Raw genomic sequence first — 288,358 nt, 5'->3', positions numbered from 1 at the left:
CAGGGCCTGTCCTCCCACCCATCCCCTAGGGCCTCCCACGCCTGAGCCTCCCCACACCAGCCCTGGGAGAAAGGAGTGGTGGACCCTGTGCTGACGCAAAGCGTGTCCCTCCACAGGTGTGCGGCAGCCCAGACATCCCCCTGCATCTTCTAAAGTCGGTGGCAACGTACAAGGGGGTGGAGCCTTCCGCACCCCTGATCCAGTGGTTCTGGGAGGTGATGGAGTCCTTCTCCAACACTGAGCGCTCCCTCTTCCTTCGCTTCGTGTGGGGCCGCACGAGGCTGCCCAGGACCATCGCTGACTTCCGGGGCAGAGACTTCGTCGTCCAGGTGCGGCTCCGACACACCCCGCGGCGTCAGCCGAGGGTCGTGTTCCTCGCACGCAGCCCTGCCCCAGCTGGGAAGGCGAGCAGGTCTCTCCTGTTACGTGGTTTTCCTTCCCTCTGGAAACAAAAATGAAAAACACGTAACTTCTTTGGTTTGACAGCTCAAAATTCAATGACTACAGGTCTTGGGTACCACTGCCTACTTCTAAAAAGTTTTATCTGGCCACCACCAGAATACACTGCTGTTATGTCAGCGTATCCTAGGTTGTTGAGCACACACATCACTTAAAGCGTTTATTTGATTCTCTGGTTGAATTAGGTGAATCACTGAGTAATGCTGCTTACTGAGAAAAATCAGCGCTCATCAGATTGAGTTTTGCTTTGAGTTCTGACTCTGCAGTCCGTGGTCAGAGATAGGCTCTGTCTACCTGTCAGGCCCTGGGGGTGAAATGACCTGATTCCCCACTGCCTACTCTCAGTTGACTTTGCCAGTCGCAGTGCTGAGGGGTGGAGTTTACCGCAGAGAGAGGGATTGGAAGTCCACTCTCCCGCATGTTTGGGGGGATTCGGGGACGACTCCTTGCCCAGTGCACCCTGTCCTGGGTCTCTGGCCAGGGTTACAGAAGTAGTCCCCTCTCAGGGAGATCTTTGAGAGCATATGCAGTTTTCCTCTCAGAAGGTAGGTAATTTGTGGGGTTTTTCCACAGTTCTTGCTGGCTTCCTAGCATCTTAATCTGTTGTGGTTGAAAGTGGGCTGATAGATTCAGGGAGAGCTTCCCCACATGGGTGATGGCTAAGCCCGTGCCTTTGCACCGGACCCTGTGTCAGTGGGTCTGGGGTCCCACCTTGTTGACCGGGGGTGGGTGGAGCCATCTGACTCTCCTCACAGCATTGGTCTGTAAAAGGCAATTGTCACAGTAACCAGTTGCTATTTTTTTATTGAAAGTCCTGGGAAATAGTTAGTTGCTCCTTTTTATTTATGAAATTGGCTAGATTTTGTGTTTTCTGATATTTTGTTATTTTTAGCCAACAAAATATGATGCTGTATGTGAATGAGAGTCAAGAGTCTAATGAACACAATAAAATAGATTGCGGTTTTACCTGTCCTTGTACATAGTCTGTGATGATTTAACATTTTTCATTAACAGGTATTGGATAAATACAACCCTCCTGACCACTTCCTTCCTGAATCCTACACCTGCTTCTTCTTGTTGAAGTTGCCCCGGTATTCCTGTAAGCAGGTGCTAGAGGAGAAACTGAAATATGCCATCCACTTTTGCAAGTCCATAGACACAGATGATTATGCTCGCATAGCCCTCACAGGAGAGCCGGCTGCGGATGACAGCAGTGACGACTCAGAGAACGAGGATGTGGATTCATTTGCTTCAGACTCTACACAGGATTACTTAACAGGACACTGAGGTGGAGAAATGGCATCCATCACAAGACGCCACGAGACTGAGCGAGGAGGCAGAGTGCTGCAGTTCAGACTGCAGGGCGTGACGTGTGCCATGAGAAGGGTTAGCCCCCTAACGTGTGGGAGAATGATCAGAAAGTCAGCCTCGCACGTGGAGACTTAAAAGGGGCTTCTTACCCACAATGCTGCATTACATGTAGGACTTCTGCGTTTACTAAAGTGTGTAAATGTTTAATATAAATAATGAATTGCAGCGTCCCAAAAATGAATAAAAAGCCTTTTCCCCTGTGGGTGCAATAGATTGGTTTTTTCCCTTCCTTTTAAGTGTTGTGCATTGCCTTGATTGTACATTGGAAATACTGTGTAACAATTAAATCGTATCATAAATATTTCAATTAATTTTACTCGGAATTTGTTTATTAAAAGTTTTTTGAACATTAAATGATCAGTATTACTTGAATGCATCCAGAGGTTATTTAAACCAAAATCAAAACAAAAAGGCCATCAGCCCCCCTCTCCTCCCCAGGTGCACATTCTAGCGTATGCGGTGTGTAACTTGAATTGAGGCCTTTCTGTGAGCAGTATCATAACTTCTATCATGGAAAGTACTATATATAATGTTTGTGTCATGTATATGCCTAAATTTTAATACCCTATAAATAAAACGTCTGCCACAAAATTGTTAAGCTGATCTTTCTTACGTGGTTAGACTAGCACTGGTGGGTGTGCTGCCACCCCAAAATAGATTAGTGTTTGATGCAGCATTAGTTAAAGCCATTCCAGTCTAGTTAGACTCTTTTGGTTACAAAACCAAACTCACTGCAGTGACAAAGGGAGTGGTCCTCAGGAGACTGGAAGGGCTCCAGGGGAGCAGCTAGGGTCGGGAGCCTTCAGCGTCCCTCCCCTGTCCTCCATGCCATCTGCCTCTGCAGCCTTGGTTCCTTCCTGTCCCATGGGCCTGGGGGCAGGGGAGTGTCTCTGGTCCAGTCGGCCATGGAGTAGGATTTGAGCTGCTTGTTCCGGGATCACGTGTGTGGTAGGCTCTGCAAAGTGAAGGACTGAGACCATAGGAGGGAGATTGGCCGGCAGGCCTAGTACAGTGGAACTTGGGGTAAACGGTATCAGGTGGAGGCAAGCAGTAGGTATTTCATGTGGGAGACTTTCTTTCCTCGGGGATTCAATGTGTCACATTAAAAGATCCAAAGAGAATTTTTTTCTGGGAAATTATTCATGACCAAATTGGTGAACGTTCAGATTAGCCCTTTTTTCAGCTTGTCTCAAAATTTCCATAAGCTGTGAGGTGTTTTTTTAATCACCATCCCTTTTGTTTTTAGTCAGCTTTGGCTGCATAACAAACTACCCCCAAAGTCGGTGGCACACAAGAAGAATTTATTTCTCTCTTTATGCATCTGGGTTGGCCAGTTTTGACTGCGTGGCTCAGGACTGGGGGTTGGGTAGGGCTCTGCTTCACATGCCCTTCTGACGACCCAGGGCAGGAGAGCAAGCGAGAACAGGTGCAGCCTGCGGTCAGGCCTGTATTGTCCCCTCCACTCTCAGGCTCAACAGGCTGGCAAAGGTACCGCCTCTACAAACAGTGTTCTCAAAGTCCTGTTCTAGGAACCTGGAGGTTCCTGAGGCCCTTTCAAGGTGTCCATGAAGTCCTCCCTTTTCCAAAGTACATATCTGCATAAGGCCAAATTTTCTTCATATCCTTCAATCAAAACATATGGTTGTCCCTTGATATCTGCAGGAGATTGGTTCCAGGACCCCCAAGCCTACCAAACTCTGTGAATGCCCAAGTCCCTTATGTAAAATAGTGTAGCATTTGCATATAACCTATAGACATCCTCCCATAAATACTTTTATAAATTTATTTATTTTTGGCTGCGTTGGGTCTTCGTTGCTGCGCGTGGGCTTTCTCTAGTTGTGGCGAGCAGGGGCTACTCTTCGTTGTGGTGCGCGGGCTGCTCATCGTGGTGGCTTCTATTGTTGCAGAGCACGGGCGGGCTCTAGGCACGTGGGCTTCAGTAGTTGTGGCTCATGGGCTCTAGAGCGCAGGCTTAGTAGTTGTGGCGCACGGGCTTAGTTGCTCCGCAGCATGTGGGAATCTTCCCGGACCGGGGCTCGAACCCGTGTCCCCTGCATTGGCAGGCGGATTCTTAACCACTGCGCCACCAGTGAAGCCCCCTCCTATATACTTTAAATCATCCCTAGATTTATTATAATACCTAATGCAATGTAAATGCTTTGTAAATATTTGTCAGCAAATTCAACTTTTGCTTTTGGGAACTTCCTAGAATTTATTTTCCTGAATATTTTTGATCCGAGGTTTAGCTGAATCCGCAAATGTGGAACAATAGTGGAGGGCCGGCTATGGCAGTTTGCGGACTGCAGAGGCAGAAATGAGAATCCAGCTCTCTTAAGCCAGAGTAAAGAGACTGATAAAAATGTAAATACCATTCTCACTAAATTTTTTTGTTTTGAAAAATAATTTCTCAAAATAGTATCCATGTTAATAAGTAATTGGCTTGTTTTTATTTTAAGATGAATAAATATTCTAAAATTTTTCAGTTTTATGTACTAACATCTTTGCTCTGTTAGTTTCTCCCCTCTACCCCCTGCCATCTAAGGGTCCTTGTGGGACTATTAAAAAAATTTTTTTTTTCAGTTTTAATTTCCAGTGTGGTAACTACTGATAGATAAAATCCAGGTAAAAATCATTGAGGATCCTAAAGAGCCTTTAAGGGTGAAAAAGTGTCCTGAGATCAAAACTGCTGCTTCTCAGGGGAGAAGCTGCAAGGTCCTGGCAGAGGGTGGTCCCAGGAGGAGCAGATGCTGGGACAGCTGCTCGCACACAAGCTTCACCTCCACGATCGTGGCCCTGTCCATGAGCATTTGCATAAGACACACTCACTGTGAGCTCCTTTTCTTTTTTGTTTAACTTCAGGAATCCTGGAGGATTCTGTTTCCTCTTTCCTCTGCTGTGGCACTGCCATGACCCCAGGCCCAGCTTTTGCGTCCGTGTTGCTAGTGCGCACCCAGTGGAAGCCACCAGCACCTGATCCCCTGCTCTCACTCTGCTTTAGTTGGCTCGGATGGCAAGAGGCCCTTGGAGGGATGATGATTTCTCGAAGCAGTGACACCCAGTCCCAGTGTGGGACACTGGAAACCTGTAGTTGACATGCAGGTCCTAGAGGAGGGCATGCCGGGCACTGTATGTCCTAGTCCTGGGACCAGGCCCCTGCTCTCTAATGGCTGGAGTGGTGCTGGTGGTGTGCCGCAGGGACATCTCCACCTGAGTGAGGGCTGTGAGGGGCAGGCCCTCCCCAAGTGCAGGGAGCTGGGCCAGGTGGGCCACGCCCCAGCCACTTTTCAGGCGTTTTTTTTGTTTGTTATTTTTTGGTTTTTTATACACAAGTGAGACTTTCCTCTGAGGAATTCTGAACAATGAATTTTCCTCTAGCTCATTACATTAAAAAAAAAAAAAAGACTATTAAAGCAGTTTTAGACTTACCGCAAAATGGAGCAGAAGGTACAGAGAATTCACATATGCCCCCTGCCCCCAAGCACGCACAGCATCCCACATTATCAACCTCCCCACCAGAGCAGTACATTTGTTACGATTGATGAGCCTGCATCGGCTCATCACTGTCACCCAAAATCCATAGTTCACATTAGGGCTCACTCCTGGAGGTATTACATTCTGTGGACTTGGACAAATATATAATGAAGTGTTTTCATCATTTTAATATCACACAGAATAGTTTCACTGCCCCAAATATCCTCTGTGCTCTGTTTATTCATTCCTCCCTCACCCCAACCTCTTTTATTTTTTATTATCTTCAGTTTTGCCTTTTCCAGAACCTCATATAGTTGGAATCATGCAGTTTGGAGTCTTTTCAGATTGGCTTCTTTCACTTACCAATGCATTTAAGGTTCCTCCATGTGTTTTCATGGCTTGAGACCTCATTTCTTTTTAGTGCTGAATAATATTCCATTGTCTAGACACCACAGTTTATCCATTCACCTGTTAAAGGACATCTTGGTTGCTTCCAAGTTTTGGCCATTATGATTAGAGCTTCCATAAACATCCATGTGCCAGTTTTTGTGTGAATGTGTTGTGAACTCCTTTTGGATAAATGCCAGGGAGCACAATTGCTGAATGGTATTTAGTTTTGTAAGAAATTGCCAAATTATCTTCCAAACTGGCTGCCCCATTTTGCATTCCCACCAGCAATGAATGAGAGTTCTTCCAGCTCCACAGGTCATTACGCTTTTAAATGCCTTTAAAAAATTTTTTAAATTTTATATTGGAGCATAGTTGATTAACAATGTTCTTTTAGTTTCAGGTATACAGCAAAGTGATTCAGTTATACATATACATGTATCTATTCTTTTTCAAATTCTTTTCCCATTTAGGTTATTACAGAGTACTGAGCAAAGTTCCCTGTGCTATACAGTAGGTCCTTGTTGATTATGTATTTTAAATATAGCAGTGTGTATGTGTCAATCCCAAACTCCCAATCTATCCCTCTGCCCCACCCCTCCCCCTGGTAACCATAGGTTTGTTCTCTGTGAGTCTGTTTCTGTTTTCTAAATAAGTTCGTTTGTATCATTTTCTTTAGATTCCACATATAAGTGATATCATATGATATTTGCCTTTCTCTGTCTGACTTATTTCACTCAGTATGATGATGTCCAGGTCCATCCATGTTGCTGCAAATGGCATTATTTCATTCTTTTTAATGGCTGAGTAATATTTCATTGTATATATATATATACCACATCTTCTTTATCTGTTCATCTGTCGATGGACATTTAGGTTGCTTCCATGTCTTTGCTGTTGTAAACAGCACGGCAATGAACATTGGGGTGCATTTTTCTTTTCAAACCATGTTTTTCTGCGGATATATGCCCAGTAATGGGATTGCTGGGTTGTATGGTAGTTCTATTTTTAGTTTCTTAAGGAACCTCCATACTGTTCTCCATAGTGGCTGTATCAATTTACATTCCCACCAACAGTGCAACAGGGTTCCCTTTTCTCCACATCCTTTCCAGCATTTATTGTTTGTAGACTTTTTGATGATGGCCATTCTGACTGGTGTGAGGTGATACCTCATTGTAGTTTTAATTTGCATTTCTTGAATAATTAGCCATGTTGAGCATCTTTACATGTGCCTGTTGTCCATCTGTATGTCTTCTTTGGAGAAATGTCTATTTAAGTCTTCTGCCCATTTTTTTTTCCAACATCTTTATTGGAGTATAATTGCTTAACAATGGTGTGTTAGTTTCTGCTTCATAACAAAGTGAATCAGCTATACATATACATATATCCCCTTATCTCTTCCCTCTTGCATCTCCCTCCCTCCCACCCTCCGTATCCCACCCCTCTAAGTGGTCACAAAGCACCAAGCTGATCTCCCTGTGCTATGCTGATACTTCCCACTAGCTATCTGTTTTACATTTGGTAGTGTATATATGTCCATGCCACTTTCTCACTTTGTCCCAGCTTACCCTTCTCTCTCCCCATGTCCTCAAGTCCATTCTCCAGTAGGTCTGCATCTTTATTCCCATCTTGCCCCTAGGTTCTTCATGACCATTTTTTTCTTTTAGATTACATATATGTGTGTTAGCATATGGTATTTGTCTTTCTCTTTCTGACTTACTTCACTCTGTATGACAGACTCTAGGTCCATCCACTTCACTACAAATAACTCAATTTCATTTCTTTTTATGGCTGAGTACTATTCCATTGTATATATGTGCCACATCTTCTTTATCCATTCATCTGTAGATGGACACTTAGGTTGCTTCCATGTCCTGGCTATTGTAAATAGAGCTGCAATGAACATTTTGGTACATGACTCTTTTTGAATTATGGTTTTCTCAGGGTATATGCCCAGTAGTGGGATTGCTGTGTCATATGGTAGTTCTATTCTTAGTTTTTTAAGGAACCTCCATACTGTTCTCCATAGTGGCTGTATCAATTTACATTCCCACTAACAGTGCAAGAGTGTTCCCTTTTCTCCACACCCTCTCCAGCATTTATTGTTTCTAGATTTTCTGTTGATGCCCATTCTAACTGGTGTGAGGTGATACCTCATGTTAATTTTGATTTGCATTTCTCTAATAATTAGTGATGTTGAGCAGCTTTTCGTGTGCTTCTTGGCCATCTGTATGTCTTCTTTGGAGAAATGTCTATTTAGGTCTTCTGCCCATTTTTGGATTGGGTTGTTTGTTTTTTTAATATTGAGCTGCATGAGCTGTTTATATATTTTGGAGATTGATCCTTTGTCCATTGATTCGTTTGCAAATATTTTCTCCCATTCTGAAGGTTGTCTTTTCGTCTTGTTTATGGTTTCCTTTGCTGCACAAAAGCTTTTAAGTTTCATTAGGTCCCATTTGTTTATTTTTGTTTCTATTTCCATTACTCTAGGATGTGGATGAAAAATGCTCTTGCTGTGATTTATGTCAAAGAGTGTTTTTCCTATGTTTTCCTCTAAGAGTTTTATAGTGTCTGGTCTTACATTTAGGTCTCTAATCCATTTTGAGTTTATTTTTGTGTATGGTGTTAGAGAGTGTTCTAATTTCATTCATTTACATGTAGCTGTCCAGTTTTCCCAGCACCATTTATTGAAGAGTCTTTTCTCCATTGTATAGTCTTGCCTCATTGTCATAGTTTAATTGACCATAGGTGTGTGTGTTTATTTCTGGGCTTTCTATCTTTTTCCATTGATGTATATTTCTGGTTTTGTGCCAGTACTGTACTGTTTTGATGACTGTACCTTTCTTGTATAGTCTGAAGTCAGAGAACGTGATTCCTCCAGCTCTGTTTTTCTTTCTCAAGATTACTTTGGCTATTTGGGGTCTTTTGAGTCTCCATACAAATTAAAAAAATTTTTGTTCCAGTTTTGGGAAAAATGCCATTGGTAATTTGATAGGGATTGAATTGAATCTGTAGATTGTTTTGGGTAGTATAGTCATTTTCACAATGTTGATTCTTCCAATCCAGGAATCTTGTATACCTTTCCATCTGTTTGTGTCATCTTCGATTTTTTTTCATCAGTGTCTTATAGTTTTTGGAGTACTGATCTTTTGTCTCCTTAGGTAGGTATATTCCTAGGTATTTTATTCTTTTTGATGCTGTGCTAAATGGGATTGTTTCTTTAATTTCTGTTTATGATCTTTCATTGTTAGTGTATAGAAATGCAACAGATTTCTGTGTATTTATTTTGTATCCTGCAACTTTACCAAATTCATTGATGGGCTCTAGTAGTTTTCTGGTAGCATCTTTACGATTCTCTATGTACAGTATCATGTCATCTGCAAGCAGTGACTGTTTCACTTCTTCTTTTCCACTTTGGATTCCCATTATTTCTTTTTATTCTCTGATTGTCTTGGATAAGACGTCCAAAACTATGTTGAATAAAACTGGCGAGAGTGGACATGTTCCTGACCTTAGAGGAAATGCTTTCAGATTTTCACCATTGAGTATGATGTTAGCTGTAAGTTTGTCATATATAGTCTTTATTATGTTGAGGTATTTTCCCTCTCTGCCCACTTGCTTGAGATTTTTTATCATAAGTGGGTGTTGAGTTTTGTCAAAAGCTTTTTGTGTAGCTATTGAGATGATCATATGGTTTTTATTCTTCAGTTTGTTAATGTGGTGTATCATGCTGATTGATTTGCAGATATTGAAAAATCCTTGCATCCTGGGATAATCTCACTTGATGATGGTGTATAATCCCTTTAACATATTGTTGCATTCAGTTTGGTAGTATTTTGTTGAGGATTTTTGTGTCTATGTTCATCAGTGATATTGGCCTGTAATCTTCTTTCTTTGTGGTATCTTTGGTTTTGGTATCAGCATGATGGTGGCCTAATAGAATGAATTTGGGAGTGTTCCTTCCTCTGCAATTTTTTGGAATAGTTTTCGAAGGGTAGGTGTTAACTATTCTCTGAATGTTTGGTAGAATTCACCTGTGAAGCCAGCCGGTCCTGGACTTTTGTTTGTTGCAAGTTTTAAAATCACAGATTCAATTTCAGTACTTGTGATTGGTCTGTTCATATTTTCTATTTCATCCTAGTTCAGCCTTGGGAGATTGTATCTTTCTACGAATTTGTCCACTTCTTCTAGGTTGTCTATTTTATTGGCATATAGTTGCTTGTAGTAGTCTCTTATGATGCTCTGTATCTCTGTGGTGTCTGTTGTAACTTCTCCTGTTTCATTTCTAATTTTATTGGTTTGAACCCTCTCCCTCTTTATCTTGATGAGGGTTCTAAAGGTTTATCAATTTTATTTATCTTTTCAAAGATCCAGATTTTAGTTTCATTTAGTTTCATTGATCATTTCTGTTGTTTTATTCATCTCTATTTCATTTATTTCTGTTCTGATTTTATGATTTCTTTCCTTCTACTAACTTTGGGTTTTGTTTATTCTTCTTTCTCCAGTTGCTTCAGGTGTCAGTTTAGGTTGTTTATTTGAGATTTTTCTTGTTTCCTGAGGTAAGCGTGTATTACTATAAGCTTCCTGCTTAGAACTGCCTTTTTTGTTTGTTTGTTTGTTTTTTTACATTTTTTGGAGTATAATTGCTTTGCAATGGTGTGTTACATTCTGCTTTATAACAAAGTGAATCAGTTATACATATACATATGTTCCCATATCTCTTCCCTCGTGCGTCTCCCTCCCTCCCACCCTCCCTATCCCACCACTCCAGGCGGTCACAAAGCACAGAGCTAATCTCCCTGTGCTATGCAGCTGCTTCCCACTACCTATCTACTTCACGTTTGGTAGTGTATATATGTCCATGCCTCTCTCTCGCTTTGTCAGAGCTTACCCTTCCCTCTCCCCATATCCTCAAGTCCATTCTCCAAGTCCAGAGTAGGTCTGTGTCTTTATTCCTGCCTTACCCCTAGGTTCTTCATGACATATTTTTTCCCTTAAATTCCATATATATGTGTTAGCATATTGTATTTGCCTTTCTCTTTCTGACTTACTTCACTCTATATGACAGACTCTGTGATTTATGTCATAGAGTGTTCTGCCTATGTTTTCCTCTAAGAGTTTGATAGTGTCTGGCCTTACATTTAGGTCTTTAATCCATTTTGAGCTTATTTTTGTGTATGGTGTTAGGGAGTGATCTAATCTCATACTTTTACATGTACCTGTCCAGTTTTCTCCACACCACTTATTGAAGAGGCTGTCCTTTCTCCACTGTACATCTCCTCCTTTATCAAAGATAAGGTGACCATATGTGCGTGGGTTTATCTCTGGGTTTTCTATCCTGTTCCATTGATCTATCTTTCTGTTTTTGTGCCAGTACCATACTGTCTTGATTACTGTAGCTTTGTAGTATAGTCTGAAGTCAGGGAACCTGATTCCTCCAGCTCCATTTTTCGTTCTCAAGATTGCTTTGGCTATTCGGGGTCTTTTGTGTTTCCATACAAATTGTGAAATTTTTTGTTTTAGTTCTGTGAAAAATGCCAGTGGTAGTTTGATAGGGATTGCATTGAATCTGTAGATTGCTTTGGGTAGTAGAGTCATTTTCACAATGTTGGTTCTTCCAATCCAAGAACATGGTATATCTCTCCATCTATTTGTATCATCTTTAATTTCTTTCATCAGTGTCTTATAATTTTCTGCATACAGGTCTTTTGTCTCCTTACGTAGGTTTATTCCCAGATATTTTATTCTTTTTGTTGCAATGGTAAATGGGAGTGTTTTCTTGATTTCAATTTCAGATTTTTCATCATTAGTGTATAGGAATGCCAGAGATTTCTGTGCATTAATTTTGTGTTCTGCTACTTTAGCAAATTCATTGACTAGCTCTAGTAGTTTTCTCGTAGCATTTTTAGGATTCTCTATGTATAGTATCATGTCATCTGCAAACAATGACAGCTTTACTTCTTCTTTTCTGATTTGGATTCCTTTTATTTCCTTTTCTTCTCTGACTGATGTGCCTAAAACTTCCAAAACTATGTTGAATAAGAGTGGTGAGAGTGGGCAACCTTGTCTTTTTCCTGATCTTAGTGGAAATGCTTTCAGTTTTTCACCATTGAGGACGATGTTGGCTGTGGGTTTGTAATATATGGCCTTTATTATGTTGAGGAAAGTTCCCTCTATGCCTACATTCTCCCAGGTTTTTATAATAAATGGGTGTTAAATTTTGTCAAAAGCATTTTCTGCATCTATTGAGATAATCATATGGTTTTTCTCCTTCAATTTGTTTATATGGTTTATCACATTGATTGTTTTGCATATATTGAAGAATCCTTGCATTCCTGGAATAAACCCCACTTGATCATGGTGTATGATCCTTTTAATGTGCTGTTGGATTCTGTTTGCTAGTATTTTGTTGAGGATTTTTGCATCTATGTTCATCAGTGATATTGGCCTGTAGTTGTCTTTCTTTGTGACATCCTTGTCTGGTTTTGATATCAAGGTGATGGTGGCCTCATAGAATGAGTTTGGGAGTGTTCCTCCCTCTGCTATATTTTGGAAGAGTTTGAGAAGAATAGGTGTTAGCTCTTCTCTAAATGTTTGATAGAATTCGCCTGTGAATCCATCTGGTCCTGGGCTTTTGTTTGTTGGAAGATTTTTTTTTTTTTTTCGGTACGCGGGCCTCTCACTGTTGTGGCCTCTCCCACTGCGGAGCACACGCGCCGGACGCTCAGGCTCAGCGGCCATGGCTCACAGGCCAAGCCGCTCTGCGGCATGTGGGATCTTCCCGGACCAGGGCACGAACCCGTGTCCCCTGCATCGGCAGGCTAACTCTCAACCACTGCGCCACCAGGGAAGCCCCTGTTGGAAGATTTTTAATCACAGTTTCCATTTCAGTGCTTGTGATTGGTCTGTTCATATTTTCTATTTCTTCCTGATTCAGTCTTGGCAGGTTGTGCATTTCTAAGAATTTGTCCATTTCTTCCAGGTTGTCCATTTTATTGTCATAGAGTTGCTTGTAGTAATCTCTCATGATCTTTTGTATTTCTTCAGTGTCCGTTGTTACTTCTTCTTTTTCATTTTTAATTTTATTGATTTGAGTCTTCTCTCTTATTTTCTTTTTTTTTTAACATCTTTATTGGGGTATAATTGCTTTACAGTGGTGTATTAGTTTCTGCTTTATAACAAAATGAATCAGTTATACATATACATATGTTCCTATATCTCTTCCCTCTTGCATCTCCCTCCCTCCCACCCTCCCTATCCCACCCCTCCAGGCAGTCACAAAGCACCGAGCCAATATCCCTGTGCCATGCAGCTGCTTCCCACTAGCTATCTACCTTACGTTTGTTAGTGTGTATATGTCCATGACTCTCTCTCGCCCTGTCACAGCTCACCCTTCCCCCTCCCCATATCCTCAAGTCCATTCTCCAGTAGGTCTGTGTCTTTATTCCTGTCTTACCCCTAGGTTCTTCATGACATTTTTTTTTCTTCTTAAATTCCATATATATGTGTTAGCATACGGTATTTGTCTTTTTCTTTCTGACTTACTTCACTCTGTATAACAGACTCTAGATCTATCCACCTCATTACAAATAGATCAATTTCATTTCTTTTTATGGCTGAGTAATATTCCATTGTATATATTTGCAACATCTTCTTTATCCATTCATCCGATGATGGACACTTAGGTTGTTTCCATCTCCGGGCTGTTGTAAGTAGAGCTGAAATGAACATATTGGTACATGACTCTTTTTGAATTATGGTTTTCTCAGGGTTTATGCCCAGTAGTGGGATTGGTGGATCATATGGTAGTTCTATTTGTAGTTTTTAAAACAACTTCCATACTGTTCTCCACAGTGGCTGTATCAATTCACATTCCCACCATTCCCACCAACAGTGCAAGAGGGTTCCCTTTTCTCCACACCCTCTCCAGCATTTATTGTTTCTAGATTTTTTGATGATGGCCATTCTGACTGGTGTGAGAGGATATCTCATTGTACTTTTGATTTGCATTTCTCTAACGATTAATGAAGTTGAGCATTCTTTCATGTGTTTGTTGGCAGTCTGTATATCTTCTTTGGATAAATGTCTATTTAGGTCTTCTGCCCATTTTTGGTTTGGGTTTGTTGTTTTGTTATTGAGCTGCATGAGCTGCTTATAAATTTTGGAGATTAATCCTTTGTCAGTTGCTTCATTTGCAAATATTTTCTCTCATTCTGAGGGTTGTCCTTCGGTCTTGTTTATGGTTTCCTTTGCTGTGCAAAAGCTTTGAAGTTCCATTAGGTCCCATTTGTTTATTTTTGTTTTTATTCCATTTCTCTAGGAGGTGGGTCAAAAAGGATCTTGCTGTGATTTATGTCATAGAGTGTTCTGCCTATGTTTTCCTCTAAAAGTTTGATATTGTCTGGCCTTACATTTAGGTCTTTAATCCATTTTGAGCTTATTTTTGTGTATGGTGTTAGGGAGTGATCTAATCTCATACTTTTACATGTATCTGTCCAGTTTTCCCAGCACCACTTATTGAAGAGGCTGTCCTTTCTCCACTGTACATTCCTGCCACCTTTGTCAAAGATAAGGTGTCCATATGTGCGTGGGTTTATCTCTGGGCTTCCTATCCTGTTCCATTGATCTATCTTTCTGTTTTTGTGCCAGTACCATACTGTCTTGATTACTGTAGCTTTGTAGTATAGTCTGAAGTCAGGGAGCCTGATTCCTCCAGCTCCATTTTTCGTTCTCAAGATTGCTTTGGCTATTCGGGGTCTTTTGTGTTTCCATACAAATTGCAAAATTTTTTGTTCTAGTCTGTGAAAAATGCCAGTGGTAGTTTGATAGGGATTGCATTGAATCTATAGATTGCTTTGGGTAGTAGAGTCATTTTCACAATGTTGATTCTTCCAATCCAAGAACATGGTATATCTCTCCATCTATTTGTATCATCTTTAATTTCTTTCATCAGTGTCTTGTAATTTTCTGCATACAGGTCTTTTGTCTCCTTACGTAGGTTTATTCCTAGATATTTTATTCTTTTTGTTGCAATGGTAAATGGGAGTGTTTTCTTGATTTCAATTTCAGATTTTTCATCATTAGTATATGGGAATGCCAGAGATTTCTGTGCATTAATTTTGTATCCTGCTACTTTATGAAATTCATTGATTAGCTCTAGTAGTTTTCTCGTAGCATTTTTAGGATTCTCTATGTATAGTATCATGTCATCTGCAAACAGTGACAACTTTGCTTCTTTTCCCATTTGGATTCCTTTTATTTCCTTTTCTTCTCTGATTGCTCTGGCTAAAACTTCCAAAACTATGTTGAATAAGAGTGGTGAGAGTGGGCAACCTTGTCTTGTTCCTGATCTTAGTGGAAATGCTTTCAGTTTTTCACCATTGAGGATGATGTTGGCTGTGGGCTTGTCATATATGGCCTTTATTATGTTGAGGAAAGTTCCCTCTATGCCTACTTCTGCAGGGTTTTTATCATAAATGGTATTGAATTTTGTCAAAAGTTTTCTCGGCATCTATTGAGATGATCATATGGTTTTTCTCCTTCAATTTGTTAATATGGTTTATCACATTGATAGATTTGCGTATATTGAAGAATCCTTGCATTCCTGGAATAAACCCCACTTGATCATGGTGTATGATCCTTTTAATGTGCTGTTGGATTCTGTTTGCTAGTATTTTGTTGAGGATTTTTGCATCTATGTTCATCAGTGATATTGGCCTGTAGTTGTCTTTCTTTGTGACATCCTTGTCTGGTTTTGGTATCAAGGTGATGGTGGCCTCGTAGAAGGAATTTGGGAGTGTTTCTCCCTCTGCTATATTTTGGAAGAGTTTGAGAAGGATAGGTGTTAGCTCTTCTCTAAATGTTTGATAGAATTCGCCTGTGAAGCCATCTGGTCCTGGGCTTTCGGTTTTTGGAAGATTTTTAAACACAGTTTCAATTTCAGTGCTTGTGATTGGTCTGTTCATTTTTCCTATTTCTTCCTGGTTCAGTCTTGGCATGTTGTGCGTTTCTAAGAATTTGTCCATTTCTTCCAGATTGTCCATTTTATTGGCCTAGAGATGCTTGTAATAATCTCTCATGATCTTTTTTATTTCTGCTGTGTCCGTTGTTACTTCTTCTTTTTCATTTCTAATTCTGTTGATGAGTCTTTTCTCTTATTTTCTTGATGAGTCTGGCTAACGGTTTATCAATTTTGTTTATCTTCTCAAAGAACCAGCTTTTAGTTTTATTGATCTTTGCTATTGTTTCCTTCATTTCTTTTCCATTTATTTGTGATCTGATTTTTATGATTTCTTTCCTTCTAGCTTTGGGGATTTTTTGTTCTTCTTTCTCTAATTGCTTGAGGTGCAAGGTTAGGTTGTTTATTTGAGATGTTTCTTGCTTCCTAAGGTGGGCTTGTATTGCTATAAACTTCCCCCTTAGAACTGCTTTTGCTGCATCCCATAGATTTTGGGTTGTCGTGTCTCCATTGTCATTTGTTTCTAGGTATTTTTAAATTTCCTCTTTGATTTTTTCAGTGATGACTTCGTTATTAAGTAGTGTATTGTTTAGCCTCCATGTGTTTGTAGTTTTTACAGATCTTTTCCTGTAATTGATATTGAGTCTCATGGCGTTGTGGTCGGAAAAGATACTTGATATAATTTAAATTTTCTTAAATTTACCAAGGCTTGATTTGTGACCCAAGATATGATCTATCCTGGAGAATGTTCCAAGAGCACTTGAGAAAAATATGTATCTGTTGTTTTTGATGGAGTGTCCTATAAATATCATTTAAGTCCATCTTGTTTAATGTATCATTTAAAGCTTGTGTTTCCTTATTTATTTTCATTTTGGATGATCTGTCCGTTGGTGAAAGTGGGGTGTTAAAGTCCCCTACTTGAGTGTGTTACTGTTGATTTCCCCTTTTATGGCTGTTACTATTTGCCTTATGTATTGAGGTGCTCCTATGTTGGGTGCATAAATATTTACAATTGTAATATCTTCTTCTTGGATCAATCCCTTCATCATTATGTAGTGTCCTTCTTTGTCTCTTCTAATAGTCTTTATTTTAAAGTCTATTTTGTCTGATATGAGAATTGCTACTCCAGCTTTCTTTTGGTTTTCATTTGCATGAAATATTTTTTTCCATCCCCTTACTTTCAGTCTGTATGTGTCTCTAGGTCTGAATTGGTTCTCTTGTAGACAGTATCTATATGGGTCTTGTTTTCATATCCCTTCAGCCAATCTGTGTCTTTTGGTGGGAGCATTTAGTCCATTTACATTTAAGGTTATTATCGATATGTATGTTCCTATTCCCATTTTCTTAATTGTTTTGGGTTCGTTATTGTAGGTCTTTTTCTTCCCTTGTGCTTCTTGCCTAGAGAAGTTCCTTTAGCAGTTGTTGTAAAGCTGGTTTGGTGGTGCTGAACTCTCTCAGGTTTTGCTTGTCTGTAAAGGTTTTAATTTCTCCATCAAATCTGATTGAGATTCTTGCTGGGTAGAGTAATCTTGGTTGCAGGTTTTTCTCCTTCATCACTTTAAATATGTCCTGTCACTCCCTTCTGGCTTGCAGAGTTTCTGCTGAAAGATCAGCTGTTAACCTTATGGCGATTCCCTTGTGTGTTATTTGTTGTTTTTCCCTTGCTGCTTTTAATATGTTTTCTTTGTATTTAATTTTTGACAGTTTGATTAATATGTTTCTTGGCGTATTTCTCCTTGGATTTATCCTGTATGGGACTCTCTGTGTTTCCTGGACTTGATTAACTATTTCCTTTCCCATACTAGGGAAGTTTTCAACTATAATCTCTTCAAATATCTTCTCAGTCCCTTTCTGTTTCTCTTCTTCTTCTGGAACCTCTATAATTCAAATGTTGGTGCGTTTAATGTTGTCCCAGAGGTCTCTGAGACTGTCCTCAGTTCTTTTCATTCTTTTTCTTTATTCTTCTCTGAAGTAGTTATTTCCACTATTTTATCTTCCAGGTCACTTATCCGTTCTTCTGCCTCAGTTATTCTGCTATTGATCCCATCTAGAGTATTTTTCATTTCATTTATTGTGTTGTTCCTCATTGCCTGTTTCATCTTTAGTTCTTCTAGGTCCTTGTTAAATGTTTCTTGCATGTTCTCTATTCTATTTCCAAGATTTTGGATCATCTTTACTATCATTATTCTGAATTCTTTTTCAGGTAGACTGCCTATTTCCTCTTCATTTGTTAGGTCTGGTGGGTTTTTATCTTGCTCCTTCATCTGCTGTGTGTTTTTCTGTCTTCTCATTTTGCTTATCTTACTGCATTTGGGGTCTCCTTTTTGCAGGCTGCAGGCTCATAGTTCCCATTGTTTTTGGTGTCTGTCCCCAGTGGCTAAAGTTGGTTCAGTGGGTTGTGTAGGCTTCCTAGTGGAGGGAATTAGTGCCTATGTTCTGGTGCTGAGGCTGGATCTTGTCTTTCTGGTGGGTAGGTCCACGTGTGATGGTGTGTTTTGGTGTGTCTGTGGGCTTTTTATGATTTTAGGCAGCCTCTCTGTTATTGGGTGGGCTTGTGTTCCTGTCTTGCTAGTTGTTTGGCCTAGGGTGTCCCACAGTGTAGCTTGCTGGTTGTTGAGTGAAACTGGGTGCTGGTGTTGAGATGGAGATCTCTGGGAGATTTTCGCCATTTGATATTATGTGGAGCTGGGAGGTCTCTTGTGGACCAGTGTCCTGAAGTTGGCTCTCCCAACCCAGAGGCACAGCACTGACTTCTGGCTGCAGCACCAAGAGCTTTTCATCCACATGGCTCAGAATAAAGGGGAGAAAAAATAGAAAGAAAGAATTAGTAGGAGTAGAAAGAAAAAAGAATGAAAGAAAGAACGAAAGAAAGAACGGAGGGAGGGTGGGAGGGAGGAAGGTAGTAAGGAAGGAAGGAGGGAAAGAAGGAAAAAAGAAAGAAAGATAAAGTAAAATAAAATAATATACAATATAATAAAGCTATTAAAAATAATTATTAAGAAAAAAAATTTAAAAAACAAGACAAATCAAAACAAAAAAAACGGATGGATAGAACCTTAGGACAAATGGTGGAAGCAAAACTATACAGCATAAATCTTGCTGTCAAAGTCCACCTCCTCAATTTGGGATGATTTGTTGTCTATTCATGTATTCCACAGACATCAAGTAGATTATGGAGCTTTAATGCACTGCTTCTGATGCTGCTGGGAGAGATTTCTCTTTCTCTTCTTTGTTCTCACAGCTCCCATGGGCTCAGCTTTGGATTTGGCCCCGTCTCTGCATGTGGGTCGCCGGAGGGTGTCTGTTCTTCGCTCAGACAGGACAGGGTTAAAGGAGCCGCTGATCTGGGGACTCTGGCTCACTCAGGCCGGGGGAAGGGAGGGGAACGGAGTGGGGGGCGAGCCTGTGGCGGCAGAGGCCGGCGTGACGTTGCATCAGCCTGAGGTGCGCCGTGAGTTCTCCAGGGGAAGTTGTCCCTGGATCCTGGGACCCTGGCAGTGGCAGGCTGGACAGGCTCCCCGGAAGCGAGGTGTGGATGGTAAGCTGTGCTCGCACACAGGCTTCTTGGTGGCGGCAGCAGCAGCCTTAGCGTCTCATGCCCGTCTCTGGGGTCCGCGCTTTTAACAGCGGCTCGCACCCATCTCTGGAGCTCCTTTAAGCAGCGCTCTTAATCCCCTCTCCTTGCGCACCACGAAACAAAGAGGGAAGGAAAAGTCTCTTTTTTCTTCGGCAGGTCCAGACTTTTCCCCAGACTCCCTCCCAGCTAGCCATAGTGCACTAACCCCCTGCAGGCTGTGTTCACGCCGCCAACCCCAGTCCTCTCCCTGCGCTCCGACTGAAGCCCGAGCCTCAACTCCCAGCCCCACCCTCCCCAGCGGGTGAGCAGACAAGCCTCTCGGGCTGGTGAGTGCTGGTCGGCACAGATCCTCTGTGGGAGAATCTCGCCGCTTTGCTCCCTGCACCCCTGTGGCTGCGCTCTCCTCCGTGGCTCCGAAGCTTTCCCCCTCCGCCACCCACAGTCTCCGCCCATGAAGGGGCTTCCTAGTGTGTGGAAACCTTTTCTCCTTCACAGCTCCCTCGCAGAGGTGCAGGTCCCGTCCCTATCCTTTTGTCTCTGTTTTTTCTTTTTTCTTTTGCCCTACTCAGGTACATGGGGGGTTTCTTGCCTTTTGGGAGGTCTGAGGTCTTCTGCCATTGTTCAGTAGGTGTTCTGTAGGAGTTGTCCCACATGTAGATGTATTTCTGGTGTATCTGTGGGGAGGAAGGTGATCTCCACGTCTTACTCTTCCGCCATCTTCCCAGAAGCCCTAGAACTGCGTTTGCTGCATCCCATAGGTTTTGGGTCATCGTGTTTTCATTTTCATTTGTCTCTAGGTATGTTTTTATTTCCTCTTTTATTTCTTCAGTGGTCCTTTGGTTGTTTAATAGCATATTGTTTGGCCTCCACATGTTTTTGTTTTTTACTGTTTTTTTTTTCCTTGTAGTTGATTTCTAATCTCATAGCATTGTGGTCAAAAAAGATGCTTGAAAAAAGAAAAGATGCTTGATATGATTTCAGTTTTCTTAAATTTACTGAGGCTCACTTTGTGACCCAGCATGTGATCAATCCTTGAGAAAATTCCATGTGCACTTGAGAAGAATGTGTATTCTGCTGCTTTGGGATGGAATGCTCTATAAATATCAATTAAGTCCATCTGGTATAATGTCATTTAAGGCTTGTGTTTCCTTATTGGTTTTCTGTCTGGATGATATATCCATTGATGAAGGTGGGGTGTTAAAGTCACCCACTATTATTGTGTTACTGTCGATTTCTCCTTTTATGGCTGTTAGTATTTGCCTTGTATATTGACATGCTCCTATGTTGGGTGCATATATATTTACAATTGTTATATCTTCTTCTTGGATTGATCCCTTGATCGTTATGTAGTGTCCTTCTTTTTCTCTTGTAACAGTCCTTATTTTAAAGTCAATTTTGTCTGATATGAGTATTGCTACTCAAGCTTTCTTTTGATTTCCATTTACATGGAATACACTTTTCCATCCCCCACTTTCAGCCTGTATGTGTCCCCAGGTCTGAAGTAGAACTCTTGTAGACAGCATATATATGGGCCTTGTTTTTGTATCCATTCAGCCAGTCTATGTCTTTTGGCTGGAGTATTTCTTCCGTTTATGTTAGGGTAATTATTGATATGTATGTTCTTATTGCCATTTTGTTAATTATTTTGGATTTGTTTTTGTAGGTGTTTTTACTTCCCTTCCTCTTTTGTTGTCTTCTCTTGTGGTTTGATGAGTAACTTTAGTGTTGTGTTTGGATTCCTTTTTCTTTCGTGTGTGTGTTTCTAATATAGATTTTAAGTTTGTGGTTACCATGAGGTTTTGATATATCAGTCTATATATATGCAAGATTCTTTTATGTTACTGGTCTTTTAATTTCAAATGCATTTCCAATATCCTGAATTTGTGCTCTCCTCTTCTGACAATTGCTGGGTTTGATATCATATTTTGAGAGGGATGATTTCCTACCTTTACTATATGTTTGCCTTTACTGGTGAGATTTTCCATTCATAATTTTGTTTCTAGGTGTGGCCTTTTCTTTTCTGCCCAGATAAGTTCCTTTAGCATTTGTTGTAAAGCTGGTCTGGTGGTGCTGAATTCTCTTAGCTGTTCTTGTCTGTAAAGCTTTTCATTTCTCTGTCAAATCTGAATGAGAGCCTTGCTGCATAGAGTATTCTTGGTTGTAGGTTCTTCCCTTTCAACACTTTAAATGTATTGTGACACTCCCTTCTTGCCTTCAGAGTTTCTGCTGAAAAATCAGCTGATAACCTTATGGGGATTCCCTTGTACATTATTTGTTGCTTTTCCCTCATTGCTTTAATATTTTTTCTTTGTGTTTAATTTTTGTCAGTTTGATTACTATGTGTCTCAGCATGTTCCTCCTTGGGTTTATCCTGCCTGGGACTCTCTATGCTTCTTGGACTTGGGTGACTGTTTTCTTTCCAATGTTAGGGAAGTTTTCAACTATTATTTCTTCAAGTATTTTCTCCAACACTTTCTCTTTCTCTTCTCCTTCTGGGATCCTATAATGCAAATGTTGGTATGTTTAATGTTGTCTCCTAGGTCTCTTAGTCTGTCCTCATTTCTTTTCATTCTTTGTTTCTTTATTGTGTTCTGTGGCAGTGATTTCCACCATTCTGTCTTCCAGGTTACTTATCCATTCTTCTGTCTCAGTTATTCTGCTATTGATTCCTTCTAGTGTATTCTTCATTTAAGTTATTGTATTGTTCATCTCTGTTTGTTCTTTAGTTTTTCTAGGTCTTTGTTAAACATTTCTTGTATCTTCTTGATCTGTGCCTCCATTCTATTTCCAAGATTTTGGATCATCTTTACTGTCATTATTCTGAATTCCTTTTTGGGTAGATTGCCTATCCCACTTCTCTTAGTTATTCTTCTGGGTTTTTTTCTTGTCCTTCATGTGAAACATATTCCTCCACTGTCTCATTTTGTCTAAATTTCTGTGATTATGTTTTCCGTTCTGCAGGCTACAGGGTTGTAGTTCCTCTTGCTTTTGGTGTCTGCCCGCTGGTGGGTGATGCTGGTCTAAGAGGCTTGTGCAGGCATCCTGATGGGACGGAATGGTACCTGCCCACTGGTGGGTGGAGCTGGGTCTCGTCCCTCTGGTGGGCAGGGTTGTGTCAGGGGTTTGTTTATCAGGCAGCTATTTATTCAAGAGGACTTTAAGCAGCCTGTCTGCTGATGGGTGAGGCTGTGTTCCCACCCTGTTGGTTATTAGGTCTGAGGCATCCAAACACTGGAGCCTACAAGCTGTTGGGTTGGGCCAGGTCTTGGTGAGAAAATGGTGGCCTCCAAGAGGGCTCATACCAATGAGTACTCACCAGAACTGCCACTGCCAGTGTCCTTGTCCCTGCAGCAAGCCACAGCTGCCCCCCGCCTCTGCAGGACACCCTCCAATACTAGCAGGTAAACCTGGCCCAGTCTCTTACAAGGTCACTGATTTCTTCCCCTGGGTCCTGGTGTACACAAGAATCTGTGTGCACCCTCCAGGAATGGAGTTTCTGTTTCCTCCAGTCCTGTGGAATTCCTGTGATCAGACCTTCAATACCAGATACTCTGGGCTTCCTCCTCCTATCGCCAGACCTTCAGGCTGGTAAATCTCACATGGGTCTCAGGACTTTTACTCCTATGGGAGAAAGTCTGTGGTATAATTGTTTTCCAGTTTGGGGGTTTCCCACCTGGCATGTATGGGATTTGATTTTATTGCATTTGCACTCCTCCTGCCATCTCATTGTGGCTTCTTTATCTTTGGATGTAGGGTATTTTTTTGGTAGGTTCTGGCTTTTTTTGTGTGTGTGTGTGTTTTTTTTTTTTTTTGATCATTGGTTGTTCAGCAGTTAGTTGTGATTTAAGTGTTTCTGTAAGAAGGGGTGAATTCATGTCCTTCTACTCTGCCATCTTGTCTCATCCCCACTAAATGCCTTTAAACTACAGAATTTAATCCAGAATTCCTCCCATTGCTTGCATGAAGCCTTCCCTGTTCAGTTGCTGTATCCTTGGCTAGAGAGTAGTCTGTGGCAATTTAAAACATGGCTATAATGTTTTTTGACATTCCTCACATCAAGAACTGGGGGCTGTGTCCTTCCCCTTGGACCTGGCCTCTGTGACTGCTTGTTTAATGGGATATAGCAGAAGTGACACCTGCCAGTCCTGGGTCAGACCTCATCGACCTGTTGGCTTCCACTTCCTGACTCTTGGCCCGTGGCTGCCATGTTGTGAGGCAGTCCAAGTATCAAGGCACAGGCCATGTGGCAAGGCCAGCAGACCAACCCCAGAGGTAAGCTAGCGCACCTCCAGATGTTTCCAGCCCCCAGACTCAAGTTACTTCATGCCTTTGTGCCACCCTGACTGTCTTGGGACACAGATGAGCTGTTTCCACTGTGCCTTTTTGAATTCCAGACCCAAAGAATCTGGGAGCATGATAAATGGTTGCTATTTTTGTTACTAAACTTGGGGTGGTTTGTTACAGCAGTAGATAAAGACCCATGTGAGTCTGCATTTGATTTTTCCTCTTTCTGGTTTCACTCTCTGATCTCGGCCATGAGGCAGAAGGAAGCTGCTCTGGCTTTCTGCCCCAGCGTCCCCTCTTGTGCCATATCTATTAAGGGTCAGTGCACAGGCTTGGCTGAGCTGACGACCTGTGAGCACCAGTGGGTGAGCAGGACACATGGGCTGTGCAGTCAGAGCAGGCAATGTCTGGGGACCACAGAAGCCTGGAGAGCAAGTGGTTACAGGGATCCTTGGGGGTGGGTGGGGCTCATAAAGGGAAGCTGCAGGCAGGTTTCCACTGAAGAGGTGGCTGGAGGACTGGGAAGGGGATTACTCTGAGTCATAACTACCAATTGAGAGTCAGAGGCCAGGGGGACCTTCATGGGATCACCCACAAACATAAAATATGCATATACACACATTCACACAAAACCCACCACTACATATAATGTAAGAAAAGAGGTTTTATTACAGATATGCTGGAATTTATACATTCAAGTAGAGTTGACCCTTGACCAATGTGGGGGTTAGGGATGAGCACCCTCTGCACAATTGAAAATCCACGTGTAAATCGACCCATGCAGTTCAAACCCATATTGTTCCAGGGTCAACTGTACCGTGTACTCCAAAACAGTCACCTTGGCCTTTATGTCTGATTCCAGTGATGCTGCTGTTTGCTGAGAACACTTAGAGAACTCCTAGTTTGGAATTTCCTTCAGGAATTTCCTGAGCCATCCAAGAAAATATGACTTTATCGTGATGTCTTGGTCAAATTACCATGTCATTCCTAAGACTGTCCCTGATCACTTCTGATTGAAGAAATCCAGTCCCCATTCATGGGGTAGCAGGGCCACCTGAATTACACTACAGGCTTCTAGTGATGCTGCTGTATCCAATCCTTGTTCTCAGCTGCCAAGAAGGGAACCCCCACCGGGACCTGGCTTCAACGACGAGGAGGGAGGGTTGGCAGTGACTCAGAAGCCCAGAGATGGAGAGCTCATGGTTTGGTCCAGTGTGGTGCTTGGTCTCGGAGACTCTGCCCTGCTCTGAGGGGGCTGCACTGCCATGTGGGTTTGGACATGGCAAATGCCAATTCCTGGCAGGGTTGAGATTTCCTCCATAATTTAGGCCATGCAAGCCCACCCCTGCAGCAGGAATAGGGTTGATTCCCCTGCAAATATTTAGCAACTACACAAGAGACATGGGCTAGGCTTGGGGTCTGCACATGGATGCTAGTGATATGGGCATTAGGCACAGAGAGCCATGCAGTGGCCACAATTGCCCTGCTGGTGCTTCATGATCCTCCTTCGGGTAGATTGGCCCCCACAGTAAGGCTCCCAATGTGTGGAGATCATTCTGTAAGGACAGAGCAGACTAGAACCTTCTGTCTGCCCCAGATGCCTGCATATTCATGCCCTGGGGTCCCCTTGCCACTTTCTGCCCTGTGGAGGAAGACTTGAGGTGCTGGAGGAAGACTTGGCTATGGTTGAGTGCAGATGTGCTGACATTCCTGGGGTGGCCACAGGCTCAGTGTGGCCCCCATTCCATGTGGATGGGGTCACTGCTGTGTCCACACTGGCTGCCTGTGGCAATCTGAATAGAGATGTCTACAAACATGGCAACTGCGCCTCCTCTTGGAGAGGCTGGACTTTCCTGCCAGAGTGCCAGCAGTGGTACTGCGCTATGGCAGTGCCCACCGTGCTCTGGGGGACCCAGAGACCCTGCATCCTTGGTCCTTGCTCCTGGGCAGCCCCCTGCCTTGTACAACATGCTTGTTTTAAGTCTGTGCCTCCAAACACCTAGTGCAGCTGGGCTGCATGAATAAGTGGTTCTCCCAGAGAGGTTTGGAGAGGAACCTCTCATAAGGATATCTTTTTGGGTTCTGCCTGTTACACTGTTGATGAGCCAAGAGCCTTGGACTTCCTGCCAATATCTGGGCAGTGCCCAGTAGGCTAAGCTCCAGTGGGGCTGCCCAGTCCACTGCAGGCCTGTGTGTCTGTGTCTGTGTAGTTAATGTAGTTAATGTGCATATGTCTGTGTGTTGGAGTGTGTGTAGTTATGTGTCTCTCTGTGTGCCTGTTTATATTTCTGTGTGTTTCTGCATCTCTGTGTGTGTAGTGTCTGTGGTGTGTGTGTGTCTGTGTATAGTTTACCTGTCTCTGTGTCTGTTTGTATTTCCTTGTGTGTTTATGTGTCGTGTGTGTCCATGTGTGCATCTGTATGTGTGTAGTTTATGTGTCAGTGTCCATATGTGCATCTGTATATGGGTGCGTCTGTGTGTTGTTTATGTGTGTGTGTGTGTGTGTCTGTGTGTTGTATGAGACAGTGCTTTCCACAAGCGTAACCTTGGCCGCAGCCCTAGGCTGGAGGCGGGAAAGGGCATGAGAAAATAAGAGAAACACTGGTCAGGTTTATCAGCTCTAGCAGAGAACTCTTAAAACGCAGAACAGAAAAAAGTAGGCAGAATATTCACTCATTTTGCGTTTTCCCAATTCCTGTTCACAGAGAAAAACCCATTACAAGTATCAATACTTGGCTACCTTCTACAAGTAGAGCTTAACAAGGGCACAGCGAGGGCAGGTAATACCTGGCATTCAGAGACGGCTCTGGCCTCTGGCCAGGAGCCTCCTGTCTTCATTTCCTGACTGACTCCTGCAGCTGCTGGGGTGAGGGAGCAGGGGAGGGAGCGGGGACTTGCGGTGGGGGGGGGCTGCCTGTCGTGATGTCTGTGGGCGTGGCCAGGCAGGCAGGAGAACTGAGGAGCGGGCTGGGAGCGCCTGACTCCTGGGTCTGCCTCCGTCACCATTCAGAGCTCTCACCTTGGACCGTAAACTCACTCCTGGAGGAAGATCAAGTCTTCAGGTTAGTTGGGAGAGAGGAGGTGAGGAGCTAACCTGTTCGAGGGGGCCGGTGGGGTTTTCATAAGCCCGTGCTGAGCTGTTGCTTTAAACAGCAAGGAGAGCTCCTCTAAGGGAAAATGCTCGAAGTCTAGACTGAGTAGCTGGTGTGAGAACACAGGCTCACTACCATGTCAAGCATTTCCTGGGTTTAATGGCTCACTGGGAGGCAAGTTCCCAGTACAAAGGGCTCCCGAGCCTGGGTGGGCCATGGGGATAAGGGGGAGGAGAATTTGGAAGTGTTCAGGCAGCAAATGTTCTGCCTGAACGGCTGGGTGGCATCTGCTCCCATTGCTGGCTTAACCCACGTGAGTGCTGGTCAGGCGTTCCTGTGGAATGGAATGTGCCAGGGTGAAAACATTGAATCCCCCTGAGCTGCTTCTCTGCACTCTGCCCACACACAGTGGAATAAATGGATTTAACGTCGCCAGTTCTTTCCAAGGACATGGATATTAAGCACAGGCATCCCTGGGTGTGGATGTGTTTGGGTTTGCACACCCAGGCCTGGGCCAGGATGTCAGGGCAGGTGTCTGGGGCCCCCACCACACTGGCCTGGCTGAGCACTGGTTTAAGGGATGTGACAATTCTACAAGGTGCAGTGATTCTGAGGAAGAGCCAACAGGAGGCTGTGAGCAGGGTAGGCTGTTTCTATAGCCTAAATGCAAGGCAGTCCACTGTAACCTACATCATCTAGCAAATGCCATCCCTGGGGTTTGCTTGTGAGAGGTGGGCATGTCCAGGCCCCTGGTGCAAGGCTTGCCAGGGCTTGGAGGGCCTGGGAGCTTGAATGCATCTGGGGATACCTGCTTGCACTTATTATAATTGCTAATAAGGATTAAATCTCATTAGAAACAACAGAGGTGAAGGCTCTAGGTAAACTGTAAAGGATTGCACAAAAACTGCTTCTTATTGCAAATTCAGCCTACAAACGCTTGAATGCAGTTGTTCAAATCAGGTGTAATGTGGGGGTGATTTAGGAACATAAGTTCTTAAAGTTTTACTGCACTGATGAAAAGCAAATGCTGATACTATTCTTGTTCTTTGAGAAGACATGACACCCTTGGGGTTAGTTGAGGTCTGAGATCATCAAGAATCATGGGGGAGGGGGAGATCCTAGCTGCTGCTGGGGACTCAGCAGCCTAGAAGCCTGAGAAAGGTTTTAAGCCTGAGTCCAGGGCATCATGTGTGTTTTGGAAAGATCGCTGTGGTTAAGTGGTAGGGAGCAGTTGGGGGGCTCTAGAAAGCCACTGCTGAGTCCTGCCAGCTGAGAGGTGGCTGCACAGTCAGGTCAGGGGGCACTGCCTAGGTGAGGGGTCTGCAGGGTCAGAGGGAGTCGTCAGAGGCGCTCCTGGTTTGTGATATGTGCACCTGAATGGTCGCAGGGTCCCGGGTGAAGGGCCAGGCCTCAGAACTTCACTGGGGGTGTTTGGGCACCTTGGAGACATTGGGGTAGACAAAACGGCAGCTGGACACAGTGGTCTGGGCTGCAGAGGGGAACTGGGGAGTCACCTGTCCGCGGGTGAGAACCTCACTTGCTGGTTGGATTTTTTTTTTTTTGCGGTACGCGGGCCTCTCACTGTTGTGGCCTCTCCCGTTGCGGAGCACAGGCTCCGGACGCGCAGGCTCAGCGGCCATGGCTCACGGGCCCAGCCTCTCCGCGGCATGTGGGATCTTCCCGGACTGGGGCACGAACCTGTGTCCCTTGCATCGGCAGGCGGACTCTCAACCACTGCGCCACCAGGGAAGCCCCTGGTTGGATTTTACAGAGGTTTGATTCCGGATTTTGCCGCGGGCTGCGCAGAGGCATCTGCTTGTTCTTCAGGGAGCCGCGCACCTGCGCAGGTCGCCCATGTGCAGGGCCCCCGAGACCCCCAGCCTACAGGAAACACACTCTGCAGGGGTGGGAGCAGGATCCCGCCCAGCGCAGGTCTCTTTTCAGGTAGCAGGGTCTGATCTCGGAGGGACAGCTGAGATCGGTCCTGAAGAGAGATCTTAGTTCCCTGCCCGGGAATTGAACCTGGGGAGCCTGGATGAAAACCAGGAATCCTAGCCGCTAGACCACCAGGAGCTAGAGGCTAGAAGCAAAGGGGCCCTAGCTCTTTCCCCCGTTTGAAAGCAAGAATGTTTCAAGGAAGCAAAAACTGTAAAAACAGGTACAAAGTTTATTATTAAAGACACAGCACAACGTATGGGAGAGCACACAGAGAAGCAATTTGTTTATTTGAGACAGAACAGGGCAGAAATACACACCCAGAGAGAAGGGGTATGAGCATCCTCTCTAATGAGGAGGAACGCAGTATAAGTCAGAAACGGGGCAGAAATACACACTGGGAGAGGAGGGCGGGCGTCTGGAATGCGGAGCGCAGTACAGAGGCCATTTAAATCCCTTCTATAGGACAGTCCTTCCAGGTCTTTGTTTACCTTTGGCCAATTATCTTGTTTCTTTTTTCACACCTGACTGGTCCCAGGACCCTTCCCACATGCATGCGCCACTTTTTGCTAAGCTGGATCTCACCCCAGAGGCCTGTGGGTGCATGTCCATACACACTATGGGGTGGCGGCCCCTCCCTTTTTGACCCCCAAGGAGCCTTCCTGCGCATGTGCAGACAGGGAAGTTTTCCTTGACCTCAGGAGTAGTCATCTTATCTCCTTACTTCAGCAGAGCTCAGCTTCTGCCACCAGCTTTGTCCTTGGAGTGTCTGGGTGAGACCAGAGCTTCAGTGTTGCTCCACTTGAGAAACCCCAGGTGTCCGGCTCAGGGGCCCATCTATCTCCTACTTCAGATCTACCATCTCCCACAGTGGGAAGAGGAAGAGAGAGAGAGAGAGGGAGAGAGAAGAAAGAAGAGAGCCTGCAGCTGGGCTGGCAAAGCCCACTTCCTGGAGCACTGAGTGGGAGGGCAACTCTCCGAGCCTCCAAGCTCAGAGGAAGGCCACTCTTGTCCACTGAAAAACAAAAAGCACAACCTAAAAGTTGAGAATTATACTTTATTCAGTGGACTTTCTGAGGACTCATGCCCCAGAAGAATAGCTCTGAGGGACTGCTTCGAAGAAGTAAGGGGGGAGCCAGGGTATATAGGAGTTTTTGCCACAAAACCCAGGTAGTCGGAACATCAAAAGATTACTGTTAATTAAAAAGAACCAGACATCTCAAATTAAGGAGTTTAGTGCTTTTCTATATATGGGAAGATACTAGAGTCTGGGCTCATTGAAATCATTCCTTTGATATGCACGTCAGCTATCTAGGGCCGGCATCCCGCATGCTTTTCTCCATCCTGAATCTACTCAGGGTGCACAGTCGGAAGTGGCTGCAGAGGCTGATTGCTCGATGGCCACAACATCCTTTGTTTACTGACATGGCAGGCAACATTCGTGGTCCACACTTTAAAATGAGAACATAAAGTGAGGCTTTTAACCAAGGTCGGTCATTGCAAGAGCCATCTGAAGGGATTAAGGATCAGACTTCACAGTCTGTGTCCTGGCCTGGAGTGGGATAAGGGCAAAGGCCCCTGCACTGCCCTTGCAGGGAAATGTCTGTCTCTGTGCACAGGCTGGGCTGAGAGGAGGCTGATTCCCGGCGGCCTCCATGGCCCCAGAGTCTACACCTGCACCTTCCCTGGGCTTAACCACCTAGAAAGAGTGCACCAAATTCAGCTTTGGTCCTGAAGGGTGTGTTACGTGGAGAGGGACATTCCATGACTGGGGTGTCTTCTCAGGACTTAGACGTTGTCCATGGGAGGAGGGAATTGCCTGTAGAGTGATTTCTTTTTAGTAATAAAGTTTTCGCAGCAGCTAGTATGCTTTTTTTCTGTCTTCTCTTTTCATTATTGCATTATGTCAAATGATTAAAGAACTTGGAGAAAGGTATTCTTAAAATTTACAAAGAAACCATTTTCCATCTAATGTGTATTGCTGCTGCTAATCTATACACTACCGTAAAACCACCACGCTGGCATTGCATTCAGTAATACACTTTATTTAATTGGCATGCCTGTGCAGGAGAGGGCACCACATTCTCAGGACAGCCAGAACAGCACCACAACACACGCAGTGCACCAAGGAGATGCTTGTTTAGGTGCGGTCTTGCTGGGCTGAAGGCCACTGAGGGCAAGTACCTAGGACTTCTCGCCTTCCACTTCCTGTCCCTCACGTCCCTGCTGCCTCATTTGCACCAAACCTGAGCTCTCCTCTGTAAATGCAAAGAAATTCCATCATGCCCACCCAGCCAAGTTCTGCTGTCAGAGCCATCGGGAAGGGCTGCAGGTGCCTGGCCCTGGCTGGAGCGTGGGGAGCACGGCTCTATTGATCCCCTTTTCTCAACACCTCCGTTGTTGAGTTTCCCCTCTGGCCCGGAGCAGTGAACAATGGCTGCTGGGCCAGGTTGGGGAGGGCACAGGGGTAGAACCCCCTGTCTTCCCCAGCAGGGCATGACCAGTGTCACCCCCCATGTGCACTGTCCCCTGGGCACCCTTGCACCCAGTGCTGCCATCTGATGAGTCCCTCTACCACACTCTGGGCACATCCTCTGGAGCAGCAGTGAGGCCGGAGTAGCGTGGCCTGGAGCCTGATAGTAAGTATCAGCAGGGAGGGCCCAGGTGAGTGGGGAGCATGTTGTGTCAGTCCTGGGATACCAGCCAGAGCCTCAGGTAATTTTCAGTCTGCTGCCTCTGATCTGGGACTGGAGGAAGCAAGTGCATGCACTCTTCAAGCGGAGTCTTGATTTCCTTCAGCCCTCTGGTAAGCCCCACTGGTTTTCAGATTAGCTAAGTGGGCTCATCCCCCTAGTGTCAGATCCCAGGGTTGGGATGCCTAATATATGGCTTGAACCCGTCATTGCCTAGGGAAGATCCCTTAGCCTGTGATATCCCCTTCCTCTTCTGGGTCCCTTGCTAGGTATGTGGGTCCCAACTAGATCGCTTCGCCTCCCCTCCTACCAGACTGTGTGTGCTTGTTTCTTTAGAGCCTTGGCTGTAGATGAGCTGTTCTGCTAGTCTTCAGGTCATTCTCAGCAAGAGTTGCTCTATATGTAGGTATAGTTTTGACGTGTTCATGGGAAGAGGTGAGCTCAGGGTCCTCCTCTCCCACCATCTGATCCTGCGTCCTAACCACTCAGATATTGACAGGTGTTGACAGACAGCTGGGTTGTTTCCAGTTTTGGCCTATTATGGACAGAGCTGCTATGAATATTTGTATATAGATTTTTGTGTAAGAGAAAGTTTCATTCATCTAAGATAACTGTCCAGGAGTGCAATTGCTGGGGCATATGATAGTTCTTTTATAAGAAATTGTCAAACTGCTTTCCAGACTGTCTATGACATGTTGCATTCCCACCAGCAGTGTGTGAGGGGTCCAGTCTCTGCCTGCTTACCAGCATTTGGTGGTGTCTCTATTTTTAAATTTTAAGTATGCAGTGATATGTCATCGTAATTTTAATTTGCATTTCCCTAATGGCTAATGATGTTAAATATCTTCTCACGTGCCTGTTTGCCATCTATATATACTCTTCAGTGAAGTGACTCATATCTTTGTCCATTTTCTTTTTTTTTTTTTGCGGTACACGGGCCTCTCCCTGTTGTGGCCTCTTGCGTTGCAGAGCACAGGCTCCAGACGCGCAGGCTCAGTGGCCATGGCTCACGGGCTCAGCCGCTCCGCGGCATGTGGGATCTTCCCGGACCGGGGCACGAACCCGTGTCCCCTGCATCGGCAGGCAGACTCTCAACCACTGCGCCACCAGGGAAGCCCTCTGTCCATTTTCTAATTGGGTTGTTTCTTTACTGTTGAGTGTTGAGGGTTCTTTATATATTAGGGATATTAGTCCCTTTCTGAATATGTGATTGGCAAATATTTTCTCCCAGCCTGAAATTTGTCTTTTCATCCTCTTAAGTTTTCACAGAGCAAAATTTTTTAATTCTTATGAATTTCAATTTATCAAAATTTTTTTTGTTTTATGGATTGTGTTTTTGGTGCCAGGTTTAAGGCTCTTTGCCAATCCCCAGATCCTGAAGGTTTTTCCTATGTTTATTTCTTAAGCTTTTATAGTTTTACAATTTACATTTAAGTCTGTGGTCCGTTTTGGATAAACTTTCATATAAGATGTAAGACAGAGCTAAAAGTTCTTCTCTCTCTCTTTTTAGCCTATGGATGTCCAATTGCTCCAGCACCATTTGTTGAAAAGGCTGTATTCCTTGCATTGAATTGTTTTTGCACCTTTGTCAAAATCCATTGAGCATATTTGTGTGGGCCTCTTTTCTGTTGCATTGATCCTTGTGTGTAAACCTCTGCCCCCACCACACACTCTTAGCTATAGAGTAAATCTGGTGATTGAATAGATTGGTTCCTCCTATTTAAATCTACTTTTTCTAAATTGTTTTAGTTATTCTCAATTATTTGCTTTTCCATATAAATTTTAGAATAATCTTATTTATATCTATAAAAAATCTTTCTGGAATTCTGATAGACATTGCATTAAATTCCAATTTTGGGAACATTGACATCTTCACTATATTGAATCATCCAATCTGTAAGCCAGATTTATCTCTCCATTTATTTAGATCTTCTTTTATTCCTTTCATCAGCATTGTGTAGTTTCCAGCATATGAGTCAGTAAATGTTTTAGTAGATGTATACCTATTTATAATTTTTAGCAACTGTAAATGGTATTAAGGTTTTAATTTTGAGGTCGACCTGTTCATTGATAGTATGTAGAAATATTAGATTTTGAAATGTTTGTCTTGTATTCTATAACCTTGCTGAACTCACTTATTAGTTCTATGAGATTTTTGTAGGTGCCTTGGGATTTTTTTTGTGTGTAGAAAATCATACCATCTGCCAACTGAGACAGCTTTATCTCTTCCTTTCTACTCTGTATGCCTTTACTTCCTTTTCTTGTCCTATTAGCCTAGCTAGAATTCTAGTACTATGTTGAGTGGGAGTGGTGGGATTGGACATCCTTGCCTTGTTCCTGATCTTAGCAGGAAATCTTCAAGTTTCTCACCATTAAGTATGATGTTAGCTATAGGTTTTTGGTAGATAATGTTTATCAGGTTGAGGAAGTTACCCTCTATTACTGTTTTTCTTGGAGTTTTTATCATGAAGGTGTAGAATTTTGTCAAATGCTTTTTTCTTTATCAATTAATATGATCATGTGATTTTTATTCTTTAGCCTGTTAATATGGTAGATAATATTGATTGATGTTTTTATTAGCTTTATTGAGGTATAACTTACCATACCATACAATTCATCAATTTAAATGGTACAATTCAGTGGTTTTTAGTATATTCACTGAATTGTGTGACCATCACCACAGTCAATTTTAGAACACTTTCACCAACCCAAAATGAACCCTATACACATTAGCAGTCACTCCTCACTTTCCTCCAACAGCGTCCTCCTCCGTCCATCCTAGGCAAACACTAATCTACTCCCTGTCTCTATAGATTTGCCTATTTGGAAGATTTCATATGTAAATGGAATTGGGCAAGATGTGCACTTTTGTGACTACCTTCTTTCACTTAACATAATGTTTTCAAAGTTCATCCATGCTGTAGCATGCATTGGTATACTCTTCCTTTTTTACTGTTAAATAATATTCCATTCCACATTTTATTTATCCTTAGTCAGTGATCAACATTTGGGTTGTTTCAAAAACAATACAAAAAAGTATTCATAATACTTTTAAAAAGAGTATGCATAATACTTTTTGAGTATTAAAAATGCTTTTATGAATATTAATGTACAAGTTTTTTTTATGTACAAGTTTTTGTGTGAACATATGTTTTCATTTCTCTTGAGTATATACCTAGAAGTGGAATTACTGGTTCATGTTTAACATTGGTCAACCTGTGAATATTGAATCAGCCTTGAGTCCCTGGAAAAAAGCCCTACTTGGTCATGGCATATAATTCTTTTCACATATTGTGGAATTTCCTGTGCTAATATTTTGTCACGTTTTTTTGCATCATAGTCATGTAACATACTGGCCTGTAGTTTTTTTTGTACTGTCTCTATCTGATTTTGGTATCAGGTAATACTGGCCTCATAAAATTAATTGGGAAGTGTACCTCATCTTCTGTTATCTGCAAGACATTGGGTAGGATTGGTTTTAATTCTTCTTTCATTGTGGAGTAGAATTTTCAGTGAAGTCATCTTGGCCTGGAAGTTTTTTGGGGGGCAACTTAAAAATTCAAACTCAACTTACTTAATAGTTATAGGATATTCAAATTATTTTGTACTGGGTGAGTTATACTAATTTGTGCTTTTTTAAAGAATAGGTCCTTTTCATGTAGTCAAATTTATGTTTGTAGAGTTGTTCATAGTGTTCGATTATTATCCTTTTGCTGTCTGGTGGTCTGTGGTGTTATTCCCCATTTCATTCCTTGTGTTGGTAATTTCTATTCTCTTTTTTCTTTGTCTGTTGTGCTAGAGGTTTGTCAATTCTATTGACGTTTTTGAAGAACTTGTTTTGGTTTCGATTTTTTGTTGTTTTTCTGTTTTCTATTTTGTTGTTTTTATACCTTTTATTTTCTTATTTTTGTTTGCTTTGGGTTTGTCTTGCTCTTTTTTTTCTAGGATATTGAGAGGGGAGATTAGATTATTGATGAGACTCTTTCTCCTTTCTAATTTGAGCAATTAGTGCTATAAGTTTCCCTCTCATCACTGCCTTAGCTGTGTTCCACAAAGTTTGATATGTTATATTTTCATTTTAATTCAGTTCAATATAATTTTGGTTTACCTTGAGACTTTGTCTTTGACTCCTGGATTATTTAGAAGTGTGTTTTTTAATTTCCAAGTGTGCAAATTTTTGGCCTTTCTGTTATTAATCTCTAATTTGGTTCCATTGTGTCTGTAAAACACACTGTATGTTTCAATTCTTTTGAATTTGTTGAGATTTTTTTAATGGCTCAAGGTGTATCTGGCCTTGATATATGTTCTGTGGGCATTTAGAAAATGTTTTGCTGTTGTTGGGTGGATTATTCAATAGATATCAATTAGATCCCATTTGTTGATGGTGTTGTTCAGTTCTTCTGTATCCTTGCCAATTTTCTGTCTTGTTCTACTGATTGCTGATAGAGAAATGAAATATCCAATGCTATAACTGTACATGTTTGTTTCTCCTTTCAATTCTGTCAGTTTTCCATCACATATTTTGAAGCTCTGTTGTTTGGTGCATACACATTTCATATTTCTATGTTTTCTTGGTAAACTGACCCATTTATTATTATACAATATCTCTGTCTGTCCCTAGTAATTTTCTGTGATATGAAGTTTACTGTATCTTGTACCAATGCAGCCACTCATGCTTTTTTTGGATTAATGCTTGAATGATATATCTATTATCCATCTTTTTACTTTTAGCCCACCTATCTTGTTATTTTTGAAGTGAATTTCTTGTAGACAGCACATAATTGAGTTGTGTTTTTTAATCTACTCTGCCAATCTCTGCATTAAGTTTTGGATTCAGACCACTTATATTCAATGTAATTTTGATATGTTAGGGCTGTGGGTTACTTAAATATATTTTATAATCCCACTTTGATTTATAGTATTTTTAAATGTATCTTTTATAGCTTTTCAAAGTGGTTGCTCTACATATTAAATTATGTATACATTACTTGTCACAGTACTGTTGTCATTATTTTATCAGTTTGAGTAAAATCTAGAAATCTTACCTCCTTCTCCATTCTTTTTTTTTTTTAAGCCTGGATAATAATTATAAAATATAATCATCAGGGCTTCCCTGGTGGCGCAGTGGTTGGGAGTCCGCCTGCTGATGCAGGGGATGTGGGTTCGTGCCTCGGTCCAGGAGGATCCTGCATGCTGCGGAGCAGCTGGGCCCATGGGCCATGGCTGCTGGGCCTGCGTGTCCGGAGCCTGTGCTCCACAGCGGGAGGGGCTGCGGCAGTGAGAGGCCTGCGTACCGCAAAAAAAAAAAAAAGAAAATATATATATATCTATATATATCTATATCTATATCTATATATAATCACGTAAATAGGTGTATTGGGGTGGAGAGGCACATATAAATTTTATGGTTGGGGTACTGTTTTTTATGATTTAAAAAAAAATTTTATTGGAGTATAGTTGATTTACAGTGTTGTGTTACTTTCAGGTGTACAGAAAAGAGAATCAGTTATACATATATCCACTCTTTTTTAGATTCTTTTCCCATACAGGCCATTACAGAGTATTGAGTAGAGTTCCCTGTGCTCTACCATAGGTCCATATTAGTTACCTATTTTATATATAGTAGTGTGTATATGTCAATCCCAATCTCCCAATTTATCCCTCCTCCCTTTACCCCCTGGTAATCATAAGTTTTTTCTTTTTTTAACATCTTTATCGGAGTAAAATTGCTTTACAAAGTTGTGTTAGTTTCTGCTGTATAACATTGTGAATCAGCTATAGGTATACATATATCCCCATATCCCCTCCTTCTTGGGTCTCTCTCACACCCTCCCGATCCCACCCCTCTAGGTGGTCACAAAGCACCGAGATGATCTCCCTGTGCTACATGGCTGTTTCCCACTAGCTATCTATTTTACATTTGGTAGTGTATATATGTCCATGCTACTCTCTCACTTCGTCCCAGCTTACCATTACCCTTCTCCCTCTCTGTGTCAAGTCCATTCTCTATGTCTGCATCTTTATTCCTGTCCTGCCCCTAGGTTATTCAGAACCAGTTTTTTAGATTCCATATATATGTGTTAGCATGTGGTATTTTTTTTCTCTTTCTGACTTAATTCACTCGTATGACAGGTTTTAGGTCCATTCACCTCAGTACAAATAACTCAGTTTCGTTTTTTTTTATGGCTGAGTAATATTCCATTGTATATATGTGCCACATCTTCTTTATCCATTCATCTGTTGATGGACACTTAGGTTGCTTCCATGTCCTGGCTATTGTAAATAGTGCTGCAATGAACAGTGTGGTACATGTCTCTTTATGAAATATGGTTTTCTCAGTGTATATGCCCAGTAGTGGGATTGCTGGGTCATATGGTAGTTTTTTTCTTTTAGTTTTATAAGGAACCTCCATACTATTCTCCATAGTGGCTGTATCAATTTACATTCCCACCAACAGTGCAACAGGGTTCCCTTTTCTCCACACCCTCTCCAGCATTTATTGTTTGTGATTTTTTGATGATGGCCATCCTGACCAGTGTGAGGTGATACCTCATTGTGGTTTTGATTAGCATTTCTCTAATGATTATTGATGCTAAGCATCCTTTCATGGGTTTGTTGGCAATCTGTTTATCTTCTGTGGAGAAATGTCTATTTAGATCTTCTGACTATTTTTGGATTGGGTTGTTTGTTTTTCTGATATTGAGCTGCATGTGCTGCTTGTATTTTGGAGATTAATCCTTCGTCAGTTGCTTCACTTGCAAATATTTTCTCCCATTCTGAGGGATGTCTTTTCATCTCATTTATGGTTTCCTTTGCTGTGCAAAAGCTTTTAAGTTTCATTAGGTCCCATTTGTTTATTTTTGTTTTTATTTCCATTTCTCTAGGAGGTGGTTCAAAAGGGATCTTGCTGTGATTTATGTCAAAGGGTGTTCTTCCTATGTTTTCCTCTAAAAGTTTTATAGTGTCTGTCCTTACATTTAGGTCTTTAATCTATTTTGAGTTTATTTTTGTGAATGGTGTTAGGAGGTGTTCTAATTTCATTCTTTTACATGTAGTTGTCCAGTTTTCCCAGCACCACTTATTGAAGAGGCCTTCTTTATCAAAAATAAGGTGACCATATGGGTGTGGGTTTATCTCTGGGCTTTCTATCTCATTCCATTTATGTATATTTCTGTTTTTGTGCCAGTACCATACTATCTTGATAACTGTACCTTTGCAGTATAGTCTGAAGTCAGGGAGCCTGATTCCTCCAACTCTATTTTTCTTTCTCAAGATTGCTTTGGCTATTTGGGGCCTTTTGTGTTTACATACATATTGTGAAATATTTTGTTCTAGTTCTGTGAAAAATGCCACTGATAGTTTGATAGGGATTCATTGAATCTGTAGATGGCTTTGGGAAGTATAGTCATTTTCACAATGTTGATTCTTCCAATCCAAGAACATGGTGTATCTCTCCATCTGTTTGTATCATCTTTAATTTCTTTCATCAGTGTCTTATAGTTTTCTGCATACAGGTCTTTTGTCTCCTTCGGTAGGTTTACTCCTAGGTATTATATTCCTTCTGTTGCAATGGTAAATGGGAGTGTTTCCTTAATTTCTCTTTCAGATTTTTCATCATTAGTGTATAGGAACGCAAGAGACTTCTGTGCATTAATGTTGTATCCAGTTGCTTTACCAAATTCATTGATTAGCTCTAGTAGTTTTCTGGTAGCATCTTTAGGATTCTCTATGTATAGTATCATGTCATCTGCAAACAGTGACAATTTTACTTCCTCTTTTCTGATTTGGATTCCTTTTATTCCTTTTTCTTCTCTGATTGCCATGGCTAAAACTTCCAAAGCTATGTTGAATAATAGTGGTGAGAGTGGGCATACTTGACTTGTTCCTGATTTTAGAGGAAATGGTTTCAATTTTTCACCATTGAGAAAGATGTTTGCTGTGGGTTTGTCATATATGGCCTTTATTATGTTGAGGAAAGTTCCCTCTATGCCTACTTTCTTGAGAGTTTTTATCATAAATTGGGTGTTGAATTTTGTCAAAAGATTTTCCTTCATCATTGAGATTATCATATGGTCTTATCCTTCAGTTTTTTAATATGGTGTATCACATTGATTGATTTCGATATATTGAAGAATCCTTGCATTCCTGGGATAAACTGCAGTTGATCTTGGTGTATGATCCTTTTAATGTGCTCTTGGATTCTGTTTGCTAGTATTTTGTTGAGGATTTTTGCATCTATGTTCATCAGTGATATTGGCCTGTAGTTTTCTTTCTTTGTGACATCTTTGGTTTTGGTAACAGGGTGATGGTGGCCTCATAGAATGAGTTTTGGAGTGTTCCTCCCTCTGCTATATTTTGGAAGAGTTTGAGAAGGATAGGTGTCAGCTCTTCTCTAAATATTTGATAGAATTCGTCTGTGAAGCTATCTGGTCCTGGGCTTTTGTTTGTTGGAAGATTTTTAATCACAGTTTCAATTTCAGTGCTTGTGATTGGTCTGTTTATATTTTCTATTTCTTCCTGGTTCAGTCTCGGAAGGTTGTGCCTTTCTAAAATTTGCCTATTTCTCCCAGTTTGTCCATTTTATTGGCATATAGTTGCTTGTAGTAATCTCTCATGATTCTTTGTATTTCTGCAGTGTCAGTTGTTACTTCTCCTTTTTCATTTCTAATTCTGTTGATTTGAGTGTTCTCCCTTTTTTTTTTTTTTGATGAGTCTGGCTAATGGTTTACCTATTTTATTTATCGTCTCAAAGAACCGGCTTTTAGTTTTATTGATCTTTCCTATTGTTTCCTTCATTTCTTTTTCATTTATTTCTGATCTGATCTTTATGATTTCTTTCCTTCTGCTAACTTTGTGATTTTTTGTTCTTATTTCTCTAATTGCTTTAGGTGTAAGGTTAGGTTGTTTATTTGAGATGTTTCTTGTTTCTAGAGGTATGATTTTATTGTTATAAACTTCCCTCTTAGAACTGCTTTTGGTGCATCTCATAGGTTTTGGGTCATCGTGTTTTCATTGTCATTTCTTTCTAGGTATTTTTTAATTTCCTCTTTGATTTCTTCAGTGATCTCTTGGTTATTTAGTAGTGTATTGTTTAGCCTCCATGTGTTTGTATTTTTTACAGACTTTTCCCCTGTAATTGTTATCTAGTCTCATAGCGTTGTGGTCGGAAAAGATACTTGATACAATTGCAATTTTCTTAAATTTACCAAGGCTTGATTTGTGACCCAAGATATGATCTATTGTAGAGAATGTTCCATGAGCACTTGAGAAGAAAGTGTATTCTGTGGTTTTTGGATGGAATGTCCTATAAATATCATTGAAGTCCCTCTTGTTTAATGTGTCATTTAAAGCTTGTGTTTGCTTATTTATTTAGATTTTGGATGATCTCTCCATTGGTGATCATTGGGTGTTAAAATCCCCTATTATTATTGTGTTGCTCAATTTCCTCTTTTATGGCTTTTAACATTTGCCTTATGTATTGAGGTACTCTTATGTTGGGTGCATAAATATTTACAATTGTTATATCTTCTTGGATTCATCCCTTGATCATTATGTTGTGTCCTTCTTTGTCTCTTCTAATAGTCTTATTTTAAAGTCTATTTTGTCTGATATGAGAATTGCTACTCCAGCTTTCTTTTGATTTCCATTTGCATGGAATATCTTTGTCCATCCCCTCACTTTCAGTCTGTATGTATCCCTAGGTCTGAGGTGGGTCTCTTGTAGACAGCATATATGCAGTTCTTGTTTTTCTATCCATTCACCTCATTTGTGTCTTTTGGTTGGAGCATTTAATCCATTTACATTTAAGGTAATTATCGATATATATTTTCCTATTACCATTTTCTTAATGGTTTTGGGTTTGCTTTTGTTGGTCTTTTCCTTCTCTTGTGTTTCTCCCTAGAGACATTCCTTTAGCATTTGTTGTAAAGCTGGTTTGGTGATGCTGAATTCTCTTAGCTTTTGCTTGTCTGTAAAGGTTTTAATTTCTCCATTGAATCTGAATGAGATCCTTCTTGGGTAGAGTAATCTTGGTTGTAGGTTTCTCCCTTTCATCACTTTAAATAGGTCCTGCCAGTCCTTTATGGCTTGCAGAGTTTCTGCTGAAAAGTCAGCTGTTAACCTTATTGGGATTCCCTTGTATGTTGTTTGTTGTTTTTCCATTGCTGCTGTTAATATTTTTTCTTTTTATTTAATTTTTGATAGATTGATTAATATGTGTCTTGGCAAGTTTCTTCTTGGATTTATCCTGTATGGGACTCTCTGCACTTCCTGGACTTGACTATTTCCTTTCCCATGTTAAGGAAGTTTTCCACTATAATATCTTCAAATATTTTCTTAGACCCTTTCTTTTTCTCTTCTTCTTCTTGGACCCCTATAATTCGAATATTGGTGTGTTTAATGTTGTCCTAGATGTCTCTGAGACTGTCCTCAATTCTTTTGATTCTTTTTTCCTTCTTCACTCTGTGGTAGTTATTTCCACTATTTTATCTTCCAGGTCACTTACCCATTCTTCTGCCTCAGTTATTCTGCTATTTATTCCTTCTAGAGAATTTTAAATTCCATTTATTGTGTTGTTCATTGTTTGTTTGCTCTTTAGCTCTTTTAGGTCCTTGTTAAACGTTTCTTGTTTTTCCTCCATTCTATTTCCACGATTTTGGATCATGTTTACTATCATTACTCTGAATTCTTTTTCAGGTACACTGCCTATTTCCTCTTCATTTCTTTGGTCTGCTGGGTTTTTACCTTGCTCCTTCATCTGCTGTGTATTTCTCTGTCTTCCCATTTTGCTTAACTTACTGTGTTTGGGGGTTTCCTTTTTGCAGGCTGCAGGTTTGTAGTTCTTGTTGTTTTTGGTGTCTGTCCCCAGTGGGTAAAGTTGTTTCAGTGGGTTGTGTAGGCTTCCTGGTGGAGGGAACTGGTGCCTGCGTTCTGGTGGATGAGGCTGGATCTTGTCTTTCTGGTGGCCAGTACCACATTGGGTGGTGATTTATGGGGTGTCTGTGGACTTATTATGATTTTAGGCAGCCTCTCTGCTAATGGGTGTCGTTACGTTCCTGTCTTGCTAGTTGGGGTGTCCAACACTGTGGCTTGCTGGCCGTTAGGTGGCGCTGGGTCTTAGCATTGAGATGGAGACATCTGGGAGAGCTCTTGCCAATTGACATTATGTGGGGCCGGGAGGTCTCTGGTGGTCCAATGTCCTGAACTTGGCTCTCCCACCTCAGAGACTCAGGCCTGACACCAGGCTGGGGCACCAAGATCCTGTAAGACACACAGCTCAGAAGAAAAGGGAAAAAAAGAAAGAAAAAATAAATTAAAATGAAAAAATAAAAAAAAATTCTAAAAAAATAATAAAAAAAAGAAGAGAGCAACCAAACCAATAAACAAATCCAACAATGATAACAAGTGCTAAAAACTATACTAAGATAAACATACAGATCAGTAACAAGTCAGTTGCAGACAGCAAACCCCAAGTCTACAGTTCCTCCCAATGTCCACTGCATCAATTTTGGGTTGATTCGTTGTCTATTCAGGTATTCCACAGATGCAGGGCACCTCAAGTTGATTGTGGGGATTTTATCTTCTGCTCCTGAGGCTGCTGGGAGAGATTTCCCTTACTCTTTGTTCACACAGATCCTGGGGTTCAGCTTTGGTTTTGGCCCCACCTCTGCGTGTAGGTTGCCCTGTCTTCTGTTCCCACCCAGACAGGATGGGGTTAAAGTAGCAGCTGATTAGAGGGTTCTGGTTACTCATGCTGGGGGGTGGGGAGGGGTATGGTATTTATAATTGGAATGCAGGGCAAGCCTGTGGTGGCAGAAGCTGCCGTGACGTTGCAACAGCCTGAGGTGCACTGTATGTTCTCCTGGGGAGCTTGTCGCTTGATCATGGGACCCTGGCAGTGGTGGGCTGCACAGGCTCCCGGGAGGGGAGCTGTGGATAGTGACCTGGGCTTGTACACAGGCTTCTTGTGGCTGCAGCAGCAGCCTTAGCGTTTCATGCCAGTCTCTGGTGTCTGTGCTGATAGCCGTGGCTCGTGCCCATCTCTGGAGCTCATTTAGGCGATGCTCTGAATCCCCTCTCCTCGCTCACCCCAAAATAATGATCTCTTGCCTCTTAGGCAGGTCCAGAAATTTTCTCAGAATCCTTCCCAGCTAGCTGTGGTGCACTAGCCCCATTCAGGCTCTGTTCCTGCAGCCAACCCCAGTCGTCTCCCTGGGGTCTGACTTCTGAAGCCAGAGCCTCAGCTCCTAGCCCCACCTGCCCTGGCGGGTGAGCAGACAAGCCTATCAGGCTGGTGAGTGCTGGTTAGCACTGATCCTTTGTGCGGAAATCTCTTCACTTTACCCTCTGCACCCCTGTTGCCGTGCTGTCCTCCGTGGCTCCAAAGCTGCCCCCCTCCCACTCCCGTCTCCACCAGTGAAGGGGCTTCCTGGTGTGTGGAAACTTTTCCTCCTTCACAGCTCCCTCCCAGAGGTGCAGGTTCCATCCCTATTCTTTTGTATTTTTTCTTTCTTGTTTTGCCCTACCCAGGTACGTGCGGATTTTCTTGCCTTTTGGGAAGTCTGAGGTCTTCTGCCGGCATTCAGTAGGTGTTCTGTAGGAGTTGTTCCACATGTAGATGTATTTGTGTGGAGGAAGGTGATCTCCACGTTTTACTCCTCTGTCATCTTGAAGGTTCCATGTCCCTCTCCATTCTTTTTTTTTTTTTTGCGGTACGTCGGCCTCTCACTGTTGTGGCCTCTCCCGTTGTGGAGCACAGGCTCCGGACGCTCAGGCTCAGTGGCCATGGCTCATGGGCACAGCCACTCTGTGGCATGTGGGATCTTCCTGGACCGGGGCACGAACCCGTGTCTCCTGCATTGGCAGGTGGACTCTCAACCACTGTGCCACCAGGGAAGCCCCCTCTCCATTCTTTATCTTACCAATTTGTGACAAATTGTCTTAAATATTTCCTCTACATACATTGATAACCATATCAGAGAGTGTTACAATATTTGCTTCAAAAATCAAACATAATGTAGAAAATTCCAAAAGAGAGAGAAAATGTATTGTATTTGCTCTTACTTTTCCATTTCCATTATTCTTTTCACCTTCCTGATGCTCCAAAATTTCTTCTCTTAATCTTTCTTTTTTTGTTTAGAGAACTTTCTTTGGCCATTCTTTTAGGATAGGTCTGCTGGCAACAAATTCTCTGTTTTCTTTCATCTAAGGTCTTGATTTCCCCTACATTCCTGAAGGATATTTTCACTAGATAAAGGATTCAGGGTTGACAGTTCTTCCTTTCATTACTTGAAAAATATGGTGCCACTTCTGGCCTCCATGGTTTCCGTTATTTGAATTTTTCCCCCCTGTACGTACATCTTCATTTTTCTCTTGATGGCTTCAAGACTTTTTCTTTGTCCTTAGTTTTCAAAAGTTTGACTACAGTATATCTTGGCGTAGGTTTCTTTGGGTTTATCTTCTTTGGGTTTTACTAAGCTTCTTTGATGTGTAGATATATGTGTTTTGTCCAATTTGGGGAGTTTTCAGCCATTATTTCTTCAAACACTTTTTCAACTACATAGTATTTCTCTTCTCCTTCTGGGATTCTCATTACATGAAGATTATATCTTTTGTTATAGTCCCACAGGTCTCTGAGGGTCTGTTAATTTTTTTCCTCTTTTGTTTGTATTAGGTAATTTCTATTGTTCTAACTCCCAGTTCATTGGTTCTTTTCTGTTTCCTCCATTTTGCTATTGAGCCATCTATTGAATTTTTAGTTTTGCTATTGTGTTTTTCAGTTCCATTTGGCTCTTCTTTGTTGAGGCTTTCTATTTCTTTGCTGAGACTTTCTAGTTTTTCATTTGTTCCAAGTGTCTCTGTTATTGCCTGTTGAACCATTTTCATTTTAGCTGTCTTAAAACTCTTTGTCAGATAATTCCAACATCCCTGTCATCTTAGTGTTCTCATCTATTTTCTTTCAAGTTGATATTTCCTTGGTTATCACTGTAACAGGGGATTTTGATTGAAACTTGCACATTTCAAGTATTATGAGGCTCTAATTCCTATTTAAACTTTCTGTTTAGCTGGTTTCCTCTGACACCATTCCAGCAGAAGGGCCTAGTACTGCCTCATTGCTGCCAGGTGGGATTAGAAATCCAAGTTCCCCACTTGGCCTCAGTTGATATCATGGTAGGGAAGGATTCCTTGTTATTTCTGGGTGGTGGTGTGGGAGATCTGGCTCCCTACTAGGCCTCTGCTGATACCTTCCTGGATGGGAGGGATAAGGTCACCTCATTACTGCTCCTCATGTGGCCTGCAGGGACACAGTTGTGACATGGCCTCACTACTGCAGTGGTGAATGTTCATTTTGTCTACTTGGCCTGCTCTGACACCTCACCAAGGAGGTGTTTCTCTTACTGCAAGGTGGGGCTGAAGTTCAGGTTCCCCACTCTTGGTCTCCACCTACCTGGTGCGGGGTGTGCATAAGGAGGAGGTTGGACTCCCTAGCACCCAGCAGGGATGAATGTCCCAGCTCCCTATTTTCCTTCTCTGACCACCTCAGTGGGAATGGGGGACCGGGCCCCTTATTACAGCCTGGTGAGGCTGGGAGTTTAGGCTCACCGCTTGGCCTTTGCTGTCTGGATAAATGTGGGTCTACAGTGTTTGGCTTCAGTAGAGTAGTGTCTAAAAGTTTTCTATCCTACTAGGCAGCCGCATTCATATTCCTTTGGCTAGAGAGGGCAGGCTTTTCTTGGGGCTTTTTTGGTCTACATCTGTTGGTGTTTTCAGGTTGCTGACATCTTCAGCACCCTGTCTGGGATATATGAGACATGATAAAAATCCAAGGACACAGCCTCACTGCTGTGTCATTTCTTGGGTCCCTAACTTGTTTGCCACCTTCTGTCCACCTTTCAGAGTCTTCTTATGGTTGTTTTATATAAAATGTCAGGTTTTTCATTGTACTTAGCAGGAAGAAGAGGGAAAAGTAATTCTACTCTATGTTCCTGGGAGCATAAGTCCTGAGATGTACTTTTTTAGTGTTGATAGTGTGTTTGCATGCTAGCCTGAATGATTTTGGAGAGAAGGAGGAAAAAATGTAACGTAGCAGTTTGAACAGGTGAGAGTGGGTGGGCTCCATTGTACCCAGTAGGGCTACAGGCAAGCGTGTCCTTGGAAGGCTGGGTACTTCAGCCTCTGGTTAGCTTCTCAGCATGTCTACCTCCCATGTAACCAGCTTCTGTGGTTGTGTACTCAGAGCAGCTTCCATTTCCTTCTTGGACCCTGGCTGATTCCATCAGTGAAGGAAGAAAGAGGCAAATTCAGTAGCTGAGACTAGAAAGGAGGGAAGGTATACAGGGATTTAGGGAGGGAGGTGGAGGAGAGCAGAAGTGAAAATTGACTTGGGAGATGCAGTAGGATTGCTGGGCAGTGCTGGGACCCACTGAGAACCCTGCATGTGGAGGCCAGGTGAGAACAGCAGCAGCACCCAGGGTTCTCCTTGGCCACATTCAGCCACGTAAGTGGAGGCTCAGAGTGGGCAAGTCAGGTTTGGGGTCTTGCCACGTGACAGATAGACTCCAGGGTGGCCCCCATGATCCCCACTGTCTGGCGTTCACACTCTTGTGTGATGATCCCCTGCCGTGGAGTGAGGGTGGGACCTTTAACTGGCTTCCAACCCATAGAATATGGCAAGGGTGATGGATGGGATGCTACTCTTTGACGGCTACATTACATGAAATTCTTCCTTGTTAGTTGACTCGCTCTGGAGACTCTTGCTATTCCTTGATGAAGTGAACAGACCTGTTGGGGTTCACATGGCAAAGAGCTGCAGGAAGCCTGTAGGAAGTGAGGGTGGTCTCCAGCCGACAACCAGCAAGCAGCTGGGTCCTCAGTCCTGCAGCCACTGGGAAGTGAATTCTGTCAGCACTGAGTGATCTTGGAAGCTGATTCCCAGCGCAATGACACTTGAGAGCCTAAGCAGAAGACCCACCTAAGCCTGCCACAGCGACCCCTGAGCCACCAAAACTCTGAGATTATAAATGTGTATTATTTTAAGCTACTTATTTTGTGGTAATTTATTATGCAGTAATAGAAAACTCATATATCTGGTGAACTTGACAGAATGTAGGAGGAGGCAAATAAAAGGAGGGTGTTTGCTGGACCACAGAATCTCAACTGGGAAAGGGGAGTGAGGACGTGTTGGCTGACATGGGAGCAGGCAAGTGCTGGAGAGGCACTCACAAAACTGAGAGCCCAGGTGTAGATGGTGAAGCCAAAAAATAACAGCAAGTGTAGCAGTGGGTGGGAGGGATGGGGAGAGAGAGAGAGAGACCATAAGCTGGGGCCCAAATCATTGAAGAATGAGGGTGGGATCTGGCCAGGAAGACAGTAGTCAGTGTAGTAAAGGTTGGGTGGTGTATTCCAATAGCAGCTGGAGTACGTTAGGGAGGGGAGAAGATGGCAGTGGAGAGCTAAGAGGATAACTCTGTTAAAGGGAGAGAGTGGGACCCAGTGTGTGATGAAAATGTGGGGTCCCTTGTTCAAAAAGCAGGAAAAAGTGCCGTTAACAGTCCTACAATATAAAAGATTTTCCTTTCTTCCAGTCTCTTGACTTGTCCTGGTGTTTTAAATTGCTATTCTAAGTAAAGAAAAATTAAAAATTTAAATTATTAGCATACATTTTATTGTTCATCTGTATATTGTGCAACATCAGTTTAAAATACAAATATGAGAGCATTTAACTTGTAGGTGGAATCACGGAAGTCACACAAGTTGTATTTTCGTGTAGTTCAAGTGTGCATATGGAGTTTATTCTTACCAGGTGATGGAAACATTGCATGAAACTAACTCTAATATTTTTGTTTTGTCTTTTGATACAAGTATATTCTATCAACACTCTCTGCCACCTTCTTACTGATGAGTAAATCATCTTTTCAATGTAAGTGGTGGGTTAAAGTAGGGAAATCATAGCAATAAGAAAATAGTAGGACTTCCTTGGTCATTTGTGTCTCTTCAAAAGCTGTTGCCTTTCTGTATTTAAAGTAAATTCTTGTTCCATCAGAAAGTGTGGGCTTTTGGGCTGTGAACATCCCCCACCCCCACTTACTCAGTTGTAGACATAACACACTGACCTTGTACCTGCTTGGACTCCCACACATCCTGGGTCCTCCAGAATTTGTGATCATGGGGCATTGCGAGCCTCTGTGAATTGGGGGACAAGGAGTGGTGGACACATGAATTGTACTCACTTCACCCAAATGTAAACAAATAAAATGGTAACAGGTTAAAACATAATCCCAAAAGCAGGACACCATAACCTTGCAAGTATGGTGATTTTTCTCATTTTTGTAATAGGTATTATTATTTTCTCATTGCAAAAGTATTAATTTTCTAGATGCAGATATCATTAAAGCTGTAGCCTAGACAAAGACAAAGAAGAAAGCCGGAATCATCTGTACCTCCGCCACAAAAAGGTAGCCATACTTTAGAGGCTGTGTCTTTTTGGTTTTCTGTTCTATGTATATTCTAGGTACATATTTATTTCAAGAGATATATCCCAGTGTATCAATGGCGTTTACTATATTTTAAACATTTCCCAATGTCAGTATCTCTAGAGGATATTTATGTTTGCATAGTATTTCCTACTATGCACATATCACAATTTACCTAACTAATGCTCTGTTGTTGAACAGTTAGGTTACTGCTAGTGTGAAATGTGCTAAAATGTTCATTCTTGGAGATGAACATACACTTTTTTCCATATATTAGATGCTGAGACATGGGAAGGGCCTTGTTATAAGAAGTGTTTCTACTGTACCATTCAGTAGTATGAATTCCCCAAGATAAAAATGATATTCACAGTTTGCTTTTTATCAACAGTGGTTTCTTTCTGGCTGACTCTAGTGAGAAGAGTGGCAACAGAAACATGCACCTAGAGAACAAAGATGGCAGGCTGACTTCTGGTATGCTGGAGATAGAGATACATCAGACATCAGCTCCCATGAGCGCTGGCTTGGGAGGGCCGGGGCTGGTGGGACTCAACACCAGCAACCATAGGCCACAGCAGGGAGACAGCAAGGCAGACTCCCTGAACGCCTACCCCAGTGGGGCAGCTGGGCAGAGCTGCTGGGCTCCTGTGGACCAGAATTTTGGCTCATTCCTCGCGAAGTGGAGGTGAGTTTAAAACAATTTTATCTTGTGAATGTGGAATTTACAAATACTGGGTTTTCTTGAGCATAGTTCTCTCACATTTTTTGTGGGAATAATTTCCAGATATTCTGCAAGAATCTTTCCAGCATTAGATCACTTTCCTGACCTGTTTTGAATGAATGCTACTTCTAAAATGCGGCTAATGTAAATCCAAAAGATAATAAAAATAGAAATAAGATCAGTTACATCACCTGTGTAAGTATTTTCTTAGAGCTATTAAAATCAGGGTATAGGTACACAGAAAGCAGGAAGGAAGAGTGTGTTAAGTTATCTAGTGCCATGCAACAAACTCCAAAATTCAGAATCTTAAAACAACACATGTTTATTTTCTCACAGTTTTGTGAGTCAGGAATCTGGGCATGGCTTAGCTGGGTCCTCTGCTCAGGGTCTTTTACAGGCTGAGAACAAGTGGTCAGCTGGAGCTGGCTGACCACGGTTCAAGTGGGCAAGGTCTGCTTCCAAACTCGTCTGTGTGATTGTTGGCTGGCCTCAGTTCCCCCCAGGCAGATGGACTGAGGTTCTCAGTCCCTTGTCAGGAGGCCTGCTCCATCGGGGCAAGCATGAGAGACAGTTCTTTGTAACCTAATCACAGATGTAACTCCCCATCACTTTTGCTGTGTGGGCCCATACTGAAGGGGATGGGATCACACAAGGGTGTGAACACCTGGAGTGGATCACTGGGGGCATGTCAGAGGCTGCCTGCCACAAAGGTAGAGGAGAAGAGGAGAGAAAAATCGTGAAAGGCTAAATGGACCAAAAAGATGACTGGTGTTTTCTATAGAAAACTATGTATGGAGCCCTCCGAGGTTATCTATATCTTCTCATTGTTTACAACTGATCTGAAAACTGATGACAATGCAAATGATTCTCATGCCAAGAAATACATTTGAAGTGTGTCTGATGGAATGAATTGTCCAGTTTTACACTGATTTTTCAATTCAGTTCAACATTTCTAATTGCCCATATATGTGTGGTTTCTTTTTCTTATTGGTTTCCTGTAATTAATGAGTTCAATAAAATATTTGATATGTGTTCATGTCACATATGTATGGCAGTCATGATTTTATCTTCTTTTTATACTTACAGTTTTATTGAGATAAATTGACATATAACACTGTGCAGGTTAAAGGTGTACAGCACGATAATTTGACTTACATACATCATGAAATGATTACCACAATAAGTTTAGTGAACATCTGTCATCTCATATAGATACAACATTAAAGAAATAGAAAAAAATTGTTGTCCTTGTAATGAGAGCTCTTAGGATTCATTCTCAACAACTTTCATATACAACATGCAGCAGTGTTAGCTATAGTCATTGTGTTGTATATTACATCCCTAGCACTTATTTATCTTGTAACTGGAAGTTCATACTTTTTGACTATCTTCATCCAATTCCCCCTCCCTAAGCCCCTGACTCTGGTAACCACAAATCTGATCTTTTCTGAGTTTATTTTTTGAAGTATAGTTGACCTACCATACCATGTTAGCTCCTCATCCACAGCATAGTGATTCAATATTTCTATATATTTCAAAATGATCACCACAAGTCTAGTTACGATCTGTCACCATACAAAGATATTACTTAGTTATTGACTGTATTCCCCATGCTGTACATTTAATACTGTGACTCATTTATTTTGTAAGTGGAAGCTGTACCTCTTAATCTCTCTCACCTGTTTCTCTCTTCTCTCCACACCCCTCCGTCTGGCAACTAACAGTTTGTTCTATCTGTGACTCTTTTTCTGTTTAGTTATATTTGTTCATTTGTTTTGTTTTTCAGACTCCACATATTAAGTGAAATCATACAGTATTGGTCTTTCTCTGTCTGACTTATTTCACTTAGCATAATACCCTCTAGGTCCAACCATGTTGCTGCAATTGGCAGTACTTCATTCTTTTTTATGGCTGAGTAATATTCCATTGTATGTATATGTGTGTATATATACATACACACCACATCTTCCTTTTTCAGTCACCTATTTTTGGGCACTTAGGTTGCTTCCATATCTTTTTTTTTTAAATAGATTTGAATCTCCTTTTATTTTTATTTATTTATTTACTTTTACATCTTTATTGGAATATAATTGCTTTACAATGGTGTGTTAGTTTCTGCTTTATAAAAAAGTGAATCAGTTATACATATACATATGTTCCCATATCTCTTCCCTCTTGCGTCTCCCTCCCCCCCACCCTCCCTATCCCACCCCTCCAGGCAGTCACAAAGCACCGAGCTGATCTCCCTGTGCTATGTGGCTGCTTCCAACTAGCTATCTACCTTATGTTTGGTAGTGTATATATGTCCATGCCTCTCTCGCGCTTTGTCACAGCTTACTCTTTCCCCTCCCCATATCCTCAAGTCCATTCTGTAGTAGGTCTGTGTCTTTATTCCTGTCTTACCCCTAGGTTCTTCATGACATTTTTTCCCTTAAATTCCATATATATGTGTTAGCATACGGTATTTGTCTTTCTCTTTCTGACTTACTTCACTCTGTATGACAGACTCTAGCTCCATCAACCTCACTACAAATACTCAATTTTGTTTCTTTATATGGCTGAGTAATATTCCATTGTAAACATGTGCCACATCTTCTTTATCCATTCATCCGATGATGGACACTTAGGTTGTTTCCATCTTCGGGCTATTGTAAATAGAGCTGCAATGAACATTTTGGTACACGACTCTTTTTGAATTATGGTTTTCTCAGGGTATATGCCCAGTAGTGGGATTGCTGGGTCATATGGTAGTTCTATTTGTAGTTTTTTAAGGAACCTCCATATTGTTCTCCACAGTGGCTGTATCAATTTACATTCCCACCAACAGTGCAAGAGAGTTCTCTTTCCTCCACACCCTCTCCAGCATTTATTGTTTCTAGATTTTTTGATGATGGCCATTCTGACTGGTGTGAGAGGATATCTCATTGTAGTTTTGATTTGCATTTCTCTAATGATTAATCATGTTGAGCATTCTTTCATGTATTTGTTGGCAGTCTGTATATCTGCTTTGGAGAAATGTCTATTTAGGTCTTCTGCCCATTTTTGGATTGGGTTGTTTGTTTTTTTGTTATTGAGCTGCATGAGCTGCTTATAAATTTTGGAGATTAATCCTTTGTCAGTTGCTTCATTTGAAAATATTTTCTCTCATTCTGAGGGTTGTCTTTTGGTCTTGTTTATGGTTTCCTTTGCTGTGCAAAAGCTTTTAACTTTCATTAGGTCCCATTTGTTTATTTTTGTTTTTATTTCAATTTCTCTAGGAATTGGGTCAAAAAGGATCTTGCTGTGATTTATGTTATAGAGTGTTCTGCCTATGTTTTCCTCTAAGAGTTTGATAGTTTCTGGCCTTACATTTATATGTCCTTTATTATGTTGGGGAAAGTTCCCTCTATGCCTACTTTCTGCAGGGTTTTTATAATAAATCGGTGTTGAATTTTGTCGAAAGCTTTCTCGGCATCTGTTGAGATGATCATATGGTTTTTCTCCTTCAATTTGTTAATATGGTGTATCACATTGATTGATTTGCGTATATTGAAGTATCCTTGCATTCCTGCAATAAACCCCACTTGATCATGGTGTATCATCCTTTTAATGTGCTGCTGGATTCTGTTTGCTAGTATTTTGTTGAGGATTTTTGCATCTTTGTTCATCAGTGATATTGGCCTGTAGTTTTCTCTTTTTGTGACATCCTTGTCTGGTTTTGGTATCAGGGTGATGGTGGCCTTGTAGGATGAGTTTGAGAGTGTTCCTCCCTCTGCTATATTTTGGAAGAGTTTGAGAAGGATAGGTGTTAGCTCTTCTCTAAATTTTTGATAGAATTCACCTATGAAGCCATCTGGTCCTGGACTTTTGTTTGTTGTAAGTTTAAAATCACAGATTCAATTTCAGTGCTTGTGATTGGTGTGTTCATATTTTCTATTTCTTCCTGATTCAGTCTTGGCAGGTTTTGCTTTTCTAAGAATTTGTCCGTTTCTTCCAGGTTGTCCATTTTATTGACACAGAGTTGCTTGTAGTAATTGCTCATGATCTTTTGTCTTTCTGCAGTGTCAGTTGTTACTTCTCCTTTTTCATTTCTAATTATTTTGATTTGAGTCTTCTCCCTTTTTTTCTTCATGAGTCTGGCTAATGGTTTATCAATTTTGTTTATCTGCTCAAAGAACCAGCTTTTAGTTTTATTGATCTTTGCTATTGTTTCATTCATTTCTTTTTCATTTATTTCTGATATGAGCTTTATGATTTCTTTCCTTCTGCTAACTTTGGGGTTTTTTGTTCTTCTTTCTCTAATTGCTTTAGGTGCAAGCTTAAGTTGTTTATTCAAGATGTTTCCCTTTTATTTAAAGTAGGATTGTATTGCTATAAACTTCCGTCTTAGAACTGCTTTTGCTGCATCCCATAGATTTTGGGTCGTCGTGTCTCCATTGTCATTTGTTTCTAGGTATTTTTTAATTTCCTCTTTGATTTCTTCAGTGATCACTTCATTATTAAGTAGTGTATTGTTTAGCTTCCATGTGTTGGTATTTTTTATGGATCTTTTCCTGTAATTGATATCTAGTCTCACAGCATTGTGGTCGGAAAAATACTTGATACAATTTCAATTTTCTTAAATTTACCAAGGCTTGATTTGTGACCCAAGGTATGATCTATCCTGGAGAATGTTCCATGAGCACTTGAGAAAAATGTGTATTATGTTGTTTTTGGATGGAATGTCCTATAAATATCAATTAAGTCCATCTTTTTTAATGTAATCTTTAAAGCTTGTGTTTCCTTATTTATTTTCATTTTGGATGATCTGTCCATTTGTGAAAGTGGGGTGTTAAAGTCCCCTGTTACTTTCGATTTCCCCTTTTATGGCTGTTAGTATTTGCCTTATGTATTGAGGTGCTCCTATGTTGGGTGCATAAATATTTACAACTGTTATATCTTCTTCTTGGATTGATCCCTTGATCATTATGTAGTGTCCTTCTTTGTCTCTTCTAATAGTCTTTATTTTAAAGTCTATTTTTTCTGATATGAGAATTGCTAATCCAGCTTTCTTTTGGTTTCCATTTGCATGAAATATCTTTTTCCATCCCCTTACTTTCAGTCTCTATGTGTCTCTATGTGTGAAGTGGGTCTCTTGTAGACAGCAAATATATGGGTCTTGTTTTTGTATCCATTCAGCCAATCTGTGTCTTTTGGTGGGAGCATTTAATCCATTTACATTTAAGGTAATTATCGATATGTATGTTCCTGTTCCTATTTTCTTAATTGTTTTGGGTTCATTATTGTAGGTCTTTTCCTTCTCTTGTGTTTTTTGCCTAGAGAAATTCCTTTAGCAGTTGTTGTAAAGCTGGTTTGGTGGTGCTGAACTCTCTCAGCTTTTGCTTGTAAGGTTTTAATTTCTCCATCAAATCTGAATGAAATCCTTGCTGGGTAGAGTAATCTTGGTTGCAGTGTTTTCTCCTTCATCACTTTAAATATTTCCTTCCAGCCCCTTCTGGCTTGCAGTGTTTCTGCTGAAAGATCAGCTCTTAACCTTATGGGGATTCCCTTGTGTGTTATTTGTTGTTTTTCCCTTGCTGCTTTTAATATGTTTTCTTTGTGTTTAATTTTTGACAGTAGATTAATATGTGTCTTGGCGTATTTCTCCTTGGATTTATTTTGTATGGGACTCTCTGTGCCTCCTGGATTTGATTAACTATTTCCTTTCCCATATAAGGGAAGTTTTCAACTATAATCTCTTCAAGTATTTTCTCAGTCCCTTTCTTTTTCTCTTCTTCTTCTGGAACCCCTATAATTCGAATGTTGGCACATTTAATTTTGTCCCAGAGGTCTCTGAGACTGTCCTCAGTTCTTTTCCTTCTTTTTTCTTTATTCTACTCTGCAGTAGTTATTTCTACTATTTTATCTTCCAGGTCACTTATCCGTTCTTCTGCCTCAGTTATTCTGCTATTGATCCCATCTAGAGTATTTTTCATTTCACTTATTGTGTTGTTCATCGTTGCTTGTTTCATATTTATTTCTTATAGGCCCTTGTTAAATGTTTCTTGCATTTTGTCTATTCTATTTCCAAGATTTTGGATCAACTTTACTATCATTATTCTGAATTCTTTTCCAGGTAGACTGCCTATTTCCTCTTCATTTGTTAGGTCTGGTGGGTTTTTATCTTGCTCCTTCATCTGCTGTGTGTTTTTCTGTCTTCTCATTTTGCTTATCTTACTGTGTTTGAGGTCTCCTTTTTGCAGGCTGCAGGCTCGTAGTTCCCATTGTTTTTGGTGTCTGTCCCCAGTGGCTCATGTTGGTTCAGTGGGCTGTGTAGGCTTCCTGGTTGAGGGGACTAGTGCCTGTGTTCTGGTGGATGAGGCTGGATCTTGTCTTTCTGGTGGGCAGGTCCACGTCTGGTGGTGTGTTTTGGGGTGTCTGTGGACTTATTATGATTTTAAGCAGCCTCTCTGGTAATGGATGGGGTTGTGTTCCTTTGTTGCTAGTTGTTTGGCATAGAATGTCCAACACTGTAGCTTGCTGGTCGTTAAGTGAAGCTGGGTGCTGGTGTTGAGATGGAATCTCTGGGAGGTTTTCGCCATTTGATATTATGTGGAGCTGGGAGGGCTCTTGTGGACCAGTGTCCTGAAGTTGGCTCTCCCACCTCAGTGGCACAGCAGTGACTCCTGGCTGCAGCACCAAGAGCCTTTCATCCACATGGCTCAGAATACAAGGGAGCAAAAGTAGAAAGAAAGAATTAGTAGAAGTAGAAAGAAAGAAAAAAAGAAAGAAAGAAGGAATGAAAGAAAGGAGGGAGGGAGGGAAGGAGGAAGGAAGGAAGGAAGGAGGGAAGGAAGGAAAAAAGAAAGAAAGAAGATAAAGTAAAATAAAATAACGTAAGATAAAATATAATAAAGTTATTAAAAAATAATTATGAAGAAAAAACATTGAAAACAAAACAAAACAAAACAAAAAATGGACGGATAGGACAAATGGTGGAAGCAAAGCTATACAGACAAAATCTCACACAGAGCATAACATACAAACTCACAAAAAGAGAAGAAGGAGAAAAAGTCACAAATCTTGCTTTCAAAGTCCACCTCCTCAATTTGGGATGATTCGTTGTCTATTCATGTATTCCACAGATGCAGGATACATTGACCACTGTAACTAATGCTGCAATGAACATAGGAGTGCATATGTCCTTTCAAATTAGTGTTTTCATTTTTTTCCATATATATTCCCAGGAGTGGAATTGCGTTATCATATAGTAGTTCTATTTTTAGTTTTTAAAGGAGCCTCCATACTGTTTTCTGTAGTGTCTGCATCATTTTACATTCCCACCAACAGTGTATGAGGGTTCCCTTTTCTCTACATCCTTGGCAAGGTTTGATATTTATAGATTTTTTGATGATAGCCGTTCTGACAGGTCTGAGATGATATCTCATTGTGGTTTTGATTTGCATTTCCCTGATGATGAGTCATGCTAAGCATCTTTTCATGTGTCTATTGACCATCTATATGTCTTATTTGTAAAATTGTCTATTCAGGTACTCTGCCCATGTTTTTAATTGGTTGTTTTTTGTTTTCTGTTTTTTTTTTTTTTGATGTTGAGCTGTATGTGCTCTTTCTATATTTTGGATATTAACCCCTTATTTTGATATACCATTTGCAAATATCTTCTCCCATTAAGTAGGTGGACATTTTGTTTTGCTGATAGTTTCCTTCACTGTGGAAAAGGTTTTTAATTTGACGTGTACATTGTTTTTTGCTTTTGTTTCCCTTCTCTGAGGAGACACATCCCCCAAAATATTGGTAAGATGGATGTCAAAGAGCATACTGCCTATGTTTTCTTCTAGAAGTTTTATGATTTCATGTCTTACATTTAGCCTTTAATTCATTTTGAATTTGTTTTTGTATATGTTGTGAGAAAGTAGTCTAGTTTTGTTATTTTGCAGGTAGCTGTCCAGTTTTCCCAATACTATTTATTGAAGAGCCTGTCTTTTCCCTGTTGTATATTCTTGACACTTTTGTCATAGATTAATTGCCCATGTAAGTGTGGGTCCATTCTGGGCTATCTCTTCTGTTTCATTGAGCTATGTATCTTTTTTGTGTGTGCCAGTACCATGCTGTTTTGATTGCTGTAGATTTGTAGTATAGTTTGAAATCAGGGAGTGTGATACCTACAGTTTTGCTCTTTTTAAAGATTGTTTTGGCTATTTGGGGTCTTTTATGTTTCCATACAAATTTTAGAATTATTTGTTCAAGTTCTATGAAAAATACTATTGGTATTTTGATAGGGATTGCACTGAATCTGTAGATTGCTTTGGGTAGTATGGTCATTTTAACAATATTAATTCTTCCAATCCCTGAGCACAATATACTTTTCCATTTGTTTTTGTCATCTTGACTATCTTTCATCAACATCTTATAGTTTTACCTTCTTGTTTAGAGTTATTCCTAGATATTTTATTCTTTTTGATGCAATTGTAAATGGGATTGTTTTCTTGCTTTCTCTTTCTGATAATTTGTTGTTAGTATAAAGAAATGAACAGATTTCTATATATTAATTTTATATCCTGCAACTTTACCAAATTCATTGATGAGCTCAAGTAGATTTTTGGTGGTGTATTTAGGATTTTCTATGTATTGTATCATGTCATCTGCAGTGACAGTTTTCCTTCTTCCTTTCCAGTTTGGATTTCTTCTATTTCTTTTTCTTGTCTAATTGCTATAGCTATGACTTCCAATATTTTTCTGAATAAAAGAGGCTAGAATGGACATCCTTATCTTTTTCCTGATCTTAGAGGAAATGCTCTCAGCTTTTCACCATTGAGTATGATGTTAACGGTGGGCTTGTCATATGTGGCCTTTATTATGTTGATGTATGTTCCCTCTATACTCACTTGTTTCAGAGTTTTTTTTTAATCATGAATAGATGTTGAATTTTGTCAAAAGCTTTTTCTGCATCTATCAAGGTGATAAGATGATTTTTGTTCTACAATTTTTTAATGTGGTATATCACTTTGATTTGTGGATAATGGGCCATCCTTGCACCCCTGGGATAAAACTCATTTGATCATCATGTTTGATCCTTTTAATATATTGTTGAATTCTGTTTGTAATATTCTGTTGAGGATTTTTGCATCTATGTTCATCAGTGATATTGGCTTGTAATTTTCTTTTTTTTAAAAAAGAAGCTATCTTTGTCTCGTAGAAAAAGTCCAGAAGCGTTCCTTCCTCAGCAGTTTTTAAGAAGAGCTTGAGAAGGGTAGATGTTAATGCTTCTTTAAATGTTTGGTAGAATTGACCCATGAAGCCATCTGGTCATGAATCATTGTTTGTTGGGAGTTTTTAAAAATTGCTAATTCAGTTTCATTACTGATAATTTATCTGTTCATATTTTTTATTTCTTCCTGATTCAGTCTTTAGAGGTTGTACATTTATAGGAATTTGTCCATTTCTTCCAGGTTGCCCATTTCATTGTTTGTAGTAATCTCTTATGATCCTTTTTTTTTTGTGTGGTACACGGGCCTCTCACTCTTGTGGCCTCTTCCGTTGCAGAGCACAGGCTCCGGACGCGCAGGCTCAGCAGCCATGGCTCATGGGCCTAGCTGCTCTGCAGCATGTGGGATCTTCCCGGACGGGGGCACAAACTCGTGTCCCCTGCATTGGCAGGTGGACTCTCAACCACTGAGCCACCAGGGAAGCCCTCTTATGATCCTTTGTATTTCTGTAACTTCTTCCTTTTCATTTCTGATTTTATTGATTTGTGCTCTCTCTGTTTTTCTCTTGATGAGTTTGGCTAAAGGTTCATCAATCTGTATATATATATACATGCTTATTTTAAGTTACTGATTTCTTAAGTTTGAATGCTTTTTTTTGTGTGTGTGTGTGGTATGCAGGCCTCTCACTGTTGTGGCCTCTCCTGTTACAGAGCACAGGCTCTGGATGTGCAGGCCCAGCGGCCATGGCTTCACGGGCACAGCCGCTCCATGGCATGTGGGATCTTCCTGGACCAGGGCACGAACCCGTGTCCCCTGCATCTGCAGGCGGACTCTCAGCCACTGCGCCACCAGGGAAGCCCTGAATGCTTTTTAACAACCCTGCATTTTTACTCCCTCTCAATATTTACTGTTCTTTTTTTTTTTTTTTTTTTTTTCTGTGTGTGTGGTATGCGGGCCTCTTACTGTTGTGGCCTCTCCCGTTGCAGAGCACAGGCTCTGGACATGCAGGCTTAGCGGCCATGACTCACGGGCCCAGCCGCTCCTCAGCATGTGGGATCTTCCCTGACTGGGTCATGAACCCGTGTCCCCTGCATTGGCAGGCGGACTCTCAACCACTGTGCCACCAGGGAAGCCCAACATTTACTGTTTTTGACATCAGATTTTACATCCTTTTGTTTTGTGTACCCCTTAACTACTTACTGCAGACATAGATGATTTTACTGCTTTTGTAAACTCCTACTATCTTTATAAGTGGTTGATCTACTACCTTAACTGTATACTTGCCTTTGTCAATAAGATTTTTCCTTTGGTAATTTTTATATTTCTAGTTGTGACCTTTTCTTTTCTGCTTAGAGAAGTCCCTTAAAGGTGGTTTGCTGGTACTAAACTCTTCTAGATTTTGCTTGTCTGTAAATCTTTTGATCTCTTCATCAAATGTGAATGAAAGCCTTGCCAGGTACAGTATAGTTGGTTGTAGGTTTTTCCCTTTCATCACTTTGAATATATCAAATCACTCCCTTCTGGACTGCAGTTTCTGCTGAAAAATCAGCTGATAGCCTTATGGGAGTTTCCTCATACATTACTAGTTATTTTCCCTTGCTATTTTTATTACTCTCTCCTTATCTTTAATTTTTGTAATTTTAATTATAATGTATCTTGGTGTAGATCACTTTGGGTTGATCCTATTTGGAACTTTCTGTGCTTCCTGGACCTGGATGTCTGTTTCCTTTCCCAGGTTAGAAATGTTTTCAGCAGTTATATCTTCAAATAAGTTCTCTGCCCCTTTCTCTTTCCTTCTTCTTCTGGGACCCCTATAACGTGAATGTTTGTTAGTATGCTTGATGTTGTCCCAGGAGTCTCTTAAACTGTTCCATTAATAAATTTTTCTTTTTTCTGTTCAGCTTGCATGATTCTCATTACTTTTCCAGCTCACTGACCTGTTCCTCTGTCTCATCTAATCTGCTGCAAAACTCCTTCTTGTGTATTTTTTATTTAAGTTATTGTATCCTTCAGCTCTGTTTGGTTTTTCTTTATATTTTCTAAGTTTTTGGTAAACTTCTCACTGTGTTTATCCATTCTTCTGAATTTGTTGAGCATCTTTATGGTCATTTCCATGGAAACTCTATCAGGTAGATTGTTTATCTCCACTTTGCTTTGTTCTTCTGGTGCTTTATTTTATTCCATCATTTGGAACATGTTTCTCTGTCACCTTATTTTACCTAATTCTCTATTTTTATTCCTATGCATTAGATAGAATGGTTACATTTTTGTATCTTGGAGAAGTGGCCTTATGGAAGAAATGTTCTATATGTCTCAGCAGGGCACTCCCCTCTGGTCATCAGAGCTAACTACTCTAGTGTTGCCCCCTATGTGGGCTGTGTGGGTCCTTCTGTTGTGATGGGCTGACTACTGTGGGTCATCTGGTTGGTGGCTGGCCCCTGGTCTGGTTGGTTGCTAGGCCCTGCCTTTTGCAAAGGATTCTGGCAGCTGATGGGTGGGGCTGTGTCACAAAGTGGCTGGCTGCAGAGCCCAAATGGTTGCAGGGCTAGTGCTGCAACCACTGCTGCTCCTACTGCTACCACAGCCACAGCCAAATTTGAAGCAAATGGAGGGCCAGAGGAGCCAGATGAAGATATGGGAGTTGTTGTTCTCTTTGACTAATCACCAAAAAGCAACCAACTCAGCCAGCTTTATTTGTGAAACAAGAAAATAGAGGCTTATTTCTCTTAAAGAAAAAAAAAAAATGTCAAGGGTCCTGGATCTAGTGTCAGCCTATTGGTGGGCTGGGCTGGGCTTGTGGGGCTCCTGGAGCTGGTATCATCCTGCTGGTGGGTGGGGCTTTGGGGAGCGTGTCCCAGGGCTGGTGCCAGACTGCTGGTGGGTATACCAGGGTGCTGGTGTCTCTGGCTTCAGGACTCTGGGGGTCCCAGGCTTCAGGACTCTTGGGGTCCCAGAGTTGGTGTCAGTCTGCTGGTTGGCCAAGCTGGATCCTGGGGTCTCTGGCTACAGAGCCCAGGGGGTTCTGGAGCTGGTGTCAGCTCTTTGGTAGGTGGGTCCAAATCCTGGTGTGGCTAGCTGAGGGGCCCAAGCTGTTCCAAAGCTGGTGTCGGCTTATTGGTGGGCAGGGACAGGGTCCTGGGCATTCTGGGGTAAGCGCTGGCTCTCAGTTTTTTGGTGGAGCTGCTTACCAATGTCTCTGGCCCTAAGGCCTGGGTGTCCTGGAGCTGGTGTTGGCCTGCTGGTGAGTGGGGCTGGGTCCCAACAGTCCACAGTGGTCTTGGGGCTAGTGCTGGTATGCTGATGCGTGGGTCCATGTTCTGTGCCCTCTCGTGGGTGGGGTTGTGTCCTTGGGTGGCTGGAAGGTCCTAAGGCAGTGGGTCTGCTGGTGGGTGGGGGTGTGTCCCCACCCAGCTGGTTGCTTGGCCTGAGGTGTCCCAGTACTAGTGTCAATAGGCTGGTGGGTGAGACTCAGTCCTGGTGCTTATAAGCTGGAAGGAGGATTCCAAAGTGATGCTTGCCAGCACCAATGTCCTCATGGTAGAGTGAGATCCCCAAAAGCTCTTCCACCCACATCTATGTCCCCAGGGTAAGCTCCAGTTACCTCCTTCCTCTCCAGGAGGCTCTCCAAGATCTGCAGGTCTGTCTGACACAGGCTCCTTTCAAATTACTGCTTCTGCCCTGGATCCTGGAGCATGTGAGGTTTTGTGCATGCCTTTTAAGAGTGGAGACTCTATATTCCACAGCTCTCTGACTCTCCTGAAGGTAAGCCCCACTGGCCTTCTGGGGACTCATCTTCCTGGTGCAGCTGGGGGGCCTGATGTGGGGCTCAGACCTCTTGTTCTTTGTGGGGAACCACTGCAATTGTAATTATCCTCCATTTGTGGTTGCCCACACAGGGGATACTGCATCTCCACCCCTCTTATCCATCTTGTGGTTGCTTTTTCATATCTTTAGTTGTAGAAGATCTTTTCTGCCTTCAATTCTTTCTTACTGATAGTTGCTCTATAAATTGTTATAATTTTGGTGTTTCCGTGGGAGGAGGTGAGCTCAGAGTTTTTCTACTATGCCATCCTCCCCAGCTCTGATTTTGCTCTCTTTTAACAATAATCCTATAACAGAGGGAATAAACAACAAAAAATAGAGAAAGCAGACTTCATTCTGGTGGCACCCTGACCCTTATGTTTGGGATTCTGAACCTCCTCTTGTAGCTGCAGCCCTGGAACTCTGCAGGATACTTCTTGATGCTGCTTTCCCCCGTTCCTCACTGAGGAATTCCACCCCTTTGCTACTTGAGGCCTCCAAGTGAGAGGAATAAATTGCTTATACATTTTAAATGACATAGACCAAACAAAACTGCCAAGTTAAAGATGAATGAATTTTTCTAATATGCTAGTTTTCTTCATAGAAAAAGTAAACAATGTTTCACACAGCCTCTCCCATTTCTTCACTCCCTTTCTCATTCCCTTATCTAAATATAGCATGGTTTTGAATCTCAAATCCCAGAAAACTTTGAATGAATTCTTTCTTTTATTATAAAATAGCACATAAGATCTGATATGGATTAAATGTAGTATATTATCAGACTGAATTATGTGACATGACCAGTTCATCTGTCATGAACTGATTACTGTTTTTACTATTAACAAGCCAAAGTAAATAAATTGTTAAAAATTTGGAAATTGAAGGGGAAAAATGATTTTACAACAATTATTACTATCTACTGGCATTTACCTGTATTCCCTTCTGGCCTTCTCCCATATGTAATATGTATTTTTACATTTTTGTGCTCATAGTAAACGTCATTTTATATTTCTTTTATGTAATTTTATATTATAAATACTATCAGTGTTGTTACATATTGTCCAAAGCTATTATTTTATATATATGTATTTCATTGAAATACAGTTGTTTTACAGTATTGTGTTAGTTTCAGGAGTACAACTTAGAGATTCAATATCTTTACAGATTATATTCCATTATAGGTTATTACAAATAATGGGTATAATTCTCTGTGCTATACAGTAGTTTGTAGCTGTACCATTTTATAGTCCCACCGACAGTGTACAAGTGTTCCCTTTTCTCCACATCCTGGCCAACATTTTTTATTTGTAGACTTTTTGATGACAGCCATTCTGGCAGGTGTGAGGTGATATCTCATTGTGGTTTTGATTTGCATTTCTTTAATAGTTAGTGATATTGAGTTTCTTTCCATGTGCGTGTTAGCTATCTGTATGTCTTCTTTGGAAAAATGTCTATTTAAGTCTTCTGCCAATTTTTTTATTGGATTTTTTTTTTTTAATATTCAGTTGTATGAGCTGTTTGTGTATTTTGGATATTAATCCCTTGTTAGTACCATCATTTGTAAATATTTTCTCCCATTCTGTATGTTGTCTTTTCATTTTGTTGTGCAAAAACTTTTAAGTTTGATTAGGTCCTATTTATTTATTTATTTATTTTTTGCGGTACACGGGCCTCTCACTGTTGTGGCCTCTCCCGTTGTGTAGCACAGGCTCCGGACGCGCAGGCTCAGTGGCCATGGCTCACGGGCCCAGCCACTCCATGGCATGTGGGATCCTCCCGGACCGGGGCACGAACCCGCGGTCCCTGCATCGGCAGGTGGGCTCTCAACCACTGTGCCACCAGGGAAGTCCTATTTTTGTTTTTATTAATTAATTTATTTTTGTCTTGGGAGACTGATTTAAGAAAATATTACTATGATTTATGTCTGAAAATGTTTGGCCTATGTTCTCTTCTAGCAGTTTTATGGTGTCATGTCTTACGTTTAGGTCTTTAAACCATTTTAAGTTCATTTTTATATATGATGTGCGGAAGTGCTCTAATTTCATTGTTTCACATGTGGCTGTCCAGTTTTCCCAGCATCACTTGTTGAAGAGACTGTCTTTTCTCCATTGTATATTCTTGCTCCTTTGTCATAAATTGACTGTAGGTGAGTAGGTTTATCTCTGGGACTTCTAGTCAGTTCCATTGATCTATGTGTCTGTTTTTGTGCCAATATCACACTGTTCTGATTACTGTAGTTTTGTAGTATAGTTTGAAGTCTGGTAGGGTTATACCTCCATTTTTGTTCTTTTTTCTCAAGACTGCTTTGGCAACTTGGGGTCTTTTGTGGTTCCATATAAATTTTAGAATTATTTGTTCTAATTCTGTGAAAAATATCATGGCTATTTTGATAGGGATTGTAGTAAGTCTGTAGGTTGCTTTCAGTAGTATGGCCATTTTAATAATATTAATTTTTCCAATCCAAGAGCGCAGAATATCTTTCAATTTCTTTGAACGACCTTCAATTTCCTTCATTAATTTTTATAGTTTTCATTATATAGGTCTTTCACCTCCCTTAGTTAAGATTATTCCTAGGTTTCTTTTTAGATGAGATTTTTAACAAGGTTTTTTTTTTTTTACTTTCTCTTCCTGATATTTCATCATTAGTGTTTAAAAATGCAATAGATTTCTGTATATTAATCTTGTATCCTGCAACCTTGATGAATTTCTTTATTAGGTCTAATAGTTTTGAGGTGTAAACTTTAGAGTTCTCTAAATAAAATATCATGTCATCTGCAAATAGTGACAGTTTTACCTGTCTCCTTCTAATTTGGATACCTTTTATTTCTTTTTCTTTTCTGATTGCTGTGGCTAGGACTTCCAATACTATGTTAAAGAGAAGCATCTTTGTCTTTTTCCTGAATTTAGCAAGAAGGCATTTGGCTTTTCACCATCGAGCATTAGGCTGAATGTGGGTTTGTTGTAAGTGGCCTTTATTATGTTGAGATGTGTTACCTTTATACCCACTTTGATGAGTGCTTTTTTTTTTAACATCTTTATTGAGGTATAATTGCTTTACAATGTTGTGTTAGTTGCAGATGTATAACAAAGTGAATCAGCTATACGTATACATATATCCCCATATCCCCTACCTCTTGTGTCTCCCTCCCTCCCACCCTCCCTAACCCACCCATCTAGGTGGTCACAAAGCACTGAGCTCATGTCCCTGTGCTCTGCAGCTTCTTCCCACTAGCTATCTATTTTACATTTGGTAGTGTATATATGCCCATGCCACTCTCTCAGTTCATCCCAGCTTACGCTTCCCACTCCCCATGTCCTCAAGTCCATTCTCTACATCTGAATTTTTATTCCTGTCCTGCCCATAGGTTCTAAAGAACCAATCTTTTTTTTCTTTAGATTCCATATATATATGTGTTAGCATACAGTATTTGTTTTTCTCTTTTTGACTTACTTCACTCTGTAAGACACACTCTAGGTCCATCCACCTCACTACAAATAACTCAATTTTGTTTCTTTTTATGGCTGAGTAATATTCCATTGTATATATGTGCCACATCTTCTTTATCCATTCATCTGTTGATGGACACTTAGGTTGCTTCTATGTCCTGGCTATTGTAAATAGAGCTGCAATGAACATTGTGGTATATGACACTTTTTGAATTATGGTATTCTCAGGGTATATGCCCAGTAGTGGGATTGCTGGGTTGTATGGTAGTTCTATTTTTAGTTTTTCAAGGAACCTCCATACTGTTCTCCATAGTGGCTGTATCAATTTACATCCCCACCAACAGTGCAAGAGGGTTCCCTTTTCTCCACATCCTCTCCAGCATTTATTATTTGTAGATTTTTTGATGATGTCCATTCTGACCAGTGTGAGGTGATATCTCATTGTGATTTTTGTTTGCATTGCTCTAATGATTAGTGATGTTGAGCATCCTTTCATGTGTTTGTTGGAAATCTGTATATCTTCACTGCAGAAATATCTATTTAAGTCTTCTGCCCATTTTTAGATTGGGTTGTTTGTTTTCTTGATAATGAGTTGCATGAGCTGCTTGTATATTTTGGAGATGAATCCTTTGTCAGTTGCTTCATTTGCAAATATTTTCTCCCATTCTGAGTGTTGATTTTTCATCTTGTTTATGGTTTCCTTTGCTGTGCAAAAGGTTTTAAGTTTCATTAGGTTCCATTTATTTATTTTTGATTTTATTTCCCTTTCTTAAGGAGGTGGGTACAAAAGGACCTTGCTGTGATTTATGTCAAAGAGTGTTCTGCCTATGTTTTCCTTTAAGAGTTTTATAGTGTCTGGCCTTACATTTAGGTCTTTAATCCACTTTGAGTTTATTTTTGCGTATGGTGTTATGGAGTGTTCTAATTTCATTCTTTTACATGTAGCTATCCAGTTTTCCTGGCACCACTTGTTGAACAGGCTGTCTTCTCTCCATTGTATATTTTTGCCTCCTTTGTCAAAGATAAGGTGACCATATGTGCGTGGGTTTATCTCTGGGCTTTCTATCCTGTTCCATTGATCTATATTTCTGTTTTTGTTCCAGTACCACACTTTCTTGATTACTGTAGCTTTGTAGTATAGTCTAAAGGCAGGGACCCTGATTCCTCCTCCTCCATTTTTCTTTCTGAAGATTGCTTTGGCTATTCGGGGTATTTTGTGTTTCCATACAAATTGTGAAATTTTTTATTCTAGTTCTGTGAAAATGCCATTGACTGTTTGATAAGGATTGCATTGAATGTGTAGATTGCTTTGGGCAGTATAGTATTTTCACAATGTTGATACTTTCAATCCAAGAACATGGTATATTTCTCCATCTGTTTGTATCTTCTTTAATTTCTTTCATCAGTGACTTATAGTTTTCTTCATACAGGTCCTTTGTCTCCTTATGTAGCTGTATTCCTAGGTATTTCATTCTTTTTATTGCAATGGTAAATGGGAGTGTTTCCTTAATTTCTCTTTCAGATTTTTCAACATTAGTGTATAGGAATGCAAGAGACTTCTGTGCATTAATTTTGTATCCTGCTACTTTACCAAATTCATTGATTAGCTCTAATAGTTTTCTGGTATCATCTTTAGGATTCTCTATGTATAGTACCATGTCATCTACAAACAGTGACAGTTTTGCTCCTTATCTTCTGATTTGGATTCATTTTATGTCTTTTTCTTCTCTGATTGCTGTGGCTAAAACTTCCAAATCCATGTTGAATAATAGTGGTGAGAGTGGGCATCCTTGTCATGTTTCTGATTTTTGACGAAATGGTTTCAGTTTTTCATCATTGAGAATGATGTTGAGTGTGCATTTGTCATATATGGCCTTTATTATGTTGAGGTGAGTTCACTGTACGCCTACCTTCTGAAGAGCTTTTAGCCTAAATGGTTTTTGAATTTTGTTGAAAGCTTTTTATGCATCTACTGAGATGATCATATGGTTTTTATCCTTCAATTTGTTATATGGTGTATCACAATGATTGATTTGCGTATATTGAAGAATCCTTTTTTTGTAACAGCTTTGTGTGGTTTTGGTATCAGGGTGATGGTGGCCTTGTAGAATGAGTTTGGGAGTGTTCCTCCCTCTGCTATATTTTGGAAGAGTTTGAGAAGGATAGGCATTAGCTCTTCTCTAAATGTTTGATAGAATTCTACTGTGAAGCCATCGGGTCCCAGGTTTTTGTTTGGTGCAAGATTTTTAATCAGTTTCAATTTCAGTCCTTGTGATTGGTCTGTTCATATTTTCTATTTTTTCCTGGTTCAGTCTCGGAAGGTTGTGATTTTGTAAGAATTTGTCAATTTCTTCCAGGTTGTCCCTTTTATTGGCATATAGTTGCTTGTAGTAATCTCTTGTGATCCTTTGTATTTCTGCAGTGTCAGTTGTTACTTTTCCCTTTTCATTTCTAATTCTGTTGATTTGAGTCTTCTCCCTGTTTTTCTTGATGAGTCTGGCTAATGGCTTATCAATTTTGTTTATCTTCTCAAAGAACCAGATTTTACTTTTATTGATCTTTGCTATTGTTTCCTTCATTTATTTTTCATTTATTTATGATCTGATCTTTATGATTTCTTTCCTTCTGCTAACTTTGGGGTTCTTTTGTTCTTCTTTCTCTAATTGCTTTAGGTGTAAGCTTAAGTTCTTTATTTGAAATGTTTCTTGTTTCTTGAGGTAGGTTTTTATTGCTATAAACTTCCCCCATAGAACTTCTTTTGCTGCATCCCATAGGTTTTGGGTCGTCGTGTTTTCATTTTCATTTCTTTCTTGGTCTTTTTTATTTCCCCTTTTCTTCAGTGACCTCTTGGTTATATAGTAGTGTATTGTTTAGCCTCCATATGTTTGTATTTTGTTACAGTTTTTTTCCCCTGTAATTGATATCTAGTCTCATAGCATTGTGGTCAGAAAAGATACCTGATATGATTTCAATTTTCTTAAATTTACCAAGGCTTGAATTGTGACCCAAGATATGATCTATCCTGGAGAATGTTCTGTAAGCACTTGAGTAGAAAGTCTATTCTGTTGTTTTTGGATGGAATGTCCTATATATATCAATTAAGACCATCTTGTTTAATGTATCATTTAAAGCTTGTGTTTCCTTATTTATTTTCATTTTGGATGATCTGTCCTTTGGTGAAAGGTGGGTGTTAAAGTCCCCTACTATGGTTGTGTTACTGTTGATTCCCCCGTTTATGGCTGTTAGCATTTGCCTTATATATTGAGCTGCTCTTATGTTCGGTGCATCAATATTTATAATTGTTATATCTTCTTTTTGGATTGATCCCTGTGTCATTATATAGTGTTCTTCTTTGTTGTTGTAATAGTCTTTATTTTAAAGTCTATTTTGTGTTATATAAGAATTGCTGCTCCAGCTTTCTTTTGATTTCCATTTGCATGTAATATCTTTTTCCCTCCCCTCACTTTCAGTCTGTATGTGTCCCTAGGTCTGAAGTGTGTCTCTTGTAGATAGCATATATATGGGTCTTGTTTTTGTATCCATTTATCCAGTCTATGTATTTTGGTTGGAGCATTTAATCCATTTACATTTAAGGTAATATTCGATATGTATGTTCCTTTTACCATTGTCTTAATTGTTTTGGGTTTGTTAATGTAGGTCTTTTCCTTCTCTTGTGTTTCCTATCTAGAGAAGTTCCTTAGCATTTGTTGTAAAGATGCTTTTGTGGTGCTGAATTCTCTTCGATTTTGCTTGTGGGTAAAGGTTTTAATTTCTCTGTTGAATTTGAATGAGACCCTGATGGGTAGAGTAATCTTGGTTGTGGGTTTCTCCCTTTCATCACTTTAAAAAGATCCTTCCACTCCCTTCTGGATTGCAGAATGTCTGCTGAACGATCAGCTGTTAACCTTATGGGGATTCCCTGTATGTTATTTGTTGCTTTTCTCTTGCTGCTTTTAATATTTTTTCTTTGTATTTAAGTTTTGATAGTTTGATTAATATGTTTCTTGTCATGTTTCTTCTTGGATTTATCCTTTATGGAACTCTGCGCTTCCTGGACTTGATTGACTATATCCTTTCTCATATTAGGGAAGTTTTCAAATATAATCTCTTCCAATATTTTCTCAGTCTCTTTCTTTTTCTCTTCTTCTGGGACCCCTATAATTCAGATACTGGTGTGTTTAATGTTGTCCCAGAGGTCTGTGTGATTGTCCTTAATTCTTTTAATTTTTCTTTTTTTCTCCTCTGCACTAGTTATTTCCTCTATTTTATCTTCTGGGTTACTTGTCTGTTCTTCTGCCTCAGTTATCCTGCTATTGATTCCTTCTAGAGAATTTTTAATTTCATTTATTGTGTTGTTCATCATTGTCTGTTTGCTCTTTAGTTCTTCTAGGTCCTTGTTAAACGTTTCCTGTATTTTCTCCATTCTATGTTCAAGGTTTTGGGTCATCTTTACTATCAGTGCTCTGAATTCTTTTTTAGGTAGCCTGCCTATTTTCTCTTCATTTGTTTGGTCTGTTGGGTTTTTATCTTGCTCCTTCATCTGCTGTGTATTTCTCTGTCTTCTTATTGGCTTAACTTACTTTGTTTGTGGTCTCCTTTTCGCGGGCTGTCAGTTTGTAGTTCCCATTGTTTTTGGTGTCTGCCCCCAGTGGGTAAGGTTGGTTCAGTTGCTTGTGTAGGCTTCCTGGTGGAGGGGGCTGGTGCCTGTTTTCTGGCAGATGAGCCTGGATCTTTTCTTTCTGGTGGGCAGAATCGCATCTGGTGGTGTTTTGGGGGGATGTCTGTGAACTTCGTATGATTTTAGGCAGCCTCTTTGCAAATGGGTAGGCTTGTGTTCCTGTCTTGCTAGTTGTTTGTCGTGGGGTTTCCAGCACTGGAGCTTGCTGGTAATTGGGTGGAGCTGGGTCTTAGCATTGTGACGGAGATCTCTGGGAGAGCTCTTGCTGACTGATATTCCATGGGACGTGGAGCTCTCTGGTGGTCCAGTGTTCTGAACTAGACAATTGTGGTAAAAAATCTGACTGGTATCTTGGATTTTTCTTTGCTGGGTGATATATCCTGACCAACATGCCATCCCCTCTGCACCGGCTAAGGGAGTATTCAAAGAAGCAGTTAAAATGCATTGCAGGAAACATGGGCACGAGGATCCTCAGGGAGTACACAAAGCAGGGACCACTTAATTTCTCCTGGATGATGTGGAAGGGTTGTGAGATCTGAAGGAAGATGACATGCTATACAAACAATGTTGAAAGAAAGCATATTATATATATAAACGCCCTAGACAAGGGTGGAAGCCTGTTACAAGAAGTAAAAGTATTTCTGAAAGTTTGAAGAGTAGATTTGGGTAAAGGGAGTTAAAGAAAATCTAGAGGTGAAGCTGAGGTGACATGCAGGTGGTGTATCTTAAAGGACTCTTTAAAACCTAATGAGTGTTTTTATCATGAATGGATGTTGAATTATGTCAAATGCTTTTTCTGAGTCTATTGAGATGATCATGTGGTTTTTGTCTTTCCTTTTGTTAATGTTCTGTATCACATTGATATGCATACAGTGAACCATCCTTGTAACCCTGGAACCAATCCAAATTGGTCATGGTGTATGATCCTTCTTATGTATTGTTGGATTTGTTTGCTAATATTTTGTTGAGGAATTTTGCATCTATATTCATCAAGGATATTGGCTTGTAATTTTTCTTCGTAGTGTCCTTGTGTGGTTTTTATATCAGGAAAATGGTGGCCTAATAAAATGAATTTTGCAGTGTTCCTTTCTCTTCAATCTTTTGGAATGGTTTGAGAAGGATAGGTATATATTCTTCTTTATATGTTTGGTAAAGTTTCTCAGTGAATCTTTCCAGTCTTTGTTTTTTGTTCACAGGGAGTTTTTTTTTTTTTTAAATTACAGATTCTATTTCACTTCTAGTGATCAGTCTCTTCAAATTTTCTGTTTCTTCTTCACTCAGTCTTAGCAGTCTGTATGTTTCTAGAAATTTGTTCATTTCTTCTAGGTTGTCCAATTTGTTGGCATATAACTGTTCATAGTATTCTCATAATTATTTGTATATCTTTAGTATTGGTTGTTATTTCTCCTCTTTAATTCTAATTTTGTTTATTTGTGTCCTTGCTTTTCTTCTTGGTGAGACTTGGTGTGATTTGTCAATTTTGTTCATCTTTTTAGAAAACCAGCTCTTGGTTTTATTGATCTTTTATATTGTTTTCTTAAAATCTCTATTTTATTTATTTCCTCTCTGATCTCTATATTTCCTTCCTTTTGCTGACTTTGTTCTTCTTTTTCTGTTTCTTTTATTTGGTAGGTTAAGTATTTGGTAGGTTAATTTGTTCATTTGAGATTTTTCTTTTATGTCAAGGAATGCCAGTATCACTATGAATTTCCCTTATAGAACTGCTTTTGCTGCATCCCATAGCTTTTGGAAAGTTATGTTTTCATTTTCATTTGTCTTGAGGTATTTTCTGATTTCCACTTTGATTTTATCATTGACCCATTGGTGTTTTAGTAGCATGTTATTTAGTCTCCACTGTTTTCTCTTTTTCTTTCTGTTGTTCAGCTCTAGTTTCATACTGTTGTGGTCGACAAACATGCTTGATATTATTGCTATCTTCCTAAATAGATGAGTCTATTTTTGTGACCTAGTATGTAGTCTGTCCTAGAGAAATTTCCTTGAAAAGTGTATAGTCTGCATTTTGGGGGGATGTAGTCACCTGTAAATGTTCATTACATTCAACTGGTCTATTCTGTCATTTAGGACCTCTGATGCCTTATTGATTTTTTTGTCTGGTTGATCTGTCCATTGATGTCAGTGGGGGTGTTAAAGTCTCTTGCTATTTTTGTATTATTTTCAATTTCTCCCTTTAAGTTTGTTAGTATTTGCTTTATATATTTAGGTGCTCCTGTATTGGTTGTGTATATGTTAATAAGTATTGTATCTTCTTCTTATATTGATCCTTTCATCATTATTTAATGTCCTTCTTTGTCTTTCATTATAGCCTTTGTTTTAAAGTCTATTTTGTCTGATATGGATATTGCTACCCCTGTTTTCTTGTCATTTTAATCTGCATGAAATATCTTTTTCCATCCCTTCACTTTCAGTCTGTGTGTTTTTCTCACTGAAGTGAGTCTCTTGTAGGCAATGTATTGAAGGGTCTTTCTTTGTTATTCAATCAGCCACCCTATGTCTTTTGATCAGCACATTTAGTCCATTGACATTTAATAATTATTGATAGGCAAGTACTTATTACCATTTTATTCTGTATTTTACAGTTGTTTTTGCAGTTCTTCTTTGTTCATTTCTTCTTATTATTTTTCTTGTTGTGGTTTGATGATTTTCTCTTGTATTACACTTGAGTTCCTTTCTTTTTGGTTTTTGTGAATCCATTCTATGTTTTTGATTTGTAGTTACTCTGGTTTTCAAGTATGTTAACCCACAACTATATCTATTTGCTTTAGATGGAGAGTCATATAAGTTCAAACACATTCTAAAAGATCTACATCTTTTTAAACATCTTTATTGGAGTATAATTGCTTTACAATTGTGTGTTAGTTTCTGCTTTATAGCAAAGTGAATCAGTTATACATACACACATGTTTCCATATGTTTCCATATCTCTTCCCTCCTGCGTCTCCCTCCCTCTCACCCTCCCTTTTCCACCCCTCTATGCGGTCACAAACCACTTAGCTGATCTCCCTGTGCTACGTGGCTGCTTCCCACTAGCTATCCACTTTACACTTGGTAGTGTATATATGTCCATGCCACTCTCTCACTTTGTCACAGCCTACCCTTCCCCCTTCCCATATCCTCAAGTCCATGATCTAGTAGGTCTGTGTCTTTATTCCTGTCTTACCCTTAGGTTCTTTATGACCTTCTTTTTTTCTTTTCTTAGATTCCATATATATGTGTTAGCATACAGTATTTGTTTTCTCTTTCTGACTTACTTCACTCTGTATGACAGACTCTAGGTCCATCCACCTCACTACAAATAACTCAGTTTCATTCCTCTTTATGGCTGAGTAATATTGCATTGTATATATGTGCTACATCACCTAAGTGTCCATCAACAGATAAACGTTCTTGAATCTAGCCACAACCATCAGTGAGCACAGTCATCATTTTGTGTTGGTGATCCCTTTCCTTCACTGTGTTTTTCAGGTCTCACCCTCCTTTCCCCCAGTTCTTCAGCTGCAGTTCTAAAGACCCCTGCTTTACAGAAAGCACACCTTTGCTGAGGAATTTCTCACAAGAGAAAGGGTGAGGTGTTTTTTTTTCTTTCTTTCTTATAAAATTAAGAAATCTCTGAGCATTATCCTTTGCACTTATGCTGGAGAATTTCTTCCTGAGATATGAATTTTTACCTTACATGTATGGTCTCTGCTAGATCCTTGTCAATTCAATGTGTGTTCATGATTCTAGTGGTTGTATTCTGTGCCTTATGAATTGCCAAGTAACCTTGAGCATAACCCTGCAATGATTGAATAGCACATGTACACACTCATGCATGCACACAGCTGGGAAAGGCCATCTTGCCAGGCCAGGGCTTCTCAACCAGGGTTGAGGTTGGCACTGTCAGGAGACATTTTTTGCTGTCACCAATGGGGGAGGGGCACTACTGGCATTTAGGGTAGAGGACAGGGCTGCTGCTAAACATCCTGCATTGCACAGGACATCTCCCCACAACAAAGAATTATCTGGCTCAAATGTCAATAGTTATGAAGTTGAAAAATGTATGATTTAAAAGAAAACTCTATTTCCTGTAAGTTTGAAGTTCCTTTTTCTTGTTGTGAACCAGTCCTAAAGCAGTGATAAGAGTTCAGGAGAATGACAATGTCCTGTTGAGCTAACTGGGTTCGAAAGGCATAGATTGAGAGGCATAACGTAATAGATTGTGGCTCTTGTGTCAATATTGCCACCCCACAAGTATTCCATGTATTTCCACAGGAAAATTCTGGGCTTGGTGCAGCCTTACTAGAGTCAAGTGCTGACTGACAATCTGTACTGAATGAGTTGTTCAGTTGTTCAGGGATTCAACCAAAATTAAATGGATATATCCACATGTAATTTTGATAAATTTTATGATACCCCTTGATTCATCCTTCTAGATATAGGTCCCATTCTTGGGCCCATCTAGTCCAGTACTGACGTCCCCGACTCCTGCTCGTGCTCATGTAGATGTTGGGTGGGAAAGCTAGTTAGGCCATCTCCCCTACAGCTCCATTACAGATAGATACCTACAAAGAGGAGAAAAGGCTTACACCACTCACTGTGCTTCAGGATGAGTATAACAGGACCAGGTATTGAGAACTCCAGCACAGTCAAAGAGAAAGGAAAAAACTGAAATGAGCTGGAGCTGGTCTGAGCCAGAAAAAGCTGTACTGGAAAGTTCCAAACTCAGAACAAGCTGATGTTTCTTGAAGGTCCACAATTTATTTTGAAGACTGTGTGACCCCAGACGATTTCCCTCCAGTCCAGGGTCTGTGACGTCAAGAAAGACCCATTCCCACCAGTCTGACAGTACTACAATATCGATGGTCCTTTGAAAAACAAGTATTGATTATACATTTCACGCTTACCCCTGAGATGAAGTGTTGCTTTGGAGATGCTGCTATTTCCGTGAAAATAACCACAAAGCCTCGATTTCCAGGTCACGGTGCGTGCCCGTTTGCCACCCAGCGTTCATCACTGCTGAAGAATCTTGGGAGAACAGCTCAGCTGAGTGGGAGGGCGGATCCCTGCTGAGCAGAGAGTTGGTAGGTTCCTCTGGATCCGCCTCCTCAGAGAAGGGGGAGCTTCTGGACAGCGCTCACATCGGGTTCCGCCGTCTTTCCAAGTTGAGGTAGGAAGACTTGGAGTGCCAGCACTGGCACAGGGTGTTGGTCGCACAGTGCACGCCGCCCACCTGGGACTGGGCTGGGGAGTGGGGTGTGGTGCGGGTATTGCCCGCACGACATCGTTCCTGAGGACAGGGTGGAGGTGAGGAAGAAGGCTAGGTGGCACTTTCCTGGAAGGTAATCTTCCTTTCCTCCAGGCCCTAGAAGACAGATAAAGCGGCGTTCAAACCAGCATGGAGCCTTTAAGGCTACAAGAAAACCCAATTACAGACCTAAATGATGAACACCCTACACACCTGTCCTTTCTGTTGTGTGGCTGGGGTCTTCAAGCCCATGAGGCTTTGTGGATGAAGTAGTCCCTGTGGTGTTTTAGAAGGTGATATTATCATTTGTATTCAGTGATGAAGCACGTTATTATAAGGGTTCTGCACAGGAAGGAGAAAGAGGGTTTTTAGGGGTGATGCAGCTGCAGGTGGGGCCGAGAGAGGCCGAGTCCTCCGTGCATGCGTAGGAGGGTGGAGGACACACATGCGCTGGGGATCTGAGGGAATTTTGCAGCATCCCCCGCGCGGGTCGGAGCAGGAGAGATCTCTCCCTTGTTTGTCTGTTGAGGCTTCTGCGTGAGCATTTACTTGAAGGAGGGGTTCTGCTGAGAGCCACACATTTGAAAGTGGCATTTCCAGGGACACAATACCAGGACCACCAAGGTCCCCATTATGTAGCTGCTCCGAGGTAGCTGAGGAACCAGCAGGGCTGGGCATGTCTGTGCAGCTGTCTCCTTGTTGCCTGGCATTCCCCTCACTCCACAGCCTTCTGTGGGCTTCCACTAAAATGGTCTATGTGAAAACCCATGGATAGGTGAGAAGACACCATGAAGCTATCGAATATTAGTGTTATTATTTCTCTACATTAGGGGGCCCAGCTTTTCTGAAGCTCTTTGAAGAGCTGATTAGAAGTGTACCTACCTGCCTCCCAAAGTGTATCCATCTTTACCTAGAGAGGCCCACTCTCAGTTGTCTTACTGATCTTTCAGGCAATCCTGAGAGGTAGGTGAGGTACTTCAGAGAGGGTAAGGATTTTGCCTGAGGTCATGCAGGTTGTGAGAGGAGCAAAGGGGTGGGGGGAGGAATGTGGCCCCAGGTCCCCCACCAGTGCTTGACCGTGGAGATGTCTTTTCCCACCATGCCTCCCAGCCATGTGTAGTTTCTTCACCTTGACTGGTCTTAGCTCTTCTCATAGGTGTGACAAATATTGGCCGACTAATGTGCTATAAAATTATCTGAATAATGTGAAAGTGTGTGAACAGGGACCTGGCCCCATAGATCACCATGATGGTAAGCGCTGACACTGTTAACACCCTTCTCCAGCTGGCTGCCTCACAACTCCAGAGGATGCGAGCTTCCTCAAATGTCCCATACCATGGAAAATAGAACTAAGTACATTTAAGTCTTTACATTCAGTGGTTGTTTTATCTTCTACGATTCATAAAATAGTTGCCTCAAACTTGCCACTTAACTGAAAGACTTAATGCCATTCTTTTTAACATGTCTAGAAAGTACTACACATGTTTGTTGAAGAAACTTGTAAAAATTATTTTGGATGGTCAGTCTGCTGTATATGTCAGTTATGTAGAAAGAAATTAGTATTTAAAATAGTTCAGCTGCGCCAAGACAGGAATAAAGACGCAGACCTACTAGAGAATGGACTTGAGGATACGGGGAGGGGGAAGGGTAAGCTGAGACAAAGTGAGAGAGTGACATGGACATATATACACTACCAAATGTAAAATAGATAGCTAGTGGGAAGCAGCCGCATAGCACAGAGAGATCAGCTCAGTGCTTTTTGACCACCTAGAGGGGTGGGATGGGGGGGTGGGAGGGAGGGAGATGCAGGAGGGAGGAGATGTGGGGATGTGTGTATATGTATGGCTGATTTACTTTGTTATAAAGCAGAAACTGACACACCATTGTAAAGCAATTATACTCTAATAGATGTTTCAAAAAAAAGTATTAAAAATAGTTAAATTAATGCTTCCTGCTTTAAAAGGAAATGTTTTTTGATTCCTATTTGAATAGGAGCTATTGATCATAATTTGGAAGGGTGAAATATTACTCATCAAATTCATTAAATCTGAGAGAATGCAAAAGAAGGTTTTACCATTTTGAAAGGATCAGAAAGGTTTTGAAAAAGATATCCCTATATAGACTTTATTCCTTTGTTCTACAAACATGTGTCAAGCACAGGCTGTGTACCAGCACCCTTCCTTTTGCAGGGCCAGAGCACAAATACCCCAGGGCTTGCTCTTGAGGAGTGGCCAGGGGAGAGCACTCCCCAGCACTAGGCAGTGATTGTGTCTTCAGGAGGTAGGATCTGGTGGACCCTGGGGAGGTGACAGGAGCAGAGATAAGCCTGGAGTGGCTGCCAGGCCCACATTTGCCAAGGACCTGAGGGCTACAATTAAGAAGTGTGTAATGATGACTGGGCCAGGGTGCCATCATGAGTCCTAAGAGGGCCTGAATGTCTATTGAATTATCTCCTAAGGAATTCTTAAAGGACTCTGCTGGTACAACTGGTTATAGCATTGCAATTTCTTTCTTGAATTGTTTGGTTATGTCTCAGTCGATGTTTATTTGATGATCAAATCCATATGCCTACATTCCAGAAAACTTAGGGGAAAATAATTGATAAATATGAATCTGAGAGCTGAGATGAAGCTTGTTTCCAGGAAACTAGAGCCTTTAAAAGGCTAGTGAAGAGGCTCAAATCTTGATCTTCAGCATCTCTGATAAGAAGCAGTGTTCAGACACTCAGGGTTAAGTTTGTTCCCCTCTATAACCTCCACAAATCTGCTGTTGTCCTCAGCAGTATCCTCTTTCATACCATGTTATGGGAAGAATTTCACACATGTGCTTTGAGATAAACATTACCCAAGGCTTCAGCAGGCATCTGAGGTTTGACAGTTTGGGGCACATGCAAGCAGGACTGCTGTCAGTGTGACCTGGGGCCTGTCTTTTCTCTTGCAGGTGCTGTGTGCAGTGGCTGAAAGTCACGGGCTTATTTGTCTTTGTGGTGCTGTGCTCTGTGAGTACCATGGCACCCTGAGCTCTGCTGTCTGCTCAGCAGAGCCCCCGGGTGCATTGTGCTGGGTAGCAGGGCACCTGAGGTGTGGGGCTTACACATTTCTTTGGAGGTGTTACTGAGGGTGTGTGGAATGGCAGCCTGGGGGTGGCTAGGGAGCCCTGCCCTTAGCAATGCTCCTCTGTTGTTGTTCCCAGTCATACAATGGAAGCCCTGAGGACCTGGCTTTGCTCTGTGGAAGGCAGTTAGCTTACCCGCAGGTCTCAATTCCCACCTTAAGCGGCTTACCAAATTCTCTTTTCAGCCACAAGCAGTAAACACTCTTTAGTTGTGTTGGGACATGTCTAGCAATCATGGGTGCCCCCAGGAATGTCTCAGTGCCCCTTTGGGATGGCTCCCAGCTGACCCACCCTGTCTGGGAGAGAGTGAAGTTCTATGTTTGCCCCTTCCCTGGAGGCTGCTCTGATTTTACTTGCCCATACATCCCCAGGGAGGGCTGCAGAGCCAGGGCCCTGGAGGTGACCTAAGTGTTCCCTCTGGCTTGAGGGGTCACGAGTTTCACTGCCAGCATTTGTGTGGTGTGTGCCCTGATGTAGCCCTAGCTGAGATCACATTGTATGCACTCAAAATGTATTTGCTGAATGAGTGAGTGTGAGGTCCCCCATTTGCGTGTGTGCATGGGGGTGTGAGGCCCCCATGTCTGCCTGTGTGTCTGTGTGTGTGCACAAAGGTGTGAGGTACCAAGTGCCTGGCTGTGTGTTTGTGTGTGTGCATGCCTCTGTGGGACGTGTGGGTCTTTTTCTGTCTGTGAGCATTTTGAGGTTGTGTGTGTGCCTAGGGACTTATTGTTAGAGTTAATAGTTACTTATTTTTAGCATTGGCATAGGATAGTTTGTGTGGGCCAGTTTTGGGAGACACAAGTAGGTGGTTTGTATGTGCCGCTGTGACAGGGTATGAGATTGTAAGCAAGGAAGGGGTGGGTGAGTGGTGTTTCCATACCTGTGCCCTGTGGACTCCAGGACTGGTGTGGCTGTGGCTTTTCTCTGTAGGCAGCCTGTGGTGACAGCCATGCTGGCTGCCCTTTGTGACTGGAAGCTGTGTATGTGACCATGTGTAGCTGTGAATACATGGTCTTCATTATCTGTGTGTGTGGGCATGAGGGTTGGGACTCTATGTGTGTGCAGGATTGTACATGACAAGAGTCTCCTCTTCTCAGTGTGACATATAGGGAACAATGTTGCATTTCAGACAGCAAGGGTGCATGAAGTCAATACTGGCTGAATTGAAATGAGTAGAGGCATTCTTTAATAATCCACATGGGAGGAGAGCAGTGGCACAGAGAAAGGAAATCTAAGCACAGAACAAAAAAAAATTGCATTGAACTCTGAAAACTTCATGAGTTTACTGTTTTGGCTACCAGTTTGCCTTTCTACTTCCTATTCACACAGTTGTGTGGCTCTGAAACCCCAGCTGCTTAGCATAGCCTGGTGGGTGGGTGTACTGGGATATCCAAGGAGGAGGTATGGGTGGCCCAAGTCTCCCCTGACCCCTGAGAGCTGACCTGAGCTCTGTGTCTAGTCTTCATCCTTCTTCTGGTAATTGAAATTTTGGTGATTTGTGGACACAATCCAAAACAGAATTTGAGGAATTTGTTTTGAACTTCTGTAATCTGTTATCTCATCATCACTTTTACTTTCTGATGAAGTATAAGATACTCTGCAAATTCCACAAGCATGTGCTCCCACCATCATATGGATTGTATTTCCTACTCTCCAGTATGGGAAAACCATGTTTACCCTCCTCTGATGATTTAATTTTATGGCTGGGTATTTAATCCTTAAAATTGACAAATATCAATAATCAAGGCCCATTGTAGCAGAAATAGTATAATGGATCAGAATTTTATCTTTTAATATCTCAGAAAAGCTATTTAGAGTAAGCTGGTGAATTTTGGATACATCAAGCAGCACCATTATCATACCCGTATTTTCAGCTCTTATCAAAGTTACTTAAATCCTATTGCTCTCACACCACAAATCTATCATTAAATGTTTCTGATTGTTACAGATTTCATTTAGCCTGTATCCAGATGAAGGAAAGTTCTGGCAGTTGCTGGCTGTGTCACCGCTGGAAAGCTACTGTATCCAAACCCGTACTTAGATGGACAGTCGCTCATGGTTGAGTCACAAAGTGAAGAGACCCGAAAACTATCATGACTGTTGCCCAAGGTCACAGCCTAAGCAATTACCTTTCCTCCCTGTGTGTGTTTTGTTCCTCCAGGACGTTTGGTGAAAGATGAGGCTTCAGAACAGAAGGGGAGGGGCACTAGTGAGACTGCGATGGGTGGGTGGTGGTGAGGTTCCCCATGGAAGTGTGACAGCAGCCACACAGTGCATTTTAGTTAAGGCCCGGCTTCCTGTGGCTCTTGGATACTCTGTTCTGTTCCTTGCACCCACCCTCTTGTGTTTTGGCTTGGGTGGTTCCTCTTGACCTATCTTTAAGTTCATTTGTTCTTTCCTTGGCTGTGTCATCTGAGTTTGATGATTGCTTGGTTTCTTATACTCTGGGCTCTCTTGCCTTTTTGTAGGCCTCAGCTGCCATAACAGAATACCACAGCCTGGGTGGCTTATAAACAAACAGACATTTATTTCTCACAGTTCTGGAGGCTGGACATCCAAGGTCAGGGTGGGCTGATTTGATTTCTAATGAGGGCTCTCTTTCTGGCTTGCAGATGGTCACCTTCCTTCTATGTCTTCACAGGGCCTTTCCTTTCCTCTGTGTGTGTGTGTGTGTGTTTATGAGTGTGTATATAGAGAGAGTGAGAGCTCTCTCGTATCTCTTCTTACAAGGACACTAATCCTATCAGATCTGGGCCTCACCCTATGACCTCATTTAACCTCAGTTACTTCCTTAGAGGCCCATCTCCAAGTATAGCCACACAGGTGCTCAGGGCTTCAACAGATGAATATGGGGGACATGGACATTCAGTCCATAGCACTGAGGTAAAGTTTTAAGCTTGGAGATGATCACACCTTAACTTCTATGGGCCTTAGTTTTGGGGTGGGGGGAGTCATGTAAATCTAGTTAGAGGTTGGCTGGGTTGTGGTTTGTAGTTGCCATGGTAACCTTCAGTGCCCCAGACAGTTGGAATTTCTCGGCCTCTTTCCATCTGTCCACTGCTCATCATGAGTCCAGGAACTGGGGCAGGCGTTTTATGCTGGCTGCAAAGAGTAGAAGCAGAGATGATAGTAGGATGGGAGACACCACCTAAATGTTAAACCAGAGGATCCAAAACACAATTAAACAAAGCAAAACCAGTTGTGCATGTCAGGGGTGAGGGGCTGAAGAGGTAGGAGCAGTCAGGGCAGTGACACAGGTGGAAGGGACAGCCTGGACATACATTTCCTTGTGCACTTTCCAAGATGGGTGTTCTCTGGGAAGGTGGGAAAGGTTGGGGGGGGCCCTCCAGGCCTCTCCTCCTTGATTTGTAGTTCACCTTGACAGCCCCCCAGCTGTGAACCTCAGCAGCCATGCAGACTCCATGCTGCTCCAAGTGGACCTGGCAGGGGCCCTGCTGGCCAGTGACCCAAGTCATCTCGGGAGAGAAGAGCACGTGGTGGTGGAGGTGACCCAGGATAATGCTCCAGGCTCCAGGAAGTGGTGGCCACAGCAGGTTATACTCATAAGTTATTTGAAAGGAATTGTAAAAACTCATTTTACCTCTTTATAAATTGAGTTTCCTCTCTAATTGATTTGATGGGAGCCATAAGGCAATGACACCATTATTAGGCAAGCCCTTATCTTTTGCTTTGTCTTTGAAATTCTCTTTTCTCTAAGACAGTTATAAAACTCTCACCATTTCAGTAAAGTCAGGCTTTTGAGAGTTTTTTTTTTTAAATTTAGAGTGATTTTACTGGGCAATTCAGGGAAACATTATATATTTGAAAGTGCAGTTAAACCTGAGACTTCAAATATATAATGTTTCCTTCTGTACCATGAGGTACTCCAATACTACGGTCCCCTTGAGTTTGTGGACACTTGGCTAAGACTGTGCCTGGTTTCCTCAAGCTTCTGCTTCTATAGCAATAGGACCTTGTGCTCAGTGTCTAAGCCAAAGCCTTCAGTTCACATCCTGTGAAGGCTAGGAGAGCCAGCAGTGGCGTTGTCACCATGTCCCAGAGCCCAGACAAGGCCTGGCCCCTCTCTGTGCATCCTGACTTGTGCCCCAAGGCCTGGCCTCAGTGACTCCCCTGGATTATCATATGAAGTCGTATCCCTAGTTCATGGGTTTTCCCTATTGTAACTAATAGAAGGAAACCCTGCTGGTACACAAGGCTGTGTCATCCAAAATGGAGTGTCACTGGAGTAATGGTGGGTTACTGCCCCATCACATTTTTCTGCCATGCAGAGAAGTGTCCCCAGAGCCAACGCCTCATTATGAAGAAGGCTGCGGTTTCATGGGCAATGGCTGATGTTGCACTGGTATTCTAAACCGGTGGCTCTGGCTGTGGTCTTAGGACATAAACTTGGCTTCCCTGTTTGCAGCCCACAGCTCACTGGCTCCTCAGTAAAGACGAGGTAGGCACATTTCATCTGCTGTTGGCTCCTTTTGTGACCTTGTGTGGAGGAGGGCATGACCTTTTGCAGCCTGCTGACATAGTTGCCTGCTCCAGAAACACAACACAGGAGATCTTTACTGAAGGATTTTTTTCTGATACACTCTTTCCAAGCACGGAAGTGTTTAAGAGAACTTTTGATCTCTCATTCATGCTTTGACCGATTTCAAAGTTCCTATTTTCAATTTTCTTTATGATTTGTGGGCGGCAAGACTCCTGTCCTCCCATTGAAAGTTCCCTGGCAACCTTAGTCAGGCTGCCTGCATCTGCCTGGGTACACCTCCATCTCTGCACACATCTGGCCCCTCTCAGCTGGCTTCTCCATTCCTCTGCTCCTGACAAGCCCACGTACAGGCACTTTGGCCCGCAACAAAGGCAGCTCATCCTCTGGCCCTCCCTACCACAGGCTCCTGTGACCTGGGTGTGGAGAGTTTCCTGCCTTCAGTTTGCAAACAGGAAGCAGTTTTAAACAAGCCTTTCTCGTCAGTTGCCTCAGTGGGTTTAGAAGACTCCAAGTCTCCAGTAATGTGAAATGATTTCCTTTTCTCTTAATATATCGTATTTACTTCTATATCTTTGTGTCTTTGTACATGAATTCTGTATTTGTACTTCCGTATTTTTCTTAAACACAGCCCTCCAGTTGTGGACATTTCCAGCTGCACACCACCTGGCCATCTCTAGTGTCTCCGTGCGAAAAGGCTTCATGCTCCTCTCTTTCTCCTTTTCTTATTCTAAACAAGGACCTACATTGAACAGCGCGGGACCCCAGGTGATGGTCCAGGTTCAAAGCCTTACCAGGATTTCATGCTTTGACTTTTACAGGTCACTCATAACTGGACGGTGTTTTTAAATCCAAGCAGAAGTGAGCGCACGGTGCTGAGCAGGACCTTTGAGGTTCTGAGCAGGTGGGTCTTGGTGACTGAGGTGTTGGGGAAGCCCCTCTGGGACACACTCACCTAGAGAAGTGTGACCCTTGGGACACCAGTTATGAATAGCCAGGCCAGTTACGGGCTTGCATGAGATGCTCCTTTTGGGTAGACAGTGAACATGAAGCTGTGGCCGGGGGTCAAAACCACACATACCAGGAAGTAAGAGGATTGATTACAGAGCCCATTTTGAAGCAAATGGTGTTTTATAGCTGCTGCTTTAAATTCATTAATATCATGAAGCTATGCAATGGGGAATTCTAGAAAATCTTAGGATTCTTTTTTTCTTTAATGCCACTCCGTATTAAGTCTGTACTCTTGGTTACTGTATGAGTTTGCTAGGCCTGCTATAACAAATACCACAGACGGGTGGTTTAAACAGTAGAAATTTATTTCCTCAAGTTGTCAACAGTGTGTGTCTCTCCTGAGGTCCCTCTCCTTGCTGTGTAGACACCATCTTCCCCCTGTGTCCTCACGTGCTTGTTCCTCTGTGCATGTCTGTGCCCCAAACTCCTTTTCTTATAAGGACACCAGTCATATTGGTGTCACTATTTTTGACTTAATCATCTTTGTAAAGATCTTATCTCCAAATACAGTCACATTCTGAAGTGGGGTTAGGAAGTCCACATATTGAAGGGACACAATTCAGCTCAGAACAGTTACTGAAGTTTTAGAAAGTGCTTTAGTTTCACCATGGCACATGCTGTTGATGACTTACATGCTTCTTGTTCCTGGTGCTTTCACACCACTGGTGACAACCTGTCTACCTGTTCTCAGGTTGCACATCCTTTTCCAAATCTCTCACATGTGAGAATAGTCGGCTGTGCTATTTGTTAGCAGGTAAAGCAATCAGATATGTGATAAGGAGGAAGAGGGAAAGTTAAATGGCTAAGCACTGTGAACTTCCCTGCTCACTGTTCATTGTTGGAGTGGCAGCTGCAGCAAAGAAGGCGCTGCCTGATGGGGGCTGAGTAGCTATGTCGGGGGGCCTGGCCACGGGGAGGCTATGCATGCATCTCACACAGCTCGCCTGTGCTCAGGGCTCCTCACCTGCCAGGTCAGGCATTGTGTGAGTCACTCTGAGATCAGTTCAGGCTCTGGTTATGGCCATGGATGGTGTGTTGGGAAAGACACCGAGGGAGCAGCACTAATGGTTGATGGCTGGTCTGTTTCCCTTATCAGTGGTAAGATCTTTGCTTCATTCTGCAGAGAGCCTGTTTCCATCAGCGTTCGAGCCTCCCTCCAGCAGACCCAGGTTGTTCCTCTCTTGATGGCTTATCAATACCTCCGCACAAGCATTGAAGCACAAGTGACCATGGCTGCGGTCATTCTTGCTGGGGTCTACGTGCTGATTATATTTGAGGTAACTTGCATGCCTGCTCTCCTGGGTTTATCTGTGCACCCACAAGTGTATTTTAACACTTACTTGTTGGGTGCTTAGGGATGGGCTCAGTCTTGCATCTTAGTCAAACTGAAATAGTGTCTTTCCTAAAAAGTGACATTTCCCTCATTCTAGGTAGAAAATTGCTCTGTACTGCAATATCTGCTGAATCTTGGCAATTGACATATGCAAGATAAGTTTTGCCAGGCACCAGCAAAAGTTTATTGAGAGAACTGAATATGCATGTGATTTTCTCACCCTCACTTTGCTGCTCACACAAAGTGTGATCCTGAGGGGACAAATGTTGGACCTCTCTGAGACTCAGGGCCTTCTTCTGTAAGATGGGCATGTTAAAATGCCCCCTAGCTGCTTCATAGGATTGTGTGCATGATGCAGACCTGGGAAACCTTGGGCTACATGTGGGGAAGGATTATTATCTTTTATGCTTATCAACTCAGCTAATGAGCCTTTTCACAAGTGATCTCATGTCCCATAAATTCAATTTTTCTGGGAAACTTTAAGTGTGGCTATACCTTCAATAGCATGGAACAAAGTACAGACACTGCCTGGGCTGGGCAGGTCCATCGTTGGTTTGATTGTGAAACCAGATTTACAACAACGAGTTGATGGGAATGTTGGCTCCAGTGGGCTGAGCCTGGAGGGTCAGGAGAGGATGTGACTGTGAAGAGGTGTTTCTTCCCGAGGTATGAGAAGTGCCGTGGAACTTCAAGGAGGTGAGCTGAGGGAGGAGTCACCAGGATAGTTCCTGAAGTCCCCTGCGGCTGTCTGGGCTGCCTGGCTCCAGCAAGTTGAGCCCCTAGCTGTCCAGCAAGGTCCACTCACTGGTTTAGTTGCTCTTTCTCTTAATGTCTCTTTTATTCTGGGGCAGCTCTATTCTCTCCATTCTTTCCCTATTTTCTTTTCAATCAATATTATCATTGTTTCAGAATTCCTATGGCCACACACACACTCTGTGATCCATCAGAGTCCAGAGGGGTCCAGGAGCAGGTCGTTGAGCAGTTTTCTCCCTGAGAGGCCACAGACAGCACACTCCTCCCTCTGTGGCAGTGTTTCTGCCAAGGGCAGGATGCTTGAGATTCAGAGCCCAAGGCTGTTGCTGGGGGCTTGTCACATAGGCACCCTCAGCCCACCAAAGTCCCAGGCTCCCAGAAGTAAGGCAGATGTTCACAAAAAGTCACATTTTTATACCAACAGTTTAGGCATACTGGTACAGCAGAATCCAGTACTCCAGGCCCACAGAGCAACCTTATCACTTGGTAACACAGGAAACATTTCAAAAGCCAAGTACTCAGATGTCAGCCAAGGCCAACCCTGGAGCAGGCTCTTCTAAAGGCCCTTCTAATGATGGCTGCCTTAGGCTTGCCAGGCCTTTACTGCATCACCATCTGGTTGAAAAATCCTATTCTGTTTTTCTGTAGAATATCCTGCACCCTGGATTGTTACTCTAGTCCCTCCATCTCCGACAGACTACAAGTTAGATCTGAAGCCTTCAGGTTAAATTTTGGGGCCCATAGGCTTCACAGGTGTGCTGGGAGTTTGAGTTGTATCCAGGAGAAGGGATCTGGGTGTCTTCCTTTCAGGGATGCTGAGATTGCCCAGTGAGTTTAGGTGGTAGCAGCCCAGCCTGTTTGTTGTCATGCTCCCTGCTGCTACCTTTGCTCTTAATGGCTTTAATACCCACCAGGGACCATTGCCTGACTCAGTGGTTTCATTAGCATTTACAGTAAACTTTCTGTCCTTCATTCTACATTTATAAATGATTCATTCGGTATTGAAGAATTTTCTCCCACCCAATTTCATTATTGTGAAACACACTTCATGCCAGAGACACAAGATTAATTTTCTTTTATTAATGATTTTCATAGTAGTGAATAGCTGCCTTAGCAACTTACAGTGGTATCCACTGAGTTATTTTGTGTCTCTTAGATTTTTTTTTTTTTTTTTTTTTTTTTTTTGCGGTACGTGGGTCTCTCACTGTTGTGGCCTCTCCCGTTGCGGAGCACAGGCTCTGGACGTGCAGGCTCAGCGGCCATGGCTCACGGGCCCAGCTGCTCCGCGGCATGTGGGACCCTCCTGGACCGGGGCACGAACCCGCATGCCCTGCATCGGCAGGCGGACTCTCAACCACTGCGCCACCAGGGAAGCCCTCTTAAATTTTTTTGAATATCATTTTGAACTTATGGATATAATAGATTCAGTGTGCTTTAATCAATCACAGTCACTAATAATTAAAAAAATACAGTCCAGTGTCAATTTATTTATTTATTTTTGAATTTTATTTTATTGTATTTTTTAAAATAGCAGGTTCTTATTAGTTACCTGTTTTATACATATTAGTGTATATATCTCAATCCCAATCTCCCAATTCATCCCACCACCACCGCGCCCCGCTTTCCCCCTCTGGTGTCTATATGTTTGTTCTCTACATCTGTGTCTCTATTTCTGCCTTGCATACTGGTTCATATGTACAATTTTTGTAGATTCCACACACACACGTTAATATATATGTTTTTCTCTTTCTGCCTTACTTCACTCTATATGACAGTCTCTAGGTCCATCCATGTCTCTACAAATGACCCAGTTTCATTCCTTTTTATGGCTGAGTAATATTCCATTGTATATATGTACCACATCTTCTTTATCCATTCATCTGTCGATGGGCATTTAGGTTGCTTCCATGACCTGGCTATTGTAAGTAGTGATGCAATGAACATTGGAGTGCACGTGTCTTTTTGAATTATGGTTTTCTTTGGGTATATGCCCAGTAGTGGGATTGCTTGCTGGGTCATATGGTAATTCTATTTTCAGTTTTTTAAGGAACCTCCATACTGTTCTCCATAGTGGCTGTATCAATTTACATTCCCACCAACAGTGCTGGAGGATTCCCTTTTCTCCACACCCTCTCCAGCATTTGTTTTTTGTAGATTGTCTCATGATGCCCATTGTAACTGGGGTGAGGTGATACCTTACTGTAGTTTTGATTTGCATTTCTCTAATAATTAGTGATGTTGAGCAGCTTTTCATGTGCTTCTTAGCCATCTGTATGTCTTCTTTGGAGAAATGTCTATTTAGGTCTTCTGCCCATTTTTTGATTGGGTTGTTTGTTCTTTTAATATTGAACTGCATGAGCTGTTTATATATTTTGGAGACTAATCCTTTGTCCGTTGATTCATTTGCAAATATTTTCTCCCATTCTGAGGTTTGTCTTTTTGTCTTGTTTATAGCTTCCTTTGCTGTGCAAAAGCTTTTAAGTTTCATTAGGTCCCATTTGTTTATTTCTGTTTTTATTTCCATTACTCTAGGAGGTGGGTCAAAAAGATCTTGCTGTGATTTATGTCAAAGAGTGTTCTTCCTATGTTTTCCTCTAAGAGATTTGTAATGTCCAAGCTTACATTTAGGTCTTTAATCCATTTTGAGTTTATTTATATTTATTTATTTATTTATTTGAATTTGTCATCTTGTATTCTTTTCTTTTCCTTTTTTTAAAAAAATATTTATTGGAGTGTAATTGCTTTACAATGGTGTGTTAGTTTCTGCTTTATAACAAAGTGAATCAGTTATACATATGTTCCCATATCTCTTCCCTCTTGCGTCTTGCTCCCTCCCACCCTCCCTATCCCACCCCTCTAGGTGGTCACAAAGCACCGAGCTGTGCTATGCAGCTGCTTCCCACTAGCTATCTACCTTACGTTTGGTAGTGTATATATGTCCATGCCTCTCTCTTGCTTTGTCAGAGCTTATCCTTCCCCCTCCCCATATCCTCAAGTCCATTCTCTAGTAGGTCTATGTCTTTACTCCTATCTTGCCCCTAGGTTCTTCATGACCTTTTTTTTTTAAAAAAATCTTTATTGGAGTGTAATTGCTTTACAATAGTGTGTTAGTTTCTGTTTTATAACAAAGTGAATCAGTTATACATATACACATGTTCCCATATCCCTTCCCTCCTGTGTCTCCCTCCCTCCCATCCTCCCTATCCCACCCAACTATGTGGTCACAAACCACCTAGTTGATCTCTCGGTGCTACGTGACTGCTTCCCACTAGCTATCAACTTTATGCTTGGTAGTGTATATATGTCCATGCCACTATCTCACCTCGTCACAGCCTACCCCTCCCCCTCCCCATATCTCAAGTCCATGCTGTAGTAGGTCTGTGTCTTTATTCCCATCTTACCCCTAGGTTCTTCATAACCATTTTTTTTCTTAGATTCCATATATATGTGTTAGCATACGGTATTTGCTTTTCTATTTCTGACTTCGCTCTGTATGACAGAGTCTAGGTCCATCCACCTCACCACAAATAACTCAATTTTGTTTCTTTTTATGGCTGAGTAATATTCCATTATATATATGTGCCACATCTTCTTTATCCATTCATCTGTTAATGGACACTTAGGTTACTTCCATGTCCTGGCTATTGTAAATAGAGCTGCAATGAACATTTTGGTACATGATTATTTCTGAATTATGGTTTTCTCAGGGTATATGCCCAGTAGTGGAATTGCTGGGTCGTATGTTAGTTCTATTATTAGTTTTTTAAGGAACCTCCATACTGTCCTCCATAGTGGCTGTTATCAATTTACATTCCCACCAGCAGTGCAGGAGGGTTCCCTTTTCTCCACACCCTCTCCTGCATTTATTGTTTGTAGATTTTTTGATGATGGCCATTTTGACCGGTGTGAGGTGATATCTCATTGTAGTTTTGATTTGCATATCTCTAATGATTAGAGATGTTGAGCATTCTTTCATGTGTTTGTTGGCAATCTGTATATCTTCTTTGGAGATATGTCTATTTAGGTCTTCTGCCCATTTTTGGATTGGATTGTTTGCTTTTTGATATTGAGCTGCACGAGCTGCTTGTAAATTATGGAGGTTAATCGTTTGTCCCTTGCTTCATTTGCAAATATTTTCTCCCATTCTGAGGGTTGTCTTTTGGTCTTGTTTACGGTTTCCTTTGCTGTGCAAAAGCTTTGAAGTTTCATTAGGTCCCATTTGTTTATTTTTGTTTTTATTTCCATTTCTCTAGGAGGTGGGTCAAAAAAGATCTTGCTGGGATTTATGTCATAGAGTGTTCTGCCTATGTTTTCCTCTAAGAGTTTTATAGTGTCTGGCCTTACATTTAGGTCTTTAATCCGTTTTGAGTTTATTTTTGTGTATGGTGTTAGGGAGTGTTCTAATTTCATTCTTTTACATGTACCTGTCTAGTTTTCCCAGTACCACTTGTTGAAGAGGCTGTCTTTTCTCTACTGTATATTCTTGCCTCCTTTATCAAAGATAAGTTGACCATATATGCGTGGGTTTATCTCTGGGCTTTCTATCCTGTTCCATTGATCTATCTTTCTGTTTTTGTGCCAGTACCATACTGTCTTGATTACTGGAGCTTTGTAGTATAGTCTGAATTCAGGGAGCCTGATTTCTCCAGCTCCGTTTTTCTTTCTCAAGATTGCTTTGCCTCTTCGGGGTCTTTTGTGTTCCCATACAAACTGTGAAATTTTTTGTTCTAGGTCTGTGAAAAATTCCATTGGTAGTTTGATAGGGATTGCATTGAATCTGTAGATTGCTTTGGGTAGTAGAGTCATTTTCACAATATTGATTCTTCCAATCCAAGAACATGGTATATCTCTCCAACTATTTGTATCATCTTTAATTTCTATCATCAGCGTCTTATAATTTTCTGCATACAGGTCTTTTGTCTCCTTAGGCAGGTTTATTCCTAGCTATTTTGTTCTTTTTGTTACAATGGTAAATGGGAGTGTTTTCTTGATTTCACTTTCAGATTTTTCATCATTAGTGTAGGAATGCAAGAGATTTCTGTGCATTAATTTTGTATCCTGCTACTTTACCAAGTTCATTGATTAGCTCTAGTAGTTTTCTGGTAGCATCTTTAGGATTCTCTATGTATAGTACCATGTCATCTGCAAACAGTGACAGCTTTACTTCTTCTTTTCTGATTTGGATTCCTTTTATTTCTTTTTCTTCCCTGATTGCTGTGGCTAAAACTTCCAAAACTATGTTGAATAAGAGTGGTGAGAGTGTGCAACCTTGTCTTATTCCTGATCTTAGTAGAAATGGTTTCAGTTTTTCACCATTTTGGATGATGTTGGCTGTGGGTTTGTCATATATGTCCTTTATCATGTTGAAGAAAATTCCCTCTATGCCTACCTTCTGCAGGGTTTTTATCATGAATGGGTGGTGAATTTTGTCAAAAGCTTTCTCTGCATCTATTGAGATGATCATATGGCTTTTCTCCTTCAATTTGTTAATATGGTGTATCACATTGATTGATTTGCATATACTGAAGAATCCTTGCATCCCTGGGGTAATGTGTATGATCCTTTTAATGTGCTGTTGGATTCTGTTTGCTAGTATTTTGTTGAGGATTTTTGCATTTATACTCATCATTGATATTGGCCTGTAGTTTTCTTTTCTTGTGACACCTTTGTCTGATTGTGATATCAGGGTGATGGTGGCCTTGTTAAATGAGTTTGGGAGCGTTCCTCCCTCTGCTATATTTTGGAAGAGTTTGGGAAGCATAGGTGTTAGCTCTTCTCTAAATGTTTGATAGAATTTGCCTCTGAAGCCATCTGGTCCTTGGCTTTTTTTTGTTGGAAGATTTTTAAACACAGTTTCCATTTCGGTGCTGTGATTGGCCAGTTCATATATTCTATTACTTCCTAGTTCAATCTTGGAAGATTGTGCTTTTCTAAGAATTTGTTCATTTCTTCCAGGTTGTCCATTTTATTGACATATAATAGTCTATTGGCTTGTAGTAGTCTCTCATGATCTTTTGTATTGCTATGGTGTCAGTTGTTACTTCTCCTTCTTCATGTCTAATTCTTTTGATTCGTCTTCTGCCTTTTTTTCTTGATGAGTCTGGCTAATGGTTTATCAATTTTGTTTATCTTGTCAAAGAACCAGTTTTAGTTTTATTGATCTTTGCTATTGTTTCATTCATTTCTTTTTCATTTACTTCTGATCTGATTTTTATGATTTCTTTCCTTCTGCTAACTTTCTGGTTTTTGTTTTCCTTTCTCTAATTGCTTTAGGTGTAAGGTTAGGTTGTTTATTTGAGATGTTTCTTGTTTCTTGAGGTGGGATTGTATTGCTATAAACTTCCCTCTTACAACTACTTCTGCTGCTTCCCATAGGTTCTGGGTCATTGTGTCTTCATTGCCATATGTTTCTTGGTATTTTTTGATTTCCTCTTTGATTTCTTCAGTGATCTCTTGGTTATTTAGTACTGTGTTGTTTATCCTCCGTGTGTGTATTTTTTTACAGTTCTTTTTCCTGTAATTGATATCTAGTCTCATAACATTGTGGTTGGAAAAGATACTTGATATGATTTCAATTTTCCTAAATTTACCAAGGCTTGATTTGTGACCCAAGATATTATCTATCATGGAGAATGTTCCATGAGCACTTGAGAAGAATGTGTATTCTGTTGTTTTTGGATGGAATGTCCTATAAATATCAATGAAGTCCATCTTGTTTAATGTATCATTTAAAGCTTGTGTGGCCTTATTTATTTTCATTTTGGATGATCTGTCCATCGGTGAAAGTGGGGTGTTAAAGTCCCCTATTATTATTGTGTTACTGTCGATTTCCCCTTTTATGGCTTTTAGCATTTGCTTTATATTTTGAGGTGCTCCTATGTTGGTGCATAAATATTTACAATTGTTATATCTTCTTCTTGAATTTATCCCTTGATCATTATGTAGTTTCCTTCTTTTTCTCTTATAATAGTCATTATTTTAAAGTCTATTTTGTCTGATATGAGAATTGCTACTCCAGCTTTCTTTTTATTTCCATTTGCATGGAATATCTTCTTCCATCCCCTCACTTTCAGTCTGTATGTGTCCCTGTGTCTGAAGTGGGTCTTTTGTAGACAGCATGTAGGTGGGTCTTGTTTTTGTATCCATTCAGCCAGTCTGTGTCTTTTGATTGGAGCATTTAATCCATTTACATTAAGGTAATTATCGATATGTATGTTCCTATCACTTTTTTCTTAATTGTTTTGGGTTTGTTTTTTGTAGGTCTTTTCCTTCTCTTGCGTTTCCTGCCTAGAGAAGTTCCTTTAACATATGTTGTAAAGCTGGTTTGGTGGTGCTGAATTCTCTTAACTTTTGCTTGTCTTAAAGGTTTTAATTTCTCCACTGAATCTGAACGAGATCCTTGCTGAGTAGAGTAATCTTGGTTGTAGGTTTTTCCCTTTCACCACTTTAAATAGGTCCTGCCACTGCTTTCTGGCTTTGCAGAGTTTCTACTGAAAGATCAGCTGTTAACCTTATGCAGATTCACTTGTATGTTATTTGTTGCTTTTCGCTTGCTGCTTTTAACATTTTTTCTTTGTATTTAATTTTTGATAGTTTGATTAGTATGTGTCTTGTTGTGTTTCTCCTTTTATTTATCCTGTCTGGGACTCTCTGTGCTTCCTGAACTTGACTGACTATTTCTTTTCCCATGGTAGGGAAGTTTTCAACTATAATCTCTTCAAATATATTCTCAGATCCTTTCTTTTTCTCTTCTTCTTCTGGGACAGACCCCTAAATTAGAATGTTGGTGTTTTTAATGTTGTCCCAGAGGTCTCTGAGACTGTCCTCAATTCTTTTCATTCTTTGTTCTTTATTCTGCTCTGTGGCAGTCATTTACACTATTCTATCTTCCAGGTCACTTATCCATTGTTCTGCCTCAGTTGTTCTGCTATTGATTCCTTCTGGAGTATTTTTAATTTCAGTTATTGGGTTGATCATCACTTTTGTTTGTTCTTTAGTTCTTCTAGGAAATTGTTAAATTTTTCTTGTATTTTCTCCATTTGATTTCCCAGATTGCATCATCTTTACTATCATTACTCTGAATTCTTTTTCACGTAGGCTCCCTATTTCCTCTGCATTTTTTTGGTCTGGTGGGATTTTACCTTGCTTCTCCATCTGCTGCATATTTCTCTTTCTTCTCATTTTTTTAACTTACTGTGTTTGAGGTCTCCTTTTTGCAGGCTGTAGGTTCATAGTTCCTCTTATTTCTGGTGTCTGCCCCTAGTGGGTGAGGTTGGTTCAGTGACTTGTGTAGGCTTCCTCGTTGGGGGGATTGGTGCCTGTGTTCTGGTGGGTGGGGCTGGATCTTGTCCCTCTATTCGGCAGGGCTGCATCCAGTAGTGTGTTTTGGGGTGTCTGTGAACTTAGTATGGCTTTAGGCAGCCAGTCTGCTTATGGGTGGGGCTGTGTTCCTGTCTTGCTAGTTGTTTTGCATGAGGCGTGCAGCACTGGAGTTTGCTGGCCGTTGGGTGGAGCTGAGGCTTAGTGTTGAGACAGAGATATCTGGGACAGCTCTCACTGATTAATATTACCAATATCTCTTGGCCAAGAGATCTCTGGTGGTCCAATATCCTGGCCTCGGCTCTCCCACATCAGAGGCTCAGGCCTGACACCTGGCTGGAGCACCAAGACCCTGCCAGCCTCATAGCATGGAATCAAAGGAAGAAAACAAAACAAAACAAAACCAGACAGAACCCCAAAACAAATGGTAAAAGCAAAACTAAACAGGCAAAATCACACAAAGAAACATATACACACACACTCACAAAAAGAGAAAAAAAATAAAGGAACCTAGCGACCAAACCAATAAACAAACCCAGCAATGAAAACAAGCACTAAAAACTAAATTAAGATAAACATAAAACCAAAAACAAATCAAACACTGAAAGCAAGCCCGAAATCTACAGTTGCTCTGAAAGTCCACTGCCTCAATTTTTGGAACATTCGCTGTCTATTCAGGTATTCCACAGATGCAGGGTTTATCAAGTCTATTGTGGGGATTTAATCTGCTGCTCCTGAGGTTGCACAGAGAAATTTCCCTTTCTCTTCTTTGTTCACACAGCTCCTGAGGTTCAGCTTTGGTTTTGGCTCTGCCTCTGTGTGTAGGTCGTCCTCAGGCATCCTTTCCCTGCCCAGACAGGAGGGGTTATAGCAGCAACTGATTAGGGCTGTCTTGCTCACTCAGGCTGGGGAGAGGGAGGGGTGCGGTAGTCATAATTGAAATGTGGGGAGTGCTTGCAGCAGCAGAGGCTGGCGTGACATTGCAACAGCCTGAGGCGTGCCATGTGTTCTTCCAGGGAAGTTGGCCCTGGATCATGGGACCCTGGCAGTGGCGTGCTGCACAGGCTCCTGTGGGCATGTGGGTAGTGACCTGTGCTTGCACACAGGATTCTTGGTGGCAGCGGCGGAAGTGGTAGTGGTCCATGCCTGCCTCTGGGGTCCGAGATGATAGCTGTGGCTTGAGGCCATCTCTGGAGCTTGCTTAGGTGGTGCTGTGCTGTATGTGGGCACACAGAGCAGGAAGTCCCTCTCCTCGTGCACCCTGAAACAATGGTTTCTTGCATCTCGGGCAGTTCCAGACTTTTTCACGGACTCCCTCCCGGCTAGCTGTGGTGCACTAGCCCCCTTCAGGCTGTCTTCATGCAGCCAACCCCAGTCCTCTCCCTGGGGTCTGACCTCCGCAGCCTGAGCCTCAGCTCCCAGCCCCCACCTTCCCCAGTGGCTGAGCAGCCAAGTGTCTCAGGCTGGTGAGTGCGGGTCGGCACCAATCCTCTGTACAGGAATCTCTCCACTTTGCCTTCTGCACCCCGGTTGCTGTGCTCTCGTCTGTGGCTCTGAAGCTTCCCCACACCCTATCCCCACCAGTGAAGGGGCTTCCTAGTGTGTGGGAACTTTTCCTCCTTCACAGCTCCCTCCCAGAGGCACAAGTCCCATCCCTATTCTTTTGTCTCTGTTTTTTCTTTTGCCCTACCCATGTACATGGGGATTTTCTTGCCTTTTGGGAAGTCTGAGGTCTTTTGCCAGTGTTCAGTAGGTGTTCTGTAGGAGTTGTTGCACATGTAGATGTATTTTTGATTAATTTGTGGGTAGGAAGGTGATCTCCACGACTTACTCTTCTACCATCTTGAAGGTCTCCCCTTGGTTATTGTTACTGAAGAACTCCTTTTAGTATGTCTTACAGGGCATCTGTAATGGTGGTGAACTCCCTCAGCTTTTGTTTGTCTGGGAAAATGTTTATTTCTCCTTTGTATCTGTAGGATAACTTTGCTGTGTATTCTTGGTTGGCAATTTTTATCTATCAACACTTTGAATATGTCATTTCACTCTCTCATGGCCAGTAGGATTTGTTAAGAGATATTAAATTTCTCTGTTCATTTTTTATTGTTGACATTTTCATTATATTGTATTGGAGAGGGACTTTTTACATTGAGATTACATGAACTTGCATGTCCAAGTCTTTTCCCAGGTTTGGGAAGTTTTCAGCTATTACTTCTTTAAATAAAGTTTCTTCATCCTTCTTTCTCTCCTCTCATTCTGGAACCCCAGTTATCCTACATGAACGTTTGACAGAGCTCCACAGATCATGAAGGCTTTCTTTGCTTTTGTTCATTATTTCTTCTTTGGTTTCCTCTGATTCAGTTATTTCATAGTTCCTGTCCAATAGGTCACTTATTTTATCTTCCATTTGGTCTACTCTGCTGTTGATGCTCTATTGCATTTTCCATCTCATTCATTGAGTTCTTTAGCTCCAGAATTTCTGTTTGGTTCTCTTTTATGATTTCTATCTATTTGTTAATTTTCTCATTTTGTTCATGTGTTGTTTTCCTGATTTCACTGAGTTGCCTTTCTGTATTTCCTTGTAGGTCATTGAATGTCCTCAATACAGCTATTTATTTTTTTCATACAATTTTAAAGGTTACACTCCATTTACAGTTATTACAAAATATTGGCTACATTCCCTATGTTGTACAATACATCCTTGTAGCCTATCTTATACCCAGTAGTTTGTACCTCCCTCTCCCCTACCTCTATATTGCCCCTCCACCCCCTCCCCACTGGTAACCACTAGTTTGTTCTCTATATCAGTAAAGCTATTTTGAATTCTTTATCAGCTAGATAGTAAAATTCTGTGCCTTTGAGTTAAGTTATTGGAGGACTGTTGTTATCTTTGGTGATGACATATTTCCTTGATTTTTTATGTTCCTTGTAGTTTTGCATTGCTGCTTTCTCATTTGAAGTAGGAGACATCTCCTCAAATCTTTACTAGTTGTATTCAGGTGGGATATACAATTTGTTGGTCCTTTTATACCTGAGACTTTCTCTGACCTGGTATAGACACACCTGCTGCACGCTTCTTGCTCCTTCTTGTGGCAGAATTTGTAAACTTTTATGTGTTCTCTGGTTCTTACAGCTCACCATGCTGTCTGCTGGAACCCTCTCTTTTGTTTGCAGAAGGTGGTGCTACAGCTCCAGTTCTCCCTAGCCCACAGACTTGGTCTGTTCTCTGGCAGCACTCCATTTACCATTGATCAGGAGTGCCCTCACCACCACACAAGGAGCATGTACTAGGAGCCATTGCAGAGGCAGGGGAGGTCTTTTAGGGGTACCTGCAGGCCTTGAGGGGGATCCTAGGGTGAGTTTCTCCCAGAGGTTTGTGGTCAAACTTTCTGCTGAAGTGCTGAGTGAAGTAATCAGGAACTGTGTTCCTTTAATGCCCTTTGATAATCTCATTTGACTCTTTTCTGACCTCCCTCCTCGCAGGCATGGAAGCCCTGCCTGGGTACTCTGGTGCTGGCAGAGAGAAGTGGGTTCTCCAGCTGCATTCTGCACAGGTGGGGAAGCCAAGCACTCCCTCACTACTGTCCTTCCCCTGTCAGCTGGTTCAGCCCTGTGCTGTGTGGCCTTGGGGGAAGGACAGCACTGACCAAGTTCCTATTACCCTCACCAGTGTGTCCTGACTCTTATTGTTTTCCTTCAGTGACATGCTGGAATCTCCTCTCAGGAAGGCTGGATTTCTACAAATTCTTTCTTATTCGTGGGCATCAGCCCAGGTCAGCACTCTCCAGGTTTTCCCTGACCATAGTCAAGAGGGATTAGAGAGGCATTGCTGGCTTCTACTGGTTTCACAGCCTGGGCTGGGGTCTGTCTACTTATTACTGGATACACAGGCAGGAGAGCCTCTTCCTAGATCCTTTGGACTCTACTGCTCTTGCAGAAGTACTTTTCTTCATGGATGGATGCTTAGTTAGCTGTCAAAAAAGGGGGACAAAAAGGAGGGACATCTCATGCTTCCATGATGCTGACATCACCCCAGTTTGCTTTTCTTAAATTTTTTTAAAAAATATTTTATTTATTTATTTTTGGCTGCATTGGGTCTTCTTTGCTATGTGTGGGCTTTCTCTAGTTGTGGCAAGTGGGGGCTGCTCTTCATTGTGGTGTGCAGACTTCTCACTGTGGTGGCTTCTCTTGTGGAGCATGGGCTCTAGGTGTGCGAGGGCTTCAGTAGTTGTGGCATGGGGGCTCAGTAGTTGTGGCTCATAGGCTCTAGAGCACAGGCTCAGTAGTTGTGGCACATGGGCTTAGCTGCTCCGCAGTATCTGGGATCTTACTGGACCAGGGATCCAGTGTGTTCCCTGCATTGGCAGGCACTGTGCCACCAGGGAAGTCCCCAGTTTGCTTTTAAATGCTCAGAACATGAGATGGTTAACTACTGTTCTTCCTTGGGCTAATTTGGTAAATGGAAGGATAAATGAAGTGCAGGAAGACCCATCAGAAGAAGAATGAGGTACCTAGGTGCCTGCAGACATGGGGGACTCCCATGGCTCCCATTTCTGCCTGTGTGGTGTGGTGGCTGCTGCACACCATCCCCAAACAGCTGTGTGCCACCGCATATGTGCCCTGGGCTCTGGGGACCCCACACGAGCTGGGAGCCTTTGCTTTGTGTCATCTCACATAAACTCTCCTGGCCTGGGGAGCAGTGGGCAGCAGCAGTGCCTGTTTGGGGAGGGGCTGCTCATGGAGGGTGGTGCCCGTGACTTCCTGAGCCCCTTCCCTCCCAGCACAATGGTAGGAGCCAGCTGGTGCATAGCAACGGGGGCAGCAGTGAGGGTGGGTTTCCTAGGCATTCCTCAGCTCTGAAGCCTGTGTTTCTGAAATCCCCAGGAGAGTACAGTACCAGAAGTGGTACAGTTCTGGGCCTTGAATTCAGGACCACCCTGCATATCATAGGCATTTCAGAACTTACAGTGTACATGCAGTTGAAGGCCCTGTTTTCCAGGCATTTCTTACTGCCATGATGTGGTAGGATGAATATGGGCTTTGTGATGCTAAGTATATTTCAGTACTTCTCCACATTTCATTTTCTTCATCTGCAAAACTTAGAGAACTCTTCAGTTTTTTTGTGAAAGGTGAATGGGGCAGTATGGACAGAGCATGGACTGGCTGTTCCTGGAAGTGATACCCTGCCTCTCTGTGTCCTGGTGTGAGACCTGGACCAGCTCCTATTTTCCTGGGCTGGGTCCTGTCTGACCATGGGTAGTAACAGTGCTCTGCTTGCTTGCTGCAGTGCCTGTCAGGTGTGTCCTCTTTCTACCTTCCCTTGTCTCCTAGGAAGAGGGCGTTCGGTGGTGGGCCCTTGCCCCTCTGTTCCTCCATATGAATGCATTCTGGTCCTTTGGTGCATGGTGGGCTGCCGCCCTCCCCTTGGAAGTCAGGTTTGGTCATGGCCCGTGCCCTGGCTGTCGGGGTGTGAGCAGAGTGACTCCCCCTTCTTCTTGCCTCAGTGGCAGCATGTGTGAAGCAGCTTGGGTCTCTTGGGGACCACAGTGAGCAGAGACCTGCTGACCACACATGTCGTGGCTCTGCAGGTGCCAAGAGGCTGGCTGAAAGCGGAGGGTGGCCAAACCGTATAGGAAGAGATGGTACCATTTCCTCCCAGTGCCAGAGCCGCTAAGCCTGGTTCTCTCATAGCTGGAGAGAACCTCATGACTCTTGCCGAGCTGGGGCCCTGCCTTGGCGGAGCACTGACTGCTGCCAGCTCTCACCACGCTGCCATTGGAGGGAATTTCCGACATCCATCACTATTCTGGAGTCTCCTTGAGACTGTCCACATGAACCATCTCCTTTCATCGAGGGGCCCAGTTTGCCTAATAAGCTCCAAAAGGAATGGAAGGGGGTGCGCCTGCTGGGCAGCATGGGGCAGAGGGGGTGGTGGTCGGGTCCTGTGGGCCTCTCGGGGTGTGCCTGGGCCAGAGGAAGCCCAGGAGGATGAGTGACTTCAGAGCTTCTCAGGGTGACAGCACTGTGCTTACAGGCTTGGGAGGGCCTGGCAACAAGGGTCTCTGCTCTTCCTCACCCCGCCCCCTGCCCTACTGCCCTTGTGGCTGTTCTTGCCCGGGGTCTTCTGTGTGTGGGAGAGGCAGGGGCCATGTCTGAAGGGCAGGCCAGCTGCCACTTCACTGGGGGGCTGTCCCATCACTGCTTTTGAGGTATGAGCATCACAGACACTTCACACAAGAACCAGCAAACCCACTTTCTTCTCAAGTTCATGTGTTGTGTTCCCACCTTAGTGTCATTGTTTGGCAGGATCTGTATGTTGCCAAACAAAACCCTTCAGCATAGGTGAGTCTGTGTGTCTGTGAGGGCAGGATGGTGTGGGGATGGCACCCAAGCTGGGCTGTGCTGGCATTTCTGATTCCACACTGACCCTGCAGTGCTGCCTGTCCTCTAAGCCAAGGGGACAGAATAGAGAGGGGGTGGGAACAGCCGAGACCACCTGTGCACATCTGGCTTCTTTGAGAGTTAGGGGAAAGGAAACAGTCATAAGCATCTTGTTCTGAAAGCTCCTTATATTTCAATGGAAGTAATCTCACCTTTCTAAATTTAGGAAGATACTGTCACGGAATTCTGGAATAGGAAGGATCCTTGGGGGTCATCCCATTCGACCCAATGTATTCTTCTTTTAAAATAATTTTTTTTTTTTTTTTTTACTGTGAGTGGTATGCTGAATAGGATGCTAAATTCTGTCCTTGATTTAAGTTTAGCAGTGACTTGGAGGGGAGCAGCAATGACTTTTTCTTAATTTTAGAGTTTTTAATATGAGATAATTGCATATTCACATGTAGTTGGAAGAAGTACAGAAACCCCTGCACTTTTCATCCAGTTTCTCCCAATGGTAACATCTTGCAAGCATCCAAGTGGGAAACTTTTCCCTTCTTCCTTTCTAGGTTTTTTGGTTGGTCTAATAACTAAATTGATATAAGATAGATTAACAGGAGAAAAACAAATTTAATTTTGTATGTACAGGAGCCCCATAAAAATATGAGACTCAAAGAAGTGACCAAAGCAGGCAGCATTTATACCTTGTAGACAAACCAAAAATAAAGCTGTAAAGAATTGATGAAAAAAGGGGTTTGGGCTTGGGGTAGTAAATTAGTTAAGAAATAACAAGGTTTGTTTATACAGCCTTCTTGGCCCTAAATCCCCTGTTTCTGGATGTCTCTTTACCTCCTGGTACAGGGAGGTTACTTTTCACATGTGAGATTTATTTCTGGCTTTTAGGGGGACGCAGGCAGGTCCGAGTGTCCTTCTCGCATTGGTTGTTTCTCAAGTAACTTTAACCCAAAATAATCAATATACCAAAGTGGTATATTTTGGGGTGGCATATTCTGACCCCCTTCACAAAACTCTAGTAGTGCATCACATCCAGGACATTGATATTGCCACAGTCAAGATGCAGAACATTTCCACCTCCACAAGGTCCTCTCACATTGCCCTTTTATAAGCACAACTTCCCTCTCTTCCTTATAACTCCTTTCCTGCTGACAACTAATCTTTCCACCATTTCTATAATTTTGTCATTTCAAGAATAAGATGGAATAAATAAATAAATGGAATCATACAGTTGGTGACATTTTGGGATTGGCTTTTTCCCACTCAGTGTAATTCTCTGGAGATCCATCCAGGTTGTTTTGTGTATCAGTCATTTGTGCCTTTTCATTGCTGAGTAGGATTCTGTGATACAAATGTATTAGTTTGTTTAACCACTCACCCATTGAAGGATATCTGGATTATTTCCAGTTTGGGGCAATTACAAATAAAGCTGCTATGACTACTAATGTACAGAGCTTGTGTGAAGACAGGTGTTCCTTTCTCTGGGATAAAATGCCCAGCGTGGAATTGCTGGGTGGTATGGTAGTTGCATGTTTAGTTTTTTGGATGAGCAATGTGAAAGTGATTCAGTCTCTGCATCCTCGTTTTTTGGATGAGCAATGTGAAAGTGATTCAGTCTCTGCATCCTCACTAGCATTTGGTGTTGTTTCTACTTTTAATTTCAGCCATTCTTATAGGTGTGTAGGGACATCTCATTATTTCAAGCCCTAAAGCCCTTTCAGGACTCTGTGGAAGGAGCATCTGCCCCCCCATTCTCCCTTTAGCTTGTTCTAAGGTGCAGACCCATGGCTTCCCCCCGCGTGGGTCATGAGCTCTGTGAGGGGCACCGCTGGCTTTAATTTCCTGACCATGGTTGTCTCTCACTGCCTAGACACTGTGCCTTGACTGTTCTGTGAGCAGGAAGCAACCGCACTTGCATTTTGGGGGCACTGGCCTCCTCCAGAGGTCATATGAGGGTTGTGGTGGTTCTTGCCCTGGAAGTCCCTCCTGACTGATGGGCAGAGGGGCTTTTTTGTTCTGTCCTGGGGCTTGTAAGTGTCCATCTGTGCTGAGAGCAGAGGAATTCCCTTCTGTGTCCAGGGACCTTTAGTGCCTGTCTCAGTCTGTTTGGGCTGCTATAATAAAATACGCAGACTGGGAGGCTCATCAACAACAGAAGTTTATTTCTCATAGTTATCATTCAGACCATAGCATTCCAACCCTGGTCCCCTCAAATTCATGTCCTTCTTGAATGCAAAATACATTTATTCCATATCAGTGTACCTGGTCCCTCTCCATATTCTTGGACAGCATAGAAATGAATATCTCTCCCATGAGACGCTTAGGCAAGCAAAGCTTTTTATTGAAAGCTTTTAATTTTATTTATTTGTAGCTTGTGCACAAGGGAGAAGGTGGAAGAATGTCACCTCCCCTAAGAACTTTTAAGGGAGGGGTTTTAAAAGCAGTGTGAGGGAGGAGGACGCAAGGTGACACATCCGCTTGTGCTCGATTCTTGGATTGGTTGGTCTCCAGGTGAAGTTTTGAGCATCAACAGTCTTCTTGTTTCAACCGTCTGGGGTCTGGGGTCTCTGTGCTTGCAGTCAGCATTTTTCATCTGGTGGGGGTCAGCTTCCTACAAAAACAACTTAGAAGTGTGTGTCAGGCCTTCATCTGTATCTTTCAGCGAACTGGAAGTTTGGTGATTCTGCTATGTGTTGGATTTATAGTCCCAATTTTGTCCTTTGAAACTATGTACATCAGGGGAACAGAGATAGAGCTTTTACTCCTGTGGGTCTCTGGTTATTGTCTCAGAAGCCCAAGCCTTTAGGCGCTTTGTTTTCCTGGGCCTGTCAAGCCCACTTGCTCAAGGCTATTCTCTCAGTCCTTTTCCAAAATGGCTGTACTCTTGTCTTCCTGTCTCACCAATAGCCCCAAAAGTCTTAACTTTTTCCAGAAGCCACTCAAAAGACTAAGTCCAGAGTCTTATCTAAATATCATCTAAATCAGACATGGATGAGACTCAGTGTACATGCTGAAGGAAATTTCTCCCTGCTGTGCACCAAACATGCCAAATCTGTGAAATCAAATGAGCTTCTAAAATACAGTGGTTGGACATGCATAGGATAGATATTCCCATTACAAAATGGTGAAATAATAAAGACAGGAGTTGGCAGGTCCCTGGCAAGTCCACAAACTTGAGGCCAACTGGGGCAGGGTTCCTGCCCCACTGCTCAGCACATGGCTTTGCTGGGTACAGCCCATGCTGCAGCTCTCACAGGTTGGGGGCACATGCCTGTGGCTCTCCTGGGCTGGAATCAAATACCAGTGGCTTTACTGGTCTGTGGCTTTACTGGGCATTGCCCTGGCAGGGGCTTTCTGCTGTGGCCCCATGCTCTTGGCTGTCCTATGCCTGGGTCAAGCCTAAAGCACAAGGTGGCCTCATCCTTCAAAATCTAAGTGGAGATAGTTGTGCCCCTGTGCTTTGCTGGGCATACTGCCTGCTGGAGCTTGCAGTGTGAAGCATCAACAGGCAGGCACTGGCCTTTCCTTTGAAGTCTTTCTGCCAAGCCGGCCCTTTCACTTTGGGCCTGTGATGGGAGGGGCAGCCCTGGTGATCTCTGAAATGCCTTCAGGGTTATTCTTTGATTGTCTCGGACTGTAGGTGTCTGCTTCTGTTTGGATGGCTCAGTAGTCTCCCTGTTGTCTTGATGACTAGCTCCTGGTTCTGTTGGGCTGGCAGATCCATACTAATGTCATACGAGATTTGACCATGCCCTTTCATGTAGCTCCTCAGTGATCTTCCTTATTTATTTCATATACACAGCCCAAATTTTTAAGTTCTGCTTCCTTTTTGATGATCAGTTCCATCTTTAAGTCATTTTTCTCTTCTCTCATTTTACTAAAAGCATTCCAGAGGAACCAGTCAGTTCTTTCAATCCTATCTTAAAAATCTCCTCCACCAAATAGCCAAATTCATTGGTCATAAGTTCTGCCTTCCACAAAATACTAACACAATTCAGCCAAGTTCTTTACCACTTTATAACAAGGATTGCCTCCTCTCCATTGTCCTGTAACATCTTTCTCATTTCTAGTTGAGACCACTGATGTTTCCACCAACACTGTTCGTGACCACTTAGGAATTCTCTCAGAAGATTGAGACTTTCTCTACAGCTCTCCTCTTCTCCTTGTAAGCCCTCACCAGGATTACTTCTGACAATCTTTTCATGACAATGTAACATTTTACTAGCATGCCCCTGCAAACTCTTTCAGTCTCTACCCATTATCCAGTTCCAAAGTCACTGCCACAGAAAGTGTATTACTGCACTTTCCCCATGTCTCAGTACCATGTTTCTTAGAGCCACTATAACAAAATACCACAGACTGCATGGCTTATAAACAACTGAAATTTATTTCTCACAGTTCTGGAGGTGGGAAGTCCAAGATCAAGGTGCCAGCATGGTTGGGTGAGGGCCCTCTTCAGGGTTGCAGAATTCTTATTGCATCCTCACATGGTGGAAGGGGTGAGGGAACTCTCCGGAGCCTCCTTTATAAGGAAGTTAATCCCATTCATGAGGGATCAAGCCTCATGACATAACCACCTCTCGAAGGACCCACCTCCTAATGCCAATACTTTAGGGATTAGGATTTCAACATATGAATTTTGGAAGGACACAAACATCCATACCTTAACAGCAGTCGCCACCACAACATAGTTTCAGATGTTCCATCACCCCATAAATATCCCTAAGGCCTGTTTACAGTCTATCCCTATTGCTTCCTCCAGCCTTAGGCAACCCTATCTTTCTGTCTCTCTATATGACCTTTTCCGGACAGTTCATATAAATGGAATGACACAATATACAGTCTTTTGTGTCCGACATCTTTCACGTAGCCTAATGTGTTCTTCTGTCACACAGATGTGTCAAGTAGTTCCATGTTGTGGCATGTACTGCATCTTGTTTTACCCACTCACCATGGATGACATGTGGAATGTTTCCATTTTTTGCCTATTTTGAAGAGTGTTGCTATGAACATTCATGCTTTATGTAGACTGTTAAAAGATAAACTGAGGTATATTAAATTTTTAAGAGTTTATTTGAGCAAATATTGATTCAGATTGGGCAATGCCATACCGGAAGTTGTTAGGAGGCTCTACCAACAGGAGCAGGGATAGGTTCTTATAGAGAAAAGACAGAAGCAAAGCCAGGAAATGATTTAACTGGCTGTAGCTTAAGTGTTTGCCTTATTCGGGAAAGGCTAGTTAGCTGTCTATACTCAGTTGTCCTCAGATTTCGATTTCTTAACCATGACGCACTACAAGCTTAGATTTTGGTTTTCTTACATAGGCTGCTAAAGCATTAAAGCCATCTCAGAGACTGTCATACTGAGTGAAGTAAGTCAGACAGAGAAAGACAAATATCATATGATACCATTTATATGTGGAATCTAAAAATAAATTGTAAAAATGAACTTATTTACAAAACAGAAATAGAGTCACAGATGTAGAAAACAAACAAGCTTACCGTGGGAGGAAGCAGAGGAGGGTTAAATTGGGAGATTGAGCTTGACATATACACACTACTATATATAAAATAGATAACTAAAAAGAACCTGCTGTATAGCACAGGGGAACCCACTCAATACTCTGTAATGACCTATATGGGAAAAGAATCTAAAAAAGAGTGGCTATATATGTGTATATATATATATATATATATATATATATATATATATATATATATATATATATATATATATATATATATCTATATATATCTCAGATGTATAACTGACTCACTTTCCTGTACAGCAGACTAACACAACATTGTAAATCAACTGTATTCCAATAAAAAAAAAGCCACCTCAGTCCAATGGCCTCGTTTAACTATTTTAACAGGACATATGCTCTCATTTCTCATGGGTAGATTCCTAGGCGTGGAATTGCTGGTCATGTGGTAAATTTATTATTTAACTTTGCAAGAAACTGCCTAAGTTTCCCACCATGGCTGCACCATTTTTTAAATACATCTTTATTGTAGTATAATTGCTTCACAATGTTGTGTTAGTTTCTGCCATACAGCAAAGTGAATCAGTTATACGCACACACATATCCCCATATCCCTTCCCTCTTGAGCCTCCCTCCCACCCTCCCTATCCCACCCCTCTAGGTGGTCACAAACCACTGAACTGGTCTCCCTGTGCTATGCAGCGCTTCCCACCAGCCATTCATTTTACATTTGGTAGTGTATGTATGTCAATGCTACTCTCTCATTACACCCCAGCCTCCCCCTCCCCCTGTGTCCTAAAGTCCATTATCAACGTCTGCATCTTTATTCCTGCTCTACCGCTAGGTTCATCAGTGCCATTTTTCTAGACTCCATATATATGCATTAGCCTATGATATTTGTTTTTCTCTTTCTGTCTGAATTCACTCTGTATGACAGTATCTAAGTCCATCCACGTCTCTGCAAATGACACAATTTTGTTCCTTGTTTATGGCTGAGTAATATTCCATTATACATGTGTGTCACATCTTCTTTATCCATTTGTTAGTCCATTTAGGTACTTTCCATGTCCTGGCTATTGTAAATAGTGCTGCAATGAACATTGTGGTACATGTTTGTTTTTGGGTTATGGTTTTCTCAGGGTATATGCCCAGTAGTGGGATTGCTGAGTCATATGGTAGTTCTATTTTTAGTTTTTTAAGGAATCTCCATACTGTTCTCCATAGTGGCTGTATCAATTTACATTCCCACCAAAAGTGCAGGAGGGTTCCCTTTTCTCCACACCCTCTCCAGCATTTATTGTTTGTAGATTTTTTGATGATGGCCATTCTGACCAGTGTGAGGTGATACCTCATTGTGATTTTTGATTTGCATTTCTCTAATGATTAGTGATGTTGAGCATCTTTTCATGTGTTTTTTGGCCATCTGTATGTCTTTGGAGAAATGTCTATTTAGGTCTTCTGTCCATTTTTGGATTGAGTTGTTTGTTTTTTTGATATTGAGCTGCATGAGCTGCTTGTATATTTTGGAGATTAATCCTTTGTCAGTTGCTTCATTTGTAAATATTTTCTCCCATTCTGAGGGTTGTCTTTTGTTTTTGTTTATGATTTCCTTTTCTGTGCAAAAGTTTTAAAGTTTCATTAGGTCCCATTTTTCTAGTTTTGTTAATTATTTCCATTACTCTAGGAGGTGGGTCAAAAAGGATCTTGCTGTGACTTATGTAATAGAGTGTTCTGCCTCTGTTTTCTTCTAAGAGTTTGATAGTATCTGGCCTTATATTTAGGTCTTTAATCCATTTTGTGTTTATTTTTGTGTATGGTGTTAGGAAGTGTTCTAATTTCACACATTTACATGTAGCTGTCCAGTTTTACCAGCAAGACTTATTGAAGAAACTGTCTTTTCTCCACTGTGTATTCTTGCCTCCTTTGTCAAAGATATATACGTAGGTTTATTTCTGGGCTTTCTATCCTGTTCCATTGAACTATCTTTCTGTTTTTGTGCCACTACCATACTGTCTTGATTACTGTAGCTTTGTAGTATAGTCTGAAGTCAGGGAGCCTGATTCCTCCAGCTACATTTTTCTTTCTCAAGATTGCTTTAGCTATTTGGAGTCTTTTATGTTTCCATACAAATTGTAAAAATTTTTTTTCTAGTTCTGTGAAAAATGCCATTGATAATTTGATAGGGATTGCACTGAATCTGTTGATTGCTTTGGATAGTGTAGTCATTTTCACAATATTGATTCTTCCAGTCCAAGAACAAGGTATATTTCTGCATGTGTTTATGTCATCTTTGATTTCTTCATCAGTGTTTTATAGTTTTCTGAGTACTCTTTTGCCTGCTTAGGTAGGTTTATTCCTAGGTATTTTATTCTTTTTTTGCAATGGTAAATGATACTGTTTCTTTAATTTCTCTTTCAGATGTTTTGTTGTTAGTGTATAGGAATGCAAGAGATTTCTGTGCATTGATTTTGTATCCTGCTACCTTACCAAATTCACTGATTAGCTCTAGTAGTTTTCTAGTAGCATCTTTAGGATATTCTATGTATAGTATCATGTCATCTGCAAACAGTGACAGTTTTACTTCTTTTCCAATTTGGATTCCTTTTATTTCTTTTACTTCTCTGATTGCCATGGCTAAAACATCCAAAGTATGTAAACGTGTATAATAGTGGTGAGAATGGGCACCCTTTTCTTGTTCCTCATCTTAGAGGAAATGCTTTCAGTTTTTCACCACTGAGAATGATGTTGGCTGTGCGTTTGTCATATGTGGCCTATATCATGTTGAGATAGGTTCCCTCTCTGCCCACTTTATGGAGAGTTTTTATCATAAATGGGTGTTGAATTTTGTCTAAAGCTTTCTCTGCATCTATTGAGATGATCATATGGTTTTATCCTTCAATTTGTTAATATGATGTATCACATTAATTGATTTGCATATATTGAAAAATCCTTGCATTCCCAGGATAAACCCCACTTGATCATGGTGTATTATCCTTTTAATGTGCTGTTGGATTCTGTTTGCAAATATTTTGTTGAGGAGTTTTTCATCTATGTTCATCAGTGATATTGGCCTGTAGTTTTCTTTTTTTCTGACATCTTTGTCTGGTTTTTGGTATCAGGGTGATGGTGGCCTCATAGAATGAGTTTGGGAGTGTTCCTCCCTCTACTATATTTTGGAAGAGTTTGAGAAGGATAGATGTTAGCTCTTTCTAAATGTTTGATAGAATTCGCCTGTGAAGCCATCTGGTCCTGAGCTTTTGTTTGCTGGAAGATTTTTAAATCACAGTTTCAAGTTCATTGCTTGTGATTGGTTGGTTCATATATTCTGTTTCTTCCTGGTTCAGTCTTGGAAAGTTGTACTTTTCTAAGAATTTGTCTAATTCTTCCTGGTTGTCCATTTTATTTGCATATAGTTGCTTATAGTAGTCTCTCATGATCCTCTGTATTTCTGCAGTGTCAGTTGTTACTTCTCCTTTTTCATTTCTAATCTGTTGATTTGAGTCTTCTCCTTTTTTTTCTTGATGAGTCTGGCTCATGGTTTGTTGATTTTGTTTGTCTTCTCAAAGAACCAGCTTTTAGTTTTATTTATCTTTGCTATTGTTTTCTTCATTTCTTTTGTATTTATTTCTGATCTGATCTTTATGGTTTGTTTCCTTCTGCTAACTTTGAGTTTTTTTAGTCTTCCTTCTCTAATTGCTTTAGGTGTAAGGTTAGGTTGTTATTTGAGATTTTTCTTGTGTCTTTAGGTAGGATTGTATTGCTATAAACTTCTTTCTTAGAACTGCTTTTGCTGTATCCCATAGGTTTTGGGTTGTCGTGTTTTCATTGTCATTTGTTCGTAAGTATTTTTTGTTTTCCTCTTCAATTTCCTCAGTGATCTCTTGGTTATTTAGTAGCATACTGTTTAGCCTCCACGTGTTTGTATATTCTACAGATTTTTTTCATGTAATTGATATCTAGTCTCAAGGTGTTGTGGTCTGAAATGACGCTTGATATGATTTCAATTTTCTTAAATTTACCTAGGCTTAATTTGTCACCCAAGATGTTATCTATCCTGGAGAATGTTCCGTATGTACTTGAGAAGAATGTGTATTCTGTGGTTTTTGGATGGAATGTCCTATAAATATCAATTAAATCCATCTGATCCAATGTGTCATTTAAAGCTTGTGTTTTCTTATTTATTTTCTGTTTGAATGATCTCTCCATTGGTGTAAGTGGGGTTTTAAAATCCCCTACTATTATTGTGTTACTGTCGAGTTTCCTTTTTATGGCTGTTAATATTTGCCTTAAGTATTGTGGTGCTCCTATTTTGGGTGCATAAATATTTACTATTGTTGTATATTTTTCTTGCATTGATCCCCTGATCATTATTTTGTGTCCTTCCTTGTCTCTTGTAATAGTCTTTATTTTAAAGTCCATGTTTTCTGATATGAGTATTGCTACTCCTGCTTCCTTTTGATTTCCGTTTGCACAGAATATCTACTTCCATTCCTCACTTTCAGCCTGTATGTGTCCCTAGATCTGAAGTAGGTCTCTTGTAGACAGCATATATACGGGTCTTGTTTTTACATCCATTCAGACAGTCTTTGTCTTTTGGTTGGAGCATTTAATCCATTTACATTTAAGATAATTATTGATATATATGTTCCTATTACCATTTTAAAAATTGTTTTGGGTTTTTTTTTTTATAGGTCTTTTCCTTCTCTTGTGTTTCCCACTTAGGGAAGTTACATCATCATTTGTTGTTAAGCTGGTTGGGTGGTGCTGAGTTCTCTTAACTTTGCTTGTCTGTAAAGGTTGTAATTTCTCCAGTCCAATCTAAATTAGATCCTTTTTGGGTAGAGTAATCTTGTTTGTAGGTTTTTCCCTTTCATCACTTAAAATACATCCTGCTCCTCCCTTCTTGCTTGCAGAGTTTTTGCTGAAAGATCAGCTGTTAACCATACGGGGATTCCCTTGTATGTTATTTCTTGCTTTTCCTTGGCTGCTTTTAATATTTTTTCTTTGTATTTAATTTTTGATAGTTTGATTAATATGTGTCTTGGCATGTTTCTCCTTGGACTGATCCTGTATAGGACTCTCTGAGCTTCCTGGACTTGATTGACTATTTCCTTTCCCATGGTAGGTAAGTTTTCAACTATAATCTCTCAAATATTTTCTCAGCCCCATTCTTTTACTCTTCTTCTTCTGGGACCCCTATAATTTGAATGTTGGTGCATTTAATGTTGTCCCAGAGTTCTCTGAAACTGTCCTCAATTCTTTTCATTCTTTTTTCTTTTTCTGCTCCTTGGCAGTTATTTTCACCATTTCATCTTTCAGGTCACTCATTCGTTCTTCTGCCTCAGTTATTCTGCCATTTGTTCCTTCTAGGGTATTTTAAATTTCAGTTATTGTGTTGTTCATCACTGTTTATTTGTTCTTTAGTTCTTCTAGTTACTTGTTAAATGTTTATTATATTTTTTCCATTCTATTTCTGTGATTTTGAATCATCTGTACTATCATTACTCTGAATTCTTTTTCTGTTAGACTGCCCATCTCTTCTTCATTTGTTTGGTCTGGTGGGTTTTTACCTTGCTTCTTCATCTGTTGCATATTTCTCTGTCTCCTAATTTTGTTTAAATTACTGTGTTTTTGGTCTCCTTCTGCAAGCTGTAGAGTCGTAGTTCCTTTTAATTCTGTTGTCTGTGCCCAGTTGGTGAGGTTGGTCCAGCGACTTGTGTAGGCTTCCTTGTGGAGGGGACTGGAACCTCTGTTCTGGTGGGTGGAGCTGGATCTTGTCCCTCTGATTGGAAGGGCCATGTCTGTTGGTCTGTTTTGCAGTGTCTATGAGCTTAGTATGACTTTAGGTAGCCTGTCTGCTAATGGGTGGTTTTGTTTTTTTCCTGTCTTGCTAGTTGTTTGGTGTGAGGCAGTCATCACTGCAGCTTGCTGGCTGGATCTGGATCTTAGTTTTGAGATGGAGACCTCTGGGAGAGATCTCAACAATAAATATTCCATGGACCCAGGTGTTCTCTGGTAGTCCAATGTCCTAGACATGACTCTCCCACCTCAGAGGCTCAGGCCTGACTCCCAGCCAGCACACCAATACCCTGCAAGCCACACAGTGCACAAGAAAAATAAGAAGTAAAAACAAAACAAAACAAAACAAAAAACTAAAAAAGATCCCCCTAAAATGAACAGATGAGACCCCAAGACAAACGGTAAAAGCAAAACCAAACAGACAAAAATCACACAAAGAAACATATATACAAACACTCACAAAAAGAAAAAAAAAAAGAGAAAAGAAAGAAGAGAGTAACCAAACCAGTAAACAATTTCAAAAATGAAAAGAAACACTAAAAACTAAACTAACACAAACATAAAACCAGAAACATATCAAATGCAGAAAGCTAATTAAAAAAGGCAATGAAAGCATAAAACAAACACACAAAAACTATCCAAAAAAATGTAAAGACAAAGAAAGATGAAAGCAGAAGGAAAAAATACAAAACAACAAACTAGTAAAGTAAAAATAGAAAAATGTAAAATATAGTTAAAAATAAAATGAAAGCAAAGCAAAGGAAAAAAGCAAACAAGAAAAAAACAATATAATGAAAAAGTACAGTAGAATTAGGAAAAAATAAATAAAAATATGTTAAAAATAAAAGCATAAAAAGAAAAGAAAAAGTAAAGAGAAAAGTAAAATTAAAGAATAATAATAATAAAGAAAAAGAACAACAGAACCGAAAAACAAAATAAAACAAAAGTAGTGATATTTTCCTGTGGCCTTAGCTGTCAGTGTCCTTGCCTCCACAGTGAGCCACAGCCAATCCCTGCCTACCCAGGAAATCCTCCAATACTCCTAGGTAGTTCTCTGGACCTGCTGTGGGCACTGTGGGGTCAGCTCATACTATGATCTTGACCCATGTGTACTTGCCCACAAAGTCCACAGTTGCCCCCAAAGTCTGCAGCCTCAATTCTGGGAACCCTCATTGTCTATTCAGGTATTCCACAGTTGCAGGGTTTATCCAGCTGATTGCGGGGATTTAATCCACTGCTCCTGCAGCTGCACAGGGATATTTCCCTTTCTCATCTTTGGTCACACTGCTCCTGCGTTCAGCCTTGGTTTTGGCCCCCCCTCTGCGTGTGGGCTTCCCTCAGGCATCTGTTCCCCACCTAAGAAGAGGCAAAAGCAGTGGCTGATTAGGGCTCCCTTGCTCACTCAGGTTGGGGCTGAGGGAGGGATATAGCAGTCATAATTGGGATGTGCGGGGAGTGCCTGTGGGCCGCAGAGGCTGGCATGAAGTTGCAAGAGCCCAAGGCATGCCATGTGTTCTTCCAGGGAAGTTGGAAGGCAGTGGCTGGCTGCAGAGGCTTATGGGAAGGTGTGGGAAGAGACCTGCCTTGCACATAGGACCCTTAGCAGCAGTGGCAACAGTCTCTGGGGTCCAAGGTAACAGCTGCGGCTCAGGGTGCACCATTTTACATTCACACCAGCAATGTTTGAGGCTTTCAAATTCTCTGCATCCTTACCTTTCTTTATATTTTGCCTTAGAAATTCCATGCCCACTTGAATTATAATTAAATAGAAAAAGTATTTTCATGGTTCAGTGGTAATACTGAAGTTTCAATTAGATTAAGCATTTTATAACAGTCTTAGTAATTGGGCAGAATTGATTTATATTGTGGAACTAATTCTCCAGTTGCCTATGGATTATATGGTAAATAATTAATGATAATTTACTGCAGGCTTCCTTATAGAACAAACTTTATCGAGCTTCTACTTCAGGATCATCTAATTATGCTGGAAATATTTCTTTAGAAAGCAGACTGGTGATGGTTGTGTGTGTCTCTAGGGCATCCAGACTCTGAAACAAAGAAATTCATGATTTATTTATTGTCTTAATAGATATGGTATAAAATGGCCAATCTTCACAAATACTTATACCTATAGAGGCTTCTGTGTGTTTTATTTATTTTTTAAAAATATTTATTTATTTATTTTTGGCTGCATTGGGTCTTGGTTGCGGCACGTGGGATCTTTCATTGTGGTTTGTAGGCTCTTTATTGTGGCATGTGGACTTCTCTCTAGTTGTGGTGCACAGGCTCCAGAGTGCATAAGCTCAGTAGTTGCGGTGTGCAGGCTCCAGAGTGCATGGGCTCTGTAGTTGCAACACATGGGCTCTCTAGTTGTGGCATGTGGGCTTAGTTTTCCTGTGGCATGTGGGATCTTAATTCCCCAACCAGTGATCAAACCCACTTCCCCTGCATTGGAACGTGGAAACTTAGCCACTGCACCACCAGGGAAGTCCCTTTCTGTGTGTTTTAATGTCCTGTGGATTAGAATGCAGTAATTTTCTATGTTTCTTTCCAGATTGTTCACAGAACACTGGCAGCCATGTTGGGTTCCCTTGCAGCATTAGCAGCGCTGGCTGTGATTGGAGATGTAAGTGTAACATTTTGAGTCAATGGCTTAGCACTCAATAGAATGTCAGATTCAAAGACAGTCCAAGAATTAGGCATTAGCTGGTGATTTTACTTTTTAAATATACTCTTTCACATTTCCCATTAGTGACATGAACTTTACAGCATTGATGAGTAATTAACATTTGACTTTATCACACACATCCCAGTGGTGTTATTCTCCACCCTAGCTGAGGAAACGCTTGACTCATGGTGGTCAAGCATTTTCCCAGGTCATGCAGCTGAATTATGTTAGAGCTGGCCCTATGTACTGTCAGCCCATGGAAACTAGAAGAGGCCATCCTGGCTGGAGCAGAGAGGTGGGAGACAGTGAGTTTGGGGTTCTGTCCAGCAGACATCAGGAGGTCCCTGGATGTGCAAGTCTGGGGGGAATAGCACCCCCTCAGGGTCTGCGTGTGGTCCATCTTGCAGGGACATTGGAATGAATGTAGGGAAGCAAGAGAAGCCAAGTGCCCACTAGAGATGGAGGCCTGTGGAGCCTCCATCTTGAGGAGTAGTGCTGGAACTGACCAAGGTGGCAACATACAGAACTTAGGATTGAAAGCAACTCTGTAGAATTTCAGGAATTGTTCTGAAAAGTGCTACTAAAGGGCAGTCGGTCAACCAAAGAATAATAACTGGGGCTATGTGGGGCTATGTTCAGTTAGTTATTTATTGTTTTTTTATTTTCTTTTTCTTGACTAGAGTTGGTATAAACAAACACTAACTCTAAGGGTAAAATGTCCCAGCATCCTAAAACTTACACATAAACCACTGTTATTTTTATTAATTGTTAAGGAGTAGTGTAGTAGTAGTTATTTAATTCTAGAAATCACTGACGTAGCACATGGCTTGTGCTGCAGGAACCTCCCTGGACCACTGTGCAGTCCTTTTCCAACAACCAGGCTCTCCAAGTGCCCTCAGTTCCCAGTCTGGGTTCCCAGTCCCCCATGATTCTACCTTCCCTTAAGGACATGGATGGGGCTTAATAAATCTGCTTTTTTTTTTTATTGTCAAGTGCATAGGTTTGACTTTATTATGCTTTGGGTCACGAGTGTTTTTCAGTGATGATATAATCTGATTTCAAAGGCAAGCAGATGGTGTGACTTTCGACTCTGGTCCAATGTGTGGGTTTTCTGTAAAGGGCGGCACATATTTACAGTTTATCACCAGGAGGATGATGCCCAGGACTAATTGGCAAATTTGTGCTTTGATTGCAGAGACCTAGCCTGACGCACGTGGTGGAGTGGATTGATTTCGAGACTCTGGCCCTGCTGTTTGGCATGGTAATGACAGTCCTCCCAGTGGGACAGGGTCCCAAGCTTGCTGCAACCTTGGATCTTCTCTTTTGCCAGTGCTGACTCTTAAAGACACTGTGATGCTTGACAATTAGGGCTTGATTGAGAAGTGTTTGTGCAGGTCTAGCTGATTTCTCCTGAGGAGAAATGGAGTGATTTGTGCTCTGATTAGTTAGCTGTAAAATTTCAGCCTAAGGCCTGTCTGACAGTGAAATAATCTTGCCATTCAGAAAATTTAGAAATTTTTAAAAGTTACTGTACTTAAAATATAAAATGGAATATCCTAAACAGATGAACAATTTAAGTTTTTCAGTGATTGGAAAAGTACCTTTAATTATATGGATAAAGGAAGAAATGAAGAAGTTGTCCCTAAGTAATTGTTTGTATATTTGCTGTTAAACAGACATTTTCAAGTGGCCCCTCTACCGTGTGCTATGAAGAGTGTCACCAAATGAACTTGTAGGAAGGGAACTTTAAGACACACTAGTGGGCTAGTGTGGTACATGAGCCATAAACAAACTTAACTGGAATAAGTGGAATTTGACGGGGGTCTGAACAGCAGTGGGAACAGCTATTGCACTCTTGAACAGACCCACAGCAGCTGAGTGATTTGAGGAGGGTGTTTCCTCTCAGGGCTAGAAGACTCACACTGTGTAAAGCAGGTCACCACATGCCCTCACCTCCTTGCTAATATTCTTTCTGCCCTAGCACCATGGAGGGCCCTGCTGCTCTAGGCTTCGGTGTGACCCAAAGTGGCTGCCTACTCTGTGGGTGGAGTGGGAGGAAGTTCAGTGCTCTGAACTCAGGCTTCATAGAGGAACGAATGTATTGGGTCCTGAAGTGTATAGCATTTGGGCCTATGGAAGGAAGAAGGAAGGCATACCAGATGGCTTATAAAATAGGTTTTTAAAACTTAAATGATTGGTATATTAGTTTTCTGGGGCTGACATAATAAAGTACCACAGACTGGGTGACTTAAACAACAGAACTGTATTTCCTCACAGTTCTGGAGGCTGGAAGTCTGAGATCAAGGTGTTGGCAGGGTTGGTTTCCTCTGAGGCTTCTCTCCTTGACTTGTAGATGATCATCTTCTCCCTGTGTCCTCACATGATTGTCTCTCTGGGCATATCTGTGTCCTCATCTCTTCTTCTTATAAGGTCACCAGTCATACTGGGTTAGGGCTTCACTTTTTTTTTTTTTTTTTGCGGTACTCGGGCCTCTCACTGTTGGTGGCTTCTCCTGTTGCGGAGCACAGGTTCCGGATGCGCAGGCTCAACAGCCATGGCTCACGGGCCCAGCCACTCTGCGGCATGTGGGATCTTCCCGGACTGGGGCATGAACCCGCGTCCCCTGCATTGGCAGGTGGACTCTCAATCACTGCGCCACCACAGAAGCCCAGGGCTTCACTTTAATTACCTTCTTAATATAGTTACATTTGAGCTACTGGGGGTGGTTAGGATTTTTAAAATGAGTGGTTTAATTTTTTTTCTCAAATGGAATCAGTAGAACTTTGCAGAGACAGTCTATATAACTAGGCACCTGCCTTTTCCACCCTGTTGCATGTCAGTCACTTACCCAGTCCCTGAGTTCCAGCATCTCTTGGGTGGTTCTGGCAGCTGACGTGTGGAACAGCTTCACCATGACAGTGGAAGACCATTCAAGACCTACCCATCCATGTTCATGTGAAACTTCCATTGGTGTGTGAAGCTCCACATTCTATAAATGGCCTCACAGTGGCTATTTGGGTTAGGATGAATATTGTTGGTCATGCTAGACAAGGTAGATATCTGTACTGAGTCTAAATTAATTTTTGGGCACTTTTGTTTTGCACCGTTTATTTGAAAGACAGTATTGGGCCCACTCTTTTCTAAGTACTTTAGTTTACATAATGCTATTGAATTTTCACAACAACCTTACAAGGAACAGACATTCAGAGATGAGGTGAGAAAACCAAAGTACAGAGAATTAAATTTTTTGTTCAAAGTTAAATTACTCCTAAGTAGCAGAATTGATATTTGAACCTGCATCTTCTCACTCCAAGTTCAGCATGTGATACGTCACCATCTAAGGAGGTAGAATAGAGAATCTTCCAGAAAGTTCAGGCTGGTTGAAATGCCTGGTTGATTAGACTTAGAATAAATGGGACATTACTTTTTGTTACTATCTAGGATGATTATTCTCACCAACTGTGTCATCAGTAGAAAAACACAAGTGAGTAGGCCTTCTGGGTTCATATAGAACCCAGAGAATAATCATTTCAATGTAACTACTCTTATTTGCTTGTCTTGATCAAATTGGTGATAAAAATCTGTTAAATTATTTTAGGAAACAAAATTTAAGCCAGTTTAAAAGTCTTAAAACATTGAATTGTTGCTTGTGTGGACATTTAGGTGTAGAAGGCCACATTCTGTCACATTTCGTTCCCTGTTTCTAGCTTTGTGACTGTAAGTGAGTCACCTTCCATCTCTGCCTGCCAGTTTCCTGGTCTATAAGACAGAGAGTAATTATAACACAGTGTTCACTGTCAAGATCAGATAGAATGATAATGTACCTTGGGCACATATCCCTGGACAAATATCGAGGTGCAAACCCACTAGCAAGGGGCTTGATTCAGGGAGTTAGTAAGTGAACCACACTCATCAAGAGAGTGAGAAGCTTGATGAGGTGGTAGCTTTCACGCAGAGGCCAGAGATCAGATTTGAAAGGGATAACTCTGGTGTCATTTCAGGATGGTGCTGAATACTGAAACATTCTCCTTGTCTCCTGTTTCTCTTTTCCCCACAGATGATTTTAGTAGCCATATTTTCAGAGACTGGATTTTTTGATTATTGTGCTGTAAAGGTAAGTTTGATGTGGCATTTAATAGTTATGTATTAATTAATTGACATTTATTTTTCCACCATTACATATTTAGTGAATAAAACTACCACTTAAAGCAAATATTTTAAAATCCTGTCCTCCTTTTCAAAATCACTGCTGAAAAGCTGGACATAGTTGCTGTGCTAATTTAGGTGCCTCTGAGCAACACTTTCAGCTTCTCAACAAATAACCAAAGAAGAGGATCAAGGAGAAGAGTACTAGAGTTGAGTGTTTGTATGACAGGGTTCAAATTGGCAGGTTGAGAGCTATGCACCAAAACTGTTTTGCACTTCAGAGTATCCAAATATTTTAAATCATCAGCTTCTGACTACTCCACTTTTTGGTGAAATAATTTCAATGATTACTTTCTAAACATTGAGCATACAAACATTCCTTTTTTTTTTTTTTTACTGTATTTAATTAATTATTTTAAAAAATCTGTATTGGAGTATAATTGCTTTACATTGTTGTGTTAGTTTCTGCTGTATAACGAAGTGAATCAACTATACGTATACATATACCCCCATATACCCTGAGGAATCCACCAGCAAGTTCTGACTGGCAGAATTTGTACTGGTCCTGGCTGAAAACCCGGCCTGCGCCCAGCAGCCATACCACAGACGAGCCCATGGCCATGCCGCTCAGATCTCCCAGCTGGATATTGGATATAGCTTTAGATGGTTTAGGGCCTCTTTCACTTGACCTAGCCATGTGGGTGACAGGGTCTTGGTGCTCCGGCCTGGTGTCAGGCCTGAGCCTCTGAGGTGGGAGTGCCAAGTTCAGGACATTGGACTACCAGAGACCTCCCACCCACACATAATATCAAATAGCAAGAGCTCTTTCAGAACTCTCCATCTCAATGTGAAGACCCAGCTCCACGAACAGCCAGCAATCTCCAGTGCTGGACACCCCATGCCAAACAACTGGCAAGACAGGAACACAACACCACACATTAGAAGAGGGGATGCCTAAAATCATAGTTCACAGACAACCCAAAACAGACCACCAGAAGCAGCCCTGACCACAAAAGAGAAAAGATCCACCCCACCCACAAAAACACAAGCACCAGTCCCCTCCACCAGGAAGCCTACACAAGTCACTGAACCAGCCTCACCAACTGGAGGCAGAAACTAAAAGCAATAGGAACTATGAACCTGCAAACTGCAAAAAGGAGACCCCAAACACAGTAAGTTAAACAAAATGAGAAGACAGAGAAATATGCAGCAGATGAAGGAGCAAGGTAAAAACCCACCAGACCAAACAAATGAAGAGGAAATAGGCAGTCTACCTGAAAAAGAATTCAGAGTAATGATAGTAAAGATGATCCAAAATATCGGAAATAGAATGGAGAAAATACAAGAAATGTTTAACAAGGACCTAGAAGAAGTAAAGAGCAAACAAGCATTGATGAACAACACAAAACAGATATTACAAATTCTCTGGAAGAAATCAATAGCAGAATAATTGAGGCAGAAGAATGGATAAGTGACCTGGAAGATAAAATAGTGGAGCTAACTACCACAGAGCAGAATAAAGAAAAAAGAATGAAAAGAATTGAGGACAGTCTCAGAGACTTCTGGGACAACATTAAACCCACCAGCATTCAAATTATAGGGGTCCCAGAAGGAGAAGAGAAAAAGAAAGGGTCTGAGAAAATATTTGAGAGATTATAGTTGAAAACTTCCCTACCACAGGAAAGGAAATAGTCAGTCAAGTCCAGGAAGCTCAGAGAGTCTCATACAGGATCAGTCCAAGGAGAAACATGTCAAGACAGGTATTAATCAAACTATCAAAAATTAAAAAGAAAAAAAATATTATAAGCAGCAAGGGAAAAGAAACACATAATATACAAGGGACTCCCCATAAGATGAACAGCTGCTCTTTCAGCAGAAACTGCAAGCCAGAAGGGAGTGGCAGGGCATACTTGAAGTGATGAAAGAGAAAAACCTACAAACAAGATTACTCTACCCAGCAAGGATCTCATTCAGATTTGATGGAGAAATTAAAACATTTACAGACAAGCAAAAGTAAAGAAACTCAGCACCACCAAACCAGCTTTAAAACAAACGCTAAAGGCACTTCTCTAGGCAGGAAACAAAAGAGAAGGAAAAGACCTACAATAACAACTCCAAAACAATTAAGAAAACAGTAATAGCAAAAAACATATTGATAATTACCTTAAAGGTAAATGGATTAAATGTTCTAACCAAAAGACATAAGCTGCCTGAATGGATATAAAAACAAGACCCATATATATGCTATCTACAAGAGACCCACTTCAGACCTAGGGACACATACAGACTGAAAGTGAGGGGATGGAAAAACATATTCCATGCAAATGCAAATCAAAAGGGAGCTGGAGTAGCAATATTCATATCAAATGAAATAGACTTTAAAATAAAGACTATTAAAAGAGACAAGGACACTACATAAAGACCAAGGGATCAATACAAAGAAAAAGATATAAAAATTGTAAATATTTATGCACCTAACATTGGAGCACCTTAATACATAAGGTAAATGCTAACAGCCATAATAGGGGAAGCCGACAGTAACACAATCATAGGAGGGGAATTTAACACCCCACTTTCACCAATGGACATATCATCCAAAATGAAAATAAATAAGGAAACACAAGCTTTAAATGGTACACTAAACAAGATGGACCTAATTGATATTTATAGGAAATTACATCCCAAAACAACAGAATACACATTCTTCTCAAGTGCTCATGGAACATACTCCAGGATAGATCATATCTTGGGTCACAAATCAAGCTGTGGTAAATCTAAGAATATTGAAATTGTCTCGTGTCTTTACCGACCATAAAGCTATAAGACTAGATACCAATTACAGAAAAAAAAAACTGTAAAAGATACAAACACATGCAGGCTAAACAATACACTACTAAATAACAAATAGATCACTGAAGAAATCAAAGAGGAAATCAAAAAATACCTAGAAACAAATGACAATGAAAACACGACGACCCAAAACCTGTGGGATGCTGCAAAAGCAGTTCTAAGAAGGAAGTTTATAGCAATACAATCTTACCTCAAGAAACAAAAAACATCTTAAACAACTTCACGTTACACCTAAAGCAAGTAGAGAAAGAAGAATGAAAAACACCCCAAAGTTAGCAGAAGGAAAGAAATCATAAAGATCAGATCAGAAATAAATGAAAAAGAAATGAAAGAAACAATAGCAAAGATCAATAAAACCAAAAGCTGGTTCCTTGAGAAGATAAACAAAATTGATAAACCACTAGCCAGACTCATCAAGAAAAAGAGGGAGAAGACTCCAATCAACAGATTAAGAAACGAAAAGAAGTAACAACTGACACTGCAAGAAATAAAAAGGATAATGAGGGACTACTACAAGAACTATATGCCAATAAAATGGACAATCTGGAAGAAATGGACAAATTCTTAGAAAAGCACAACCTTACATGACTGAACCAGGAAGAAATAGAAAATATAAACAGACCAATCACAAGTACTGAAATCGAAATTGTGATTAAAAATTTTCCAACAAACAAAAGCCCAGGACCAGATGGATTCAGGCGAATTCTGTGAAACATTTAGAGAAGAGCTAACACCTATCCTTCTCAAACTCTTCCAAAGTATAGCAGAGGGAGGAACACTCCCAAACTCATTCTATGAGGCCACCAGCACCCTGATACCAAAACCAGACAAATATGTTACAAAAAAAGAAAACCACAGGCAAATATCACTGATGAACATAGATGCAAAAATCCTGAACAAAATACAAGCAAACAGAATCCAATGGCACATTAAAAGGATCATACACAATGACCAAGTGGGGTTTATCGCAGGAATGCAAGGATTCTTCAATATATGCAAATCAATCAATGTGATAAACCATATTAACAGATTGAAGGGAAAAACCATATGCTCATCTCAATAGATGCAGAAAAAGATTTTGACAAAATTCAACACCCATTTATGATAAAATCCCTCCAGAATGTAGGCATAGAGCAAACCCACCTCAACGTGATAAAGGCCGTATATGACAAACCCAGAGCCAACATCGTTCTCAATGGTGAAAAACTGAAACCGTCCTCTAAGATCAGTAAAAAGACAAGATTGCCCACTCTCAACACTATTATTCAACATAGTTTTGGAAGTTTTAGCCACAGCAATCAGAGAAATTGGAAAAGAAGAAGTAAAACTGTCACTGTTTGCAGATGACATAATACTATACATAAAGAATCCTAAAGATGCTACCAGAAAACTACTGGAGATAATCAATGAATTTGGTAAAGTAGCAGTATAAAAAATTAATGCACAGAAATCTCTTGCATTCCTATGCATTAATGATGAAAAACCTGAAAGAAATTAAGGAAACACTCCCATTTACCATTACAACAAAAAAGGAATAAACCTACCTAAGGAGACAAAAAACCTGTATGCCGAAAAGTATAAGACACTGATGAAAGAAATTAAAGATGATACAAACATATGGAGAGATATAGCATGTTCTTGGATTGGAAGAATCAACATTGTGAAAATGACTATACTACCCAAAGCAATCTATAGATTCAATGTATCCCTATCAAACTACTAATGGTATTTTTCACAGGTCTAGAACATGAAATTTCGGCATATGTATGGAAACACAAAAGACCCCGAATAGCCAAAGCAATATTGAGAAAGAAAAATGGAGCTGGAGGAATCAGGCTCCTGGACTTCAGACTAAACTACAAAGCTACATTAATCAAGACAGTATGGTACTGGCACAAAAACAGAAATATAGATCAACGGAACAAGATAGAAAGCCCAGAGATAAACCCACACACATATGGTCACCGTATCTTTGATAAAGGAGGCAAGAATATACAATGGAGAAAAGACAGCGTCTTCAAAAAGTGGTGCTGGGAAAACTGGACAGCTACATGTAAAAGAATGAAATTAGAACACTCCCTAACACCATACACAAAAATAAACTCAAAATGAATTCAAGACCTAAATGTAAGGCCAGACACTATTAAATGTTTAGAGGAAAGCATAGGTAGAACACTCTATGACATAAATCACAGCAAGATCCTTTTTGACCCACCTCCTAGAGAAATGGAAATAGAAACAAAAATAAACAAATGGGACCTACTGAAACTTAAAAACTTTTGCACAACCAAGGAGACCATAAATAAGACTAAAAGACCACCCTCAGAATGGGAGAAAATATTTTCAAATGAAGCAATGGACAAAGGATTAATCTCCAAACTATACAAGCAGCTCATGCAGCTCAATATCAATAAAACAAATGACCCAATCTAAAAATGGGCAGAAAACCTAAATAAATATTTCTCCAAAAAAGATATACAGATTGCCAACAAACACATGAAAGGATGCTCAACATCACTAATCACTAGAGATATGCGAATCAAAACTACAATGAGTTATTATGTGACACTGGTCAGAATGGCCATCATCAAACAATCTACAAACAATAAATGCTGGAGAGGGTGTGGAGAAAAGGGAACCCTCTTGCACTGTTCGTGGGAATGCCATTATGGAGAACAGTATGGAGGTTCCTTAAAAAACTAAAAATAGAACTACCAAATGACACTGCAATCCCACTACTGGGCATATACCCTGAGAAAACCATAATTCAAAGAGTCATGTACCACAATGTTCATTGTAGCTCTATTTACAATAGCCAGGACATGGAAGCAACCTAAGTGTCCATTGACAGATGAATGGATAAAGAAGATGTGTCACATATATACAATGGAATATTACTCAACCATAAAAAGAAATGAAATTGAATTATTTGTAGTGAGGTGGATGGACCTAGAATCTGTCATACAATATTTGTATTTGCATACAAATATTGTTAGCAAATAACAATATTTGCTAACATATATGTGTTAGCAAATATTGTATGCTAACACATATATATAGGATTCAAAACAAAAATCTTTCTGAAGAACCTAGAGGCAGGACAGAAATAAAGATGCAGATGTAGAGAATGGACTTGAGAACACAGCTCAGGGATGGGTAAGCTGGGATGAAGTGAGAGAGTAGCATTAACATATATACACTACCAAATATAAAATAGATAGCTAGGGGGAAGAAGCTGCATAGCACAGGGAGATCAGGTTGGTGCTTTGTGACCACCTAGAGAGATGGGATAGGGAGTGTGGTAGGGAGACGCAAGAGGAAGCGGAGGGCTTCCCTGGTGGTGCAGTGGTTGAGAGTCTGCCTGCCAATGCAGGGGACGCGGGTTCGTGCCCCAGTCCGGGTAGATCCCACATGCCATGGAGCTGCTGGGCCCATGAACCATGGCCGCTGAGCCTGCGCGTCCTGAGTCTGTGCTCCGCAACGGTAGAGGCCACAACAGTGAGAGGCCCGCGTACCGGAAAAAAAAAAAAAAATAGAGGAAGGGGATATGGGGATATATGTATACATATAGGTGATTCACTTCATTATACAGCAGAAACTAACACAACCTTTTAAAACAATTATACTCCAAGAAATCTGTTACAAAAACAAACAAAGAATTTGTATTGGTCCTATTACTCAGGGTTGGCAGGAAGACATCTTGTCATGCTCTGCTAACGAAAGACTAGTGCTGGGCTTGACTTTTTAAAATTTGAAACTGAAAATTTCTTTAAAAAAAATATTTACTTTACAAAGTCCTTTCCAAACCTTGAATGATAGAACAATTCTGTGATTTTTGCCATCTTTGTGCACCACCTTGCACCTCCCAGGTACTATCTGGCCTCTTCCTCACAATACCTTGGTACTGAAAGTAATCCCTAGATCTCCAAAGATCAGCAGACTCTAGGGTCAGGTGGATCCCAAATTCACAGCCCAATCTGTCCAACCAAAAGGAATGTGTAAAAGACTAGGGGATGCAGGGGTGACAGGCCGTCACCTTGTGACAGATTGACCACCACAGGGCACCGAGAAGGAGAATCTGAGGGAAGGAACATAGGCCAGGGTGGATTTAGAACGTCCAGGTCCAGCCATTACTGCCTCATCTCAGCAGATTTAGGAGTTTGTGGGTCTAAGTTTTAATCCTCCATGCAATGTTTATTTAGACCTTAGTTTTAGAGACCCTAATGAAATGTTGCATCTGTTCTTTGACCCTGCTGAACCTGGCTTGTTCTTTATTGCGCTGCAGGCATACAAACTGTCCCGGGGAAGAGTGTGGGCCATGATCATCATGTTGTGTCTCATTGTCGCCGTCCTTTCTGCCTTCCTGGACAACGTCACCACAGCGCTCCTCTTCACTCCCGTGACCATAAGGTAGGCAAAGTGGCACCGTGTGGGCATCAGGCCAGGCTCACAGCAGCGCATGCTGGCTGCTGACCTTGCCCTTCACCCGTGTGCTTGGGTCCGGCCTGCACACCCACTGGGACTGTGGCTCTGTGTGCACGGCTGTGACAGTGGCAGTGGTGGTTGCAGAAATGCTGCAGAAGTCAGCACACATGGGCCTTTGTGTACTCTGGGACAGACCATCAGGGGCCAGGAGTTCTGGTCCATGGGCTCCGTGGGGCACTCAGCCAGAGAGTGGGAGGTGGGGCTGCTGTCCTGCTCTGGCAGGCTCCTCGTGGAAGGATTGGACCTGGCAAGGCCTTGAAAGGCAACTTTGGGAAAGAGAAATTCGGTTTGATTCTATTTTGCTCCTTTTAATTCCATCCACTTCCTTTGTTTGACATTCACCGAGCAGCACAAGCTGATCACCTGGAGCCTCCTGGGGCTTGGGCTGCAGCCTGTCATTGTGCAGCCCCTTCCAAGGTCATGGATGTACACTTGTATCTAGACTTTATGTTCCTTATTTTAAAGATGGTTCCCAGCATATCATGGTCTTCCTCTGCTTAGACCCATCATGTGCTGGTGCTGGCTGCTCCTCGGGAGACTGAGGGGACACAGGTATGGCTGGTGGTTTCTGGGAAGCTAGGTAGTGAGGACCTTTAGACAAGTCACTTCAGCTGCACTGATCTGGGTTGTACCATCAAAGAGATTAACCCAAACTAGTGTTCTGAGGATTCTGCCAGATAAGAGATTCTGCTGCACTTGAGGCATGAGACACAGCAAGTTCAATGTCACCAGCGAGGGGCTACTTCCAGAGCTCAAGACTAATTCTGGGCAATACCTTTGTTGTTGGAAGAGTAGTGACCCTCAGAGGAGGAGGGAGTTGGAGTGTGGGGTGGGGAGAGGAGAATGAAGGTTAGAGAGGAGCAGACAGTGGGCAGCACCCCACGGATTGGCCTGCAGTGTCACAAGTCAGTCCGTTGCTCAGGCTTCTGCAAGCTTGACTACATTGTCATGGCCCACGTGCAAATATAGATTTGAGGGGGGGGGGTCGCTGGACTCAGCGTGCCTGCACAGGGAGCATAGCACCTCCCAGTACCTAAGGGTTCTTCTGAGGGTAAATGCGGGATGGAGGGCGTTGTAAACTGTAGCACATGCTAAAACCAACCCTGCCCCTAGGACACCTCAGGGGGCAAGAGGCAGTTCACACCCACCCCACTTCAACCAGGGCAACTCTGCTGCTGACACTGGTTTGAAAATCATCTTACAATGTGCCAGATTCCAGCATGTCACTGCACTCTCTGATGATGGCACACACGTTCTCAGCATCCCTGTATAACCTGGGCAGCTGAGGGTTGTCTCAGCCTTGCTGGGATTTGTTTATATCCTTAGTGTTCTAGGAACTGGCTTTGTAATTTTATGTGAGAATAGCAATTCCATTTATTAGTCTAAAATTTACATCTTTCAAGATTGAAATGTTGGGGTGCTCAGATTCACTGTTTATACTATCATATTCTTCATGACTCTATAAACTTAATCACATTTCTTCTGCCTTTGTGTGGATTGGGTAGCGCTAATTGGATTGCTGGTTAGCATGCGCTAATCCTTTTCTTGCTAGAAGCAGAGCCGGGGCATCCTAAGCTAATAGCTTCTGCTGCTGATTGGCGTCTGTTCCTCTTTTTTGGATTCATCCCTGTCCCTGGTCCCTGGACACTGCTCCCTTCTCAGCTTCCACACGGTTCTGTAGGCCAGTCCCCCTCAGAAGAGCTGCTGGCTGTGATCTGAGCTAGGAGGTGGTAGAAAGGACCCTTGAGGGACTTCCCAGACTCCACGCTTCCACTGCAGGGGGCATGGGTTCAATCCCTGGTCAAGGAACTAAGATCCTGCATGCCGCGGAGTGGCCAAAAAAAAAAGGACCCTTGAATGCAGCAGGGACACCTTTCACTGCCAACTTCCACACCCAGGCCTGGCTTCTGTAAGGAAGTGGGCAATGTGATGGGCAGGTGGAGGGGGAAATACCATGAGGTATTTCCTAAACTTTCTTTAGAGTAGCCTTTTCTCAACTGTGGGCTCAGTGGACCTACTTGCGGAGCTCTAAACGCTGCTGCCCAGGCCCAGGCCCAGGGATTGATCTGTTGTGAGCTGGGCAGCAAGACTGTCAAGATTTCCAGACAAATCTAGTGTGTAGCCAAGGTGGAGAACCACTGCTGTAGAGTGTGTGCTCCTTGTTAATATTCAGCTTAGGGCCTCAGCATTTGAAAAGTGTAAGGTGGGTATGGAGCTAGGTTGGCAGGCATGGTGTGAGACACTGGGTGGCGGTGCTTTATGCTCTAGCCTCATCCTATTCAGAGGGGTCTGGTGGCAAAGATGCATTCATCTGTGCCAGGGCCTTCCCTGCACAGGGTCCTGCACCCTGAGTGCTTCCTCCAGACCTGTGGGGGCGAGGCAGGAGTATATTTTCACATGGATGGTTCAGATGGGTTTTATGTTAATTTTCAGAGAAATCTAATGCTGAGAGTCAAATTTATCCAGTAGCTCTGTAGCACTGTTGTCGTTTTTTACCCCTCAACATTGCCCTTCTCACAGGTGTGTGAGTGTGCGTGCACATGTGCACAAGCACATGCACACACATGCCTCCCTTGTACAAGCAAATGCTTTAAAAAAAATTAAGTCCCACATGGGCAATTCACAATGTGAATAGTGGGACTGTTTTCATTTTCCTCCATTCGTGACAGATTGTGTGAGGTGCTCAATCTCGATCCAAGACAAGTCCTGATTGCAGAAGTGATCTTCACAAACATTGGAGGAGCTGCCACTGCCATTGGGGACCCACCAAATGTCATTATTGTTTCCAACGAGGAGTTGAGGAAAATGGTATGTATCAGTATAACAGGGTTGCTTCCAATAAACATAAGTGTGCAGCTTACCTGCACACTTAATAAAATTTTACCCTAAATGGATGTCACTTCTTCATATGAAGTGCTTTTGGTCATCTTGAGAGTGGGAAGTTAGGTGACTGATCCACTAATTTAGAGTTAAGTGGTCTGAATTGATTTCATTCTTTTTTTTAAACATCTTTATTGGAGTATAATTGCATTACAATGGTGTGTTAGTTTCTGCTGTATAACAAAGTGAATAGCTATACATACACATATATCCCCATATCTCCTCCCTTTTGCGTCTCCCTCCCACCCCTCTAGATGGACACAAAGCACTGAGCTGATCTCCCTGTGCTATGCAGCTGCTTCCCACTAGCTATCTATTTTAAATTTAGTAGTTTATATATGTCAATGCCACTCCCTCACTTTGTCCCAGCTTATCCTTCCACATCCCTGTGCCCTCAAGTCCATTCTCTACATCTGCATCTTTATTCCTGTCCTTTCCCAGGTTCTTCAGAACCTGGTTTTTTTTTTTTTTTTTTTTTAGATTCCATATATATGTGTTAGTATATGGTATTTGTTTTGCTCTTTATGACTTACTTCATTCCATATGACAGATTCTAGGTACACACACCTCACCACAAATAACTCAATTTCATTTCTTTTTATGGCTGGGTAATATTCCATTGTATATATGTGCCACAACTTCTTTATCCATTCATCTGTCGATGGACACTTAGGTTGCTTCAATGTCCTGGCTATTGTAAATAGAGCTGTAGTCAACATTGTGGTACATGACGCTTTTTGAATTATGGTTTTCTCAGGGCATATGCCCAGTAGTGGGATTTCTGGGTCATATGGTAGTTCTATTTTTAGTTTTTTTTTTTTTTTTTTTTTTTTTTTGTGGTACGCACGCCTCTCACTGTTGTGGCCTCTCCTGTTGCGTAGCACAGGCTCTGGACGCGCAGGCTCAGCGGTCATGGCTCACGAGCCCAGTTGCTCCATGACATGTGGGATCTTCCCAGACCGGGGCACGAACCCGTGTCCCCTGCATCGGCAGGCAGACTCTCAACCACTGCGCCACCAGGGAAGCCCTATTTTCAGTTTTTTAAGGAACCTCCATGCTGTTCTCCATAGTGGCTGTAACAATTTACATTCCCACCAACAGTGCAGGAGGGTTCCCTTTTCTCCACATCCTCTCCAGCATTAATTGTTTGTAGATTTTTTGATGATGGCCATTCTGACCGGTGTCAGGAGATATCTCATTCTAGTTCTGATTTGCATTTTTCTAGTGATTAGTGATGTTGAGCATCCTTTCATATATTTGTTGGCAATCTGTATATCTTCATTGCAGAAATGTCTATTTAGGTCTTCTGCCCATTTTTGGATTCGGTTAATTGTTCTTTTGATATTGAGATGCATGAGCTACTTGTATATTTTGGAGATTAATCCTTTGTCCGTTGCTTCATTTACAAATATTTTCTCCCATTCTGAGGGTTGTCTTTTGGTCTTGTTTATGGTTTCCTTTGCTGTGCAAAAGCTTTTAAGTTTTATTACCATACTGTCTTAATTACTGTAGCTTTGTAGTATAGTTGGAAGTCAGGAAGCCTAATTCCTCCAGCTCTGTTTTTCTTACTCAAGATTGTTTTGGCTATTCGGGGTCTTTTGTGTTTCCATACAGATTCTGAAAATTTTTGTGCTAGTTCTGTGAATAATGCCATTGGTAGTTTGATAGGGATTACATTCGATCTGGAGATGGCTTTGAGTAGTATAGTCATTTTCACTATGTTGATTCTTCCAATCCAGGAACATGGTATATCTCTCCATCTGTTAGTATCATCTTTAATTTGTGTCAACAGTGTCTTATAGTTTTCTGCATACAGATCTTTTGTCTCCCTAGGTAGGTTTATTCCTAGGTATTTTATCCTTTTTGTTGCAATGGTAAATGGGAGTGTTTCCTTAATTTCTCTTTCAGGTTTTTCATCATTAGTGTATAGGAATGCAAGAGATTTCTGTGCATTAATTTTGTATCCTGCTACTTTACCAAATTCATTGATTAGCTCTAGTAGTTTTCTGGTAGCATCTTTAGGATACTCTATGTATACTATCATGTCATCTGCAAAGAGTGGCAATTTTACTTCTTCTTTTCCAATTTGGATTCCTTTTTTTTCTTTTTCTTCTCTGATTGCTGTGATTAAAACTTCCAAAACTATGTTGAATAATAGTGGTGAGAGTGCGCAACTTTGCCTTGTTCCTGATCTTAGAGGAAATACTTTCAGTTTTTCATCACTGAGAACAATGTTGGCTGTGAGTTTGTCATGCATGGCCTTTATTATGATGATATAAGTTCCCTGTATGCCTACTTTCTGAAGGGTTTTTATCATAAATGGGTGTTGAATTTTGTCAAAAGCTTTTTCTGCATCTAATGAGATGATCATATCGTTTTTCTCCTTCAATTTTTTAATATTGTTTATCACATTGTTTGATTTGCATATATTGAAGAATCCTTGCATTCCTGAGATAAAACCCACTTGATCATGGTGTATGATCCTTCTTATGTGCTGTTGGATTCTGTTTAGTAGTATTCTGTTGAGGATTTTTGCATCTATATTCATCAGTGATATTGGCCTGTCATTTTCTTTTCTTGTGGTATCTTTGTCTGTTTTTGGTATCAGAGTATGTTGGCCTCGTAGAATGGGTTTGGGAGTGTTCCTCCCTCTGCTATATTTTGCAAGAATTTGAGAAAGATAGGTGTTAGCTCTTCTCTAAATGTTTGATAGAATTTGCCTGTGAAGCCATCTGGTCCTGGGCTTTTGTTTGTTGGAAGATTTTAAATCACAGTTTCAATTTCAGTGCTTGTGATTGGTCTGTTTATTTTTTCAATTTCTTCCTGGATCAGTATCAGAAGGTTGTGCTTTTCTTAGAATTTTTCCATTTCTTCAGGTTGTCCATTTTATTGGCATATAGTTGCTTGTAGTAATCTCTCATGATACTTTGTATTTCTGCAGTGTCAGTTGTTACTTCTTTTTCATTTCTAATTCTGCTGATTTGAGTCTTCCTTTATTTCTTGATGAGTCTGGCTAATGATTTATCAATTTTGTTTATCTTTTCAAAGAACAAGCTTTGAGGTTTATATTTCTTTGCTATCGTTTCCTTCATTTCTTTTTCATTTTTTTCTGATCTGAACTTTATGATTTCTTTCCTTCTGCTAACTTTGGGGTTCTTTTGTTCTTCTTTCTCTAATTGCTTTAGGTGCAAGGTGAGGTTGTTTACTTGAGATGTTTCCTGTTTCTTAAGGCAGGATTGTATTGCTATAAACTTCCCTCTTAGAACTGCTTTTGCTGCATCCCATAGGTTTTGGGTCATCATGTTTTTATTGTCAATTGTTTCTAGGCGTTTTCTGATTTCCTCTTTGATTTCTTCAGTGATCTCTTGGTTGTTAAGTAGTGTATTGGTTAGTCTCCATGTGCACGTATTTTTTTTACAGATTTTTCCTGTAATTGATATCTATTCTCATAGTGTTGTGATCAGAAAAGATGCTTGATACGATTTCAATTTTCTTAAATTTATCAAGGTTTGATTTGTGACCCAAGATATGATCTATCCTGGAGAATGTTCCATGAGGACTTGAGAAGAAAGTGTATTCTGTTGTTTTTGGATGGAATGTCCTATAAATATCAATTAAGTCCATCTTGTTTAATGTGTCATTCAAAGCTTGTGTTTCCTTATATATTTTCATTTTGGATGATCTGTCCATTGGTGAAAGTGGGGTGTTAAAGTCCCTTATTATTTTTGTGTTACTGTTTATTTCCCCTTTTATGGCTGCTAGCATTTGCCTTATGTATTGAGGTGCTCCTATGTTGGTCGCATAAATATTTACAATTGTTATATCTTCTTGGATTGATCCCTTGATCATTATGTAGTTTCCTTCTTTGTCTCTTGTAATAGTCTTTATTGTAAAGTCTGTTTTGTCTGATATGAGAATTGCTACTCCAACTTTCTTTTGATTTTCATTTGCATGGAATATCGTTTTACATCCCTTCACTTTCAGTTTGTATATGTCCCTAGGTCTGAAGTGGGTCTCTTGTAGACAGCATATATTTGGGTCTTGTTTTTGTATCATTCAGCCAGTCTATGTCTTTTGGTTGGAACATTTAATCCATTTACCTTTAAGGTAATTATCAATATATATGTTCCTATTACCATTTTCTTAATTGTTTGGGGTTTGTTATTGTAGATCCTTTCCTTCTCTTGTGTTTCCTTCCTAGAGAAATTCCTTTAGCACTGTTGTAAAACTGGTTTGGTGGTGCTGAAGTCTCTTAGCTATTGCTTATCTGTAAAGTTTTTAATTTCTATGTCGAATCTGAATGAGATCCTTGCTGGGTAGAGTAATCTTTGTTGTAGGTTTTTCCCTTTCATCACTTTAAATATATCTTGCCACTCCCTCCTGGCTTGCAGAATTTCTGCTAAGAAATCAGCTGTTAACCTTATGGGGATTCCCTTACATGTTATTTCTTGCTTTTCCCTTGCTGCTTTTAATATTATTTTATTTGTATTTAATTTTTGATAGTTTTATTAATATGTGTCTTGGCATGTTTCTCCTTGGATTTATCCTGTATTGGATGCTCTGCATTTCATGGACTTGATTATTTCCTTTCCCATATTAGGGAAGTTTTCAACTATATTCCCTTGAAATATTTTCTCAGGTTCTTTCTTTTTTTCTTCTTCTTCTGATATCCCTCTAATCCGAATGTTGGTGCATTTAATGTTGTCCCAGAGGTCTCTTTGACTGTCTTCAATTTTTTTTCATTCTTTTTTCTTTATTCTGCTCTGCAGTAGTTATTTCCACTATTTTATCTTCCGGGTCACTTATCCATTCTTCTGTGTCAGTTATTCTGCTATTGATTCCTTCTAGAGAATTTTTAATATTATTTTTTGTGTTGTTCATCATTATTTGTTTGCTCTTTAGTTCTTCTAGTTCCTTGTTAACCATTTCTTATATTTTCTCCATTCTATTTTCAAAATTTTGGATCATCTTTACTGTCCTTACTCTGAAGTCTTTTCAGGTAGATTGCCTATTTCGTCTTCATTTGTTTCATCAGAGCTGTTTTTACCTTGCTCCTTTATCTGTTGCATATTTCTCTGTCTTCTAACTTTGCTTAACTTACTGTGTTTGGGGTCTCCTTTTTGAAGGTTGTGGGTTTGTAGCTCCTGTTGTTTTTGGTGTCTGCCTCCAGTGGGTAAGATTGGTTCAGTGGGTTGTATAGGCTTCCTGCTTGAGGGGACTGGTGCCTGTGTTCAGGTGGATGAGCCTGGATTGTGTCTTTCTGGTGGGCAGGACTGCATCTGGTGGTGTGTTTTGGGGTGTCTGTGACCTTATTATGATTTTAGGCAGCCTCTGCCAATGGGTGGGGTGGTGTTCCTGTCTCACTAGTTGTTTGGCAAGTGGTGTCCAGCACTGTAGCTTGCTGGTTGTTGAGTGGACCTGGGTCTTAGCATTGAGATGGAGATCTCTGGGAGAGTTCTTGCCATTTGAAATTACATGGGGCTGGGAGGTCTCTGGTGGACCAATATCCTGACCTCAACTTTCTCACCTCAGAGGCTCAGGCCTGACACCTAGCCAGAGCATGAAGACCCTGTCAGCCAGATGGCTCAGAAGAAAGGCGAGAAAAAAAAAGAAAGGAAAAAAAGGTATTAGAGTATAAACAGATTATTAAAAATAAAAACATAATTAAAGAAAGAAAGAAAGAAGAGGGCAATGAAACCAATAAACAAATCCACCAATGATTACAAACATTACAAACTATACTACGAAAACAAAAAACAAAAATGGACAGACGGAACGCTAGGATGAATGGTAAAAGCAAAGCTATACAGACAAAATCACACAAGGAAGCATGTACATACAGACTCACAAAAAGAGAAAAAGGGGGAAAATATATATAAAAGGAAGAGAGCAACAAATTCAATAAACAAATCTACCAATGATAATAAGCTCTAAATAGTAAACCAAGGTAAACATAAAACCAGAAACAAATTATATGCAGAAAGCAAACCCCAAGTCTACAGTTGCTCCCAAAGTCCATTGCTTCAATTTTGGGATGATTTGTTGTCTATTCAGATATTCCAGAGATGCAGGGTACATCAAGTTGATTGTGGAGATTTAATCTGCTGCTCCTGTGGCTGCTGGGAGAAATTTCCCTTTCCTTTCTTTGTTCGCACAGCTGCTGGGGCTTTGGATTTGGCCCCACCTCTATGTATAGGTTGCCTGAGGGCATCTGTTCCCCACCCAGACAGGACGGTGTTAAAGTAGAAGCAGATTAGGGGGCTCTGGCTCACTCGGCCAGGGGGAGATAGGGGTATGGAATGCGGGGTGATCCTGTGGTGGCAGAAGCCGGTGTGATGTTTCAACAGCCTGAGGCGTGCCATGTGTTCTTACAGTGAAGTTGTCCCTGGATCACAGGACCCTGGCAGTGTCAGACTGCATAGGCTCCCAGGAGGGGCAGTGTGGATAGTGACTTGTGCTTGCTCACAGGTTTCTTGGTGGCTGCAGGATCAGCCTTAGCATTTCATGCCAGTCTGTGGTGTCTGTGCTGATAGCTGCAGCTTGCGCCCAACTCTGGAGCTCGTTTAGGTGGTGCTCTCAATCCCCTCTCCTTGTGCACCCCAAAACAATGGTCTCTTGCCTCTTAGGCAGTTCCAGACTTTTTCCTGGACTCCCTCCCGGCAGCTGTGGTACACTAGCCCCCTTCAGACTGTGTTCACACAGCCAACCCCAGTCCTCTCCCTGGGATCTGACCTCCGAATCCCAAGTCTCAGCTCCCAGCCTCCACCCACCCTGGCAGGTGAGCAGGCAAGCCTCTCAGGCTGGTGAGTGCTTGTTGACACAGATCCTTTGTGTGGGAATCTATCCACTTTGCCCTCTGCACCCCTGTTGCTGCACTCTCCTCTATGGCTCTGAAGCTTCCCCCCGCCCACCCCCGTCTCCACCATTGAAGGAGCTTCCTAGTCTGTGGAAACCTTTCCTCCTTCACAGCTCCCTCCCAGAGGTGTAGATCCTGTCCCTATTCTTTTGTCTCTGTTTTTTCCTTTTTCTTTTGCCCTACCCCAGTATGTGGGGAGTTTCTTGCCTTTTGGGAAGTCTGAGGTCTCCTGCCAGCATTCAGTAAGTGTTCCGTAGGAGTTGTTCCACTTGTAGATGTATTTTTGATGTATTTGTGGAGAGGAACGTGATCTCCACGTCTTACTCCTCCACCATCTTGAAGGTCCTCCCTGATTCTGCCTGATTTCATTCTTATTCTGATAAAATTTTAAGAAAATGATTAGATTTTCTATTTAGTCATAGTATGTTATATTAATGGGAACTGAGGTTTCTTGAAACTAATATTAAGAATAAAATGATCTGTCCCCTCTTGCCTTTCAACTGAGGTGGATGAATTCACTGATGAAGAATGTAAGAATTTTAAAAAAAAATAGTGTTAGAAAATGAAGGTCTTTAGGGATTTTTGGAAAGCTGCTATTAATATATAATTTCTTCATACACTAAAATAAAAACAAAGTGTTAAAGAGAATGCAAATGGTATTTTACGTATCTTAGAGTTAAAATTAAATATTACAATTAATTTTCATTTGTCATTCTTTGGTCATTAGAATTTTCCCAATATCTCTTCTCTGAAGTATCAGCAAAAATGCTTTCAAATTGGTGTCATTTATTATAGATGATATGTTTATGCCTGTGTGTCTGTGAAGTGTGTCAGTTTGTTTGTGTATATGGGCTGTTTTTCATAAAAATATTTAAGCCTTTGAGAGATCATGGCCCTAAGGTGTTGATGGCCATTTTGTGGGCCTGCTAATGTTCTAGAGATTCAGGGTATAACTTAGATACTTTAATACTTCAACTTTAATACTCCCTGGTTTCCCTGGAAAACCACCTGTGACACTTCACCTGTCTTGCTGCATGAGCTGAGCAGCAGGCCCCCCCCATCATATCATATGAGCACAGCAGAAAGTGGTAGAGCCCCATGATCTTCCTTGGGGGCACCTTTCACACAGGATAGGCTGCATATGCATGGGAGAGCACTATTTTCAGAGAAAAATATTGTTTTATTATTTTTATTTTACAATAATACATTTATTTTAGAAAATGTAAATCACACACACACCACAAATAAAAAACTGTTATAATACCACTACCCAGAGGTAAATTCTCTTAATATTTTGGTGCATGTAGTCTCAGAATGTGTGTATGTGGATATACATGGATAAAAAAGGCTTCTTCTCTGGCCAAGATGGAGTAACAGGGACTGTATTTACCCTCTTGCTTGAGACATCCAAAAAGAAAATAAACCAAAATCCAAAAAAAAAAAAAACCCAGGAACAAACCAAAATCAGACAGTGGTAATCAAGATACTGGATATCAGGTAAAAAAGGGCAGTGATCCCTGAGAAATGGGAAACAAATGAAATGAGTCTATGATTGCCCCAGCTCACTGCATTGAGAGACTTTCCAGGATGCAGGGCAGGGAGAGAGAACCCATGTGGATCCCACCAGATTCCTGGAGTTGAGGGGATAGAACTGACTCTGGAGAGACCAAGGCAGGTAAAATTTTCAAGACAGAGAACCAGAGAGGAAAGAGCTGCACAGAGAGAGGGAAACTCCCTGTGTCCAGGGGAAGAACAACTCAAAAAGATTAGAAGAAAGAGTGCTTGATACACTCAGGGCTAGGAATAATGTCTGTTCCTGCCAGGAAGACTGTAAACTTCTTAATTTATGAGGCATTGGATAGAGTACACTGAAGGGTCTTGCCTCGTATTGGTGAGTAATTTGCTCTAGAATGAACACTGCCCTGATTCCACCTAATAAATCTTAAAGACCCCAAATAATCAAATTGTTTCTAAGTAGTTTAACTGCATCCAAGAACAAACCTCAAGAATCTAGGAATCCAACAGCACACAAGGTAAAATTCACAATATCTGACATCCAATCAAAGATTACCAGGCATGCAAAAAAGCAAGAAAATTTGATCTATCACGAGGAGAATATGAACAAACCATTTGAAATTAACCCAGAATAGACAAAAGTGTTAGAATTAACAGACAAGGGCATTAAAACTGTTATTATAACTGTATTCCAGATGTTCATTAAGTTAAGCAGAAACATGAAAGATATTTTTTAAAAAGGCCCAAATCGAATTTCTAAAGATGAAAACTATAATGTATGAGATAAAAATCTCTTGTTAGGATTAAAAAGGCAAATTAAGAATTACAGAAGAAAAGACTAGTGAACTTGAAGACATAGGTCCAAAGTAAAACTGAGTGAAAGTAATGAAAAACATTCGTGAGCTAGGGGAAAACTTCATGTGGCCTAATATATCTGTAGTTCTTGTCTCTGAAGGAGAGAGGGGAACAGAAAAAGACATTTGAAGAAAATATGGTTTAAAATTTCAAATTTTATGAAAGATATAAACCCAGAGATTCAGGAAGTTCAATGAAGTCAGAGCACAAGAAACATGAAGAAAACTAGGCCATGCCATAATTATTGTACACATGAAACTTATATAATGTTATAGGCTGATGATACCACAGGTATCATCCAAAGGCATAATGGGTCATTTACTTTTTCAAGAGCTACACTTTGACTTGGATATTTCATTTTGGAAATAATAAGAAATAATTATTTTTAAAATAGCTATTTTTTTTGGACATCCCTGGTGGCACAGTGGTTAAGAATCTGCCTGCCAATGCGGGGGACGTGGGTTTGAGCCCTGGTCCAGGAAGATCCCACATGCCATGGAGCAACTAAGCCTGTGCACCACAAATACTGAGCCTGCACTCTAGAGCCCATGAGGCACAACTACTGAGCCCGCATGCCACAACTACTGAAGCCTGTGCACTAGAGCCTGTGCTCTGCAGCAAAGAGAAACCACTGCAATGAGAAACCCATGCACTGCATTGAAGAGTAGCCCCTGCTCACCACAACTACAGAAAGCCCATGTGCAGCAATGAAGACCCAAAGCAGCCAAAAATAAATAAATACATTTATTTAAAAATGTATTTTAAAGATCTATTTAAATATAGCTATTTTTAGCTACAGAAAATTGAAAAACCTGTGTGAAAAAATTCCAAGAGTCAAAGACAAAAGTGAAATTGTGAAGTATTTTGGATTGAATTATGAAAACAAAATTTGTGGGATTCCTCTCAAGCAGGAGTCAGCAAACTTTTTCTTAAAAGTCCATATAATTAGTATTATAGGCATGTGGGCCTTATGGTCTCTGTTGCAATCACTCAACTCTGTCACTGTCACAGGAAAGCAGCCACAGACAACACATAAATGAATGTGCATGTCTATATTCCAGCCTGCAATTGTAGTTTTCTGGTACCTGCTCTAAAACAGTATTCAGAGGGGAATTTATACCATTAAATACCAATATTAGAAAAGAAGAAATGTCTCAAATCAGTGACCTCAGCTTCAATCTTAAGAAACTAGATAAAGAAGAGCAAGTTAAACTAAAAGTAAACAGAAGAAAGAAATACAGGCCAGCATGGAGAACAGAAAAACAGTAGAGAAAATCAATGAAAGCAAAAGCTAGTTCTTTGATAAGCTAAATAATTCTGACAAACTTCTGGCCAAACTGTTGTAGAAAATAAGAGAGAAGACATAAATTACCAATATCAGGAAAAGAGATGTTACATCACTAAAGAGCATACAGACATTAGACATTGTTAGGGAGTGTTGTGGACAACTCTATGCCAATAAATTTGACAACTTAGATAAAATAGACAATTTTCTTGAAAGACACACTCTACCAAACCTCACTCAAGAAGAACTAGATAACCTGAGTAGCCCTATATCTATTAAAGAAATTGAATTTGTAGTTAAAAACCTTCCCAGAAAGTACAAAACAAAACAAACAAAAAACTCAGGCTAAGATAGCTTCTTTCGTGAATTCTACCAAATGTTTAAGGAAGAAATAATGCTACAACACCAATTCTACACAAACTTTACAGCAAATTGAAGAGGAGAGAATACTTCTCAACTAACTCTATAAGGTCCTGATGCCTAAACCAGACAAAACCAGGATAAGAAATCTATTGACAAATATTTCTTACGAACATAGCTGTAAATTTAAAAAAATTAGCTAATCCAATTTAACAATATATAAAATGTATAATACAGCACAATCAAATGGAATTTATCCTAGAAATGGAAGATTGGTGTTATATTTGAAAAATCAACCAGTGCAATTTGCTAGCAAACGAAATGAGAAAATCCATATGATCATCTCAATAGATGCAGAAAAAAATTTGGCAAAATTCAACATCCATTACTGATAGAATCTCTCAATAAACTAGGGAAAGAAGAGAGCTTCTTTAGCCTGATAAGGAGCATCTATGAAAAGCTTACAGCTAGCATCATACTTAAATGGGAAAAACTGAATACCTCCATAGATCAGAAACAAGACAAAGATGTCTGTTCTCACCACGTAAATGCAACATTTTACTGGAGGCTCTAGCTGGTACAATAAGTCAAGAAAAGACATACTAGGCATCCATAATAGAAGGGAAGAATTAAGTCTTTATTTGCATATGACATGATTGTCCAGGTAGGAAATCTGAAGGAATCTACAAAAAAAAAAAAAAAGCTCCTGGAAATAATAAGTAAAATTGACAAGGGTACAAGATCAATATAGAAAAAGTAATGGTTTTCTATATTCTAGCAATAAACAGCTGGAAATTGAAATAAAAATGCCATTTACAATAGCATCAATACATAAAATAGGGTAAATCTGACCAAACATATGCAAGAAAACAACAAAATATTGCAGAAAGTAATTAAAGAAGATCTAAATAAATGGGAAGATATATTTTGGCCATGGATCAGAAGACTCAATATCGTTAAGGTATCAGTTCTCCCTAGATAGATCTGTAGATTCATGCAATTCCTATCAAAACCATAGCAGAACAAGTTTTTTTTTAGAAATTGGTAAACTGATTTTAAAATTTGTATGGAAATTCAAAGTATCCAGAATAGTCAAAAACAACTCTTAAAGTGCAAAACAAATAGGGAGGGCTAGTACTACCTAATTCCACTACTTATTATAAAGCCACACTAACAAAGACAGTGTGGTACTGGCATCAAGATAGGTGGATAGATAAATGGAACAAAGTAGGGAGTTCAGATATAAATCCTCACATACATGACTTTTAACAAAGTGATTTTTGACAAAGGTGCAAATTAAGCCAACTAAGTGGAGAAAGGATAGTTTTTTCACAAATAGTCCTGGAACAAATGAACATGCATATGCAGGAGAAATAAACTTCAGTCCACACCTCCCACTTTATCAAAATGTTAACTCAAACATGGATCACAGACATAAATGTAAAGGCTAAAACTTTAAAATTTCTTATAGAAGATATTTTTCAGTAGAATAGGTATAGAAATAGTTCAAGTGAGAGCATGGCTACTGTAATTTATGACTGATTTTAGAACTCTGCTTTCCATTTCTGTTGTTTGTCTCTTCTTTTTATGACAATATGTTAATGAATGCTGCAATAGCTTAGCTTCCCCTGGTTGGCATCATGTGGTTTCATTTTTTTTTTTTTTTGTCTGTGTTGGGTCTTTGTTGCTGTGCATGGGCTTTCTCTAGTTGCAGCGAGTGGGGGCTACTCTTCGTTGTGGTGTGTGGGCTTCTTGTCGTGACTTCTCTTGTGGAGCAAGGCTCTAGGCATGTGGGCTTCAGTAATTGCAGCACGCAGGTTTAGTAGTTGTGGCTCGCAGGCTCTAGAGCGCAGGCTCAGCAGTTGTGGTGCATAGGCTTAGTTGCTTCGTGGCATGTGGGATCTTCCTGGATCAGGGATCGAACTCGTGTCCCCTGCATTGGCAGGCAGATTCTTAACCACTGCACCACCAGGGAAGTCCCCACATTAGTTTTAATGTAAAACCCCAGGTGTGGTGCCTTTTTTGGACACAAATTGAGTTAACTCTACATCATTTTAAACTTGTCCTTAGAGTCCTAGGTCTGAATGCTCTGACTAAACAGTGGGATGTGACCCAAGACAGGCTTTGGGTCCTGGACCTCTACCAAGTCACATAGAAAGCTGAAGGGAAAGAGCAGTTTGTCACACTATTCCCATTCTTCCATGGCATCCTGACATGCTGTTTTAAATATCCAGAATTTAAACCTGATGGTAAGGGAGAAAGGTGAGGTTTTTGCAAAAACACACAGAGGGCCCTGGAGGTGAGCACCCTCTTTCGTTGCATTGAAGCTCAGCCTAGGCTACTTACCCAGCTTTGTGTGAAAGTGGCATCCTCTGGGAACATGGCTTTAGGGCTGTCCTGTTTTACTGAAGATGACATTCCTTGTCTTCCACTTAATGACTTTCCCTGCATTTTAGGGGTTAAACTATATCTTGCAGAAAAAGTATCTAATGAATGTCTTTTTGTGGATAACAAAGAGTGGTTTTAATTCATTTTGTAGTAATTCAGAGATATGAGAATATTTATTTATATGGAGACACAAATGAACACATAGTTCCAGGTATAGTGTCTTTAGCAGAGAGTAATTTATAAAGTCTCATTATCAATAATGACAGCACAGCTATACATTTGCATCACATGATGGGCACAATTATTTGGCATTATTTGGTTGTTAATCAGTGAACTGAAATAGGAAGAAGACAGATTATCAAATTAAAATAAAATTTGAAATTAATTTTTAAAATATTCACAAAGAAAATTAATACTTAATATGTAATTCAGAGGAGTAATTAAAAAACAGTACTAGGCTGGAGAAGGTCCTGAAGGGTTGGAGACAAGATGGTGGAGTAGAAGGGCTTGAGCACAACTACTCTCACAAAAACACCAAAATCACAACTAACTGCTGAACAACTGTTGACAAAAGAGACTGGAACCTACCAAAGAAGATACTCTATATCCAAAGACAAAGAAGCCACAACAAGACAGTAGAGGGGTGCAATCATGATAAAATCAAATCCCACACCCACCAGGTGGACGACCCACAAACTGGAAAATAATTATATCACAGAGGCTCTCCCACAGGAGTGAGAGTTTGGAGCCCCATGTCAGGATCCCTAGCCTGGGGACCTGGCACTGGCAGGAGGATCCCCCAAAGAATTTGGCTTTGAAGGCAAGTGGGGCTTGATGACAGGAGCTCCACAGGACTGGGGGAAACAGAAACTCCATTCTTGGAGGCCACACACAAGGTCTCGTGCTCACTGGGACCCAGGGAAAAAGCAGTGACTTCATAGGAGCCTGGACCAGACCTACCTGCTGGTCTTGGAGAGTCTCCTGGGCAGGTGGGGCTTTGGCTGTGGTTCACTGTGGGGACAAGGACACTGGTGGTGGAGGTATCAGGGAGTACTCATTGGCCTGAGCTTTCCTGGAGGTTGCCACCAAGACGTGGTGACACCCTACAGTCTGTAGGATCCAGTGCTGGGACGCCTCAGGCAAAACAACCAACAGGGCAAGAGCACAGCACCATCAGACAAGCTGCCTAAAATCTTCCTACCCACAGCCACTTCTAAACACCACTTCTATATACAAAAGAGAAACAGACTCACAGACATAGAGATCAGACTTGTGGTTGCCAAAGGGGAGGGGAGGAGGGAGAGGCATGGACTGGGAATTTGGGGTTGGTAGATGCAAAGTATTACATTTAGAATGGATAAACAACAAGATCTTATTGTATAGCACAGGGAACTATATCCAATCTCTTGTGATAAACCATAATGGAAAAGAATATTTTTAAAAAAGAATGTATATATGTGCAAAACTGAGACACTTTGCTGTACAGCAGAAATTGGTACAATACTGTAAATCAACTATACTTCAATAAAAAAATAATAAACACACCTCTGGACATGGCCCTGCCCACCATCTCCATCCATCAGTGGGAAGGCACCAGTCCCTCCCACCAGGAAGCCTGCATAAGCCTCTTAGACCAGCCTCACCCATCAGTGGGGAGACACCAGAAGCACGAGGAACTACAACCTTGCAGCCTATGGAACGGAAAGTGCAGTCACAGAAAGTTAGACAAAATGAGACAGCAAAAGAATATGTTTCAGATGAAGGAACAAGAAAAAAAAAAAAAAACAGAAGAATAACTAAGTGAAGAGGAGATAAGCAATCTAGCCAAAAGGAATCCAGAGTAATGAGAGTAAAGATGATCCAAAATCTTGGAAAGAGAATGGAGGCACAGATCGAGAAGATACAAGAAATGTTTAACAACGAGCTGGAAGATATAAAGAATAAAAAAACAGAGATGAACAATACAATAACCAAAAGGAAAAATACACTAGAAAGAATCCATAGCAGAATAAATGAAGCAGAAGAACAGATAAGTGAGCTGGAAGACAGAATGGTGGAAATACTGCCAGAGAATAAAATAAAGAAAGAAGAATGAAAACAAATGAGGGCAGTTTAAGAGACCTCTGAGTCAACATTAAATGCACCAACATTTGCGTTATAGCGGGTCCCAGAAAGAGAAGAGAGAGAGAAAGAGCCTGAGAAAATATTTGAAGAGATAATAGCTGAAAACTCTCCTAACATGGGAAAGGAAACAGCCACCCAAGTCCAAGAAGTGCAGAGAGTGCCAGGAAGGATAAACCCAAGGAGGAACACACCAAGATGCATATTAATCAAATTGACAAAAATTAAATACAAAGAGAAAATATTTAAAACAACAAAGGAAAAGCAACAAATAACATACAAAGGAATCCCCATAAGGTTATCGGCTGATTTTTCCACAGAAACTCTGCAGGCCAGAAGGGAGTGGCATGATATATTTAAAGCGATGAAAGGGAAAAACTACAACCAAGAATACTCTACTCAACAAGTGTCTCATTTAGATTTGACAGAGAAATCAAAAGCTTTAAAGACAAGCAAAAGCTAAGATAATTCAGCACCACAAAATCAGCTTTACAACAATGCTAAAGAAAGTCTCTAGGTGGAAAAGAAAAGGCCATAAATAGATACAAGAAAATTAGGAATGGAACGGCTCACTGGTAAAGGCAAACATACAGTTAAAGTAGGAAATCATCCACACACAAATATATTACAACCAGCAATTGTGAGAAGAGGTGAGTACAAATGCAGGATATTGAAAATGCATTTGAAATTAAAGACCAGCAACTTAATCTTGTATATATATAGACTGCTATATCAAAATTTCATACTATCTACAAATATCATAGTATCTACATAGTATCTTCAAATATCTACAATAGACATACACACAAAAAAGAAAGAGGAATCCAAACACAACACTAAAGTTAGGCATCAGATCACAAGAGAAGAGAGCAAGAGGAAGGGAAGAAAAAAGACCTATAAAAACAAATCCAAAACAATTAACAAAATGACAATAAGAACATACATATCAATAATTACCTTAAATTTAAACAGAATAAATGCTCCAGCCAAAAGACATAGATTGGCTGAATGGATACAAAAGCAAGACACATATATATGCTGTCTACAAGAGACCCAATTCAGGTCTAGAAACACATACAGAATGAAAGTGAGGGGATGGAAAAATATGCTCCATGTAAATGGAAATCAAAAGAAAGCTGGAGGGAATTCCCTGGTGGCACAGTGATTAAAAATCTGCCTGCCAGTGCAGGGGACACGGGCTCGATCCCTAGTCCTGGAAGATCCCACGTGCCGTGAAGCAACTAAGCCCATGTGGCACAACTATTGAGCCTGCACTCTAGAGCCCGTGAGCCACAACTACTGAGCCCACATGCCACAACTGCTGAAGTCTGTGCACCTAGACCCTGTTCTCGGCAACAAGAGAAGCCACTGCAACAAGAAGCCTGTGCACAGCAACAAAGAGTAGCTCCCATTCATTGCAACTAGAGAAAGCCTGCGCTCAGTGACAAAGACCCAGTGCAGCCAAAAATGAATAAATAAATTTTAAAAAAAGCTGGAGTAGCAATATTCATATCAGACAAAATAGACTTTAAAATAAAAGCTGTTACCAGAGACAAAGAAGGACACTACATAATGATCAATCCAAGAAGATATAACAATTGTAAATATGTATGCACCCAACATAGGAACACCTCAATATATAAGGCAGATACTAAAAGCCAATAAAGGAGAAATCGACAGTAACACAATAATACTGGGGGACCTTAACACCCCACTTTCATCAATGGACAGATCATCCAGAGAGATAATCAATAAGGAAACACAGCCCTTAAATGACACATTAGATCAGATGGACTTAATTGATATTTACAGAGCATTCCATCCAAAAGCAGCAGAACACACATTCTTCTAAAGGGGACATGGAACATTCTCCAGGATAGATCACATCTTGAGTCACAAATCAATCCTTGGTAAATTTAAGAAAATTGAAATCATATCAAGCATCTTTTCCAACCACGACACTATGAGATGACAAATCAATTACAAGAAAAAACTACAAAAAACACAAACACGTGGAGGCTAAACAATATGCTGTTAAACAACCAATGGGTCACTGAAGAAATCAAAGAGGAATTAAAAAAATACATAGAGATAAATGAAAATGAAAACATGATCATCCAAAACTTGTGGGGTGCAGCAAAAGCAGTTCTAAGAGGTAAGATTATAGCAATACAATCTTACCTCAGGAAACAAGAAAAATCTCAAACAACCTAACTTTACATCTAAAGCAACTAGAGAAAGAAGAACAAACAAAACCCGAAGTTAGTAGAAGGAAAGAAATCATAAAGATCAGAGCAGAAATAAATGAAACAGAGATGAAGAAAACAATAGAAAAGATCAATGAAACTAAAAGCTGGCTCTCTGAAAAGAAAAACAAAATTGATAAATCTTTAGCCAGACTCATTAAGAAAAAAAGGGAGGTCTTCCCTGGTGGTGCAGTGGTTGAGAGTCCACCTGCCCATGCAGGGGACATGGGTTCGTGCCCGGGTCAGGGAAGATCCCACATGCCCCGGAATGGCTAGGCCCATGAGCCACGGTCACTGAGCCTGCGCATCTGGAGGCTGTGCTCCGGAAGAGGCCACAACAGTGAGAGTCCCGTGTACTGCAAAAAAAAAAAAAAAAAAAAAAAAAAAAAGAAAGAAAAAAAAAGGGAGAGGGCTTAAATCAATAAAATCAGAAATGAAAAAAGAGGAGATATAACTGACACAACAGAAATACAAAGGATCATAAGAGACTACTACAAGCAACTGTATGCCAAAAAAATGGATAACCTAGAAGAAATGGAAAAATTTTTAGACAGGTACAATCTCCAAAGACTAAGTGAGGAAGAAATTGAAAATATGAACAAGCAATCACAGTACTGAAATTGAAACTGTGATTGAAAAACTCCCAACAAGTAAATGTCCATGGTTAGATGGCTTCACAGGTGAATTCTATCAAACATTTAAAGAAGAGTTAATACTTTCTTCTGAAACTATTCCAAAAAATTGCAGAAGAAGGAACACTCCTAAAGTCATTCTATGAGGCCACCATCACTCTGATTCCAAAACTAAACAAAGATACCACAAAAAAAAAATTACAGGCCAATATCACTGATGACCATAGATGCAAAAATCCTCAACAAAACACTAGCAATCTGAATTCAACAATAAATTAAAAGGACCATACACCATGAACAAGTGGGATTTATCCCAGGGATGCAATGACTTTTCAATATCTGCAAATTACTCAGTGTGATACTGATTGTGATACCACAACAACAAAGTGAAGAATAAAAACTATATGATCATCTCAATAGATGCAGAAAAACTTTTGATTAAATTCAACACTGATTTATTATAAAAACTCTCCAAACAGTGGGTATAGAGTGAACATACCTCAACATAATAAAGGCCATATATGACAAGCCTGCAGAAAACATCATTCGCAACCATGGAAAAGTGAAAGCATTTTCTCTAAGATCCGGAAAAAGATAAGGATGTACACTATCACCAGTTTTATTCAACATAGTTCTGGATGTCCTAGCCATGGCAATCAGAGATTAAAAAGGAATAAAAGGAATGCAATTTGAACAGAAGTTAAACTGTCACTATTTGCAGATGACATGATACTATACATAGAAAACAGTAAAGATGCTACCGGAAAATTGCTAGAGCTAATCAACAAATTCAGTAAAGTTGCAGGATACAAAATTAATACACAAATATCTGTGGCATTTCTATACACTAAAAAGGAAAAACCAGAAAGAGAAATTAAGGAAACAGTCCCATTTACCATCACATCAAAAAGAATAAAATACCTAGGAATAAACCTACCTAAGGAGGTAAAAGACCCATACTGCAAAAACTATAACATGCTGATAAAAGAAATTGAAGATGACACTAAAAAATGGATAGACCATGTTCCTGGATTGGAGGAATGAATATTGTGAAAATAAGTATACTATCCAAGGCAATCTACAGATTCAATGCAATCCTTATCAAGTTACCAATGGAATTTTTCGCAGAACTAGAACAAAATGTTTTAAAGTTTGTATGGAAACATAAAAGACTCTGAAGAGCCAAAGCAATCCTGAGAAAGAAAAATGGAGCTGGAGGCATCAAGCACCCTGACTTCAGACTATACTAGAAAGTTATAGTAATCAAAACAGTATGGTACTGGCACAAAAACAGAAATATAGATCAATGGAACAGGATACAGAGTTCAGAAATAAACCCATGCACCTAAGGTCAATTAATCTACAACAAAGGAGGCAAAATGATACAGTGGAGAAGAGACAGTGTCTTCAATAAGTGGTGCTGGGAAAATTGGAAAGTTATATGTAAAAGACTGAAATTACAACGTTGTTTAACTCCATACACAACAATAAGCTCAAAGTGGATTAAAGACCTTAATGTAAGACTGGATAGTATAAAACTCTTTGAGGGAAATATAGGCAGAACACCCTCTGACATAAATTGCAGCAATATGTTTTTCGATTCATTTCCTAGAGTAATGGAAATAAAAGCAAAAATAAACAAATGGGACCTAATTAAACTCAAAAGTTTTTGCACTGCAAAGGAAACCATAAATAAAATGAAAAGACAACCCACTGAATGGTAGACAATATTTGAAAATGTTGCCACCAACAAGGGATTAATCTCCAAAATTTACAAAGAGCTTGTGTGGCTCAATATCAAAAAAACAAGCAACCCACTCAAAAAATGGGCAGAAGACCTAAATAAAGATTTCTCCAAAGGAGACATACAGATTCCCATGAGGCACATGAAAAGATGCTCAACATTGTTAATTATTTGAGAAATGCAAATCAAAACTACAATGAGATATCACCTCACACTGGTCAGAGTGGTCATCATCAGAAAATCTACAAACAATAAATTTTGGAGAGGGTATGGAAAAGCAGGAACCCTTTTACATGTTGATGGGAATGTAAATTGGTACAGCCACTATGGAGAACAGTATGGAGGTTCCTTAAAAAGCTAAAAATAGAACTACCATATGATCCAGCAATCCCACTCCAGACAAATTATTTCTGGAGATAATTCAAAAAGATACATGCACTGTAATGTTCATGGTAGCACTATGTACAAGAGCCAAGACATGGAAGAAACCTATATGTCCATGACTAATGGATAAAGAAGATGTGGTACATATATACAATGGAATATTACTCAGCCATAAAAATGAATGAGATAATGCCATTTGTAGCAATGTGGACAGACCTAGAGATTATCATACTAAGTGAAGTAAGTCAGACAGAGAAAGACAAATATCATATGATGTCACTTATATGTGGAAACTAAAAAATGGTACAAATGAACTTCAAAACATAAACAGACTCACAAACTATGAAAACAAACTTTTAATTACCAAAGGGGAAACCTGGGGGCGAGGGATAAATTGGGAGTTTGGGATTAACATATAGACACTACTATATATAAAATATTGATAGATAATCAACAAGGACCTACTGTATAACACAGGGAACTCTACTCAATATTCTGTCATAACTTATAGGGGAAAAGAATCTGAAAAAGAAGAGATTTATGCATATGTATAATTGAATCACTTTGCTGTACACCTGAAACTAAGACATTGTAAAACAACTATACTCCAACATAAAATAAAAATTAAACAAAACAAAACAAAACAAAAAACCAGTACTAGGCTTTAGAACAGTCAAGAAGTCACATCTGAAAAATCTCCACATTCTCTGTCTCAGGATTAGGCAGAAATTACAGGAAGTTGTGAGAAAAGTTCTTCCAACTTAACTTTTGCACACTCTGCTCACTCTTCCTAGGTCTCTTGGGATGGCTCACCATTGGCAGAATTTCTAGTACTGAACAGGCAGATGGGCAGACCTCCAGGGTCCACCAGCTCTCCCTGGAGTAGGCACGAGTCTGCAGTGTTGTTTAGGATCCCATATACAACGACACATTGTCCCTTCATCTCCCAACAGGCTGCCTGGGATATTGTCCTCCTTTGCTGGTTACATTTGTTTCTTTTTGCCTGTTCCAGGCAGGCTCAGCACGAGCGAATGCAATTATTCAACCACCTTTCATTTATTTATTTATTTAGAAAGTTTTTATTGGAGTATAATTGCTTTACAATGGTGTGTTAGTTTCTACTTTATAACGAAGTGAATCAGTTATACATATACATGTATCCCCGTATCTCTTCCCTCTTGCATCTCTCTCCCTCCCACCCTCCCTATCCCACCCTTCTAGCTGGTCACAAAGTACCGAGCTGATCTCCCTGTGCTATGCAACTCCTTCCCACTAGCTATCTATTGTATATTTGGTAGTGTATATATGTCCATATATACACTACCACTCTCTCACTTTGTCCCAGCTTACCCTTCCCTCTCCCCGTGTCCTCAAGTCCATTTTCAAGTAGGTCTGCAACTTTCCTTCCATCTTGCCCCTAGGTTCTTCAGAACCTCTTTTTTGTTTTTTAGATTCCATATATATGTGTTAGCATACGGTATTTTTTTCCTCTTTCTGACTTACTTCACTCTGTATGACAGACTCTGGGTCCATCCACCTCACTAGAAATAACTCAATTTCGTTCCTTTTTATGGCTGAGTAATATTACATTGTATATATGTGCCATATCTTCTTTATCTATTCATCTATTGATGGAAACTTAGGTTGCTTCCATGTCCTGGCTATTGTAAATAGTGCTGCAATGAACATTGTGATACATGGCACTTTTTAAATTATAGTTTTCTCAAGGTATATGCCCAGTAGTGGGATTGCTCTGTCATATGGTAGTTCTATTTTTAATTTTTTAAGGAACCTCCATACAGTTCTCCATAGTGGCTGTACCAATTCACATTCCCACCAGCAGTGCAAGAGTGTTCCTTCTTCTCCACACCCTCTCCAGCATTTATTGTTCCTAGATTTTTTGATGATGGCCATTCTGACTGGTGTGAGATGATATCTCATTGTAGTTTTGATTTGCATTTCTCTAATGATTAATGATGTTGAGCATTCCTTCATGTGTTTGTTGGCAATGTGTACATCTTCTTTGGAGAAATGCCTATTGAGGTCTTCTGCCCATTTTTGGATTGGGTTGTTTGTTTTTTTGATATTGAGCTGCATGAGCTGATTGTAAATTTTGGAGATTAATCCTTTGTCCATTGCTTCATTTGCAAATATTTTCTCCCATTCTGAGCATTGTCTTTTTGTCTTTTTTATGGTTTTCTTTGCTGCACAAAAGCTTTTAAGTTTCATTAGGTCCCATTTGTATATTTTTGTTTTTATTTCCATTTCTCTAGGAGGTGGGTCAAAAAGAATTTTGCTGTGATTTATGTCATAGAGTGTTCTGCCGATGTTTTCCTCTAAGAGTTTGAAAGTGTCTAGCCTTACATTTAGGTTTTTAATCCATTTTGAGTTTATTTTTGTGTATGGTGTTAGGTAGAGTTCTAATTTCATTCTTTTACATGAACCTGTCCAGTTTTCCCAGCAGCACATATTGAAGAGGATGTCTTTTCTCTATTGTATATTCTTGCCTCCTTTATCAAAGATAAGGCAACCATTTGTGCATGGGTTTATCTCTGGGCATTCTATCCTGTTCCACTGATCTATATGTCTGTTTTTGTGCCAGTACCATACTGTCTTTATTACTGTAGCTTTGTAGTATAGTCTGAAGTCCAGGAACCAGATTCCTCCAGCTCCGTTTTTCTTTATCAAGATTGCTTTGGCCATTTGGGGTCTTTTGTGTTTCCATACAAATTGTGAAATTTTTTGTTCTAGTTCTGTGAAAAATGCCAGTGGTAGTTTGATAGGGATTGCATTGAATCTTTAGATTGCTTGGGGTAGTATAGTCATTTTCACAATGTTGATTCTTCCAATCCAAGAACATGGTATATCTCTCCATCTATTTGTATCATCTTTAATTTCTTTCATCAGCATCTTATAATTTTCTGCATACAGGTCTTTTGTCTCCTTAGGTAGGTTTATTCCTAGGTATTTCATTCTTTTTGTTGCAGTGGTAAATGGGAGTGTTTTCTTAATTTCACTTTCAGATATTTCATCATTAGTGTATAGGAATGCCAGAGATTTCTGTGCCTTAATTTTGTATCCTGCTACTTACAAAATTCACTGATTATCTCTAGTAGTTTTCTGGTAGCATCTTTAGGATTCTCTATGTATAGTATCATGTCATCTGCAAACAGTGACAGCTTTATTTCTTCTTTTCCGATTTGGATTCCTTTTTACTTTTTCTTCTCTGATTGCTGTGGCTAAAACTTCCAAAACTATGTTGAATAATAGTGGTGAGAGTGGGCAACCTTGTCTTGTTCCTGATCTTAGTGGAAATGTCTTCAGTTTTTCACCATTTTGGATGATTTTGGCTGTGGGTTTGTCATATATAACCTTTATTATGTTGAGGTATGTTCCCTCTATGCCTACTTTCTGGAGGGTTTTTATCATAAATCGGTGTTGAATTTTGTTGAAAGCCTTCTCTGCATCTATTGAGATGATCATATGGTTTTTCTCCTTCAATTTGTTAATATGGTGTATCACATTTATTGATTTGCATACATTGAAGAATCCTTGCATTCCACAGATAAACCCTACTTGGTCAAGGTGTATGATCCTTTTAATGTGCTATTGGATTCTGTTCGCTAGTATTTTGTTGAGGATTTTTGCATCTATGTTCATCAGTGATATTGGTCTTTAGTTTTCTTTTTTGTGACATCTTCGTCTGGTTTTAGTGTCAGGATGATGGTGGCCTCATAGAATGAGTTTGGGAGTGTTCCTCCCTCTGCTATATTTTGGAAGAGTTTGAGAAGTACAGGTGTTAGCTCTTCTCTAAATGTTTGATAGAATTCTTATGTGAAGATATGTGATCCTGGGCTTTTGTTTATTGGCAGATTTTTAATAACAGTTTCAATTTCAGTGCTTGTGATTGGTCTGTTCATATTTTCTATTTCTTCCTGGTTCCATCTCAGAAGGTTGTTCATTTCTAAGAATTTGTCCATTTCTTCCAGGTGGACCTTTTTTTTTTTTTTTTTGCGGTACATGGGCCTCTCACTGTTGTGGCCTCTCCCGTTGCAGAGCACAGGCTCTGGACGTGCAGGCCCAGTGGTCATGGCTCATGGGCCTAGCTGCTCTGCAGCATGTGGGATCTTCCCAGACTGGAGCACGAACCCGTGTCCTTGCATCGGCAGGTGGACTCGCAACCACTGCGCCACCAGGGAAGACCACAGGTGGTCCATTTTATTGGCATATAGTTGCTTGTAGTAATCTCTCATGATCCTTTATATTTGTGCAGTATTTGTTGTTACTTCCCCTTTTTCATTTCTAATTCTATTGATTTGAGCCTTCTCCCTATTTCTCTTGATGAGTCTGGCTAATGGTTTATCAATTTTGTTTATCTTCTCAAAGAACCAACTTTTAGTTTTATTAATCTTTGCTATCGTTTCCTTCATTATTTTTTCATTTATTTCTGATCTGATCTTTATGATTTCTTTCCTTCTGCTAACTTTGGGGTTTCTTGTGTTGCTTTCTCTAATTGCTTTAAGGGGAAGGTTAGGTTGTTTATTTGAGATGTTTTTTAAGGTAGGATTTTATTGCTATAAACTTCCTTCTTAGAATTGCTTTTGCTGAATCCATAGGTTTTGGGTCCTTGTGTTTTCATTGTCATTTACTTCTAAGTATTTTTTGATTTCCTCTTTGATTTCTTCAGTTATCTCTTGGTTATTAAGTAGTGTATTGTTTAGCCTCCATGTGTTTGTATTTTCCCAGATTTTTTCCTGTAATTGATATCTAGTCTTATAGCATTGTGGTCAGAAAATATACTTGATATAATTTCAATTTTAAATTTACCAAGGCTTGACTTGGGACCCAAGATATGATCTATCTTGGAGAATGTTCTCTGAGCACTTGAGAAGAAAGTGTATTCTGTTGGTTTTGGATGGCATGTCCTATAAATATCAATTAAGTCCATCTTTTTTAATGTATCATTTAAAGTTTGTGTTTCCTTATTTATTTTCATTTTGGATGATCTGTCCATTGGTGAAAGTGGGGTGTTAAAGTCCCCACTTTGATTGTGTTACTGTCCATTTTCCCTTTTATGGCTGTTAGTATTTGCCTTATATATTGTAGTGCTCCTATTTTGGGTGCATAAATATTTACCATTGTTATACCTTCTTCTTGGATCGATCCCTTGATCATTATGTAGTGTCCTTCTTGTCTCTTGTAATAGTGTTTGTTTTAAACTCTATTGTGTCTGATATAAGTATTACTACTCCAGCTTTCTTTTGGTTTCCATTTGCATGGAATATCTTTTTCTATCCCCTGACTTTCAGTCCGTATGTGTCCCTAGATCTGAAGTGGGTCTCTTGTAGACAGCATATATATGGGTCTTGTTTTTGTATCCATTCAGCCAGTCTATGTCTTTTGGTTGGAGCATTTAATTCATTTACATTTAAGGTAATTATTAATATGTATGTTCCTATTACCATTTGCTTAATTGTTTTGGGTTTGTTATTGTAGATCTTTTCCTTCTCTTTTGATTTCTGCCTAGGGAATTTCCTTTGGCATTTGTTGTAAAGTTGGTTTGGTGGTGCTGAATTCTCTTAGCTTTTGCTTGTCTGTTGAGATTTTAATATCTCCGGCAAATCTGAATCAGATTCTTGCTGGATAGAGTAATCTTGGTTGTAGATTTTTGCCTTTCATCACTTTAAATATGTCCTGCCACTCCCTTCTGGCTTGCAGAGTTTCTGCTGAAGGATCAGCTGTTAACCGTATGGGGATTCCCTTGAATGATATTTGATGTTTTTCCCTTGCTGCTTTTAATATTTTCTTTGTATTTAATTTTTGATAGTTTGATTAATATGTGTCTTGGCGTGTTTCTCCTTGGATTTATCCTGTATGGGACTCTCTGTGCTTCCTGGGCTTGATTAACCATTTCCTTACCCATATTAAGGAAGTTTTCAACTATAATCTCTTCAAATATTTTCTCAGTCCCTTCCTTTTTCTCTTCTTCTTCCGGGACCCCTATAATTCAAATGTTGGTGCATTTAGTGTTGTCCCAGTGGTCTCTGAGACTGTCCTCAATTCTTTTCATTCTTTTTTTCTTTATACTGCTCTGCAGGGTTTATTTCCACTATTTTATCTTCCAATTCATTTATCTGTTCTTGTGCCTCAGTTATTCTGCTATTGATTCCTTCTAGAGAAATTTTAAGTGCATTTATTGTGTTTTTTATTATTGTTTGCTTGCTCTTTAGTTCTTCTATGTCCTTGATAAACATTTCTTTTATTTTCTCTATTGTATTACCAAGATTTTGGATCACCTTACTATCATTTTTCTGAATTGTTTTTCAGGTAGACTGCCTTTTTCCTTTTCTTTTGTTAGGTCTGGTGGGTTTTAACTTGCTCCTTCATCTGCTGTGTGTTTCTCTCTCCTCATTTTGCTTAACTTACTGTGTTTTGGGTCTCCTTTTTGCAAGCTGCAGGTTCGTAGTTCCAGTTGTTTTTTGTGTCTGTCCCAGTGGCTAAGGTTTGTTAAGTGGGTTGTGTAGGTTTCCTGGTGGAGAGACTAGTGCCTGTGTTCTGGTGGATAAAGCTGGATCTTGTCTTTCTGGTGATGTGTTTTGAGGTGTCTGTGACCTTATTATGATTTTAGGCAGCCTCTCTGCTAATGGGTGGGGTTGTGTTCCTGTGTTGCTAGTTTTTTGGCATAGGGTGTCCAGCACTGTAGCTTGCTGGTCGTTGAGTGGAGCTGGTCTTGGCATTGAGATGGAGATCTCTGGGAGATTTTCGCTGTTTGATATTATGTGGAGCTGGGAGGTCTCTTGTGGACCAATGTCCTGAACTCGGCTCTCCCACTTCAGAGGCACAGCCCTGATGCCTGGCTGGAGCACCAAGAGCCTTTCATCCACACGACTCAGAATAAAAGGGAGATAAAAGAAAGAAAAAGATAAAATAAAATAAAACAAAAAAGTTATTAAAATAAAAAACAAAAAATAATTTTTATTTTTTTAAGTAATTAAAAAGAAAGAAAGAAAGAACAAAGAAACCAAAAAGCAAATCCACAATGATAACAAGTGCTGAAAACTATACTTAAAAAAACCAAAAAAAAAAAAAAAAAAAAAAAAAAAAAACCAGAAAACGGACAGAGAGAACCCTAGGACAAATAGTAAAAGCAAAGGTATTCGGACAAAATCACACACAGAAGCATACACCTACACACTCACAGAAAGAAAAAAAGGTAAAAGTATATATATATCGTTGCTCCCAAAGTCCACCTCCTCAATTTGGAATGATTCGTTGTGTATTCAGGTATTCCACAGATGCAGGGTACATCAAGTTGACTGTGGAGATTTAATCCGCTGCTCCTGAGGCTGCTGGAAGAGATTTCCCTTTCTCTTGTTTGTTCGCACAGCTCCTGTGGTTCAGCTTTGGATTTGGCCCCGCCTTTGCCTGTAGGTCGCCTGAGGGCATCTGTTCTTCGGTCAGACAGGGCGGGTTTAAAGGAGTAGCTGATTTGGGGGGTCTGGGTCACTCAGGGTGGGAGGGGTACGGAGTGCGGGGCAGCCTGCGGCAGCAGAGGCCAGTGAGACGTTGCACCAGCCTGAGGCGCGCCGTGTGTTCTCCCGGGGAAACTGTCCCTGGATCACAGGATCCTGGCAGTGGCGGGCTGCACAGACTCCTGGGAGGGGAGGTGTGGATAGTGACCTGCGCTTGCACACAGGCTTCTTGGTGGCGGCAGCAGCAGCCTTAGCGTTTCATGCCCGTCTTTGGGGTGTGCGCTGATAGTCGCAGCTCGCGCCCGTCTCTGGAGCTCCTTTAAGCAGGGCTCTGAATCCGCTCTCCTCGTGCACCAGGAAACAAAGAGGGAAGAAAAGTCTCTTGCCTCTTCGGCAGGTCCAGACTTTTTCTCGGACTCCCTCCCGGCTAGCCGTGGCACACTAACCCCCTGCAGGCTGTGTTCACGCAGCCAGTCCTCTCCCAGCGATCCGACCGAAGCCCGAGCCTCAGCTCCCAGACCCCGCCCATCCCGGCGGGTGAGCAGACGAGCCTCTTGGGCTGGTGAGTGCTGGTCGGCACCGATCATCTGTGCGGGAATCTCTCTGCTTTGCCCTCTGCACCCCTGTTGCTGTGCTCTCCTCCGTGGCTCCGAAGCTTCCCCCCTCCGCCACCCTCAGTCTCCGCCCGCGAAGGGACTTCTATTGTGTGGAAACCTTTCCTCCTTCACGACTCCCTCCCACTGGTGCAGGTCCAGTCCTTATTCTTTTGTCTCTGTTTTTTCTTTTTTTGCCCTACCCAGGTACGTAGGGAATTTCTTGCCTTTTGGGAGGTCTGAGGTCTTCTGCCAGCATTCAGTAGGTGTTCTGTAGGAGTTGTTGCAAATGTAGATGCATTTCTGATGTATCTGTGGGAAGGAAGGTGATCTCTGTGTCTTACTATTTACCATCTTGAAGCTCCTCCCTCAACCACATTTTAAACAGCCCTAGGGAAGTCTCTTTAGGGGACTCATGTACCCTCTGCTTCTGAATGGCATCTCACACATCATTGGAAGGCATTTCCTACTGTGCCCCAGAGATGTGTGCACTAGGACATTCTTCAGGCCTTTCCCATCAGGCCTCTGTGCCGTGCACTGCTGGGACCTTCCTTGTGGCTCTCCCACCAGGCTGCTGTGCCCTTGGGGCACGCTTCAAAACCAAAACAGTATGAAACAAGGCTGAGAGGGAAGAAACATAGCCAGCACCTTGCAAGAAAGGGCTGCACTTAAGCACTGCACTGATGTAAGTATGATAGTGTGTGGTTTTGTTACTTTATAGCTTTGTTACAGGTTTTCCCCACTGTCTGAAAATAGAGCTTTCCTATGAAACCTTTCAGAAGCCAAAATGACATAAAGTTAAAAGAGCAATCACCTGTTTTCATAAAAGTGAAAATCCTCCTCAGATTTCTTTCTTAGCGAAAACAGGTGCTAATGTAGGTCTTTTGTAAAAGCAAAGTGACATAAAGCGAAATCTGAAAAAGTGGGGGATACCTGTATTGTGTCCCAAAGGGACCCAGAATTACTCAGGCTGTAAGTACTTCTGCCTTCATGCGCTCCTCCCTCCAAAAAATATTAATTACATTTACACTAATTATGTTATTACATTACTTGTAATATTAATTACATTTACATTCATGACTGAATTCATATATAGAAAAATATGTTAATATTATATTAATATTATATTTTAAACCATCTTCTTTGACTCAAAAGGTTTTCTGTTTTGTTTCTGATTTTAGAAGAAACTAAATGATTTTCAGGGGCCCCTAAAAGTGTCTTGGACCTTTTTTAAACCAGATATTTGGGGCATGCATTCTATAGATAAACACAAAGTCCAAGGTAATATCCTTGTTGAAGAACTACCAGAAAAGTGATGAATTCTTATATGGCCGTTAAAAGCATGCCATGAGTCCCACATCTTGGTAGGTCTCCCTGCTCTCTGTATGTGATTAACCTCATATAACCTCATATGTTATTCATATGCTGTTTCATATGCTGTTTCATATTCATATGTATGTGCAGATAAACTGCAAGAGAATAAGAACTTCAGATCATTGCACACTGCCTAGCCTAAATTTTGATACAAACTTACTGATAATGGCTTCTAAGTTGTGCCGTATGTTTAGCAATGTTATAAGTGGTTTCAGGCCTTTTCCAGAAATGACGGGGACAAATAACTAAATTTTAATAAACAACAACTAATATAATTGAAATCACTCCTTCCAGCTCAGGCCTTTAGAAGGTGGTCTTCTTGACTGCTGCCTTGGGCATGGTCTCTCAAGATGGTCACTAATGACCCCTGGACCTACTCTCCCTACCCCCATGGTCTCTCCTGCCTGGGGGTCACCCCCAATGCTTTGTCATTGTGCCTCTGACCCCTTTTTGTGGCATCAGTAGTCCATGAACACTACAGAAAAAGACCTGGAGTTCTTGCCAGTAAGAAGCTGATTCTCACAGCCTGCTTCGTGGGGACAGCAGCCTCATCTGTCCTGCGAGGTGCTCAGAGGGCATGTATTTGCTGAAGGTTTAAGCACAGTATAAACAAAAGGAAAAAACTGACTAGTATTGTTGATGACATATTCCCTAACAAATTAACCTAGCAGGGATTTCATCCAACAACAAAGATGTTCTCAGCGGCTGACCGTGGAAAATAGCCCACAGACAGGCAAAGGAAGTGTGAAGGGAAGGAGAGGGCTCCTGCCTAGGACCCTTGGAGCTGGTTGGGACACCCTGGGGGGCTTCAGTCCTGATGGCCACTGGGTAATATGTGGAGGACAGTGCTTTCCAGGCATGACAGTGCTCTTTCAAACTGATGGCAGTGACTTAAGTGAAATATTTTTAAAAGCCAATTTACCTTCAAATGGGAGAATGTTGCTCCATAGTCTTTTTTTTTTTTTTTTAAATTGAAGCATAGTTCATTTACAACGTTGTGTTAGTTTCAGGTGTACAGCAAAGTGATTCAGTTATACTTACATATATATCTATTTTTTTCAGATTCTTTTCCCTTATAGGTTATTACAAAACTATATTGAGTATAGTTCCCTGTGCTATAACAGTAGGTTCTTGCTGGTTATCTATTTTCTCTATGGTAGTGATAGTTGTATGTTTTGTCCCCCTCAGTCCTGTTTCACTGAATCCTGGGGGATAGTTAGTCCCGTGGTGAAGTAGACACAGCTAAGGTTGGGATTAGATGTGATGACCTGTTTTTGTTTCCTCCCAAGTTTGCTTGTCATTCAGGTAATAATTGGTTTTTCAATGTGAAAGAAACAAATCCTGAATGTTTTCAAAATCATGGTGAAGAGTACCTGTTCTGTGGGCTTTGTGCTACGTTCCACAGCCCTCGAGTTCAGCCCACCCTGGACCCTGCCATGGGGCTGCACCTGTGCTGCGGGAAGGCCAGTCTGTGGTTTCACTTCTCTTTTCCTGTTTCTAGGGTCTGGACTTCGCTGGGTTCACCGCACACATGTTTGCTGGGATTTGCTTCGTTCTCTTGTTCTCCTTTCCACTCCTCAGACTACTTTACTGGAACAAAAAGCTGTATAACAAGGAACCCAGTGAGATTGTTGGTGAGTGGAAGTACCTCCTCATATAGCCCCAGAGTTTACTGCCAAGATACTATTTTTTCTGGGGGAAGTTGCCACGAAAATTTAAGAGGTTAGTCACCTGTTAAATATCAGGGAAGCATAAGTCCGTTGGGATGCTGCACACTAGCATGTCCCTGTCTGCCTCCTGGTACGCAGTGTGCTTTCAGGGGCTTTAAATCCATGAGCTGTGCCTCTTTAGTTTTCTATAGAGTGAAATGTGGGAAGCAATGTCCACTGTATACAATTTGCATGTCATGACAACATTAAACCACGTGTATACAATACAAATAGCATAGCATATAGACTGTACTAATATGTTGTAGTTTGAAACTAAATGTGATTACAAAAATGGCAGCATAATCCAGCACAGGGGATATAATACTGTGTCAATCAAGATCATATTGGTGGGCTTCCCTGGTGGCGCAGTGGTTGAGAGTCCGCCTGCGAATGCAGGGGACGCGGGTTCGTGCCCCGGTCTGGGAAGATCCCACGTGCCACGGAGTGGCTAGGCCCGTGAGCCATGGCCGCTGAGCCTGCGCGTCCGGACCCTGTGCTACGCGGCGGGGGAGGCGCGACACTGAGAGGCCCGCGTACCGCAAAAAAAAAAAAAAAAAAGATCATATTGGTGAGGCAGTGACCAGGAAGAATAGGGCTCATGGCCATCTTATGGTTTTGCATTTTCCTTACTTAAAATTTTTAGTAGATGTTTTATTGAGAGCATTACTAGTCAGGATAGATTAGAAGCAATAGACTATTTGGGAAACAGCCAGCCTCTTCTTGGCCAGGCCCTGTGCAAGACACTGTGCAGGTTGCCTTTGTAACATAGGGGACCACTACAAATGATTCCATTACTTCTTTGTTTTGAAGAAAATTTTAATCAACGTTTGCTTTTTATTTTAAAATAGATATTTCTTGCAATGAGGTACCTTGAGCCATGTTTCTCACTGACCAGTGTATTAATTTGCTAGGGCTGCTACAACAAAGTACCACAGACTGGGTGGCTTAAACAAAAGACGGTTTATTTCCATAGAAGTTAAGGTGGCTTAATAAGCCACGTATTGTGGCTTATTACCTCATAGTTCTGGAGGCTGGAAGTCCAAAATCATGGATTGGTTGGCTGTGAGGAAGGATCTGTTCCAGCCCTGTCTCCTTAGCTTTTAGATGGCTGTATTCATGTTCATATGGCATTCTCGCTGTGTGTGTCTGTGTACACATTTCTCCATTTGTAAGCACACCAGTCATCTTGGATTTGGGGCCATTCTAATGACCTCACCTTAGCTAATTATATCTGCAATGACCCTATTTTCAAATAAGGCCACGTTCTGATGTACTGGGGGTTAGGACTTCAACACATGAACTTTGGGGGGACACTATTCAACCCATAGCAACAAGTTAGAGGTGTTCAAAATGTTTTATCATCAACTAGTATATGTAAGTGTGGTAACAATATTTAGGTTTAGTTTTCTAATGGAAAGGATCATACCAATGGATAGCTAAGGAGACTATAATCAATTACAATGGCTAATCTGTCTCTAGAAGCTTGTGTGGGCACAGCTGCACCTCTCCCCAACATCCCTCAACCGCCCTGGTGATCAGAATGACTCGCGAACAACTGTTATATATACAGGTTACCAGGCCCACCCCCAGGAAATCTATGCTGTGTATAAGCTCTTCTGGAGAGTCTTATCATGAGATTAATTTAGATATACTGATTTGGAAGTATAGAAACAAATCTGTGTAATTAACTCCTCCACTCTTCCAGAGAAAGGAGCTCAGGAAAACTTTGAGGGAAGGGGGAGGGGATGGTTGGGACATGGTTAATGCTGAAACCCTATGGCAATGCCAAGACAGGCTGTAAATCAGCGCATGGCGAGCTGTGCAGAGCCAGAGCAATCACTCTGAGCCACTGTTGGGTACAGGGGTCTCCAATTTTGGGGTGCTTGGTATAACTACAGATTACTAAGCCCTACCCCAGAGATTTGGGTTCAGCAGGTCTTTGGTGTGCAGAGAGCATCTGTCAGATGCTTGATTATGCTGCAGTAAAAAGTAACACTGAAATCTCAGTGACTCTTCCTCACTTTGGCCTCATGCCCACTGTGGGCTGGCAGTGCCTTCCTGGTCAATAGTTCTCAGAGCCCTGAGCTGCTGGTCATCAGACTGAGAGAACCACATGTTCCACTCTACCACTGAATGACACAGCTCATCCTGAGTGTCACCAGGCCTCAGTTTTCATCCTGTCACCAGTTTCAGGGGCCAGGATGAGTCAGCCTGCCAAGTGATCAGAATGGGAGAGAACGACTTATTTGTTGAAAAGCACAAATAATAACCAGAGTCTGCCCCTCTGGTCACCAAATATCAACTCATGCTGCTTCTTCCTAATATTTTATATAGAATTTTTATATCTTTGTACAATAGGGATATTGGTGTGTAGTGTCTTCTCTTGAAATGTCTGCTTTTGCTGTCCTCGAAGGATGAATATAGAAGTATACCCTCCTCTTCAGTTTTTGGGAAGAGGTGGTGTAAAATTGCTACTACTTTTTTCCTTAAATGTTTGCCAGGATATTTAAAGGCTTGGACCTCCCTTCCTCCCTCCCTCCCTTCCTTTCTTTCCTTCCTTCTAGTTTTTAACTACATATTCAAATTACTTAATAGATATAGGGCTAGCTATTAAGGTTATCTATTTCTTCTTGAGTGCTCACTTGTGGTTTATGTCTTTAAAGGAATTTCTCCATCGTACCTCAATTGTTGAAAGAATTATTCTAAAACTGTTCATAATAGTTTTTCATTATCCTTTTAATGGCTATAGAACTTTTAAAATTGAAGTATAGTTGATTTGCAATATTGTGTTAGTTTTAGGTATACAACAAAGTAATTCAGTTATATATATATATATTTTTTCAGATTATTTTCTATTAGGTTATTATAAGATATTGAGTATAGTTCCCTGTGTTATACTGTAAATCCTTGTTGCTTATCTGTTTTATGCATCATAGTTTGTATCCATTAATCCCATCCTCCTAATTTATGCCTCCCTTTCCTTTTCCCCTTTGCTAAACATAAGTTTATTTTCTATGTCTGTGAGTCTGTTTCTGTTTTGTATATAGATTAATTTGTGTTAATTTTTAGATTCCAAGTATAAGTGATATCCTATAATACTTGTCTTTCTTTGTCTGACTTACTTCACTTAGTATGATATCCTCTATGTCCATGTTGCATGTTGCTGCTAATGGCAATATTTCATTCTTTTTATGGCTGAGTAATATTCCATTGTATATATACACCACATCTTCCAACCAATCATCTATTGATGGGCACTTGGATTGTTTCCATGTCTTGGTTACTGGAAAGAGTGTTCCTGTGAACATTTGACTGCATGTATCTTTTTGAATTAGAATTTTCATCTTTTCTGGATATGTGCCCAAGCGTGGAATTGCTGGATCATATGGTAACCTAATTTTTGGTTTTTCAAGGAAACTCCATAATGTTCTCCATAGTGGCTGCACCAATTTACATTCCCACCAACAGTATAGGAGGGTTCCCTTTTCTCCACACCCTCTCCAGCATTTATTATTTGCAGACATTTTAATGATGGCCATTCTGACTGGTGTGAGGTGGAACCTCATTGTTGTTTTGATTTGCATTTCTCTAATAATTAGTGATACTGAGCATCATTTCATGTGCCTAATGGCCATCTGTGTGCCTTCTTTGGAGAAATACCTATTTAGGTCTTCTGCCAATTTTTTTTTTACATCATTATTGGAGTATAATTTCTTTACAATCGTGTGTTAGTTTCTGCTTTATAACAAAGTGAATCCGTTATGCATATACATATGTTCCCATATCTCCTCCCTCTTGCGTCTCCCCCCCTCCCACCCTCCCTATCCCACCCCTCTAGGTGGTCACAAAGCAACGAGCTGATCTCCCTGTGCTATGCGGCGGCTTCCCACTAGCTATCTATTTTATGTTTGGTAGTGAATATATGTCCATGCCACTCTCTCACTTTGTCACAGCTTACCATTCCCCATCCCCATATCCTCAAGTCCATTCTCTAGTAGGTCTGTGTCTTTGTTCCTGTCTTACCCCTAGGTTCTTCATGACATATATTTTTTCTTAAATTCCATATATATGTGTTAGCATACGGCATTTGTCTTTCTCTTTCTGACTTACTTCACTCAGTAGGACAGATGCTAGGTCCATCCACCTCATTATAAATAGCCAAATTTCATTTATTTTTATGTCTGAGTAATATTCCATTGTATATATGTGCCAAATTTTCTTTATCCATTCATCTGATGATGGACACTTAGGTTGTTTCCATCTCCTGGCTATTGTAAATAGAGCTGCAATGAACAGTTTGGTACATGACTCTTTTTGAACTATGGTTTTCTCAGGGCATATGCCCAGTAGTGGGATTGCTGGGTCATATGGTAGTTCTCTTTGTAGTTTTTTAAGGAACCTCCATATTGTTCTCCATAATGGCTGTACCAATTCACATTCCCACCAGCAGTGCAAGAGTGTTCCCTTTACTCCACACCCTCTCCAGCATTTATTGTTTCCAGATTTTTTGATGATGGCCATTCTGACTGGTGTGAGATATCTCATTGTAGTTTTGATTTGCATTTATCTAATGATTAATGATGTTGAGCATTCTTTCATGTGTTTGTTGGCAGTCTGTATATCTTCTTTGGAGAAATGTCTACTTAGGTCTTCTGCCCATTTTGGGATTGGGTTGTTTGTTTTTTTGTTATTGAGCTGCATGAGCTGCTTGTAAATTTTGGAAACGAATCCTTTGTCAGTTGCTTCATTTGCAGATATTTTCTCCCATACTGAGGGTTGTCTTTTGGTATTGTTTATGGTTTCCTTTGCTGTGCAAAAGCTTTGAAGTTTCATTAGGTCCCATTTGTTTATTTTTCTTTTTATTTCCATTTCTCTAGGAGGTGGGTCAAAAAGGATTTTGCTGTGATTTATGTCATAGAGTGTTCTGCCTATGTTTTCCTCTAAGAGTTTGACAGTTACTGGCCTTACATTTAGGTCTTTAATCCATTTTGAGCTTATTTTTGTATATGGTGTTAGGGAGTGATCTAATTTCATACTTTTACATGTACCTGTTCAGTTTTCCCAGCACCACTTATTGAAGAGGCTGTCATTTCTCCACTGTACATTCCTGCCTCCTTTATCAAAGATAAGGTGACCATATGTGCATGGGTTTATCTCTGGGCTTTCTATCCTGTTCCACTGATCTATATTTCTGTTTTTGTGCCAGTACCATACTGTCTTGATTACTGGAGCTTTGTAGTATAGTCTGAAGTCCGGGAGCCTGATTCCTCCAGCTCCATTTCTCATTCTCAAGATTGCTTTGGCCATTTGGGGTCTTTTGTGTTTCCATACAAATTGTGAAATTTTTTGTTCTAGTTCTGTGAAAAATGCCAGTGGTAGTTTGATAGGGATTGCATTGAATCTGTAGATTGCTTTGGGTAGTAGAGTCATTTTCACAATGTTGATTCTTCCAATCCAAGAACATGTTATATCTCTCCACCGATTTGTATCATCTTTAATTTCTTTCATCAGTGTCTTATAATTTTCTGCATACAGATCTTTGGTCTCCTTAGGTAGGTTTATTCCTAGATATTTTATTCTTTTTGTTGCAATGGTAAATGGGAGTGTTTTCTTGATTTCACTTTCAGATTTTTCATCATTAGTGTATAAGAATGCAAGAGATTTCTGTGCATTAATTTTGTATCCTGCTACTTTACCAAATTCATTGGTTAGCTCTAGTAGTTTTCTGGTAGCATCTGTAGGATTCTCTATGTATAGTATCATGTCATCTGCAAACAGTGACAGCTTTACTTCTTCTTTTCCAACTTGGATTCCTTTTATTTCCTTTACTTCTCTGATTGCTGTGGCTAAAACTTCCAAAACTATGTTGAATAAGAGTGGTGAGAGTGGGCAACCTTGTCTTGTTCCTGATCTTAGTTGAAATGCTTTCAGTTTTTCACTATTGAGGATGATGTTGGCTGTGGGTTTGTCATATATGGCCTTTATTATGTTGAGGAAAGTTCCCTCTGTGCCTAGTTTCTGGAGGGTTTTTAGCATAAATGGGTGTTTAATTCTGTCAAAAGCTTTCCCTGCATCTATTGAGATGACCATATTGTTTCTCTCCTTCAATTTGTTAATATGGTATCACATTGATTGATTCGCATATATTGAAGAAACCTTGCATTCCTGGAATAAACCCCACTTGATCATGGTGTATGATCCTTTTAGTGTGTTGTTGGATTCTGTATGCTAGTATTTTTTGAGGATTTTTGCATCTTTGTTCATCAGTGATATTGGCCTGTAGTTTTCTTTCTTTGTGACATCCTTGTCTGGTTTTGGTATCAGGGTAATGGTGGCCTCGTAGAACGAGTTTGGGAGTGTTCCTCCCTTTGCTATATTTTGGAAGAGTTGAGAAGGATAGGTGTTAGCTCTTCTCTAAATGTTTGATAGAATTCACCTGTGAAGCCATCAAGTCCTTGGCTTTTGTTTGTTGGACGTTTTTTTTTTTTTTCTGGTACGTGGGCCTCTCACTGCTGTGGCCTCTCCCGTGGCAGACACAGGCTCCAGATGCGCAGGCCAAGCGGCCATGGCTCACGGGCACAGCCCCTCCACAGCACGTGTGATCCTCCCAGACCGGGACATGAACCCACGCCCCCTGCCTCAGCAGGCGGACTCGCAACCACTGCGCTACCAGGGAAGCCCCTGTTGGAAAATTTTTAATCACAGTTTCAATTTCAGTGCTTGTGATTGGTCCGTTCATATTTTCTATTTCTTACTGATTCAGTCTTGGCAGGTTGTGCTTTTCTAAGAATTTGTGCATTTCTTCCAGGTTGTCCATTTTATTGGCATAGAGTTGCTTGTAGTAATCTCTCATGATCTTTTGTATTTCTGCAGTGTCTGTTGTTACTTCTCCTTTTTCATTTCTAATTCTATTGATTTGAGTCTTCTCCCTTTTTTTCTTGATGAGTCTGGCTAATGGCTTATCAATTTTGTTTATCTACTCAAAGAACCAGCTTTTAGTTTTATTGATTTTTGCTATCATTTCCTTCATTTATTTTTCATTTGTTTCTGATCTGATCTTTATGATTTCTTTCCTTCTGCTAACTTTGGGGGTTTTTTTTTTTGTTCTTCTTTCTCTAATTGCTTTAGGTGCAAGGTTAGGGTGTTTATTCGAGATGTTTCCTGTTTCTTAAGGTAGGATGGTATTGCTATAAACTTCCCTCTTAGAACTGCTTTTGCTGTATCCCATAGGTTTTGGGTCATCGTGTTTTCGTTGTCATTTGTTTCTAGGTATTTTTTGATTTCCTCTTTGATTTCTTCAGTGATTACTTTGTTATCAAGTAGTGTATTGTTTGCCCTCCATGTGTTTGTATTTTTTACAGATTTTTTCCTGTAATTGATATCTAGTCTTATAGCGTTGTGGTTGGAAAAGATACTTGATACAATTTCAGTTTTCTTGAATTTACCAAGGCTTGATCTGTGACCCAAGATATGATCTATCCTGGAGAATGTTCCATGAGCACTTGAGAAAAATGTGTACTTTGTTGTTTTTGGATGGAGTGTCCTATAAATATCAATTAAGACCATCTTGTTTAATGTATCATTTAAAGCTGTGTTTCCTTATTTATTTTCATTTTGGATGATCTGTCCATTGGTGAAAGTGGGGTGGTAAAGTCCCGTACTACGAATGTGTTACTGTCGATTTCCCCTTTTATGGCTGTTAGTACTTGCCTTATGTATTGAGGTGCTCCTATCTTGGGTGCGTAAATATTTACAATTGTTATATCTTCTTCTTGGATTGATCCGTTGATCATTATATAGTGTCCTTCGTTGTCTCTTCTAATAGTCGTTATTTTAAAGTCTATTTTGTCTGATATAAGTATTACTACTCCAGCTTTCTTTTGGTTTCCATTTGCATGGAATATCTTTTTCCATGCCCTCACTTTCAGTCTGTATGTGTCTCTAGGTCTGAAGTGGGTCTCTTGTAGACAGCAAATATATGGGTCTTGTTTTTGTATCCATTCAGCCAATCTGTGTCTTTTGGTGGAAGCATTTAATCCATTTGCATATAAGGTAATTATCAATATGTATGTTCCTATTCCCATTTTCTTAATTGTTTTGGGTTTGTTATTATAGGTCTTTTCCTTCTCTTGTGTTTCTTGCCTAGAGAAGATCCTTTAGCATTTGTTGTAAAGATGGTTTGGTGGTGCTGAACTCTCTCAGCTTTAGCTTATCTCTAAAGGTTTTAATTTCTCCATCAAATCTGAATGAGATGCTTGCTGGGTAGAGTAATCTTGGTGGTAGGTTTTTCTCCTTCATCACTTTAAATATGTCCTTCCAGTCTCTTCTGGCTTGAAGAGTTTTTGCTGAAAGGTCAGCTGTTAACCTTATGGGGATTCCCTTGTGTGTTATTTGTTGTTTTTCCCTTGCTGCTTTTAATATGTTTTCTTTGTATTTAATTTTTGACAGTTTGATTAATATGTGTCTTGGCATGTTTCTCCTTGGATTTATCCTGTATGGAACTCTCTTTGCTTCCTGGACTTGATTAACTATTTCCTTTCCCATATTAGGGAAGTTTTCAACTATAATCTCTTCAAATATTTTCTCAGTCCCTTTCTTTTTCTCTTCTTCTTCTGCAACCCCTATAATTCGAATGTTGGTGCATTTAATGTTGTCCCAGAGGTCTCTGAGACTGTCCTCAGTTCTTTTCATTCTTTTTTCTTTATTCTGCTCTGCAGTAGTTATTTCCACCATTTTATCTTCCAGGTCACTTATCCATTCTTCTGCCTCAGTTATTCTGCTATTGATCCCATCTAGAGTATTTTTCATTTCATTTATTGTGTTGTTCCTCATTGCTTGTTTCATCTTTAGTTCTTCTAGGTCCTTGTTAAATGTTTCTTGCATGTTGTCTATTCTATTTCCAATATTTTGGGTCATCTTTACTATCATTATTCTGAATTCTTTTTCAGGTAGACTGCCTATTTCCTCTTCATTTGTTAGGTCTGGTGGGTTTTTATCTTGTTCCTTCATCTGCTGTGTGTTTTTCTGTCTTCTCATTTTGCTTATCTTACTGCATTTGGGGTCTCCTTTTTGCAGGCTGCAGATTCGTAGTTCCCATTGTTTTTGGTGTCTGTCCCCAGTGGCTAAAGTTTGTTCAGTTGGTTGTGTAGGCTTCCTGGTGGAGGGGACTAGTGCCTATGTTCTGGTGCTGAGGCTGGATCTTGTCTTTCTGGTGGGCAGGTCCACGTCTGGTGGTGTGTTTTGGCATGTCTGTGGGCTTATTATGATTTTAGGCAGCCTCTCTGCTAATGGGTGGGGTTGTGTTCCTGTCTTGCTAGTTGTTTGGCATAGGGTGTCTCACAGTGTAGCTTGCTGGTCATTGAGTGAAGCTGGGTGTTTGTGTTGAGATGGAGATCTCTGGGAGATTTTCACTGTTTGATATTACGTGGAGCTGGGAGGTCTCTTGTGCACCAGTGTCCTGAAGTTGGCTCTCCCACCTCAGAGGCACAGCACTGACTCCTGGCTGTCGCACCAAGAGCCTGTCATTCACACGGCTCAGAATAAAAGGGAGAAAAAGTAGAAAGAAATAATGAAAAAGGATAAAAGAAAATAAAATATAGGAAGGTAAAATAAAATAAAGTTATTAAAATAAAAACATAATTATTAAGAAAATAAAATTTTTTTAAGTAAAAAAGAAAAAGAAAGAAAACGGATGGATAGAACCCTAGGACAAATGGTGGAAGCAAAGCTATACAGACAAAATCTCACACAGAAACATACACATACACACTCACAAAAAGGGGAAAGGGGAAAAAGTAATAAATCTTGCTCTCAAAGTCCACTCTCTCAATTTGGGATGATTCGTTGTCTATTCATGTATTCCACAGATTCAGGGTACATCAAGTTGATTGTGGAGATTTAATCCACTGCTCCTGAGGCTGCTGGGAGAGATTTCCCTTTCTCTTCTTTGTTCGCACAGCTCCTGGGGTTCAGCGTTGGATTTGGCCCCGCCTCGGCGTGTAGGTTGCCGGAGGGCGTCTGTTCTTCACTCAGACAGGATGTGGTTAAAGAAGCCATTGATTCAGGGGCTCTGGCTCACTCAGGCCAGGCGGAGGGAGGGGTACGAAGTGCGGGGCAAGCCTGCGGTACTTCTGCCAATTTTTTGATTGGCTTGTTTGATATTGGGTTGTATGAGCTGTTTGTATATTTTGGATTAATATCTCTTGTCAGTTGCATCATTTGCAAATATTTTCCCCCATTCTGTAGGTTGTCTTTCATTTTGTTGATAGTTTCCTTTGCTGTGCAAAAGCTTTTATGTTTGGTTAGGTCCCATTTGTTTATCTTTGCTTTTATTTCTTTTCCTTGGTAAACTGATTTAAGAAAATATTGCTATGATTTATGTCCAAGAAGTTTTACCTATGTTCTCTTCTAGCAGTTTATGGTGTCATGTCTTATATTTAGGTCTTTAAACCATTTTGAGTGTATTTCTGTGTATGGTGTGAAGGAGTGTTCTAATTTCATTGATTTACATGAGGATGTCCATCTTTCCCAACACCACTTGCTGAAGAGACTGTCTTTTCTCCATTGTATATTCTTGCCTCTTTTGCTGTAGATTAACTGACAATAGGTGTTTGGGCTTATTTCTGGGCTCTCTATTCTGTTCCATTGATCTATATGTCTGTTTTTGTGCCAATATCATGCTGTTTTGATTACTGTAGCTTTGTAGTATTGTCTGAAGTCTGGGAGGCTTACATAATGGCTATAGAATTTTTGGTAAAGGAACCTCTCTCATTCCTGATATTGGATTTATGTCTTAAGTTTTTTTCTGATTAGTCTGTCTAGAGGTTTATCAATGTTACTGATCTCAACCAGCTTTTGATTATATAGATTTTTTCTACATTTTTTCTCTTTTAATGATTTATACTCTGATATTTATTATTTATTTTCTCCTGCTTACTTTGGATTTATTTATTTATTCTTCTTTTACTAGCTTCTTCATGCGAGGGTTGAGGTTATTCATTTATATATATCTTATTTTCTAGTATAGGTATTTAGTGCTCTAAATTTCCTTCTAAGTAGTGGTCTTCCACCAATTTTGATATGTTTTGTTCTACTTCCCTTCAATTCAAATTACTTTCTGATTTCCATTTTGATTTCTTCTTTGATCCTTGGATATTTTAGATGTATTTACCTACACCAAATTTGGGGATTTTTGCAGTTACCAAATTTAATTTCACAGTGGTCAGAGAATATATTTTGTAAAACTTGAATCCTTTTGAATTGATTAAAACCTGTTTTATGGTAGAATGTGGCCTAGTCTCATAAATATTCTATTTGCACTAGAAAAGAATATGTATTCTGCTGTTTTTGGTTGGAGTTATGTCAATATGAACAATTAGGTCAAGTTGACTGATAATGTTATTCAGGTCATTCATATTCTTGCTGATTTTCTGCCCACTTGTCTATCAATTATTGAGAGGTGGATATAGAAATCTCTGACTAAGGCTGTGGATTTGTCTATTTATCTTTGCAATTCTATGATTTTTTGCTTTACATATTTCAAAATTTTGTTACTAGGGTACATAAACATTTAGGGTTATTATGTCCTCTTGAAGAATTAACACCTTTATCATTATGAAGTACCCTTCCCTATCCATAGTAATATTCTTGCTCTGAAAACTAATTGGATCTTAATGTAGCAATTCCAGCTTTCTGTTAGTGTGGTATATTTTTATCATCCTTTTACTTTTAACCTTTTTGTGTCTTTATATTTAAAGTGCATTTCTTGCAAATAGCTTATAGTTGGGTCTTGCTTTTTTATCCAATCTAATAATCTGTCTTTTAATTGATATGTTTAGATCATTGATATTTAACTTGATTAGTGATATGGTTGAATTTAAGTGTATCATCATGTCACATTTTCTAATTGTGATTTTAGTTATAATTATATCACTAACTTCAAGTGATATTATACCACTTAACATAAAGGATAAGAATCTTATAGTAGTATAATTCTATTTCTCAACCCCTGGCCTAGGTGTCTTCCCCTGAGACTCCTGAATTAGAGCCAGGTGACCCTCCTCTAGGCTCCTGGTAGCCACCACCTCCTGTGAGAGAACACATCCCACATGGTAGTGTCTTTGCCTGCTTGTAACATGTATACGGCAACCACAAGTAATGCCACAAGAGGGTGGTTGAGAAGCTTGGAAAGATAGGGCCTGGTGGTAATCAGAGAGGTAGAGATGAGACATCTGATGATGTGTCCTGGTCAGGGCTAGTCAGGCAAAGCAAGAGCTAAAACTTATACAGTGAGATCAGAGCTCACAATGGCACTCACCATTTGAGGATCTTGAGTCTTCCCTAAAGATCTTTGCAGGTCATGGGGAACAATGGGCTATTTGAAAGAATGAACCTATCTATCTATCTATCTATCTATCTATCTATCTATCTATCTATCATCTGTTTTCTTAGGTGGATCAGCCTAGATAGGTAGAAGATAGGTAAATAGGAACATAGATTCCTTGTTTCCATATATCTAACTGTATTTATCTATAGATAGATAAATAGATATATAGATAGTTTCTATAGATGATAGATAGATAAATAGATAGATAGGGCAAACAGTGTTTTATGATTAACCAGGGTTGGGTTGTCAGGAAGTGGCTTCAGTCAAAGGTTACTGAGGAGCAGCAATCAGAATTAGGCAAATGTGAGGAGATGAAGCCTGGATAAGCTGGTGACCTGAGTCAGGAAGTGGTGGATCCTGCAAGACCCACACCATCATATCCTGAACTGCTCTTGTGGCCTAGTACTGCCTTAGCTCATGTTCATTTATGATGTATCTTATTTCTCTGTCTAGCTTGTTGGAGGCCTATCTCATAACTTGTCAATTTATTCTTCTCCTTTAACATCTAGCATGGTGTCTGGCACCTATTACATGTTCAGTGCAGAAATGTAGAGGAGAATGACATTGATAAGACCAAAATGACATTTCAGGTTCATGTACCTGGAAGATTAATGATGTCATATAAGAACTAAGACAGTGAGGGAAGAGAGAGTTCTGTGGGGGAAGATGGAATGTTTATTTGTGAATCTTGTAGCATGTGGTTCAGAGGGCAATATCAGGTAGCTGATTGGGTTCGCAGTCTTAAAGCTCAGCAGAGACAGGGTGGGGAAATGGCAGAGGAGGTACAGAGGAAGCTTGGGAGCCGAGGAGTGGATGCTTGGCTAAACTGAGCTCTGGGTGCAGACAGTGGACTCCCTTCTCTTGGACAAAATCGCTCTCAACCAAAATTTCCCATGATCGGTGATACATTTATTTTGTCCACAACTAGAAAAATGAAAGTGCACTACTTGAGCATTAACCCATGGGTTGATCTGAGGAGAGTAGCCTGTCCTGTTTGATTTGATGGGCTAGAAGGCAGCAAGGCTCTGGGTGTGCGTGAGGGGCTGAAGGTGACGCTAGAGAAGACACCTGTGGAAAGGAGCCCTGGGGACCTGGAAGGCCAGATTCAGTTTCTGCTTCTCCGAACACAGAGGTGGAGAGGCTCCCACAGGCTGGCCCGGGAGCTGAGCCGAGCAATGCTCCTGTGTAGCTATTCAAAGTTGGTCAGCTGCTTGAGAGAGTGGCAGTCACTAATATGGCTTGAAAGAATGGCTAGAAAGTCTCTGATACTTTAGGGATGGGCTTTGAACGATATCCACTACATAACGAAGTTCAGAACATTGCATGAAATAATGGCACTCTCTGCACCTTCTCTGAAGCTGCTGCACCACCTTGTCCCCCCATTCCTGTCCCAGTGCAGCATTTGTGTGTGTGTGTGTGTTCAGCATTTCAGAAACCTAATTCATATGTTTTTATCCTCTTCCTCCTCCTCTTCCTCCTTTTTATATTATCATAACCTCACAGGTTGTTTAATGAGGTGTGAATTATGGAGGTGTGAATTATGTCTATTGAGGGAATTATGGATCTGTTTCTCTGTAGAGGCTTTCAGGTTATACCCAAGTTTCTTCTGTTTTAGCAAGCTACAAAGAATCAATAGGTACTGAGTGGAAGTACTTTACTTATCTTCATTCTAAAAACTTTTCATCTTTGAAAGGCTGACCCTTTAGAGAAAACCATGGTGGCATTTTCCTTATCATTGAGCCCAGGCTTGTGCAGTGCTTCACAGGTCTTGGGAGAATTGCCCTGCCTTGACTCTGCTCTGAGCTAGTGTCAACTGATCTAATCCTGCTTGAAAGTGTGTGCTCTTTTAATTTCATCTTGAATTTTTAAGATATGTAGTATAGTGCATTGTACATGAGAGGTGATTCATGAAAATACTGTGCTTCCTTATATTCTTTTAGTGGATATTTTGAGAAATTTATGTAGTATCTTTAACAGTAAACTAGAGGTTAAAAGTAAAATTTCATAAGATATTCTAGTATTTTAGGAGCCAATGAATTGGCAATTCATTTTTCTCTTCTCTATCAGAAGAGGTTTAAATTCACTGATGGGTGAAAATTTGCCTCATTCTTTTAATTTCAGAAGTGCATAAAGTTGTCTACATTTCTCTCCTTTGTGTTCTTTCATAGACACAAGCTCAACTTGGGGGCCTGGTCAGGAGGGAGGGCTCTCCCCATCTCCTGCTATTACCAAATGTCCTACTGGGGAGACCAGGCACCACCTACTACACTTGTATTTCTGATGTGTATTAGATCTGTTTAAAAGATTGGGCAATGTCTGGATTTTGAACTGAGATCTGAACTACTGGCTCCAAAAAGTAATTTCTTGGGAGGGAAAAAGTTTGTTGGGTGCTAACTTTCATACGCCTATTCAAGAATTTATTCTTCACCCAAAGAATTGAAATTATCTTTGCATCTACTGTAATTTTTAAAAGTCAGCTTTGTCTTCTGGTTCTCTCATAATAACATGAGAGAAGCCACTGCTTTGGTTTGGTCCTTGGAGATCTGCATTACAGGTGTGTGTTTTCTCTTCTTGGAGGGTGCTGAGGGGAGTAGGTGCTGATGTCTGAGATTGCAGGAGAATGAAGCCTTGGCTTTCCTTTCCTGCAGAACTGAAGCATGAGATCCATGTCTGGCGCCTTACTGCACAGCGCATCAGCCCAGCCAGCCGTGAGGAGACAGCGGTTCGAGGTCTACTCCTGGGGAAGGTGCTGACACTGGAGCGCTTGCTGGCCCGAAGGCTGCACAGCTTCCAAAGGTATCAAGCCAGGCCCTGCTCAGACCACTCTTGGTTTACAGCAGTGGTTCTTATCTTTACCAGTTATACTCAATGGTTGGATTGTATCAACAACCTATTTATGACCACCCTAAGAGTGTCCAAATGTCATGTGCAAAATGTGAGCTAAAGTGATTGTGAAGAGTACCCCATGGTACTGCGAAAGAGTAACATTAGCTGCATGCTACTAAGTAAGTTTTGGGTGCCATACACTGTGCTAAACCTGTTATGATGCAGCATTTTATTTAACTCTCACTTAGCTCTCTGGAATGTGTGCTGATATTAGCCCCAGCTTAAGGATGAGAAAACTGAGGCTCAGAGAATTTGAGAAACTTGCCCAGGGTTTTGCATCTAGGAAAGAGTGATGCCAGGAATTGAGTTCACACTCAACTACTGCCTGTCACACTTCACACCTAACACATTGCATAATAAAAATTTAAAAAATATATATATATAACAAACTAATCTAACAAAATATTCTCCCAGTAGTTGATTTTCCAGGAACTCAAAGAATACCTAATTCCTGCTCAATTCATTTCTTGGAGTTTTTTTTTTTTTTGGCCACCTTACAGCATGTGGGAAATTAGTTCCCTGACTAGGGATTGAACCAGGGCCCCCTGCATTGGAAGCACAGAATCTTAACCACTGGACCACCAGAGAAGTCCCTTGAGTTTGTTTTTAATCAAAGCTGAGACCTAACAGTAACAGTGAGGTGCTGAGTTTTTCCTCCCCACTCTGATGAGGTGCTGAGTTCCAACCTGTCTTTACGCTGGAAGTACTGACAGAAAGAGCGAGAGCCTGCTCACTCCTCAGGGATGTGGAAGCATTCCTGCAGTAGAGTTGAGAACTGGGTGGAGATGAGAAGTCTGTCACAGCAAGGGGAAATGTGAGTCCTTGTGAAGGTAGTGAGAATGATCTTACATATTGCAGTTTGCTGAGACCAGCCCTGTGTTCTCAGAGAGCAGGCAAGCAGACTGAGGACAGGAGCTGGGCACAGTGCCAGTGCCAATCACTGAGGGCTGTCTAGTGTGGCTGTAGCCTGGTCTGAGAGTGGGGGGAGAAGGCCACAGGCGAGTATGTAGAGACTCACTCTGTCTAGAGATGTAGCCCAGTGTGAAGCACTGTCTCATCATCCTCAGCTCCATCACGTCTCAGGACCTACCTGTATCCTGTGACGCTGGAGAAGCAGGACCTGGTACCCCCAGGCTACTGGAAGGCCCTGAGTTGCAGGCTGGGGACAGAGTGACCAACTTCAACAATAGGCATGGATCTTAAAAGGAAAAACTTTGTAAATTAAAGATGCAAGAGTAAATTGCCCTGAATGTATTTAATCTACTGGCCTTCAAGTTTCAACGTGTTCCATCTGGTATGGATGTTAAGACATAGTCAGTGTATCTCAGGGTTAAAATGTGAAGAATTCACCAAGTTTCTATCAACTCATCCTGTTTTGATAATGCCCCTCTCCCAGCTCAAGATCTGCTGGAAGTCATTTATATCTTCATGAAATTTCAAATCCAAGGGAAACTGAGGCCCAGAGAGGGCAGTGGCTTTGTAAGGCCACACAGTCACTGGAAGCAGATAGGAATGAGGGTGATCTAAGGCATGTGCTAACTCTTCAGGTCCTGTTTCTACATTTTTTTAAAAAAAATTGTCATTAGAACCATTCAGTTGGGTCTGCTGTGATTTCCTTTAGGGTCTGTACTGGCTGTGTGGTCGACCTCCACTGACACTATGACACGTGAGTGCTCATGAAGACTAAATTCTCCACCACACAGCTTCTTTTTCCTAACTGGTGAGGGAGGAAATAAAGCAGAAAAGAAAAGATGAGTTGATAGGAAAGGTTAAAAAAGAACGGCAAGTTGGAACAAATAGAGGTGACAAATGGAAATAGAGATGGGCGGATACCATGACCAGAGGGGGAAGGAAGCAGACATAAGTGCTTCAAAGTAGATTTCCAATTGATAAAAATCACCACCAAAGCAAGTGGCATTTCTTTTACTGTTTTTTCCTTTATTTAAATTATAAATATAACACATCCTCATTCTGAAAAAAGATTCAGAAAATTAATAAGTAAAAAGAGGAAAACCAAGGTGGCTTACTGTCTCATTCTCCTGTTGACATTCTGGCCAGTGTTCTTCTGACGTTTCCTGTGCTATGCTCGCATGTGCCTCATTGAACAGTCCGGTCATTTCATGTATTACTTTTCCTTGGGAATCTAGAATAAGCGTCTTTTCCAATTCATGAACCCAGTTCTACCAGGCTCCTTACACCACGAGGCCTGCCCCATTCTGTGGCCACACCTGGCGTCACACTGTGGACGGCGTCCAGGCCACGGGACCATGCTGTGTGCCACTGCTGAATGCCACCTTGCTGGCCTCACTGCTCGATGCCACCAGGAAAATGATGTCTGCCCTTTTCTCTTTTAGACAGATCTCACAGGAAGATAAAAATTGGGAGACCAATATCCAGGAGCTACAAAGAAAGGTATTGTGGTTTCTTTTCTCAGGGATTCCTTGAAGAACAGAGTAGATTCCTTTTCCTTACTTCATGTGAAGTTGCAACTGAAAGTCATCTTTCTTTTATTCCTGTAGTTGTACACAAGACATAAGTTATTTCCAGGAATTAATGGGAAAGATAATTTTCCAGACATGGTAGGCTTATTTTGTCCAGGAATTTAAAAGGTAAACTTATTATGTTCCTTTAAAATAGGGCAGCACTTTCTGTGGTTGGCCGGCTCTCAGCTCCCCCTGACCCTGAAAGGCAAGTCTGTGGTTCCCATTGTGTGGGTGAGGAGATGGAGGCCAAGACAAAGGAGGCGTGCTGCTTGAGATGGAACACCCTTTGGGGCAGAGATGGGGTGTATGTCTTCTGTTGTACGGCTCTGACGTTGGGAGGCAAAGCTCATTTTGGGCTCTTTTGCTCACTTTCCCACCTAGGTGGAATTTCTCAGCCCCCCTGAGGACACATAATGCCCCTCTCCCAGCTCAAGATCTGCTGGAAGTCATTTATATCTTCACGAAATTTCAAATCCAGGTAGTTTCTTTCCTAGGGAGAGGTTGAATACCCACTCTCTAATTATGATAGGAACATTTTGTCCTTCGCTAAAGGAAATTTAGACATTGGGACCTGGTAGATAACATGTTCTTTGAGTCTGTCCTCCCAGCATCTGTCCCACTCAGATGGTCAGGGTTAGGGAAGACGGGTGTGGCTATGACATTTCTCTGGCTTCAGGCTTAAACGGACCCTGCCCACCTTATCTACTAGTTCTGGCTGCAAGTTAGGGGTGAGACTGTGTACCTCTCTGTATACCTGGTGGACAAGGACTGGGGAGCTGGGCACTACCCCTGCATTGTTTCTCAGACTTCTCACTTTCATGACCTCAGATAACCAAAGGATAAAATTTGACAGGCACCCCAAAATAACAGAGTACAAACTTTGATCGTCTTATACCAGCCGAGCGACACTGGAATATTCTTTGACCTCCCTGCTCCCTCCATTTCCAATCCTGGAGTCGACCATGGTAATACCCAGTTTCTGTGGTTAACCTGGCCCAGGGAGATACCATGCCCCTTTCTTCCTGATTCTCCATCACAGACTCATCTAGCAAAATTGGCTTCCTTGGTGGGGGAAGGGGAAGATGAGTGGGGGCTGGCCAAGCCTTGGAAGTGGGTGGGGAAGGAAAACAGGAGGTCCCAAAGCAGCCCCCATGGCGTGTGAGCAGGGGGCCAGGGGCTGCTGCCAGAGTCATTGTGACACAGAGGGATGTGCTTGTGGTTTTTATGGCAGCAGCTTTAACTGTGTGACCAGAGAAATCAAGAGAGAATACCTATCTCTAACTCTATCTATACCTACACCCATACTCATGTCTGTGTCTATGTCCATGTCCATGTCTATACCCCTGTCTATACCCTTATCTATATCTACATCCATCTCTACATTTATATCTTTATCTACACCCATATCTTACCCATAGCTCTGTCTATATCTACCCATACCTACACCTGGATCTATATTTATATAGCCTTATCTATATTTACATCTAGACGTGGATATCCTAGGCATAGACTAACAGACAGAGGTGCTAGTGGGACCACACTGAGGAAAGGACATAGTGCAGTTGTTGGTTCACACCGTGGAGTGTGATTCACACAGGGGCCTAGTTAGATGTGTGTGCTTCTTGGGACCTAACTCCCTGCCCCAGTCCCACACAGCACAGCACCCTTTGGGGACCTTGCCCTATCTTGCCCTGTGGCTCAGGCCCACTGGAAGGAGGTCTGCAACTCCAAGGTTAAGGAAGGTGCTGCATAGTACCTCCCCTCACCCCCTGAATGCCTGGGGCAGGATCCCATATGTGTCATCTGGTGACTAGGGGACTGCTAAGTGCATTCAGCAGAAGTCCTGTTATTGCAAGAACATTTTAACCTCAGTACCACATGAGAAGAGATTTGCATAATAGAGGGAAAGTTAAACTAAAAGGCTATTAACACACAGTACCCGTGGAAATGCATGTGTCTTGAAGGGCCAGGCCCCTGGAGGTTAATGTGTAGGCTTCACAATGGCTTTATTTTATCTGATGCTGGCAGTGGGGCTGGGAACAGCTTAGCATCTCTGTCATATTGAAAATGCATTTAGTCCGGTGTCATTTAAAAGGATTGTACTGGGCTACCCTGGTGGCGCAGTGGTTGAGAGTCTGCCTGCCGATGCAGGGGACGCGGGTTCTTGCCCCAGTCCGGGAAGATCCCACATGCTGCAGAGCAGCTGGGCCCGTGAGCCATGGCTGCTGAACCTGCACATCTGGAGCCTGTGCTCCACAACAGGAGAGGCCACAGCAGTGAGAGGCCCGTGTACCACAAAAAAAAAAAAAAAAAAGAAAAGAAAGGATTGTACTATATTTTTTATGTTTATTTTTCATAGATTTTGATTTCAAGATATTGAATGATCTAATCTTAAATCTGTACAGTTTTCCTTGTAACACATGATCTTATCTTTCAAGTTGAAGTTGCTATATTTTTCATCATAAGGAGAAATTTGTAGTGATTCAAATCACGTAGGATTGTGGACACATTGCAGAAATCAGATTACACTGAGTAAATGAGTTGTGTTTTCCTCTCTCACAGCACAGGATATCAGACAGGATTCTGCTCGCCAAATGCCTGACAGTGTTGGGATTTGTTATCGTCATGTTCTTTCTCAATTCGCTTGTCCCTGGTGTTCATCTTGATATTGGTGAGTCTAATTTTTGGGGTAGCTTTTGTTGATGGGCTTTTCAAGTGACATCACAGTCTGGAAGGGAATGTTTCAAAGCTTGTTCCCAGATGCTGGTGAGGGCTGAGAGGGATAGTTTTCTGGAGGAGAGGGAGAGGAGGACAGAGAGGGCGAGAGAGAGATACATCTCAGTGCCATGGGTCCTCAGCCCCTCCAGGTTTAACATTAGAAAGGATAGAGAAAAGGGTGGATAGCATCATCTCTATCATACTTAATAATCAGATCTTCAAACTGTTACCTGAGAAACACCTCTAGAAGAGATAAGAGGTCATATCATCAAGGCCACAGTCCTGCAGTTTGTGCAACCCGACCTGACGATTAGATGAGAGACATTAGTGAAGGGGCCAGAGAATTACAAGAAGTCTATGCTGGTCCTTCTCCTTACCCAATGGTGTATCCATTTTCCCTATGCAACAGAACTCCATTCTCCCACCTGCTCACATAGATTTCTCTTCTCTTGCTTTCACAGTCTTATGGCTCTCACTTTGTACTTTCCCAAGGTCTAGGTTGCGTGGCCCATCCCCACCTGACACATGGCCATCTTGTAGAATGAGTTCACCAGATATCGTGTTTACTCTGGCATTCTTCTACTCTCCATCAACATTTTCATGTTACTTAGATCTTTCTAGTTGATTTAATAGTTATCTCTATTGGTGTCATTATTTAAAACAAAATAAAACCACTTCCAAAACCCACCTCACATGAAAGTATAGATATAAAGTTAAATTTGAGGAAGTGTCAAGGAGCATTTTCTTTAAACAAAATCTTTACCTATGGTTTTCCTTCAAAAGTGAGCTCTGCTAATATGTTTTTATAAAAATTTGACTTACTGCAGCATTTGAAGAATATAACTTCTATAGAAAGCAAAGCTTCTTAACTGTGTAAAATAGACGGATAACATGGGCAGGCTTTGTTATTCAAACCACAGCATTGCTCCTTTAGTTCTTGGCTACCACTAGGAATCTTTATATCTCTAAAGATTAAACAAGTACAACAAAATTGGTATTTTGTGGGCAGGTGGGTTCCATTAGGTAATTCTTTTGGGTGTTCACAGATTATTTTGTTGTGGTCCGAGCGCGGGTTGGAAAAGAATTTCCAGACACAAGGCAGAATGTAAGGGAGATAGGGTTTATTAAAGAGAAGGGTCACTGCAAGAACAGTGGACTGACTTCCTGGTAGTCAGGGAAAGTCGACAATGAGCATGGGTTGCTTGTCTGTTTTTATAGCCAGGGAACCTGTAAGTCATCTGCTGACTGGGCAGAGTACGTATACTTTCAGTGTGTTGAGCGAGAGAAAAACAGGGGAAAGTCTTTCCTTATATGGGATGGGAAAGGGACAGGGCATGGTGCTTGGGAGGGCTCTGGGTCATTGCAATGGTCGCATTGTGACAGAGTGGTGGGAGTCCTGTAACTCTTTGTTCTGGCAATATTTGCCCTTTGAGTTTACCTTGTTCTTTGTCCTTGGAGCACACCACATTTCCCCCTCTCTTTATTTAAAGGGCCAATTCTTTGGCCCTATTGGATCCCTGCTCATGTCTACCTACCTGCCTAGCTCCTTCTCAGGTGTTTGGGAACCCTTTTTGTAAGGAGAATGGCCGACAATCTCTCTGGCTGCTTCCTGCTGGTTGGGGGCATCGTAGGGGCCCTGGGTTCCTGATGCCTGCTCTGTCAGGGTGTGTTCACGGAGGGAGACGAGAGTCCAGGGAATGATAAGAAGGCTTGTTCCAATGTAGTTCATGTGCCAGCTGGCTGGTACTCTTGTTGTAGCACCATCTGGAAGTGAATCTTTTGAACCTGTTGGGAGATGAACTTAGATCATGTGTTAATAATGCAGGGGCCAAACAACAAAAGAAAGGCTATCAGGATTAATGGTCCCAACAAGGGCAATAGCCATGTCCATATCTGGATCCCCACAGAGGAGAGGAGGCTAGAAAGCCAGCTGGGGCCCTGTCCTGCCCTCTCTTTTAAATCTTCTATTAATTTGATGTTTTTCTTTAGAATCTGAAGGTTTTCTTCAATCTGGCTGGAGGTATTAAGCAGCATATCTAATTTAGTAGGGCACAGACACTCCCTGCCTCAGCTGTTATAACATTAAGGACCCTCCTATTTTGTAAAACCACCTCGGCCAGAGAGCCTAGGGATGGCTGCTGTTCCTCAATGGCTGCTACTGTAGCCTTCCAAGATTCCTGGTCCATGATGGTGAGACTGAGAACACTCCTCTGTAAGGGGGGTATGCCTGCAAACCAAAAGAACCCTCTAAAGACACTATGTATTATGTTGAGCCTATCAAGCATTGGTTTATTGTAAGCATGTCCAGTCAGTGGTTTATTTTTGTCTCTCCCAGACAGGTCTTAAGACCTCCTCAAGGAAGGACCCAAGGTTGGGAATGCCTCCTGAGGAAGCTAAATCCTTTGTAATGGTCGCCTCTGGGACCACAGCACTAATTGTGCGGGAGCCCCCTTCAAAGTGTGGGAAGATCCAGATAGACCCCGTTACCACATAGAAATGAAAATCCAGTGCCCCTCAAAGATACCCCTGTTGTGGGTCCCCAGAGCCAGGCCCTGACCTTTTGGGAGTTTTCCTCTGGAAATAGACTGGGGTCCCATGGCCTAGGATTAGATTGGGAAGGCCAAACTCTGAGGAAGTAATCATCTATACATAAAGGGGAGAATCCAGGCTCTGACTTATTATGAGTGTGACGGGGGGAATTGGCATAACAAATTTCTGAATATTAGCTGAATTGTATTATATTTTGGAGGAGAATCTTACCAGGAGGTTAAACTAGGTGTCCAGTGGTCACACCGATCCCCATGTATTTAGTTCCGAGGGCCGAGCTGTTTATGGGGATATGGTCTTCATTAATATATTTCTTAGTCTCATTTTTCCTTGAATTTCCCCAACACAAAGTGAAATTAGCTTCACGTACATCATATTTATTTTCCTCTGACCAGGGATTCCACTCCAGGCTAGTCTGATTAAAATTGAGGGTATAGTTACAAAGAGTCATTTAGCTAGCACAAAATTGGTCCCGTCCATCCAGGTTTTGGAAACAGAGCTGTGCCTCATCTGCCCAAACTTGGGCTAATGCCCATATCCTGTTTTTCTCTTCATGAGTACAAGTGGTCAGGACTACATGAATGTCTTGCCAGGTCAGGTCAGAGGCTATAGTGAGGGCCTGAAATTCCTTAATAAAAGTGGTGGGATCCAGACTGAAGGAACCTAACTTGTTTTGAATTTGGGAAATGTCAGACATGGGAAAGGGAACATGGACTCTAATAGTGCCCATGTATCCATTTGCTACTTCCCTTAAGGGAAGCATATTAGAATCTGTTTCCTGGTGTTGGGCAGTCCTCGATCTTATGTGGAGAGGGGAGGGGGGCTTTCACCCTGATAAGGGAGTGGCTGTTGGGCAGCTGTGGGTTGAGGTGGGGTGGGTGCTGAAGCAAAGGGGGTTGATGGGGTGGAGGACAGGAAAGGTCGAGTAGAGGATCGTCTAGGAGATCTGATGGAGAGGGAGACAGAGGGGGTCAGGGGGATAAGGCAGCAACAGAAAGACACATGCGGCATGAGTCCCTCAGATTGGGATTCTAAGTAAGGGCTATAAAGGTCTGGACATAAGGAACCTCTGAGTCCTTTCTTTGTTTCTGGCAAAAGAGATCAAGTTGGAGGATCGTGTTATAATTTAGTATGCCATTAAGAGGCCATTTTCCTTGGTCCCCCAGTTTATACTGGGGCCAAGCTGTGTTACAAAACAAAATGAGCCTCTTCTTTTTGTGATTTTCAGGGTCAAATATTTTTCCAGTTCCTGAGGTTACAGCCGAGGGGTGAGTCTAAGGGAGGCCCCCAAGACGTAGCAGAACCCATTCTTAGCCTATATGCCGTAGAATGGGGGTACTGAGAGTCACCAGCTGACAGAAAGCCATCCTCATTGTCGCAGTGATCTCTCCATGTGATTAATGCACAAAATAGGCCGACAGTCCCAACAGTTGTGTCTGACCGTGAGAGGTGACCCCTGAGCATGTGACTAAGGTACAAACCATGTGACTGAGGCACAAACAGTGCGACTAAGGCACCGTGCAACTCGGGCAAAGAAAGAAAGAGAGAGAGATTCCCAGGACCCACCGGGTGACTCACCATTTGGTGATTCCCTGAAACGTGAAAAGGCACTCCTGGGATGTCTCAGATGCAGCCTGAGCTCCTGTAAGTCAATCCGGATGGAGAAAAAGGTGAAAGTAACATAGAAGACAGGCTGAGGAATCCACCTCGTAGTCCTGCTAGGAAGGCGGCAGCCAAGGGGAGGGGGCTCAGTGTTCTGCTTGAACCAATTTGTGCCTCACAGTGCATGGAAGTTGTCTTGCTGGGGGTAGACACTCTAACAACCTGATCTGTTCCGTGACTCCCTTATCCTTTCACGGGAGTCTTCAAGTGGCAGGCGCCCTAATGGCTTTTAAATGCCTGACCCATGCCCGTACAATATCAATTGGCCTAGTCCTCAGAAGGAAGACAGAGGCACCCTCACCCATTCTGGGCGGCAGTTATTGGGTTGAAGTGAGCCGTGGAGCCTTCGGAACACACCAGGGTGTGGCCCTGGCCAGAGTCCCTGTTGCTTCCACGGCAACTTGCCTGTTCACAAAGGGTCCCAAGAAATGAGGAGAGGAGGTGGGGGAGGAAAGGAGGTGGGGGAGGAGATCCCCCCAAGAGATATCCCCATATAGACCACCAAAATGTCGTGGTCTGAGCGTGGGTTGGAAAAGAATTTCCATACACAAAGCAGAATGTAAGGAAGATAGGGTTTATAAAAGAGAAGGGTCACTGCAAGAAGAGTGGACTGACTTCCCGGTAGTCAGGGAAAGTCGACAATGAGCATGGGTTGCTTGTCTGTTTTTTTTCTTTTTTTTTTTTTTAACATCTTTATTGGGGTATAATTGCTTTACAATGGTGTGTTAGTTTCTGCCTTATAACAAAGTGAATCAGTTATACATATACATATGTTCCCATATCTCTTCCCTCTTGCGTCTCCCTCCCTCCCACCCTCCCTATCCCACCCCTCCAGGCGGTCACAAAGCACCAAGCCGATATCCCTGTGCCATGCCGATATCCCTGTGCCATGTGGCTGCTTCCCACTAGCTATCTACCTTACATTTGTTAGTGTATATATGTCCATGACTCTCTCTCACCCTGTCACAGCTCACCCTTCCCCCTCCCCATATCCTCAAGTCCGTTCTCCAGTAGGTCTGTGTCTTTATTCCTGTGTTACCCCTAGGTTCTTCATGACATTTTTTTTCTTAAATTCCATATATATGTGTTAGCATACGGTATTTGTCTTTTTCTTTCTGACTTACTTCACTCTGTATGACAGACTCTAGGTCTATCCACCTCATTACAAATAGCTCAATTTCATTTCTTTTTATGGCTGAGTAATATTCCATTGTATATATGTGCCAGCCAGGGAACCTATAAGTCATCTTCTGACTAAGCAGAGCATGTATACTTTCAGTGTGCTGAGCGAGAGAAAAACAGGGCAAATGTCTTTGCTTATATGGAATGGGAAAGGGACAGGGCATCGTGCTTGGGAGGACTCTGGGTCATTGCAATGGTCGCATTGTGACAGAGTGATGGGAATCCTGTAACTCTTTGTTCTGGCAATATTTGCCCTTTGAGTTTACCTTGTTCTTTGTCCTTGGAGCACACCACATATTCTGTTTGTTTTCTTTATTTTTTCTCCATGTTGGCAAAGGTTATTAAGCTTGAAGGAAAGTTACTGTCTCAGCTACAGGAGCTTTCAAATCTGTAATATTTCACTGGCAGCTACTTTATGAGAAACAGGTCATAAAATTGTATTTAAACTTCACCATCATACTTACAACTGTTCTGCTTACAACTTTTTAAAATTGAAGTATATTTGAATTACAATGTTGTGTTACTTACTGCTATACAGTAAAGTGACTCAGTTATACATATATATACATTCTTTTTCATATTCTTTTCCATTGAGGTTTATTGAATATAGTTCCCTGTGCTATACAGTAGGACCTTGTTGTTTTCTTTCTAACTTTATTTGAGATTCTACTTTAAAAGAACACGTCACACATTTTAAAGACTGAAGAAATATATTGGAGTTTGCATGCAATTTTGTTAGCATTTGGCAGTGGTATTTGTAGAAATGATAATACTTTTAAAAGTTAAAGTCACATCTTTTCCCATATCTATGGACTTTAAAAAATCTTGATTACCATGAAACTTTTTATTTTAGCCTGAGAAGTCTATACTTTTTACTAAGATGTCACATCTTTTTTTGTGTGTTGTTGCATCTGGGATTGAAAGGCTTATTTTGTTTCTGCTTTCAAATCTCGTGTTTTCAGTTAGGATTGTGTACAAATGATTTTATCTGGGGATCCTAGAACACGTAATCTGTATATTTGCAAATTCACTGTGATGGGAAAGAGTTAGGTTGACTAAGAGAAAGGCTTGATTAGCATATATGTTAAATGGAATACAGTTTCCTTGGAGTTACAGTAACTCTCTTAATGGGAACAGGGGCAAATTTAATGCAAGATCTTCCCAGGGCTTCAGCAGATAGAGATATGACCATTCGTCTTTGGTGAAGTGCTGTTTTGAATATGACATACTGGGTAAGTTGAGCATAATACAATGTAATGCCATATAACATGAGGTGATGTCACATTACACAACATGCATCATGTAACATGTGACATCATATAACACAATGTGATGCCACATGACAAGGTGGTATCATATAAGGTGCACCATGTAACACAATGTAACATCATATAATACAATGTGGTGTCATATAACACCATGTCATGTCATGTAACAAAACATGACATCATATAATACATTCCTTTATTTAAACATCATAACCTAATCACAGCAATGATTATCATTCTTTTTTCTTCTTACTTTATTTTTTAAATTATCATAGAGCAAAACTGATTTTTCTTTTCAAATTCAAAATTCTATGAACTTTAACAAAGATGTATATTTATGTAACTGCCACTATAATCAGAATACAGAATAGTTCCATCACCCCTCCCAAAATTTCTTTGTGTTATTCTTTTGTATCACCCTCTGCCTTAATCCTGGTGACTCCTGATATGTTCTCCATCACTATAGTTTTGTCTTTTGGAGAATGTCATATACATGGAATCAGACAACCTTTGGAACTGACTTCTCTCACTCAGATTCATCCAAGTTGTTGCAGGTATCAATAGTTCATTCTTTTTGTTGCTGAGTATTCTTCCATGGTATGGATATACCACATTTTGTTTATCCATTGGCCCATTGAAGGACATTTGGGTTGTTTCCAATTTTTGATGATTGTGAGTAGAGCTACTCCAAACATTTGTGTACATGGTTTTGTGTGAACTTAGGTTTTTATTTCTCTTGGGTAATTATCAAAGAGTGGGACTGCTGGATCATATTGTGAGTGTGTGTTTAGCTTTAAAAGAAGCTGCTGCACCACTTTTCAGAGTGACTGTAGCACTTTGCACTTCCACAGTAGTATATGGGAGCTCCAGCAGCTCTACATCCTCACCAGCATTTGGCATGATTAGACTATGCCTTAAATCTAGAACTCACGCTTTATAATCATTTGTTTACCTCTCTGTCCCCTGGTATCCCCCTCCCCAGCTAGATTCAAGGGCATGGTCCATGTCTTCTAGGCTTTTCTCTATTCAGTGCCTTGTGTTAATGCCTGACACATTAGTAGATACAATATATAGGTATATGGAATGCATGAACAAACTTCTTATTGATTCTTATAGATTCCAACTTATTTCATGATTGTGAGAATATCATGTGTGGCTGACTCAGCCTGTGTTCTCTAGAGAGCAAAGCCTTGTGTGAGTGTTCTTCATTGGAGAGTATGATCCCAGGAAAGAGAAGTAAGGGACAGAGAAGTAGGGTGGTGAAGGGAGTGAGTCAAAACAAGGCTGAATCACTATCTGGCTACATTATGGGCCACTGGTCACTCCATACAGTAGGATTGTCTGAGAAGAAACATGAGATGTGTCTCAGGACTGTCCATGGGGTTGCAGGGAGAAAGAGGGAACATTTATCCATTGGTCCAAGTTCTTTCCCATGGAATGCCAGCTTGCAGGTGCATCCAGCTAATAAATGCATGAAGGCCACGCAACAGAGGAGCCCCAGCTGGGAAGCAGCTGTGGGTGCATGGGCTCAAAGACAAATTTGGTCAGGGTGCACCTGTATGAGGACATGTTTACACAGAGCTGGCCACTGCCATAAACTTCTGGTGAGTGACTGGAGAACCCTGAAGGACCCAAGTGCAATAGGTGGCACAACAGTGAAGAAAGAAAAGTGACTAAGGGCCATGGTCACAATTCATATGCATCTGGCAAAGAGATAGTTCCCCGATGTGCAGGGATCTTTATCTAAAATGTACACTGGAATTAACTCCATATTGCTCAAGCTGTTACGTACAGACAGGTCCATAGTCTCCACATGAAATTCTTGGTGCCAGATATGTTTCAAAATTCAGATATTTTTGTTTATATTTTATGAAGACAATTAAGTGCACACACAATTTTATATGATGGAACAACCCCGAGAGGTTCAGGCCCAGCACCCTGTCCTCCGAACATTAATAATTCTACAGTGAAACCTGAATATTTTCTACAAGGTGGGACAAATTATGACCACAGATAGCCTCATTTCAGTTCAAATCAGGTTTTGTTGAATTTTGACATAAAAAATTTGCTTTTCCAAACTTTAGGATTTTAGAATCGTGGATAACTGATTATGAAAACTATAGGAATCAGCAAGCTGGATTCAAAATGTTATCTTTGTCTTTAAAATTTAAAACCTTGATTAACAATTTTCTAGGTCTCCTTCTTTGATAATTAGCTCAGAACGTCCCCCTAGGTTCTCTTACAATGAGTTTGATTAGATTTCAGTTCTGGAGATATTTCTGTAATTATTTCCTTGATATGGTTTCAAGGAAACTGGTGTTGTCGGTGTCCTTTGGTGTCCTTTGTTGAGAAATTTTATTGTCTTTGTTAAAGTATTTTTAGCTACCAGTAAAACAATCTACTTGATATCAAGCAAAATAGGGGATTATTAGAATGATACTGGACTAACCCGCAGACTCCAAGGGACAGTGGGCTCTGTGAGAGAGGGGTTGGAGTGGAGCGGGGAGAGCAGACTTAGGAAGTAGAAAGGCATCCAGACAGAGGGCATACTGCTGTCCCCCAGACACATTTTGTTCTCTTCTAATTGCCTCGTGCTTCTCCATGGACCATTTTCTTGTCTTTTTTCTGCTCATGGCAGAATAGAGATGGTCTCATTAGTTTCCCAATTTATAGGATCTCAATTTCAGCCACACAAAGAGAAATGACTATTTTGAATCCCAAATCCCTTGGAGAAGAGTTTGATTGACCCAGGTTGGGTTAATTTCCTTTCCTAACCCAGAAATTATGACCAGGATAACAGGGCCACATGGAAAACATGACCAATCAATTTAAAAGGAGAATATAACTAAAATATTAAAAATACCTATAAATTAAGTGAAAGATACAAAATGGACAGGAATCCTGAATAGACTCTTCACAAAAGAAGATATTAAAATGACTGAAATTGGGCTTCCCTGGTGGCGCAGTGGTTGAGAATCTGCCTCCCGATGCAGGGGACACGGGTTCGTGCCCCGGTCCAGGAAGATCCCACGTGCCGTGGAGCGGCTGGGCCCGTGAGCCATGGCCGCTGAGCCTGCGCGTCCGGAGCCTGTGCTCCGCAACGGGAGAGGCCACAGCAGTGAGAGGCCCGCGTACCGCAAAAAATAAATAAATAAATAAATAAAGGCTGAAATTACCAATAAGCATATGAAAAGGTGCTTAACCTTATAAGTCACCAGTAAAATGTGAATCTGAACCACAACAAGATACTGCTATATCCACACCTAAATGGCTAAAATTAAAGGCTGACAACACCAAATATTAGAGAATATAGAGCAACAGGAAGTGTCATACACTGCTGATAAGATTGTAAATTTGTACAGACTTTTGAAAATGATTTGGTAGTATTACCAAAGTTTAGGACAATGCATATCTATAGCCCAGAAAGTTTGTTCTTAGTTATATTCCCAACAGAAATGTGTATGTCTGCACACCAAAAGACATGTCTTATAATGCTCATAACAGCATTATTTATAGTAACACCCATCTGGAAGCCATTCCATATCTATCAACTCTAGAACTGATAAATTGTGTGATAATCATACAGTGGAATACTATACAGAAATAAAAATAAATGTATTCCTTAAACTGTAACGATGTGACTGAATCTCACAAACATGTTGAGCAAAAGAGAAGTCTGATTGAAACTCATATAATACATAGTATATGATTCCAGGCATGAAGACTCAGAAACGGGCAAATCTACTTTATGGTGTTAGGAGTCAGTGGTTGAAGGGAGAGTGTAAGGAATGGAAGGAGATCTAATTCAGCTTTTGTTGATAATGTCCTGTTTCTTGCCCTTGGAGGAGGTTGCATGGTTGAGTTTCCTTTGTAACTGAGCTATATGGTTTATTTAAAATCAATGCACTTTTCTGTGTATATGCCATAGTTCAATTAAAATGTTTATTAAATGATTTAATGAATATATTTACTGTATCATTCAGGCTTCCGCAAGAAAACAGATGACATACTCAAACTTGGTAATTTGAATGAATTTACTATTGGGCAAGATGGAGGAATCCACAAGGGGTAGAGTGGTATCCCAGAGCCAGTGTGTGTGTGTGTGTGTGTGTGTGTGTGTGTGTGTGTGAGAGAGAGAGAGAGAGAGAGAGAGAGTTCTTTCTAAGAACTAGAAGGATGTAATGACAAGGCCACCTTGACAAGAGCTGTGTGACCTTCAGTGAAAGGACCCTGTAGGGAGGGGTCCAAAATAATGAATGCTGTGAGCCCTTGTACCCAGACTCCATCTCCTGCTGGGCCTCCCCTTGCAGAGCACAGCTGGAATCCTGGGTATGAGAACCTCTTGATGTGGTCCACACAGGCAGAGAGTGGGAGGGGGTGGAGGAGAATGGAGAGGGATGGGCAACTCAGCAGGTTCCTGTCCACCTACATTCTCCCATCAGTATTGGTGGAAAGCTTTAGTTGCAGCAAAATGTTTAGAAATAGTATCACTTATTTTTTAATTATCTTTTTTCAACCTCAATTATTTAAAAACTACTGACTTGATGTAATCATGGTGTTTCCTAAGTCTGATTGGAAGAGCACAGAGCTTCCAGGTGTTGAAACGGAGCTATAAGCTTCCCTCTGAGCTTTGATGTCAAAGCTGCTGCTGGGTGTTTGCAGCCACATCCCTGGATCGAGTAGAGTTAGGGAAGATCGGAGGCCAGATTGCCCTGGTTCAAAGCAAAACTACAGTACTCAGTTGCTTGATGCTTGTGGACACCTGTAGCATGTCTCAGTGCTCCCTGTAAGGAGGTTGTGAGGACTGAATCACCTCATACAGGCAGAGGTCTCAGAAACAGCACCTGGTGCCAGATTGAGTGTGATGTGAATGGACAGTTTATGCTGATTGCTAAACAACTCAGGAAAATACAGGATGATGAAAAATGGCCTTGCTTTTGCTGGATTTAAAATGAAACTAGAAAGAATAGGACTTTTCTCATGAGAGGACACCTTGCAGACAATATAGTAATTGCACAGGTAATGAGATGCTCCCTCCTTTTGGTCCCAGGCAGTTGCCCTATGTGTGATTAGTAGAACTTAACCCCTTGGTGACTCTGCTCATTGGTACCTTCAAATCTAACTCATCCCATGCTGCCTGTCCTACTTGCCCACCCAACTGCGGACTGGGAGCTCCCCAAGAGCAGGCTTAAGCTTGTACCCTGGAATCTCAATGCTTGGGTGAATGACAGGTTCAGTGGTAGATTTAAAACTACCCCCTGGACACCCACAGTATTTCTTTGCAACAGAAAGTCTTATTTGTGATAAATCTCATGTGGCTTATTTTAGGTAGTCGATGGCCAACACACATTAGATACCTCACCAAAGGAGAGAGGCAGAGTAGTTTCTACTCCATCCAGTACGCACAAGCCATTCATGAGTTTTTCTTGTTTGAAGGATGAATATGAGGTTTGTAACTGTTAAGATATTCTCCAGAGATGCATCCTGTGTGGCTTAAGACATATAGGTTATCTCATCTTAACTTCAGGTAGTGGATTCATCAGGACAGTATTGCTTTTGATCAAAGGCACCTGAAAGGGCTTCCCTGGTGGCGCAGTGGTTGGGAGTCCGCCTGCCGATGTGGGGGACGCGGGTTCGTGCCCCGGTCCGGGAGGGTCCCGCGTGCCGCGGAGCGGCTGGGCCCGTGAGCCATGGCCACTGGGTCTGTGCGTCTGGAGCCTGTGCTCCGCAGCGGGAGGGGCCGAAGCGGTGAGAGGCCTGCGTACCGCAAAAAAAAAAACAAACAAAGGCACCTGAAAAATGTCCAGAGCAGGACCAGGTACAATATGTTCTGTATAAAAAGACTGCAAGGTTTCAGATAGAACACAGTCAAGTTGTATCTCTGAGCACATGAGACAGATCGACTTTTGGGGAGAGGTTTCACACGTGGAGTTACCAGATATGTTTTTAAGTAGTGAAACCATCCCATTTGAAGACTGAGCACATAAGAGGAGTCTACCTTGGTGCAATGGAAAAACACTCTCACAGACTGGGGGCTGAATCTTGGTTTTGCCCCCAACAAGCTGTGTAGCCTGAAGAAAACCTTGGGAGCCTCAGAGTTTCCTCATGGGAGGGGTTGCTGCAAGGTGACCAGACCTCCTTGCCAAGGAGGCTGCTTAACAAATGGTAGAAGTCCTTGCTCTGCTTTCCTCTGAATCATATTGCCAAGGGCTTTAGGAATGGGGGTAAAATGCCCTATTTAGCTCTTTGTTTTGCATTGAAACTTGGCCCTGTTGGAGATTTGAGTGAGAAAGTACAGAGCCACCTATCATAGGTTTTGTTTTAAGGAATGGCAGAGCTCTTGATGAAAGATTATTGCCCCAAGAGGGTGTTGATAGGAGTGCCACAGGATAAAGACAGCTCAGGTAAATGTTACTTTTTATCTTTATCCATCTCCACCCAACCGAAATTTTAATTTTTAGAAGAGTCTCAATGGCAGGTTGTTAGAATTTGTAATAGAATGTGAAGCTGGGAACTGTATTGTTCCTATCAGCAGCCTTTTCTTCCAGCATGCTATAAAACAAATACCACTTCATCCTTTATGGCTGGGTGTCATTGAGGAGCCAGCACTGAGTGAGAATAGAATGGAATGTTATTGGCAGTGACCTGGGGGGACACATTAGAAGGTACTGCTGGTACTTCTCAGTGAAGGCACCAGGCATTGCCAAGCAGATGTACTTATGCACAGGCAGTTTGATTAGTGCCACTGGTTTCTGCAGGCAGTGTGATTAAAGTTAAGGGAGAAAGTGAGGTTTTGCCAGAGACAAGGAAGACTTCATTCAATTTCATGTTATTGAAGGGAATTTTTCTGACACAATTAAACTCTGTGAATACAGAACCTATTATAAAGTTGGCTTCATGAGTACTATGACAGGAGTTTTGGCTGGAAGGAAATTCAGGCCTCCACAAATGATAAAGGAAAACAGAGAGTCTTACAGGAGCTTCTGTCTTCCTGTCCTGACTGGTATTTCTCTTATGATCATGGAAAATAACTTGTGTTTTTACTGAGTTTGAGAGATTCTTATTGCCATATAGCAGAGCAGACAATGAGATGCCATTTATGTTTGTAGAAAAGCATCATTCAGAGAAAGGGCAATTGGTGCAATATTTTCCTTACTGAGAATTTAAAGAAAAGACATGATGATCAATCAAGAAATCTTTAGAATAAAAATCAAGTAATTAACCAGCAGATGTGATGGATTAGGTAAGCAACTATCTGTCTTCAGTTCTGTGGTAGATGCTCTGAAGAGTTCAGACCAAAGTGATAAAGTCTAGTCAGGCAGACAAAGCTGCACACATGGAAAAATCAGGCATTCCAGCTACTTTGCTTAGAAAACTTCAGTGGTTTCTGTCTGTCTGCAGAATGAAGTCCTAGCACTTCTGCAAAAGGATAATGCACTTCCCAAGCAGGACACCTTTCTTACTTATTTTTTTTTATTGTGGTAAAAAATATATATCATATAAAGTTTGTCATTTTATCTAATTTTTAAACATCTTTATTGGAGTATAATTGCTATAAAATGGTGTGTTAGTTTCTTCTGTATCACAAAGTGAATCAGCTATACGTATATATATATCCCCATATGCCTCTTGCATCTCCCTTCCACCCTCCCTATCCCACCCCTCTAGATGGTCACAAAGCACAGAGCTGATCTCCCTGTGCTATGCGGCTGCTTCCCACTAGCTATCTATTTTACATTTGGTAGTGTATATATATCCATGCCACTCTCACTTCGACTCACTTCCCCTTCCCTGTGTCCTAAAGTCCATTCTCTACATCTGTGTCTTTATTCCTGTTCTGTCCCTTGGTTCTTCAGAACCTTTTTCTTTTTTAGATTACATATATATGTGATAGCATACGGTATTTTTTTTCTCTTTCTGACTTATTTCATTCTGTATGACAGTCTCAAGGGCCATCCCCCTCACTACAAATAACAGTTTCATTTCATTTTATGATGAGTAATATTCCATTGTATATATGTGCCACATATTCTTTATCCATTCATCTGTCGATGACACTTAGGTTGCTTCCATAACCTGGCGATTGTAAACAGTGCTACATTGAACATTGTGGTACATGACTCTCTTTGAGTTATGGTTTTCTCAGGGAATGTGCCCAGTTCTCCATAGTGGCTGTATCCATTTATATTCCCACCAACGGTGCAAGAGGGTTCCCTTTTCTCCACACCCTCTCCAGCATTTATTGTTTGTAGACTTTTTGATGATGGCTATTCTGACCGGTGTGAGGTGATACCTCACTGTAGTTTTTTTTTTTTTTTTTTTTTTTTTGCGGTACGCAGCCCTCTCACTCTTGTGGCCTATCCTGTTGCGGAGCACAGGCTCCGGATGCGCAGGCCCAGTGGCCATGGCTCACGGGCTCAGCCGCTCCGCGGCATGTGGGATCTTCCTGGACCGGGGCACGAACCCGTGTCCCCTGTATTGGCAGGCAGACTCTCAACCACTGCGCCACCAGGGAAGCCTCCCTCACTGTAGTTTTGATTTGCATTTCTCTGATGATTAGTCATGTTGAGCTTTCATATGTTTGTTGGCACTCTGTATATCTTTTTGGAGAAATGTCTGTTTAGGTCTTCTGCCCATTTTAGGACTGGGTTGCTTGTGTTTTTGATATTGAGCTGCATGAGCTGCTTGTATATTTTGGAGATTAATCCTTTGTCAGTTGCTTCATTTGCAAATATTTTCTCCCATTCTGAGGGTGGTCTTTTAGTCTTGTTTATGGTTTCCTTGCTTGTGCAAAAGCTTTTAAGTTTCATTAGGTCCCATTTGTTTATTTTTGTTTCTATTTCCATTTCTCTAGGAGGTGGGTCAAAAAGGATCTTGCTGTGATTTATGTCAAAGTGTGCTCTGCCTATGTTTTCCTCTAAGAGTTTTATAGTGTCTGGACTTACATCTCCATTGTGAGGTTTTTTTGTATGGTGTTATGGAGTGTTCTAATTTCATTGTTTTACATGTAGCTGTCCAGTTTTCCCAGCACCAATTACTGAAGAGGCTGTTTTTTCTCCATTGTATACTCTTGCCTCCTTTATCAAAGATAAGGTGACCATATATGTGTGGGTTTATCTCTGGACTTTCTATCCTGTTCCATTGATCTATATTTCTGTTTTTGTGCCAGTACCATACTGTCTTGATTACTGTAGCTTTGCAGTATAGTCTGAAGTCCAGGAGCCTGATTCCTCCAGCTCCATTTTTCTTTCTCAAGAGTGCTTTGGATATTTGGGGTCTTTGGTGTTTCCATACAAACTGTAAAATTTTTTGTTCTAGTTCTGTGAAAAATGCTCTTGGTAGTTTGATAGAGATGGCATTGAATCTGTAAATTTCTTTGGTAGTATAGTCATTTTCACAATGTTGATTCTTCCTATCCAAGAACATGGTATATCTCTCCATCTGTTTGTATCATCTTTAATTTCTTATATCAGTGTCTTATAGTCTTCTGCATACAGGTCTTTTGTCTCCTTAGGTAGGTTTATTCCTAGGTATTTTATTCTTTTTGTTGCAATGTTAAATGGAAGTGTTTCCTTAATTTCCCTCTCAGATTTTTCATCATTAGTGTATAGGAATGCAAGAGATTTCTGTGCATTAATTTTGTATCCTGCTGCTGTACCAAATTCATTGATTAGTTCTAGTAGTTTTCTGGTAGCATCTTTAGGATTCTCTATGTATAGTATCATGTCATCTGCAAACAGTGACAGTTTTACTCCTTCTTTTCTGATTTGGCTTCCTTTTATTTCTTTTTCTTCTCTGATTGCTGTGGCTAAAACTTCCAAGACTATGTTGAATAAAAGTGGTGAGAGTGGGCAGCCTTGTCTTGTTCCTGATCTTAGAGAAAATGGTTTCGGTTTTTCTCCATTGAGAATGATGTTGGCTGTGGATGTGTCATATATGGCCTTTAATATGTTGATGTAAGTTCCCTCTATGCCTACTTTCTGCAGGGTTTTTATCATAAATGGGCATTAAATTTTGTTGAATGCTTTTTCTGCATCTATTGAGATTATCATATGGTTTTTATTCTTCAATTTGTTAATATGGTGTATCACGTTGATTGATTTGCATATATTGAAGAATCCTGCATTCCTAGGATAAACCCCACTTGATCATGGTGTATGATCCTTTTAATGTGCTGTTGGATTCTGTTTGCTAGTATTTTGTTGAGGATTTTTGCATCTATGTTCATCAATGATATTGGCCTGTAGTTTTCTTTTTTTGTGACATCTTTGTCTGGTTTTGTTATCAGGGTGATGATGGCCTCATAGAATGAGTTTGGGAGTGTTCCTCCCTCTGTTATATTTTGGAAGAGTTTGAGAAGTATAGTTGTTAGCTCTTCTCTAAATATTTGATAGAATAGGGCTCTAAAGCCATCTGGTCCTGGGCTTTTGTTTGTTGGAAGATTTTTACTCACAGTTTCAATTTCACTACTTGTGATTGGTCTGTTTATATTTTCTATTTCTTCATGGTTCAGTCTCGGAAGGTTGTGCTTTTCTAAGAATTTGTCGATTTCTTCCAGGTTGTCCATTTTATTGGCATAAAGTTGCTTGTAGTAATCTCTCATGATCCTTTGTATTTCTGCAGTGTCAGTTGTTACTTCTCCTTTTTCATTTCCAATTCTATTGATTTGAGTCTTCTCCATTTTTTTCTTGATGAGTCTGGCTAGTGGCTTATCAATTTTGTTTATCTTCTCAAAGAACCAGTTTATACTTCTATTGATCTTTGCTATCATTTTCTCCATTTGTTTTTCATGTATTTCTGATCTGATCTATATGATTTCTCTCCTTCTGCTAACTTTGGGGTTTTTTGTTCTTCTTTCTCTAATTGCTTTAGATGTAAGCTTAGGTGGTTTATTTGAGAATTTTCTTGTTTCTTGAGGTAGGATTGTATTGCTATCAACTTCCCTGTTAGAATTGGTTTTGCTGCATCCCATAGGTTTTGCTTGTCGTGTTTTCATTGTCTTTTGTTCCTAGGTATTTTTTGATTTCTTCGGTGATCTCTTGGTTATTTATTAGTGTATTGTTTAGCCTCCATGTGTTTGTATTTTTAACAGATTTTTCCTGTTTTTGACATCTAGTTTTATAGCATTGTATTTGGAAAAGATAATTGATATGATTTCAATTTTCTTAAATTTACCAAGGCTTGATTTGTTACCCAAGATATGATCTATCCTGCAGAATGTTCCATGAGTACTTGAGAAGAAAATGTATTCTGTTGTTTTTGGATGCAATATCCTATAAATATCAATTAAGTCCATGTTGTTTAATGTGTCATTTATAGATTGTGTTTCCTTATTTATTTTCATTTTGGGTGATCTCTCCATTGGTGAAAGTAGGGTGTTAAAGTCCCCTATATGATTGTTTTACTGTCAATTTCCCCTTTTATGGCTTTTAGCATTTGCCTTATGTATCGAGGTTCTCCTATGTTGAGTCCATAAATGTTTACAATTGTTATATCTTCTTGGATTGATCCCTTGATCATTATGTAGTGTCCTTCTAAGTGTCTTGTAGTAGTCTTTATTTTAAAGTCTATTCTGTCTGATATGAGAGTTGCTACTCCAGCTTTCCTCTGATTATCATTTGCATGGAATATCCTTTTCCATCACCTCGCTTTCAGTCTGTACGTGTCCCTAGGTCTGAAGTGGGTCTCTTGTAGAGAGCATATATACAGGTCTTGTTTTTCTATCCATTCAGCCAGTGTATGTCTTTTGGTTTGAACACTTAATCCATTTACATTTAAGGTAATTTTCGATATGTATGTTCCTAATACCATTTTCTTAATTGTTTTGGGTTTTGTTATTGTAGGTCTTTTTCTTGTCTTGTGTTTCCTGCCCAGAGAAGTTCCTTTGGCATTTGTTGTAAAGCTGGTTTGGTGGTAGTGAATTCCCTTAGCTTTTGCTGGTCTGTAAAGGTTTTAATTTCTCCGTTGAATCTGAATGAGATCCTTGCTGTATAGAGTAATCTTGGTTTTTAGTTTTCTCTTTCATCACTTTGAGTATATCCTGCCACACCTTTCTGGGTTGCAGAGTTTCTGCTGAAAGATCAGCTGTTAACCTTATGCGTATTCCCTTGTATGTTATTTGTTGCTTTTCCCTTGCTGATTTTAATATTTTTTCTTTGTATTTAATTTTTGATAGTTTGATTAATATGTGTCTTGCTGTGTTTCTCCTTGGATTTATCCTGTATGCGACTCTCTGCACTTCCTGGACTCAATTGACTATTTCCTTTCCCGTGGTAGGGAAATTTTCAGCTATAATCTCTTCAAATATTTTCTCAATCTCTTTATCTTTTCTTCTTCTTCTGGGACCCTTATAATTCGAATGTTGGTGCATTTAATGTTGTCCCAGAGGTCTCTGAGACTGTCCTCAATTCTTTTCATTCTTTTTTCTGCTCTGCTTTAGTTATTTCCACTCTTTTATCTTCCAGGTCACTTTATCCTTTCTTCTGCCTCAGTCATTCTGCTATTTATTCCTTCTAGAGAATTTTTAATTTCATTTATTGTGTTGTTCATCGTTGCTTGTTTCATCTTTATTTCTTCTAGGTCCTTGTTAAATGTTTCTTCCATTTTGTCCATTCTATTTCCAAATTTTGGATCATCTTTACTATCATTATTCTCAATTCTTTTTCAGGTAGACTGCCTATTTCCTCTTCATTTGTTTGGTCTGGTGGGTTTTTATCTTGCTCCTTCATCTGCTGTGTGTTTTTCTGTCTTCTCATTTTGCTTACCTTACTGTGTTTGGGGTCTCCTTTTTGCAGGTTGCAGGTTCGTAGTTCCCGTTGTTTTTGGTGTCTGTCCCCAGTGGCTAAAGTTGGTTCAGTGGGTTGTGTAGGCTTCCTGGTTGAGGGGACTAGTGCCTGTGCTCTGGTGGATGAGGCTGGATCTTGTCTTTCTGGTGGGCAGGTCCACGTCTGGTGGTGTGTTTTGCGGTGTCTGTGGACTTATTAGGATTTTAGGCAGCCTCTCTGCTAATGGGTGGGTTTGTGTTCCTGTCTTGCTAGTTGTTTGGCATAGGGTGTCCAGCACTGTAGCTTGCTGGTCATTGAGTGAAGCTGGGTGCTGGTGTTGAGATGGAGATCTGTGGGAGAGTTTTGCCGTTCGATATTATGTGGAGCTGGGAGGTCTCTTGTGGACCAGTGTCCTGAAGTTGGCTCTCCCACCTCAGAGGCACAGCACTGACTCCTGGCTGCAGCACCAAGAGCCTTTCATCCATACGGCTCAGATTAAAAGTGAGAAAAATTAGAAAGAAAGAAACAAAGAAAGAAAGGAGGAAAGAAAGAAAGAAGGGAGGGAGGGAGGAAGGAAGGAGGGAAGGAAGGAAAGAAAGAAAGAAAGTAAAATAAAATAAAGTAAGATAAAATAAAATAATTAAAATTTTTTTTCTAGAAAAAAAAAAACAGACTGATAGAACCCCTGGACAAATGGTGGAAGCAAAGCTATACAGACAAAATCTCACACAAAAGCATACACATATGCACTCACAAAAAGAGGAAAAGGGGAAAAATAATAAATCTTGCTCTGAAAGTCCACCTCCTCAATTTGGGATGATTCGTTGTCTATTCATGTATTCCACAGGAGCAGGGTACATCAAGTTGATTGTGGAGCTGTAGTCCGCTGCTTCTGAATCTGCTGGGAGAGATTTCCCTTTCTCTTCTTTGTTCTCACAGCCCCCGGGGCTCAGCTTTGGATTTGGCCCTGGTCTCTGCTTGTAGGTCGCCGGAGGGCGTCTGTTCTTCGCTCAGACAGGACGGGTTTAAAAGAGCAGCTGCTTCGGGGAATCTGGCTCACTCAGGCTGGGGGGAGGGAGGGGTACGGAGTGCAGGATGAGCCTGCAGCCACAGAAGCCAGCATGACGTTGCAGCAACCTGAGGCGCACCGTTCATTCTCCCAGGGAAGTTGTCCCTGGGTCCCGGGACCCTGGCAGTGACGGGCTGCACAGGCTCCCTGGAAGAGGGTTGTGGATAGTGACCTGTGCTCGCACACAGGCTTCTTTTTTTTGGGGGGGGGGAGTAGGAGTTTAATAATTTATTTATTTATTTTTGCTGTGTTGGGTCTTCGTTTCTGTGCAAGGGCTTTCTCTAGTTGTGGCAAGGGGGGACACTCGCACACAGACTTCTTGGTGGCGGCTGCATCAGCCATAGCGTCTCATGCCCGTCTGTGGGGTCTGCTCTTTTAGCCGTGGCTCACGCCTGTCTCTAGAGCTCCTTTAAGCAGTGCTCTGAATCCCCTCTCCTCGCACACCAGAAAACAAAGAGGGAAGAAAAGTCTCTTGCCTCTTTGGCAGGTCCAGACTTTTCCCCAGACTCCCTCCCAGCTAGCCGTGGTGCACTAATCCCCTGCAGGATGTGTTCACGCCGCCAACACCAGTCCTCTCCCTGTGCTGTGACTGACGCCCGAGCCTCAGCTCTCAGCCCTGCCTGCCCCAGTGGGTGAGTAGACAAGCCTCTCGGGCTGGTGAGTGCCGGTCGGCACTGATCCTCTGTGCAGGGATCTCTCCGCTTTGCCCTCTGCACCCCTGTTGCTGTGCTCTCCTCCGCGGCTCTGAAGCTTTCCCCCTCCGCCACCCACAGTCTTCGCCCGTGAACGGGCTTCCTAGTGTGTGGAAACCCTTCCTCCTTCACAGCTCCCTCCCACTTGTGCAGGTCCCGTCCCTATTCTTTTGTCTCTGTTTTTTCTTTTTTCTTTTCCCTACCCAGGTATATGGGGTCTTTCTTGCCTTTTGGGAGGTCTGAGGTCTTCTGCCAGCGTTCAGCAGGTGTTCTGTAGGAGTTGTTCCATGTGTAGATGTTTTTCTGGTGTATCTGTGGGGTGGAATGTGATTTCTAAGTCTTACTCTTCCGCCATCTTCCCCTCGTCCCCCCATTTTGTTTATTTTTGTCCTCTCTCTTTTCTTCTTGGTGAGCCTGGCTATAGATTTGTCAATATTTTTCCTCTTTTCAAAAACCAGCTCTTGGTTTTATTGATCTATTTTATTGTTTTTATGATCTCTATTTTATTTCCTCTTTGATCTTTATTATTTCCTCCTGCTGACTTTGGGTTTTGTTTGTTCTTCTTTTAGGTGGTAGGTTAGGTTGTTTATTTGAGATTTTTCTTGTTTCTTGGGGAAGGCCTGTATCATTATGAACTTTCCTCTTAGAACTGCTTTTGCTACATCCCATAGATTTTGTAAAGTGTGTTTTCATTTTCGTTTGTCTTGTAATTTTCTTATTTCTTCTTTGATTTCATCATTGACCCAGTGTTTTTTTTTTCTTAGTAACATGTTGTTTAGTCTCCATGTGTTCCTTCATTTCCTGTTTTTTTTCTGTAGTTGATTTCTAGTTTTATACCACTGTGGTTAGGAAAGAACTTGAAATAATTTTCATCTTCTTAAATTTTTTGAGGCTTGTATTGTGACCTAGTACATGGTCTATCTTAGAGAACATTCCATGTGTGCTTGAAAAGTATGTGTATTCTGCATTTTTTTGGATGTAGTGTCCTGTAGGTATCAATTAAGTCCATGTGTTCTATTGTGTCATTTAGGGCCTCTGTTGCCTTATGGATTTTCTGTCTGGATGATTGTCTATTGCTGTCAGTGGGGTGTTAAATTCCCCTAATATTATTGCATTATTTACAGTTTTTCCCTTTATGTCTGTTAGTGTTTGCTTTGTATATTTAGGTGTTTCTCTATTGGGTGCGTATGTTAATGAGTGTAATATCCTCTTCTTGTATTGATCCCTTTACCATTATATAATGCCCTTATTTGCCTTTTGTTATAACTTTGTTTTAAAGTCTATTTTGTCCAATGAATATTGCTATCTCTGCTTTCTTGTAATGAACTATATTTTTTTCTTGTAATGAAATATATTTCTTTGCATGAGATATACTTTTTCATCTCCTCACTTTTAGTCTGTGTGTGTCTTTCACCCTGAAGTGAGTCTCTTGAAAGCATCATATTGTAAGTGCTTTTTTTTTTTTTCCTTTTTTTAATCCAATATGTTCCTCTGTGTCTTTTGATGGGAACATTTAGTCCAGTGACATTTAAAGTAATTATTGATAGGTATGTACTTATTGCCATTTTAATCCTTGATTTCCAGTTGCTTTTGCTGTTCTTCTTTGTTCATTTCTTCTTCATTTTGTTTTTCCTTTTGTGTTTTGATTTTCTTTTGTAGTATCTTTGAGTTCCTTTCTTTTTGGTTTTTGTGAATCAGTATATGTTTTTTATTTGTGGTTACCATGAAGTTCAAGTATGTTTACCCATAACTATATCTACTTGCTTTAAATTTATAATCTTTCAAGTTCAAACATATTCTAAAAGATATACATTTTTGTACTCTCTTCCCCACATTTTGTGTATTTGTTTTTCTATTTTACATCTTCATGTTTATCCTTTTCCTATTTATTGTAGTTATAATCCCTTTTATGGTTTTTAAATTGTTTTCTAATCTACCTACTGGCTTATTTACATGATCTTCAATCCTTACTATATATTTGCCTTTCCTAATGGAATTTTCCCTTTCCTATGGATGCTTGCTTCTTTTCTATTTAGAGAAGATATTTCAATATTTCTTTTTGGTTAGGTTTAGTATTGATGAGTTCTTTTAGATTTTGCTTGTCTGAGAAATTCTTAGTTTCTTCTTCTAATCTAAATGATAAGGTTGCTGGGTAGAGTATCCTAGGTTGCAAGTTTTTCCCTGGCAGGACTTTAAATATATCATGCCACTCCTTTCTGGCCTACAAAGTTTCTCCAGAGAAATCAACTGATAACCTTATAGGGGTTCCCTTTTAACTGACTCTTTGTTTTCTCTTGCTGCCTTAGAATCCTCTTTTTGTCTTTAATTTTTGCCATTTTAATTATGATATGTCTTGGTGTGGGTCTGTTTGGGTTCATCTTGTTTGGGACCTTCTGTGCTTCCTGTAACTGGATATCCATTTCCTTCTTAAGGTTTGGGAAGTTTTCAGCCATGATTTCTTCAAATACATTCAATCCCTTTTTCTCTCTCTCATTCTTCTTGAATTCTTATTATGCATAGCTTGGCATGGTTTATATTATCCCATAGATCTTGTATGTTGCTTTCATTTTTTAAATTTGTCTTTCTGTCTGCTGTTCTGATTGGATGATTTCCATTATTTTATCTTCCAGATAACTTATTTGTTCTTCTGTGTCATTTAGTCTGCTATTCATTATTTCTAGATCGGTTTTTATCTCAGTAACTGAATTGTCTATTTTTGACTAGTTCATCTTTATTGTTTCTAGTTCCTTGTTACAGTGATCTGCATTCTATTGAAAATATTTCTTAATTCAGTTAGCATTTTTCTTACCACCTTTTTGAACTTGACACCTGGTAGGCTGATGAACTTTGTATCATTATTTATTTTTTCAGGGGATTTCTCTTGCTCCTTTAATTTGGAGTACTTCCTCTGACTTTTTACTTTCTCTGTCTATATGAATTTAGGAGAAATAGTTATCTACTCTGGTCTTGAATGGGTGTTTTTATGTGGGAGTTTCCCTGTGTAGACTGTGTATGTCCAATGTCTTTGGTGGGAGGTCTGGTTTTGATATGGATGCAAGCTTTGTTTTTCCTCAGGGTGTGCTAGCCAATATTCCCTTGATAGGGTGTGTGGTTGTTGTTGGGGGATATAAAGTCTGTATAGGATGTGAGGTGGGACTTCCTCTCTGCTCTGTGCCTGTTGCCCCCCTGTCCAGGGTGTGGTCTGCTCCCTAGTGTTGGAGTAGAAGCCCTGAGGGTCAGTTCAATCAGGTTCTGTTGCCCTTGAGTACATGGCCTGCCCCAAAGGAGGTAATTTCTGGAGCAAGTAAGGCCCTTGCAGTCACAGAGGATCTATGTGCCACATGTGTAGGAAGCCACGGTTCTGCTCAGAAACAGCCCAAGGTACCATCCATTCCCCTCTTGTGTTCATCCCAGATCTAGTGCAAGACTGTGGTATAGAGTAGGCTGGGGCTGGGTGGATCAGGACACTGTGGCTGCAAGATTTGAGGTGGCTGCATTGCTGCCTGAGACCTAGACTTTCTCTGTGATAGTCTTCTCCCAGGACCTGTCTGTCCCAGATCCAGTGCTAAGCTGAGGTGTGGATTTGGTGGAACCAGGGCCCTCTCACTGGGAGACAAACCTCTGCATGCTCCTGTGGCACCACCTCCGTGCCTATTTCTTTGTGTGCCTTGTGTTGTTGAAAATGGGACATTTGAATATTATAATATGGTAATTGTTCCTTGGCCCTTTTCCCAGAGTTTGCTGTTTTTATTTTGAATTGCTGAAGGCTGTAGTAGTCCATTTGTTTTGTGACTTTCCCAAACTATTTTTGCATAGGCTATATTTCTTGTCATCCATGGTCACTGAATTCTGTGTTCCTTAGTGTGTTCAGCTAGTGTTTTTACAGAGATTTCCTTGAAAGTCAGGAGCTAAAAATCAAAACTAAATAAATAAATACAACAATAGCAAAAGCTAAATCTTAGCTTTAATAGTTTCTGCTTGTTTGGGGATATTTCTATAGAAGATAAGAGCTTAGAACTGCCTATCCACCATTTTGCTGATGTCACTCTGACATCTTCCTTCTTAAGTGCTCTGTCCTTGGATATATTTTTACCTTTGTCTTGAATGCCCTTTCCCTCTTTACTTGGAAAGTTATATTCAACCTCTAAGATATTGCCTGAATATCACCTTCTTTGTGAAACTTTATTTCAGCCACCACATTGTTACTCTTTCTGGCTGCTCCCTAACTGCTTGTATGTACACACACTGTTATATCCAGTACAACTGTTTACCTATAGATGTGTGTTCTCCACTGGATGGTAAACCTTTTGAAATCCACATGGTATCTTGCTTATATTTCCATCCATAACCCTTATGCTCAGAACCTGGCACATAACAGGCATCCAAGAGTGGCATATAGAAGAGCTTAAAGGGACACACAGTGAGGATGAGATGACTAGGAGTATCCTCTGACGTGTAAGAAGACTGGTCTTTCAAGAGTATGGAACTGGGTACACTTTGGAAAACAGAAATTAGGAAGGATAGTAGTAGACAAGGGGTAATTTGAATATACATATTCAAATTCTGTAGGTAATATGCAATAACTATTGTTTTCCAGAAGATAATTTATATTTATGCCCTCAAAGGTAAAATAAGGGTAATAAAAAATTGGAATCAGCACATAAAATTTTAATATTATTTTAAATGAAAGGTGGAGAATTGTCAAGAATTGTTGGTTGACAGGATACTTGATTCACCCAGATAATTCTTATTCAAGAGATTTTTTCCCTCAAATATGTAAACAATTGAAGTCTCAATGCTTTTCTTTTTGTAATGAATAGTTTTCTGCTTCTCCTTGGAGAACTCCTCTATCTTTCTGGTGGACAACAGTAACCTCTAACTTTTGAAGGTGTAATGGTTTAGTGAAAACCATACACAGAAATATCTATTAAATACACTGTTACAAGCAAGCACAAATCAGTTTGTGCAACCTGTTTCATTAATCTGATGATGTCATAATTATTTGAACTTTTAGTTCACTTTGCAAGAAACATTAACAATGAACCCAAAGATGGCAAATATTCTAGTAAAATTCTGTGAGCCTTAGAGTTGGCATCAGACACAGAATGATTAGAGATGAAGTGTCTAGCCCTCTCCCTGATGAAGAGCAGAGCAGGCATCATGCCAAAAGTTTTTTTAGACCTCTTTGAAGTCCCTCTCTCCTGACTCTCCCAGCACCTCTCTCCACAGGCAGTCTTTGATTTGATTTCTGTCACTATTGATCAGATGTGGGGAAGCTTTTGTGAAGGGCTAGAGGTAGTAAATATTTGAGACTATGTAGGCCATACACTCTGTTATAAACACTCAACACTGCAGCTGTAATGTTAAGGCAGCCATAGAAAATGTGTGAATGAATGATTGTATTGTGTTCCAATAAAAATTACTTATAAAAACAGGCAGCAGGCCAGATTTGACCCATGGGCTGTAGTTTGTCAGAGCCTGCTATTTGCATTTTCTAGAGGTTTATATAAAAAATTGTATATGGGGGGCTTCCCTGGTGGCACAGTGGATAAGACTCTGTGTTCCCAATGCAGGGGATCTGGGTTCAATCCCTGGTTAGGGAACTAGATCCTACATGCATGCCACAACTGAGTTCACATGCCACAACTAAGGAACCCACATGCTGCAACTAAGGAGCTGGTGAGCCACAATTAAGGAACCCACAAGCTGCAACTAAGGAGCCTGCCTGCTGCAACTAAGACCCAGCACAACCAAATAAAATTGTATATGCAGTATTTTTTGGTCTGACTTCTTTCATTCAGCATAACTGTTATAAGATTTATCCATGTGGCAGCGTACATCAGTAGTCCATCCTTTTTATTGATGAGTAGTATTCTATGGTTTGACTATGCCACAATTTATACATCCATTCACCTATTGATGACTATTGGATAGTTTGACTTGACTATGACAATGAAAACTACAGTGAATATTTGTGTTCAATTGTTTGTATCATCATATACTTTAATTTTTCTTGGGATAATACCTAAAAGTGTAATGGTTGGAACATGTAGTGGATTTATGAATAACGTTTTTGAAAACTACCAAATTGTTTCCCAAAGTGGTTATGCCATCTTACAATTCTACCAGCAGTGTAAGAGATTTCCAGTTCCTCCATATCCTTGTCAACACTTAGTTTGGTTGATCTTTTTGACTTCATACATTCTAAGGTACATAGTGAAATGTCATGTGGTTTTACTTTGCATTTCCCTGGTGACTAGTGATATTCAGCATCTTTTCATGTGCTTGTTTGCCATCCTTTTATCTTCTTTGGTGAGGTGTCTGTTCAAAATATTCCCCATTTTAATTGGGTTGTTTACTCATTTTTGAGTTTTGAGAGTTCAGAAAATGCATTCTAGATATGAGTCCTAGATGATTTACAGATATTTTCTCCTATTTCAGGCTTGTCTGATTTTTCTTAACAGTTACTTGAAAAGCAGGAATTTATTATTTTGATAAAGTCCAATTTATGAAAATTTTCTTTTATGGATACATGCTTTTAGTGTATCTAAGAAAACTCCCCTGAGATCAAAGAAGTTTTTGTCTATGTTTATTCTAGAAGTTTTAAAGTTATAAATTTTACATTTAGGCTTATTGTCCATGTAGCTAACTTTCATGTATGATTTAATAAACCGATCAAAGTAAAAAAAAATTTTACCATTTATGGAAAAAATTACAGTTTCTTCACTGAACTATTGTTGAACTTTTCTTGCAAATCAGATGATCTTTAACTTGTGGGTGTATTTCTGGACTCTCCACTGATCAGTTTGACTATATTTATGTAATACTACACTGTTTTGATGACCATAACTTTAAAATAAGTCTTGAAGTGAGGTAATGTATGTTCTCCAATTTTGTCCTTCTTTTTTCAAGATTGCATTGGCTATTCTACGTCATTTGAATTTCCATATGAATTCTGGGATTTCTACAAAATATTCTTAGGAAAAACTAAAGGAGACCTTAATATATGGAGACATATACCACATTAATAGATAAGAAGACTGTATATTGTTAAAATGCCAGTTCTTCCCAAAGTAATCTATACATGGTCCCTCAAAGGTGTCCACATTCTAATTCCTGATGTTAATACCTGTGTATGTTATGTTACATGATAGAAGGGACTTTGCAGGTAAAATTAAGGTTATAAACCTTAAGATAGGGAAATTTTCCTGGATTATCCAGGTGTGCCCAATGTAATGACATAGGCCCTTAAAATGGAAGTGGAAAAGAGGAGAGTCAGTTAGAGACATACAACAGAAGAAGAAACAGGAGAGATTTGAATAGTGAGAGTGACTTGACTTGACCCACCATTGCTGGATTTGAAGATGGAGGAAAGGGATCATGAGCTAGGGAATGTGGGTGGCCTCTAGAAACTGAGAACAACTCCTGGGTGTCAGCAAGTGAGGAAATGGGGACCTCAGTTTGAATTGAATTATGTCTACCACCCAAATAAGCAGGGAAACAGTTTTTGTCCTGAAGCCTCCAGAAAGGAATGCAGCCTGCCAAAACCTTGCCTTTGTTTTGAAGCTCTAACTAGAGGCCCAACCAAGCTCATCATACTTCTGACCTATGAAAACTGTGATATAATAAGGAGGTGCTATTTTAAGCCACTACATTTGTAGTAATTTGTTATGGCAGCTATAGAAAACTAGTACTCTTTTTATGCCTGTATAATCTATAGCCATATCACTGATCTTATTCTTGATATTAGCATTTTTCCCCTTTGTCTTTTTGTCCTATTTAGACTGGCTAAGTTTTATCAATCTTCTTGATCTCCTAAAAGAACCAAGTTTTGGTATCATTGCTTTTCTCTAATATTTTTCTATTTCATTTATTTCTGATCCAGCACATTTTTATTCTACTTATTTTGAGTTTTATTTGCTCTACTCAGAAAAAATATTTGTTCAGCCTATTTGAACAAAAACTTCACAAAAGAACATATATGGATGACAGATAAGTACACGAAAAGATGCTCAACATCATTAGTCACTAGAGAAATACAATTTGAAATCACAATGAGATACCATTTCATACCCACTGTAATGTCAAAAATCAAAAAAGTTAAGTGTTGAAAATATGGAGAAACTGGAATTCTCATATACTAGTGGTGGGATTGTAAAATGTTACAACCATTTTGGGAAACAGTCCCACAGTTTCTTAAAACATAAATATTCCATAATACTAGCCTATTATATGATCCAACCATTCCATTCCTAGATATTGACCCAAGGGAACTGAAAGCATAATGTACATATAGATAATTTATATGAAAGTTCAGAGCACATTCATTTGTAATAGCCAAACACTGGAAGCAGTGCAAATGTCCATCAAGGTGAATGAGTATGTACATTGTGGCATAGCCATACCATGCCATACTAAACAATAAAGAAGAATGACTATTGGTCCACACACCAACACTGAAGAATCTTAAAATAATTGTGCTGAATGGAAGCAGTCAGATAAAAAATACATACTAGGGGCTTCCCTGGTGGCGCAGTGGTTGAGAGTCCGCCTGCCGATGCAGGGGACACAGGTTCATACCCCAGTCCGGGAAGATCCCACATGCCGGGGAGCGGCTAGGCTCGTGAGCCATGGCCGCTGAGCCTGCGCGTCCAGAGCCTGTGCTCCGCAACGGGAGAGGCCACAACAGTGAGAGGCCTGCGTACCGCAAAAAACAAACAAACAAACAAAAAAACTATATGATTACATTTAAGAAAAGAGATGAATGGTTTCCCGGGGTGGGGTCTGGTGACAGGAGGCGGGAGAGGGAGAAAAGAACATGGGCATGAGTAAACTGTTGGTGTGGTGGATATATTCATTTTCCTGCTTGTTGTGTTGGTTTCTTTGGTATATACATTACCCAAAATACAAATTGTACGTTTTAAGCATGTTCAGTTTGCAGAATATCAATTATCTTCAATTTAAGAAAGCAATCCGAAGATGAAGAATTAGTGTTTTAACAATTGAACTACATCTATAACTCTGTTTATTTGGTTTTCAGGGTGGATTGCTATTCTGGGTGCCATCTGGTTGCTAATTTTAGCTGATATCCATGATTTTGAGATAATTCTACACAGAGTAGAATGGGCAACCCTTCTATTCTTTGCAGCACTCTTTGTTCTGATGGAGGTAAGACTTTAGTTGAACTTTTGCAATATGATCTTGTCTGATTTTTAGATTTCACATTTTGTTTAGTGAATGAAGAAAGCCCAAAGTCTGTAAGTCTTTCTACATATTCACTAAGTGGAAAATTATGGGGGTTGAAATTAGACTATTTTAAGTTAAATCAACTTTTATCTCAGGCACCTAAATATTATTTAATAAATTGATTTATTTGGTTGCTGTTTTTTTCTTGAATAATGTTTGTGGTTCGTAAACTTGTTCTAATTTCATTTGTTACAAAGTACAGTAGAATTTACTCTAATTTTGGGGCAAAATGACTTGTTACAGAAAGTACAGGGAAATGTTATTTTGATAATCTATTCCATTTTGTGTAATATTTAAGTAAATATTCTGTTATGATGGAAAAGACTACATCAAAGAAAAGAATGAATAATAGGTATTGCTTTATTTAGTTATAATTGTTGTTACAAAATTATTCACAATACTTTTTAATCTTGAGACTTCATTTATAAACTTCTGTCCTCCTCAAATGCAAAGCTTTACTGATGTACAAGACTACTACTCCCCAAAGGATCCAAATGTTTCACATTAATTACCTTAATTTATTGATGACAGACCCATTCAATATTCATTATTCTCTTGATTCAGACTTTGGCTTTTTTCCCCTAATTTTTTAAAAACAGGTCCCTTGAATCATTGAAATCTATGTCTTTAACTCATAATAGATTGCATAGATGTGTAATCAAATGACTCACATAGGCCCTCTGAATATGTCAGGGAGTCATGAATCATAATCTACTTCATCTGTTTCCTACTCAAAAACTTCACCTTTTCTATTCTGAGTCTTCTTTACACACAGAATATGAGGACTACTGGGTGGAAAATTCTGGTTACTGTTTCCTGATTGGCTTTTGAGAGTCCCTGCCTCAATTACATGCTTATTCAAGGTGTAAATTGCTATCTCATCTGGGTTTTTGACATATTGTTCTCAATGGCATATACTTCTCTTTGGCATATACTTCTCTTTGTCTTGATGGGATAAACACTGGAATTTTTAAAGCAACTTAAAATATAATTTATATATCATAAAATTCACTCATTTTAACTTTACAGTTTAATGATTTTTAGTAAATTTTGAACGTTTTATCCCTATGACCCTTACACCAATTTATAGTCAATTCTAGCTCTTAACTCCAGCTCTAGGCAATCACTAATCTTTTTTCTGTCTATTGATGTGCCTTTTCTGTACATTTCATCTAAAAGGAATCCTATACTGTGTACCATTTTCTGTCTGGTTTCTTTAAATTAGAATAATGATGTTGAGGTTCATCCATGTTCTGGTATATATCTTAGTCTCATTTTGTTTATTGTTGAATAGCATTCCACTATATGGATATACCATATTTTATTTACCTATTTTCATAAACATCTGTGTATATTTGTGTATGTCTTTATGTGGACATGTTTTCATTTCTTTTAGGTAGGTGTTAGGTCTTATCATAAGTTTAGCTTCTTAAGAAACTGCCTGGGACTTCCCTGGTGGTCCAGTGGTTAAGAATCTGCCTTCCAATGAAGGGGACGTAGGTTAAATCCCTGGATGGGGAACTAAGATCCCACATGCTGCAGAGCAACTAAGCCCAAGCACCACAACTACTGAGCCCAAGCACTCCAAAGCCCATGCACCACAACTACTGAGCCCGCATGCTACAACTCCTGAGCCTGCATGCTCTGAAGCCTGCGTACCACAACTAGAGAGGCTGTGCACCTCAACTACTGAGCCTGTGTGCTCTAGAACCTGCATGCCACAACTAGAGAGAAGCCTGTGCTTCTGCAACAAAGAGCCCGCATGCTGCAGTGAAAGATCCCACATGCCGCAATGAAGATCCCACGTGCTGCAGCTAAGACTCAATGCAGCCAAATAATAAATAAATATATATTTTTTAAAAACTGCCAAAATGTTTTTCACAGTGGCTGTACCATTTTACATTCCTGTCAATAATGTAGTAGATTCCAGTTTCTTTATATCCTCCCTGTCACATAATACCATTCTTTTTGATTATAGACATTCTAGTAGGTGTGAAAAGGTATTTAATTTTTTAAAAAGCAAATATGAGGAAAATCCTTTTGAACCATGCTTTTCTCTGTAGTAGCTGCACCAGTTTACACCAACAGTGTAGGAGGGTTCCCTTTTCTCCACACCCTCTCCAGCATTTATTTTTTGTAGACTTCTTGATGATGGCCATTCTGACTGGTGTGAGGTGATATCTCATAATTTTGATTTGCATTTCTCTAATAATTAGCTATGTTGAGCATCTTTTCATGTGTCTCATGGCCATCTGTATGTCTTCTTTGGAGAAATGTCTCTTTAGGTCTTCTGCCCATTTTTTCAGTGGGTCGTTTGTTTTTCTGATATTGAGCTGCATGAGCTGTTTGTAAATTTTGGAGATTATTCCTTTGTCTGTTTCAACATTTGCAAATATTTTCTCCTATTCTGTGGGTTATCTCACAGAATGGGAGAAAAGCTTTGCTGTGCAAAAGATTTTAAGTTTCATTAGGTCTCATTTGTTTATTTTTTATTTTATTTCCATTACTCTAGGAGGTGGGTCATAAAGGATCTTGCTGTGATTTATGTCATGGAGTGTTCTGCCTATGTTTTCCTCTAAGAGTTTTATAGTGTCTAGCTTTATGTTTAGGTCTTTGATTTATTTTTGTGTATGGTGTTAGGAAGTGTTCTAATTTCATTCTTTTACATGTAGCTGTCCAGTTTTCCCAGCACCACTTATTGGAGGGGATCTCTTTTCTCCATTGTATATTTTTGCCTCCTTTGTCCAAGATAAGGTGACCATACACCATATGTGCATGGGTTTATCTCTGGGCTTTCTATCCTGTTCCATTGAACTATATTTCTGCTCTTGTGCCAGTACTATACTGTTTTCATGACTGTTGCTTTGTAGTATAGTCTGAAGTCAGGGAGCCTGATTCCTTCAGCTCCGTTTTTCTTTCTCAATATTGCTTTGTCTATTTGGGGTCTTTTGTGTCTCCATACAAATTTAGAAAATGTTTGTTCTAGTTCTGTGAAAAATGCCATTGGCAATTTGATAGGGATTGCACTGGGTAGTGTAGTCATTTTGACAATATTGATTCTTCCAACCCAAGAACATGGTATATTGTTCCATCTGTTTGTCATCTTCGACTTCTTTCATCAGCGTCTTACAGTTTTTGGAGTACAGGTATTTTGCCTCCTTAGGTAGTATATAAAGGTTATAAATGTGTGTTATATTTTTTGATGCTATTTTGAATACAATTGTTTTCTTAACTTTATTCTGATTGTATATTAACATTACATAGAGATACAATTGAGTTTTTAATATTAACATTGTGTTCTGTGAACTTGCTGAACCCATTTATTAGTCTAGTAGCTGTTTAGAATTTTCTTTCATGTCATACGCAAATAAAGACATTTTAATTTCTTTTCTGATTGGAATGCCTTTAACTAGCTCACACTCTCCTCCTCTCTCTCCTCCAAATACCCTCCTTTTCCCTTCTTTTTCTTTTTTTCCTGTCTTGTTGGCCAGAACCTCTAGTTTAATGTTGAAGTGATGAGTATTGACATTCATACCTTTTTTCTGATCTTAGGGGAAATGTATTCAGTTTTTCACCATTATGCATAATGTTAGATATAGGGTTTTTTTTTTTAAAAAATAGATATCCTTTATTAGGTTGATAAAGTTAGGATATATTCCTAGTTTGTTGTGAAATTTTATCAGTAATGTATATTGGATTTTGTCAAATGTTTTATCTGTATCTATTAAGATGACCATATGATTTTTAATGTTGAATCTATCAATTTGAATCTATTAATGTGGTATACTACATTAACTGTTTTTCAGCTGTTAAATCTACTTTGTATTCCTGAAGTAAATCTCACTTGGTCATGGTGTATAATAAGTTTTTGAGGTAGATTACTATTATTTTGTTGAGAATTTTTGCATCTACATTCATGTGGGATATTGGTCTACATTATTATTTTTATGTGATGTTTTGTCTGGATTTGGTATGAACATAACACTGAATGAATCTAACAGAATGAGTTCAGAAGTATTCTTTGTAGAAGAATTTGTGAAGGGCTGTTTTTAAATATTCAATAAAAGTTTCCAGTGAAGCCATCTGGGCCTGGAATTTAAATTGTGGGAAGGTTTTGTGTTTGATTTTACTAATTCAATTTCTTAGGCCTATTCAGGTATAACATTTCTTCTTGAGTAAGTATTACTAAATTTTATCTTCTATGAACTTGTCTATTTCATCCAAGTTTTCTTAATTTTTGGCATAAGTTGTTTATAATATTGCATCTAATACTTTTTATTTCTGTGAAGTCATTAGTGATATTCCCTTTTCCATTTCTGATTTTAATGATTTGTGTCTTCTGTCTGCTTTCTTGATTAGTCTAGGAAAAGTTAGAAAATTTTTTGATCTTTAAAAAAATGAAATTCTAATTTCATTAATTTTCCTTTTTTCCATATTAAATCATTGGATAAACTCTTACATTGGAAATATGTTCTTTATTTTTTTTTTTAAAGCTGGGAATCCTTATAGACCCTAGTTTCTAAGATTTAGTTTGTACTGCAATTCATCTAAAAATGTCTATTCTCTCAGTGACAAAGATATTTTGTTTTCATTATCATCCTCTTCTTCCCTTGTAGAAGTGTATGTCCTTAAAATTCCCAGCCTTTAAAAACTTTCTCAGGTTACTCAGCTAGCCAGAAGAAAATCAATTTCCAACAAGCTTCTTTTTACTGAATTCTCGGTCCCTGGTTTCTTCTTGCTCCCTTTGACACATAGGTCTTCCTATTTTATTTTATTATTTTTAACATCTATAATGGAGTATAATTGCTTTACAATGGTGTGTTAGTTTCTGCTTTATAACAAAATGAATCAGCTATACATTTACATATATTCCCATATCTCCTCCCTCTTACATCTCCCTCCAGCCCTCCCTATCCCACCCCTCTAGGTGGTCACAAAGCACTGAGCTGATCTACCTGTGCTCTGTGGCTGCTTCCCACTAGCTATCTATTTTACATTCAGTAGTGTATATATGTCCATCCCACTCTCTCACTTCATCCCAGCTTACAATTACCTCTCCCCGTGTCCTCAAGTTCATTCTCTATGTCTGCGTCTTTATTCCTGTCCTGCCCCGAGGTTCTTCAGAACCTGGTTTGTTTTTAGATTCCATATATATATATATATATATATATATACACACACATATATATGTAGTACACTGTATTTGTTTTTCTCTTCCTGACTTATTTCACTCTATGACAGAATTTAGGTCCATCTACCTCATTACAAATAACTCAATTTCATTTCTTTTTATGGCTGAATAATATTTCATTGTATATATGTGCCACATCTTCTTTATCCATTCATCTGTCAATGGACATTTAGGTTGCTTCCATGTCCTGCCCAATGTAAATAGAGCTGCATCGAGCATTGTGGTACATGACTCTTTTTGAATTATGGTTTTCCCAGGGTATATGCCCAGTAGTGGGATTGCTGGGTCATATGGTAGTTCTATTTTTAGTTTTTTAAGGAACCTCCATACTGTTCTTCATAGTGGCTGTATCAATTTACATTCCCACCAACAGTGTAAGAGGGTTCCCTCTTCTTCACACCCTCTCCAGCATTTATTGTTTCTAGATTTCTTGATGATGGCCATTCTGACTGGTGTGAGGTGATCCCTCATCGTAATTTTGATTTCAATTTCTCTAGTGATTAGTGATGTTGAACATCCTTTCATGTGTTTGTTGGCAATCTGTATACCTTCTTTGGAGAAATGTCTAATTAGGTCTTCTGCCCATTTTTGGATTGAGTTGATTGTTTTTTTGATATTGAGCTGCATGAGCTGCTTGTAAATTCTGGAGATTAATCCTTTGTCAGTTGCTTCATTTGCAAATATTTTTTCCCATCTCTGGGTTGTTTTGTTTATGGTTTCCTTTGCTGTGCAAAAGCTTTTAAGTTTCTTTAGGTTCCATTTGTTTATTTTTGTTTTTATTTCCATTTCTCTAGGAGGTGGGTCAAAAAGGATCTTTCTGTGATTTATGTCATAGAGTGTTCTACCTATGCTTTCCTCTAAACATTTAATAGTGTCTGGCCTTACATTTAGGTCTTGAATTCATTTTGAGTTTATTTTTGTGTATGGTGTTAGGGAGTGTTCTAATTTCATTCTTTTACATGTAGCTGACCAGTTTTCCCAGCACCACTTTTTGAAGACGCTGTCTTTTCTGCATTGTATATTCCTGCATCCTTTATCAAAAATAAGGTGACCATACGTGCGTGGGTTTATCTCTGGGCTTTCTATCCTGTTCCCTTGATCTATATTTCTGTTTTTGTGCCAGTACCATGCTGTTTTGATTACTGTAGATTTGTAGTATAGTCTGAAGTCAGGGAGCCTGATTCCTCCAGCTCTGTTTTTCTTTCTCAAGATTGCTTTGGATATTAGGGGTCTTTTGTGTTTCCATACAAATTGTGAACTTTTCTGTTCTAGTTCTGTGAAAAATGCTCTTGGTAGTTTGATAGGGATGGCATTGAATCTGTAGATTGATTTGGGTAGTATAGTCATTTTCACAATGTTGATTCTTCCAATTCAAGAACATGGTATATCTCTCCATCTGTTTGTATTATCTCTCCATCTGTTTGTATCACCTTTAATTTCTTTCATCAGTGTCTTATAGTTTTCTGCATACAGGTCTTTTGTCTCCTTACGTAGCTTTATTCCTAGGTATTTTATTCTTTTTACTGTGATGGTAAATGGGAGTGTTTCCTTAATTTCTCTTTCAGATTTTTCATCATTAGTGTATAGGAATGCAAGAGATTTCTGTGCATTAATTTTGTATCCTGCTACTTTTCCAAATTCATTGATTAGCTCTAGTAGTTTTCTGGTAGCATCTTTAGTATTCTTTATGTATAGTATCATACATATACATATACATATAGTCATCTGCAAACAGTGACAGCTTTACTTCTTCTTTTCTGATTTGGATTCCTTTTATTTCTTTTTCTTCTCTGATTGCTGTGACTAAAACTTCCAAAACTATGTTGAATAAGAGTGGTGAGAGTGGGCAACCTTGTCTTGTTCCTGATCTTAGTGGAAATGGTTTCAGTTTATCACCATATTGGATGATGTTGGCTGTTGGTTTGTCATATATGTCCTTTATTATGTTGAGGAAAGTTCCCTGTATGCCTATTTTCTGGAGGGTTTTTACCATAAATCAGTGTTGAATTTTGTCAAAAGCCTTCTCTGCATCTATTGAGATGATCATATGGTTTTTCTCCTTCAGTTTGTTAATATGGTGTATCACATTGATTGATTTGCATATATTGAAGAATCCTTGCATTCCTGGAATAAACCCCACTTGATCATGGTGTATGATCCTTTTAATATGCTGTTTGATTCTGTTTGCTAGTATTTTGTTGAGGATTTTTGCATCTATGTTCATCAGTGGTATTGGCCTGTAGTTTTCTTTTTGTTTTGACATATTTGTCTGATTTTTGTATCAGGGTGATTGTGGCCTCATAGAATGTGTTTGGCAGTGTTCCTCCCTCTTCTATATTTTGGAAGAGTTTGACTAGCATGGATGTTAGCTCTTCTCTAAATATTTGATAGAATTCGCCTATGAATCCATCTGGTTCTGGGCTTTTCTTTATGGGAAGATTTTTAATCACTCTTTCAATTTCCATGCTTTGGATTGGTGTCTTTATGTTTTCTATTTCTTCCTGGGTCAGTCTCAGAAGGTTGTGCTTTTCTAAAAGCTTGACTGTTTCTTCCAGGTTGTCCATTTTATTTGCATATATGTCTTGTAGTAGTCTCTCATGATCCTTTGTATTTCTGCAGTGTCAGTTATTACTTCTCCTTTTTCATTTGTAGTTCATTGATTTGAGTCTTCTCCCTTTTTTTCTTGATGAGTCTAGCAAATGGTTTATCAATTTCATTTATCTTTTCAAGAACCAGTTTTTAGTTTTATTGACCTTTGCTGTCATTTCATTCATTTCTTTTTCATGTATTTCTGATCTGATGTTTATAATTTCTTTCCTTCTGCTAACTTTGAGTTTTTTGTTTTTCTTTCTCTACTTGCTTTAGGTGTAAGGTTCGGTTGTTTTTTGAGATGTATCTTGTTTCTTCCGGTAGGACTGTATTGCTATAAACTTCCCTCTTAAAACTGCTTTTGCTGCATCCCATAGGTTTTTGGTCATCATGTTTTCAAAGTCATTTGTTTCTAGGTATTTTCTGATTTCCTCATTGATTTCTTCCGTTATCTCTTGGTTATTTAGTAGTGTATTCTTTAGCCTCCATTTGTTTGTATTTTTTACAGTTTTTTTCCTGTAATTGATATCTAGTCTCATAGTATTGTGTTTGGAAAAGATACTGGATACAATTTCAATTTTCTTATATACACCAAGGCTTGATTTGTGACCTAAGATATGATCTATCCTGGAGAACGTTCCATGAGCCCTTGAGAAGAAATTGTATGCTGTTGTTTTTTGATGGAATGTCCTATATATCTATTAAGTCCATTTGATTTAATGTATAATTTAAACGTTGCATTTCCTTATTTATTTTCATATTGGATGATCTGTCCATTGGTGAAAGTGGGGTGTTAAAATCCCTTATTATTATTGTGTTGCTGTTGATTTCCCCTTTTATGGCTGTTAGCATTTGCCTTATGTATTGAAGTACTTCTATGTTGGGTCCATAAATATTTACAGTTGTTATATCTTCTTCTTGGATTGATCCCTTGATCATTTTGTAGTGTCCTTCTTTGTCTCGTCATAATCTTTATTTTAAAATCTATTTTGTCTGATGTGAGAATTGCTACTCCAACTTTCTTTTGATTTCCATTTGCATGGAATATATTTTTCCATCCCCTCACTTTCAGGCTGTATATTTCCCTAGGTCTGAAGTGGGTCTGTTGTAGACAGCATGTATATATGTCCTGTTTTTGTATCCATTCAGCCAGTCTATGTCTTTTGGTTGGACCATTTAATCCATTTACATTTAACATAATTATCAATATGTATGTTCCTATTACCTTTTTCTTAATTGGTTTGGGTTTGTTATTGTAGGTCTTTTCCTTCTTTTGTGTTTCCTGCCTAGAGATGTTCCTTTAGCTTTGTTGTAAAGCTGGTTTGGTGGTGCTGAATTCTGTTAGCTTTTGCTTGTCTGTAAATATTTTAATTTCTCCGTTGAATCTAAATGAGATCCTTGCTGTGTAGAGTAATCTTGGTTGTAGGTTTTTCCCTTTCATCAGTTTAAATATGTCCTGCCATTCCCTTCTCTCTTGCAGTATTTCTGCTAAAAGATCAGTTGTTAACCTTATGGGGAATTCCTTTATGTTACTTTTTGCTTTTCTCTTGCTGCTTTTAATATTTTTTCTTTGTATTTTATTTTTGATAGTTTGATTAATATGTTTCTTGGTGTATTTCTCCTTGGATTTATCCTGTATGGGACTCTGTGTGCTTCCTGGACTTGCTTGACTATTTCTTTTCCCATGTTAAGGACGTTTTCCACTATAATCTCTTCAAATATTTTCTCACTCCCTTTTTTTCCTCGTCTTCTGAGAACCCTATAATTCGTATGTTGGTGCATTTAATGTTCTCTTATATGTCTCTGAGACTGTCCCCAATTCTTTTCATTCTTTTTTCTTTATTCAGCTCTGCAGTAGTTATTTCTACTATTTTATCTTCCAGGTCACTTATCCATTCTTCTGCCTCAGTTATTCTGCTATTGATTCCTTCCAGAGAATTTTTAATTTCATTTTTTGTGATGTTCACCTTTTTTTTATTTGCTCTTTAGTTCTTCTAGGTCCTTGTTGAACATTTCTTGTATTTTCTCCATTCTATTTCCAATATTTTTGGTCAACTTTACTGTCATTACTCTAAATTTTTTTTCAAGTAAACTGCCTATTACCTCTTCATTTGTTTGGACTGGTGGGATTTTACTTTGCTCCTTCATCTGCTGTATTATTTCTCTGTCTTCTCATTTTGCTTAACTTACTGTGCTTGGGGTCTCCTTCTCGCAGGCTGCAGGTTTGTAGTTCCTGTTGTTTGTGTGTCTGCACCCAGTGCATAAAATTGATTCTGTTGATTGTGTAGGCTTCCTGGTGGAGGGGATTGGTGCTGTGTTCTGGTGGATGTGGCTAGATCTTGCCTTTCTGGTGGCCAGGACCGTGTCTGGTGGTATTTTTTGGGGTGTCTGTGAATATATTATGATTTTAGGCAGTGTCTCTGCTAATGGGTGGGTTTGTGTTCCTGTCTTTGTAGTTGTTTGGCATAGGGTGTCCAGCACTGTAGCTTGCTGGTCATTGACTGGAGCTGGGTCTTAACATTGAGGTGGAGATATCTGGTAGAGTTTTTGCCATTTGATATTTAATGGGCCCAGGCAGTCTCTGAGGCTCAGGCCTGATACCTGGCCAGAGCACCTAAACCCTGTTAGCCACCAGGCTCAAAAGTAAAGGGAGAATAAAAAATAAATAAATTAATTAAAATTATTAAAATTTAAAATATTTAAAAAATTAAAAAGTAGTAAAAAAGAATGAAAGAAGAGAGCAACCAAACCAAAAAACAAATCCACCAATGATCACAAGTGCTAAAAGCTATACAAAAAAAAAAAGACAGAAGCCTCGGACAAATGCAAAAGCAAAGCTATACTGACAAAATCACACAAAGAAGCATACACATACACACTGACAAAAAAAGAAAATGAGAAATATATATATATACATATATATATGTATGTAAAAGGAAGAGAGCAACCCAATCATTAAGCAAATCTACCAATTATAATAAACTCTAAATACTAAACTAAGATAAACATAAAAACAGAAACAAATTAGATGCAGAAAGCAAACCCCAAGTCTACATTTGCTCCCAAAGTCCACTGCCTCAATTTTGGGATAACTTGTTGTCTATTCAGGTGTTCCAGAGACGCTGGGTACATAGAGTTGATTGTGGAGATTTAATCTGCTGTTCCTGAGGCTGCTGGGAGATATTTCCCTTTCTCTTCTTTGTTCGCACAGCTCCTGGGGTTCAGCTTTGGATTTGGTTCAGCTTTGGATTTGGCCCCACCTTTGCATGTAGGTCATCTGAAGGCGTCTGTTCCCTGCCGGCCAGACAGGCAGGGTTAAAGTAGCACCTGATTAGGTGGCTCTGGCTCATTCAGGCTTGTGGGGAGGGATGGGTATGGAAGGCACGGCGAGCCCCTGGCTGTAGAGGCCGGCATGACGTTGCAACAGCCTGAGGTGTGCTGTGTGTTCTCCCAGGGAAGTTGTCCCTGGATCACGGGACCCTGGCAGTGGAATGCTGGACAGGCTCTGGGCAGGGGATGTGTGGATAGTGACCTGTGCCTGCATACAGGCTTCTTGGTGCCTGCAGCAGCAGCCTTAGTGTTCCAGCCTGTCTGTGGTATCTGTGCTGATAGCCATGGCTTGTGCCAGTCTCTGGAGGTTGTATAAGCGGTGCTCTGAATCTCCTCTCTTCATGCAACCCAGAACAATTGTCTCTTGCCTCTTAGGCAGGTCCAGATTTTTTCCCGGACTCCCTCCCAGCTAGCTGTGGTGCACTAGCCCCCTTCAGGCTGTGTTTACACAGCCAACCCCAGTCCTTTCCCTGGGATCTGACCTTCAAAGCCCAAGCCTCAGCTCCCAGCCCCAACCTGCCCCAGCCAGCGGGTGAGCAGCCAAGCCTCTTGAGCTGGTGAGTGCTGGTCGGCAACAGTCCTCTGTGCAGGAATCTCTCCACTTTGCCCTCTGCACCCCTGTTGCTGCTCTCTCCTCCCTGGCTCGGAATTGCCCCCCCACCCTGCCCAGCCCCCATCTCCATCAGTGAAGGGGCTTTGTAGTGTGTAGAAACTTTTCCTCCTTCACAGCTCCCTCCCAGAGGTTTGGGTCCCACCCATATTCTTTCGTTTCAGTTTTTTCTTTTCTCTTTTGCCCTACCCAGGTACATGGGGAGTTTCTTGCCTTTTGGGAAGTCTGAGGTCTTCTGCCAGAGTTCAGTAGGTGTTCTGTAGGAGTTGTTCCACATATAGATGTATTTGTGGGGAGTAAGGTGATCTCCCCGTCTTACTTCTCCACCATCTTGAAGGCCTCCCTGACCTTGTATATTTTTATCTGCAATCTTTTTTTCTCCCTTATCTGAGTTGATTAAGGGTTATGTTAAATTTGATTTCCCACTTCTTGGCAGTTACATTATCTTTTAGTGGTTTACTCTAGAGATGACAGCTTATATTCTTAACTCATCAAGGGCAAACGTTAATTGTTACTTACACTCTTCAACTCTATTTTCTTTAAACAAAATTCCTCTACTATATCCAGTACCTGTGGATTCTCACTCTTGCATGTTGGTGGTATATCCAAATCTGTTTTGGTTATTTCTGCTCTTGTTCATGTTACTTGTCTTCTTGCATTCTTGATGACCCTAGATTATAATTTTGTTACTTGATCTTAATCTGTGGGACTCTTGAGAGGTTACATTTGGGGTTCTTTCTTCCAGAAACTTCTTTTGTTTGCCTCTGCTGGTTGCCAGGGGATAATTTTTTCAGCCTGTTTCGAGGCTGTCAGTGCAGTGTGAGAATCCCTGTTTCAGCCTACAACCTTGCTGCTGCTCACACCTCAGTGCTCTGACTTCAGCCCTTGGTTGGCATCAAGCTCAAGGCAATTTCATCCTTCCTTGCCATTCAAGTCTGCAGCTCCCAGCCAGCTGCAAGAAATATTTTCATGGGAAGGGAGATTCCTTGGAAAACATTACATTGTCTTGCTAATCCAGTAATGCCCTAAAAGTGTGTTTTATCCAGGGTCTATTTATTTAGCTGCAGAAGGGACCTTAAGACCTCCTAGTCCCTCATTTTGAAAAAAGTAGTGGCATTGATTTATTGTATTTGTCTAATTTCAGTGGAACAGGGATGTCAGATCACTGCTGAACCAGCTTTTTGCAACTAGTCACTGCAACAGAAGGATAATTATGTTTCATATTGTGAGGGATTTACATCGTATTATACAATCATCTTTTCGCTATATAAATTGATGGAGGAGACAAGTGATGCATATAATCTTCAGCTACATATAAACTTTAGTTTGCTGAAGTGTAGAGTATATATTATATATTTACAACTTTAGATTTGATAGAATTAGATGTTACATAGTTATCTCATTTGTCATTTTATAAAGGAGTATCTATTGGCTATTTGTGTTTTCCTCATGTCTTGACTTTCTTTTTTAAACATAGTCAAGCTGATGTTTTCAGTATTTGTAATCATTCATTATGATGACATCACAGTGAAAAGGCCACATTTGAGAGGTGCTAGGTAGCTATGTCACCCCCATGTCTGGTTCCCTCTCGGTGCTTCCTGTCTGGGATCTGTCATGGACAGCAGAAGATCTCCTCCTCAGCTGGAACAAAGTGGGAAGACTGAGCAGAATGGCTCCTGAACTTATGTCTCCATCTAATCTTCTTTCCTACCTTTCTCTGGACACAATTTTTGGAATCTGTCTAGTACTATGAAAATAGTACATGCTTCAGTTAAATAGACGTTTCTTTGAAAGTTATGAAAACCATGCATTTTCTTTATATTCTTCTGAAACTCTGTGATGCTTAGCTTTAAAAAGGAATTTGAAATGAAACTTACTTGCAAGACATTCTATACAGAGAGACATTTCATTACGTACAGGTGAACAGTACTCCTATACAGTGATCTTAAAATAAAGAAATGGCCTTCCATCCAAATGTAAATTTAACATGGATATTAACTCAAATTAATGAGAAGTTCCTGCCTCTGCTACTGTGCTCTTCTCAATGAATCTTCAGTGTGCATATAAGATAGTAAATTATTTATAGACTGTGTGTTTCATCTTTTATAAAAAAAAATGAGAGCGCCATGTTCACTTATTCTCATTTTAAAGACATGTTTTTAAAAATTTGATATATTCTCAGTTTTAAACTGATTCTTATCATACCTCTATTTCTTCTAGGCATTGGCACATCTCCACTTAATAGAGTATGTTGGAGAACAGACTGCTTTGCTAATAAAGGTACATTAAATACTGCAATATAATGTGCTCCAGCCACTATTCCTTTGATTTTTTTTAAATTGGCAAGAATAGGTCACATTAATTATATTAAAAAGTATATCAGGGAACCTATTTTATCTTGTGTAGCTAAGAGATGAAAAGAGACTTTTTCAAAGAATATATAATTACAGATGCTTGCAATTTTGCTATTAGCCTTTAGTTAAAAACTTTCTGGGAAGGAGAGAATTGAGACAGCAGTCTCAGTAAGTGATGCACAGAGGTCGCAGCCTAGGGTCACCACACGGGAAGTGAGGTCAGTGTGACCAGTGTGTCACCTGGTGTCCCACCAGGAATGGGAACACTGGACCTGCTGCCCCCCACCCCGTCCCAGCCCCCAAGGGTTGGTTGGCTTGAGCATGATTGGGAGTCACTCCTCTCAGTTACTTGTAGACCCTGGTCCAGGCTCCTGGTAGGGGTCGGGAAAGCCCAGTTGGTCCTGTTTGCACACCTGGGTCTCCCTTGCTCTCCTTGTGTGGAAGAGGAAGGACCAAGAGCCCTGTGGTCCCTTCTGAGTCTCACATGTCCTAGCATCAGATCCTCAGTGCGTATGATCTATGTAGCTATGGTACACTGCCCTGCTCTTATCTGTTCCTTCCAGATGGTCCCAGAAGATCAGCGCCTTGCAGCTGCCATCATCTTGGTGGTCTGGGTCTCAGCCATCGCATCGTCCCTGATTGACAACATACCATTCACTGCTACCATGGTGAGTCACAGTCTCCTCCATGTGATGAGGGCCCAGGTTTCACCTGCACACAACCTGGACTCACCCTTCCTTCCAGAAGAAGCAGAGAATGAGCCCTGTCCCTTTACTGCACTCACAGTTTAAGGGGACAGATGTGATTGATCCCAGGTAGCAGCTGGGAGCTGAGGCCTACAGCTGCTGTGGTCAGTGAATCCCAGGATGGCTGGTTGTTTCAGGGTCAGTCCGACTGGGAGCTGCCACCTCTCATGGAAAAGACAGTCTTTCTTTCTTTCTTTTTTCAAAGAAAATTGGAAGACACCAAAGACAGAGGCTGGTTGAAGGTGTTCATTCTTTATTCCTGACAAATGCAGAAGCTATTCTAACTGGCTGGGGTAGCTTCTGGTGCTATGGCCTGGATAAGATTTTGAATTCTCTGTGTGATCTTGACCCAAGTCAAGATTAGGGGGTCCATATTAGAGGACTTTTACAGGGCTGTTCCTGCTGTGTCTTCTGACGTCACTGATTGCTCAACTTAGGGCAGAATTGTGAATGCCTGGTATGAGAGCATAAAGGTGGGAACAGAAACCTCAGGTCCTGTCAAAGCACCTGGTATCCCAGGTGTGATGGGCATGCATGAACACTCCTCATGGCTGGATTCTCAATAGAGGAGACTTATCTCTTGTTCTTGTGACCTTGAGGGCCACTCCTCTCACACAGGACCTTAGGGTGACTGGGGCTCTATGTCACCATGCATTGCCTGGAATCACAGTGTCTGCTGCATTGGTGCTCCAGTTACCTAGCTATTGTCCTTCCAGGGTCTGGGTTTGGTAATTCTGAGTTAATTCTGTGGCTATCATTATTTCTTCATGAAGCCCTGAGTTAGAAGAGTCATCTGGATGTTGTTGAATGTGCTGTTACTGCTCAGCAGGTGCTGTCATTACTGTGGTCCTGCAGAGGGCCAGGGGCAGCAGCACCTCTCAGGCAGGCTAAAGCGGCAGAGCCCTGGGCTTCTGAGATGCCAGGTCAGCTTGCGTGTGAATCCCTTTCTTAGTTGAAACAGATTCTGTAGAAGACCCCGTGCATCTGAACCCTATGTAGCTGAAGCCCAGAGACTTTCATCAGCAAACCTTTCTGTGCTTCCTTGAGGCCCTGCATGCTCACAGCTGATGCACTCTACCTTCTCGGGGGCTTCCAGGTTTCAGGACCCAGACCCTCTCTTGGACTGAACAAAATGGTCCCTATTGTTGAAAATTTAGATTCCTCTACTTTCTAAAAATATGACAATTTTGGTATTTTTCTTCCCCAAATATTAATAATTACTCAAAATTTAAATTTAAAAAATACATCAAAGGAATCACAGAGGGTAGGATAACAAATATCAGTACACTTACCACCCAAAATGAGGAAAGTTTTATTCCCTCTGCCTCAGGTTTTCTTGTTTGTTTTGTTTTTAAGAAATAAAACATTATAGAGGAATGTAACATTCTCTGTTCCTTCCCTCAACCCCAATATCATTCTCTCCTTACCTTTCCTGAGGGAGCTACCTTCATAAATCTGGGGCATATCACTGTGGAAGGGATTAAAAGAAAGATCTTAGTTTGTGTGAGTCAACATGGTATGGAAACTAACTCCTGAGAAACCAAAACAGCAGCTGCATGGCATGGAGCTTCCTGCAGCCCACAGATCTCTGCCACCTGAATTTACCATGTCAGCACATGATATCCACTATGGCTGCATCAGAAGAGGGCCACTTGGGTTTCTGCCTTAGTCTGGAAGTGGCATCAGAAGTGACCTGTCACAGTCCTTGGGTGAGAAGTGGACACATGGCCCTGTCCAGATGCAGGGTCCTGGGAAGTATGCAGCACAGAGAGCTGGGCAGACACTTAGGTCTGCACCACTGTCCCTTGCTCCCTTCCTCCCTTCTTTTCACTTGGCTGTCTTTTTTGCCACTTCTTTCTCATTTTTGTGGCGTTCAGGGGATGTGGTCTGTAGGATTTCATACTTAGACACCCCTTTGACCTAGTATGTGGCCAGTTTGCCCCATGTGAGAGCAGAATTCTGCACATGCCCACATGTACAAGCACATTGACTGTACTGTTAGAGCTTCTTTAGATTCACTCCTTCTTTCTCTAATCAATCAATTCTGATAGAGCAAATCACTTTACTGGTTTATCTATTTCAACAGACAATTCAATACATTTTTATGAGTACTATGCAGTCGGATTAGGCATTAGAGGTTCATTATCTGTATCTCTTCAGGATGGTGGTTTCTTTCACACGGTGTAAGGTCTCTCTTCATCTCTGCTCTGAGCTTCTGCCTGGTTTATCTTTTTCCAATTCTTTATTTTCAACCTTTTTTTTAAATTGTTTTTTAAATCCCTTTTTAGTTGTATTTTTTAAAACAACATGCAAATGGATTTTTAAAATTCCAAGCAGATCATCTCTGTTAAGAGAATAGTTTTGAAACTGCTAGGTGGCATTTCAGGGGGCTCTGAGGAGCTCAGAAAGCACAGAAAGAATTCAGTGAGAGACAAAGTGATAGACGAGAAGTGATTTATTATAATAGGATGCTTGTGAGGCTTACAAGAGGGTGCTGCACCCAAGAACTTAGTGGGCTCCAGTTTTATAATTAAAGGAAAAGTGGGAAGGGGGACAAGACCGTCTTCTTCCTCATTCTTGAGTAGACATCAAACGTCCATCAATAGCTCTTCCTCCAGGTTGGGCAGGGGAGTTTTCTTGTCCCTACATGTTCAGGCCAGGACTGTCATGGTGCAATGGAAATGAGCAAAAAGGCAGTAACATATGTTAAAAATTGTAAATCATCTCAGGTTTTAGTATAATGTCACCTTTTCCTTATATTTTTGTTTATAGTGTGTGCAATGGAGAATGTCCTAAGAATTCTTAACTTACTGAGCTCACTGGGCAGGATGTGGGTCTCATGCCACCATTGTTTTATTGTTTTGGGGCATGTCTCATGTTTCTGTTGTGTGGTTTTTTGCTAAGCTTGGTTTTGTGGTTAAGCAAACCTGCTTTCTTGAGTGATCATTAATTTACAGAAGTCTCCCATACTCTTTCTTTACTTACAATCCCCTAATAGGATTAACTATTTAATTACCTACATTGTCCCTTTACTCTTTCCCTTTTGGTTAACATGTTTAAATTTATTGTGTTGACTGACAGACTTGAGTTTATTTCTACTATTTTATTAAGGTTTTGCATTTATTATGCTTTTTCTTTTCTGATTCTTTTTTCCCTGTTATTTTCTGATTTCTCTTTGATTGATAAATCTCATCCTCCACCTGGCTTGGATGGTGCTGATTTTATTCCTAAGTCTTTTAGTGGGGATCTTTCTATCTGTAATGCACATAGTTGTATCTGCATTTCAAACAACAGATGCAATCAACATGAGAAATAAAATATTGCCTGCCAAATATCAGTAAACAAAGGATGCCACAGTCATCAGCAATTTCAGCCACCTCCAATGGTGAGCCAGTGAACCCTGAGGGGATTCAGGAAGGAAACAAAGAATGCCTGCCATCTAGCAGCCATCAGACTACACAAGGGTGAGCCCTGAGGGAACTCAGGAAGTGAAAACACAGGATACTAGCCCCAAATGCCTGAGGTGCATATCAAAGGAATGATTTCAATGAGCCCAGACTCTTGCACCTTCCCATACATGGAAAAGCGCTAAATTCCTTAACTTGAGATATGTTTTCTTTCATTAACAATAATTTTTAGACATTCAGACTACCTGCCCTTTGTTGTAAAACTCCTATATATCCTGGTCCCCCCACACCCACCCCCGCCTCTTTGGAGCAGTTTTCTCAGGGTTATTTGAGATACTGCCTCCTGGGCTTGAATTCCTAAGAATATCCACCAAATAAAACATAACTCTCAACTTTTAGGTTGTGTAATTTTTTTCAGTCGACAAACAGAACCTACTTTAGTTAGTTTAAGAGGATTAGGAGTTTATCTAAGAATAGTGTACAGTTCATGGATTTTCTGAAGGACACCCTGGGTGGGGTTTGCCCCATGAAGCCCCCAACTTCTGCTGCTTTGCCTGGGTTCCCTCTCCCAATGTTGGATGCTGAGTACCTGGGCCTTTGTCACTCTACCTTGAGCACACATTGTCACATTTCTCCAAATTCTCCAAGCCTGATTCTCAAGTAGAAGTGTCTGATTTGGAGGAGCCCATGTCACATGCCTGTTCTAGCTACAAAGGGGATGGGGAAAGTGAGTTTCCAGCTTCTGCACTGGGGAGCCAGAGCTCATGAAACAGAGTTCCTCAAATATAGGAGTTCCTCAGAGCCTGCTTCAATACTTACTTAAATGCCTTCTCTGCAATGCTTTCTGTACTTCCCGTGCAAGGCCTTGATTGTCCTCTGGGGTCCTATAACACTTTACACATAACTCCTGTAAGGTAGTCATTAAACTGATTGTCAAGACACGTCTGCAGCTGCATTCCCTTATTTACTAGCATTGTGCCTGGCACAAAGAAGATAGTTAACAAGTGTTTGTATGAATAAAGAGGTAAGTAAACCACAGTAGATTAATTTTTCCAAAGTAACTCTTCCTTCACATCACCCTTGGCTTATCATCCTCCAGCAACATTCTGTTACTCTCACTGAGGGAATTGGGCACCTCAGTGCTCGCTGTGTTTCTGAGAGTCATAGAAAATATTGCTGCACCATCTCTCTACCAGACCTCCCTACCATCTGAGACATACCCTCCTCTCCAGTTGGGCTGGTGCCACTTTCCTTAGCATGATACTGGGCATCTTTCTTGTGCCTTTGCCTACAATATTCTTTGCTGCTGGTAACAGCCATTCCCCTCAACTCTCTCCTCCCTTTTCCTGAGAGCTGGTCTCACCAACATAGAGCCCTCTATGTTCCCCCAATGGTAGGCTGTCCCTTCTCTGTATTCTTCCCTGTGGCAGCTACTATCACTGCTGGCTGGAGACACCAGATGCTGGTCAAATGCATCAGCACTGGGAATCTCTGGTGTGCCCTGAGAAGACCCTGGGAATAGATGGATATTATGAATGCCTTAACATTGGAGACACTGCCAAAGTTGGCAGATGTGAAGCCAAATCTGGCCTCCGTATTCCAACACCAAATTAAATCTAGAGACAGAGTTTTGGGTGAAGTGGAAAAGAAAAGCTTTATTGACTTGCCAGGCAAAGAGGGCCATAGCAGGCTAATGCCCTCAAAACTGTGTGTCCAACCTGGGGGGAAGGGTGGTTTGTGAGGAGTTTTATAGTCCAGGGTGGGGTTGCTGATAAGGATCAGGATGCGTGGAGGGCCCACATTCCTTCATTCCAGAGATCATCTGGCATCAGGTAATGATGGGTGAATTGTGACCTTCTCTGGAATGAAGAGTGCTTCACCAAGAAGTTAACATCTTCCATTTGGTGGGGGTTTCAGTTTGGCAGAAGAGCTCAAAGATATTGCATGTGTATCCCTTGAGGGGGAAGCAGGACCCTGCCCCAAGGCTGCACTATTGTTTCTTGACTGCTCCTCCCTTATCACTGCATCCCCTCCTTTCCCTGATTAGCAACTGTTTGAACCTGACCTTTGGAACTCAGGGAAGGGGACACAGAAAGGCTTTTGTCCCCAGGAGCCCCACAGGGTTCTGCTCAGTTTCAGATGTTCTGTTTCCCTTGGACCTTCCTTCCTGACCACCAGCCTGTGGGCAGCAGGTGCTCATAATCTTTCTTTCCTTGCTGCCTGCCCTGTGGATATGGGGCTTCCTCAATTTCAACCCTGCAATTGTCCTCATAAAAAATCCATATGTATATAGATATCTTCCCTGCTTCTGGCCTCTGACAGATGCAATGACATGAATGGGTCCTGGGGAAGTGATTTAGGTTTCCTGCCTAGATAGGATAACTCCTGCACATTTCACAACCCTTCTCCCAACCAGGAGCATCTTCACTCTGCACGCCTGAGAAGCCCTCTAAACTTGGAGTGTGTGGAAGGAAGGGGGACTATGGCTCTTTTCTGAGATCTCAGCAGTCATTTGTGTCCCTCTGCACCTCTGGCCTCATCCTTTGCATTCCAGAATCTTTGTGGTCTGGCCTGGCTTGCATGGACCTACAGAGCTCGGGCATTTCTAGAAAGGTAGTGCCCCTTCTACTCTATGAGGTCTAGTTTCTTGTACTGTTTCTGAGGCCAGCTCCAACCAAATGTCCCTTAGAGTACCTGCTCCTCACTGTACACTCCTGGGGAGAGCTGCTCAGGGTTTGTCTGCTCTGTGTATTTTTACTTTGGTGAGATTCCCATATTCTCAGTTTTCCTATTTTCCTGGGGGACTAAACAAGGAGACCCAAGAATGTCCTGTAGAAATACTGTCAGGTCAATCCAAGGGTAGAGATAGGTTTGCCTGCCCGTGGCCATCAGACATGAAGAGAAAACACAGGAACAGTGACTGGGGTCCCTGCTGCCAGGCTTGCAGAGCTGCCTGTGTTTGAGCTCAACCTCATTCTGCTGTAAGAACACAGCTCTGGCCAGTGTCATTCTCCAGGTCAACAGGGAAAAAATTCATGAGATTTAACAGCGTTGAAACCTTATTTAAAAAGGTTAGAAAGGGCTTCCCTGGTGGCACAGTGGTTGAGAGTCCGCCTGCCGATGCAGGGGACGCGGGTTCTTGCCCCAGTCTGGGAAGATCCCACATGCCACAGAGTGGCTGGGCCCGTGAGCCATGGCCGCTGAGCCTGCGCATCTGGAGCCTGTGCTCCGCAACGCGAGAGGCCACAACAGTGAGAGGCCCACGTACCACAAAAAAAAAAAAAAAAGGTTAGAAAACTGCCAGTTGCTGTCACCATTTCCAATGAGTAGAAGTGCTGGCCAATTCCTCAGTGGGAGACTTAGGCTGTGCCTGAAAAGGTTGTGAAGCACCTACTCAGAAAGTTCTTTCTGTTAAAAAATTATGAGCATTATTCTAAGGAAGTGAGTTAGAGAGACAAAAGTTCATGTCTTCTTGGGTGGTGTCTTCTCTCCAGAGTGTGCCTTTAGTTTGGGGGTGTTCCTCTGGTATTCACATTGTCAACTGTGAGCTGAGAATAGCAGGTAGGAAGCATTTCACATTTGTTCATGATATTTCTCTTCCAGTGATCAGAGAAGAACACCAAAAAATTCAGGAAATACCAGAGACTTGGTTTATAACTGGTAGGATCATTTTCTTGAACTTTTGCTTATCTTATAATGTCCAGAGTGGAAAGAACTAGAATGGATGAGTTTATCTATCCAAGTCATCTGGACAGAGCTTCAGTGAAAATTCCAACATGAGCATGGGCAGATTATGGGAGAGCACCCCATGGCTTTTTTGAAATTAGATTTGCTCTTTTAAATTTTCCTAATCCCCCTGCCTGGGTCCTCCCCTTCATTTTGAGCTTTGCTTACCTTAAATGGTGACACTACTAAACACACTATTAAATCAATTTAATATTTATATTCCATCAATGAATATTCCATCTGTGGGGGCAGAACAGAGAGGGAGACTTTGAAGCAGGAAGCTTGAAGCCTCCTCTCCCCTCTCGCCCCATGTGCCAGTGTTAATTACATACTTATTTGGAGCAGAGGCAGAGGGAGTAACTGGTATGGTGGATAGTGGCTCTTCATCAATTGGTATGGAAATATTCCAATATTTTAACAAATATTTCCATATAAGGAAATTCCTCTGATGTGTGCCCACCTCTCCTTCTTTCCTCTTCTCCCATCTGCAGTTGACAGGGAGCTGTGGAAGCTACATGTGACCTTAGATCTGCTTCTGTGGGCAGCTATTTTAGGCTTCCCAGTACACCACCCTAGAGACTGTACTGGAAAACTAAAATACACTGCTAATGACTGAAAATTCCCTGACAGTCTTTCTCAATGTAAACCTATCTTTTCAGCCTCATTTGCTTGAACAGGAAGAATTCTCAGACAATATTCAAGTTAAAATATGATTATTCCTGTCCAGGATGTTCAATTCAAAGAATGGTAATTTATGCATAATTTTGTGGGTTTTCTCTAACTGACTTCTTCATCATTATCTGAATTATCATTCAGCCTCTATGTGGAAATCATTTTTCATGGCTGGTTTGTTCTCATGCATCCTTTTTCTCTGGGTTTCTTTGTCCTCCCCACCACCTGCCCCACAGGAAGTGTTAGGGCAGAGGGCAGACTGCTGTAACCCCGGACAAACGAAAGCACCCTTTAGGGTAGTAAAAGCGAGAAGTATTTCACATTCACTTTAGCTTTTATGTAATCTCATTTCTACCTTAACTCATCCTTTCCTAAAATATCCAGGAACAAAATAATGTAGAGGGTTGAATCTGGTCCAGTGAATTGCAACTAGGTTTAATAACATGAGCATATGTAGGAATTAACAGCTCAGGTCTGGAGGAGGTGGGTCTGGGCTTGAATTCCAGCTCCACCATTGTGCAAACTAAGAAGGTCAGAATCAGAGAAGGAGAAGTGACAGCAGAACAATTAATTGGCAGGACTCCAGCAGCTTGTTCACTGTGGTCTTGGCAAGCTGTGTTAGTTGCAGTTTTGCCCACTTGGGGTCTGTGCCCAGCTTCTCTGGTGGGGGAGGGTGACCTTGGGGGCCCTGCAGTGCCCAGGCTGAGAGTTGTTCACCTTCCGTTCCCAAGTCCTGTCCACTACACCTCCGGATCCTAGCTCCACGGCACCCCACAAAAACAAGTCTCACGTTTGGGGTTCCAACAAGATGAGAGAAAACTGATCACAGCACATCCCATAGACATAGTACAACGAACAATAAATTATAAGAATACTCAGAGATTTAAGCACTAAACAAACAAAATAGCTTCTGGAACTAAAACCCATAACTTTTAAGCTAAAAATATTGAATAATGAATTGAAGAAGAAAAAAGTCACTGTTAGGCCTGAGTTAGTGAGTTTGAAGCCAGTGAGAGAGGTATCTAAAAAGTACAGAGCAAAAGTACAAAGAAATAGAAACATGAAAAAAGGTAAGATTTCGATGAGACCAGTAAAACTAGCACGGTAATGACAGGCATTCCAGAAGGAAGGAAAGGAATACATTGTATTGACAATGCATGGCCCTTCATCCTCAAGTGTGGTCTGGGCATCAGCAGCCCTGGAGGTTATGGAAATGAGGCCTTGGCCACCCATACATGCCAAGCCAGAACCTGCATTTGGAAAAGATGCCAGGTGGTTGTCTGCACATGTACATGGGAGGTGCACTGATCCACTATAAATAAGCCTGCCAATGCATTACTGCAGTCTTACCCTCTCCACTCCCATGTCCTATGAAGATGAAAGCTGTCCCTAGTGCTTGTCTGAGGCACTTATGAAATCCTACACAAAGGTATCAGACCAGGAGTGGAGTATTCCTCAGATACCCAAGTGCTTACTCATTTATCAGAAATGGATGGGGCAATTCTACATATAGACTGAGTGCCCAAACTTATATGTCTGACCTGGAGACAGCCAGCACATATCAACAACAGAATGGCAACCAGTAAGAGAGCAAGACAGAGACAAGTGCACAATGACACCAGTGGTGGTATGTGCAGAAAGGACAGGTGTGGTACATGCAGGGAGGACAGGTGTGGTGGGTACAGAGAGGGCAGATGTGGTAGGTGCAGACAGGATATATATGGCAGGTGCACGGAGGACAGGTGTGATGGATGCAGGGGAGCAGGTGTGGTGGGTGCAGAAAGGACAGGTGTGGTAGGTGCAGGGGAGCAGGTGTGGTGGCTGCAGTGGGAGGTTAATATCTGTCATTGCTTGTAAAAGGCTACTGCATTTTTTCTCTGCAGGCAAGTGGATATAGCCTGTGAACTTCTCTGATTTTTCAATGAAAGGTGGATAGCACCCTTTTCTATTAAAAATTTCAACTCTAAATGTTGTCAATAAATTAAAAATTCAAAACAGACCCTTCTGGCTTCTGCTCTTTACATTTTCTTTTCCAGAGGAGCCTCTACTCTTAGGGCTCACTGTCTGGTATTACTCATTATGGTCCCAGGATAGCCATCAATCTAGAAGTCCTGTGCTTGCCCTTGAAGGGTTGCCTGGGTGGCACCCTGTGCCCCAAAGCACTCTCTCCAACTCCCAGAACCACTGCTTCTTCCTGCTTGCTTTTTTAAAAAGTTTTATATTGGAGTATAGTTGATTTACAATGTTGGGTTAGTTTCAGGTACGTAGCATATATCTATTATTTTCCAGATTCTCTTCCCTTATAGGTTATTACTGAGTATTGAGTAGAGTTCCTGTGTTATACAGTAGGTCCTTGTTGTTTATCTATTTTATATATAGTACTGTGTATATGTTGATCCCAACCTCATAATTTGTCCTTGCCACCAATCTTCCCTCTGTGGTAACCATAAGCTTGTTTTTGAAGTCTGTGACTCTGTTTCTGTTTAATAAATAAGCTCATTTATATCATTTTTTTAAGATTCCACATTTAAGTGGTGTCATATGATATTTGTCTTTCTCTGTCTGCTTTACTTGGCTTAGTAGTATGATAATCTCTAGGTCCATCCATGTTGCTGCAAATGGAATTATTTCATTCTTTTTAATGGCTGAGTAATATTCCATTATACACACACACACACACACACACACACACACACACACACACACACCCCACAACTTCTTTATCCATTCATCTGTCAATGGACATTTGAGTTACTTCCATGTCTTGGATGTTGTAAATAGTGCTGCAAAGAACATTGGGGGTGCATATATCTTTTCAAATTATGGTTTTCTCCAGGTATATGCACAGAAGTGGGATTGGTGGATCATATGGTAATTCTATTTTTAGTTTTTTAAGGAACGTCCATACTGTTCTCCATAGTGATTGTACCAATTTACATTCCCAACAACAGTGTAAAAGGGTTCCCTTTTCCCCAAACCCTTTCCAGCATTTATTGTTTGTAGACATTCTGATGACGGCCATTCTGACTGCTGTGAGGTGATATCTCATTGTAGTTTTAATTTGAATTTCTCTAATAATAAGTAATATTGAGCTTCTTTTCATGTGCTTTTTGGTGATCTGTATGTCTTCTTTGGAGGAATGTCTATTTACTTCTGCCCATTTTTGGATTGGGTTGCTTGTTTTTTTGATATTGAGCTCATGAGCTGTTTGTATATATTGGAGATTAATCCTTTGTAAGTTGCATCTTTTCGAAATATTTTCTCTCATTCTGTTGTTTGTCTTTTTGGTTTGTCAGTGGTTTCCTTTGCTGTGCAAAAGCTTTTAAGTTTAATTAGGTCCCATTATTTATTTTGTTTTTATTTTCATTACTCTAGGTGGTGGATGCAAAAGGATATTGCTGCAGTGTATGTCAGAGTGTTCTGCCTGTGATTTCCCCTAAGAGTTTTATAGTATCTGATCTTACATTTTAGGTCTTTAATCCATTTTGAGTTTATTTTTCTGTATGGTGTTAGAGAATCTTCTAATTTCATTCTTTCATGTGTAGGTATACAGTTTTCCCAGCACCACTTATGGAAGAGACTGTCTTTTCTCCATTGTATATTCTTGCCTCCTGTGTCATAGATTAATTAACCATAGGTGCATGGGTTTATTTCTGGGCTTTCTATCCTGTTCCATTGATCTATATTTCTGTTCTTATGCCAGTACCATACTGTTTTGATGACTGTGGCTTTGTAGTATAGTCTGAAGTCAGGGGGTCTGATTCCTCCAGCTCCATTTTTTTTTCTCAAGACTGCTTTGGATATTTGGGGTCTTTTGTGTTTCCATACAAATTTTAAGATTTTTTTTTGTTCTAGATGTGCAAAAAATTCCATTGGTAATTTGATAGGGATTGCATTGAATCTGTAGATTGCCTTGGGTAGTATAGCCATTTTGACAATATTGATTCTTCCAGTTAAGAACATGGTATCTATTTCCATCTGTTTGTGTCATCTTCGATTTCTTTCATCAGTGTCTTATAGTTTTTGGAGCACAGGTATTTTGCCTCCTTAGGTAGGCTTATTCCTAGGTATTTTATTCTTTTTGATACAATGGTAAATGGGACTGTTTCCTTATTTTCTTTTCCTGATCTTTCATTGTGAGTGTATAGAAATGCAAGAGATTTCTGTGCATTAATTTTATATCCTGAAACTTTACTGAATTCATTGATGAGTTCTAGTAGTTTTCTGGTAGCATCTTTATGATTTTCTAAGTATAGTATCATGTCATCTGCAAAAAGTGACAGTTTAACTTCTTTTCCAATTTGGATTCCTTTTATTTCCTTTTCTTCTCTGACTGCCATGGCTAGGACTTCCAAACTATGTTGAATAAAAGTGTTGAGAGAAGACATTCTTGTCTTGTTGCTGATCTTAGGGAAAATGCTTTCAGTTTTTCACCACTGAGCGTGACGTTAGTTGTGGGTTTGTTGTATATGGCCTTTATTCTGTTGAACTAGGTTCCCTTTATGCCCAGTTTCTGGAGAGTTTTAAATCATAAATGGGTGTTGAATTTGTCAAAACCTTTTTCTGCACCTATTGAGATGATCATATGGGTTTTATTCTTCAATTTGTTAATGCAGTGTATCACACTTATCTGATTGACTTGCAGATATTGAAAAATCCTTGCATCCTTGGGATAAGTCCCACTTGATCATGGTGTATGATCCTTTTAATGCATTGTTGGATTTGGTTTGCCAGTATTTTGTTGAGGATTTTTGCATCTATATTCATCTGTGATATTGGCCTGTAACTTTCTTTTTTTGTGGTATCTTTGTCTAGTTTTGTATCAGGGTGATGGTGGCCTCATAGAATGAGTTTGGAGTGTTCCTTCCTCTGCAGTATTTTATAATAGTTTCAGAAGGATAGGTGTTTAAATGTTAGAATTCACCTGTGAAGCAATCTGGCCTTGGACTTTTGTTTGTTGAGAGTTTTTAAATCATAGTTTCAATTTCAGTACTTGCGATTGGTTTGTTAATATTTTCTGTTTCTTCGTGGTTCAGTCTTGGGAGATTTTACCTTTCTAAGAATTTGTCCATTTTTTCTATGTTGTCCATTTTATTGGTATATAGTTGCTTTTAGTAGCCTCTTAAGATCCTTTATATTCTTGTGGTGTCCATTGTAACTTCTTTATCATTTCTCATTTAATTGATTTGAGCCCTCTCCCTGTTTTTCTTGATGCATCTTGCTATAGGTTTATCATTTGGTTTAGCTTTCCAAAGAACCAGCTTTTAGTTTCATTGCTCTTTGCTATTGTTTGTTTTCATCTCTATTTCATTTATTTCTGCTCAGATCTTTATGATTTCTTTCCTTCTACTAACTTTCAGTTTTTTTGTTGTTGTTGTTTGTTTTTTTGTGGTACGTGGGCCTCTCACTGTTGTGGCCTCTCCCATTGCAGAGCACAGGCTCCGGATGCGCAGGCTCAGTGGCCATGGCTTAGGGACCCAGCCAGTCCGCGGCATGTGGGATCTTCCTGGACCGGGGCACGAACCCATGTCCCCTGCATCGGCAGGCGGACTCCCAACCACTGCGCCACCAGGGAAGCCCTAACTTTCAGTTTTGTTTGTTCTTCTTTCTCTAGTTGCTTTAGGTGTAAGTTAGGTTGTTTATGTGAGATTTTTCTTGCTTCCTGAGGTAAGATTTTATTGCTATAAATTTCCCTCTTAGAACTGATTTTTCTGCATCCCCTGGGTTTTGGATCACTGTTCATTTGTTTTCATTTGTCTCTAGGTAGTTTTTTATTTCCTCTTTGATTTTTTCAGTGATCCATTGATTGTTTAGTAGCATATTGTTTAGCCTCCACGTGTTTGTGTTTTTTACAGTTTTTTTCTTGTAGTTTATTTCTAATTTCATAGCGTTGTGGTCAGAAAAGATGCTTGATATGATTTCAATTTTCTTAAATTTACTGAGGCTTGCTTTATTGTCCCACATGTGATCAATCCTCGAGAATGTTCCATGTGCACTTGAAAACAATGTGTATTCTTCTGCTTTTGTATGGAATGCTCTATAAATATCAATTAAGTCCATCTGGTATAATGTGTTATTTAAGGCTTGTGCTTCCTTATTGATTTTCTGTCTGGATAGTCTGTGCATTGATGAACGTGGGGTGTTAAAGTCCCCCACTATTATTGTGTTACTATCATTTTCTCCTTTTATGGCTGTTAGTGTTTGCCTTATATTTTGAGGTGCTCCTATGTTGGTGCATATATATTTACAATTGTTATATCTTCTTCTTGGAATAACCCTGTGATCATTATGTAGCGTCCTTCTTTGTCTCTTGTAACAGTCTTTATTTTAAAGTCTATTTTATCTGATATGAGTATTGCTGCTCCAGCTTCCTTTTGATATCCATTTGCATGGAATATTTTTTCCATCCCCTCACTTTCAGTCTGTATTTGTCACTAGATCTGAAGTGGGTCTCTTATAGACAGTATATAATATGAGTCTTGTTCTTGTATCCATTCAGCCTGTCTATGTCATTTGGTTGGGGCATTGAATCCGTTTACATTTAAGGTAATTATAGATATGTTTGTTCTTATTGCCATTTTGTTAATTGTTTTGGATTTGTTTTTGTAGGTCTTTTTTTCTTCCCTTCCTCTTTTGTTCTCTTCTCTTGTGATTTGATGACTAATTTTAGTGTTGTGTTTAGATTCCTTTTTTCTTTTGTGTGTGTGTATCTATTGTAGATATTTTGTTATGGTTACCATGAGGTTTTGATATAGCACTCTTTACATATACAATGTTGTTTTTAGTTGCTGTTCTTTTAATTTCAAATGCATTTCTAATATCCTGAATTTGTACCCTCCTTTTCTCACAATTGCTGACTTTGATATCATATTTGTGTGTGGATGATGTTTACTGTTTGTTTTCCTCTACCAGTGAGCTTTTCCATTCTTAATTTTCTTGTTTCTAGTTGTGGCCTTTTCTTTTCCACCTAGAGAAATTCCTTTGGCATTTGTTGTAAAGCTGGTTTGGTGGTGCTGAATTCTCTTAGTTGTTGCTTGTCTGTAAAACTTTTGATTTTTCCATTGAATGTGAACAAGAGCCTTGCTGGGTCCTTCTACTGTGCCATCTTGTCTCCAACCTCCTTCCTGTTGTTTTCTACCAGGACACCTCAGTTTCTCTCCTGGGGGTTCTAGCCATGAGTCCTGTCATTCCTGTAAGAGGCAGTCCTGCCAGCCTTCCTTAATTGTTATTTGTCTTGCACTCACCTGAGCTGTCCTTCCCATGGTCCTAGATCAGACATCCATTGTAGTGGCTACATGTCAAGCAGCAAGGACTGTGCCTTCTTGCTCAGAATGCAGAAGAAGTGCTTCATATTTTTTTAGATGAATTGATATTATGGTATTTAAATTTAAATATATATATATTTAGATGAGAGAAATTAAGAGGTACAAACTTCCAGTAACAAAATAAATGAGTCACAGGGTTGAAATGTACAGCATGAGGAATATAGTCAATAATAATGTAATATCTTTGTATGGTGACACATAGTAACTAGACCTACTGTGATGATCATTTTGCAATGTACAGAAATATCAAATGACCAAGTGGTGCACCAGGAACAAATATAGTGTTGTAGGTCAATTATACTTCAAAAATAAATAAACAAACAAACAAAAACAAGTTCATAGTGAAAGATCAGATTTGTAGTTGACAGAGGTGGGGTGTGGGAAAGTGAGAATTGGATGAAGGTGGTCAAAAGTTACAAACTTCCAGTTATAAGCTAAATAAGTACTAAGAAAATGTACAGCATGATTAATATAATTAACAGTACAGTATATTACATAAGAAAGTTGTTAAGAGAATAAATCCTGAGTTCTCATCACAAGGAATAATTTTTTTTCCTTTTATTTTGTATCTATATGAGATGAGGTATGTTAACTAAACTTGTTGAAATCATTTCATGATGTCTGTAAGTCAGATTATTATGCTATATACCTCAACCTTACACAGTGCTGTATGTCAGTTATATCTCAATAAAACTGGAAGAAAAAAATAAGAATGATATAATGCTTTTGTTTAAGAATGTCAACATAGGCTAGCAATTACATCCTTGGGAATTATTTTTAATTGGGGTGACACATATTACATATTAACTTAAGATTTATGAGTGAGTCACATTTTTTTTCAGAATTCTTTGGCAGCACGGCTGAGGTGACCAGTCCAGAGGCAGGTACTCAGCTGCTTCTTCTGTAGAGCACTGTGTGGTAAACTGACTCAAGGAACATTTCAGGAGGTGAAGGAACAGCTGTCCTAGGACAATGTCAGACAGGAAGAGGCTGTTTTGAGGAAAAGGCCATATGCAGAACCAAAGCCAAACCAGTCGTCTCAGGGGAACACTGAGGGTCCTGGCTCAGCCTGACAGGCAGTGTGTGTGGCCCTGGCAGGCATCCCCACGAATTCTGAGGTTGGCAGCAATCTGACCTCAGCCTGTGTTCCTCCCTGTGGTGGGGATGCCTTGGGGCTCAGCTGGGATTTGTCCAAACAGAACCTTTTCTTATACCTACAAAATTCTCCACATCTACAAGGCCATGACCCTAGAAAATCCATTGTCTAAGACTGAAAGCAGTTTTCTTTGAAGATGTTTGGAAGACCTGGAAATTGATTCCTTTAATACTGCCCAATCCTGGACCCTGCCTTAGAGTTTGTTGTGGCTGATAACTCTGTGACCCAAGTCAACAGGCCTGACAACATGGGTCCCCTCCTGCTGATCCCTCTTCTCTCCACTGTCCCTTTCTTCCCTAAACACTTTGCCTGTCATGACTATCATTATGATTATCTCTGTGCGTTAAATGTCAGCTCCCTTCTGTTTATTTGACTTCACTGCCTTCACTTGGCAAAGCCCCTGCTGAAGTAGGTGATGTAAGTGAGGCTCACCACCCACCTACTGGCCTCATGTGCACAGGCAGAGGACCAAGCACCCAGGCTGCCATCTGGCTTCACAACCACAGCCCTTCCTCAAGGTCCCTCTGTGCCACATGCCACACACCTGCTCCCTGGGCCTCATGTGCCCATGCCTCTCGACCACTTCTGCATGCTTTTCATCTCTTCAAGCCCCCAGAACCTTCCCTTCTTCCTTGAGTTGATGACCTTGCTTCCCATTTGTGAAGAAATGAAAACAATCATGTGGGGGCTTCCACAAATAATGAGCTCTGTGCCCCAGGGCGTGCTGCCTTCCTCCAGCTGTTTGGGGGAATTCCTGCCCTTCACCTGCTGCCAGATCCCACAGTTCTCCCCTGCAGAATTTTTTTTTCAGTCTCCACTGGATCATTATTATTGGTTTCCAAATATGCTGCCCTTTCTTCTCTCAGTAAGACTCTCATAGGGCCATACATTGCAGCTGGCTCCCTCCCCTTCCTTTGCTCCTGTGACAGCAGACTTTGAAAATGTTGTCTACCCTTGCTGTCCTAGTCTCACTGTAACTTCTCTTCTCTCTTCTCTTGATCCCAGTCAAGCATTTCTCCCACAATCCACAGACACAGTTGCCTCCAAAGTTGCGATGACCTCTCAGTACCCACCCTCATGAGAGATTCCGTGATGCCCCTTGTTCTGTCCTAACCTGGCTTGACAGCAATGACAATGTGTCCTGGAGGCAACCTCTCTCCTCCTTAAAACCCTTTCCCTGTCCGGCTCTACTAGGTTCTCCTTCTATCAATGATGTCATTTCCTCTCAGTCTCATCCATGAACCCCTTCATCTTCCACCCCCCAAACACTGGACTCAGTTCTGGCCACTACACTCTCTAGACTTATTGTGAATTGTCTTCTCTAAACTCATTCTCTAAATGGCAACTACACCCGACAACTCCTGGGCTTCTCTGCAGACATAGAGGCTTAATATCCAGCTGCTTCTCTTACCTCTACTCTACTGGGATATGACAGGTGTCTCAAACTAAACATTGATCATGATTCCATCCTTCCCCAATCTTCCTCATTTTCATAAATAACAATAAAATTCCATTTTCTCAGTTTCTAAGGCCACACATCTTAGAACCTGCCTGATTCTTTGCTTTCTCTTATACCCTACAGCCAGCTGTATTTCAAAGCTTCTAAATCTGGCCAGTTCCCATCAACTCCACCACTGCCCCTAAATCTACCCAGTATTTCCCTCTCGTGTCACCTCCAAGTTGTCATCTTTGTTTCCAGTCTTGCTCCACCCCTGAGCATCTATTCTCCACAGAGGATTCCCACCTCACTCAGCAGAAGTCAAAGTCTTGTAGTGGCCTATGTATCTTACAGATATGGCCACTGTGTCCTCTGTGATCTCACCCCTATCACTCTTCTCCTTGCCCACATTGCTCCAACCACACTGTCTTCCTTAGTTTCCCTTGGACGTGTCTAGCAAGCTTGTGCCTTGGGGCCTTTGCACTTCCACCTCCTTCTTCCAGTGATTCTCTTCACACAGATCATTGTGGGCTTGGTCCTGCTTCCTCACCTTTATTGAGTTTTTGTAAAATGTCACCTTCCCAGTGTAAAATTGAACACCCAGTCCCATTTTTGCTTTATTTTTCCCATAGCACTTTATACCACCCAACATTTTACTTATTCATTATTTGAGCTGTTTAGTTGTTTAATATTTAATTTCAAGTCAATTCATATAGTTTAAAGTGCTAAATCAGTCTGGAATTCTTACTTAAAAAACAGCACCTTTATCCCATCTCTTTGTCTCACAGAAAACCTTTTTCATCATTAGCTGCTTTTTAATTTTATTTCTTGTTTCCTGAGTGATGTTACCTGTGTTTCTGCTCCTTTTGTGGTTTTGTCCTCTTTTGCCTGAGCCCTGGAGTCTCTCCATTTGTCTCATGTTTGAAGAGGCAATGACATCCTGAAGTTCAGTAATTTGGTGCCAAATTTCATAAGGGATATTGGTCTGTAGTTTTATTTTCATACAGTGTCTTTATCTGGCTTGGATATCAGAGTAATGCTGACCTCATAGAATGAGTAAGGAAATATTTCCTCTTCATGTTTTGGAATAGTTTGGTAAGTATTGGTGTTAACTTTTCTTTAAATGTTTGGTAAAATTCACCAGTTTGGAAGAGTTCCTTCCTTTTCAAAAATTTGGAAGAGTTTGAGAAGCATTTGCATTAATTCTTCTTTAAATGTTTGGTAGAATTCACCAGTGAAACCACCTGGTCTTGGGCTTTTCTTTCTTGGGAGATTTTTGATTCCTGATTCATCACATTACTAGTTATGTGTCTGTTCAGATTTTCTATTTCTTCCTGTTTCAGTCTTGGTAGGATGTATGTTTTGAGGTCCATTTTCTCCAGGTTGTCCACTATGCTGTATAATTGTTCATAGTAGTCTCCTGTGATCCTATGTGTTTCTAGGTGTTATAATACCTCCTTTTTCATTTCTATTTATTTGAGCTCTTTCTTTTATTATTCTAGTTAAAGGTTTGTCAATTTTGTTTCTTTTGAAAACACCAGATCTTAGTTTTCATTGATCTTTTTTATTGGTTTTCTAGTCTATTTCATTTATTTATGCTCCAATCATTGTTTTTCTCTTACTTTGCTAACTCTGGGGTTAGTTTGCTTGTCCAGTTCCTTGAAGTGTAAATAGTTAGGTTGTTTATTTGAGATCTTTCTTTTTTCTAAATGTAGGCATTTATTGCTATAAATTTACCTGTCAGAACTATTTTTGCTGTATTCCATAGTTTTTGGTATGCTGTGTTTCCATTTTTGTTTGTCCAAATTTTTTTTAAACATCTTTATTGGAGTATAATTGCTTTACAATGGTGTGTTAGTTTCTGCTTTATAACAAAGTGAATCAGCTATACATATACATATATCACATTATCTCCTCCCTCTTGCATCTTCCCCCATCCTCCCTATTCCACCCCTCTAGGTGGTCACAAAGCAACGAGCTGATCTCCCTGTGCTATGCGGCTGCTTCCCACTAGCTATCTTTCTATATTTGGTAGTGTATATATGTCCATGCCACTCTCAAACACTGTCCCAGGTTAACCTTCCCCCTCCCCGTGTCCTCAAGTCCATTCTCTACATCTGAATCTTTATTCCTGTCCTACTCCTAGCTTCTTCAGAATTTTTTTTTTTAGATTCCATATACATGAGTTAGCATACGGTATTTGTTTTTCTCTTTCTGACTTACTACAGCCTGTATGACAGACTCTCGGTCCACCCACCTCACTACAAATAACTGAATTTCGTTTCTTTTTATGGCTGAGTAATATTCCGTTGTATATATGTGCCACATCTTCCTTATCCATTCATCTGTCAGTGGACACTTAGGTTGCTTCCATGTCCTGGCTATTGTAAATAGAGCTGCAATGAACATTTTGGTACATGACTCTTTTTGAATTGTGGTTATCTCAGGGTATATGCCCAGTAGTGGGATTGCTGTGTTGTATGTTAGTTCTATTTTTAGTTTTTAAGGAACCTCCATACTCTTCTCCATAGTGGCTGTATCAATTTATATTCCCACCACCAGTGTATGAGGCTTGCCTTTTCTCCACACCCTCTCCAGTGTTTATTGTTTGTAGATTTTTTATGCTGGTCATTCTGACTGGTGTGAGGTGATACCTTATTGCAGTTTTGATTTGCATTTCTCTAATGATTAGTGATATTGAACATTCTTTCATGTGTTTGCTGACAATATGTATATCTTCTTTGAAGGAATGTCTATTTAGGTCTTCTGCCCATTTTGGATTGGGTTGTTTGTCTTTTTGATATTGAGCTGCTTGTAAAATTTGGACATTAATCCTTTGTCAGTTGCTTCATTTGGAAATATTTTTTCCCATTCTCAGGGTTGTCTTTTCATCTTGTTTATGGTTTCCTTTGCAGGGCAAAAGCTTTTAAGTTTCATTTGGTCCCATTTGTTTATTTTTGTTTTTATTTCCATTTCTCTAGAAGTCAAAAAGGATCTTGCTGTGATTTATGTAAGAGAGTGTTCTTCCTATGTTTTCCTCTAAGAGTTTTATAGTGTATGCCCTTACATTTAGGTCTATAATCCATTTTGAGTTTATTTTTGTGTACAGTGTTGGGGAGTGTTCTAATTTAATTCTTTTACATGTAGCTGTCCAGTTTTCCCAGCACCACTTATTGAAGAGGCTCTCTTTTCTCCATTGTATATTATTGCCTCCTTTATCAAAGATAAGGTGACCATATGTGTGTGGGTTTATCTCTGGACTTTCTATCAAGTTCCGTTGATCTATATTTCTGTTTCTGTGCCAGTACCATACTGTCTTGATTACTGTAGCTTTGAAGTATAGTTTGAAGTCAGGGAGCCTGATTCTTCAAGCTCCATTTTTCTTTCTCAAGATTGATTTGGATATTCAGGGTCTTTTGCATTTCCATACAAACTGAAATTTTTTGTTCTAGTTCTGTGAAAAATGCCATTGGTAGTTTGATAGGGATTGCACTGAATCTGTAGATTGCTTTGGGTAGTATAGTCATTTTCACAAGGTTGATTCTTCCAATCCAAGAACATGGTATATCTCTCCATCTGTTTGTATCATCTTTAATTTCTATTATCAGTGTCTTATAGTTTTCTGCATACAGGTCTTTTGTCTGCTTAGGTAGGTTTATTCCTAGGTATTTTATTCTTTTTGTTGGGATGGCAAATAGAAGTGTTTCCTTAATTTCTCTTTCAGATTTTTTATCATTGGTGTATAGGAATGCAAGAGATATCTGTGCATTAATTTTGTATCCTGTTACTCTACGAAATTCATTGATTAGCTCTGGTAGTTTTCTGGTAGCATCTTCAGGATTTTCTATGTATAGTATCATGTCCTCTGCAAGCAGTGGCAGTTTTATTTCTTCTTTTCTGATCTGGATTCCATTTATTTCTTTTTCTTCTCTGATTGCTGTGGCTAAAACTTCCAAAACTATGTTGAATAAGAGTGGTGAGAGTGGACAACCTTGTCTTGTTCCTGATCTTAGAGGAAAAGTTTTCAGTTTTTCACCATTGAGAACGATATAGGCTGTGGGTTTGTCATAGGTGGTCTTTATTATGTTGAGGTAAGTTCCCTCTATGCCCTCTTTCTGAAGGGTTTTTATCATAAATCCATGTTGAATTTTGTCAAAAGCTTTCTCTGTATCTATTGAGATGATCATATGGTTTTTCTCCTTCAATTTGTTAGTATGGTGTATCACATTGATTGATTTGCATATATTGAAGAATCCTTGCAATTCTTGTTCATGGTGTTGGATCCTTTTAATGTGCTGTTGGATTCTGTTTGCAAGTATTTTGTTGAGGATTTTTGCATTTATGTTCATCAGTGATATTGGCCTGTAGTTTTCTTTTTTGTGACATCTTTGTCTGGTTTTGGTATCAGCGTGATGGTGGCCTTGTCAAATGAGTTTGGGAGTGTTCCTCCCTCTGCTATATTTTGGAAGAGTTTGAGAAGGATAGTTGTTAGCTCTTCTCTAAATGTTTGTTAGAATTCGCCTATGAAGCCATCTGGTCTGGAGCATTTGTTTCTTGGAAGATTTCTAATCACAATCTCAATTTCAGTGCTTGTGGTTCATTTGTTTATATTTTCTATTTATTCCTGGTTCAGTCTCAGAAGGTGGTGATTTTCTAAGAATTTGTCCATTTCTTCCAGGTTGTCCATTTTTTTTGGTATATAGGTGCTTCTAGTAATCTCATGATTCTTTGTATTTTGGCAGTGTCAGTTGTTATTTCTCCTTTTTCATATCTAATTCTATTGATTTGAGTCATCTCTCCTTTTTTCTTGATGAGTCTGGCTAATGTTTTATCAATTTTGTTTATCTTCTCAAGAACCAGCTTTTAGTTTTATTGATCTGTGCTATTGTTTGCTTCATTTCTTTTTCATTTCTTTCTTTTTTTTTTTGGTATGCGGGCCGCTCTGTATGTGCAGGCTCAGTGGCCATGGCTCATGGGTCCAGCCATTCTACAGCATGTGGGGTCTTCCCGGACCCGGGCATGAACCCATGTCCCCTGCATCAGCAGGCAGACTCTCAACCACTGCGCCACCAGGGAAGCCCCATTTATTTCTAATCTGATCTTTATGATTGCTTTTGTTCGCTAACTTTGGGGGGTTTTTTTGTTCCTCTTTCTCTAATTGCTTTAGGTGTAAAGTTAGCTTTTTTTATCTGAGATGTTTCTTTTTCTTGAGGTATGATTGTATTGCTCTAAACTTCCCTCTTAGAACTGCTTTTGCTGCATCACATAGGTTTTGGGTGTTCGTGTTTTCATTGTCATTTGTTTCTAGGTTGTTTTTTTTTATTTCCTCTTTGATTTCTTCAGTGATCTCTTGCATATTTTGTAGTGTATTGATTAACCTCCAGTTTTTGGTATTTTTTACAGATTTTTTTCCTGTACTTGATATCTAGTCTCACAGCATTGTGGTTGGAAAAGATACTTGATACGATTTCAATTTTCTTAAATTTACCAAGGCTTGATTTGTGACCCAAGATATGATCTATCCTGGAGATTGTTCCATGAGCACTTGAGAAGAAAGTGTAATCTGCTATTTTTGGATGGAATGTCCTATAAATATCACTTAAGTCTATCTTGATTATTGTATCATTTAAAGCTTGTGTTTCCTTCTCTATTTGCATTTTGGATGATCTGTCCATTGGTGAAATTGGTGTTAAAATCCCCTACTATGATTGTGTTACTGTCGATTTCCCCTTTTATGGCTGTTAGTATTTGACTTATGTATTGAGGTGCTCCTATGTTGGGTGCGTAAGTGTTTACAATATTTCTATCTTCTTCTTGGATTGATCCTTCGATCATTATGTAGTATCCTTCTTTGTCTCTTGTAATACTCTTTATTTTAAAGTCTATTTTTTCTGATATGAAAATTGCTACTCCAGCTTTCTTTTGATTTCTGTTTGTATGGAATATCTTTTTCCACCCCTTCACTTTCAGTCTGTATGTTTCCCTAAGTCTGAAGTGGGTCTCTGGTAGACAGCATTTATACAGGTCTTGTTTTTTAATACATTCAGCCAGCCTATGTCTTTTTGTTGGAGCACTTAATCCAGTTACATTTAAAGTAATTATCAATATGTATGTTCCTATTACTGTTTTCTTAATTGTTTTGGGTTTGTTATTATCGGTCTTTTCCTTCTTTTGTGTTTCCTGCCTAGAGAAGTTCCTTTAGCATTTGTTGTAAAGCTGGTTTGGTGGTTCTGAATTCTCTTAGCTTTTGCTTGTCTGTAAAGATTTTAATTTCTCTGTCGAATCTGAATGAGATCTTTCTGGGTAGAGTAATCTTGGTTGTAGGTTTTTCCCTTTCATCACTTTAGATATGTACTTCCACTCCCCTGTGGCTTGCAGAGTTCCTGCTGAAAGATCAGTTGTTAACCTTATGGGGATTCCCTTGTATGCTAATTGTTACTTTTCCCTTGCTGCTTTTAATATTTTTTCTTTGTATATAATTTTTGATAGTTTGATTAATATGTGTCTTGGCGTATTTCTCCTTGGATTTATCTTGTATGGCACTCTCTGCACTTCCTGGGCTTGATTAACCATTTCCTTACCCATATTAGGGAAGTTTTCAATTATAATCTCTTTGAATATTTTCTCAATCCCTTTCTTTTTCTCTTCTTCTTCTGGGACCCCTATAATTCGAATGTTTGTGCATTTAGTGTTGTCTCAGAAGTCTCCAAGACTGTTCTCAATTCTTTTCAGTCTTTGTTCTTTATTCTACTTTGTGGTACTTATTTCCACTATTTTATCTTCCAGGTCACTTATTTTTTCTTCTGCCTCAGTTATTCTGCTATTGATTCCTTCTAGAGAATTTTAAATTTATTTATTGTGTTGTTCATTGTTGTTTGTTTGCTCTTTAATTCTTCTAAGTCCTTGTTAAAAGTTTCTTGTATTTTCTGCATTCTATTTCCAAGATTTTGGATCATCTTTACTATCGTTACTCTGAATTCTTTTTCTGGTAGACTGCCTATTTCCTCTTCATTTTTTTGGTCTGGTGGGTTTATAGCTTGCTCCTTCACCTGCTGTGTATTTCTCTGTCTTCTCATTTTGCTTAACTTACTGTGTTTGTGGTCTCCTTTTCACAGGCTGCAGGTTTGTAGTTCCATTGTTTTTGGTGTCTTCCCCCAGTAGGTAAGGTTTGTTCACTGGGTTGTGTAGGCTTCCTGGTAGAGGTGACTGGTGCCTGTGCTCTGGTGGATGAGGCTTGATATTGTCTTTCTGGTGGGCAGGACTGAGTCTGATGGTGTGTTTTGGAGTTCTGTGACCTTATTATGATTTTAGTCAGCCTCTCTGCTAATGGGTGGGGTTGTGTTCCTGTCTTGGTAGCTGTTTGCCATAGAGTGTCCAGCACTGTAGCTTGCTGATCGTTGTGTGGAGCTGGGTCTTAGAGCTGATATGGAGATCTCTGGGAGATCTTTCACCGTTTGATATTACATGGAGCCAGGAGGTCTCTGGTTGACCTCGGCTTTCCCACTTCTGAACTCGGCTATCCCTGAACTCACCTCTCCCTCCTCTGAGACTCTGGTCTGGCACCCAGCCAGAGCATGAAAACCCTGTCAGCCACACAGCTCAGATGTAAAGGGAGAAAAACAGAAAGAAAGAAAGAAAAAAATTAAAAAATACAACATAAAGTTATTAAAATAAAAAATTATTAAAAATAAAGAATTTAGAAGTAATTAAAAATGAAAGAAAGACAAAGAGCAACCAAATGAAAAAAACAAATCCACCAATGATAAGAAGCACTAAAAACTATACTAAAAAAAAATAACTGGACTGACAGAACTCTAGGACAAATGGTAAAAGCAAAGCTATACAGACAAAATCACAGAAAGAAGCATACACATACACACTCACAAAAAGAGAAAAAAAAAATATATATATATATATAAAAGGAAGATAAACAAATCATTAAACAAGTTTACCAATGATAATAAACTCTAATCACTAAACTAAGATAAACATAAAACCAAAAACAAATTAGATGCAGAAAGCAAACTCCAGGTCTACAGTTGCTCCCAAAGTCCACCACCTCAATTTTGGGATGATTCGTCATCTATTCATGTATTCCAGAGATGCAGCATATATCAAGTTGATTGTGGAGATTTAATCTGCTGCTCCTGAGGCTTCTGGGAGAAATTTCCCTTTCTCTTCTTTGTTCGCAGAGCTCCTGGGGTTCAGCTTTGGATTTTGCTCCACCTCTGTGTGTACATTGTCTGAGGGCGTCTGTTCCCTGCCCAGACATGGTGGAGTTAAAGTAGCAGCTGGTTATGGGGTTCTGGCTCACTGAGGCTGGGGGGAGGTAGGGGTACGGAATGCAGTGTGAGCCTGTGGTGACAGAGGCTGGTGTGACATTGCAACAGCCTGAGGTGTGCCGTGTGTTCTCCCAGGGAAGTTGTCCATGGATCACGGGACCCTGGCAGTGGCAGGCTGCACAGCCTCCTGGGAGGGGAAGTGTGGTTAGTGACCTGTGCTTGAACACAGGATTCTTGGTGGCTGCAGCAGCAGCCTTAGTGTTTCATGCCCATCTGTGGTGTCCATGCTGATACCCCCATCTCTCACCCATCTCTGGAGCTCGTTTAGGCAGTGTTCTGAATCCGCTCTCCTCACACACCCTGAAAAAATGGTCCTTTGCCTCTTAGGCAGTTCCAGACTTTTTCCCAGACTCCCTCCTGGACAGCTGTGGTGCACTAGCCCCATTTAGGCTGTGTTCACGCAGCCAACCCCAGTCCTCTCCCTGGGATCTGACCTCTGAATCCCGAGCCTTATCTCCCAGCGCCCATTCACCGCAGTGGGTGAGCAGACAAATGTCTCAGGCTGGTGATTGCTGTTCAGCACAAATCCTCTTTGTGGGGACCTCTTCACTTTGCCCTCTGCACCTTTATTGCTGTGCTCTCCTATATGGCTCTGAAGCTTCCCCCCTACCACCCCCGTCTCCATCAGTGAAGGGGCTTTCTAGTGTGTGGAAACTTTTCCTCCTTCACAGCTCCCTCCCAGAGGCGCAGGTCCTGTCCCTATTCTTTTGTCTCTGTTTTTTCTTTTTTCTTTTGCCTTACCCAGGTACATTGGGGAGTTCCTTGCCTTTTGGGTTGTCTGAGGTCTTCTGCCAGCATTCAGTAGATGTTCTGTAGGAGTTGTTCCACATGTAGGTGTATTTATGATGTATTTGTGGGGAGGAAGATGATCTCCATGTCTTACTCCTCCACCATCTTGAAGGTCTGTCTAGATATTTTTTTGATTTCCCTTTTGATTTCTTCTTTGACCCACTGATTCTTCAGGAGCATGTGGTTTCATTTCCATACATTTGTGAGTTGTCCAGCTTTCTTCTTGTTATTGATGTCTAGTTTCACACCATTGTAATTGTAAAAGATCATTGATATGATTTCTTTCTTCTTAAATTTCTTAAGACTCATTTTGTGACTTAACGTATGATCTATCCTGGAGAATGCTCAGTATGTGCTTGTGAAGAATGTGCATTTTGCTGCTATTGGATGGAATGTTCTGTATATGACTGTTAGGACTGTTTATTTTAAAGTGTAGTTTAAACCCAATATTTCTTCATTGATTTTCTGTCTGGATGATATTTCTTTACATAGGGCATTGAAATCCACTGATCTGTTAATAGTTGCTTAATATAGTTAGGTGCTCTGATGTATGATGCACATATATTCACAATTGTAAAAGCTATCAATGAATTGACTCCTTTATTATTATATAGTGACTTTTTTGGTCTCAACAGTTTTTGACTTAAAGTCTATTTTTTCTGACATAAAAAATCTACTTCTGCTCTCTTTTGGTTTTCATTTGCATGGAATATCTTTTTCCATCACTCCACTTTGAGCTTATGTGTGTCCTGTGGCAGCATATAGTTGGGGCTTGTTTTTTCTCATTTTTTTGTTTTTCTTTTTTTAAATCCATTCAGCCACTCTGTGCCTTTTGATTACAGAATTTAATCCATTTACATTAAAGTAATTGTTGATAGGTAAGGACTTACTATTGCTGTCTTGTTAATTGTTGTTTTCTGGCTATTTTGTAGTTCCTTTGTATCTTTCTTGTTGTCTTCCTTTGTAAATTGATAATCTTCTGTAGTGGTATGTTTTCATTCTCTTCTCTTTATCTTGTGTGTATATGCTATAGGTTTTTGTAGTGTGGTTAACCTGAAGCCTTAATAAAATATCTTATAACAGTCTATTTTAACTAATGACTCAACTTTAATTGCATACAGAAAATCTAATATTTTACTTCACACTACATTTAATGTTTTTGGTGTCACGATGTACATCTTTTAATCTTGTGTTTTCACTAACAAGTTACTGTAACTATAGATATTTTAATACTTTCATCTTTTAACCTTTATACTAGGATTAAGTGATTCACACATCACCATTACAGTGTTAGAGTATTCTGAATTTGACTGTATACTTACCAGTAAATATTATACTTTCCTTTTTTCATGTTATTAATTAGCATGTTTTCATTTCAACTTGAAGAATTTTCTTCAGTATTTCTTGCAAGGCTGGTGTAGTGGTAATGAACTCCCTCAGCTTCTGTTTGTTTGGGAAAGTCTTTATCTTTCCTTCATTTCTGAAGGACAGCTTTGCTAGGTAAAGTGTTTTTGGTTGACAGGTTTTTTTCTTCCAGCACTTTGAATATATCATCCCATTCTCTTGTGAATTGTTAAGGTTTCTACTGAGAAATCCACTGATAGCATTGTGGGGGATTCCTTTATATGAGAGAAATTTACTTTCTCTTGCTGCTTTTAAAATTCTCTTTTTGTCTTTGATTTTAGACAATTTTATTATAATGTACCTTAGAGAAGAATATTTTAGATTGAAATTTTGGGGTGATTTATTAGCTTCATGAACTTGGATTATCAAAATCTTCCCCCAGATTTGGGAGCTCTTAGCCATTATTTCTTTTAAGTAAGTTTTCTGCCCCCTTTCCTCTCTTCTCCTTCTGGGACTACAATGATACATAGGTTTTCTTCTGTAGGCTTTCTTCATTTCTCTTCATTCTCTTTTCTTTTTGCTCCTCTGATTGGATAATTTCAAATGACTTGTCTTTGAGCTCACTGATTCTTCTGCTTAATCCAGTCTGCTGTTGAAGCTCTCTATTGAATTTTTCAGTTCTCTCTTTGTATTCTTCAGCTCCAAAATTTCTGTTTGGTTCTTTTTAATGTTTTCTGTCTCTTTGTTGAACTTCTCATTTTGTTCTTGTTTTGTTTTCCTATTTTTTCTAAATTGTTTACTTGAGTTCTCTTGTAGCTCTCTGAGCATCTTTAGAACAATTATTTTGAATTCTGTGCCTGACAATTCCTGAATCTCCATTTGGGGTCAATCATTGGAAGTTTACACTCTTTCTTTGGTTGAGTCATGTTTCCCTGATTCTTCTTGTTCCCTGTAGCCTGGCACAAGTATCTGCACATGTGGAGAAGCAGCCATCTCTTCCAGACTATATGGAAAATATCTTCACCTGCAGTTGGGGGCATGCTTGAGAGTACCATGACCTGAGCACAGGGCACCAATTGTGAGGGCATGTGGAAGCTCTAGTTCCAGGATGCATGGTGATTTGTTGGCTCAGCATGATGGAGTCCACATCACTGATACTGTGTGGTCTTTGGTGAGTGGTGTGGATGGTCCACAGAGACTGCAAGGACTGTTGTGGTCCTCAGTGGTGCCTCCAGTTCCTGCAGCTAGGGACCAGTGTTGATAAAAGTGGTTATCAGAGCTGGTGGTGTACATACACTTGGCTGTAGGGGCCAGCAGCAGGTGCCTGTGTGGTGGCAAGGGCCAATTACAAACATGCATATACTGATGGGGTTCTGGTGAAGCAGCAAGGACTGAGGCCACCTGTAGTTGCACTGGAAGCTGCAGGGGCCCTGCTCTTGGTGCATACTTCCATAACTGCTTGTTCTTGCCATGGGTACATGACAGTGGAGACTAGTTTTGGGAGTCAGACTGGGGTCATGCAGGTGTACAGTTGGAGGGGTTAGCTACAGGTGAGCAGAGTAGTATAAACCAGTGACAAGACATAGAGCTGAACCGGGGCCCACAAGCAACTGAGGGCCTTGGCTATTGTGGTACAGTCCTGTGGCTGCAAGATCTTGCCACAGGAATGGCAAGTCGACGTCAGTGACTGGTGTCAGTCCAGTGGTGCATAAGAGCACAGCTGGAGGAGCTACCATGGGGTGGTCACCTGCAGGATTCTAGGCTGGTATCTTTCATTTTCACAGCTGCTGGTGTGGGCTGGCTACTGGTCCTGGTCCCAGGCTATGGTGGGGCCTTGCATGAGGGATTGGGAAGGGACTCAGATGGCTTGTGTCAGTGAACACAAATACTTGTGGGGCATAAACCAGTAAAATATTCAAGAGGTATGCAGCAGCTGTGCTGGTCATTGGTTTCTTCAGTGGTGAAAGCTACCAGAATCATCTATAGAGCGGGTTGCTGGAAACCATAGTAACTCCTAGTGTGAGGCTGACACTGATAGCCCCTGCTTTTCTTCCTTGTTCTTAACTGCTTCTATACAACTCAGGTTTGACAGTTTCTGGCTGGGGTGAAACAAAAGTGGGTCCTTTGTGCAGTTCCCTGAAAGGCTGGGGAAGTAGATTTGCTCATCCTGCTTTCTGTTTCCCAGTGAGGGGAATTATTTCTAAATAGGAAGTTCCCACTTGGTGCTGAGCAGTGTTGGCTTGGGGAATGGGATGATGCAGGCAAAATGAAGCTTTCTGGGACCTGGTATGAAGCCAGTGAGACAACAACCCATTCTTGTAGGGTGAGGAGTGGGGACCTGACCAATGCTGTTTTCCTTCGCTTTTGTGTGGTTATTCTCAAGTTTTTTGTTCCACTATGTTGCTGACGTTTTTCAGAGGACTCTAGACCTCTCCCAGGGCTTTTTTTGGTGGATATCTTTCTGTAGCCATCAGCCTATAACAGAATCTGGTACTTGTAACTATATGGTTTGGAACATGTGCACAGGAACAGTTGTCTTGATTTTTAGTAGCACTAGGGTCAAGGACCCCTTCCAACTTTTACACCTCAGTACCCCTGACAAGGACTCAGTATCCTGTGCTTAGTTGTTCCAAGTCTGTTTCTTTGAGCCAATTAGCACAAGAAGTCCTTTAGGGTGGAGGTTGGTCTTTTATGACAGCATGCTGCTTGGTGTGTATGGTGTCTGGTGGCCACAGTGTGTGTGTGTTTGCTCTGCTCATTGATGACTAGGTGCTGGGAGAAGCCCTGCTTTGCTTGTTTCTCCAAAGAACCAAGACTTCAAGTCTGAAATTTCCTCTGTGACAATAATTGGGTTCATCATGAGACAACAGAAGCAAGGATTGAAATTTGCCATGGGGACTGCTCAGGGGACCCTTCTGACAGGAATTTCTGTTTCTTTGTGAAGTAGACTTCCCAGGATGTTACTCATTTCTCTTCCAGTAAATATTTGGGGCTACTGAGAATGAAAAAGTGAATTGAAATTCTCCTTGGACCCAGCTAATAGGAAGGGCTCTTTCTCAGACCCCACAAGGCAACTCTGGAGAGCTTTTGGCAGGACTAGAAGAGGAGTGTGTACCGTAGGTGCATAGGTCTGTGGGTTGGCCACAGCCCATCGGTCAGGGCTCTGCTGGCACTTATGGGGCTCTTCCACATGTCCTCCCTCTGGGGACACCAAGAGGTGGCAATACTTCCTGGGATTTGCTCTTCTCATAGCCGAACCTGAAGCTTCAGAGAGGCTTACAGTAACATGGGGTGCTTCTGTCTAGTCCACCCACTGGTCAAACAAGCCACTGGCCAAGGCCAGAGTCAGTGGGGTAGGGAAGTAGATCTGTCTGTTTCACTGGAGACCACTGCAGAAGGCATGCAAGTGAAGTCCTATTGCAGAGATAAAAGGATGGGGAGTGATCCAATCTTCCCAAATAAGCAATGAGGTGTTGCTTTTATGACATCAGGAAACCTGGTGTCCAGTAGAGTGTAGCTCTGTTGTCCCCTAATTCTCTATAGCAAATGAAATCACATGTCATTTACATATCTCCACATTGTTTTTATCTTTCTGTCTGTGATTTTGGGTAGTCCTTTCCAGATGGGTTACTGTTGGAGCCCTCCTCTTCCTGCTCTTTACAGAGGTTCACACAAGGCAACTGCTCCAAGACAGCAGGTCCAGGGGTCCCTCCTTAACCTCTAATGGGCTGCTCTGAGGTACCTAACAGTGGTAACATGGACTAACATCTCCTGAGCATGGTAGAAGCAGGTCCAATGAGTACATCTCCTTCTGTCCTTCATTAGCAACATGAGCCACAAGGGGGCATGTTTTGGGAACACAAATTTCACACAGAACGGTCACAACTGTTACGTGTTTCACTAATTACTATAATGTGAAATTTATCCCTATTAGAAAGATGCAGTTGATGTTGCCATGATTTACTAGAGAATACTACTTCCTAGTCATTGAATCTGATGCTTGTTACATCATGAACATCAGCAGGTGTGGGGTGACTGCACAGAGGCAGTGGTGAGAAATGGGTTTAGCACCGGTTTACCTGTATGCAGTTTGGAATCAGAGAACTGATTCTGGCTTAGCCACTTACAAGATCTGTGTCTCTCCATGTCTCGATGTACTTATCTATCAATTGAAGGTATAGCATACACACCTGGAGGAAGTTTGAGGCTTAAATAAGATGATGTACGCATGGAGTTAGTGTAGGACTTGATCCACTGCAGGGCTAATAAATGCTGGTTAGATGGTTGTGGTCCCAAACACTGTGTTAGATTCTATGCGACTTCACCCCATTTAGGAATCCACAGCAGCAGCTGGAGAAGGAGCTGAGGAGAAGGGGGACCAGTCGGTCATGTGGCTGGAAACAAAGACTTACTGATGGTCTCAAACTCAATGTTTTGTGGATTCCAAAGGTTGCTTTTATTTCCTTTTGAACATCCTGTGCTCCATACAGTTTGACTGCTAAAAAAGTGCTTTGGATTTTGCAAGTTGGTCATAGAATGGGAAACTCCTCTGGCCTTCCATGGACCTGATATCAGTGTCCTTTTCCTCCACAGATTCCTGTGCTCCTGAACCTGAGCAGAGACCCTGAGGTCAGCCTGCCTGTGCCACCACTCATGTATGCCCTGGCCTTCGGCGCCTGCCTGGGAGGTAAGGGGGTATTAATGCATTTGAGGGAGGGCCCCCTGACACTGTGGTGAGCCTGAAGTGATAATTAATGCATGCCAAAGTGAAAGTAAATTAAGAATAGTCCAGATGATTTCCTGAGTGGAAACCCATCTTCACCTTTGACTGGAGCAGTTCTAGGCATACTCAGTTCCTCTGCAAGGCCTGTCACTTCTCACTTTATACAGAACTGCCCCTGACATTCTAAGTGTGTGGCCTGAGGATGATCATTATGACATCTCAAAGTTAACCTGCTCCCACACTGAATGCAGATGGGGCTTAGGTTTAGAAACAGATATTGAATCAGAAACCATCCTCAGTGGCAGCTTCTTATTCCCTTTTTAAGGAGTGTGTGTTGGGGGGTGAAGTGATGAATGAGTAAGCTAAGAAGTAGAGACTCTAACCTAAGAGTAAGAAGAAAGATTTTTAAAAATTCTTTTTGGCTGGAGGAGTATGTTGTCCTGTGGAGTCATTGAAAAGCCAATTAGAAAAATGTTGGGAGAGACTAACCTCTGGTGAGTAAACACAAAGGCTTTGGACGTGATTGTATTCGGAAGGAGGCCTAATCACCTTTGGGAATACAAGAGGATTGTGAGAATCTTAGATAAACACACTAGATACCTTTTAAGTTTTTATTTTTACATTCAGATATTCTTAGATAGTCTATCTTTCTCTGTTCTTTGATTTGTCTCAACTATTAGATCAACAGCCTTCTTTTTAGTTTATCTTCTTGTTTGTAAAGGGAGATTAATGTCATTCAGTGAAGTTTCTGTGATTTCTGGAGAGCTAATTCACCTAATCCAGCAACTGAGGCCTCACGTTCTGAGTGCAGGGTTGTTAAAATGGCCCCCATCTGAGATCAGCCCCAGGGAAAGCAATAACTGCGTTCAAGCTACATTTAATATCAGTGGTAGAGACAGAATCCAAAGACACCTGGAAATGTGTCCTCTGTGTGGAATTTTGTTCATTAGACCTTATTGAGTATCTTCTATACCCTGGCATTGTCCTTCAGAGTGGGGAGACAGTCACCTAAGCTAAGATTATAACATAAACGTATCCTCTCATTGCCACGTGCATAGAGTGCTCAGGGGGTACCAGGGAGATTGGGGGAAAGTCAGGAATGACTCTCCAGAGGGGAAGTTTTGAGCTGGGTCTCAAAGGATGAGAAGCCTCCTGGGCTAGTTCAGATTCTCCCAGAACACGTAGAATGAATATGGAGGAGATTTGTTCTATAAATTGGGTGTGACTCACTAAATAGTTTGAAACAAAAAGTCTTTCCTGGTCTGCTCTCAGTACCTTTTGGTTGCTCTTTTTACTAAGAGCTAAGAACAATTCAAATAAGTCTTAAGAAAAATCTGCCTTAGCCTGGGTGTCCTAGAAGGCAGAGGTTGAGGCAAGTTTGCATGCTGAAGATTTATTGGGACATGTACTCCTAAGGCAGGAAGACTGAGGGAGGAAGTGAGGTAAGGCAGTGAAGGAGAGAAAGCAAATACATGGTACATTACAAAGCTAGTAACAGCTTCAAAAGAAATCAAAGCCAATTTTTAGTTAGGTGAGGATGGGACATTTTCTAGATGGTTCCTGAAGAACAGAAAAGCTAAGTGAAATCTCTTAGTGCCTTTGTAGAGTGTGCAGTGAAGTGGGTTATGCTGCAGAACCAATGAGAGAAAAGCTTCAGAGACATGCTGGGCCTTTGCAGACTACGCTGAAGTGGGGACAGGGCAGAGAGCCACCTTTTGAAGGGTGGACAGCCAGGACAGAACTTCAGAGAGAATCTTCAGCAATCAGCAGGTTATAAACCTGTTAGAAAATTGATAACTCAGCTATATAACGAGAAACCCATAATCTTCCTTTGCTCATATCTCTGTTTCAGAGAACTCCTCATCCCACCCTCAAAACATTTGCAGCTGGTGGGAAATTGAATTCAACTTAAGGTGAAACAAAGCCAGGTCCAGCTCAGCAACAGATTAGATTGGCTCCATGCCCTGCACTGACAGCCAGGCACAAATGGGGATGCACTCTTCAGTGTGTGTGTGTATGTGCAAATATTATACTTTTGTCTCAGTAGTTCTTTACATAAATTGTTCAGCATACCACTACCTTGGTAAAGAACACCTACAAAAACCCTGCAGATAACCTCATACTTACTGTTGAAATACTGAATGTTTGTCCCTTAAGATTGGGAACAAGGCAAGGATGTCTGCTCTCACCTCTCTTATTCAGCATAGTGCTGGAAAATCTACCTAGTGCAATAAGGCAAGAAAAGGAAATAAAAGGTATACAGATTAGAAAGGAAGAAATAAAATGGTTCCTACTATAGATGACATGATTATCTTGGTGGATATCAAGGAATCTATTTTTTAAAAAATCAGAAAACCATATAACTAATATGTGAGCTCAGCAAGGTCACTGGATACAAGATAGACATACAAAAATCAATTTTAGCAATGAACACATGGATACCACAATTAAATATACAATACTATTTAGAATCACTCAAAAAATTAAATACTGAAGCTGAAATTACAATACGCTTATAAAAGGAATTAATGAAGATCCAAATAATTGGGAAGACACACAGTGTTCATGGATTGGAAGGCTCCACATAGTAAAGATGTATACTGTCCCCAAATTAATATTTAGGTTTAATGCAATTCCTACCAAAATCTTAGTAAGATTTTTTGTTTATATCTATGTCTATAGAATTTATAAATATACATATGGAATGGAGGACATATAAATTGTAAATAAGCACATGAAAAGATGTTCAGCATTATTAACCATTAAGAAAATGCAAATTAAAACCATGATAAGGGAATTCCTTGGCAGTCCAATGGTTAAGACTTTGCCTTCCAATGGCAGGGGGGTGCAGGTTTGATTCCTGGTCAGGAACCTAATATTCCACATGCCTGGCAGCCAAACAACCAAAACATAAAAGAGAAGCAATATCGCAACAAATTCAATAAAGACTTTATAAATGGTCCACATCAAAAAAAAAAATCTTAAAACCATGATAAGATATCATCACACACATATAAGAATGGCTAAAATAAAAAATAGCAAAAACACCAAATGCTGACCAGAATGTGGAAAAAATGGATCACTCAGACATTGTTGTTGGAAATGTAAAATGGCCATCACTCTGGAAAACAGTTTGACAATGTCTTAAAAAACTAAACCTGCAACTGCCATAAAACACAGCAATTACACTACTAGGAATTTATTCTAGAAAAATAAAAACTTATGTTCATGCCCAAACCTGTACACAAATGTTTATGGAAGCTTTATGTATAATAGCCAAAAAGTAGAAACAAATATGATGTCCTTCAACAATAAATGTTTAAACAAACTGTGATACAATACATCCATACCAGGGAAAGCTACTCAGCAATAAAAAATAAATAAGTGACAACCTGGATGAATTTCCAGAGAATTATGTGGAGTGAAGAAAAGCCAATCTGGAGGAGACTCCTTCAAGATGGCAGAGGAGTGGGACATGGAGATCACCTTCCTCTCCACAAGTACATCAAAACTACATCTACATGTGGAACAACTCCTACAGAACACCTACTGCACGCTGGCAGAAGACCTCAGACTTCCCAAAAAACACCCTCAGGTGACCTACAGGCCGAGGTGGGGCCAAATCCAATGCTGAACCCCAGGAGCTCTGCAAACAAAAGAAGAGAAAGGGGCATTTCTCCCAGTAGCCTCAGGAGCAGCGGATTAACTCTTCACAGTCAACTTGATGTACCCTGCATCTGTGGAATACCTGAATAGACAATGAATCATCCCAAAATTGAGGTGGTGGACTTTGGGAGCAACTGTAGACTTGGGGTTTACTTTCTGCATCTAATTTGTTCCTGGTTTTATGTTTATCTTAGTTTAGTATATAGAGCTTATTATCATTGGTAGATTTGTTTATTGATTTGGTTGCTCCCTTCCTTTATATAAATATATATATCTTTTTTCCTTTTTCTCTTTTTGTGAGTGTGTATGTGTATGCTTCTTTCTGTGATTTTGTCTATATAGCTTTGCTTTTGCCATTTGTCCTAGGATTCTGACTGTCCTTTTTTGTTTTTGTTTTCTTAGTATAGTTTTTAGTGCTTGTTATCATTGATGGATTTGTTTTTTGGTTTGGTTGCTTTCTTATTTCCTTCTCTCTTTCTTTAAATTACTTTTGATAATTATTTACTTTTTGATAATTTTTTTATTTTAATAACATTCTTTTCCTCCCTTCCCTCCTTCCTTCCTTCCTTCCTTTCTTTTTTCTTTCTTCCTTTCTCTCTTTCTTTCTTTTTCTTTCTTTCTTTCCTTTTTTCTTTCTTTTTTTCCCTTTTCTTCTGAGCTGAGTGGCTGACAGAGTCTTGGTGCTCCGGCTGGGTGTCAGACCTGAGACTCAGAAGAGGGAGAGCTGAGTACAGGACATTGGCCCACCAGAGACCTCCCAGCCCCATGTTATATCAAATGGTGAAAACTCTCCCAGAGATCTCTATCTCAACGCTAAGACCCAGCTCCACTCAATGACAAGCAAGCTACAGTGCTGGACACCCTATGGCAAACAACTAGAAAGACAGGAACATAAGCCCACCCATTAGCAGAGAGGTTGCCTAAAATCATAATAAGTTCAGAGACACCCCAAAACACACGACTGGACGTGGTCCTTCCCACCAGAAAGAGAAGATCCAGCCTCATCCACCAGAACACAGGCACCAGTCCCCACCATCAGGAAGTCTACAGAACACACTGAACCCACCTTACTCACTGAGAGCAGACACCAAAAACAACAGGAACTACAAACAGGAAGCCTGTGAAAAGGAGACCCCAAATACAATAAGTTAAGCAAAATGAGAAGACAGAGAAATACACAGCAGATGAAGGAGCAAGGCAAAAACCTTACCAGACCAAAAAAATGAAGAGGAAATAGGCAGCCTACCTGAAAAAGAATTCAGAATAATGAGATTAAAGATTATCCCAAATCTTGGAAATAGAATGGAGAAAATACAATAAACTTTTAACAAGGACCTAGAAGAACTAAAGAGCAAACAAACAATGATGAACAACATAATAAATGAAATTTAAAATTCTCTAGAAGGAATTAATAGCAGAATAACTGAGGGAGAAGAATGGATAAGTGACCTGGAAGATAAAATAGTGGAAATAACTACTGCAGAGCAGAATATAGAAAAAACAATGAAAAGAACTGAAGACAGTCTCAGAGACCTCTGGGACAACATTAAATGCACCAACATTCAAACTATAGGGGTCCCAGAAGAAGAAGAGAAAGAAAAAGGGACTGAGAAAATATTTGAAGAGATTATAGCTGAAAACTTCCCTAATATGGGTAAGGAAATAGTCAGTCTAGTCCAGGAAGTGCACAGAGTCCCATACAGGATAAATCCAAGGAGACACATGACTAGACATATACTAATCAAACTATCAAAAATTAAATAAAAGAAAAAATATTAAAAGCACCAAGGGAAAAGCAACAATTAACAAACAAGAGAAAGCCCATAAGGTTAAAAGCTGATCTTTCAGTAGAAACTCTGCAAGCCAGAAGGGACTGGCAGGACATATTTAAAGTGATGACAGGGAGAAACCTGCAACCAATATTACTCTATCCAGCAAGGATCTCATCCCGATTTGATGGAGAAATTAAAACCTTTACAGAAAAGAAAAAGCTAAGAGAATTCAGCACCACCAAACCAGCTTTACAACAAATGCTAAAGGAACTTCTCTAGGCAGGAAACACAAGAGAAGGAAAAGACCTACAATAACAAACCCCAAACAATTAAGAAAATGGTAATAGGAACATACATATTGATAACTACCTTAGAGGTAAATAGAAAAAATGCTCCAACCAAAAGATGTAGACTGGATGAATGGATACAAAGACAAGACCCATATATATGCTGTCTACCAGAGACATACTTCAGACTTAGGGACACATACAGACTAAAAGTGAGGGGATGGAAAGAGATATTCCATGCAAATGGAAATCAAAAGAAAGCTGGAGGGCTTCCCTGGTGGCGCAGTGGTTGAGAGTCCACCTGCTAATGCAGGGGACACGGGTTCATGTCCCAGTCTGGGAAAATCCCACATGCTGTGGAGCGGCTCGGCCCGTGAGCCATGACTGCTGAGCCTGCGTGTCTGGAGCCTGTGCTCCACAACGGGAGAGGCCACAACAGTGAGAGGCCCACATACTGAAAAAAAAGAAAGCTGGAGTAGCAATTCTCATATCAGACAAAATACACTTTAAAATAAAGACTATTATAAGAGACTTAGAAGGACATTACATAATGATCAAAAGATCAGTCCAAGAAAAATATACAATTGTAAATATTTATGCACCCAATATAAGAGCACCTCAATACATAAGGCAAATGCTAACAGCCAAAAAAGGGGAAATCGACAGTAACATAATCATAGTAGGGTACTTTAACACCCCACTTTCACCAATGGACAGATCATCCAAAATGAAAATAAATAAGGAAAAACAAACTTAAAATGCTATATTAAACAAGACAGACTTAATTGATATTTATAGGACATTCCATCCAAATACAACAGAATACACTTTCTTCTCAAGTGTTCCTCGAATATTCTCCAGGATAGATCATATCTTGGGTCACAAATTAAACTTTGGTAAATTTAAGAAAATTGAAATCATATCAAGTATCTTTTCCAACCACAACACTATGAGACTAGATATTAATTACAGGAAAAAATCTATAAAAAATACAAACAAATGGAGGGTAAACAATACACTACTAAACCAAGAGATCATTAAAGAAGTCAAAGAGGAAATAAAAAAAATACCTAGAAACAAATGACAATGAATACAAGATGACCCAACACCTATGGGATGCAGCAGAAGCAGTTATAATAGGGAAGTTAATAGCAATGCAATCCTACCTCAGGAAACAAGAAACATCTCAAATAAACAACCTAACCTTACACCTAAAGCAATTAGAGAAAGAAGAACAAAAACCCCAAAAGTCAACAGAAGGCAAGAAATCATAAATATCAGATCAGAAATAAATGAAAAAGAAATGAAAGAAACAATAGCAAAGATCAATAAAACTAAAAGTTGATTCTTTGAGAAAATAAACAAAATTGATAAAACATTAACAAGACTCATCAAGAAATAAAAGAAGACTCAAATCAATAGAATTAGAAATGAAAAAGGAGAAGTAACAACTGACACTGCAGAAATACAAAGGATCATGAGAGATTACTACAAGCACCTATATGCCAAAAAAATGGACAACCTGGAAGAAATGGACAAATGCTTAGAAAAGTACAACCTTCTGAGACTGAACCAGGAAGAAATAAAAAATATAAACAAACCAATCACAAGCACTGAAATTCAGACTGTGATTAAAAATCTTCCAACCAACGAAAGCCCAGGACCAGATGGCTTAACAGGTGAATTCTAAAAAACATTTAGAGAAGAGCTAACACCTATCCTTCTCAAACTCTTCCAAAATATAGCAGAGGGAGGAACACTCCCAAACCCATTCCATGAGACCACCATCACCCTAATACCAAAACCAGACAAAGATGTCACAAAAAAAGAAAACTAAAAGCCAATATCACTGATGAACATAGATGCAAAAATCCTCAACAAAATACTAGCAAACAGAACCCAACAGCACATTAAATGGATCATACACCATGATCAAGTAGGGTTTATCCCAGGAATGCAAGGATTCTTCAATATAAGCAAATCAATCAATGTGATACACCATATTAGCAAATTGAAGGAGAAAAATTATATGATCATCACAATAGATACAGAAAAACCTTTTGACATACTTCAACACCCATTTATGATAAAAGAAAAAAAACCCTCCAAAACATAGGCATAGAGGGAACTTACCTCAACGTAAGGAAGGCCATATATGACAAACCCACATCCAACATTGTGCTCAGTGGTGAAAAACTGAAACCATTTCCCCCAGAGCAGGAAAAAATCCAATGCTGCCCACTCTCACCACTATTATTCAACATAGTTTTGGAAGTTTTAGCCACAGCAATCACAGAAGAAAAAGAAATAAAAGGAATTCAAATTGGAAAAGAAGTAAAATCGTCACTGTTTGCAGATGACATGATACTATACATAGAAAATCATAAAGATGCTACCAGAAAACTACTAGAGCTAATCGATGAATTTGGTAAAGTAGCAAGATACAAAATTAATGCACAGAAATCCCTTGCATTCCTATACACTAATGATGGAAAATCTGAAAGAGAAATTACAGAAACACTCCCATTTACCATTGCAACAAAAAGAATAAAATACCTAGGAATAAACCTACCTAAGGAGACAAAAGACCTGTATGCAGAAAATTATAAGACACTGATGAAAGAAATTAAAGATGATACAAATAGATGGAGAGATATCCCATGTTCTTGGATTGGAAAAATCAACATTGTGAAAATGACTATACTGCCCAAAGCAATCTACAGATTCAATGCCATCCCTATCAAACTACCAATGGCATTTTTCACAGAACTAGAACAAAAAAATTCACAATTTGTATGGAAACATCAAAGACCCTGAATAGCCAAAGCAATCTTGAGAAAGAAAAGAGGAGCTGGAGTAATCAGGCTCCCTGACTTCAGACTATACTACAAAGCTCCAGTAATCAAGACAGTATGGTACTGGCACAAAAACAGAAATATAGATCAATGGAGCAGGATAGAAAGCTCAGAGATAAACTCACACACATATGGTCACCTTATCTATGATAAAGAAGGCAAGAATATACAATGGAGAAGAGACAGCCTCTTCAATAAGTGGTGCTGGGAAAACTGGACAGCTACAGGTAAAAGAATGAAATTAGAACACTCCCTAACACCATACACAAAAATAAACTCAAAATGGATTAATGACCTAAATGTAAGGGCAGACACTATAAAACTCTTAGAGGAAAACATAGGCACTACACTCTCTTACATAAATCACAGCAAGATCCTTTTTGACCCACCTTCTAGAGAAATGGAAATAAAAATAAACAAATGGGACCTAATGAAACTTAAAGGCTTTTGCACTGCAAAGGAAACCATAAATAAGATGAAGAGACAAGCCTCAGAATGGGAAAAAAATATTTGCAAATGAAGCAACTGGTCAAGGATTAATCTCCAAAATATAGGAGCAGCTCATGCAGCTCAATATCAAAAAAACAAACAAACCAATCCAAAAATGGGCAGAAGACCTAGATAGACTTTTCCCCAAAGAAGATATACAGGTTGCCAAAAAACACATGAAAGGATGCTCAACACCACTAATCATTAGAGAAATGCAAATCAAAACTACAATGAGATATCATCTCACACCAGTCAGAATGGCCGTCATCAAAAAAATCTACGAACCATAAATGCTGGAGAGGGTGGGAGAAAACGGAACCCTCTTTCACTGTTGGTGGGAAAGTAAATTGATATAGCCTCTATGGAGAACAGTATGGAGGTTCCTTAGAAAACTAAAAATAGAACTACCATATGACCCAGCAATCCCACTACTGGGCATATACCCTGAGAAAACCATAATTCAAAAAGAATCATGTACCACAATGTTCACTGCAGCACTATTTACAATAGCCAGGACATAGAAGCAACCTAAGTGTCCATCAACAGATGAATGACTAAAGAAGATGTGGCACATATATACAATGGACTATTACTCAGCCGTAAAAAGAAATTAAATTGAGTTATTTGTAGTAAGGTGGATGGACCTAGAGTCTGTCATACAGAGTGAAGTAAGTCAGATAGAGAAAATCAAATACCGTATGCTAAAACATATACATGGAATCTAAAACAAAAAAAAGGCTCTGAAGAACCTAGGTGCAGGACAGGAGTAATGATACAGACATAGAGGATAGACTTGAGGACCCAGGGAGGGGGAAGGGTAAGCTGGGATAAAGTGAGAGAGTGGCATTGACATGTATACACTACCAAATATAAAATAGATAGCTAGTGGGAAGCAGCTGCGTAGCACAGGGAGATCAGCTCTGTGGTTTGTGACCACCTAGAGGAGTGGGATAGGGAGGGTAGTAGGGAGAGGCAAGAGGAAGAGGAAATGGGGATACATGCATACCTGTGGTTGATTCACTTTGTTATACAGCAGAACATTGTAAAGCATTTATACTCCAATAAGGATGTTAAAAAATAAAATAAAATAAAATGAGGAAGATACATTTATAAGCAAAAAAAAAAAAAGAAACTCAATATCAAAAAAACAACCCAGGGGACTTTCCTGGTGGTCCAGTGGTTAAGAATCCGCCTTCCAATGCAGGGGATGTGGGTTCAATCCCTGGTCAGGGAACTAAGATCCCACATGCTGGGAGGCAACTGAGCCCGTGGGCCACAACTAGAGAGAAGCCTGCACTCCACAACTAGAGAAAAGCCCAGGCACCGCAACAAAGAGCCTGTATGCCACAACAAAAGATCCCACGTGCCGCAACTAAGACCTGATGCAGCCTAAATAAATAAATAAATAAATAACAAAAAAACCCACCCCAACCCAATCAAAAATGGGCTGAAAACCTAAATAGACATTTCTCCTAAATAGACATGGTCTCCAATACAGATGACCAATGAACACATGAAAAGATGTCCAATATTGCTAATTTTTAGAGAAATACAAATCAAAACCACAATGAAATATCTCCTCACACTAGTCAGAATGGCTATCATCAAAAAGTCTACAAATAATAAATGCTGGGAAGGGTGTGGAGAAAAGTAACCCTCCTACACTGTTGGTGGGAGTGTAAATTGGTGCAGTCAGTATGGAAAACTGTATCAATATTCCTTTCAAAACTAAAAGTAAAGCTACCATATGACACAGCAATTGCACCCCTAGAATCTATATATAGAATATATCCAGAAAAGATGAAAACTGTAATTCAAAAAGATACATGCACCACAATGTTCATAGAAGCACTATTTACAATAGCCAAGACATGGATGTGATATATATACATATAATGGTATATTACTCAGCTCTAAAAAAGAATGAAATATTGCCATTTGCAGCAACATGGATGGACCTAGAGAATATCATACTAAGTTAGACAGAGAAACACAAATATTATTTGATATCACTTATATGTTGAATCTAGAAAATAATATAAAATGAATGCATATACAAAAAATAGACTCACACACAAAAAAACAAACTTATGGTTAAAGGGGAAAGGGAGGAAGTATAAATTAGGAGTATGGGATTAATAGACACAAACTACTATACATAAAATAGATAAGCAACAAGGGTTTATAACACAGGCAAAAATATTCAATATCCTGTAATAACCTATAATGGAAAAACATCTGAAAAAATATAACTAAATCACTTTGCCATACACATGAAACTAACACAGTATTGTAAATAAACTATACTTCAGTAAAAAGTAAAATTAAAAATAAAATAATAAAAATGATAATGAGTACCAAGAAAAGAAAAGAAAAGAAAAAATACTCCTTTTTTCCCAGTTAAAATGGCAGGCAGGTATTGCTGAGACCAATAGTATCTCGTCATGCTGCAGTGGGTATGAATTCCTCATTGGCAATGGACCACTTGCCAGAAAACGAAAGGCCCTTTCAATTTCATGTTTCACATTGCCAGGGTGAACTGGCTCAGCAGGTTAATTTGTTCCTGAGCACTTCTGGATTCAGAGAAAGGAATGGGGAGATTTTCAAGGATCAGAGTGAGGGAAGGGGTAGCAGCTGCTCCCCCTGGCTGTGTGATGACTTGGGCAGGGTGAGAGGGCTGTGTGGGGACAAAAAGGTAAAGTCAGGAGCTTTGTGGCTCAAACTCTTTCCCTGGAGAGTGAATGAGGCAGAGACATGAGCAAAGGCTAAGCTGACTTCTCTCATGTACAGCCCTTGCTCAACCTTTGCTCATTTGATTTCTATCCACTTTTTCAGGAAAGTAGAATGGATGGCACTGTGGGGACTACTATTCCCCTTAAACTCTCTCTGCATAGCCTGACCTCCTTCCCCCAGATCCACTTTTCAGTCATCCCTTTGCATGAGGTCTTTTGGTTTCCTGAAGGCCTTGTAACATGGGAAGCAGAACATTAACTTACTAAGTCTCACTGAGCTCTGTTTCTTTTAAGAATGCTTTCAGCTACAGGTAACAGAAACCTGATTAACAGAGGCTTACACAGTCAGGGAAATCATCTCTTCTCATATAACAAGAAGCTGAGGGTCAGAGGGCTGGCAAACATCAGCTTGATGTCTTGTAATATTAGAAGCAGGTCTCCACAATTCTCTTGGCCTATCCCTCTCATCACAGATGTTTCATGGCTGCATCCAAAGCAGAAAGCATGGAGGAGAACTGGTACCAATACATTTTTATCACGAGGACAAAAGCTATGCCAAAAGGCTCACAAACAGGTTACCCCCATGGCTTATTGGTCAGCCAAATGAGAAAAGCAGAGTGGATAAGCTACCTAAGCAGGTGGGGTACAGGGAAGCCACAGAGAAGAAGTCTAGCCAGCCAGCACGTCCTACACAAACATTGGAAAAAGATTGTGTCAGCTGTCATAGTGGAAAGAATGCTAGATTTGAATTCAGAAGACCTTGATCAAAATCTCAAATCTGCTAAACTTTGTAACCATGAGCAAACCACTGAACATTTCTATTATATTGATTAGAATGGTTTGGGTTATAAGGAAAGGAAGATACAAAACAAGATGGTGTCAGCAACCGGAAGAGTATCTCCTGTGACAGGCAGTCAGTGGTGGAGCAAGTCTAGAGGTGTCTCAGGGCTTCTTCGTGTCTCCATCTACATGCTCTGCCACCCATCAACGACACTTAGAGCTGGCCCCACACTCGGGCTGGAAACAGCTCCAGGAATCTCATCACCACACAACAATGGATGGTACCCAGAAAAAGCAGCAGGACTACTCTCTTTTGTAAAGTTTTTTCTCAAAATCAGGGAAATCATTACCAGAAGTTGCCCTCTCCCCCAAGAAGACACCTCACAATGTCTCCTTGACACCAAATAGCTTTGGCTGGCCCACTCATGTTGGTCACTGGCAAGGGGCAGGAATCCATCTGACTGTCCCTGCCCCGTCATCAGTGGGGAGGAGATATAGGGGAGTCAGCTACCTCTGTGTTAAATGACAACTTTCCCTGGGCATCTCACAGGATAGTCCTGAGGTTCACTTAAGATTATGAATGTGAGAGTACCATTCAGATGTCAATGGTTGTTTCAGTAGTTTAATAAGATGTTAGCAGGCTTTGGATCGTTCCCCACATGGCATGGGTTCCATGTGGTGGGGAGAAAGAAGTCCTAGGTGTCACTACTCTGGCTCAGGCCACCTGGCCAGTTTCCATTTACAGAGGTGTGAATTAGAAGTTGGGCTGTGCACACAAAGAGCTGCTGCCTGTCTTGGCATGTCTGGGTAATCCTACATGAAAACTAATGTATGGATCTAGAGGCAGAACAAGAACATTTTCCAAAACTATTCTCTGCCGTGCTCTTGATGACCATTTTCAATGTTTATAAAGAACCTTCAATCTAATGTCCTATGTCAACCAATCCAATCTGAGGTAAATAAACCATGCTCTCAGACCAGTGGTAATGTTTCATTTGACAGAAAACATAAAAATTAATTTTATGCACTGGAATTCCCTTTGGAAAGTATTAATAGAACTACCTGCCACTCAGGATATGAACTTGACCTAAAGGAAGCAACCGATTTTAATGTAGCCGTGTGCTGCCTGGATTACCCACAATCTCTAGACAACTTTGTCAAGGACACCATGCATACTTGGACCTAAAGCATTCTTCATTTTTGTTTGTTTTCTGTGTCCCACAGTAGATATTTAAATTATTTTTAGTTTGTTTTTATCCAAATAATACGTGAATTTGGCAACAAGTAAAATAAAACAGCTCAGATTTGTCAAGGAAATTAACAACCACAATGTGTTCTACAAGCAACAGAAACTACTGGCTTGGTCATAGGTTCACTCCAGCTGGGAAAACCCATCAGCAACATTCATGCTACCCTGACTATGTAAATGCCACACTGCAGGGCCAAGATGTGCACCAGGATCAAGGTCCAATCAAGTCTTCTTCTTTCTTTAAGCAGATGTTTCATCATCTGCTTAAAATCATGTCATTTTAATTTACTTCAAATTTGGTGACAAATTTCATACCATTTTTGTTGAACCTAGTATTTCTAGTTACTTGTTTTCAACGTAAAGAGAGTAAGGAGGAGAAACTCTGGAGCTGAACTGCAGGAATTTGATTCCCAGCTGTGGGATTTTCTAGTTGTATGACTCTGGGAAAGTTTCTAAGGCTCGCTGGGGTTCTAAAATTTCATAAAGATGGCATTAGGTATGTATTTACTCATGTGCTGCTTCTACTCTGCAGAATCCACTTCTATCATTTCTTTGATAAATTCCTCCCTTCCATTTCATTCTGTCCTTTCTGAGATTTTTCTAGTAGTTGAATTTGGGGTTTCCCATATTGAACTTGTGTATATTATTTTTCCTCTGCATTTTCTTCTTTGACTTTTGCCTCCAGACTTGGGGATATTTCCTCAACTTTATTTTTCAGTCAACCTGTCTATCTATATACATTTATTTAGTTTAGTAATTACGGATTTAGTCATGAGAACATTTTTCCCTCTGGTTTCCCTTTTTTATTACTTTAATTAAGCTTTTACTTTGAGATAGTTGTATATTCACATGCAGTTGTAAGGAATAATATGAAGAGATCCTATGTACCATTTATCCAGTTTCCCTCAATGGTAATATATTGTGAAACTATACTACAATATCACAGTCAGGATATTGACATTGAAGCAGTCAAGACACAAAACATTTTCATCACTAAAAAAAATCCCTCACATTGTCCTTTTATAGCCACACCCACTTCCTTCCATCCCCACCCCCTACTTAACCCTTGGCAACCACTTACCTATTCTACATTTCTACAACTTTGTCATTTCAAGTATATTATATAAATGGAATCTTATAGGGTGTAACTTTTGGGATTGGCTTTTTTTTTTCTTTAACATCTTTATTGTAGTATAATTGCTTTACAATAGTTTGTTAGTTTCTGCTGTATAACAAAGTGAATCAGCTGTACATATACATATATCCGCATATCTCCTCCCTCTTGCATATCCCTCACACCCTCCTTATCCCACCCCTCTAGGTTGGTACAAAGCACTGAGCTGATCTCCCTGTACTCTGTGGCTGCTTCCCACCTGCTATCTACTTTACATTTGGTAGTGTATATATGACCATGCCACTCTCTCACTTTGTCCCAGCTTACCCTTCCTCCTCCCTGTGTCTTCAAATCCATTCTCTACAGCTGCGTTGTTATTCGTGTCCTGCCTCTAGGTTCTTCAGAACCATTTTCTTTTTTGCTATAGACTCCATATATATGTGTTAGCATACAGTATTTGTCTTTCTCTTTCTGACTTACTTCACTCTGTATGATAGATTCTAGGTCCATCCACCTCACTACAAATAACTCAATTTCATTTCTTTTTATGGCTAAGTAGTATTCCATTGTATATATGTGCCACATCTTCTTTATCCATTCATCTGTTGATGGACACTTAGGTTGCTTCTATGTCCTGGATATTGTAAATAGAGCTGCAATGAACATTGTGATACATGACTCTTCTTGAATTATGGTTTTCTCAAGGTATATGCCCAGTAGTGGGATTGCTGGCTTGTATGGTAGTTCTATTTATAGTTTTTTAAGGAAGCTCCATACTGTTCTCCATAGTGGCTGTACCAATTCACATTCCCACCAGCAGTGCAAGAGTGTTCCCTTTTCTCCACACTCTCTCCAGCATTTATTGTTTGTAGATTTTTTGATGATGGCCATTCTGACTGGTGTGAGGTCATACCTCATTGTAGTTTTGATTTGCATTTCTCTAATGATTAGTGATGTTAGGCATCCTTTCATGTGTTTGTTGGCAATCTGTATATCTTCTTTGGAGAAATGTCTATTTAGGTCTTCTGCCCATTTTTGGATTGGGTTGTTTGTTTTCTTGATAATAAACTACATGAGCTGCTTGTACATTTTGGAGATTAATCCTTTGTCAGTTGCTTCATTTGCAAATATTTTCTCCCATTCTGAGGGTTGTCTCTTCATCCTGTTTATGGTTTCCTTTGCTGTGCAAAAGCCACTAAGATTTATTAGGTCCCATTTGTTTGTTTTTGTTTTTATTTCCATTCCTCTAGGAGGTGAGTCAAAAAGAATCTTGCTGTGATTTGTCTTGGAGTGTTCTGCCTATGTTTTCCTCTAAGAGTTTTATAGTGTCTAGCCTTACATTTAGGTCTATAATCCATTTTGAGTTTATTTTTGTGTATGGTGTTAGGGAGTGTTTTATTTTCATTCTTTTACAGGTAGCTGTCCAGTTTTCCCAGCACCACTTATTTAAGAGGCTCTTTTCTACATTGAATATTATTGCATCCTTTATCAAAGATAAGGTGACCATATGTGCGTGGGTTTATCTCTGGGCTTTCTATCCTGTTTCATTGATCTATATTTCTGTTTTTGTGCTAGTACCATAGTGTCTTGGTTACTGTAGCTTTGTAGAATAGTCTGAAGTCAAGAAGACTGATTCCTCCAGCTCCATTTTTCTTTCTGAAGATTGCTTTGTTTGTGTTTCCAAACAAATTGTGAATTTTTTTGTTCTAGTTCTGTGAAAAATGCCATTTGTAGTTTGATAGGGATTGCACTGAATCTGTAGATTGCTTTGGGTAGTATAATCATTTTCACAATGTTGATTCTTCCAATCCAAGAACATGGTATATCTCTCTATCTGTTTGTATCATCTTTAATTTCTTTCATCGGTGTCTTCTAGTTTTCTGCATACAGGTCTTTTGTCTCCTTAGGTAGAATTATCCTAGGTATTTTATTCTTTTTGTTGCAATGGTAAATGGGAGTGTTTCCTTAATTTCTCTTGGTTTCCCCTTTTTGGCTTTTAATATTTTTTCTTTGTATTCAGTTTCTGTTAGTTTGATTAATATGTGTCTTTTCATGTTCCTCCTTGGTTTTATCCTGTATAGGACTCTCTTCCTTTCTTGGTCTTGGATGACTATTTCCTTTCCCATGTTAGGGAATTTTTTGACTATAATCTCTTCAATATTTTCTCAGGTCCTTTCTCTTTCTCTTCTTCTTCTGGGACTTATTTGAATGTTGATGCTTTTAATGTTGTGTCCAATGTCTCTGAGACTGTCCTCATTTCTTTTCATTCTTTTTTCTTTATTCTGCTCCATGGCAGTTATTTCCACCATGCTATCTTCCAGCTCACTTATCCATTCTTCTGCCTCAGTTATTCTGCTATTGATTCCTTCTAGTGTATTTTTCATTTCAGTTATTGTATTGTTCATCTCTGTTTTATTGTTCTTTAGTTCTAGAGCTTGTATGTTGCTTTCTTATTTTAATTTGTTTTTCTGTCTGCTGTTCTGATTGGGCGATTGCCATTATTCTGTCTTCTGGATCACTTATTTGTTCTTCTGCATTATTTAGCCTGCTCTTCATTGCTTCTAGATTGACTTTTATCTTGGCAATTGTGTTGTCTTATTTGAATGTTTCATCTTTATAGTTTCCATTTCCTTGTTGCACTGATCTGCATTTCTATCGATAATCTTTCTTAAATCTTTTAGCATTTTTATTACCTCCTTTTTGAACTCAGGTTCTAGGAGAATGGAGAGGTCTGTTTCATTGTTTGTTCTTTCAGGGGATTTCTCTTGTTCTTTTATTTATTTATTTGTTTGTTTGTTTATTTTCTTGGCCACACCATGCAGCTTGTGGGATCTTAGTTCCCCGACCAGGGATGAAACCCAGGCCCTCAGCAATGAAAGCACATGGGCCTAACCACTGGACTGCCAGGGAATTCCCTTTTGTTCTTTCAATTGGCAGTAGTTCCTCTGCTTTTTCATCTTAGTTAAATTTCTTTTTTTCTATGAATTTAGGAGAAATAATTGTATACTCTGGTCTTGATGGGCTTTTTTTAATGAAGGAACATCCCTCTGTAGACTGAGTCCAGTTTTTTGGTGTGAGGCCTGTTTTTGCTATGGATGCCTGCCATGTCTTTCCTCAGAGTCTGCTGGCCCTTATCCACTTGATAAGGGGTGTGATTGGTGTAGTGATGCCCAGAGCCTGCACTGGATGTTCGGTGGGGCCTTCTCTTGGCTGTCACAGCCCTGTCAGGGCAGGATCTGTTTTCCAGTTGTTGGAGTAGAAACCCTGAGGGTAGCATTCTATAAGGCTCTATTGCCCTTAAGTGTGTGCTGTATCCACAAGGAGGTGAGCATTGAAGGAAGTGAAGCCTGTGTGGTCACAGCAGGCCTAAGTGCCACCCATACAGCCAACCACAGCTCTGCCCAGAAGCACTGCAAAGTTGCATCCCTTTCTCTGATTTGTTCATCCCAGACCTAGTGCTAGGCTGTCACTGGTGACCAGGGTGTTGTGACTACTGGAATTGAGGTGGTTGTGCTGCCCCTGGGACCTAGGCTGCCTCTATGGTAGGGCTCTCCCAGGGCCTGTCTGTCACAGATCTATCTCCCACCTGCATTGTGAAAGGTGAGCAGAACTGGAGTGCTCCCACCAGGAAAGGAACCACTGTGTACTCCTCCCCAGGGGCTGTCCACTGAACATGTGTGACTCTGTTGTACCACCCACCACCTGGTACGTGCACCAACAAGGTCTACTGCTGCCAGACCTGCACCTGGAACTACCAGTGCTGTGGCCAAGCTCACAAAGCCTACCACCACCAGAGCCATGCCCTGGTATGAGCATGTTGACCATGGTGTTCCTAGGGGGACCTGCACCGTGACCTGCGTGTGCTGATAATCGGGCTCCTTTGGCCAACCTGTACCCAGCTCTGTGTGTGCTAAAGATGGGCTCTGAGTTTTGGCCCAGACTACACTCCAGGGCCTCTAGAGCTGGACCAAATCCTCTCCCAAGGTCCCTCTGTTGAAGCCCAAGTTTCAGAGCCTAGCCACTGTGCACTGTATCATCCCTGTTCAGTTCATGTTCTGGGGTGGGAAGTGTCACGATGTAGCAGCTGTCAGCACCAGTCTCTCCACCCTGATTACTAGCAAGCCAGTACACACGCTCTCCTTGCGAGTAGAGTTCAGCCCCCTCCATTCCATCTATCTGACCTGGCAGACCTCTGTGAAGAAGCAGGGGGTTCCCAGGGAGAGGGACCACCTGTGTGGTCTTTCCTCTTTCACAACTCCCTCCCAGCGGGACCGGTCCCTTCATGATGCCTTTTTCTTTTTCTGTCCTGCTCAGTTACATGTGAATCTTTCTTGCTGCTTTGGTTGTATAAGAGATTTCTGTCAGCTTTCAGTTGGTTTTCTGTGAAATTTGTTATTCATGTAGATGTATTTTTGATGTGTTTTTTGGGGAAGGTGAGTTCCACATCCTCCTACTCTGCCATCTTGATTGGGAGCAAAGGGAGTATGTTTTCAACCATTAATCCCCAACACAAGAGAAGGAAAATGTTGCCTGTTATTTTTAGAGGCCACCCAGGTTCCTGAATGTGACCTTGAATCATGTGTGAAGTTCTGTTTTGTCCAGAAGCAGAGGTCTCCATGTTAAATCCTGGAGTAGCAGTGTTTGTGGTGGCAGAGCAGATGCTGCCCAGCTACCGATGTGTGTGCTCTGTGATAGAGGTCTGCAGGCAGGGCCCTCTGAGGAACATTGGCTTCCCTGTGGTAGCAGACTTGTCAGACCCTGTGAAATAATACCCAGGCAAGATGACTCTGTGTGGAATCTCTCCAGAGCAAGAGTCAGCTTGTTGGCAGGGTGACTGGATGGGCACATTGGTATGTCAGCACCTAGCTGGGACCAGTGCTGCCATAAAATTTGTACATTGCCACCTGCTTGGAACCCTTCAAATGCTCTGCATGGCTGTCGACAGAAAGGCCTCAGGCTTACATCATGCAGCCTGAGCCCTACCCTCTTTGATCTTCCTCTGGAGTCAGAATGCCTGGTTCGCGTCTTGGGCCCACCCACTTCCTAGCACCAACAAGTCAGCATGTTGCCTCTCTGCACCTCAGTTTCTTCATGGGGACACGGGGACCTCAATGCTCAGCCCCCTGAGCGTTTGCTCTCTGCCTCTCTGATCTCACGCCCATTGCACATCTCCCACGTGGTGTCATGCCTTGTCTCTCCACTAACAGGCTCCCTGTGAGCCCCTGGAGGATGTGAGCTGATTTCCATGGGGAGTGGCTTACTGGGGTTAGAGGGTGAGCCTGCTTAGGGTTGGGCAGTTAGGAAGAAGCTAATGGAAGTCTGGGGTGGGGGGAAAGTGGGAGCAGAGGCAGATCTCAGAATTGAGATGGAAATCCAGACTCAGTTCTTGCCATAACAAATAGACAAACTTTGGGGATTTTTTATCTTACAAGTTCTTGCCTTCTCGGTAAGGATGGCTCAGTTGGGTCCCTGCTTAGAGTCTCACAAGGCCATGATCAAGGTGTCTGCAGGATGTGCTCCCTTCTGGTGGCTCTGAGGATGGGTCTGCTTCCAACCTCACTCAGGTTATTGGCAAATCCAGTTCCTTGGAGCTGTAAGACTGAGTCTCTTTTCCCTAGCTGGCTGTGGCCACTCTAAAGTCTGTCCTGTGCAGGCAGCTTGGGTGGTGTTGGCCTGTCACACCCTCCCCTGCTATGGGGCAGCTGTCCCTCTCTCCTTGGTGATGGGCTTGTCCCTCCTGCCCTCCCACCTCCATTGCCCCCTCCCTAAAACTCTGGATGGGTCCATACACTTTGAACTACACTGAGGAATAGGGGGACTGTCACAAAATGGGGCATCAGAAACACAGTGACCACAAGCAGATTGGGGCTTGGGCTTGATGGGCTTGGAGCTCTGGGGAGATGCTGGAGATTTTTATTGAGCTCTTAACATCTAAAGTCATATTATTGACATGTCAAATATATTTAATCCTTAGAGAAGGCATGTAAATGGATGCATCGTGCTATTTCAGAAGTTTTCACCAAAACCCCCCTAGTCAAACTTTTACATGGAGTAAAGGCAGGGAGAGTGAGATGAGGCTCTTCATGATGCTTTGTGCTGGCAGCCTGTGGGCCTGGTGCATAATGAATCCTACCAGATTGGATGCCTTTGTGTTTCAGGAGAGTGTAAGGACTGAGTGGAGAGGGGACATGTGTGCAGCTGAGCACTCACACGACACCTGCAAAGGCCTTTCATGGGTAACGGAATGGGTGCCATGGTCCTCCTCCATGGAGAAACCTCATAGGTCACATGGCTCTGAGGTTATTTATTCCTCACTTCTCTCTGTGCTCAGTGTTCCAGCATGGAGTTCTGGGCCAATGTAGCACTGAAGGACACAGCTTCCTTGGTCCTTGCCCTCCTGCTCTGCTGTCCAGTCTTAGAAAGACCAGCCCCTCAGGCCCATGAGGGCTGTTGGAAGCTACAGATTTGTGTCTCACAGTTCATAGTCCTCGGCAAAGCACAATGCCAGAACTGAACTAACTTGGCTGAGCCTGGGTCGTGCACCCATCCCCAAACACTGACCTCTGCGGGTGGGGACTGAAAGATGCCAATGGGCTTCACTAAGTAAATTTACCCTTCCCTGAACCCATCTCTCTGTTGGGGGCTGAGTTTGAGTCACATCCTTCACTGTGAGGCCTCACTTGTGTACGTGTATGCACATAGTTTCCCTGCAGATCATGTGTGCTGTCAAAAAGGCCCAACCAAAGAGGCATTTTATTATCATGGTTGTTTACATCCATCTTTCCATCCATACAAAGGATTTGCTGGTAGGTGTCCAGACCTAGAGTCCTAAGGATGGTGGTTCTCATCTGAGATCCTACTGCTCTGAAGACACATGTTCTCTCCTGTGGATGTTGACCCTACTTACATTTTCCTTTGAAAGATATATGTCACCACGTCCCACAGTGATTTGCCAATTGTCCTTAACTTTTCCTCTTCCCTATCACATCCAACAGAAGTAGCCCTATTCATAAATGAATTACTATATTTACAAGCAGTGAATTTATTTTCTGTTTGCCAGCAGTAGTTGTATAAAGTATCTGATTTTGAAAGGTTTAAGATCCTCAGGGCACCAAGAACTAAAACGTAGGAGATCCCATTTCTGTCCCTGGAACACTCAGGGTAGGTGTACCCTTTCTATAGTTTAGAGTCTATATTTGTAAAGTGACAACCAGAAAGGTGAGGAGAAAGTTTATGAAAATATGTCCATTAGCTTCATGGTTTTTTTTTGTTCCTGCAAATATTTGCACAGCAATCACTTTGGTAGTGAACAGTAAAGTAATCATCAATCAAAAGCCTGTGAGATGATCAAAGTATCATAGAACAAAAGAGAACAGGAGCCTACCACCAAGATAAACTGAGATTTTATTTTACTTTTTGAATTTTTATTCTAGGTAATGGGACACTGATTGGAGCATCAGCAAATGTGGTTTGTTCAGGAATTGCAGAGCAGCATGGATATGGATTTTCTTTCATGGAATTTTTCAGGTACTTTAAAAACTCATTTAAAATTTCTGTTTATATTGTCCCTAAACTTACTTTATTAAAAAATCAGGGCTTCCCTGGTGGCTCAGTGGTTGAGAGTCTGCCTGCCGATACAGGGGACACGGGTTCATGCCCCGGTCCGGGAAGATCCCACATGCCGCGGAGCGGCTGGGCCCGTGAGCCATGGCCACTGAGCCTGCGCGTCCAGAGCCTGTGCTCCACAATGGGAGAGGCCACAACAGTGAGAGGCCCACGTACCGCAAAAAAAAAAAAAAATCAGCCACACATACTGCTAAGCACTAATATAAGCATGTTTTAATAATTAGAGATACATTGATATTTTATGTTGTTGTTCCCTTGAAAATTCCAGTGGGGATTTGTGCCTTGATTGCCCATGATGAGGGTACATAATGAGAGTCTGACATCCCCCTACCGGATTGCCCAGCAAAAAATTTCATGACTGAAGGGACCCAGGAATATTGCAGACTGGGGGCAGCCTGGGAGCAGGCACCTCTCAGGAGGACAGTGCAGAGAGGAGGCCCTGGATGGGGGAGAGCAGCTGATGCCAGCTCCTGCAAAGGAGGACCTGCTCTGAGGGAGCCAGGTCCGCTCTGGGGTCCTGGCCCCTACATGCTTGTGTTCATATGGCACCACTGCATTTTGGATGCAGGAACTGGGCAGAATAGACATTGGTGGTGCCTGTAAAATGGTGCTGTCAAAATGAACTGACATTCATTTGGGGGATACAATGGGGGATATCTAATGGAGGCACACATCCATATCATCTAGGCTGAACCCAACTTTTGATTTCTAGAAATAAAAGCCAGTTACCTTTATGGATATATAAAGCTTGTAAGGCCACAATCTTTTGCAATAACATAATATAATAATAAGTCCAGATCTCACAGTACTATGCAGACACCAGACACCATAATCCACTTCTCTTTGTGTTTCAGGTTGGGCTTCCCAATGATGGTTGTCTCCTGCATGGTTGGGATGTGCTACCTCCTTGTTGCTCATGTCGTTATAGGATGGAATTAGTAGATATACAATGTGTGAAGACTGAGGGGAACTTGACCCATCACCAACATCAGTAGAATACTACCCCAAAACCACTCTTTGGAGAAGAAAAGGTGCTTACCATGGGGGTGCTCTGGAATGGACACCTTTGCTATCCACACTGTTATTTGGGTGAAGCTGGCAAATTGTGGTAAATACAAGATAACTTACACAAGATTCTACCACAGGAAAATATGTATATCTCAAAATACATCTAAGCTATGCTCTGTAGGAAAAGACACAAATTCAATAATTCACTCCAAATGGCTTGTGTTGTTTAAATATCACTTCTCCTGAGGCTATCAATAGTTTTTCTTCATGTAATCACTTTTCATGTTAAAATAATGAGCATTCAAATTGTGTACCCTCTTAATGCATACTTTTCTTGGGAAGGGCATACAATTTGTAAGGAAACATTATATGTATTAAAAAAAAATACTGCCCCTTGACAAAGGGTCTTAGAATTTGTTAGTCTCTTGCTTTTTAGTAGCTGACATTATATAAAATGGCATTTTATTCATTAATGGTTTTCTCTGGAGTTTTTTTTTTTGTTTTTGTTTTTTTTTTTTTTTGCGGTACGCGGGCCTCTCACTGCCGTGACCTCTCCCGTTGCAGAGCACAGGCTCTGGACACGCAGGCTCAGCGGCCATGGATCACGGGCCCAGCTGCTCTGTGGCATGTGGAATCTTCCCGGACTGGGGCACGAACCCGTGTCCCCTGCATCGGCAGGCAGACTCTCAACCACTGTGCCATCAGGGAAGCCCTCTCTGGAGTTTTTAAGTCATCAGTTAAAAGTCCAGATATTTGACTTGCAGAAATCGTACGTGCTTTTTTAAAACAATATTTTAAATATTTACCAACCTGGAAAAATAATCTTCAGTTTTGAAAATGGTATATGCTATTTCTATCAATTACCCCAGAGTGTGGTCAATACATTCAGCTCTACATACCTGCTGGATTTCAGTGGTGCAGTCAACACTTACTAAATGCTATTCTTTTGTGGAATATTAAACATAAAGCAAGGACAATGAGAGCAAAGATTAAGAGGGAGCTGGGCTTCAGCTGAGGTCTGATCTACTCTGCTCGATCAATACCATGGCTATACCTCAGACAAAAAACCTCTTCTTCAGTTTCGGTCTACTGTGTGTGATACCTTGAGATGAGATGAAGAAAAAGAAGACGTTTACTGGGGACTCTGCTCAGAAGCAGTAGTTGTATAAAGTATCTGATTTTGAAAGGTTTAAGATCCTCAGGGCACCAAGAACTAAAATGTAGGAGATCCCATTTCTGTCCCTGGAACCCTCAGCGTAGGTGTACCCTTTCTATAGTTTAGAGTCTATATTTGTAAAGTGACAACCAGAAAGGTGAGGAGAAAGTTTATGAAAATATGTCCTTTAACTTCATGAGCTATCTTTGAATTCCTTGTCAGCAAAAGTGACAAAAAACCCCATTTTTGTTTTAAAATCTGGGTTGAGGAAGTCACAGAAATTGCATGTGCACCTGACTCACTGCTCGAGTGAAGCCCTCGCTCCCCAGTCTTTCCAGGAAAGGAGCCCTGCCAGCATTCCAGCTCTGCTCCCTTTTCATGTTGCCTCACTGAAGCTTAGATGCCCTGAGTCCTTCCACCAAAGGCTTTGTTTTCTCTTTTCCCACATGTTTCCATGCCTGGAGGTGGTGTTGGCACCTTCCTTGTGCCCAGATGCTGCTCTTAATTCATGTCTGTTCTCTCCTCCCTCAGTATCTCTTCCCCTGTGGTGCACAACCTCTACCTCTCCTCCTCCCATCTCAGCTCCTCAGTTATCACATCTCATTCTTAAATACCTGGGCTCCTGGCTTATTTCTTCCTCTCTCCCTCACCCCTTCAACCTTCTCAGAATTCCCTGAGATTTGACACTCAGGCCTCATTACACCCTGACTGGATCACCAGTAACTGCATCTTTAATTCTTCATCTCAAATGTCTCTCTCTGATACTTCCAATACTCCCAGCTATCTCCACCAGATTATCACCTCAACAGAGTCCTCCAGTGACACCTCCAACTCATCCCTTTCTCTAACTTCCCACACCAGTTCCCTCCTAGCTCAGTTTTCTACTTCTGCTCTTAAATTCAAAACTCTGCTGATAAACTGGCACTGTTCTACCTTTTCTGGTGCCTAAACACCTAAATGTTACTGAGGTAAATCATTTGACTGGGATGACTTGTTTTACTTTAAAATAAAGATTACAAACATCAAGAAAGCACTCAAGGTTGCCTGGCTCATTTATTACATTTCCCTAGTGCAGCAGTCAGAGCCCTGGCTGAACAGATGGCTGTTTGATTAGGGTAGCTTACAGGGAATTTAATCAGGGATGGTGCGGTCCTTGGAACTAGTCAGAGGAGGCGCTTGTAGGCCTCTGAGGGTGAGGGTCACCAGGACCTGCAGATGCAGGGAGCAGTATGGAAAGGGACCCATGACAGGAGCTTCTGTGGAGAGTTGCAGTCATCAAGAATCACTTTGCAGGGAAGGGGCTGTGAGAATTGTCTGACTTCACTCCTTTTCCTCCCTCTGATTTTCACTGTCCTTCCCATTGTCTGAAGCCAGCCAGAAGCCAAGGGTGAGAGGAAATGTTGATGTTGTCCATGTAGGTAAGCTCCTGTGGACACTGAGCCAGACAATAGAAGGAGAGTGGATCTGATGGGCAGATGGAAGATACTCAGCTCTGTCCACCATTTTCAGCAGATGAAAAAAGTTCATATCTGCAATAAAGGAAACAATGAAAGTTCCATCAGATTTTCTGTCAAATTTGTCAATTCTCTCTCCTGACACTGTCTCCAGAATTAGTAGGTAAACAATCCAGTGCTTACTAAATCCTGTTTCATGATGATAGAAAAAGACAACACTGAAGGAACAAATGGTAACTTTGCTGTGAATATTGAACTACCACAGTTAGGCATTGTTCTGGCACCTCATGCGTAAACCCCCAAAGTTCACAGGGACTGTGAGGACACACTTTTACAGTCTGAATTCAAGATGAAGGGTCTGTTTGCTCTTCTGCTGCACATGACAATCCTTTCCTTCCTGAGTTGTGTTAGTAGCTACACAGCTTTGACAGGTACGTGAAAATAAAGGCCATGCACCCCAGATAAGGTCATGTGTAGGCAAGCGTGGAGGAACAGGTAACAAAGCAGCAGACAGAGCTACTATGGGAATTGGAACCACTTCCTCCTGTAATTTATGTGTGCCTTCCAGACCTGCTTGGGCTCAAGCCCACATAACACAAGACCTAAACTCCACATAACACAAGACCAGTGCACACATCTAACATTATGGATCAGTTGGTTAGATGACACTTGGTTTACGACATGCAGTTCAACTTGCCTGATGACACTGTTTCCCACAATAGTGTCCTCAATTTGTAACAGGGCCCAGTGGGAGCCAAGAGCTGCTTTTAAAATGGAGACTAGTAGAATGGGAGGGCATGGACCTTATCCAACCGTTCATGGTCTGCACTGTGGCTTTCCCATTGAGGTCTGCCACAGGCACTGAGGATTTCTTCAATGTGCTATGATGTTACACAAGGCCCAAATGGCAGGGCAACATGCACAACAGCCTGGGCCTGCTGAAAGGCCTTTACTTGCTTCAGTGTCCCTCAAACCTTGCAGCTTCAGGAGGTCACCCGGTAATGGGTTGGAGTAGCTTCTTCAATGTGTTATATGTTGCCTGCAAGATTGAAAGTGGACCACCAAGAATAGTACTGTTTTTTGTGTGTGTGTGATTAGTGCAACAATTTGTCTCTCATTTTTCAGGGTAATTTTAAATCACCGATTAGCACTAGCCCTAAAATTTCCATTAGGATATTATATTTCTTTTGTTTTGCAATCTTCGTATGGAATGAGAAACTTCTTAATAGAATAGAGAATAAACTTGGAGATTCTGACATTATTCGGCATATTATCTATCCCAGGACTCATTCTGGGGCTGGGGAAATAACCTCAGGCTGGGTCCACTGTTCCACAGGATCAGCTATTACATGAGCTTCTAAGTGAACCATAGAGTATTTTTGGGTCACCGAGAATTGCAGAAAATTAACACCAGAAAAGAAAATTTCTTTTCACCAATGTACAAGTTTCCTGTTAAATGGCCGCAAATGGCTTGTGCTGTTTCACTGCACCTGCCTCTGAAGATGATGTGAGGGGAGAGAATAAGCGTGTCTTCAGATGTGTTGCAAGATTCTTTCTCAAAGGGATGTGGCCTCCCTTCAAAGAACACATTTAGGTCTGGGAAGTGGCTGAGGTTGTTAATCCTTCTTAAGACCCTTGATACATCTTATCAGATCCAGATTCCTTCTAGTTTTATATGTGAAGCTGCCCATATAATTCACTACTATGAAGTCTACAATCAACTTGTCTTTTGGCTTAGGTCTCTGAAGCTCACTGTGGTCAATGTGCCCACTTTGACTGTGACAATGAACTGCTTCCCTGGCCTCTCCTCCCTCGGGATCCTATTATTACCATTGGGAAAAGAGGACTCAATTCTATTACTGTGTTCCCTACTCTCATCAACAGTCTCCATAGGACAGCCGTCACAAGTGTTTCCAAGGACATTGTGCCCTCCTCCACACCCTGCACTTCCTGATGCCTCCATGAAGGAGGTGGCCTCTGGATTCTCTTGCAGGGAATGCATGGGGCAATGGGGTAGGTCACACACAATCATTCTGAGCCATTGGATTCCTATATGCCAAGAACTAACCAGCTGTACCTAGAATTAACACCTCTTCCAAGTGCTCAAGCCATCACATGGAATCTCAAATTCCAGGTGAGTGCAAAGACTCAAGGTTTGGCTTGCTGTAGCCATATATTTCATCCTGCTTGTTGTGGTATCTGTAGACTCCAATCCCCTATGTGCTCCCTACACAGAGTGGCAACTTTTTCAACAGGCAAGATAGTTTTTCTTGAAGTAGACTTTATACTTCTATATCCAGCACATACTAGTATTTTAGATCCCTGGAGAAATGAGGGGTATTAGGGATGAGTCTTGAGGCAAATTCATATCATCTTGGGAGGCAGCTGACCCAAGTACAGCCACAAAATGGTTGTTACATGAGAAGGCCGCTCTCCTGCATACTCCTGAGGGAGGCCCAGGCAGGATTTTTTGGTTCAGAGTTCTCAGCTGG

At 40.7% G+C, this 288,358-nt stretch overlaps 2 protein-coding genes across 7 annotated transcripts in view; both read left to right on the top strand.

The window, feature by feature from the left end:
* LOC132428722 (E3 ubiquitin-protein ligase HERC2) overlaps positions 1-2,412 on the top strand; it is a 228,869-nt gene extending 226,457 nt beyond the window's left edge. For all 6 annotated transcript variants that reach the window (XM_060017026.1, XM_060017023.1, XM_060017024.1 and 3 more), the window contains 2 exons: positions 117-329; positions 1,474-2,412. In XM_060017026.1, coding sequence (XP_059873009.1) covers positions 117-329; positions 1,474-1,746 — 486 coding nt within the window. In that variant the 3' untranslated portion in view covers positions 1,747-2,412. The remainder of the gene's footprint in view (positions 1-116; positions 330-1,473) is intronic.
* A 46,720-nt stretch (positions 2,413-49,132) lies between these two features.
* On the top strand, positions 49,133-283,706 carry OCA2 (OCA2 melanosomal transmembrane protein). Its single transcript, XM_060015744.1, has 23 exons — positions 49,133-49,380; positions 74,011-74,109; positions 75,500-75,691; positions 78,710-78,767; positions 80,832-80,904; positions 82,277-82,437; positions 84,203-84,285; positions 85,516-85,669; positions 115,026-115,097; positions 116,335-116,400; positions 119,197-119,253; positions 126,421-126,545; positions 129,290-129,428; positions 160,827-160,959; positions 176,068-176,215; positions 178,660-178,717; positions 181,351-181,459; positions 211,731-211,858; positions 225,877-225,936; positions 226,574-226,678; positions 259,549-259,642; positions 282,056-282,149; positions 283,103-283,706. The coding sequence occupies exons 1-23, from the start codon at positions 49,133-49,135 to the stop codon at positions 283,185-283,187; spliced, it is 2,541 nt and encodes an 846-aa protein (XP_059871727.1). The 3' UTR covers positions 283,188-283,706.
* The last annotated feature ends 4,652 nt before the right edge of the window (positions 283,707-288,358 follow it).

Source organism: Delphinus delphis, chromosome 7 (genome assembly GCF_949987515.2).
Source record: "Delphinus delphis chromosome 7, mDelDel1.2, whole genome shotgun sequence".
Lineage (NCBI taxonomy): Eukaryota > Metazoa > Chordata > Mammalia > Artiodactyla > Delphinidae > Delphinus > Delphinus delphis.
The sequence above is the reverse complement of the archived record's forward strand: the minus strand, read 5'-3'. Positions and strand labels throughout refer to the sequence as shown.

Coding starts and splice junctions, on each gene's coding strand:
- OCA2 (XM_060015744.1), top strand. CDS start 49,133: ATGCACCTAGAGAACAAAGATGGCAGGCTGACTTCTGGTATGCTGGAG. Junction 119,254..126,420: donor TTGATTATTGTGCTGTAAAG/GTAAGTTTGATG, acceptor ATTGCGCTGCAG/GCATACAAACTGTCCCGGGG. Junction 282,150..283,102: donor TCTTTCATGGAATTTTTCAG/GTACTTTAAAAA, acceptor TTTGTGTTTCAG/GTTGGGCTTCCCAATGATGG.